The sequence below is a fragment of the Malaya genurostris genome, chromosome 1, assembly GCF_030247185.1.
Source record: "Malaya genurostris strain Urasoe2022 chromosome 1, Malgen_1.1, whole genome shotgun sequence".
Classification (NCBI taxonomy): Eukaryota; Metazoa; Arthropoda; class Insecta; order Diptera; family Culicidae; genus Malaya; species Malaya genurostris.
The window spans coordinates 64,181,977-64,470,334 of NC_080570.1; the positions used below are offsets into that span (position 1 = coordinate 64,181,977).

General features: G+C 37.2%; 5 protein-coding genes across 10 annotated transcripts in view; 3 read left to right on the forward strand and 2 right to left on the reverse strand.

The window, feature by feature from the left end:
- Positions 1-2,298: 2,298 nt before the first annotated feature.
- Positions 2,299-234,062, reverse strand: LOC131440292 (alpha-1,6-mannosyl-glycoprotein 2-beta-N-acetylglucosaminyltransferase). 5 transcript variants are annotated; one of them, XM_058611427.1, is made up of 13 exons: positions 218,524-218,636; positions 217,885-218,453; positions 117,359-117,930; positions 93,720-93,848; positions 93,516-93,632; positions 74,979-75,139; positions 44,202-44,354; positions 44,041-44,129; positions 17,806-17,951; positions 17,568-17,728; positions 16,091-16,279; positions 5,184-5,398; positions 2,299-5,124 (listed from the first exon to the last, which is right to left on the reverse strand). In XM_058611427.1, exons 3-13 carry the CDS (start codon positions 117,363-117,365, stop codon positions 4,902-4,904), a joined length of 1,590 nt encoding a protein of 529 aa, XP_058467410.1. In that variant the 5' UTR covers positions 117,366-117,930; positions 217,885-218,453; positions 218,524-218,636; the 3' UTR covers positions 2,299-4,901. The 5 variants fall into 5 exon arrangements, with proteins under 5 accessions (XP_058467410.1, XP_058467409.1, XP_058467408.1 ...); XM_058611426.1 differs by lacking the exons at positions 217,885-218,453; positions 218,524-218,636 and adding an exon at positions 233,072-234,062; XM_058611425.1 differs by having other exon boundaries at positions 217,885-218,617.
- Positions 63,006-74,983, forward strand: LOC131440293 (uncharacterized). The gene is made up of 3 exons (XM_058611430.1): positions 63,006-63,407; positions 74,093-74,207; positions 74,345-74,983. The coding sequence occupies exons 1-3, from the start codon at positions 63,340-63,342 to the stop codon at positions 74,876-74,878; spliced, it is 717 nt and encodes a 238-aa protein (XP_058467413.1). The 5' UTR covers positions 63,006-63,339; the 3' UTR covers positions 74,879-74,983.
- Positions 234,063-243,382: 9,320 nt separating the features above from the next.
- LOC131437323 (small ribosomal subunit protein mS23) lies at positions 243,383-244,153 on the reverse strand. The gene is made up of 3 exons (XM_058606632.1): positions 243,994-244,153; positions 243,764-243,925; positions 243,383-243,701 (listed from the first exon to the last, which is right to left on the reverse strand). The coding sequence occupies exons 1-3, from the start codon at positions 244,035-244,037 to the stop codon at positions 243,419-243,421; spliced, it is 489 nt and encodes a 162-aa protein (XP_058462615.1). The 5' UTR covers positions 244,038-244,153; the 3' UTR covers positions 243,383-243,418.
- An 11,323-nt stretch (positions 244,154-255,476) lies between these two features.
- On the forward strand, positions 255,477-269,138 carry LOC131440294 (heterogeneous nuclear ribonucleoprotein H-like). Of its 2 annotated transcripts, none has more exons than XM_058611431.1 (6): positions 255,477-255,656; positions 256,038-256,430; positions 258,095-258,242; positions 260,767-260,966; positions 261,027-261,269; positions 268,087-269,138. In XM_058611431.1, exons 2-6 carry the CDS (start codon positions 256,043-256,045, stop codon positions 268,689-268,691), a joined length of 1,584 nt encoding a protein of 527 aa, XP_058467414.1. In that variant the 5' UTR covers positions 255,477-255,656; positions 256,038-256,042; the 3' UTR covers positions 268,692-269,138. The 2 variants fall into 2 exon arrangements, with proteins under 2 accessions (XP_058467414.1, XP_058467415.1); XM_058611432.1 differs by having other exon boundaries at positions 255,479-255,656; positions 261,027-261,209.
- An 11,127-nt stretch (positions 269,139-280,265) lies between these two features.
- Positions 280,266-288,358, forward strand: part of LOC131437406 (chloride channel protein 2-like) — a 13,799-nt gene continuing 5,706 nt past the window's right edge. The window contains exons 1-6 of the mRNA XM_058606757.1: positions 280,266-280,412; positions 284,324-284,511; positions 284,577-284,684; positions 284,837-285,002; positions 285,059-285,689; positions 285,754-285,852. Coding sequence (XP_058462740.1) covers positions 284,389-284,511; positions 284,577-284,684; positions 284,837-285,002; positions 285,059-285,689; positions 285,754-285,852 — 1,127 coding nt within the window. The 5' untranslated portion in view covers positions 280,266-280,412; positions 284,324-284,388. The remainder of the gene's footprint in view (positions 280,413-284,323; positions 284,512-284,576; positions 284,685-284,836; positions 285,003-285,058; positions 285,690-285,753; positions 285,853-288,358) is intronic.

Here is a 288,358-nt window from a genome sequence, read left to right on the forward strand (position 1 = left end):
GCCGAGAAGAATGCAGCTTGGGTGAGCAAGCTGCAACACCGGACGAGAGCAAACGAGGAGCGATACAGACAGGCGCGGAACAGACTAAACTCGGTATCCCGTAGAAAAAAGCGCCAACAGGAAGACCGAGATCGCGAAGCGATAGAACAGCTGTTCCGTTCTAATGACACAAGGAAGTTCTTCGAGAAGGTGAACCGTTCGCGCAGAGGCCATGTGCCACAGGCCGATATGTGTGAGGAAACCAACAGGGATCTTCTCACGAACGACTGTGAGGTGATCGATAGGTGGCGGCAGTATTTCGACGATAAGCTGGATTGCTGCAATTACCGCGCGATAACTCTGCTGAACATCGCCTACAAGGTACTCTCCCAAATCTTATGCCGTCGACTTTCACCGATTGCAAACGAATTCGTGGGACATTATCAGGCAGGGTTTAGGGGCGAACACGCTACCACGGACCAAGTGTTCGCCATCCGCCAGGTGTTGCAAAAGTGCCGCGAATACAATGTGCCCACACATCACTTATTCATCGATTTCAAATCAGCCTACGACACAATCGATCGAGAACAGTTATGGAAAATCATGCACGACTACGGATTCCCGGACAAACTGATACGATTGGTCAAGGCTACGATGGATCGAGTGATGTTCGTTGTTCGAGTATCGGGGATAAACTCGAGTCCCATCGAAACTCGCAGAGGGCTACGGCAAGGTGATGGTCTTTCGTGTCTGCTATTCAGCATTGCTTTGGAGAGTGTGATAAGAAGAGCGAGGAGAGACACGAGTGGCACAATTTTCAGAAAGTCCGTCCAGCTACTTGGTTTCGCTGATGATATTGATATTATAGCACGCAACTTTGAGAAGATGGAAGATACGAACATCGGACTAAAAGCTGAGGCCAAGCGGATCGGACTAGACATCAATGTGTCAAAGATAAAGTACATGAAAGGCACGGGCTAGAGAGAAGATAATGTCAGCCACCCATTACGAGTTCTGATTGGCGGTGATGAAATCAAAATGATCGACGAGTTTGTGTACTTGGGCTCACTGGTGACTGCCGATAATGACACCAGCAGAGAAATTCAGAGACGCATATTGTCAGGAAATCGTGCTTACTTTGGACTGCGCAGGACGCTTCGATCGAACAAAATTCGCCGTCGTACGAAGTTAACTATTTACAAAACGCTGATTGGACCGGTTATCCTCTACGGGCACGAGTTCTGGACAATGCTAGCGGATGATCAACGCGCACTAGGTGTTTTTGAACGGAAGGTGTTGCGAACCATCTTCGGCGGAGTGCGGATGGAAGACGGTACGTGGAGAAGGCGAATGAACCATGAACTGCACCAGTTGCTGGGAGGACCGACCCTCGTCCAAACGGCCAAGGTCGGACGGTTACGGGGGGCCGGGCATGTTGTTAGAATGTCGGAGAACAACCCGGTTAAAATGATTCTCGACTATGATCCGACCGGTATAAGAAGAAGAGGCGCGCAGCGGGCAAGATGGATCGATCAAATTGAGGACGACCTGCGGACCCTTCGCAGCTACCGAGGCTGGCGGCGAACAGCCATGAACCGAGTTGAATGGAGATGCTTCCTGTATACAGCAGAGACCCGCGTGGTCTACGACTGAACGTAAGTAAGTAGTATGTGTAGTATTTGTCCCCTACGACTGGTAAAAATATTCAACTCAGAATGAATTGTTGGTGAACATTTTGTCTTTTGCATTTTTTCTAGTACAATGTTTAATGTTTTGTTACTCATGAGTTACTGGTATACAATTCCGCTTTTTGTAGGTAATCATAACCATTTTAGTACATCTCAAATTAATGGAGCCATTTCGCAATAGAAGTTTTAGATTTTGGTCTGTATGTTTTTGTACGTCTATATGCTACAGTTTTCCCGGGTTTTGCGGTTCAATGTATAGGTCACGGGACTTACAAGCCAGTTGTCGATGTTCGAACCCCGACCTGGAAGGATTCTTAGCGTCAGTAGGATCGTAACACCAGCCATGCACTCGTTCTGTAGGCTAGGAATCGGTGACGAAGTTTTTTGAAACAGGTGGCCAAATTCCTTAAAAGGAATGGAATGCCAAGGCTTTGTAGTCTTAAAACGAGCCGCGTACTCAGCGCTGGTAGGATACTACCATCAATTTATATTTGCACGGTAACACGTTCTCAGTTAACTCGTCGATAAGTTTAATATGCTGACAGTACTTTCTTCCTACACATACTGAAGTATAATGGAGTTCGGATTGTGTTCACAAATGCTCAAAGGAAACGCACGTTCCTATAATACGTAGGGTTGTTTTACACATAATTTAAATTGTATTTTTCAAAATGTATTTACATTCATTTTTACCTATATACTAAAATTCCAGTTTTGTATCTGTTACGTTACCTTTTCTTACACGAATCAGATTGCAAACTTGTGATCTTTTTAGGACTGGTATCACGTCTTTATTTGTAGCTTTCGTCATGAAATGACATATCAACAGAAACAATGATAACTAATGGAAATATATAACGTAACAAGAGAAACAAATAAATGCAACAATATAAAAATTATTTTAACATATCGGCGATGACTAGAGGTGATGTTTGTATTAGGGTTGTGGTATTGCACCAAAACACTGACGGATGAACATGTGAATTCAACTTATGGTAAGTATGTCTTAATAACCTTAGCAGAAGCAGGATTTTGAGGTGTGCGTTTTTCAACCGTTGTGTTGTTTGGTTTTGGTATTGTTTCCTCGTTTGGTTTCTATCGTTTGTTACTTTTATTTAGTTTTTCTAATATATCATCTAAAATCTTCGTGCTTACTGGTACAAGTGGCATATTTCTTCCTATTTCGTACGTGTTTCGTTTTATTGTGGATTTTTATTGTTATTATTCTTTCCTGACTAACGTGGGGTTTATTGAATTTTATTTCAAATTTGATTTATGTTTCAAGACTATAAAAAGTGAATAGTTTAGTGAGGAATTTTGATTTTCTGAACAATATAAAATCGAACCGATAGAACAAAGCATGAGAATCATTAATATCTGTATAGTACTCAGATGTCCCCGGCACTAATGATAAAATTAGAATCCGCTTACATAAACAATGAAACGTGTATTACAATGAAGTAATGAACTTTAAACTCTATGGAACTAAGCCAGTGATTTATACATACAGGTTACGTACAAACAGTAATATGTTTGAGTCGTGGCGGTTTTTCTTCTGATATCGAGCACAAATTTATAACATATTTAGGAAATGCACAATAAAAATGAAGTTGAAACAAATGTGCGTCAAACCAAACCGTTTTTTTTTGTTTCCGGATAGTTTTGTTAGATTACGTATAACATATTCAAAATTCGTGTCGACACAGTTTTCAATGAAAGGAATTGGAAGCGCAATACAAATTTCCTGAAGGTTTTCCGATAAAGTTACTGCCAATTTTACAAAAAGAAAAAGTTCCTAGAACTAGAACAATGATGAAACATGGAAGAAAAACGAAGAAATAGAAGAAAAGGATCCTAGATTTATGGTAGAAAAAATAAAAAAAATAAAGAAAACTTAGCTATATTGGTCTAAGAATTTAAATAATTAGAACTACTATTGATTAGGAACGGTTGGAAACCAAACTAAACTTATTTTTTCAACTCTTGTTCCTTCAGCTTCACATGTCAAATCAAAATTTGTTTTTGAACTAAAATTCTAAGAACCGTTATAAGAAATATACTTCCTAAACAAAAATCAATATTATTATTATTATTAGATGGAAGGAATGTGAAATTCAGATAGGAATTGTTAAATTTAGAGGTATGTCATTAATTTGACAGATATACGAAATTCGATCGGTGATATAAAATTTAAGTAACCACCTATTAATTTTAGCACAAAACTTCTAAATTAGCGCCGGGGTTTATAGCCACTGATATAATACGTATCAAAGAAGAATTTAATTTAGACACGTATTTTTTTCGTTTAAGGTTCGTTGCAAAACCACTTTGCGTTAGACAAATTATATCAAGGTTTGAGATGGATTTATTTTATGTCGCCTAAGTTCATCCACATAAGTAAAATTGAGAGTGTAATTTAAACTTTGTCCTTCTTTAATTGTCCTACCCATTTCAAACCATTGGTTCGAGCGAGGTTTGCTATCCGTTCAAAGGATTGACTCAAATGGTAGAATAAGAACAAGAGCACTCGAATCGAATATTTAAATACGGTCAAATACAAACTTAACTCATATTGATATTATTTCTACTGGGGAGCGAAGGGAAGATATTGCCTTCAAATTGTTGGTCGTATAATGAATGAAATAGTGTGGTATCCCATCTAGTGGGATAAAAATAGATACATTCATTCTATTAAATATCAAATAGTTATTTTCGGCATGCCTTGACCATACCACTTTTAACCTTATCCCGCGTGACTTTCATAGATCTTTTTTCGTCTAATTGTAAGAGTCGACACGAATTCTAGAAAAGATTTGTCACGTAAATTTCTCCCGTCATCTGATTCGGCTATTCAGAATGAGGTGAGAAAATAGAGTCGAATTTCATCTCAAATGTCATGCAGGAAAAAGCTAAATGTGTCTCTACATATAAAACGGTACTTTTGAACTATCTTCCATACACACAAATCTACACGATTGCCTACGAAATCCCTTGTTTGGCATTAATGCTAGTCTAGTGTATTCCCAAAAGCGTCTTGCACGTAGTTTACTGAATGTAGTACTTTTTCTTTAGGACGTGTAGTGCTAAGAGCTTTCCCCTAAATCACGGTGGTGGCGATGGATGCATCGAGTCTCTATTAATCGTCAGTCGTATCTATACACAAAAATAAAAACACCCGTTTCCACCTTACTATTCTCCAAGATGAGGAGTAGGAATGTTGCACATTCTTACGGATTACCGCCCGATCAGGGTCATGTTGAAGCAGAGCTGATGATCCCGCTGGTCTCCCCAGCCTCCGTTGCCTTTGCGCAGTTTGGTCTTCTTGATGACACTGGCCACCATTAGGGAGATTGACTTCGGATAGAGCTGACGGGATCGACTTGCCACCCGCAGAACCTGCTGAACTTTCGAGATCACCTGGTTGGACTCACAATTGCTCTTTTTGTGGTGGACTCCACTAGAAAAATAAACAAAAGAATCATTTTCAGCTCAGAGAATCAGCATAGAAATGCTTACCATTCACCAATATGGAAAACTCGGGGGCCTTTGACGACCATCACGTGTAGCTTCTGTTTAAGACACTGCTGTGACACGTGCTGTAACGACCAGTCCCAATTGTAGTCGTCGTACTCACAGAAGTGACGCGCACATCGAGTAATCTCGTGCCACGTGGACCGATTGAATGCCATACCCATATTGTGTTTACTACTGATCCAGGGCGTCACCTCCACCTAGTTCGCCATTTATTTTTTGTAAATGATTGAAAAAGAAATAAAAGTCAGAATAAGTATTACCGTCAAAGTTCATACATACCATTCATTGACAATTCTACATTTACTCTACGAAAATAACACAATCAAATTTTATGATTAGCGATATCACTACAAAATCATAAACGCACACGTTCCAAATATGTTCTACGGATTGACAATAAAAATATATGACTAAATAAATAACTCGAATATGTAAATAGATCAATTAGATCAGTTCTAAAATGATATTAGTGTTCAGGAGTGTTCTAGTTGTACACATCAATATCGGTGAAATTTGTACTGTCTTTCAAACTGCTGAAGCTATTAAACAATCGATATCAGTATTTTCAACTGATTCAAAACAGAGAAATTTGTTGTGTAAATGCATAAATCACGGTAGTTTTGAAATTTGGATCAAGAAATTATGATAAAATAAAAAACGAACTGGCAACCCCAGCAGCAGAGAAATGGATCTTGTTTAACATAACAAAATAGTCAGTCGATTTTTAAATATGATTTCTTTTAATTTCAAGCTTCGATATTATTGATTTGAACTAATTTCTACCTTCTACATCAACAAATATATCTGTTTGATTTGTTTTGGATGATTTTATTGCTGAAATAAATCAATCATTTATTACATGTCAACAAAAGTTGTGCTGATGTTATTGGCAACGTATTTGTTGAATTAATCATCTTTTACATTTATATCAAGAAAAAAATTTGTTCATTTCATCTATGATCTTATTTGTTCAATGATACAACTAATAAATTGAATAAACCGTATCAATTTTATTTATTATAAATCAGAGAATTTTTCTCAATCAAAAAAGTTTTAGAATGAAAATTTATGTTCTTCTTTCGTTTTCTTGGGGCTTTCCAACAATTCAAGTGTATGTATGGATAGTTCAAAATATTACTATACTTGCATAACATTACATAACATAGAAAATATTTGATTAAGGATCTCTATCTTGACTGGACTGATGGATCATCGAATCAGTTGATACAATAAAAATTAATATACAAGGAGCTAGATTGTAGCATGTGAAAATTCAATCATCTCACGAAAAAAGTGGCCAACTGCTGTTGAAAGCATTTAACTATTTCAAAACGGATAATAGTCGAAACAAAATTTGTTTAAAAACGGCCTTGAAAATTAGTTTCAAAGAAATCTTTTTAAGAATAATGACAAACAAAAAAATGTCTGATTTTAACAAACAAAAGCGTATGTTGAAATACTAATCTTTTTAGGTTTACATCTTATGATTAATTTCAACTGTCAAGTTTATAAATTCAAAGCACTAATACTACTACCTTTATTTAAAGTTAGTTCATTTTAAACTGAATTTGTAAGATGAATTTAATATGAAATTGTTTGTCATGAAATTGAGAGAACCGCACAAGTAAAGTATTTGTTATTTTTATCAAAATATTTATTGAATTAAACTGAGAAAAATCAAATATCTAGTTTTGTAGTTTCAAGTAACAATATTTGCTATATTAAACTAAATGTTCTTTTGTCACAATCATAATAAAATGAACGGCAGTGTGAAACCAAAATTTAGTTACCTTTAGAGCAATTCAGCAGCTAGAAGTTCTATATGGAAGATCTATAATAGAACAGAAACTGGAACAAACGTATCCCCAGCAAGCCGTTCTAGTTTTATTTATTCGACCAGTTCTTCTGTCAAATTTAAAACTGGTCTACGATGCCATTCTATTTTTTGTATATTTGAAATACGAGTAAAACACTGCTGGGGCTGCCAGTTTTTCTTGTTATAAAATCCAGATTTAAATTTTGTAACTGACATAAATTGTGCATCTAGAACTAGAACAGTCCTGAACATGCCCTTACAATATTTTTCTCTGTATCAAAAAATAGAACGGCAGCGTATACCAGTTTTTAATTTGACATTAGAACTGTTCAAACTAATACGACTTGCTGGCGGTACGTTTGTTTCAGTTTCAGTTATATTATTGAGCTGTCGTATACAATTTCCGGTTGGTGAGAGCATATTCAGTAGTGTTCTTGTTCTAGATGCAAAATTTATGTCAGTTTTCAAATTTAAACCTGGATTTTATAACAAGAAAAACTGGCAGCCACAGCAGCGTATTACTCGTGTTTCAAATATAGAAAAAAATAGAACGGCAGCGCATGTCAGTTTTAAATTGAGGGCTTATTCAGTAGTGTTCTAGTTCTAGATGCATAATTTATGTCAGTTACAAAATTAAAATCTGAATTTTATAACAAGAAAAACTGGCAGCCCCAGCAGTGTTTTACTCATGTTTCAAATATAGAAAAAAATAGAACGGCATCGTAGCCAGTTTTAAATTTGACAGAAAAACTGGTAGAATAAATAAAGCTAGAACCGACGACACGACCAGGCACTCTGAAGAAAAATCGGAATAAATAGTGTTCATGAGCGATTCACCGTCAGTTACCACAAATACAGTGACCCCTTGATAATGATAAAAATAATTTTCTGAAGCAACACTGTTTAAGTTGCTACGAACTAGTTACTAAGGAACCATTTATAAATAAACAAACCATTCGAGAAAATTTTCAAACAGTTCTATAAAATTATTCTTAAAAAAATATTCTAAAGAAATCTAGAGATAAATGCAAAATTTGAGGGCAAATACTTTTGGTGAGCAGAGAAAAAATATTGCTACCAAAAAAAAACGAAACGAAATGAGAAGATGGATTGATAATCAAGATCGCTTGATTGTGGAAGTCGTACAATGCACCGCAAACCATCCGTCGAGGGCTGGTCCTCCTGGGGACGTTCAACGTGACAGGTGAGTTTTATTATTGCACATTTTATAAAACGGTGAAGATGTTTGGTGATATTGACCGTCTAAAGATATTGATTTAAAAAATTTTACAACCTATGAGTATAACCGCCCGGCCCTCGTTCAACGACTAGTTTTGAACCACAAATATATGCCCATGTTTGCAACGCTAGGCGGAAATGATATTATTAAATACGACGAAGTAAGATGCTTTCAAAATATGCTTGGTTCGAGGAACACAATTTGACTACTTTTGTACGAAACATTCCAATCAGTGATCGTCTCCAGAACGTGCTCCAGAAAAGTTTAGAGTTTTAGAACACTGTAAGCAGTTTGAAAGTAACCTTTTAGATTGTATTAAACAGTTTTATTTACTCCGAATTACAGAATTATCCTGCACCAGAACCAGGTTCAACAGTTGATCATGGACTGGAACATATTTTAAATTTGTAAGATACATTCATCTATCAAGTAAATGAAAATGGGACGTCATTGTTGGTTTGTATCGGACATTCTTGACATGTGACTACTTCAACAGGTTCCAGCCGATTTATGGGAGACCGTAGTTACTATCTATTTTCATGTTCATCAAATTTTACGATTTGCGAAGGCCTTCAAATCACTGAGAGTAGAAGTGAAGGAGTAACTCGAATGTCCAAAATGTGATGGCATATTGTTTCACAATATGTACGTTGATTGACAACAAAGGTTGAACGAATTGGAACAAATTTAGATGTGAATATACAAAGATTTGACAAACAATTGAAATAATTTTACTTGAGAGTCATTAAAAAAGAACAAATATGAATTCTGTATATAAGTGGATTCGTACCTGCATGTCAAGTACGACTTTGAAATGGATTGAAAATAAAGTTCAAATATTTAAATATCGTTGAACGGCTGTAAACGAATTTCTTGCTCCTTGTAGAATAGTACTGATATACCGGTTTGACTCAGCTTTACCATTTATATTACAATACAGAATTTTGATGATATAACTGATAAAATGTTTCGCACAGACGAATTTAATGACTGCAAACTTCGCTACTTTTTTAAAACTTATTTACCCAATACAAAAAATTTTGGTTACATGCGGCTGGCCTTATATGCTATTTTTCGTATGTTTGACTCCCAGCCAGCATTAACGATATCCTCTATCTGATAGAACCAATCGATCCACTACTCTGACACGTGATGATGCTGGAGAACTTACATCTTTCCGTGGAATAAGGATATTCCAATCGAGGCTGTTTGTTTTGTTTATATTCCTCAAGTCTTCTACATGCTGTAACCAAGGTTATGGTAACTATTATTCAAAATTAATAATTCATCAACTTGTGTTGCCAGTTTCAATAATTTTTCAGACGATTTCGTTTTGACATTACCAGTTACTGAGGGGTAGTTAAATTTTCGATACAGTTTCGATAAACGAGTGGCAGGTCGTGTCGTCGCTAGAACGGCTTGCTGGGGATACGTTTGTTCCAGTTTCTGCTCCATTATAGATCTTCCATATAAAACTTCTAGCTGCTGAATTTGCTCTGACAGTAGAACTGTTCGAAATAAATAAAACTAAAACGACTTGCTGGGGATACTTTTTTCCAGATTTAGTTCTTTTATAGATCTCCCATATAAAACTTCCAGCTGCTGAATTTGTTCTTTGTCAGGTCCCATTGAGGTTTCTATGCCCGGTGAAAAAAAACGGCGACCCTAGTAGAAAATTGGTGATCAGTATATTTCCTGGTGAAAACAAAACAATATGAAAAAGCAATTCACACGTGGCATCTGGCGACTATCACCGGTATGGAACGGTTACGGAACAACAATATTAATTGTAAGCAATTCTTATGGAGGCACACAACGTTAAGTTCAGGGAGCATTTTGACGTCCGGTACGTGAATAATTTCCGACTACAATAATTTTTAAATTAATCTTGACGTTGACCGAAGATGATTGATCGTTTGTATCGTGTTTAATGCTGACGTTTCCTGATGAAAACAAATCAATCTCATTTACATTTGTGGCTGTAAATGAGCTGTCAGAAAGGCTAATATAACACTTCGAGCTGCTGAGCATGCCTTCAGAAGTTATTAAAAACAAATGTAAACAAAGAGAGGCCATTATTTGCACATATAATTGACACACCTAGTTGAGTTCACGTTGAAAGCAAAAACAACCATCATTGTCATATTTTCTACTGTGGTAAATTGGTAAAACTACTTATCATGTACTCGGAGAGAGGGGAACTTACAATGCTTCTACTGTGGTTTTATCAGGGTTGAGTATTAGCGTTTTTCCATTTATTAAAGAAGTTAGCTAATGTAAAACACTTGTTGAAAACTTAAGTCCTGATTGTCAAGACAAATTTTAGAAAAGTATTAAAAATTCATTCAGTACCTATCATTGCCAATTAGCTCTGGGCACAGGTAACAGGTATGAACTGTATGTGAACCTGTTTCGACGAGCAATCTAAAGAACGTTTGCAAGTGTCGCCGCGATTGCAACTCTTTTGGAAGCTACACTTCCATTACGCCAAAATTTTGTTTTGCTTTTACATAAATTACAATCGAACAGGTGGTAGTAGTGAGTTGGTTGTATCCAACGTATATTAAATTTAATATTTGAGCCTGTATATCTGTTTTCTGTGTATTGTGACAGATGAATATAGAACTAATTGGATTGATTCTAAATGCTTTTGGAAGATGGTCTGAGTAAATGTCATTACAAATGTTATTTTAATTAGGGTAAGGGCTCCCTATTTCATCTCATTTGTAAGGACGTCGCCTTCAAACCCCGATTTAGCCACTAAAATCACTATAATTTTTTCCTATTACTACTACATTCGCATTGCTCCACGCTGAGAGTTGATTCACATTTCTTGAAAATTTAACTAATATTCATAAAACAGCTAAAACACTTATGATGTGTTCACTACTCTGCTCCTAATTTCATCTCAATGGATTTTTATCCATCCTATCGTTGGTCCTTTATTAATCCTATAAATTAGCAATGGCGACAGCAATCAAAACAAAATATTCCACTATTACACTCTCAGGTTCAAAATGTTTGAATTCTTCTCAAAAACGGCCTAATGCAAACTATGAGACAACACACGATATTTTTAGAACCAGTTTGAAATCATTGCAACGTTTAAAAATTTTTCGGTCGTTTCCGTAACCTTTCGCTTTGAATTTAAAACTCTACTGTAAAGTTAATTTGGTGAACTTTAAATAAAAACCAAAATGTAATTGTTACTACTTATTCATTAGCCCTTCTTAAAACAAAGAGTAGAGCCAGACATGCCATTTATATAGATTTATTTGTATTGTATAGATTTTTGCGTTCGCATACTGATTTAAATCAAAAATTGAATACAGATTTGTACAGGTTCATAGAAAGTGAGAAGTAAAAAATTAGACTTTTCTCTCTGAGTATCTATTAGTATTTGATTGCAGTGATTCTTTGAAAGCTTATTAATCAACGGACAAATCACATGTTACAGTGGAAATCTTTTATGTAGATAATTGATTATGAGCACTGACAAACATTTATATTAATATTTTGAATCAATTTGAAGTGATATATATATATATATATATATATATATATATATATATATATATATATATATATATATATATATATATATATATATATATATATATATATATATATATATATATATATATATATATATATATATATATATATATATATATATATATATATATATATATATATATATATATATATAGTTATTGTATATAATAACTTGTTGAATATTCTCGTGAGCGGGGCAATGACTTACGGAGATATAAAGAACTATCTGTTAACATCATTTCATTAGTGAAAACAGATAGAGCAGATATCGACTTTATATGCAACGGAATACATATTTTCTATGAAAATATCTGGCATCTCTGTGCACAGCCGATGAAACACACACACTTCACAGCGTTATGTTGACGTATAGTTGAATGAAACCAGTGCTACTAGATTTGCCACAATGGTTATTTCATTAGTATTTAACACGCTCTTTCTGGTAATATTCGAAGCAAAAACAGTTTTATTGAAGTATTAATATAAATAATATAATTGAACTAATGTAACGGATACCAAAAACATACTTTTTGATAATAATTTGAAGAAGAAAAACAATTTATTTTCTGTAACATTATGAGAAAACAAAACGCAATCAAGTGAACTAAGTGAAAATTTTTTTCTCATATTTTTAAAGACTTTTATTATTTGTCGGGTAGTTTTTGAAGTTTTAAATCGTTAATTAAACAAGTGGCAAGTGAACATTACTAATTATAAAGTCATCCAGCATTCAATGGTAGTGTAATTGTGCGAAAAAGTGATCATGTTTTGAGACGAATGGATTAGTAGATAATCAGAAACATGACGAACTGTAAATCTTGAGACGAAAATGTGTCCTAAATTGAAAAGTGAGTTTATTTCAAATGAAAAAAAAAAGATAAACGAAGAACTTAAAACCATTTCTTTCAATAGGAAAGTTTGACAATAGCTTTTATAATCATTTTGAAAACATTTCAAAGTTTGGTTCAGGTAGGTTGTAAAATATTATTTATGTTCAAAGTAATGAGGTGAAGGGATGAGATGGAAATAGGAGCTCAGATGAAAAAGGGAGCCGTTGCCCTAGTTAGGACCAGTGAAAAATTGATTATAAAATAAACGACAATTCTGGTTACTCCATGGGGTACTTAGATAAGAAAAATACAATTTTGTGAATGATGTTTGGGGAATTTGGTTTAGGTACATTTCTACCCGATGTACCTTTTTATTTTTTGTTTGTTGGCGTATTAGAAAATGACGTGACAGGTACGTCTATTGTTTCTTAACAACAGTGCCGTAGAATTATTTGGTCATTTGGTTTATCAATGTCATTTGCTTTTTTTCATAGATATTTCTTTCAAAGGAGCTAAATTAAAAGAATCCTTTAATTCATTGTTACTTTCATTAGTACTTCGACTAATTGTTAACCCTTCAGAACAATCTTTAAAGGTATGTTGGATTTTACAATTTACGAAGTTTCTCGAACAAATACTGAAGAAGGCTTTTGTGATCTTCAACTCTATCCACCAAGCTTCAACGTTCTCCTTTTCGTCCTATTCGATTCCGACCTTTATTACCGGAAGAAACGTACGAACCTCAGCTTTTGAATTGAGAATCAACACTGTTTTCTGGAGACAAAGATTGTTTTATTTTCATTAGAACGACAAACGATTATTTTAGGAGATTCAGCAGATTTTTTTATATGTCGCTACAATCCGATTCTGAAAGAATGTCGTAAATGTTGGTAGAAGGATTTGATTGAACAGGAAGGAAGTATTCTATTATTTTTGAAAAATTTATCGAGTGGTAACCTTGAAAAGACTGCAGGGGTATCCGTATGCGATTCGTTTTGGACTTTTATGTTTATGTTCGACAACGAAAAACTCATACCCATCTGGAAGTATAATATATAATACCGGCTACCCTGCATCATAAATCAAATAAACATAGATTTCCCAGTGTAATAGTAATGTAGTTGAGCAACCCGTGACACCAAAAGCACCGTCTGGTGGAGAATGGGTACGTAAATGCTTCTAAAATGCATGCAAAAAGTTGCCTGCGCATTTAACACAACCACAGTAGCATAAATCAAATAAATATAGATTTCCGACTGTACGGTGACACTAACAGCACCTCTAGTGAGAAACGGGTGTACTTTTTTCCATTAGCTACTGTCATAAATCAAATAAACATAGATTTCCCAGTGTAATAGTAATGTAGTTGAGCAACCCGTGACACCAAAAGCACCGTCTGGTGGAGAGTGGGTGCGTAAATGCTCCTAAAATGCATGCAAAAAGTTACCTGCGCATTTAACACAACCACAGTAGCTAATGGAAAAAAGTACACCCGTTTGTCACTAGAGGTGCTGTTAGTGTCACCGTACAGTGAGAAATCTATGTTTATTTGATTTATTTAGAAATCTATGTTTATATGATTTATGTCTTTAGAATATTCTCGCTTGGCAATGGTGACTGATAAACTGGAAAATTCAACGCTAATGAACAGTACTTTTGGACACATATGCGAGTAAGCAAGTTCTAAAGTCTGATGATCAAGCGACTATTTTATTTCTTCTTGAATGTTAACTACTATCATCGAACAATTTAATTATTATGATATTAAATGATTTTCACGATGAAGATGAATTGCATGAAGTTCTCAAATAGTAGATAGATGTGACAGATAAATTCTAATAGTAAGTGCCGTTAATGTCTACGTTCGATGGATGAAAAGTTTAAACACATGTACGGTTTGAAAAAGTAGCTCTCTTTTCAGGATTATGTTAACTGCGTAGAAACCTTCTCCTTTACGAATCACAAAAATCGTAATCCCTTTCCTTCAGTTTCTAGGTATCGGAGTATCAAAGCTACAGCAGTCGAGCCACAAATGTTTTTGAGTTATTCGTGCATGATGTACTCTATAATTTGGTTCATCCGATAATCGCTGGATTTAATCGTATATCAATGGCTTTGATGTACTTTGGAAAACTCGTTTAGCCAACCAAGAAATTTACGTACAGGAACGCCGTAGCAACAAAATTATTCCGTTTAGTTTTTGGTGGGTTTTGCACCTTACCGTTACAGAAACAGGTCATGGAATAATATACCGCGAAAAACGCCCCGTTGTTGTCCAAGAGCATAGACCATCGTTAAAAAGACCCGAAAGGAAGTTATCAAGATGAGATCAAGACAAACTGGGGTTTTTCGTCGAATCTAGTAGTAACCTGGATGAGGTTGTGCAAAACTTGATGGAATGAGTCAAATAAAAGGCCTGGCAATTCGTGCTAGCTAAAAAGGAAGCTTGAATGAATATTTGTTTTTTTTATTCGGTATGCATATGCATTGACTTACACACATTCTTGCCTTGCCAATTTTTTACAGTAACACCTTTCAGCAAATGAAAGATTTGAAGACTGTATTTTTCTGGCTAAAATTCTAGACATAATCGTAAAAGTGTTATAATTTTTGCATTTCCGAAGAAGGTTTCATTTTTTATAAAGAGATCAAAACTTATTCCTATCCGGGTAATTCGGAATGTGAAACACAAACTCAGAAAAGAACCCAACTGAAAAGACCCTAGCAGCGAAAAGTTGTAGGTTCGAGTCTCGTCTCTGTGGTAGGAGTTCAACCCCTTAACCCCTTAACTTAATTTTTTCTGGGTACGCGCCTGTCGATAGTTAAGTACGAAAATTGCTGTAGAAGAAGACAAACATATCAAATCTTGGCAAGGAGACAGCGTAATAAAGATCGAGACATACAGTTTTGTTGGCAATCAAGTGTCGTGTTGTTGTAAACTAGTTTGTTCAAGTAAGATATGGATTTGTCTATGGTTCATCGTTGATTATTTCGTTTCATTCGAAATAAATGCAATAGATTTTGGAGAGCGCAGTTCGAAAAAGCTAAATTAGAGCCAAACACTTCCAGTGGAACGTGCTGTTGGAATTTCTTATAAAGCTAAGGATATAATCACATTCGATATTGAAAGCATGCCAATACATCATGGGTGCTAAAACAAAAGAGCTTACTGAAAAATAGAGGTTAATCGAGCCAAAATAGTAGAACAAAAACATCCAAATTGTTAGATGTCAACAACATTCCAAATCAAAGCAAGCAAAACACAAATCAAGCGCTTGGATAATACTTTAAACGAAATGCCAACTTGCTGCAACAGATGGCAGCACCTCAAAAAATAATACAATCGGAAAACACTGACCGGAAATGGTCATGTTAGAACAAATCGAAGAGGGTGACAGTTCTACACAGAAGTAGCAAGCAGACATCCCCGTCCAGGGACGTACCGTACCTTTTGGTAAATCGAGTAGAGTGTCGGTAACACCTGGTAGCCCCACTGAGACTGCGAGGCGTATTTTTCGGTAGTAAGTTGACCACTCTGGCTACCACCGTCGCTATCGCCGTTGTTGGATTGTTGTTGTCGTTGAGATTGTTGCTTCTGAAGCAGTTGCTGTTGCTGCTGCAGTAGTTGCTTTTGCTGCTGGGAACGTGGCATGAAGGATCGGTCAGTATCCATTGCCGAATATGAATTCAAATTGTTCGTTAGCATACGGTAAGAATTATTGGGAATATTGTTATAAATTGAGGAAAAGCTTTTGCCGAAATCAGCAGCAGTAACAGCAGCACTGTCACCAGCGCCACCAACAGCGGGAAGAACTGACAGAGAGGACAGGGAAGATTGGTGCTGGAGACGTGGCGCATATCGGTTGTGGTAATAGTTGGTGAAGCTAATATCAGCCTCCCCGCCGCGGTGACTGTCCACCCCCGCCGGATCGATAGCTCCACCGAGAAGTAGTGAACTAACATCCACGAATGGATACGACTGATGTTGATGATGTGGCTGTTGTTGATGAAGATGAGGCGATGTGTACTCGACGGCTGTAAAGTCCATTAGCCGCGAGACACCAACATCATTTTTGATCTGCTTGTTCATGTTGTTGTTGTTGAATGATTTGCTTCCGTAATAGTTGTGCTAGATGATGTGTTAGGATGTAATTTTGAACGTAGCGTACAGTAGGCGGTACACCGATTGAATGAAGAAGCGATGAATGATCGATGTGTAAATGTGTTTGTGTGTGATTGACGTTTGGTAATAGTTTGATATATGGTTGTTTTTGTGCGTTTGTTTGAATGAAATGAGAAAGAACAGGTGAATAACATTTATGAGTAACGGTTGCATTCGAATTTTTCGATTTAGAATTTGGGCGTATTGTTTCAACTGTTTTCAAAGTACTATGACAATGAGGTATGGGGTAGTTAGAAAGCTATACTACAGATAACAGATGTTTATGTCAGTATCACTATAATAATTCTCGGGCTCGACGTTTGAAGTGATTGCTGTGGCCTAATTTTTAGTTATATTTTGAAAACGAATGCAAAGATTTTTAGAGGGACTTAAACCTTTGTTATCTGTGACTTTTCCGAAAGTGAACCGTCCTGCAATGTGTTTCTTCTAATGAATAAATAAAGCAAATATGCGAAAAAGGAATACTCAAATATTCTGTCCACTGCAATGTCTATCTAATGCAACCCCTGTTTTGGTGACACACTTTCGACTAGTAAATAAAAAGCCCTATGTAACCACACGTTCTGTCCTAAACGCGCATGTTTTCAGGCGCAACCTAAATGCGCTAATTGCTGGTTGGGCAAGGTATTAAAATGGTCTGTCTAAAAACGAGTGGTAAATCAAAAGAGTGCAATCTCATCTTCTGCCCTTTAAGATTTCTGGCAGTTGGGAATACATTTCTTCTAACTCGGGTCAAACTTACCTTCTTGTTGTATGTATAGTAGTTGAAAGTCTTAAGATATGTTCCTAACGATAGAATATTACACTTGGGGCACAGTTCGTGCGACTTTTGCTGCATCAGCTCTAGGATATAGAGGAAATCTTCCGCGACGTAATGATCCTCCTCCAGAAAGACCACAAGACCTGGAAAAAAGTCAAACAGTTTCAGTTACGGCTTTAAACTGCTGAAATTGGTTTGATTAAATGTTCCGTTTTTTTACCTGTGTGGTATTTGGTAACTTCTAGCTGGTCAAACACTCGGTTTGATTTCCACCACCAGTGGTGTTTAGTTTGAGTGAATTTAGCCTCTCGGTAGTGGCCATACAGATCCGGGTGCAGCGCGTTGTTACATTTACGTAACAGTGCCCTGAAAGTAAATAAAGTTATCAGCTTAAATTTAGTTTTGTTAAGTTGGACGATGAAAAAAAACCGATATCAAATATTCTAAAGAAAAAAATGTGGAATGATCGACAGGAGAAAGCAGTACTTCAACATTTTAATGGTGAAAATTTAGTTCAATAGAATGGCACAGGAAACAATTACTTTTAGCCGACGATAAAATTCTATTGCATTATCCATGGGGGAACGGGAAGAAGATCGGTAAACTGAATAATAACTAAAAACAAAAAAATCCGTTTGAAATATTCCTATTTTAGGTGAGCTGCTCAATTATGGAGTAGTAGTCATTTCTTAAATTTGTGAGATGTTACTGCAGAAGTTACGTCCTTTGTACACGTACTTCTTGTCCCCATTGAAACAGTGATTCTACAAGCACTGTTGAACCGACGACACGACATGGCACTTCGAAGAAAAATCGCAATAAAAAGTGTTCATGCGCGATCACTATCAGTTACCGAAGTATTGAAAGACCCCTAGGTAATAATAAAAATATATTTTACAAGCATCACTGCTGTGGTTGCTACGAAATAGTCACCATGCACAGCATAATAAACAAACAGATAATACTTTAAAAGATGTATTATAAGTAAAACAGTTTAGTTAGGCTAATTATATTGATTGCAGGAATAAGCCAGTTTTCATGGCGCTAACAATAATGCGATGTAATGATGATCGAGCAAAATGGAACATATCCGTATATATTTGCCACTGAATTTTTCGTTTGCAATCTATGTATCTATCAAAAATATTTGAATGACAACAGGAATGATAATGTCGTTTCGGGATATTGATTTTTTTGCTTAATGTTCAGAATCGCGATTTTGCATTTCATTCTAATAATCAAAATACCCTGTCAAGTCGTTTCCACGGATTGTCTTGTCTTCTACTGGCGTTTAAAAAGAATTTCAGGTCTTAATAACCGTTCTCACTGCCACTTTCACTTTCACTTCACACTTATATCACTTCACTTGATTTTCCCTGTTACCAGTATCACGCACACTGAAGTAGTCACGTAGTGAAAAAAATCATCTTTCCAAAAAAAAAAAATGATGTGATGTTCGTAAAACCACAAGCTCATAAAAGTAATTACTTTTTCCTCTGAAGCGACTTTCGTGATAAATACCTACATTCACTTCACTTGATTTTCACCGTGAAGTGATACCGGTAATAAGGGCCTCATTATATAATTCTATATTCGATATAAGGAAAGAATTAAAAAGGGACACTCCGTTTCCGCATTTTAGCGTAGGCCACTCGACCTACGGTTTCGTACACTTCTTTTGGTTCTTTCACACAACGGCATGTAGCTACGTGCATATATCATTAAATGCAATCCATGTCAGCGAAGCGCAGATCACAGTTGATTGAAATTGTTATCGCAGCATATTTCACCGGTATTTTTATATAATTGAAATATTGGTGAAAAAGTCATATAAAAATTGTAAATGCTGATTAGTACATTTGAAAGTATATAAATAATTGCAATCACGATCGAAATGATCTAACAAGTAGCAACATCATCAAAATTGCAGCATAACACTAACATTCACTGTCATACTGTTCACCTGAGTACTACAATGCAATGGGTTGAAGATCATTCTGGTCTCACGGTGAGATTTTCTTCACCCTCTAAGCATCACGCCGTAGATAAAAGCGGTTAGTTTCCGGTCTTTACGCACTTTGAAGAGAGGCTACAAGAATACATATTATTAGTTAACAGAATATATAATTAAATACAAAATTAGCAAGCCATAAAAACTCTCAATTCCGATTTAGATCTGCAGTCGACGATGAGAACTTTTGAGATGCTCTAGATTGGGCATGTGCAATAATGAAACCGAGAACGATTACCTTGAAAAGATAAACAATGGTAACCCTTGTAACTGTTATTTCGAAAACAACAATTTCTCTGATCGCGTTCCCAATTTTAAACTTTTTTCATAAGATATCATTTTGACATTACCAGTTACTGAGGGGTAGCTCGATTTGCGATACAGTTTTAAAAGCGAGTGGCAGGTCGTGTCGTCGGTTGAACCAAATACAAATTATAATACGGAATACTTCGACAAATTTTCAAGGACACATTTTGCATCGTGCGGTACACTTTCAGAGTGACAATGTACTTTAACGAGTTTTCTATAAAACTAGCAACACTGAATGGTAAGAACAAGTTCACCATAGTTACTGTTTATTATAGTGAAAAATAAATAAACAAACAGTTTTTATCTGATAATCAAGATCACAAGCGAAATGTAAGTTAAACAATAATCTAGAATGGTTTAGCCACCATGAATATACTACTAGCTGTATTGATATTTGTAGATTCGTGGGTGTTTGTGTTCATTTTTCATCTTTTGTGCTAGTGCCGGTGATATTTAGACTGATTGTTGCAGTTTAATACAGCAACGATAAACATAAACAAACAAGTTTGTTTTGCACCGTAGCAACTAGCATAAAGCGTTGCCAGAAACGATCTCCTTCCACATTTTCTAACTATCGCAATGAAAGGGAGTAATTTGCTAGGCTTACTTGTTCAGGCTGTGAACCAAACATTGACGGTTTGTTTGTATGGGACTTAGGGGTATTATTATTTGTATTTGGTTGAACTGTCAAAAGCGATTCCAAATGCCTTGTTTACAATTGCCTTTTTGCTCGTTGTTCATTCAGTGGGAAGTATTGATACAAAATAGTGAGTTACAAATGCTTCATGCTGTTTTCTCGTGGATATGCTCATTTTTCCATTTTTTTTGCTACAAGTGTGATGCAAACAAACTCGAAAATTAAAAAAGTCACTCGAACACAAAGGCAAACGGAGCCACAATTTTCGTTATGTTTATCTTGTTGTCAGATTTACGACTTTTTTCTCCGCTGATCTCTGTAGGATCACTACATCGAAATGTTGAAACGTATGTAATGAAACAAATAGGAAAAAGAAATGAAATTATCAGAAAGGTAGAAAAAGTGTGGTCTTTAAACGTTTTTGACCTCTTTTCAACGTGACTTTTAACGGTATCGTATTTGACCCACGTTGCCAGGAATGAATCCTCAGCTCCAAAAAAAGAAATTTCTGAGATACAACTAACTAAAATTTATAGTTCAATATACTTCCAGTTCGTCTCTGAGAGCAAAGCAATTGAATTCGCCCTCATGTACAACATACTAGTGCAAAGTGAAGTACACGTGAATGATTTCTCGCCAAAGGTGGGCAGAAAATTATGTTGAAAGGTTTATTCATTGAACAAAATTCTCCCAGTGTTCTGAATGGTATGCGTGTCGTACACGAACCAATCCCTCTTATTTGATCATCGATCTCGGAGGAAAGTGGTTATGTAGCTCGCAGATCACCTTCGAAAACCAGCATACCACGCGTCAATAGTATCAATAAACCGTTGACTATGGTAAACCTTGCAAAAATCTGGACAACAAGATACTTCTACACCGGATGAAAGAAACTTCAAAGACAAAATTTAAAAACAATACAGCATTCTCATAAACGAAATCATCATCATCATCTACACACAAACACACACACACACACACACACACACACACACACACACACACACACACACACACACACACACACACACACACACATTTTGCGTACTCGACGAACTGAGTCGAATGGTATATGACACTCGGCCCTCCGGGCCTCGGTTCAAAAATCGGTTTTCACAGTGATTGCATTATATGAGAAAGGCAAAAAAGACATATTCTTAATTCATTTAGTGATGTGATAATTCCTTCAAAACTGTCAAATAAATTCTTCTACTTTATATATCTAGTTGATTAATGACCGAATGAATTTATTTCGCCTATAACGGTTCCCGGTTCCGGGTTGCAGAAGTAGCGGTATAGTATACAAATATAGAACGTAAACTTATAAAGTTAGATTTAACTGAATGGTTGTATAGTACCATAGGTTTATCTAAGAGATAGGTCATAAATTACTGTTAAATTTTATTCGAATTTGATTTCAGGTTGCGGTATTATAATTAATGATGAAGATCAAATTTCAATACGATTCGGCTTAGCTAATGGTCAAAAAATATATTTTGCGTGACTATAGAAGGTTTTACTCTGTAAGAGTTTGCCTTTCAGTTATGAAAAATGGACACGCGGGATTGATAAAAAATTAGAGGGTTGTATTCAAGACACGACCGAGCACAATAACATTAAAAATGGAACGTTTCTAGGGTCTTCGTAATAAATACAAAAATAAAGATGATAATGATGATAGTTACCAGAGAACCAAAATAAAATACTCATTTCAAATAAATTTTTCAAAGGAATGCAATTGAATTATTCAAATGACGTTATCTCATAAGTTTAAGTTAAATGTTTTCGAATCGATTGGTTGTTGAATTATATGAATCCATCAACAAATGACTGAGGTATGAGCGTTCAAAATTATGGCAGAAAAATGTTACGCGATTAGTTTTGCATGTTTTAATTTGACACCCAGCCTCGGGAAGTGAAATATAAGGCATTTTTAATGGCAAAATCGACCAACAATTTGCTAAATACATGGGATATTTCAAAAGAACCGATAACCACGCTGATTCGGTTCTTCAATAGCTAGATGATATATAAGATATTCAAGCGAACACGAAGCGGTGTTGTGCAGACAGCAGGAAATTTCACCAACACATAATGCAAAAGCGACAATCCAGCAAGTGAACGCATATACAATCCAGTCATCAGCTCACTGGACGAGCTACTTGTTTCATTCACAGTCAAACATCAACTAGGCAAAAAAATATTGTGCAGCCTATATTTATAGATTTCTCTTCATACTACGCATAACGATACGGTGTTTTTTATGCATGACGCAAAGCCTCCTATGCCGAACAAGAAGTTGACGTCATTTTGTATAACGGGGATTGGTGGATGAAAACATAGGTCGATTCCAACCATTTTTTCAATAGTATGCTACTGAAACGACGTCGTTATACATGTTTAAGTTAAAAGTTTCCGAATCGATTGGTTGTTAAATTATAACAATCCATCAACAAATGACCGAGTTATTAACGTTCAAAATTATGACACAAAAAGGTTACGCGGCTATTTTTGAAACTTTTAATTGACACCCGGCCCCGTATAGTGAAGAGTAAGGCATTTTTAATGCCAAAAATGTTCAGTCAGTTATATCTGCTCTTATTTTGTTCATTTTCCACATTGAAGTTCTGCAAAACAAGTAAATATAATATTTTCTTTTGAAACAACGAACTAATCCTTTATATCCGGATATACGAATCACAAACGGTACGAAGGGAACATAATCTGGAGAACATTAGCTATTACGGTCGCTTTGTAAACTAGTTAGCCCCGGCGAGACCGTAACGTGGTGCACAATCTCTCCCTTAGTATATAGAAGGAAGTGAAAAACAAAGAAAATCGTTTTGGAACAGAAAATCGTTTTGAATTGGTTTGATGGTTGCTTGGATGGTCAAGTGGGGATGACGGTCATAAAAAGGTTCCACACGAGTTAAGCTGAATCACGCTTTTGCTCGAAATTGTTGTTTCGTATGACGTTATTCTGTGCTTGTATCTGTTTAGAAGGACGACGATGCAGAACAAGTTAAACGGAACCAAATCCTCCATACCTTGCTTGGCATTCATTTGAGTAAGGGGCAGTCATCTGCATTACTGTTGTTGAAATTGATTTCTAATGCTCCTTCGTATATTTCTCCAAAAACTTTAATGCACTTGCGTTTAGTCAGAACTGTCACTCAAATTTCTTTAACGTTACCAATTTACAGCCCACTAAAATCGGCTGTTGAATTATTTTTTTCACATACACAAACGAACGTTACGTTTGATACTGATGGAGTTTTCGAATTCGACTGAACTGTGAAATTTACTAAAACAGGTTGAAGAAGGAAGAACTGAGCTAACTGAAAATGTGTCATAGTGTAACCAAATACAAATTATAATACATTTTGCATCGTGCGGTACACTGTCATGATACACTGTCAGAGTGACAATGTACTTTAACGAGTTTTCTATAAAACTAGCAACACTGAAGGGTAAGAACAAGTTCACCATAGTTACTGTTTATTATAGTGAAAAATAAATAATCAAACCGTTTTTATCTGATAATCAAGATCACAAGCGAAATGTAAGTTGAACAATAATCTAGAATGGTTAAGCCACCATGAATATACTACTAGCTGTATTGATATTTGTAGATTCGTGGGTGTTTGTGTTCATTTTTCATCTTTTGTGCTAGTGCCGGTGATATTTAGACTGATTGTTGCAGTTTAATACAGAAACGACAAACATAAACAAACAAGTTTGTTTTGCACCGTAGTAACTAGCATAAACCGTTGCCAGAAACGATCTCCTTCCACATTTTCAAACTATCGCAATGAAAGGGAGTAATTTGCTAGGCTTACTTGTTTAGGCTGTGAACCAAACATTGGTGGTTCGTTTGTATGGGACTTAGGGGTATTATTATTTGTATTTGGTGTAACCAAAGATAAATAAAAAAGACATGTATGTGCTTACAAATATTTAAAAAAAATCTGGTTCGTTCCCGGTACTTTCTAAAACGACCGCACTCACCGCTTGGTGGAGCGCGAGATTATTTGCATTGTTATCATCTCGACCAAAGTGTGCCTTAAAATCTCAATATATACAAATGAGCTAACGAAACGAAAGGGTTCTCACGGTTTGACATTTACATTATGAATGTGATAATGGGAACTCAACAGTGCAACCAATTTATCATCATTGGTGCCAGTTTCACGGAGGACCGTAGATGTGCGCCAAAAAAAGATCGTGACTGTCATGTCTGGAAATTCGTTTGTGGTGTAACTTCAATTAAGTTTTTCCAGAATTTCGAGCAAGTTTCATGTATGCTATAATATTTAATTTGTACTCGATTGAGTAAATGTTTAACAAGTTCATTTTGCTAATGCTAAAATTTCATTTGCGCTTACTTGTTTTATTGACACTTAGTATTTTGATTTACAAAATACCGGGTGTCTCCACCATTTCTATTGCAAAAGGGTGACGCATGCTTAGAACAATTTTGCATAACGATTACCATAGTACGAAATGATTCTTTATAGTTTAAAACAGTCGAGTCATGTAACTATGGAAACAATTGAATTATTCGAAATATTTTTTATTGTTTTCCACACATTTTTTACCACCTTTCTGGTAATTGTTGAAACCTTTAGTTTGGCAATGACTGAGAGGGAAAAATATATTGAAGAAGCCAAATGAATGAGAAAACTCACAGGAAAGATGATTTTTTGGAAAAAAGATACGCCCATAGGCAGGACTCGAACCTGCGTTCCTAAGCAATCCGTGCATACGCGCTTACCATTTCCCCTGACAACCTGAGCTGTGGTAGACACAGTTCTACAACAGCACCGAGTTTGTAAGCATACATCGAACAATGATCTAAATTCTAGCCGCCTCACGACCGGTACCTTATATCCAAACATCTTCTCTGTTTGTCAGACAACAAACACTAGTCTTCTAGCTCAACAACTAGTGTTCTCATTCAGTAAAAACCATTCAAGCGAAGAGGTTGTGTTTCGATTGTACTGGCTCGTGAGTTAACGGCTGCTACCGAGACAATTCTAAGCTTCAGGTAGTTAAACTGCCCATAGCAAACGCAATATTCGGGGCGTTTCCCGACTGGAAAGCTAGCAACGAAGGCCATCCCGTTCATACGCACAGAGGTGTAGAGACACAGAGGTGCGAGAGCATAGAAGTGACGAGTCACAGAGGTGCCATCGCATAAAGGTGCGAAGACGAAGGGGTGCAAAGGCACAGAGGTGCTAAAGCAACCCAGTGCTGATCTACCAGGTACCAGAATTTGTACGCTGCGTAGGATCAAAAGAGACGGCATATATCGCGAGGTGCTACACTGCAAGCATCGCATTTGATCGCCACCAAGAGCAAAAGCACTGTACCTGGGGTCAGGTACAGCAAGTGCAGTGGTGTTCACAACGACGGCAGAGCAACTGAGATAGCAGTAAACGACAGAAGACTGCCAATTGGAAACAGCAAAAGACTGCCAATTGGAAATCGTTGGAAGAGCTTCACGTCGTTCTTCACGATAAAGGAACAGAGACATCAGCTACAAGGTAGATTTAATTTAATTTATTTTTTATTTCTTATATCTGAAATTTTACTAAACATAAGTTTTTATTTTGGTATTATTAATTTACAAAAAAAATTTAATGTAATGGATGATCTCATGGAAGATCATCCGAATCCGATTCCGGATACTAGTAAAAGTTTAAATACTCCGAGGGCTAAACATTATCCACAGGGTACCACTGGGCCATGGATAGTCTATCTTCGAAAAAAAGAAAAGATTTTAAACTTGATGCAAATTACAAAGGATTTGACATCACATTTCTCTGAAGTTAAAGAAATCTGTAAGGTTAATAGAGATAAAATTCGAGTTGTAGTTAACGACTTGAAACAGGCAAACGATATTGTAACCTGTAAATTATTTGCTATTGAATATCGAGTTTACATTCCATCGAAGGAGGTAGAAATTGACGGTGTTGTGACTGAAGCAAGTCTGACAGCAGATGATTTACTTAAAAATGGAGTTGGCCGTTTTAAAAACTCCATGCTTGAGGGAGTTAAGATACTCGAGTGCAAACAATTGTACTCAGCATCTATTGTCGATGGAAAAAAGTCTTATCGTCCCTCAGATTCGTTTCGCGTAACATTTGCCGGATCTGCATTGCCTAGCCATGTCTATATCGATAAAATTCGTCTTCCTGTTCGGCTTTTCGTACCGCATGTTATGAATTGCACGAACTGTAAAAAATTCGGACATACAGCTACTTACTGTAGTAATAAGTCCAAATGTATCAAATGTCAAGGGCCTCATAAGGATAATCTTTGCGATAAAGATGTTGAAAAATGTGTTTATTGTGGGGAAAGCCCTCATGATGATCTTTCAGTGTGCGCTGCATTTAAGCTGCGTAAAGACAAAATGAAGCTTTCTTTAAAAGCACGGTCTAAGCGCACATATGCAGAAATGCTCAAAACGGTCATACATGTCTCCCCTTTGGAAACCGAAAACGGTTTTTCAAATCTTGCGGAGCCAGAGGAATCTGACTCTGACGGAAATAGTGAAGATACCTCGTTTGTCACTCCTCAAGGGTCTGTTAAGAGGAGATTAACAAACCACAAAATACCAAAAAAGACACCTAAAATTATACCTTCAAAAAAAGATCCCCGTGTTAAAGCTAAAAAGCCAAATTTAAAACCAAAAACTGTGCCTCCTGGTTTGTCAAATTCACAAACCAATCCAGGAACTAGCTCAAGAAAAGACAATAATCCAGTGGGCTCCATTTCACATTCACCAACAGGATTACTGAAATTTTCGGAAATTGTAGAATGGATTTTCGCTGCATTCAATATTTCTGAACCTCTAAAGACCATCATAACAGCATTCCTTCCAATAGCTAGAACTTTTTTGAAACAGTTATCAGCTCAATGGCCAGCTCTTTCAGGTTTTGTATCATTTGATGGATAATTTATCATCCGCCGCAAATGATTCAATCACTGTCCTGCAGTGGAATTGTCGAAGCATCATGCCAAAACTTGATTCATTTAAAGTATTGTTGCATAGTCAAAAATGTGATGTATTTGCTTTGTGCGAAACATGGCTTACATCAAACATAGCCTTAAATTTTAATGACTTTAACATTATACGTCTCGACAGAGACTCCCCGTATGGTGGAGTGCTTTTAGGAATTAAGAAATGTTATTCCTTTTATAGATTAAACATTCCTTCGACTTCTAGTATAGAAGTTGTTGCTTGTCAAATAAACATTAAAGGAAAGGACATTTGCATTGCTTCGGTATATATTCCTCCAAGAGCTCAAGTTGGACAACGACAGCTTAATGAAATTGTCGAAGCCCTTCCTGCTCCACGTTTGATTTTAGGAGATTTCAATTCGCACGGAATGATGTGGGGTTCCGTTTACAATGATAGCAGATCATCTCTAATATATAATATTTGCGACAATTTTAGCATGACGGTACTAAATATGGGTAGCATGACACGGATCCCAAGACCTCCTGCACGTCCAAGTGCATTAGATTTATCTCTTTGTTCGACTTCAATTCGACTAGATTGCACCTGGAAAGTATTTCCTGATTTACATGGTAGCGATCATTTACCAATCATCATCTCAATTAGCAGTAACAAAGGCTTTGCTAATTCAGTTAATATTCCATATGATTTGACAAAAAATATTGACTGGATTAAATACCAAAGTAATATTTCAAGTGTCTTAACTTCAATGGAAGAGCTTCCCCCACTTGAAGAATATGACTTCCTCGTTTGTTCGATTCTGGAGGCCGCAGAACAAGCCCAAACCAAACGATTTCTTGGTCCATCGTCTAACAGAAGACCTCCAAATCCTTGGTGGGACAAAGAGTGCTCAGATGCTAAACACGCGAAACAAAATGCTTTCAAGACGTTTTTAAAACGAGGAGGAGGAACTCCTCAGAATTTTGAAAAATTCTTGGTTTTAGAAACCAAGTACAAGAACATACTTCGGGCTAAGAAATGCAGCTATTGGAGACATTTTGTGGAAGGTTTGTCAAGAGAAACCTCAATGAGCACTCTTTGGAATACGGCCAGACGAATGAGGAATCGTAACGTAGGAAATGAGAGTGAGGAGTACTCGAATCGATGGATATTTGATTTTGCGAGGAAAGTTTGTCCAGATTCCGTTCCTACGCATAGCATTGTTAGGGAGTCTTCTTCAAATGATGATTCCATTGATAGCCCCTTTTCAATGATGGAATTTTCCATAGCACTCATGTCTTGTAACAATAACGCTCCTGGATTGGACAGAATTAAATTCAACTTGGTGAAGAATCTGCCCGACCTCGCAAAAAGACGTTTGTTGGAATTGTTCAACAAGTTTCTTGAGCAAAATATTGTTCCACCTGACTGGAGACAAGTGAAAGTTATCGCCATTCAAAAGCCGGGGAAACCAGCTTCCAATCACAACTCATATAGACCCATTGCGATGTTGTCCTGCATCAGAAAATTGTTCGAAAAAATTATTCTACGACGTCTCGACACTTGGGTCGAGACGAACGGTTTGTTGTCAGATACTCAGTTTGGCTTCCGTAGAAATAAAGGGACGAATGATTGCCTTGCATTACTTTCGTCTGACATCCAAATTGCCTTCGCTCAAAAGCAACAAATGGCATCTGTATTTTTAGACATTAAAGGAGCATTTGATTCAGTTTCCATTGATGTTCTTTCAGACAAGCTCCACCAACATGGACTCCCAGCGGTTATAAATAATTATTTGCACAACCTTTTGTCAGAGAAACGCATGCATTTTTCACATGGCGATTTGGCAACAATCAGAATTAGCTACATGGGTCTCCCGCAAGGCTCATGCCTCAGTCCGCTCCTCTATAATTTTTACGTGAATGACATTGACAGCTGTCTAGTAACCCCATGTACACTAAGACAATTGGCAGATGATGGCGTGGTTTCAGTTACTGGATCCAAAGCTATTGATCTGCAAAAACCATTGCAAGATACCTTAGATAAATTGTCCGTTTGGGCTGTTCATCTTGGTATCGAATTCTCTGCGGAGAAAACAGAGCTGGTCGTCTTTTCAAAAAAGCATGATCCCGCGCAACTTCAGCTTCATATGATGGGAAGAATAATCGAACAGGTTTTGACTTTCAAATACCTCGGGGTGTGGTTTGATTCCAAATGCACGTGGGGAGGACACATTAGGTATCTGATAACGAAATGCCAACAAAGAGTAAATTTTCTTCGAACAATAACAGGGTCTTGGTGGGGTGCTCATCCGCAAGATCTAATAAAATTGTATCAGACAACGATACTTTCAGTGATGGAATATGGATGCGTTTGTTTTCGTTCCGCTGCAAATTCTCATATTATCAAACTTGAGCGAATTCAGTACCGTTGTTTGCGAATTGCTTTAGGCTGCATGCATTCGACACATACAATGAGTCTTGAAGTTCTGGCGGGAGTTCTTCCATTAAAAGATCGATTTTGGGAGCTTTCATCACGCCTGCTAATAAGATGTGATGTGCTGAATCCCATGGTAATTAATAATTTCGAACGACTAGTCGAGCTTCGATCTCAAACAAAATTCATGACAGTATATTTTAACCATATGTCACAGGAAATCAACCCTTCAAGATATATTCCTATCCGTGTCAGCCTCCTAAATGTACCTGACTCAACGTTATTTTTCGACACATCCATGCAGCGCGAAGTACGTGGAATCCCGGACCACCTACGCTCTATGGAAATCCAAAAAATATTTTCAAGTAAGTTCAGGCATATTAACTCTGAGAAAATGTTTTACACGGACGGATCGCGAATGGAAGAAGCGACAGGGTTTGGTATGTTCAACAATAATGTTTCGGCCTCATTCAAGCTTCAAGAACCTGCATCTGTTTATATAGCAGAGTTAGCAGCAGTTCATTATAGCTTGAATGTAATCGTCACATTATCTCCAAACCATTATTTCCTCTTCACAGATAGTCTGAGTGCAATTGAAGCCATTCGCTCAAACGCTGCTGGCAAAAATGAACCGTTTTTCTTGGGTAAAATAAAACAGTGTCTGAACGACATATTGAATAATAATTATCTAATCACAATAGTTTGGGTTCCGGCTCATTGCTCCATTCCAGGCAATGAAAGAGCCGATATTTTAGCCAAACGTGGTGCTATTGAGGGTGAAATTTATGAGAGACCGATTGCTTTCAACGAATTCTATAGCGCGTCTCGCCAAAGAACACTTGCCAGCTGGCAAGCTTCTTGGGATAAAGATGATCTGGGTCGGTGGATGCACTCAATTATTCCTAAAATATCGACAAAGGCATGGTTCAGGGGACTGGATGTGAGTAGAGATTTCATTCGTGTGATGTCCAGACTCATGTCCAATCACTACACGTTAGATGCACATCTCCTTCGAATTGGACTTTCCGAGACTAATCATTGTGCTTGCGGCGAAGGTTACCGCGATATTGACCATGTTGTTTGGACATGCGTGGAGTTTCGTGATGTCAGATCTCAACTAATAAATTCCTTGCGTACCCAAGGTAGACTATCCAATGTCCCAGTTCGCGACATTCTTGCTTGTCGTGACCTTCCATACATGAAACTTCTTTATCATTTCATTAAATCCATTGGAGTTCCAATTTAAATTTTATTTTATGTTAAACTGTTTTCTCTTCCATGAGTTCAACCAATAGCCAACTATAGGATATTGAATATAAGTGGTGAACTGATACAAACAATCCTGAAATAGTTATAAGATCATGTACAAAATAAATGTATTTTATTTAATGTAATTTAAAATAGCAACTCGCTTGATAAAAACAGTGTTTAGATTAACTAATGAGTACCAACATACTAATATGATATTCGAAATGTATTAGGTTTAAACTACTATGTATTGTGGATGCCACGGCGAAGAAAAACTTATGTATATTGCCTATGAAATAAACGTATTTATGAAAAAAAAAAAAACTAGTGTTCTCGAACTTTACCTAATTTCAGCTCAAGCACTGGGTAGCAGGATAATTAGTATTTATAATCGTTTGTAGCCATGTGGTTTCAAAAGGATAGTGCTGGTCGTCAAATGGTGAGATAACTAAGAACTCACAAGTCCCTATCTCATGCCTCCCCGAGCGTCTATGATGACATTTGGTCAATAGAACGGCGTCGACTGGGTGCTATCGCCTTCTGCGTTAGTAGCAGAATGAAAGGGTGCGAAATGGCTTGTAGGTTGAAGCCCATCCTAAAGTGCAGTGTTTATCATAGTATATTACAACATATAATTCTGTTGTTTATTACATCATGTATTATTATTATTATTATTATTATTATTATTATTATTATTGTTATTATTATTATTATTATTTTTATTATTATTATTATTAGAAGAGCGTAACTTACACTGCGACATTAACTGTTATATTGTATCATAGCATATTATTTCACATATTATACTATGTTGTATGGTATTATACTGCATTGCCTTATATCATATTATATTGTATTATATTATATTATATTATATGATATTATATTATATTGTATTCTATTATATTATGTTATATTGTATTGCATTATGTTGTATTATATTATATTATATTATATTATAGGCTTTATTATGAGTAGTACTACGTACCTCTGCGCAAAATATAAATTTGTTTTCCTTATAAGTTATCATTTTTAAAGTAAATTTTAACTAAATATCAAGGTCGTCACAAGGTGAGCTTGGTCCTCACTGGTTCCTGTTTCATGCCTACACGTGTATCTGTGATGACAATTGGTCGATGGAATGCGTTGATGGCAGAATGAGAGGATGAGAATAAAATGATATGTTGCATATCGCAACATATCATTTTATTCATTCTATTATTTATTATATAATTCAATATACTATATTATGTTGTTTTTTATTATTATTTTCATTATTATATTTATTGTTACTATTATTAATTGGTCATCAATAATAATAACATATATTATTTTTATAGATGTGGATATTATTATTTTTATTAGAAGAGAAATATTCTACTTCCTGCAGTATTGCGAAGATAGAAGAGCATAACTGACACTCTACATTAACTGTTATTTTATATATTGATTTATGATATATTATATTGTATGACATTGTATTATATTATATTAAATTAAAATATATTATACTATATTATGTTATATTATATTATTTTGTAGTATTTAAGTATTATTATTATTATTAGTATTATTATTATTATTATTATTTTTATTACTATTATTATTATTAATAATATTATTATTAGTATTTCTATTGTTTCTATTAGTATTATTTTTATGATTATTATTATTATTATTACTATTGTTACCATTATTATAATCTTTATCATTATCAGCTACATTTTCGTTTCCATACTACACATTTCACTTTACACATATATTATTAAATTGTATCATATTATATTACGTCATATTTTGTGATATTAAATAATATTACATTGTACTATATTATACTATATTATGGTACAATGTTTGGTATTGTTTTATATAGTATTGTAATGCATTTTTTTAATACACAATTATAGGTGTATTATATTGCATTGTGATGTATTACATTTTTATATTTTATGCATAATAATATTTTATTATATTCAGTGTCGTATAGTGACCAAACTATATTACAATATATTATGGTATATTTTACTATATTATGTCACATAACATTATGATACTATTATATTCATCATAAAATATTATAGTAGACTATAATACACTGTACCATACGATTTTGCACCGTTTTATACTATATTGTGTTTTATTGTATTATACTGCCGGAAATTATATTAAAGTGTATTATGTTACATTATATAATACTATGCTCAAGTACATTGTAAGGGAAGAGGGATGGAAGTGCATCAGGGTATCTTACAAGTGAATGACTGGATGAAGGAGTGAAATGTCAACCCGATCCGTAGGGGAAAGCTGTGTGTTTTCCCCAGAAGGTCTGAAATGAGTAAGACGCACCCTTCTAACAAACAAACCATCAGGCAGGTTTAAGCTGGTACAGCGAATTCCTTTATTATATGGCCGGATGTTATTGCTGGAAGGCGCCGGGTCCTCAAAGCCCATTTTGGCCTTCTTAACAGCAATAATATTAAAGTTATCTGATAATCAAATTCGGATCTACTGTAAGTCTACCTGCATCCACTGGTAATGCCTTGAACTGATGGTGGCTTCACACATACATACATACATACATACATGTGGTTTCAACAGGATAGTGCTACTTGCTACAGCCGAAACAATCGACTTAGTAAAAGAACATTTTAACGACAACATTATTTCGAGAAATTATTTGTTGTGGGGATACGTGAATTCATTGGTTTATGTGGATAAATCAGCAACGATTGATACATTGAAATTCAATATTCAACGTGTCATTGCTGAAATACGCCCTCAAACACTTGAAAAAGTGGTCGAATATTGGATCTCCAGAATGACGAAAAATAGTCGTGGCGGCCATATGCCCGAAATCACATTCTAATGTTAAATGCCAAGAAATTAACTAACAAATAAAAATAAATTGGCCATTTCATAATTTGGCATGTGTTTTATTAAAATTTCAAATCAGCAAGCTCATAAAAACACCCTTTACGTTCAAAGCATAAAGCAAATTCTCTACCATACCCGTTTTCTACTAATGTATCCTTTTTTCCAAATTTACTTTGAATATTGACCTTAAAACTCTTAACCAATTGAATGTGTCTAACCAAAATGTACTCCCAACATGCAAACAACTCTAATAAACGATTGCTTATAATTAGAAAAACCATAGATAACTCTATCCAGTTTTATCCCAAATATTCTTCTCACGTATATTTTTAGAATAATAAGTTCTAATGATCGGTATTTAAGCGAAGTATAGTCCCCACGAATTAGATTATATCTTTATCCATAATCACATGACTCGTGATATTCTGTTTCGCCCCAATTTATCCTTAAACTGAGTTATAAAATGAATCCTGATCTACATTCCTGAAGTCAGTTATACACTATACGCAATTGACTCATTTTATTTACAAAACTGCATCGACCCAAGTGCTCACTAACACATTTACCCCGTTTAATGAAAAGAATTGGGGTAAAATGGTATAAAATGATTCATGCGGTCTTTAGATCTATTTGCAATCTACTTTTTAAGAATTTCTACTTTATATAAATTGAATCTGTCTCCTTTCGGAATGTGGAAGAAAATTTAACTAAGAATGCTAATAACGAAAAAGAATTGAGATAAAACAGGTTAAACGGTCTAATGGTGTAATTTCTACTATACGTACTCGGGTAACTTGAATTTTCTAAGTAATATAGATCAAATTTGATAGGTCCTATTGGACCTGCTTCAGGATTGTAGATCAAGACTCATTTCAAAACTCAGTTAAAAGAAAAAAATGGTATAAATGCAATATACTTTTTTGGGTTTTGTATGTAATAAAAATAGATTTAAGCAACCGCAATCAGCCTCCTTTCGAAATGCGGGAGAAAGATTAATTAAAAATACGAATAATGAAAAGAATTGAGGTGAAAATGGGCTAGTTCTGTCATCCTTATTGTATGTACTTGGATCGCAGTAGTTTGCTACGTAATACGGACTATCAGGAATCAGAACTAATTGGCTCAAGTGGCACGTTCCCCTAGTTATTTGAAGATTTGTGCCTGTGCCTATTATATGTCATAGACCAACTGAATAGTATAACAAGAGAAAATGGGATAAAACGGTGCATTGAGTTTTGTAGTTTTACTACAGGGTGCGCCATCTAGACAGGACCTATTTGAATGTTTCATAACTTCGCCTTAACTTATTTTTTTCTTTTTTGGTTATTTTGCATTGTATTTGATAATTGTATATGACACCAAAAATCCTTTTTTTTGACAACAAAACAAAAATCAAGCACAGTTTTCGAGTGTAAATAGATCTCTGTTATTTCGGAAGGAAACACTGACATTGCAGAGTCTGGCTGATTTGTCATAATCGGTTGGAAAAAGGCGGAGTCATTCAACAGTGCAATATGTAGCTGTCTAGATTGCGTTCCTTGTATATGCAATCAAATACAATATATGTAGTTTTAAAGACCAATCTGCTTCAATGAGTTTTTCAGTATCTCTCGTCAGAAAACTCTCGAAAGTTGGCAAACTTCATGGAGCAATGGCGAACTGGGACGATGGCTACATTCCATTATCCCTAGGGTATCGACGAAACCTTGGGTCAAGGGGATGAACGTGAGTCGCGATTTCATTTGTGTTATGTCACGGCTCATGTCAAATCACTACACTTTCAACGCACATCTCCGGCGTGTTGGGCTCGCGGAGAGCGGTCTCTGCACCTGTGGCGACGGTTATCAGGACATCGAGCATGTCGTGTGGTCGTGCGTAGAGTATCGCGACGCCAGGTCGACGCTACTAGAATCCCTTAGGGCCCGAGGTAGACCGCCTGAGGTTCCGGTTCGGGATGTGTTGGCGAGTCGGGATAGTCTATACATGCTTCTCATATACCATTTCCTCAAACACATTAATATCCAAGTGTAATGTGTTATTCCTCGCTTAGAAAGTATAATCTCCACCTATAGGTTCGATACTAACATCCGCTCGATTCTCTCGATCCCCGTCCCTGTCCTCCATCTTCATTGGAACTAACAAGATCTTTTTTTTGTCACTAACTTTTTCGTTCCCCCTTTCCTCGTCTCTTCACCATCTCGATTGCAACTAATTAGACCTCTCTAGTTTTCAGACATTTTGTTCCCATACCCCCTTTTTACCTCACTTTCCACAATATTTACTTTTTTTCATTCTCTTCCGTAACATCACCCACGGAAGACCGCTCCAGTCGATTACCAGCATGCGGGCCACCCGCCGGGGCTTCGTAGCCTGAAGGTGTTTCCCGCAGACCCACACGAACCGAAGGAAGCGGTCATAGATATCTAACAACGCCATCAGGAAGACTCATGCAAAATATAATTCACCGACCACTGCCGATCGCCAGCTGAAAGTTGGATTTTCGAAAATCCGAGACGACAAAATCTAATGATACTATTCTAGTTTAAAGTTAGTCGTTAATTGAGAATAGGAAATACCCTTGGCATCTTAGAGCTTAGGCAGTGTGCCTAAAAATATATTATATTATTGAAAAAAAAAATCTATGTAGTTTTCTGCTGGTACCTTGGTTCTATGTTAAATAAATACCCCCAGTATAAATAGGGAATTTGTGGTAAATGAACATGATAGCGTTTCTATTGTACAGTTAGTCAATAGCATCATGTCACAAAAAACTTTCCATTTTTCATCCTTAAGGAGTGTGTCGAAAAGTAGTTAGCAACATTGATTATTGAATATAAAAGCTAAAAAAAAATTTTTTTTTTCATCAGTTTTCGATATATTGTAGAAAAATTACATTTTTATGCATTTCACTGTTTATATTGAAGAAAATTCTAGTTTCTGTGAAACGCTCGCACTTTGGACTTGACATTCTTCATTAAATTCTGCACAGTTACTTTTGTGTCTTTTCTGGTGGCAGCTGTCCAGTTTTTTTTAACTCCTGCATGTTTTGAGACACTGTACCTTCCTTCCGAAAGTGCCGCTTGACAATTGTCCAATACCTTTAAATTGGCCGAAGATCCGGGCAACTCGGTGGGTTGATGTCCTTTTCCACGAATTGTACATTATTTTTTGACAACCACTGTAGAACGGAGTTGGCGTACTGGGCTGAAGCCAAATCCGGCCAGAAGAGAGGAAGAGCCTTATGCTTTCTGTACAGTGGCAGCATTCTCTTATTCAAACATTCTTTCTCGTACACCTTGGCGTTAATTGTGTCCATCGTGAAGAAAATCGACGATCGCAAACCACAGGTACAAATTGCTTGCCAGACCAACACCTTCTGCCCAAACTTTTCCATCGCCACCGTGGTGTCAGCGTCGTACAGGTTTTGGTACACCGATTTCGTATAATACTGCGGTCCGGGCAGCGCTCGAGAGTCTTCCTTGGCGTAGGTTTCGTTGTCGATCAGGATGCATCCGTCTTTATTCTGTAGAATCCGGTTATACAGTTTTCGCGCTCTTGTTTTGGCCTGAACTTGCTGTACCAAAGACTTTTTCGGCACCTTCTGTTTCTTGTACGTTTTCAGGGAGTTCCGAACTTTGATCCGTTGAATCATCCCGATGCTGGTGTTGAACTGCTTGGCCAAATCCCGCGTCGACGCCGATGGGTTTTTCCTGATGTACTCAACCACTTTTAAGTCCCGGCCGGGCTGGCTTCATGGAAAGGGTCTTACCGAACTTCTCGATAGTATTTTTGACACTGGTGTGGTGCACTTTCACCCGTTTTGCAATTTCGTTGTACGTGACACCACTTTCTGAGCACCAAGTGTGCAGAATTTTCTTTCGCCTTTCCGGATCAATTCGACTCATCATTGAAACGATAAACCGTACCGAAAACAAACGATTGCGCAGCTGTTATTGACATGTAAACAAACATGTCACCGCAAAACATGCAGCAAAAAATTAAGCCATTTCAGAGTAATAACTGTTTGAATGTTGCTAACTACTTATCGATACACTCCTTATTACTCCAATGTGCATTGGGTGAACCGATTGTCGAATTTTCATAACATGCGAAGTACTGCTCTACAAGTACGTAACCCAATGAAGTGAAGCCTAACAATGGAGATTGGTTCTTCAATTTTCTACGGGTTGGGAACACAATGTTTTATGAACACGCACACCGTTGTTTGAATTTGTAAAGTGGATGTCTGAAGAGATAATACTTCAACAACAACCGAGAGAATTCATTTTTTTGCCGTTTCAACCTTCCGAGTGAACGGACGTGCTTTGTGTTTACTGCGAAAGCGTTGAAAACCAGTGCCGTTTGTGATAAAGTGACCGGACGATCAAAACTAGATCGCTATTGTGTAATAGACAATAGTGCATTTTCCTGTGAGAGGTTTTATGCACATTATATACTGAAGCAGTGTATTGTTGTGAGCGGACGATCGAAACAGTACCGTTAGCCGGTGATTGTTCGATCGATCAAAACAGGCCCAGCGGTGTACGTGATATCACTGTGCGGATTACAAAAGAGTGTGCTTTTTCCTCTCGGAGGTTTTTTGCACACCATCGCAGCGGCGATACGCCGATCGACGAGGGCTAGGCCTTGGTGGCCCCCGTTGGATTTAAGTTAAGTAATATTATTTAGTTTTTTTCCTTCCTGCATTCGATTGTTCTATTTCTCCCCGATTCATTTATTTCTGCGCGGAAGTAGTTCCGCTATGCCTAATTTAAATCCTGACCCCCCCGTTCCCGATGATCAAATGGAGACTTCCCTTGATTGTAAAAAGTCTCGCATAAAGAGCTATCCGTCAAGATATTGGATTGCAAGCGATTGCATTCAGTATCGATCGCCGGGGATGGAACAAAGCCCTATCCCCAATCAGACTCTTATCGTGTGACCTTCGCCGGTTCTGCTTTGCCCAACTACATCCTCTTGGACCGGGTTCGTTTGCCTGTTCGCCTATTCGTACCCCGAGTAATGAACTGTACTAATTGCAAACAACTGGGGCATACAGCTACCCATTGCAGCAATAAGCCACGTTGTGCTAACTGTGGGGAGGCTCATGCGGACGGCTCTTGCGGTAAGGATGCTGAAAAGTGTCTCTACTGTAAGGAGGGTCCGCATGACCTCTCTGATTGTCCCGCTTACAAACTGCGAGGTGATCGAATGAAGCGTTCCCTAAAGGAGCACTCCAAGCGTTCTTTCGCAGAGATGCTTAAAAGTGCCACCCCTCCTAAACAGACAACGAACCCATAGTCGAGCGATTCTGACGACCCTTTGGAAGGTCCATCTTCGGCGGTCCCTCATAGCTGTAGGAAAAGAATAAATAAATCCTCTCATAAGCTACCTAGTAAAGGTTCGAAGGTGTCTTCCGAAGGGCTTCGAAAAGTTACAGCTAACGGGAATCGGGACACAACACCGAAGCAAAAAGCTCCTGGTCTCAGAAAACTCAATTCCGAGATGGAATTCCCACGACTTCCCGGGACTACAAAATCCCCAAGCGTCCCAGAAAATCTACCAGAGAACCAACTAGGTGCTGGACTTATCAAGTTCTCTGATGTTGTGGACTGGATTTTTACAACTTTCAATATTTCAGACCCTCTTAGAAGCCTTTTTAATTGCTTTCATGCCAACAGTAAAAACATATTTGAAGCAGTTGACTGCAAATTGGCCCCTTCTCTCAGCGATTGTATCCTTCGATGGCTAAATCATCCACCGAGGTCACGGATCTAATCACTGTTTTACAGTGGAATTGCAGAAGTATCATCCCAAAAATAGATTCTTTTAAATTTCAAGTAAATAATCTGAAATGTGACGCATTTGCATTGTGCAAAACTTGGCTAACTTCTGAAATATCCTTAAACTTCCACGATTTTAACATTATTCGCCTGGATCGAGATGATCCCTATGGAGGAGTACTTTTAGGGATCAAAAAGTGCTAACTTTTTATCGAATTAACCTCCCATCGATACCAGGTATTGAAGTTGTCGCATGTCATGTTACAATCAAAGGTAAGGACCTTTGACCAATATGACAATCTTGAATACGGGAGAAATGACACGGATTCCTGCATCACCAGCAAGACCAAGTGCGCTGGATTTATCCCTTTGCTCGACATCGCTACGGTTGGATTGCACGTGGGAGGTAATTCCTGATCCCCACGGTAGTGATCATCTACCGATCGTAATATCAATCACCAGCGGCTTAAAACCATCGAAGACAATCAATGTTTCGTATGACCTCACACGAAATATTGATTGGAATAGCTATGCGACCTCGATATCTGAGAAACTTGAAAGAACTCAACAACTTCCTCCGGAGGAAGAGTACACGTTTTTGGCTGGCTTGATTCTCGATACTGCGATTCAAGCTCAGACGAAACGTGTACCCGGCGCAAAAACTAACATCCGTCCTCCCAACCCGTGGTGGGACAAAGAGTGCACAAATTTAAACGCGGAGAGAGCCTCCGCGTATAAAAAATTCAGAAAAAATGGAACGCCTGATAATTACCGGAATTACGCGGCGTTAGACGTTAAAACTAAGAACTTGATTAGAGCCAAGAAACGCGGTTACTGGCGTCGGTTTATAGACGGCTTAACGAAAGAAACATCTATGAGCACTCTTTGAAACACAGCCCGACGAATGCGCAATCATAACACCACGAATGAAAGCGAGGAATACTCCAACCGCTGGATATTCGATTTCGCTAAAAAAGTATGCCCAGACTCTGTTCCGGAACAGAAGATCACCCGCGCCGCGACACCAAATACAAACGAATCACCGTTTTCGATGGTAGAGCTCTCACTTGCACTTTTGTCATGTAACAATAAAGCCCCGGGATTAGACAGAATAAAATTCAACTTGTTGAAAAATCTGCCTGACCCCGCCAAAAGGCGCTTGCTGAATTTATTCAACAAGTTCCTCACGGGTAATATTGTCCCACACGACTGGAGACAAGTCAGAGTTATCGCCATTCAAAAACCAGGGAAACCAGCCTCCGATCACAATTCGTATCGGCCGATTGCTATGCTTTCCTGTATCCGGAAATTGTTCGAAAAAATGATTCTGTTTCGTCTAGACAATTGGGTCGAAACTAATGGTTTACTTTCAGATACACAATTTGGTTTCCGCAGGGGCAAACGAACGAACGATTGTCTTGCGTTGCTCTCAACAGATCTCTTCAAATGGCATTTGCTCGTAAAGAACAAATGGCGTCAGTTTTCCTAGACATTAAGGGGGCTTTTGACTCAGTTTCTATAAATATCCTATCTGAGAAGTTGCATCAGCATGGTCTTTCGCCAGTTTTAAACTACTTTTTACATAATCTATTGTCTGAGAAACACATGTACTTTGCGCATGGTGATTTGTCGACAATACGATTCAGCTACATGGGTCTTCCTCAGGGCTCATGCTTAAGCCCCCTTTTATACAATTTTTACGTAAGTAATATCGATGAATGTATCAACACATCTTGCACGCTAAGACAACTTGCCGACGACAGCGTTGTGTCTATTATAGGACCCAAAGCTGCCGTTCTCCAAGGACCATTACAAGATACTCTCGACAACTTATCATCATGGGCTCTTCAAATGGGTATCGAGTTCTCTACGGACTGAGCTGGTTGTATTTTCGAGGAAGCGAGAACCAGCACAATTACAGCTTCAACTAGGGGGTGAAACCATAGCTCAGGCCTTCACATTTAAATATCTCGGGGTCTGGTTCGACTCCAAAGGCACCTGGGGATGTCACATTAGGTATCTGAAACAAAAATGCCAGCAGAGAATCTACTTTCTTCGTACAATAACCGGATCATGGTGGGGTGCCCACCCAGGAGACCTGATCAGGTTGTATCAAACAACGATGTTGTCCGTGATGGAATACGGATGCTTCTGCTTCCGATCAGTGGCGAACACTCATTTCATCAAGCTGGAAAGAATTCAGTATCGTTGTTTGCGTATTGCCTTGGGTTGCATGCAATCGACTCATACGATGAGCCTCGAAGTGCTGGCGGGCGTTCTTCCACTGAAAAACCGGTTCTGGGATCTCTCATATCGTTTGCTCATTCGATGCGACATTTTGAATCCTCTGGTGATTGAAAACTTCGAAAGGTTAGTTGAGCTTAACTCTCAAACCCGTTTTATGTCCTTGTATTTTGATTACATGGCTCAGAATATTAATCCTTCTTCGTTTGTTTCCAACCGTGCTCATTTCTTGGATACTTCTGATTCTACTGTGTTTTTCGACACATCCATGAGAGAAGAAATTCGTGGAATTCCGGATCACGTGCGCCCTCAAGTGGCCCCAAATATTTTTTATAAAAAATTTAGAACAGTCAACTGAGAAAAGGTGTTTTACACTGACGGATCAAACATCAACGAGTCCACAGGCTTCGGCATCTTCAATCAAAACATCACCGCTTCTTACAAACTCAGTGATCCGGCTTCAGTTTACGTCGCAGAATTAGCTGCTATTCAGTACACCCTCGAGATCATTGAAACCATGCCCAAAGACCATTACTTCATTGTCACGGACAGTCTAAGTTCAATAGAAGCTCTCCGGGCAATGAAGCCAGGAAAGTATCCCCCATATTTCCTGGGGAAATACGGGAACATTTGAGAACTTTATCTGAACGGTCTTATTTAATATCGTTAGTCTGGGTCCCTTCGCATTGTTCCATTCCGGGCAATGAAAAGGCAGACTTATTGGCTAAAGTGGGCGCATTGGAAGGTGATATTTATGAAAGACCAATCTGCTTCAATGAATTTTTCAGTATTTCTCGTCAGAAAACTCTCGAAAGTTGGCAAACTTCATGGACGAATGACGAACTGGGACGATGGCTACACTCCATTATCCCTAAGGTATCGACGAAACCTTGGTTCAAGGGGATGAACATGAGTCGTGATTTCATTCGCGTTATGTCACGGCTCATGTCAAATCACTATACATTCAACGCACATCTCCGGCGTATCGGGATCGTGGAGAACGGGCTCTGCACCTGTGGCGACGGTTATCAGGACATCGAGCATGTCGTGTGGTCATGCGTAGAGTATCGTGACGCCAGGTCGAAGCTACTGGAATCCCTCAGGGCCCGAGGTAGACCGCCTGAGGTGCCGGTTCGGGATGTGTTGGCGAGTCGGGATAGTTCATATATGCTTCTCATATACCAGTACCTTAAACACATTGATATACAAGTGTAATGTGTTATTTCTCGCTCAGAAAATATAATCTCCACCTACAGGTTCGACACTAACATCCGCCCGATTCTCTCGATCCCCGTCCCTGTCCACCATCTTCATTGGAATTAACAAGATCTTTTTTTTTGTCACTAACTTTTTCGTTCCCCTTTCCCTGTTTTTTCACCATCTCGATGGCAACTAATTAGATCTCTGTCGTTTTCAAACATTTTGTTCCCACACCCCTTTTTTACCCCGTTTCCCACAATATTTACTTCTTTTTTTCATTCTCTTCCGTAACATCACCATCATCGGAAGACCGCTCCAGTCAATGACCAGCATGCGGGCCACCCGCCGGGCCTTCGTAGCCTGGGGGTGTTTCCCGCGGACCCTCACGGACCGAAGAATGCGGCCAACATAGAAAATTACCATCGCCATCTGGAATCATCTCATCCTAAATTCAATTCACCGGCCACTACCGATCGCCAGATACTATATTACATAATGATACTACTCTAGTTTTAAGTTAGACGATAATTAAGATTAGTAAATACTCTTGGCATCTTAGAGCTTAAGCAGTGTGCCTTAATATTATATTATATTATTGAATAAAAAAAACCGAGAGAATAATCCATTTTGTGACGAGATTTAAGTAACTTCAAGATCAGTTCCTAGGTAAACTTAAACACAATACCTGACGCGATTTTATGTCATGGGGTAAAAAACAAAAAAAAATTATGTAAATTAAAACGACTTACTGTTCCTTCTTGATATCTCTGGGACAGTCTCCGGGATCTGCTCCAGGGAATTCACTCGGATGAGTTTGTATTGAGAAGGGATAAAATATCTGTAATTGATAATATCATGTCAGAGCGTGAAAATACGGATTGTTCGCTGGGTTTTTCTTTCCGCCACCTACCTGCATAACCTTGCAAAAATCTATACTTTGCACCAGATCGTTGATGTCATCGTCAAAGTGATCATGCGAGAAGACCAGCAACGTCCGGGAGATGTCCTTCGCCTGTGCCAAGCTGACGATTAGATGCCGTAAATAGGTTATCCGTTTGTGTACCTGCAGAGAGAGAGAGAGAGAGAGAGAAACAAAAAGAAAATCAACTTTGATATAATTGATGTTAAATCCTTACTGCAAATAAGTTGCAAATATCTCGTATTTAATGGTAACTTTGAAGAAGATCTTCGTCGAAAGCAGATTTGTTGTTTATTTTTTGCCTCTGGTAATTGTCCCTGGAATGGATTAAGACTGCCACATCAAAACTGCCCGGTGCTGCCGTGCTGAGGTGTAGCATGGGATAAATAAATTGTAGAGCACAAAGTTTGGTGTGCTGTGTAAAAAGGAGGCCACTTGAGAAATTAATGCGATGCTGCTCATAAAAGTTTATTCCCCCATTCCGTAAGCAACGAATTACGTGTTTAATATCACTGACGTTGCGCGAACAAATTTCATTCCTTACTGTAGCTAGGACTATTTTATATGTGAATAATGAACAATTGACGGATTTGCTGTGTGAGTAATAACCCAACTAACCAAAAGTTCGGATAAAAGGGACTGATTTGGCTTAAGCAGCTCTCAAAGTTAATCAATAGCCTTCTAAGCAGCCCATTTTTAAGTAATTATCCACACTTGAAAGTTCGCGCGACGCAGCGGAACGAACTTCTAAGCTGCTTCTAGAATACATTGTTCAGCTTCTATGCAGCGAAAAAGTTCACGCGGAACTTGTTCTGTACTTTCAATTTGCTAAAAGTACCACGTGCACTCTTAAGCAGTGAGAAAGTTCACGCGGAACTCGTTCTGTACTTCGAACTGTCAAAAATGGCCACGTGTTTTCTTAAGCAGCTAGAAAGTTCACGCGGAACTTGATCTGTACTTTCAAGTTCTCAAAAGCTCTGCGTGTACTTTTAAGCAGCAAGAAAGTGGACTTTTTTAAGTAATTGTGGAACTTCTGGTTGCTTGGGAAATATAACAATATTGGTAAACCGCACCTGAATAACTGTAACAAAGTAGCAGAGTAATTTGATGTAACAATTCTTGTGTCCATGTTATGATTATTTTGAAATCTGTAGTTCGAAAGACATTTTGTTCAATACAAATGGCCCTTCGTCTTGAACAAATCATCAGCATTCTTCATAAACATAGTTCGAATTTGGCATATTGTTCAACGGATTGTGCACTCACTCTACTACACTGAAACCTCCATTTACGAACTAATCGTATGTACACAACACCTGCGATATTCTCCCAATTGAATAATGTATGAGCAACATTGGATGGCATTGTTTTTGGGATTTTCATATTACATTAATACGCATAATTGACGTTACGGTGAAAGCTTGCCATAACATGTTGATTACATGTGCATTCAAAGTTGAAAGGTTTTTCCAACCTATAACAGATGGATGAACAGCCAGAGCGCAGTGTAGGCAAGCTCTGGAGGAACACAATCATATCTTATCGTAAATCCTAGAATAACCTTTCAATGCATCCAGTTGTTCTAGTTTATTGGCCAGGTGCTCTGTTTCTTAGGAAAATGCAATAATAAATAAATAATATCCTACTACCAGACTGGTAAAGTGAAGGTTTGCAGTGTTTTGTTGATTTAATGAAAAAATAGTACGTAATGCAAAAATAATTGACTTTTCGAGTAGCGAACATTGAGAGCGTTGGGTCAAGAATCCTATTGCTAGCCACTGACAGTTCAATTTGTGGGATTTTTTGAATGAAAATAATGTTGACAATAAACTGATCATTTTGTATTCAGTATGTATTAACAACAATGTTTTCCCACCTTGTCATGCAAGTCTTGAATCTGTAATAAATATTCATTCTTTATTAACAGAGCAAATAGGCTACACGTGTTTTTCTTTATTCGTTCTCTCAGGTTATGGACCCAGCCTGAACCCTAACCTTAAAAGTTTGGAGTGCGCGAATAAGTCCGGTTGTGATGGAAGAGGACAGAAAAATCTACCTCTTCGATGGTTCCAATTATGCGAACTGGAGCTATCGTATGGAAGTCCACCTGGAGGAGTTAAATATGCTCGAAAACATTCAGGAAGAAGCAGACGAGATGGCAAAATACCAACTGTAGATAACCGATTCTGTTGATGAGAATCGAGCCAAGGTGGTGTTGTTGGCAGATAAGAGGAAATTGGATGTGAAATGTAAATCCGTACTTATTCGGAACATCGCGGATTCTCAGCTAGAGTGCATCAAAGGGAAACGGTCGCCGATGCAAATTTGGATGACGTTGCAAAACAAGTTCGCTCGGAAAGAGATCTCTGGTCAATTTTATCTTCTAAAGAAGCTGTCATCGATGAAACTTGAGGAATCCGGATCGATGCAGACACATTAGATGAATTTAGATCGAATGGTGAGTCTCGACTCAGCAGGAATCAAGCTGCAGAATCAATTGGTGGTATTGTACTTACTTCAAACGATGCCCTTCTTATACAGTCAGCTAGTGACAGTGTTGGAAACTCTCTCCGCGGAGCAGTGCACACTAGACTTCGTTCGGGCACGGTTGCTGAATGAAAGTGTAAAACGTGAAAACACTCACGGGATTGAACATTGTGTAGAATCGACAGCTTTCGCAGGAAAGGTTGGTAAAACCAATAAAAATATGAAATGTTTTTCTTGTGGAAAGATCGGACACAAACGATTCGAATGTCCGTCGCGCAAAGATGAGGAATCGAGAAAAGATTCAATGAAAAATCTAAAGAAGAAGAAACAAAATGCTCACTGCAGTGAAACAGAATTGACATTTGTTAGTGATTATCTTTGCGAATGCGATATAGACAATGCAAAACGTAGATGGATTCTGGATTCCGGAGCATCTGACCATATGGTCTGTGCGAAAGATTGGTTACGTGATGTTCAGAAGCTTGAAGACCCAGTGACCATTAGAGTTGCATCCAGCCAGACAGTGCAGTGCCGTTTTTTCGGAAAAGTTAATATGCTTGCGAATATCGGTGAACGAAAGCTGAAATGCACAGTGGAAAAAGTGCTTTATGTTCCAGAGTTGAGTTACAACCTGTTTTCCATTCGACGTATAAGTCAGTTGAACATGCAGGTGATTTTCAACAATGATAAAGCGTTCATCAAACGCAATGGCCTTGTCGTCTGTACCGGTAGTCGACATGATCGGTTGTACGAATTTGATGTGGAGATTCAAAAAGTTTCTTATTCGGAGATGTTTGTGGTTGAAACGAACATGAGTGGTAGTTGGCACCGAAGGTTTTGTCACATGTGGCGTACCGGATTAAAGAAGATACTGAGTAAGAATATGGTAAAAGGGCTTGATCAGGATTTGAAAGCATTGCGTGGTGATCAGGTCTGTGAACCATGTATGAAAGGGAAACAGACTCGAGCACCTTTCATTGGAATGCCACTACCAAGAAGTTCACCGCCACTTGAACTCATCCATAGTGACGTCTGCGGAGCTTTGACACCAACTGCTTGGAACGGTAAGCGATATTATACACATTTTTCGGTGGTGTATTTTCTGAGTACTAAATACGAAGTACTGGATATGTTCAAAACTTACGTTGCAATGGCAGAGAATCATTTTGATAGCCATATATCGCGTTTTCGCTGTGATAATGGCGGAGAATATCAGTAAGAGTTTTAGAGATTCTTGTGAGATCACAGGAATTCAGATTGAATTCACAGTCCCATACACACCACTGCATGCAAAATAGGAAGAAGCAGACAAACAATGTTGATTTATGATGACGATAACGATAAATGTATTGTTTTGGAGAAGTTTGGAATTCGGATTGTAGTTGAACATGTCATTTATCATTAAAATTTTGAACAGTCGTGAATAGTTTAATAGTTTTAACTAATTTATATTTTTTATAACTACGTTTCATAAATACTAATTACTGTGAAGGTTATGGAAAATAAAGTGGTAAGTCACCTGTCAAATCAAAGATGTTCTAATACATAATCATGAAAGTGAAGTCGCATGTGTATATTTTCAGAAACTTATTTTTTCATAAATAAAACAAGAAGATACTTTGAAGAAAAAAATAACCATAGATTAGAACCTTCATTTGGAAAAAAAACTAACATTAGCTTTTCAATTTCTATGCAGCCAGAAGCTAAATTAAGAACAATTTTTCCGTTTTCTTGCATCGTCACTCCAAGTATCGGTTTGAATTTTCAACACATTTCATTCTCTAGTTCCGCAACCGGAAGACGGATCGGAAAAAAATTCGATAGCAACTTATTAGGCCATAAGAATTTTCATTTGTGTTTAGGTTTAGCCGTCTCTCAGAAAATTTAGTGAGTTTCGTTTTTGATTTTTTTATTACTATTTTCGGTATAAAGACAGGAAGGTTAAACAATCGTTTTCTCATGATCTACCACAAAAAGCTTTCATTCATTTGGAAAATATTTGAAAAATTTCTTGTTCGATGAATTTCGCGCCTACTCGAACAAATGTTTCCAGATTCCTCTTAGATTTTGATGACTGTCTTTTAAAAAGGGTCAAACTTTGTTTTACCATTTTTCCAAATGGTTCAAGTCGAAAAATGACATTTTCCAAAACAATGTGTTGTGCTAGTGATTTTTTCCAAAATCAGTCCGATTTGTAGTAGGTAATGTTAGAGACATAACCACGAGATTGACGTAGGACTGCTGTCGACAAGGAGAAGATCACTTTAAAAATGTACATTTATTTTGGTATATTGTTCTATTAATAAATCATCCGTTCCGAGTAAAATCTTATAAGTTGCTTGTAAAATGCTTTGGATCCTGAAAAGAACCGAAGGTTACCATTTCTCCAACTTTCAACTTAGTTGACGATTATTTCCACGGGCAATATTTCGAACAAATCGTTTGGCGAAAGGCGCACAGTTAGTTTCGTTCCAAAAGAAACACGAAACAAGTTGATGCTCGTGTTGATGGTGTTTTTAATCCAGAGCAACAGAACGCAGACTGTCGTCAATTAGTACAGGAGTCGCAGCAGTATAATCCACATACGGAATGCAAAGATGACGATGCAATGACAAGTTCACAAGTTGTTTCACGCAGTCAGCGCGTTCGAAAACCTCCTGTTAGACTTAGTGATTATTTATGCGTGGCGTATGCTCTAAACACAGAGAGCTTCGTTGAGGAAGTTCCGGATAATATTGATGAGCTGAAAAGGTTAGAAGATTGGCCAGAATGGAAGATAGCCATTGAGGAAGAACTCCGATCACTAGCAGAAAATAACACGTGGCAGTTGGTTGACCTTACTGAAGGTAAGAAGATCTTGGATAATAAGTGGGTATTTCGGCTGAAGCTTAATTCCGACGGAACTATTCAGAAGCGGAAGGCACGATTAGTTGCCAGAGGTTTCACTCAGCGATACGGTTTCGACTATTATTCTCCTGTTGTAAAGATGACGACTGTCAGGATGATGTTAGCTTTCGCCAACCAACACAATTATGCTGTTCATCAAATGGATGTTACGGCAGCTTTCATTAACGGCAATCTGTCCGAAGATATATACATGCGTCAACCTATAGGGTTTGAAGAGGGGGATAGGATATGCAAACTTAACCAATCCCTTTATGGACTAAATCAAGCGTCTAAATCATGGAACGATCGATTCAACGTCTTCACTGCAAGGATTGGTTTTCGTCGTTGTGAAAAAGACACATGTTTGTACGTAAGAAATGAAAAATGCGGGCCTGTATATTTGCTGTTATATGTTGACGACGTGCTTATTATCGCAAAAAATGTTCGTGAAATTGAAGTTGTTAAAAGAATATTGCAGCAGGAATTCAAAAGATCTTGGAGAAGCACAGATTTTCATTGGTTTGCGAATAGAACGTTATAAGGCAGCTTAGTCAGCAAGGATACGTTGAAGCTATATTAAAGCGGTTTGGTATGGTAACGTGCAAACCTGCTTCCACTCCCATGGAAATAGTTGATAAGCAGATTATGGGATTCGTCGATGCAAATTGCGCAACAGACGTCAATGATCGTCGTTCCGTATCCGGGTACCTATTTCGGATTTACAACGCTACAACCTCTTGGACTACCAGAAAGCAGGGGACGATTGCTTTGTCGTCAACTGAAGCTGAGTGCTCGGCTCTTGCGGACTGTATCTGTGAAGCTGTTTGGATATGCAAGTTATTTGATGAACTCGATATACGCGATCAATACACAGTTGAAATCTGTGAGGATAACCAATTGGTTATCGTTTTAGTTTAGCCGGATGTTCCTTCGAAGAAGATGAAACATACAGATGTGAAATTGAAATTTATTAAAGAGTGCATTGATAATAACAAAATAGTCGTGAAATACATTGCTACAACAGATCTGCTAGCCGACATGCTCACAAAGAGCCTTCCACCAATTACCTTTAAGAAGCATTGTATCAATTTAGGAATACGAGAGTGATCAGCTTAAGGAGATGTGTTGACAATAAACTGATCATTTTGTATTCAGTGTGTATTAACAACAATGTTTTTCCACCTTGTCATGAAAGTCTTGAATCTGTAATAAATATTCATTCTTCATTAACAGAGCAAATAGGCTACACGTGTTTTTCTTTATTCGTTCTCTCAAATAAATGTTCATTGTAAGTAATAGATTCAAGATACTTTATTCAAATAAAGATACTTTCTTCTAAAGCTTTCAATCTTTTCTCCAACTCAAGAATACTACGTCGAAAAAACTGTAAATCGTTTGAAGAGATACAGTGAAGTCATTCTCCCACATCTTAATAACTAGTGAAGTCCTATCTTAGCAAGTGCGTGAGACATCGATGAAAGCAAATGATAAACGGAAGGGGTCAAGCCTGGGAAGCATGACGGGAGGACCAGAAACGATGTTCTAGACTGCGTTCGCTGTGTGTGCGGGGACTTGGTCGTGTTGCAATTTGACTATCTCATATATTGGAGCAATCTGGTCATTTTCCGAGCAATGCGTGATTCATTTCATCATTTGCTATCAGTGGCGATTAATATTCACAATATTGCCTGGTTTGAGAAGCTCGATTTGGTTTTGCAGATTATGTCGATGGTTGATCAGGGTCGACTCATGATTCGCTGTGCTTGAGATTCTCAAAATAAATTCATTTCTCATCTTTTGTCGAGAAAGCAAAATGTAACTTATCGTTTTTCGCTCATTCAGCTCATGAGGGTTTCCCCCATTTACCCTATTTTTATATCATTCCCTTGAAGAGTAGACAACCAGAATTGGCTTAGCAACTAACGTTACCGGAATTATCTTCGTTCAACGATCCCTACAAATCAACATTTTCAGTTTTTTTGGGTTGATCAGTGCATTGGTTGTGTTTCACACTGAAATCCCCAACTTAAAATCGTCGCGACCGGCAGTTTCCTGTCAGTTTCAACAAGAATTCGATGGGATTCAGTAGTACTTGTTACCTTTCTCATATAGAAAGGTTATGCAATCACTGTGAAAACCGACTTTTGAACCGAGGCCCGGAGGGCCGAGTGTCATATACCATTCGACTCAGCTCGTCGAGTACGCAAAATGTCTGTGTGTGTGTATGTAACGCTTTTTTGTCCAACTTTTTTGGAGATGGCTGAACCGATTTTCACAAACTTAGATTCAAATGAAAGGTCTTGTGGTCCCATACAAAATCCCTGAATATTATTTGGATCCGACTTCCGGTTTCGGAATTATGAGGTAAAATGTGCAAAAAATTGTGAAAATAAGTATACTAACTTTCCTCAGAGATGGCTGAACCGATTTTCATAAACTTAGATTCAAATGAAAGGTTTATCAACTGGTACCAACAGCCATCTAGAAATTTTCAGTAATATGAAATGCCTACAATTGAAATTTTCTAAAATACTTAGTTCAGTTTGAAAATTCAGTTTCAAAAACCAGATATCTGATTTCTGAATCTGAAAGCTAATACTGTATTCTGAACCTGAGTTGAAGGCCGGATGTCTGAAACTAAATTTCAGATTTAGTCCAGAATCTAGATATTAAGATCAGTTCTCGAATTCATTATCAGAACCATGACCAGTGTTTAGTTCTAGGCAGTGTTGGTGATTGCCGGAAATTTGACAGATGCTGCTATATTGCTATCTATATTGTATATAACATTTTCAATTCTGTAGAAGATGCTACAAGAATTCGAGTCTCTCAATGCATGAACCTCGAGAGAATATTTCTACATTTCTTCGCTCCACTTCATACTCTGAGTATTTCATGGTCCTTAAAAAATATTTCAGTCTGATAATGATCGCCGCTGTGTGGAATTTACCAAGAGAGAATCGCAAGTTGACAATTATCGCAGAAAATCGAATCGATGATTCGACTTGATGATTCTCATACTAGGTTGCAATATTTAAAAACCCTTGTATGGAGCATTCACAGACATTTTCATAGACACAATTTATAAAGGTTATATGCAAATAGTTAGAATAAGCGGCAATAGTAAAATGATTCTATCGCAATTGTCAACTGCCTGTATAGAATCGCGATCCGAGAATAAGCGACCGTTTGTTGCTTCAGAGAGGATACCCACAGCAGCGTGCTAACCTTTGATTCTCAGAAATGTCATCGAGAGAAATTCGCTCTCGCACTGGTGTCGATTCTATGTTAGTTAAATGAGCCATGCCGGGTTTTTGTTGTTGTGATGATATCCGTCTCTCTTTGATGGCACTGATTCAATCGAAGAGTTGCCAGTGAGCGTTCCTTGATACGATAAAAGCCATCCTTGGTTCTAGGTCTAGAATTCTGTTTCAGTTCCAGAATCCAAGTTCCATCATTCAACTGCAACTGGGACTTGATGAAACTGAAACTGAATCTGGATCTGGATTCTGGATTTTAGACCAGATAACTCTGGAACTGAATTAATAAACTGATTTCTTGGACAGAATTCTGAAGCTGAATTTTGAAACTAAATTCAGGCACAGTCCAGAATGCAGTTCTAAAATTCCGGTTCAGTGTTTTATACCAGAACATTACATTTATTAAAAATATCAGACTGTCGAATAAATATTGTTTCATTCACACTGGAGTTTTTTTATGCTGATTATAATTATTTTTTATAGAAGCTTTGCCATTCAACCACCATGAAAACCGACTTTTTAACTGAGGACCGGAGGGAATTCATTCGAATTAGTTTGTCGAGATAGGAAAATGTCTATTCAGATGAGAAAATGCGTGTATTGTGTGTGTACACACCAAACAAATTTGAATTTTACAGGAGACTTAATCCCTCCATATAGACCTAATTTGTCGTATAACCGAAAATTTCATTTGTGATGACTTTAATTTGTCAAATGAAGGAAAATTTCTTTTGTGATGACTTAACGTTAGATTAGCATGAATTTTACTGGTTTCGACTGTGTACTTCTGTGGCTCAGTCGATTAACAGACGTACTTTGTGATCCAGTGATTCTCGGTTCAAGTCGAGGCGGTCGCTAACAGAACTAATTTATTTTTATTTCAGTGAATTTCATGTCATGTAATTTAAGACACAATATTGATTGCTCATCCACGTAAATTTGCGTAAACTGCGACGCTCCATTTATGTGCATCTAATAAGATGTATAATCACAGGATTTTTTCGAAGTCTTTAAGTTCCAAAGTATAGGTACACTAGATTTTCTCGGAGATGGCTGGATCGATTTTCAAATCTCAGATTTAAATGAACGCGTCTCGTCGACCCATTGCTATTAAATTTGATCCGGAACGAACTTCTGGTTCGGGAGTAACGGGATGAAATGTTCGAAAAATAATAGAAAAAAATGCACTTGATTTTCTTAACGATCGTCTAATTGATGTTTTGGTAGTTAGATTAAAACGAATGTATTGAATTTCACCCGGATCCGACTTTCGGTTCCATAGTAACGAGTGAGCAAGAAAAATGAAAACACTTGAACAATTTTCACAAACTTGGATTCAAAAGAAAGGTCACACAACCTCATGGAAACTTATCGAATTTTATCCGGAAGTGACTTCCGTTTTCGGAATTGCAGACTGATAAATAAAAAAAATCAACTTCAAGAACGTGTTTCTATACATGATACTGAAAAATTGAGTGAACATTTCAGAAGGTCACATAAACCAATTATAGTTTCTCTTTGTTTACTTTCTTTTCTGTTAATAACTCCTTAATTTTCACGTTTACTTACAAATTATTCATGTAGAATGAAAGACGATATTTCCATTTTTCGAACTGTACCAGATATGTACACATTAAACTCCTTCGGTGTTTTTTTCATCTTTTGACGAGCTTAGAACAGCCGAACTACCGAACATTCTCATTCTACAGATAGATAAACACAAATAAACATTTGTTGACAGCAGTACCTTAAGGTACCGCTGTGATAAAATGAAATTTTTACTGAAAAACTCAGCTATCGAGGTTGAAACAGCTGAGATCGGTAATCCAACTTAAGTGTGTAGCGAACCTTGTCTATAATAACTTAGATATAGTCGAAAGAGGAAGTAAACAAAGAGAATCTGTCAATTGCTTTTAGGCCCTTTTGACTTCAATTATTATTTCGATACAACGATATAACGAGATTTTTCGAGATCTGGAAATTTCATGCATTTCTGAGACGATACAATAAAACCACAAAAATTTGTATTAGAAAAAACCACATTGAAAATTCGCATAAAAAGTCATATAAAAACCCGTATAGAAACACCTAAAAAGAGACTAGGTTGTACTCTAAACCGGAATCACTCCAAATTCTCAGAAACGGTTTAACCGGACTCATATTGAAATGAAAGGTATTATGATCCTATGAGTAAAGAAAAAGTAAAGAACGGGGCTCGAACATACGACAACTGGTTTGTAAGACCAGTGCCCTATGGACTGAACCGCCAACCCGGGATCCGGGAGTACCATAATCGAAAATTGGTTCAATTATTGCTTGGGCTCAAAAGTCAAAGTTTATACGATCGGAATTCATAAAACTTTCTGAAGATAAAAAAAAGTTGTGGTGCCGTAAGAAAAATGCTTGATACAAGAAACTTTCACAATAAATTATAAATTTACTTCTACTTTACTTCCTGTAAATTGTTATAGCTAACCATCCAAAGTAAATTGATTTCAACCAGGTAACAGTTGTAAGGGTCTCGTTTGTGAAGACTTTATCAATGCAAAGTGTGTTGTAGAATTCTACCCGATAGATATCAAATAATCCTTCGGTGCGAGACTTAATTAATTTTCCGTTTTAAGAAATATATTACAATTTTCTTCTTACTATGGAGAAACCAATTCTGTCGTGTCGCAATATACAATTCGGAACGAAAGCACACCATTTTCCTATGAGATTATCAATTTCACCCATCTCAATCTCAGAGTCAACAGCTTCATCATCAACCTGTCAAATGCTGTTGACGCGATAGGCAAACTTCATAAACATAATGGAATCTGATAATAGGGGGATCTGGCTGACGAAGGACTTCTTTCCTTTGGTTCAGTAAGCCGTGAAGTTTGACTTTAGTAGCATGCGTGCAGCTAGATAGAAACTGGAGCATCATACCCCAGCCGGTGCTATGTATAGAGGGATATGGGGTAAAAGCACTTGTCACAGCAAGCAAAAAACAATTTGTTACAGATTGCAACTGTTTACTGGCTCTATTATTAACACCCCAAACACTTATATAGAAAAAAAACACTCGACTTGTCAGATCTTACCTCACTAATCTTCGAGATTGTTATCAAAAATTGATATCGGGCACTCTGTGCTTGACTGCCAGTGATATTGTCTGGCTGAACATACTTGAATCGAGAATGTTTTCATGATCTCGAGCACTACGCGCGCCATTGCCAGTAGAAACGTTCGAATTCAGTGCCTTGCTTTCGTTGGCTGTGCATTTTATGCTACGAAGGCATTATACTAAATTAACAACGCTATATGAACATTCGACCACTTGAGCAGAAAGAAACTGTAATGTTTACACGATCAGAAATGGTAGATAGCAGTTTCTGTGACAAATTATGCTTATGTGATTAGCAAACTCTATTTTATCAATCGGGTACGTATGGAATTAGATTGCTATGAAAATCTAAAATCTTGATCTGTTACAAATGTCTGTTGCATAAATTTATGTACAAAGCAGGTTGTAACATTCCGATGGTGAGAAAGATCTTCTGTTTCAAAAATCTCCGCGTTCGATTTGTACAGGACAGTAATGCTTTTTTGGAAGTTGTAGGTCTTTGTGGTGCAGTGAGTTTCCGGTGTAACGTGTAATCACATTACAAAATTAACCTACATCGATTGTTAGTTTTAAATATTGCATTGTTGAGCTCACGCACGTAATGGTTATAATGATTCCATCCGCTCTGGGACTGGGTTATCACGGGTGATAGATTCCAAAATCATACACCTAAAAAAATTGTATTTTACTAATAAGTATTAAAATCACAGTGCGTACACACTTAAAAAAACCCTGTGATTTTACATCTTATTACATGCACATAAATGGAGCGTCGCAGTTCACGCAAACTTACGTCGAAGAATATTTAATATTGTGTCTAAAACTCCATGCATGAAATTCGTTGAAAAAAAAAGAATACTGATAGCAAGCGCCGCGACTTGAACCGAGAATCATTGGATCGCAAGTACGTCTGTTAATCGACTGAGCCACAGAAGCATACATCTGCTTGGCTGGTAAAAGGTACATTTAAATTCATACAGTCGCACCTGCTAGCAGAATGCAAGTTACAGTCGAAACCAGTAAAATTCAAGCTATTCTAACATTAAGTCATTACAAATAAAATTTTCCGTCTTTCGAAAAATTAGGTCTTTATGAATTACATCGTATGAGGAATTAGGTCGCCTGTAAAGTTCAAAATTTTTTAGAGTGTAGGTACCAAAATGATAGATTCCAAATCAAGAGGTTTAACGTTTTGTGTCATAATTTTGAACATAACTTTTTTTTCGTTTAACAACCAATCGTATCATACGTATTTGGTTTGAACAGGTATAGTAACAGTATTTATACACTCTATGATTATAAACACATTATGATAATACTGTCGTAATCCACCTAGTTGTGTAATGGTGAATTTTTCATAATCGTTCATATGAACAATCGATGTAAGATACTTTTTTGAGTTTTTACAACTATTTCCGGTACTTTCGGAACCAAAAACCGAAGACTGTTAGCGCGAAAGTTTGGCCCATAACTAACAAGATCCACAATTCGAAACAGTTTTGAGCTCACTGTCGAATATTGTTGGGTATGCATGGGTCGTCACACTTCTACACAGACCAGAGTGCACTGAGGCAAGCTACAGATTTTCCACCATAAAACGGAGGTGCTGTTATTTTATTTATTTATTTGGGGAGCAGGAAAAAGCCCGATAGAGATAAAATATAGCAATCTCTCTTCAGCAGGCATAAAACCTCCTCACCTTTTATATTAACAGATTACAGTGATCCAACAGATACATTTGAGTTTAAAACTAACAATCGAAACTAACAGTTAAAGCTGACCCCACTAACCACTAACCCTATAACCCTAAAACTAGTTGATGACACCAAGCATTACAGAGCAGTTTCCTTGAAAAGCGAGATAGTAGAGAAAAATGGATAGGAAGATGGAAGAAGAAGGTTAGTTGAGGAAGTAGTGAGTAAGCGTGGGCGAACGACGGAGTTAGAACCGGCATGTAGTGATCAAAAAGATGGTGGAAGACGGAGAAAATCAGAGGATGGACGAACGGGTTAGTTTCGGCGAGCGAATCTGATTAGTTTTCGATGAAGATGGTGAACAATTATTAATTGAATAGTTAAGGAATCATTGAACAATCGATTTATCACATTTCAAGATAAAGATGAAAATCAAAGATCATCGAGCAACAGTTAAATAAACGATACATACTGAGAAACGGTTCACCATATCCATAGTTAGTTCCAGCACGAAGGATTCGTAAAAATGGATGAGAACGAAGACTGCGACGATGGATGTCGAAATTGACTAATCGCAGGAGATCAAGGCAATCAATATGTGATTGTATTAAATCAGCGATGAAATAGTCTTGTGAACGTTTCTACGAATACACAGCGGATTCAGTTCGATAAGTCGGCATCGATCTTTATCACTTGGAAGGTTTGATGGTAGATTTCGGAGAGCGAACCTGATGAATTTGCGTTGAACAGCTTCAATACGATCAATATCAGTTTGATAATTGAGTGACCAAATGACAGCTTCATATTCAAGCGACGATCGGACTAGTGCACAACAAAGAGTTTTCAAGCAGTGTATTTTAACGAAATTTTTGGAAATCCGAAATATGAAACCTATGAGTTTCGATGTCTTCGAAATCACTTAGTCAATATGATTCTTAAAATCAAGTTTATCATCAAGATTAACTCCTAAGTCCTTCACGAACGATTAACGAACATTTTGCGATAGATTGTAGTCATATCTAATTACTGAGTGCCTGCGGGAAAATGATATGACGGAACATTTAGAGGCTTTTAATACCATCTGTTGGAGTGACACCATTCCGCGAATGTATCCAATTGAACTTGCAAAAAGCATGCATCTTCTAGTTCGTTAATCAAATTGTAGAGTTTAAAGTCATCCGCAAATGGTAGTTTGAAACATTTCAGTAAGAAGTGCAGATCATTGAGATAGAGTAAAAATATATACGATCCTAAATGACTTCCTTGAGGTACTCCAGAACTAACTGCAAACGGTGTTGTCGTACAGTTTTCTTTTTTTACCGATATCTCAAAACCGGTAAGATATGAATGCATCCAATCCAGTAAATTGCCACCAAAGCCAAGTCTGTTAAGTTTAGCAATTGTTATTTGAAGGTTTGTTTTATCAAATACCGCTAGTCAACAATTGCAAGTCGATCCAACAGGTCGAGATCGATGTCGCAAGGGACATCGATGTCGCAATGCAACACAAGACGTTTGTTGGCCAATGTCTTCTTGTTGATATTGCAATATAGCACTCTGTCAGAGCTGAAAACAATCCGTTCCGGTTCATGGTCGTACGAGTTACGAACACGCATAGGAAAATATCGTCTGGGGAAGCATGCATTATCGCCGGAATGGTCGTAATTTGCATCTTCCTGGTAAAGAATATTTTGTGCTACCAACGGAGAAACAACAGAAATGTTCAAAAGATGATTCTAAACGACTAAATGGTGAAGTGGGATGGTGTAGAGAGAGGAAGATGGACCTAATGTTTTTTGGAAAAGTGATGTTACTGTGGAGAAATGACGATGAACTAATCAATGTTTGCAGAGACATCTCTTGAAAAAATCCCGAATTATTTACTGACGTCAGTAGTTATTAAGGGAAATATTTAAAAAAATGACGACGCAGCAGCATTCATGAGATCACTATTACTACTTCGGTGGATTACTCAATGACTACTCGACAGATTTTCATTAAAGTTCCACTCGATTAAAGATGCATGATTTTCGTAATAAATTGACGTCGTGAAAATCCTACATTGTTTTCTAGGTAGTTAGTAAACCAAAAAATGTGTCTAAGTGAATCTAACATGAATCGAGGAATAAACGCTGCAGTATTGCCGTTCTTGAAAAGATATCGTTTTTTATTATTAGTAGACAAACGAAGAAAACAAAATGTTTTAGAATATTTAGCATATCTAAAATAAGGCTGCTTAGCGGTTAGCATTGAATTGCTAGATGGCATAACAGTTTAACAAAAACTGTTATGCAGTGACAACCCGAAGACGAAACGTAAAGAAAAAAAAAATGAAATTCCGTTCTAATTGTTTTTATATATTTTTACTTTGTAGTATAGTTATTGTTCCAATAGTTCTCTTATTCGTAGAGTCACCTCGTTATTTTGCGGTTTACTCGACAGATCAACGAATTGTGATAAAATCGAATACAACGGGACGTATGAATAGAACGTAGCAAGCTCGGGCTTCGGTAGTACATGTTAGGGTAACGGCTCTCTATTTCATCTAATTTGCAAGGACGTTACCTCAAAAACCTGGTTTAGCCACTAAAATAACTATGATTATTTCATATTTCTGCATAATTCGCCTTTCTCCACATTGAGAATCGATTCATATTTCATGGAAAATAAACTTATATTAAAATAAACTTATCTCAATAGATTTTAATTCATCCTATCGTTGGCCCTATATTCATCCTATGAATTAGCGATTGTGACAGCAATCAAAACAAAATATTGCACTATTACACTCTCAGGATCAAAATGACAGAATTCGTCTAGAAAGGGTCTCATGCCAACTGTGAGACAACACACGATATTTTTAGAACCTAAATACTAAAAATTTAGAGCAACGGCTCCCTATTTCATCTGAGCTCCTATTTCCATCTCATCCCTTCACCTCATAACTTTGAACATGAATAATATTTTACAACCTACCGGAAGCAAACTGTGATATGTTTTAAAATGATTTGAAAAGCTATTGTCACGCTTTCCTATTGAAAGAAATGGTTTTCAATTCTTCGGTGATCATATAAAATAAACTCACTTTTCAATTTAGGACACATTTTCGTCTCAAGATTTACAGTTCGTCATGTTTCTGAATATCTACTAATCGATTCGTCTCAAAACATGGTCACTACTTCGCAAAATTACATTACCATTGAATGCTGGATGACTTCATAATTAGTTATGTTCACTTGCCACTTGTTTAGTTAACGATTAAAAACTTCAAAAATTACCCGACAAGCAATAAAAGTCTTCAAAAATATGAGATGAAAGTTTTTCACTTCGTTCACTTGATTGCGCTTTGTTTTCATCTCATTTGGTTTCGCAAAGTTGCCAAGTTATCTCATAATGTTACAAAACAAAAATTGTTTATCTTCTTCAAATTATCATCAAAAAGTTTGTTTTTGGTATCCGTGACATTAGTTTAATTATATTATTGATATTAATATTTCAATAAAACTGTTTCAGCTTCGAATATTACCAGAAAGAGCGTGTTAAATACTAATGAAATAACTATTGTGGCAAATCTAGTAGCACTGGTTTCATTCCGCTATACACCAACAAAAACGCTGTGAAGTGTGTGTATGTTTCATCGGCTGTGCACAGAGATGCCAGATATTTTCATAGACAATATGTATTACTTTGCATAGAAAGTCTATATCTGTTCTATCTGTTTTCACTCATAAAATGATGTTAAAAGATAGTTCTTTAGATATCCGTAAGTCATTGCCCCATTAATTAGATAACTCAACGAGTAAATTTTTTACCAATAATAATAATGTGGAAAAATCTTGGTGGATACGGTTGGCTAAATCGGGGTTTGAAGGCGACGTCCTTACAAATGAGATGAAATAGGGAGCCCTTACCCTACTTGTTGATTGTAATTTGAAGAATTTTTTTTTCATAGCATGATGAGCAAATTTAGCAACCTTGCGATACGAAATGAGATGGAAACAAGACGCAGTCAAGTGAATTAAGTGCAAGTTTTCATCTAATTTTTATGAAAATTTTTTTGCTTAGTGAGTGATTTTGGAAGTTTTGATTCGTTGATTTGAATTATCCAAAGGCATCCAACATTGAATAGTAATGTAATTATGTGAAATAGTGATCATGTTTTGAGACGAATCAATTATTAAATATTCACTGAAGGATTTAAAAACATTATTTAAATGCGAAAGTGTGACAAAAACGTAAATAAACATTTTAGAACATGTCTTAGTTTGGTGCAAATACGTTGAAAAATATGATTCATGTTCAAAGTTACGAGTTGAAGGAATGAGATGAAATTAGGAGCTCAGATGAAATAGGAAGCCGTTACCCCTATATGTTTTTCAAATTTTTACTGCCGATATTCTAGCTTGCTACGTTTTATTCATTTCTTCGCTTCGGTTCGAAAAAGTAATATCAAAGGAAAATAGTACGGCAACACTGTTATAGTTACGTGACAATTTGGAACGAATGGACCAATTTTCATCTTTTTTCGAGGATATTTTAAAGCACATCGACTATCAACAAACACAGATTGCGACTTAGCATTTTTTCAATTATGTGCTTTTGGCAAACTTTGATGGCACAGTTTAGTTTCTTTATGAGATCCCATCAAAGCGCGGCGAATAATGAAATAGCATTTACATTAGCACTGGAGCACGAGTATTTTCGTTTCAACCAATTTGTTAAGCAAATGTTCGTTGTACAATCCTAGAATGGCCATTAGTATGGAATTTTCACGCCAACTTCAGTTGAATCGACTCGTTTCATAAGCATTGCATAGCTGCAAAGACAAAGACATCAGGTACACAGTAAAATAGTAACTAAATTTACGTGATCCAGCTGACTGGATTTTACAACAATGACCTGAATCTGTGGTGAACATGTTGAAACACTTAAAAAGTACATTAGAATGCATGAATCTCGACTGACGCTTTAATATATCGATCTTAGACGCCATGAAAAATTTCACATGATTTTTTCTAAGTGTGTAGACAATATATAAAAGTTGTGCTTATAGGAGCTTCTGGCACCACAAAAAAAATCCGGTATCTATTCAGTCCATCAAAATAACCATCAGGTTGAGCACCTTGAACTGAATGAAATAAAAGTATTAGAATAAATGTCAATACACTAGTTCACGAAAACTATTCTAAAATGATTCCGCTATAGTCGAATCGTTCACAACTGCCATTCTCATTGGTACGCTTTGAACAATAGCTAAATTATGTGACAAACCGGCCGTCTGCTTTCATCATAGTTATAACTAATAGCACTATTTCCGGTCGCGTTCGGTTTGAGTTTTATACCTACCTCTAGAATATAGTAGCTTGGTTTCCTTCAGACGGACAAAACTTCTACTGAAAGCATAAATTGGGCATAGCCAAATTCTAAACAGAAGCCGAACCGTGCCAGAACCGTGAAAGAGCAACAGCGTCAGTAAAACGGCGGAATAATGTATTTTCGCGAAAGTAGAGCGAACAGAAAATAATATTCGTTGGAAAATTGGCGGAGGTGGAAAATAGTTCCGCCATTCGTCAATCGACTGTTAGGCCTTTCGCTACAATCGATACGAACAAGTGGTACGGAATTAGTGTGTTAAATTTTTACCCTATGTGTTACGTCCGTTGAGTTTAGATTACCGGAAAAACGACAAAGAAATGAAAGTGACACAGTTCAGTTTGCCAAAAAATTTCGAACCCAAACCGAAGATTTGCCACCGTAAAAAGTGAGTTGTGATTGATTGATGTTACGTAGTCACTAAAATATTAAGAAAGGTCACGTTACGTTTGGATGTAAGTGGTTATGAAGCGTTAGTGTTAAGACGATCTCTACGGTCAAATTGTCCGATTTTGACACCGCTTGGTTTCAAACTGACTCTTACTGATTAATACTGACAGATTAGGGATCGGATCACGTTTGTTGGATTGGACGCGATTGGAAATTAGTACAAAGTCGCAGACTGATTATCACACATAATTCAACATTAATCATCGAATTTAAGTATTTAAAGCTAGAGGTGGGAATATAACAAAAATGCGTTCACGGGGAAAAATACTACACAAGTACAGCTGAATTGGCAGGCGATCACATCAGCTTTAACAGTTCGAACTGAGTTTCTCATTATAGCAAAAAAGTTACAGCTTTCAAGCGTTATATTAAATCAATCTGGCTTGTTCCCATTATGTACATTAAATTAATTATATTTTCATGCATCGTTTGTTGTGTTATTTACAATCTTTTACCAAGTATTCGAATATGAATGAGTGCAATAGTTAGTGCGATAAAAATTCGAGTCCTTCACGAGAAAGAAAGATTTTTTATCCGTACTTTGAGTTTGCAATACAGCAGGTTTTCGCTGGTAGTCCAGTAAAAAGAAAAAGTCTATTTTACTATACACGTTCCAGTTCCGGATATATAATGATATAAGTGACGTAACCGACAGAACGATTTTTTTTCGTTTGAATTGTTTTAAGTTCGTTTGAAAGCTTAGGCTGTGAATCTAGTTCAACAATCAATTAGCTGTCGTTTCCGGTTCCGGAGATATAATGGTATAAGTGACTTAAGGCTCGTTTGAAAGCTACTCTTGAATTGGGAGTCAACTTCGGAGATCAATCAATCGGAATTATAATAGTATAAATGATGTAACCGACAAAACGCATATTTCCCTCCGCTTCATTTTGTCGAAGATAGCTGAATCGACTTCAACAATCCTAGATCCGTTCGTAAGCCACTTTAGGATAATTGATCAAGTTCGAAGATCAAATTGCCATAAGTATAATAAATAGTATATAAACTGTATAAGTGACGTAAGTCAGTCACGTACCTAGAGGGGGGCCCGAGGGGCCCTGGCCCCTCTCGAAATCAAAAACAAATATATTATTATTTAGAAGGTCTCAGACATGTGTTACAGAAATAACAAGATAGTAAACGCAAAGAAATGGAAAACAATAATAGTTCCGGCGGAAAAGTTTAAAGTGTCTATTAAAAACACCCATAAAAGGGACACCGAGAATTAGGTACATTAGCAATCTTCAGTAACATTATTTTTGGGCCCCTCCCGAAACGAAATCCTGGGTACGGGCCTGATGTAAGTGACAAATTGTATTCCTATCCGCTCATTGTTCAATTTAAAATGTTATATTGCAGATACTTTTGGTTTCGAAAATATTGTCGAGTTCTTTTAGTAGATATCTCACACAATTGAAAATTTAAACGTAAATTGCTGATCATATTGCTGATGGCATGGAGAAAAAATTATGTAGTTGCGTTTAGTAGTACTCGAGGTATTTACGATAAAGTTCTTCCCAGGGCTAATTTTGAAAAGACTGGACCTGAGTTCAAGAACTAAACAGGCTCAAAATTCAGTTGCTATTTAGTTCTAGAACTGAATTCTCAATTTGAATTCCGAAACTAAATTTAGCTCGAAAACTAATTCCAGCATGCAGGCTCTGAATTCTGAAACTAAATTCTGAAACAGAATTTAGTTTCAGAATTCAGGATTGGATTAAGTACAACAAGAGATCCTCGCAATTGAGTTCTACCCATTCTTGTACAGAGTAAATTTTGAAAAGACGGTTCATAATAAAGTAAGTCGTACTCATGACAAAAAGGTATGTTATAATAAGACTGCTTGAATGATAAGAGAAAAGCATAATCACCATTATATATACCATTTGAATCAGTTCATCGAGATCAGCAAATGTCTGTGTGTAAGCATGGATGTATTGCGCTTGATTTTTAGATTCCAATGAAAGGTCTCGTAATCACAAAAACAAAAAGTGTCAAAAAATCCATGATTTAAGTCGACAAAGCGAAGACTGTACAAGCTCTACGGAACTGGGCTAAACACTTTTCGGGTATATAGATCTGGTCAGTTGATGATCAAACAAATCGGTTTTGGTTATACAGGTCTCCGGTTCAGTTCCGCAAGAATCGGAAATGAAGACCAAAAACTTAGAAAAAACCGAGCTCACTTTGATTTTTCCGGAATAGTTAAACCTATTTTCGAAAACTGAGGTTTAAAGGTCTCATGGCTTCGAAGGTTACCTTGAATTTTTACCCAGATCCGATATCCGGTTCCAGAACAATAGGGTTCAGAGTGTTACAAATTTCAATTGAAATGGCAATTCAATATACGTAAAAAATCGTTCAAACTGACACTTTTAAAATATAATCACTCAGTAATGACTTTTAAATTATGATCACTCAGTAATCTTGAAACCAGAAGCTGGTTCCAAATAAAATTCAGTAAATATCTATGGGACTTGATTACAATTTGAAGTTTTTAACCGCTATGTTTATTACGGGTTCATTAAATAACACATGGGCTGAAAAGTCCCGAGCCTAACACATAGATGGCTCTAGTTTTATTGCAGTCGCATTTTTTCAGTTGATACTAACCTTTAGAAGACAGCTTCTTGATGGGAAAAAATACCGCTCAAGCAAAGCAATGGCTTGTGGAGCTTATGGAGACTCCGCTCCATCAGAAACAACAATAAAACGTTGGTTTGCTGACTTCAAACGTGGTCGTAGAGAGTAGAGACACCGATGATGCAGAACGCAGTGGACGTCTAAATGAGGCGCAAACACCAGAAAATATAAAAAAATCCGCCAAATCGTTTTGAATGATCGGAAAGTGAAGTTGTGTGAGTTAGCTGACATCGTAAAGATATCAAAAAAACGTGTTGGCTTTATATTGCATAAGCATTTGACCAAAGCGCCCTAAAGCACAACAATCGGCTGGAAAGGTTATGGCCTCGATATTTTGAGATGTGCGTGGTGTAATATTTATCGATTATCTTGAGAAAGAAAATACCATTAACAATGAATATTATATATAGCGTTATTGGAGCGTTTAAAGGCTGAAATGACCGCATATTACAATAAAAAAATTTTGTTTCATCAAGACAACGCACCGTGTCACAAGTCTATCAAAAAATATTATAAAAATATTTGGCTCCCAGCTACTACTGGCTGTTCGCAGATCTGAAAAAAATGCTCGCCGGTAAGAAATTTCGCACGAATGAAGAGGTTATCGCTGAAACTGAGGCCTATTTTGAGGAAATAAATCGTTCTACAAAAGTGGTATTGAAATGTTAGAGCGGCGTTGGAATGATTGCGTTGCTCTAGATGGAGATCACGTTGATGAATACAGTTAATTTTGAATCCAAAAAAAACTGTGTTCTTTTTGTTAGGCCCGGGAATTTTCAGCCCATGTGTTATCATCTGAAAAAGTGAATCTCAAAGAATACGATATCAATATACGTTACCGCGGTGAGAAGTGGGTGAGTTAGAGAATCTCCACAATTTATTTGATATTTTAAAATCTTTTAAGGTGTGCTTGCTGCAACACTTTTTATTGCATGGGTAGAACTGATGGAGTTTTGGATAAAACTAGCTTAAAGTGTAATGTTTATATTTGCCAAACTTCGCCTCATTCTTTCGAGTGGTGTTTCGAAATGACTTCCTTGGACAAAAACAAAATGAGCGTGTTCGTGGCAAATCCAGATCTGTCCTACACGTGTATCACGAATCAGTTGGTTATCGACATTTCTACCGTATTCTACCGCGTTTTGAAATCGTTCAAGAAGACCCAGACGAATCGGCGACGAGCGCAATCCGATCCTTTCGATTCGGGACATTGTCAAGAAGTTCAATTCTTCTGTCTGTATCTCACTGCACATAACGAAGCGGTCTGGACTTCATATTTTCAAGGTATGGAAAATGTCTATCTGTACCGATTAACAGAATACGATAACAAAATCCCGCATCAGGAGTCTGTACAAGGAGTGGTTGGTAACTCCGAAATGCATTGCTATGGATGACGAGACGTACATTGAAGCGAACGCCAAGCAGATCATTCGCCTCAATTTTTCTGTCGGAAAGACCCCCTGGATGTTCCAAAATAAAAAGATCGATAAATTCGTACTTCGTGTGGCAGGCAATCTGAGGGTGCGGCAAACCTGGCAAGTCGTGCATAACGACCGGCACCATCAACGACCAAATATTTATAGAACAATCCAGAAACGCATGCGGTCCATCCTCCGGTTTTGGCATCGATCCGACATGCGGTATCGGCGATGGAGTCGTAGGAAACCAACGATGTTGTTTTTGTACCGACGGAGTCAAATCAACTAAACTCACCACAACTCTGCACAATAGAAAAAAAGTGGAGTGATTTGAAAGATGAGATTTTAAAACAACAGTAAGAATTCGAAGTAACGGTGGATAAAAGTATGAAATAAAGATAGCGCAAGTGTTGCACTGGATTTGATGGGTAGCGGCAAGTCCAGGATACGGAGTGTTTGTTTATTGCCTTGGTATTACATTTTGTTAGTGGAATTCGACCTTATGTTACAACAGACTTCGCAGCCGGTTCATAGCGTACGTTCCAACAAAATCCGAATTTATAATTGGTAATTTTTGTCTGTTGCATTCAGTCTTCAGTTAAAATGAGTTTTGCATTGACTCAAATGATAAGAGTTATATTGATACATTCGTATCGGATTTTGCGTCATTATAATGAAAGCTTCGCAAATTTTCCTGTGATATTGCATTATAGCACAAAATCGGGAATATCGGTTCAAATTACATTCTAAGGAGTGAATCGAAAATAAGCTATCTACATACATTTGTGTTGTACGCATGTATTTGTGAAGGTTTTTTATGCTCAGATCACAGCATGCTGTGCGTTTTGCTGTTAGCTTTCGTTTTTTTACTTGCTTATGCGGTTGAAATTCTGCTTTTTCAAAATGTCGCGTATTGAAAAGGAAGTGAAAATTAAGGTTCTGGACACATGGCCAAGTGAGAAGGGTATTACTATGCGAAAATTGGCGAAACGATTTGGAATTCGTCATGCCAGTTTTAAAACCATCATTAATAAGTTTGGGGAACACTATTCTCTGGATGAGGTACCAGGAAGAGGCAGAAAACCCAGTTCTTCCAACCCGAAACTGGACCAGAAAGTGGTATCTCTTATCATGAAGAACAAATCAATGTCAATATGTGATTTGGCTAAAAAAGCAGGAACGAGTGTCGGAATGATCCAGCGTATCAAAAGGCGAAATCACCTGAAGACCTACAAGAAGCAGAAAATCTCGAAACAAAGTGTAGTACAAAAGAAGCGAGCAGCAACAAGGGCCCGAAATTGTATTCGCGTCTTTTGCAGTGTCCGGATGCATGCGTTTTGATGGACGATGAGACTTATGTAAAGGAGGACTCAAAAACCCTTCCAGGTCCACAATACTTTACTGTCGTCGTTGGGGAGGATGTGAGCGATGCGGACAGGTCGATTCAAGTGGAGAAATTCGGTCGAAAGGTACTGGTTTGGCAAGCAATATGTTCCTGTGGTTTGAAGTCAACCATTTTTTACTCAGTTCGTGCTCACATCGCAAACGACACAGTCGAAAATTTCTTACGGTCGCGACGACAGAAACAAAGACAATACAGTGCAGTGAACAATAGAGTGTACGAAATGGGCAAATACGATTTAACAAAGCCTGAAACTTGGCCTACAAGGCCAAATTCAATTTGTATTGATTTCAAGCGCTGCAAAGTTAGACCTGCAGCAACCGAAATTGAAATCTTGCTTAAGGAACGAATGCATCTAAACGTTAATGATGTAAGTGAGATTCAATTCAACAAGGCGTCGAACTGTGTGTACATAATGTTTAAACGTGAAAAAGATGCAATTGCATTTGCTTCGGTTAATAACGGGGTGCACAGTATTGATCATGACAATGTTAAATATAAAATCCCTGTGTACATGGTGGACAATGCCATAGAAGTACGCGTGCATGACCTTCCCCCGCAGACCAGCGAGGGGTATGTTCGGGAATGTATGTCGCAGTACGGTGAAGTTCTTTCCATCGAAAAGGAAGTATGGCGGAATTTTTTCCCGGGTATCCGGAATGGCGTGCGAGTGGTACGTATGCAACTACGTAAAGAAATTCCATCTTACATCATTTGTGGTCAAGACGGGATACATCCGTGTAAAACGTTGATTACGTATGAAAATCAATTGGTTACATGTCAGTTTTGTGAACAACCTGCACACTACGGCAAACCTTGCACTGAAACTGCGAAAACAAACAAAACAAACAAAAACAAGGACAACCACCCAACAACGAAGACTAGTGAATGCAGTGCTCCTGTTTCAAAAGCACCTTCACCATCTAACCAACTATCAACTGCAATCAATGTACAAAGCGCATCTACAGCAACTGCAAATGAACCCAAGACTGCGATCAACAATGAAAACAAGGAAACGGAAACCACTCACAATTCCAACGATGTAGCAATGGATGATATGAGCAACGGACAAAATGACCTCCAATCTTCGCTAGAAGGAAATGGAAGCTCCTCTCCCCCTAGAAGAAGGGTGACAACGAGATCCAACAATAAAAAAATTATATTGTGTAACAAAAACATGGGTAAATCGGCCACGTAAAGCTATACGCAAATTGGCCTGAATAAAAATAGTTATAAATAAAAAAAAACCATTTTTTACACTACCGGAACTATAAATGCAGAAATCTATCGATCTGAGTGTCTCCAGAAGAGATTGCCGCCCTTATATAAGAAGCATAGTACACCTCCACTGTTTTGGCCGGATTTAGCGTCGGTTCACTATGCCAAAACCACTCTCAATAGGCTTGCGGAAAAGAGTATAAATTTCGTTGAAAAAAATATCAATCCACCAAATTGCCATCAGCTTCGACCCATCGAACGATACTGGGCAATCGTGAAGAGGGTCTTCAAGAAGAATGGCAAGGCAGCTGGGAACATGCAGGAGTTCAACAAAATTTGGTCTCAAGCGTCCAAAAAATGCGATGCAACACTTGTCCGGAACTTGATGAAGAGCGTTTAATCAAAAGTTCGAAAATTCGTGAAGGAATAACTTAAATTTCATCCGGTTTTTATTATGCTCAAGTTTAACCTCGTACAATAAAGGATCAATTTTTAGTTTGAATGAAATATCATAATTTGAAAGAAAAATTTGTGGATAGCTTATTTCCGATACACTCCTTATACCTTTGATTCTAGATAGAGCAACGACGCGATGACAAAATCCAGATTACGCATAAGGTCAAAGTCAGAGTTAGCAATATTGTCAATTATTTGACGAGTTTTGTATTCCACATACATGTCAACTAGAATCAAATGAACGGATTCGATTACGAGGATCCACCCGCCAAGTTGATGATGTTTGCTTCTTACCACGTTTCACCTTTAAAAATATTCCAATCATTAGATTGTAGCTAATTTTAAATTTACGGTATTCTTTGTTTTTCAAATCACCAATTTGTACAAATCAATGCTGGGCGTAAAAACACAAATGATTTGGAAGCAAACTAGCTAGCGAAAGGTCCATTTCAAGCGCCAAGGAAGTCGTGATTACCGGTACAAATGAACAGAGGTTGAACGCAACAGCAGCCAATTCAATTTCCTGTGCTCGTGCACTTCCTGTATTCTACCTCACCGTTGTAAAACAAGGCGGAAAAGTTCCATGCGGTGATGCTGTTACAGCCACGATATTAAATTTGCGTGCCACTCTCACCAACTATGAATGTCTGTATATATTTACCCAGTTGATTGTTGCTTTAGCTAGCTTCCGCTAGCTAGGAGCAGTAACTTTCTAAGGTTGCAGTTGCATATAATACTGCGAAATAAGACTGATGAAGCTTATAAACGTGTTCTTCCATACAGAAGGAGCATAGTGCATAATGAAACCAGTGAAGCGGGAAAAGTTTTCCGATTTATATTTCAGTATTATTTTTAATGAAAATTAAAGCTCTCCTCGGTACCGCGGTGGAACTGTTGCGAGAGTTTGTGGTTTTCATTACACTAGTTTCGAAGGTATCACAATTACTGAAAATGTAATTGTTGATATCTTGGTGAGTAGTATTTGGAAGTTCTTTGTTTAGTATTGCATTGAAGTTATAGCCAAATTTGGGTGCTAATTAAATATTTATTACTCCGTGAAAATGTTACCGCAGAGACGGGACTTGAACCCGTAGCTAACTACTGACCGGGGAAATTGTTATGCCAATTAAACATCCCAGCAAAACACATGAAGAGACAACCTAATTGCCTACAGGAACCAAGCATGCTTCGCTTTACTTGGCCGCTACAGCATTCAATTATAGTCCTATCTCTATGGAAACCCATCCAACCGAAATTCTATGGTTTCTTTAATTTTAAATCATTCATAATGTCACGGTGATGATTTAAAATAAAAATAACCATAGGTTATTGCGAAAGATTTTAAGTTTTTTAACAACGCAATGATTACGATAACTTTTTACAGTACTTGCTCCGACATTTTCGGTTCTACAAAATCAACCATTGCTTAAATCCAAATCAGTATTAGTGTAGATTAATCTAGACATTCCAACAAATTCACTGATAGCAAAATTAACCAAATTCGGTATCAACGAAGATATAAGTAATTTGAAAATACCGTACCGTTGCACTGACGAGTCTAAGACGAAACGTAAAGATAGTAGTATAACCTACCGAGTGAAACAGTACTCAGGTCGGTTAGTCCATCTCTGAGGAAACGAAAAGTGGTACTTCCGAAACCGGAATCTGGGAACCCGTGTAATTGAAGTTGGTTCGAGAAAAATGACTGGGATCCATTTTTGAGTCTATGGCTACAATCTTCGGTTATTCATCAGAAACCCAAGAACAAGGAAAGCCAAATTCATGTTTGGCCGTCTACTGACAATCACTACCGATTGGAATAGTTTTGAGGCAAGTTTAGAAATTATTGTACTTTTTATTTCCGGTACTTCCGAAATCAGAAACCGAGAACCAGCACAGCCGGAATCGGGTTGTTTGGTTGTCTATTGACAATGGCTACCGATTGGAATAGTTTCGAGGCAAATTGAGATATTGTTTCACGTGTTTTGTTTCGACGCTTCAAGTGATGGTATCCAATTTTAACACACTTCACCCTATAATTCCGAAACCGGAAGTCATGAAACCTTTCATTTGAATCTAAGTTTGCTGAAGTCGGTCACGTCATCAGAAAAGTGAGGAAGTAATTTAAAATAATATTTTTTTCACTAATCATACTGTAACTCCGGAACCGGAAGTCGGATCAAAATAAAACTCAGGAACTTTGTATAGGACAATTGTACCTTTCATTTGAATCTAATGGCGTTTTTCATTGAAAAACACTGGTGGCGTGGATTGCTCTGGTTTTGCACTTTCGAACAGAAATCGCAATGAAACACCGTCAGAATGTTGCATTTCTGCTCGAAAGTGCAAAACCAGAGCAATCCACGCCACCAGTGTTTTTCAATGAAAAACGGCATAAGTTTGTAAGAATCGGTTCAGCCGTCTCTGAAAAAAGTAAGTGCACTTTTTTTCATTTTTTTGCGCATATCACCCTGTAATTCCGGAACCGGAAGTCCGATTCGAATAAAATTCAGGAACTTTGTGTGGGGTTACAAGGCCTTCCATTTAAACCTAAGTTCATGAAAATCGGATCTGCCATCTCAGAGAAAAGTGAGTGCAAAAAATGTTACATACATACATACATACAGAGATGGCATTTCACCAGAGTGATACACGCTGGAGTCAGATTCTTGTCCACACCGAGGATGCAAAAAACGAAGCACCGCACAAAGAGGAAAGCGCACTTCTTCTCAGTGTCGAATAGACAGCATTTAAGTGTGTGCTTGTGGTTAAAGCAGCTGGCGCGAGTGAAACACATTCTCTTCGCATGAATCGCTCACACGCGCTCTCGTCTAAATACACCCAAGTGACCACCACAAATTTGCAAGGAAAACCGAAAATTTTACGATAAATTGTTTTATTTTGCTGATTTTGCGTGTCCACGCTTCTTCTACGCAAACCATACAGCAGAGTGCTCACCGGCGTGTACAGCGTGAAAGTATCTGCATCCACCTCAGAGAATGTATTAGCTAATGCTCTAGCACTTTGGTGCGATTCAGTGGAAGAGGTAAAAGGAAATAAACTAACGCACTCATGATGCGTGCACACTTTATGCAACAGTGGTGTATATATGTGAAAGAGAAGAGCTCTCGTTGAAGTTGTCAGTGAGAGGGGAGAAATTTTGCTTGCTCTTCGTTACACAGAGGAGATAGACATCTCTGCATACATACACACATACACACATACAGACATTTTTCGTACTCGACGAACTGAGTCGAATGGTATATGACACTCGGCCCTCCGGGCCCCGGTCCAAAAGCCGGTTTCCACAGTGATTGCATAACCTTTCTATATGAGAAAGGCCAAACAAGTTTTTCGGAGGACTGGCCTTAATATGCTTATAAAACTTTCGTTTCATTCCATAATCACCTGGCGAAACTTCCTGTCAACTGCTCAAACACCACAACGGTGGTGATGGTTTCCTTTCTCCCGGATCACCCCACGAAGAATATCCCGCTGCCTGTGGATTTCTCCGGATACGCTGTTCACTCTGTGTGAGATAATGCTGCGGAAGTTGTTGCTGTCGGTCGTGCCACGGCGGAAATTTTGGTCAACAGTTGTTGTGAGTATATGTCAGACACTTTAGTTGTTCGTGATATCTTATGCCATGAGCACTATCCTACGCCCGGTCGTAACTCATAATTCAACTCATCTGCTTTTTAGTAAAATTAAAGTCTTATTTCTTCCTTGCCCAAATAGTCTTTGCTTCCTAACGAGTCCGCCCGCCGAACCGTTCGACATCAGATCGAGCAGCCTTGGGAATTTAATAGGTTCGAGCGTACAACAGTTAACTATGCCAACCATTGGGAACTACTGACCGCCGCAATCCAGCACCGTTTGCCAATGGTGTCAAACATCCGAGTCGGTTCATTGGTTCGGAATAAAATTACTCAGCTGCTGTTGGATTTGGAGTGTTACAGTGGCTACCACCATGGAAGTGATTGCCAGCAGCTTCCATTCCAACATGAACCTATAGACGATCTGAACAACGAGTTTATGGTGCGGCCTGATATGTCCATCACCGGAACACCAGCGCTTAATCCGGAAGAAGCAACTAGCCACTGCAGCTGTGAGCAACCAAATTGCTATGCACCTTCATTCAGTAGCAAAGGGCATGCAATTCAGCAGCTGATGGTGACGGGTCAGGCAACATCTCAGCAGGTCATACGCGGTAGCTGTCGGGTACAAATGAATGACTCCATTCCATGTGATTGCTGTCAGGCAAAAATGTAATCTTTCAACACCCTCGCATAACGAACCACATTTTCTTTCTCAACCAAACCGAGCAGATTGAATTACATGCACCCGTAGTTGAATTACTATTATCACTCACCTGCACTACTATTATCACAGAATCATTTTGTAACGGACCGAAGATGTCCTCGTTCAGGATCGTCTGCAGTTCGTTGTAGCGGTGTATCATGCGGAGGATTTCGCTGATATTGGCTGACCGTTGAATGCCCTCACTAGCGCCAAGATAGCTACCATTTTGACCTGCGAACGGAGAAAAGTAGGATAGTGTGAGAACATTTATTAATTCGATTTCATAATATCGTCGGTTGTTTTTGTTTGCAAAATAAGTCCTGCATAATAAATTCGATTGGGTGTCAGGTACGCTTGAATGTTTGAGAGAAATAAGTAGATTTGAAAGAAAGTACCCAGTACCAATTTATTTACAATGATTTTCAACAGTTTCCTGAATATTGCATCCACCCATTTACCATCTACATCTACCTTCTATATTCACATGTTATTCGTTAAATGCGTTAAGATTTACATAATTTTCTCAGATTTAAAAACGATATTAATTGAAATATCAATTTTTGAAATACTGGAGCCTTTTGTTAACTAGCGTGTGTGATTTGTGTGATTAACAATGTTTTCCCGAAAAAAAAATTTTTTTTTCAGAGAAATAATCTATAGAAATTGTAAACAACAGTTTAAAAGTTAGAAATTCTTCAATGCTTGGGTTTTGAAATGTCATGGTCATCGTCTGAAAATAAACGGTTTTGGGTAGGGGATGTAGAATTCTCTACATAAGTACTAACTTTCAAAAGACTATGTGTGAAATTTCATGATATTTCGATCAGTTTGAAAAAAGTGACAGCCGGACGGATACAGTGCTCCCTCCCTCCTCCACCGACATTCAAGAAATTATTGGGGGATACCGGGGCTAGACCGGACACGGGGTCAACCGGACAGCTTAAATATCTTATCTGGCAATTATTTCGATCCATGGATTGACTTTGTGAACGCGCTTTCATGTGATAGACAGACGTCCGTTAGCTGGATGTTTAGACGTCAGTCTCACGAGAGGTTGAAATTAGGGTATATTGAGATTTGGCATCCCATTTTATTTCTTAATTTTTGTGTGAAGCTTTATAGTCAGTCTAATTTGCCCCATAAAGAGTCCAGTTTAGCTCCGTGGATCCAGAAATATTGGATTTTGGGTTGGTCACTACTGCACGACTTGGGACGAAAACTAATGCATAATTTTCCATCTACACGCTTGGTGACTCAACCTTCAGCTACATTTAATTGAAGCTACTTTTGTCATTTTCAAAACAATGAATTCAAAACAGTTTCGTGTGTTAATTTATCATTGCTTCTTGATGAAAAAATAGTGTACAAGCTCAGCAATGGCTTCAAAAGTATTATTCGTACTCTGCTCTATCGATAAGAACCATTTGTTATTCCAGAAAACATAAAAAAGTGCACAGATCGGTTATATCTAATCGTAAATAGAAATCGTGTAAGATAGCTGAGACCGTAAAGATATCAGATGGAAGTGTGTTTACAATTATGTATAAACATTTGACCACGATCGAAAACAACAAAGTTTTGATGATTCAGAGCAGTGTTTGGTCATGTTTGCAAGTAATAAATCAGATTTTTTGCGTCGATATGTGAACATGGATGAAACATGAATCCATCACTTCATTGCGGAATCAAAACTGCCACGATGATTTCCGAAGTGTTAAACGGCACAACAATCATCTGATGACTTCAGTATTTTAGGTTTCCCATAATATAATCTTCCTGGACTATTTTGAGACAGCAATAACAATCATTAACGAATACTGCATAACGTTGTTATGTAAAAATCGTTTGAATGCAAAAATCAAGGAAAAACAACCTCATATGTTGAAGTAAAAGCTATTCCACCAAAAATATTCAACGACTCACAAGTTGATGGCAACGATAATTGTTGAACGAATTACACTTCGAATTGCTTTCTCATCCACCGTATCGTCCTGAGCCGGCTCCTAGTGACTATTCGCTGATTAAAACAATAAAAATGCTGGGTGGTAATGAATTCAACTCAAATGAAGAAACAATGGCTGAATTTGAAACCTATTTTGAGGCAAAAGAGAAATCCTTCTACTAGCACGGTATCGAGAAGTTAGAGAAGCGTTGGAATGATTGTATTGCTCTTGAAGGAAGTTACATTGATGAATAAAATCGATTTTTGGACAAAAAATACAAGGATCAGGGGTTGTTCGAGCCATTGATGTGGAAGAAGGCAACCATAATTTCTAATGATTTCCATTTTCAATTTAAACAGCTTAATCAATTGTCACACTTTTGAATCCGCAATTGCACGGGAGTCTGCTTATATTGATGTTTGTTACGAATCAATATTGAACACGCGAACCCAGAATATGAACTCTGTATGTCTTGATATGTGTTTGTTTTGTAGCCGAAGAAATTACATCAATAGCCCAAATGAATGCAATTATATCCTTGTAGGGTTAGGGCTCCCTATTTCATCTCATTTGTAAGGACGTTACCTTAAAAACCTGATTCAGCCATCAAAATCACTACGATTTTTTCATATTTCTGCTTAATTCACCTTGCTCCTTATTGGGAATTGATTTACATTCCTTGGAAATTAAAATAATAATTAAAAAATCAGCTAAAAACACTTCTGATATGTTCACTACTGTGCTCTTAATTTCATCTCAAAGGTTTTATATTCATCCTATCGTTGGTCCTTTATTCATCCCATACATTAGCAATGGCGACAGCAATCAAAACCAAAATATTGCACTATTACACTCTCAGGTTCAAAATGTCAGCATTTTCGTTAAAAAGGGACTAATGACACAACACACGATATTTTAAAATACAGTTAGGAATCATTTCGACGTTTAAAATTGTTTAGATCGTTTTCATTACCTTATGTTTCAAATTTAGAATTTTACTTTGCAGTTAATTTGGAGAACTTAAAAAAAACAATAAAAAAGAATTCTTACTATTTAGGCATTAGCCCTTCTTAAAACAAAATGAAGAATCAGAGATGCCATTCATACATACATATTTATCTGTATTGCATAGATTTTTGCGTTCGCGTTCGTTAAATCAGATTACTGATTTTCTAAATTTAATACAGATTTGTAGAGGTTCATAAAAAGTGAGAAGTAAAACGTTAGACTTTTCTCTCTGAGTATCTATTAGTATTTGATTGCAGTACTTCTTTAAAAGTTTATTAATCAACGGAGAAATCACATGTTAAAATGTCAATCTTGTGTGCAAATGTTTGATGATGAACACTGATACACATTTATATTAAAATTTAAAACCAATTTGAATTTGATTTGAATTTGAATTTGAATTTGATTCATTTATTAGTGAAAACAGATAGAGCAGAGACATATTTTCTATGAAAATATCTGGCATCCCTGTGAACAGCCGATGAAACACACACATTTAACAGTGTTATGGTGACGTATAGCGGAAAGAAACCAGTGCTACTAGATTTGCCACAATGGTTATTTGATTAGTATTTAACACGCTCTATTTGGTAATATTAGAATCCGAAACAGTTTTATTTATGTATAAATATCAATTATATAAATAAACTAATGTCACGGATACCAGAAAATACTTGTTGATGATAATAATTTAAAGAAGAAATAATATTTTTTTTTATTTAACATTATGAGAAAACCTGGCAACCTTGCGATACGAAATGAGATGAAAACAAAGCGCAATCAAGTGAATTAGGTGCAAATTTTCATATCATATTTTTCATTGCTTTTATTGGTTTTCAGGTAATTCGCTCTCTGTATTAGTTAGTAAGTTAGTATATAAGTTCCTTTTCCCCATTACACAATACAAGTCGGTTTAGAATTTTCCCTACACAAAATTCTCAGAATTGCGGAAGCAAATGATGTCCTCATGGTAATAACCAAATCATGTATATAATAGGGCTGAAAATTCACCACTTGTGGCTGAACACCCAATTTAAATCTTAATAATTTAATTGCAACTCATATTCCAATAAATAGTTATTTAAAAAATAAAAATGGAAAGTGACCATTACTAACTATAAAGTCAACCAACATTGAATAGTTGTGTAATTATGTGAAATAGTGATCATGTTTTGAGACGAATCGATTAGTAAATATACAGAAACATGATGAATTGTAAGACTTCAGACGAAAGTGGTTCCTAAATCAAAAGTGAGTTTATTTTAAATGAAAAAAGCGATCGTTGAAGGTTTTTTAACTATTTTTTTCAATTGGAAAGTGTGCAAAATCTAGATTAAATGTTCTAAAATGTTCCACTGTTTTGTTCAGGTACGTCTATAGATATGATTAATGTTCAAAGTTATGAGGTGAAGGAATGAGATGGAAATTGGAGCTGAGATGAAATAGGGAGCCCTTACCCTACACACTTGGGCTACGGATTTCGATATTTAAGTTTCTCTTCGTCAAGCTTGTGTTCAAGTTGGTATGCACGCAGTTATTTTTATAGCGTAAAGTTTCTCTACCATTAGTATCATTCTGCGATTTTGATTGAAGCGATGAACTTTTCTCATTATCAATCGAATCATCTTATATAAATTAGAAATTAATCTTAAGGGCTGAGGACAGTACCGTAAAGTGGTAGGTTTTTTGCTATTTTCACGTTTCAAATTAAATTTTCTTGGAAACGGTGCAGAATATAGAAAAACCCACCTAACAATATCTTCGAAATTTAGTTGAGAATATTCTGTGAAATTTTCAAAATGATTCATTGAGTTTATCGGTCGTGTTGTACTTTTTTCTGACTGAAGAACTGCTGAAAATTGGAACGCTCGGAAATGCATACCTCTACTTGTTCATCGAATATCTCGGGTTTTGAAGGCTTGTATCATAAATCTACCGTGACAAAGTCTAGATAATTTAGTTTAGATGCGATTAGTACATAAAAACATATATGTCATCGCGATAAAAATAAAGTCCTGTATTTTTCTGTGAAACAAAGTCAGTTTCAATGCATCCGCCATTTTTTTCGTTTTGGTTTCCTGATAGCATTCTGACAAAGGAGAGAGAAATAAAATTGGCTGGACAAGGCTACCAAACACATAGACATTCAATCTTTGTGAAAGTTGAATATTTTTCATTGTTAATTGAAATCCATGTAATGTCCAACGCATACGATAGATTAATGTGATGAAACCTCTTATCAAAATAATAAAATGTATGCTGGCAACCCGGTACAGTTTGCTCATATACGAAAGAGAGTACAAGAGAAATACGATGGAATTGAGCGAGCCACGTGGTCGATTTAAAACTCAACACGCGACCCTCTGTCCTCAGACCTTAAGCACTCAAAATTTACCTGAGGTAGTTGCAAATTTCTCAGAGAAAACGACAAAACATGTAATTTCATCCAAACTCGCAAAAAAAAATTGTGAAACTATTACTGAGTTTGGTGAAAGAAATAACATTTCAAAGTTTACAGAATATGTCAAAAAATGTTCAGTAGTTTTAACATAGGATATGGCGGAATTTAGTAGTTCTTTAACAGATGAGTACATTTTACGTATTGTTCAGTAAACATAATATTTTACAGATCGTGACCGCAAAGATAATTACCGAATACCAAAAGGTGATGGGTGTTGTGTATAGGATTGATATTCAGATGAGTAGAATATCATACTTTGTACAGAACATTTGAAGGCTGATTGTGAAGACTGAAGGTTTGGTGCGATTAACATGAAATAATACATTGAATTCAAACTGGTATATTAGTAAGATACAAGAATGTAATTTGAATATAAGAAAGTGAAACACACGCACTTGGGGACACACGCACTTGGGACACACGCATTTCAGTCTCAATCAAGCTGAGACAAACTGTTTAAACATGTGTTCCCAAAGCGTAATAGTGGCCTTAACAACAAGTACTATGTTTTAATGATCACCTGGGTAAACATTTTCTTGAATGATTTGATGATTTTGCTTGTGTTAAGAAACAAGTATGGCATATGTGTAATACGTATACAAAGTTGAATTTTTGGTCTACTTATGTCGTTTTCGTTTTTAAATTGCACTACACTGGTGTAGCGAAAGCTGCACTGAAACCGTTCGTTTTTACCAATTGCACTACACCAGTGCTACACTTTTTCTGCACTGATACCACTGGTGTAGCACTCATCAAAAGTTTGGTGTAGCTCTGTGCAATGGAATCGTTTATTGTAGTCAATGGTTACTGTTTATGTTTTCGTCATTTTTGTTCGTTTATTCATACCTCAGTGTAGCACTGCACCGGTGTAGTGCAAATTAAAAACGAAAACGCCATTAGATAGGCAAACGATGGCAATACAGCAATTGTGATAGAAAAGTTCGTAGTTGACATTCACAAAAAATTCAAATGTGTGACTTTTTCGTATTTTCCCAAATTTTCATATTCTCTGTTTAAACTGTTTAAAGACAATATATGAAATAGATATGAAATTTCAGTGGTATTTAATTGCACCACCTGGAACACTGCATGTAAACACGATGCTATTCCTTGGGGAGCAAATTTTTGCGTCAAACTAACATGATAAGTGAAAGTGAAGTAAAAATGTTTCAGCGGTTTCCCATGTTTTAGGTATTTGTCTAAATTTGTGAAAATCAATCCAGCCATCTAAAAAAATCGTAAAGAATTCGTTCCTGGATCATCTGGTAACGAATATTGATATCAGATGTGTGTGTGGTTGGACATCAGAACTTCAATCAATTTGATAAGTATTGTTTTAGATTTCGTTCCTTTTTGTATCTCGACTTTTTATAACAGAAGGTATTATAGTCCTATATAAAAGTCGTTAATTTTATCCGGATCCGACCTCCGGTTCCGGCATCACAAGGTGACGAGAGTTCAAACAAAACAAATTGTTTTAAATTTGGGTTTTGCTGTTTTATGCCCTAATGAACTTTCGTTGGATATTCCTCGGATTGGTTTGTATTTTTGTTTGTACAATCGATATAGCATTCCTCTACCTTTTTCAATCTTTTTTTGTATTTGGCAATGATGACTGTTATCCACAATCTGTGAATGCTACGTTAAAGACGTAAGTTTTTTTTGCTATTTTCCCGTTTGAATTCAAATTTTCCTGGAAACGGTGATGAATATCCAAAAACCCACCTGACAATTTCTTCGAAATTTAGTTGAAAATAATCTACGAAATTTTCACAAAGATTGATTAAGGTTACCGCTCGTGTTGTATTTTTTCAGACTTTTCTGGTAGTGTTCTTGAAAAGAAGGAGGAATACATTCTTACTCAGGGATGGAGATACAAAATATATTCGCGTGCGGAAAATTTCATTTTCAATCGTATCATATCAGACGAAAATGATAATATGGCCACAGACTGTCAGCATATCGATACAAACTCATTTAACTTTTGCTGCCATTTTCAAGTGAAGCTGAAGTGAAGTTCATCGTCAGTTGAATAATCGTACCTTGCTCAGTTTCAAGTGCCAAGTAGTCTAGCTGCTTTGAATGCTGCCCGTTCGGTACGTCAGCGACCGTTGTGTGTGTCAGAGTGTGAAGTTTACTGCTGTAGAGAGATCGTCAGTGTGTTTCATATTCGGTTTCAATTGAATTGAATGAAGTTTTACTGCACTGTTCGCGACCCACTGTCCTTAGGTCTTAACGTTAATGATGTTTTACCTTTTCTATAAATATTAAAAATAGGTATAGAATTCGCTCAAACTTTAGAAAAATTTTCCGACGCCCGGAGAGCCGAGTGTCATATACCAATCGATTCAGCTCGACGAACTTAGCAAATGTCCGTGTGTGTATGTGTGTGGGTCTGTATGTGTGTTGTCAACTAAGAGGTCGAGATCTCAGAGATGGCTGGACCGAATTTGATCAAACTAGTCGCAAATGAAAGGTTTACTTTTTGAGTTATACGAAGTTTTATGTCAAAAATTTTAACATAAGTTTTTTGACAGTATCTGTCACACTTGGCCTTGGAAAGAGAATATGTTTCCAGACTTAGATTTCGCACGGTAATGCCTATCCAACAAGCCATAGATTGTTAAAATCCGTCCATTTTTAACGGAGATATCCACGTTTTTGTGTAAGCGACTTTTTCCCCTATTCCAGCAGTAGGAGTTTTGTGTTTGTGTTTTCATAATTATATTGATTTGAACTACTTACAGCAATAAATGTTGGAAGAACATAACACCCATATACCATTCGAATCAGTTCGTCGAGATCAGCAAATGCGTGTGTGGAAAAAAATCTCACTCAAATTTCTCGGAGATCACTCATCCATTTTATACAAACTCAATTTCACATGAAAAGTCGTATGCTCCCAAACAAGGTTCCTGAATTTCAATTTGATCCGACTTCTGGTTAGTGAACTACAGGATGATATGTGAAACGAAATTGTGTAAATCATTTTTCTCGTAGATGGCTGAACCGATATAAGATTCAAATGAAATCTAAGAGTCATCTAAGATTCAAATGAAAAGTTTTAAGATCCTATAAAACATCTTGCTTTTCAGTCAGATCCAACTTAAGGTTTAGGGGATACATGGTGATTTTTATAAAAATGTCCATGCCACATAAAAAATTAATCAGGTTTATCGGGTCTGCGGATTTGAATAGTCGACACCCAAATAAACTAATTTCAGTTTTAGCGGTATTGAATTTTCGATCCGGAATGCACTTAAAAATTTACAATTTCCCAAAGATGTCTACACTGATTCTCAAACATTTTGAATCGAATGTGAACTATGTAGCTCCTCAGGTGAATTTAACTGACTTCGGTTAAACCGACTTTCGAATTCCGGTTCCAGTATCGAATCGCTTCCTTAAAAGAAGGCCAAATCGAATTTAAAAAAAATCGAATTAATTTATGGTCCCATACAAAATTATTTAATTTTATCCGATTCTGACTTCCGATTCTGGAATTACAGGGTGATGAGATTTTAAAATTCAAACCGATATAGAAGATGACAATCCTGAAAAGCTTCGAAGTTGGACTCAAAACTATTGCAATTTATTCGTCATATTCACTTTTTGGCCATAAGAATTGTTTTGGGTTGTGCTGGTTCCTGAATACGGGCTTTGGAAGTACCTTAAATAACCGTAAACTCTAAAGTGTAACCTACTTCGACATATCATGGAGTGTTCAATCGATGATCAAACTTTTAGATTAAAATTCGATCCGATTTGCAGTTTCGACATTACAGAGTAATGAGTAATTAAATTCTCAAATTGCCGCTTAAAACGACGGTCATTACAATAATGTCATGAGAACCAAAAAACACCCAAGAATATTCATGCAAAAAACACATGCGGATTGATAAAAAAGGTATCATCTCACTGCTAGGTAGATTAGGCAGGTTTTTTTTATTGAAATTACAATGTTTAAATTAATTTGATTCAAGCTTTTTCTCAACTCTTGCAGGATCGCCACCTTTCCTCCATAAATGCGTAGGCGTTAGTATTTAAACCGGATAAGCGTGGCCAGCATAATTTGAATTGGAATTCCGGAAGTTATAGTACCTTATGATAAAAAAAGAACCGGAATTTTCATTTTAAAATTCCCGCGCTTGTCCAATCGGTAAACTTTTATTCTCTCAACGTTGGCAACACTTTTATACACATTCTGTCAAATTTTGACGCATATCGTACGATTAGTTTTTGTTTGGCTTCTATACAAAGAAGTTGAAAAATTTTCGTATGGCGATTTTTATAATGGATGAAAATTTAGAACAACGTGCGTGCATCAAATTTTGTGTTGCAAATGGATTTAAGTGTTCCGAAACGTTGAAAATGTTAGAAAAGGCCTTTGGTGAATCGTGTCTAGGAAAAACACAGGCATACGAGTGGTATAAACGCTTCAAAGGTGGTCGTACAAGCTTGGATCATGATGAGATCCCTGGCCGCCCAACAACATTTGTTACCGAAGAAAACATTGAATCGGCGAAGCAAATAGTTTTGCAAAATCGTTCTGTACCGACTAGAGAGATTGCTGTGTTGTTGGGCATCTCTTATGGATCAGCCGAACACATTTTAACTGATGTTTTAGGTTTGAAACGCGTCGCTTCCCGGCTGGTGCCAAAAAAAGCGTACACCACGATAATGCGCCGGCTCACACAGCGTTGGTTGTGTCGCAGTTTTTGGCCAAAAACTCAACCAATATCATCAACCAAGATTCAAATGAAATCTAAGAGTCATCTAAGATTCAAATGAAAAGTTTTAAGATCCTATAAAACATCTTGCTTTTCAGTCAGATCCAACTTAAGGTTTAGGGGATACATGGTGATTTTTATAAAAATGTCCATGCCACATAAAAAAAAAATAAAAACATAAAAGAAGGCCAAATCGAATTTAAAAAAAATCGAATTAATTTATGGTCCCATACAAAATTATTTAATTTTATCCGATTCTGACTTCCGATTCTGGAATTACAGGGTGATGAGATTTTAAAATTCAAACCGATATAGAAGATGACAATCCTGAAAAGCTTCGAAGTTGGACTCAAAACTATTGCAATTTATTCGTCATATTCACTTTTTGGCCATAAGAATTGTTTTGGGTTGTGCTGGTTCCTGAATACGGGCTTTGGAAGTACCTTAAATAACCGTAAACTCTAAAGTGTAACCTACTTCGACATATCATGGAGTGTTCAATCGATGATCAAACTTTTAGATTAAAATTCGATCCGATTTGCAGTTTCGACATTACAGAGTAATGAGTAATTAAATTCTCAAATTGCCGCTTAAAACGACGGTCATTACAATAATATCATGAGAACCAAAAAACACCCAAGAATATTCATGCAAAAAACACATGCGGATTGATAAAAAAGGTATCATCTCACTGCTAGGTAGATTAGGCAGGTTTTTTTTATTGAAATTACAATGTTTAAATTAATTTGATTCAAGCTTTTTCTCAACTCTTGCAGGATCGCCACCTTTCCTCCATAAATGCGTAGGTGTTAGTATTTAAACCGGATAAGCGTGGCCAGCATAATTTGAATTGGAATTCCGGAAGTTATAGTACCTTATGATAAAAAAAGAACCGGAATTTTCATTTTAAAATTCCCGCGCTTGTCCAATCGGTAAACTTTTATTCTCTCAACGTTGGCAACACTTTTATACACATTCTGTCAAATTTTGACGCATATCGTACGATTAGTTTTTGTTTGGCTTCTATACAAAGAAGTTGAAAAATTTTCGTATGGCGATTTTTATAATGGATGAAAATTTAGAACAACGTGCGTGCATCAAATTTTGTGTTGCAAATGGATTTAAGTGTTCCGAAACGTTGAAAATGTTAGAAAAGGCCTTTGGTGAATCGTGTCTAGGAAAAACACAGGCATACGAGTGGTATAAACGCTTCAAAGGTGGTCGTACAAGCTTGGATCATGATGAGATCCCTGGCCGCCCAACAACATTTGTTACCGAAGAAAACATTGAATCGGCGAAGCAAATAGTTTTGCAAAATCGTTCTGTACCGATTAGAGAGATTGCTGTGTTGTTGGGCATCTCTTATGGATCAGCCGAACACATTTTAACTGATGTTTTAGGTTTGAAACGCGTCGCTTCCCGGCTGGTGCCAAAAAAAGCGTACACCACGATAATGCGCCGGCTCACACAGCGTTGGTTGTGTCGCTGTTTTTGGCCAAAAACTCAACCAATATCATCAACCAAGCACCGTACTATCCAGATATGGCCCCGTGTGACTTTTTCCTCTTCCCCAGACTCAAATTGCCATTGCGGGGAACGCGTTTTGAGACCACAGAGACCATAAAAGAGAATTCGCTTCGTGAATTAAAGGCCATACCTTCGGCGGCCTATAAAACTTGTATGGAAAATTGGATCAAGCGTTGGCATGCATGTATTGTCGCAGGAGGAGAGTACTTTGTAGGCGATAATAAAGAAATTTATTAAAAATTGAAATCAATCACTGTGAAAATCGACTTTTTAACCGAGGCCCGGAGGGCCGAATATCATATACCATTCGACTCAGCTCGACGAACTGAGCAAATGTCTGTGTGTGTATGTGTCCGTGTGTGTGTGTGTGTGTGTGTGTGTGTGTGTGTGTGTGTGTGTGTGTGTGTGTGTGTGTGTGTGTGTGTGTGTGTGTGTGTGTGTGTGTGTGTGTGTGTGTGTGTGTGTGTATGTGTGTGTGTATGTAACAAAAATATGCACTCACTTTTCTCAGAGATGGCTAAACCGGTTTTCACAAACAAAGATTCAAATGAAAGGTCTCATAGTCCCATAGCCTACTGTTGAATTTCATTCCGATCCGACTTTCGGTTCCGGGGATATAGGATAATATGTACCAAAAAAATGAAAAAATATGCACTCACTTTTTTCAGAGATGGCTGAACCGATTTTCACAAACTAAGATTTAAATGAAAGGTGTTATGGTCCCATAGCATGCTATTGAATTTCATTTAAATGTGACTTCGGGTTCCGGAGTTATATGTTGATATGTGAAAATTTGAGAAAAAGTTTGCACTCAATTATCTCTGGAACAACTCAACCGATTTTTGCAAACTAAGATTCAAATGAAAGGTATTATAATATCCTAAAAAATTGTGGAACATTTTATCAAGATCCGACTTCCGGTTTTGGAACTAAAGCGTGATAAGTGAAAAATTACCAATTTTATTAGTATTTTTCCACGAACGATGGTTAAAAACAGGTACAAATCCCATAAAACTGTCCGATAAATTCTTCTAGTTTGCAGAGCTTGTTAGTTTGTGGGCATGCAAACTTAATTCGGCACTACTGGTCCCCTTTTTTCCTGTTCCGAGAGCACCGAAAGTGGAGAAGAAAAACTCCTAAAACTAAATTCACTTCGATTTCTCTGCGATGCTTGTACCGATTTTCACAAATCTTAATTTGAATTAAAGTTCATACTGTCTTTAAACCTGCTGTGAAATTTCATCTGGATCCGACTTCCGGTTCCGCAGTTGCAGGGCGATGAGTGTCAAAGTTTTCAAATCGCTATATAGAGTGACAATACAACAACAACACCGAAAGAAGAAGAAAACACAAAACGAAGAAGGTGTGCGTTGTTCTATTTCGTACACGTTATGCAGTGATGTCAATAATAATAATAATAATAATAATAATAATAATAATAATAATAATAATAATAATAATAATAATAATAATAATAATAATAATAATAATAATAATAATAGTAATAATAATAATAATAATAATAATAATAATAATAATAATAATAATACGAATAATAATAACTAAAATAAAAATTAAACTAATAATAATTAATCGAAATAGAGCATGAGATAGTAAGTATAGGTTTAACTACGTTCAAAACTGTTCCAATTTGTAGGTCATAATTGTTGGTAGTAAACGAACCAACTTCGGCTATTCCGTTTATCTGAATCCGATTTCGGAAGAATTGGAAATAGTGATCAAAAACTGCAAAAAGGATCACACTTACTTTTCTTGGAGATGGTCAAATCGATTTTCACAAACTTATAGGTTCAAAAGAAAAGTCTTACAGTTTCATACAGAATTCCTTAATTTGTTGTGGATACTACTTTCGGTTCCGGAACTACAGGGTAAACAGGTTTTATAGAGTTTGTGAGATTAGGTCCGAACAAATTTTCCTATTTCTATTCAATAAACAGTTGTTTTTGCGAATTTCACGATTATATTTATGATGTAATGAGTAATATGAGAAAGGCATCATTACACCACTAGGTGGATTAAAATAGGTTTTTTAATAAAATTCCGGTTCTTTTTCGATCATAAGGTAATTACCACTTTTTTATTTTTTTCCCATTAAATTATTTCTCAATTCAATATACATATTAGCCATGCTTTATCTATTTCATACTTAAAATCGTTTTCAAAGTTATTGTCATGTCAAGTGCCACAATGGTAGGAAATTCCACGTTGCATCAATCTAGACCAAACTGTTTGAATAAACGCTCTCTGTTTTTCTACATAGACACCTGAACAAACATCGCCTAGAACGGTTCGGTATTTTTCCTTGCTACATTAGACGAATAAGGCAGTTATGTTAACCAGTGTGGAATATTTATCTTTGGTAGATAGAATATTGCCGTCAGGTGTTTCTATGTTTTGATAGTGACATCTGTGGTTTATTGGGTTAGCAAAAACTTGCTTCCAGCTTTTTGGAGAAAAAAAATCAGATTACCACATTTTGTGATAGTAATTTTACACCAGTCGTTTTGCCGTTGTGACGAAATTGAATTTCTGTCAAATGTAACATAAAAACAACCAGTAATGCAGAGAAATAAACAGTCAGTTTCGAACCTGGTTTTTATATCACGTTTGTTCAAATTTCAGATAGTGCTAAGTGCAAACCCCGTTGCTAAGTGCCAAACCAACACAGTTTCGTGAAAAGTGTGTGTTTAATGAAACTACCCTGGGTCAGTTTCAGTTTTCTCAAGCAAAAACGACATTAGTATGAGTAATATTAGTTAGTTTTAAAAGGTATGTGTTCAAACTTAGTATATGATTTTCAATATGCTCATATAATTCAGTTAATGTATAAAATTTTTCATTATTTCAGACGGTGCAGACCGTGTTCCTTAACACGATGACATTGGGTAATGCTTTGGTAATGTGAAGAATACCTCGACACACTGCACATTCATATTTTCGGACGCTAACTGCGGGCTTCTCCTGATGACCAATGTATTGCACTATCTTCAAGTTGAACTCAGCTGTTTTTCAAAGAACGGCGAATCTGACATTGACAGCAAATGGAGAAAATCATCGATGAATGTTTCGACTTTGGTTTCAAATCGTGTTTAGAAATTATCGTATATTCTCTGATCAATTTATGATTAGTCGATGAATTGTTAGTTTATCTTCAAAAGGCACGCAAATGTTTCCACTTTTACTTCTATATCCACTGAATAAATCAACATAAAAAGAGTTTCGCCCTTTTTCGATTTGTTTACTTTTATGCTTCCTGTGTGAATTATAAAGATACGCCCTTGCGCATTTTTCATGAAATTGGTTGGTTTTCGCTACTAAGACAAATCTGTGAGTAGTTTTATTGTTTCTTTTACTATTTCCAGTAATAAAAGGTTAAGTTACCATCTAAAATAAACAAAATATATAGTTTCGCCCTTCCTTACTAGCAATTGAAGTATCGCCCTGTTTGTTGGCATGGAACACGGAGGGCGAAACTTGCGTAAACAAATGGAATGACAGTTTCGCCTTTCATAGTTCATTGTATTACTAAGATTGAGATTTTTGTAGAATACGAATTTTCAGACAAAATTGTAGGATTTTGAAGCATTTATTGGTAGGAGAGAGAACCTCGATTTGTTTACTTTTGTAAGATACGTCCTTCTTTGAAAAACAGCTGAACTGTAGTTATTCGAAATTCAAGATTCAAATACGAACGGCTAAAATGAACTTGAGTTAAGTTGGACATATTTCATAAACATTTGATTATAATTAGTCACAAACAAACAAAAAGAAGAATTGAACATTTATTGATGAAAAATAAAAATCTCCGAGGTCTTTGGAGCTGTTCGGACTAATGATGTGGAATATAAACGATAGAAAAACTATACTAAACTGTAAATATACAAAATTTCTCATTTACCTCTACTATGGATCTTCGATGCTGTTGTCATAATGTATCAGTAATTTTTATTTAATAATTACAAGAGACAGCCCTATCGGGTTGTTCGAACTGTTGACGTTGGACTAAACACTATTACCAAAATCACTTCTTCTCTCGAATACTGTCTTCCATGTGAAGCGAACGGCGCACAAAACTTATCCACAAACGGTTCAGGTGCTACCTTCTTAATGGCATTAACGAACCGGAAAGCAAAGCATTGGTATTGCATTGCATATTGTGGAATTTGACAAACTTTGCTGCCGATTCATAGCGTACAGAACTATTGCATGGCTGGTGCTACGATCCTACTGATAGTAAAAATCCTTTCAGGACTCGAACATACGACAACTGGCTTGTAAGACCAGCGTCCTATGCATTGAACCACCAACCCGGGACAAACCGCACAAATTTCAAATTGATTAGTGAAGGGGTCCTTTTTAAACGCAAAACACACTCGTTGATTAGCGGAATTCCTATGAAAACTGTTATCTCTCGAGCAAGACCATAGATGCATGAAATAACTACGCAGAAGGTCCACTTGCTGGTGTGCACAGTATCCTTTTCAACGACATTATCGAGATGAACTGAGTGCAAATCGGTTCGATACTGATTCATGCGAACACACACACACACTGAAGAGCGGAATTCGAATGAAAACGTGAACTTATGGATACGAAACAGTCGTCTCTGTTAGAGAATACCATAATAATGGCTTGAAAAATAGGGGAATTTCGACATTTCAATTCAAACCCCTAAATAGAAAACAAAGACATAGTCCTACGTCAAAGCACTGATGTGTTGAAATAAAATTTCTCACATATTAGTTTACATCAAAAGTGAAATATTAAAGCACTAAGGCGTGTATCGAAAATAAGCTATCCACAAATTTTTCTTTCAAATTATGATAAAAAACGATATTTTATTCAAACTAAAAATTGATCCTTTATTGTACGAGTTTAAACTTGAGCATAATGAAAACAAGATGAAATTTAAGTTATTCCTTCATGAATTTTGATCGAACGCTCTTCATCAAGTTCCGGACAAGTGTTGCATCGCATTTTTTGGACGCATGAGCCCAAATTTTTTTGAACTCCTGCATGTTCCCAGCTACCTTACCAGTCTTCTTGAAGACCCTCTTCACGATTGCCCAGTAACGTTCGATCGGTCGAAGCCGAGGGCAATTTGGTGGATTGATATTTTTCTCTACGAAATTCATACCCTTTTCCGCAAGCAAGGTTTTGGCATAGTGAGGCGACGCTAAATCCGACCAAAACAGTGGAGGTGTACTATGGCGGCAATCTCTTCTGGAGACACTCAGATCGAAAGATTTCTGCCTTTATAGTTCCGGTAGTGTAAAAAATGGTTAACTTCAAACCACAGAACATATTGCTTGTCATACCAGTACCTTTCGACCAAATTGCTCCACTTGAATCGACCTGCCCGCATTACATCCTCCTCAACGATGACAGTAAAGTATGGTGGACCAGGAAAGGTTTTTAAGTCCTCCTTTACATAAGTCTCATCGTCCATCAAATTGCACGCATCCGGACACTGCAAAAGATGTGATTACAATTTCGAAAGCTGACAGCCAAACGCACAGCATGCTGCGATCTGAGCATAAAAAACCATCACAAATGTATGTGGATAGCTTATTTTCGATACACTCCTTACACCATTTTTTGTAAATGAAAATCTGAAATATTGATCGTACGTTTACCACCGAGCCAATAATTTGGGCCTTTGTGTCCGTGTTATATTTGTATTACAAAATCGCAAAAAAGAAAGCAATTAGCTGTTCATAAACCACGTAGGGAAAAATGTGTCACTTTTTAGCATCCCGCAGTTCTGGTAGATTTTATCAAATATTTATTCCCCTCCTCCAAAAGTCTTTCACTTTTACAGAAAATTGAGGAAACATTTATATTAAGAAAATTGAGCGTAGAAAGATAACATACATATACACACAAACATACATACATATATACATACATACCTTATGATAAAAAAAGAACCGGAATTTTCATTTTAAAATTCCCGCGCTTGTCCAATCGGTAAACTTTTATTCTCTCAACGTTGGCAACACTTTTATACACATTCTGTCAAATTTTGACGCATATCGTACGATTAGTTTTTGTTTGGCGTCGTGATTGATCCCTAAGTCGTTATTTGCATTCCGATTTTGATTGAAACGCTCCCACGCCTCTATATTTTAAGCTAAGGAATCAGAATAAATCGGCTCAAGTGGCACGTTTCTCTAATTATCTAGAGATTTGTGCATTTTCAGAAAGAATAAATGGAACTCAAAAGTTTCGCGTGTACTTTTAAGCAGCAAGAAAGGGGATGTTTTAAGAAATTGTGAAACTTTTGGTTGCTTGGGTGAGCAGACCAAAAACAAAAAGAAACTAATTATTCAGCTTCCCTGAAAGAACACTGAACGATCTGCAGGTGCCAAAATGTACATTTAATAAAACCTCCTATCCCCGAAATGATTTAGAGATTTTATAAAATCGACATTATTTTGCGGTCCCGGAAGAATGCTAAACGATTCACAATACAACAGAACAGAACAGAAGTAAATTCGGCATCCCATAAGGGATGCCAAATAATCTGCCAAAGCCGTTTAAGATCAACACAGAAAAGATTCATTCACTGCAGGAAGTACGATGAACCCCTCTGACTATGGCTCCTTACCACATTGGGTGAGAAACGATGAAATAACCTTAAATTTTTGCTCTCCATACACTGATTCAACCATGTATGGAGGACCAAAAACCCGGTTACGCGGTTGCGTCAATGCGAAACAGTTATATATCAGATAATATGAAATATCGTAATCGCATTCACGTAAATTACATGAATAATATTCAGCACGTTGAATAGTAGCCCTGTGATAGTTGAGTTTACAATGTGCAGTCAGAGCTCTGACCGGAATAATTATAATGATGCTGGAAAAAAATTTCCAAAATTTTCCCGATTTATTCGATTATTCGAAACTTACCGTGACTCGCATTTCGGGTCTTCGATGTTAGATATTTATGGAAAACCGGTGGCACCATCTGCAGGATCGCTGCCGTCGAGTAGTTGGCACTATCCGAAGGTCCCGAATCGTTTGAGTCTGAGGGGAAAAACAAGTCGTTAAATTTCCTGACTAAAAATATCACGCTCATCGAGCAGCGTAGTTACCATCGCAATCAGTTCTTACCATAGTTTATCACGTGAAATTGCAGGAATGCAAACAGAATAAAAATAATGATGGCCGATCGGATGTAAAGCGTGTGGCGTCTACGTGACAGGGCACCTGTGTTTGGCAATGCTATCGGAATTCGTCGACCTACGGGGAGAAAGAAGAGATACGGATAAATGGTTTGGTGCTCTGTATAGCATTTATGATGAAAATAAATCATATAAAGATATTCGTTTGTCTAATGGACTTTTCAGAATGAAAAATTTTGCTCAACGAAGGAAATGATTGATAGCGGCTTTGTGTTCTATCCGAAGCTGGTGAAGGGAATCAATTTCCAACTGGGTTTGTGATTGCGGTTTCCGAGGAGATTTGTCTTACTTACAAAAAGATGACAATTCGGATTGTGCTATTGGGGAATGAAATGATTTCTGAAACGTGTCACCAGAGGCGTTTTTAATCTCGTGAAAACTGAACAGGACAAAAATTGCTTGAGAATTCGGTCTGTGTGTTTGTAAACAACATCTTATCTTGGATTTTATAATCGTCATTCGTTTTCACATAATGCTTATCGAAAAAAATGATTGTTTTTTTGATTGCATTGAATATGAAGATACAGCACTATATAAATTCGAAGTAAAAGGAACAGATGTGAACATCAACATGTAACTGGTTCTGGGAAGGAAATACAATCAACATTACTCGTATATATTATAAACGTCAAAATGACGCAAGAGTTTGTACATATTCGCTCGAAGAAGCTAAATAGGGAAACCAAGGGTAAAGTGGCCTCATTGTTAAGTACCGGCTAAACGGTTCAGATAGGATCGAGTAGATTTTTAAAGTTAAATTTCGAATAATTATGTGACTGATCGATAAGGCCACGGAAGAGCTGAATAATATACCGATATTCATCGGTCATGGTTCCACTCAACTAACACAAGGTTGCAATTTGCAGTTGTATCCTGAAAACAAAATCGTTCGTACCGTTTCCAAGAATGCCTGAAAAGCGAGTTTTATCATTCATATGCAACGTTGATTTTGTTCCCAAGCTAATAATTCCTTTGAATTGGCTGGAATTCCGACCAATCGAAAAATACTGGACAATTTCAAAGTAGCGATTTCGACGAAACTTTAACAGACTTCGCTACCGACTCTTAAGTGTACAGAACTCATTGCAAGGTCAGTGCTACGATTTTCAGGAATTAAAACATAATGGTTCAGATGGCACGTTCCCCACGTTTATCGGAGATTTGTACCTTACAAATTTTTAGTACAAATTCGGTTTATTGGAGCAGGGCTTTTTGTTCTTGGTAAATCCTAAAAGAAGCACTCTTCACCGAACTCTCTATGACACGAATAGTACCAGCCAGGAGCACATCAGTTTTTTTCACAATCTAATAATCAGTAACATTCTATTCTTTATTATACAAAACGTATGAATATGTATTTCATTTTGATTACAACCAAAAATATGAACGTCGAGCCAAATTATATAACAGAGAGGCCAAAATATCCGTTATCCTACAGAAACTAAATGGCACTTGCACGCTGAAAAAATACCCAGTAGTTTATAAGTAGCAACGCATTCAATATTTATCACAACTGCATAGTATTATGTTTTGCTGCAACGCTTTTCAGTTCAACAAATAAACGTAACACTAACGTTTCATGAAAGGCATAAAAATCCTACGTCACATAATTTGATTTTACTACACCTAATTTACAAAAAAAAAAAATGCAAATTGCCGCGAACAAGTGAAAACCACATGCAAAATTGCATAATAGAGTATAACGTGATGAAAATCGTTGTCTAAATGAAGTTTTCTTGTTCATTAATCGGGGTAAAACCGCATTCTTTTAAAATGTGAATGAATCCCAGTAAAGTATTATGAACGATTAAAAATATAGCGTCAGTGAAATCCATACCGCTTCAAACACATTATATTTATGAGTTTTAATTAGAGGAAGCTAACAGTTGCAATTTACAGCCTGGATTGCCGTTTTTTATCTTGCACAGCCACCAGATAAAATAGAGAGGCTAAATTTATGTCTGATTACTCAATAAAACGAAATGTGTCATTTATACAATTATCATTATAAATGAACGATGAAATTAAACCTCATTCGATAAGGATGTTCCTTGTTTGGAGAATTTTATTTTGTGAGTAATAACCGAAATTTGACTGATTGTTCGGTAATCGAAATACTTTAATCTGAACTTCGTAAAACATTTTCACTGATATTTCGATGAAGCGCGTGTTTTTATCGAAATAAGAAACAACAGTTTAAAACAAGTTTGCCGATATCATCCTCTGCCTTCGTTGTAATTCTGTCTGTCAGCATAAATCAAATAAACATAGATTTCCCAGTGTAATAGTAATGTAGTTGAGCAACCCGGGACACCAAAAGCACCGTCTGGTGGAGAATGGGTGCGTAAATGCTCCTAAAATGCATGCAAAAAGTTGCCTGCGCATTTAACACAACCACAGTAGCTAATGGAAAAAGTACACCCGTTTGTCACTAGAGGTGCTGTTAGTGTCACCGTACTGTGAGAAATCTATGTTTATTTGATTTATGCTGTCAGATTGCATTTCGAACAAGATTGACGTTTACACTGTCACGCTAGAGCAAAATAGTGAATAATGTACGACCGGAACGTCAGCGTCCGTCAAAATTAGTTTGATACTTTCTTTACCGGAACGTTCACACGTTCCGGCCGTCAAGACGTTCCGTGACGGTGATGTTATGTGTGAATGTCTCCATAAGAATGCATGTAATTAATGTACGATTCAAACGATCCGTCTCCTTCCGTCACAGTCAACCTCCGTCACCGTCACCGTCAACATTAATTACATGCATTATTATGGAGCCATTCACACGTAACGTCACCGTCACGGTAGGACGCAGCAAAATAAGGAGCATGCAAAATAAATAAAATGTGTGTATAAAATTGCCTGCGCATTTCACGACACCACAGCAGTTTCTCACTAGAAGCGCAGTTAGTGTCTCCTTACAGTGGGAAATCTAGATTCGACAAAATTCAATGGGTCTCTTCGTTTACTTTCTTTTAAGGAGAGATACAAGGTCTGGAGATTTGTCTGCAAATCTGCAGATTTCTTCTAAAGTGCTGAAGACTGTTTTGTTGCAGACTTCTTAAAATCAAGTTTATCGCCAACTTTGGTAATAATTTACAGACTTTTGAAATGACCAGTTTTCTGTGTCATACTTTAAAGAGAAATGAAAGCCCGCAGACATTTTTTTGGATTCAAAGCTTTTGGCAACCCTGCCTGAAGATATTAGAATTGGCATCTCTGCTTCTAAGAATGTATTCTTTATCTGTCTATTTACGGACGGCTAAGAACATTCACCTCGTCTTCAATTTTTCCAATAGCTTGGGGTTTTGTTTGAAAGTTATGTTAGTTAGAGATATGCGTCAAATAAAAATTCAATCTAGTAACTCGCGAAAGAAAAAGTAAACAACGAGAAACTGTCATTACTGTATAAAATCTGTATAAAATGTTCAAAACGACGTATGTAACAATGAGAGAGGTATTTTACTCGGATTGCGGCACTCTTAGCAATCCTTCTCTCCAATTATTTACCGATAAAAATAACTAAATAAGCTGATCTAAGTGTAGGGATTAGGAGAGTAAAGACGGTGTTTTGATAGGAAGAAACAGTTTTTGTCGGAGAACAAATGGTTTGTTAAATCCGGTGTGGAACTTAGGGAATCGCTAGCATTACTTACTTTTGTTTCTAATAACTTCTTATAACAACTCGTTAATAGAAATGTTTTCTGGGCTCTATAGCTATGTAGATTGCAAACAACACTATGAAAATCTCCTATTTGCTAAAATGAATTCTAGTTAATGGATTTCTTACGTTGACAAATGTATTTGAAGATAGTTGCAGCCCCCTTCAAGTTCATCAATGATCAGAAAGGAGTAACATATGGTTTAGAAGAATATGCACATGTACTAAAACAACACTAATAAGCTGCCGTCATAGTGATTGGTTGATGTATCATCATTCATTCTGTGACTGAATTAATAGTTAGGGTTAAGTAGTATAAAACGTCCAATACGAGTAAAATACCTTCCTATTTTAGGCATTCAGTACTTTTCTAAACATAAGTTCTATCTGTAAAACATAGTTCTTACGTAGGATATGGACAGAACATGTAAGTTTGGTAATTGATAAAAAAAAAATCGTCAAATAGTCGATTGCTATTTTGTAATATGTTTTCATCAGTTCAATCCATGCTTCAAGCAGGCGAAGAAACAACACCATGTCCCAGATATGCTATTTCTTTATTATTCCCTTGGAGTCTTCTCGAGCTTTCATATACACGCTAACGGATGTGAGCAGTGTTGGCATTCCGTCAGTTGTTGAGTCACATGAGACCGAGCGAAACTTTCTCTGCACGACTAACAGGTGACACCAGCAGACATTCCCAACCGAAGACCGCACAGATCCGGGCAGTCGCGTTCGTTATTTTTGTTTTATTCCGATTTTTTTATGGAACGTTATAATAAAAAAAAATCCGACAATAGGTAAAAGTATGTTGCTGTTGTTCCGGTACGATATGGAATATTTTTCAAAATCGCGGTCGAGTATAGTAACGTACAACGTATAGTAAATTTACAATTTATGCAGATTTTTGAAAAAAATTGTTGGAGCCTGTTATCTGTGCCTCTGTTTGGTTCTTTCGAATGCCGAGTTACTTAAGGGGTGGGTGGCATTTTCTAGCGCATTACTCTAATAAAAACGCTCTCATGTAAGCGGTTTCTCCAAGTGTGATAGATGGTTAATGCAATCTTATATAAAAAACTTTGATTGCAATAGCAAGAAAATGTATGAAATCAATTACTAACTATGACTATTGATGTCTTCGATAACATCATGCTCATCAAGCTGTAAATCAAATATGAGAATAAATTGTTTTTTATATGTACGCACACTTCGAAAAAATCTTGTGATTTTACATCTCATAAGATGCACATAAATGGAGCGCCGTATTTCACACGAATTTATATTCAAGAACATGGAAAATTGTGTGATTTAAAAATTACAGGGATTGAAATCAAATTGGGATAAAACACAAAAGATCAATAGAAACAGCGCGACTTGAACCGAGAAACATTAGATTACGAAGCATGCCATTTAATGGATTGAGCCACAGATGCTCATATCTGCTTGATAAATAATTGATACATATGCATAGTACACATTACACTCAGAGCTTATAAAATTCTGTTCGAATTTAATATTGTGTCATTGGACAAGTTGAGTAGTTATGAACTATATCGTTTGTAGAATTATGTCACCTATGAAGTTAATAGTTTCTTTCTGTGCGGTTTTCATTACCAAATAAAACTAGTTTTCCCTGTCATATTTTCAATAGTAATTTTTGAATATGAATCTGTTGAAAAATATTAAAATTGGACTGGTCAAAAATCTGGAGGTGTGGATAAAATGAAAAAGACGAACAATGTATACTAATTTGCGTATTCAAAACTGTGTTAAATATTTATCAAGGGCTGGGGTTCACTGGAAAATTGATGGTACTCATGACCCATCTCCGCAATGGACCATCCTAGCTTAGATGACGTGAGACATCTGGCGGCAAAACAACTGAATCAATAATAAATCCGCGTAAATCGTTGATGGCGGCATGGTTTTTTTTTCAACAAACAAAAAAATGAATTTACAGGTTGACTAATCCCACATACGATGAAATTCATAAAAACCAATTTTGTCAACTGACAGAAAATTCCATTTGTAATAACTTAATAACTGAGTTTTGCTGATTCCGACTGTAATTTTACCAGCCGAGCAGATGGATGCTTGTATGGCTTAGTTGGTAAACGGACGTACTTTGTGATTATCGGTTCCAGTTGCCTTTGTCGCTACTTAACGCAATATTAGATGTTCTTGAACGAAAAATTTGCGTGAACTGCGTCACTCCATTTATGTGCATCTAATGAGGTGTAAAATCACAAGGTTTTTTCGAAGTGTGTACTTTCCGTTTTGCCTGATTATTTTGCAAAAGTTATTAAGAGCAAATTCAGCAGCTGGAATTTTTATGTAAAAAATAGGTAATTGAAATGAAACTGAGACAAACGACTCCCCAGCAAGTCGTTTTAGTTTAGTTTTTTTTTAACACTTCTACCGACGACACGACCTGCCACTCGTCTATCGAAACTGTATCGCAAATTTAACTACCCCTCAGCAACTGGTAATGTCAATCGTTGGAAAAACTATTGAAACTGGCAACCCAAGATGATGATTTATTGATTTTGAAAAACCGTTACTATCACCTTGATTACTGCATATTGAAGACTTGAGAAATGTAAACAAATACTAAATGCCTCGAAGGGATTATTTGCAAGTTTCATCACCTGTTAGAGCCGTAGATCGATCAGTTTAATCAGGTAGAGGTTTTCTTGAGTGCTGGCTGGGGCTCGAACATTCGAAAAATGTCTTTTGAACCCAGCGCTATCAGGTTGCCGTATGTGCCCAACATTTATTGTATTGGATACTTTCAATGTATTGTTGGTATCAGGTTACGTTTTAACGACTTAGATTTATCCAGACTATCTGCTTAGTTAATAAATTTTTAAAAGGTGGTGAAGTTCTGTTCAATAATCAAAATTTAGTACACATAAATGATAAAGCGAAGTAAAATCGGTAGATCAATACTATTTTACGAAATGCAAAGAAAATTCGTTTACAGCGAATCAAAAGTACTTTAAGGTTTGGCCTTATTTTTTAATTCTTTATAATTTATAGAACTTCTTCAAATGGTTTGTTTATTTATTGTGGGACTCCTATATAACTAGTTCTTGGCAGCTTAAACAGTGTTGCTCAAGAACATTATTTTTATCATTATCAATGTCGCAATATTTCTGGTAACTGACGGTAAATCGCTCACGTTCACTTTTTATTCTGATTGTCCTTTGGAGTGCCTGGTCGTGTCGTCGGTTCTACTGTCAAATTTTCATTCAACTATTGATGGTAATTGACTGTATATGACTAGTAAAAAGGCGGGTGGGTAATGTCAGAGACATAACTGGATGTCGTGAATACGAATTTGACCATTGACATGTTCTTCAACACTTCCGAATATCAATTAGTTGATCAATTGTATGAATTTTGCAGGCATTCTCTTTTTTCAAATGTTTTGCATAAACAAAGAAGGCTTACTTGATTACTGTGAATTTCACACAGCGAAAAGTGCACAAATCTAATCAAACTGTTCTAGATTTGCATCAAACTGAGGATATTTACCTTCGGTTTGCGAGCAAGAAATCCTAATAGTTCTTTAGAAAACTTTTAGAGCTATTAGAACGGCTGATTTTGTGTGATGCTACCACCGTTGTCCTCTTTTCGTTTTTATTTCACCAATGCAAACGGCTAGCAGCTGTTACGTAATCGCCCTTGTCGGAAGCGAAACTAGGTTTGCAAACGACACACAATACATTTGCTCACAGTGGCGATAGAATCCAAACTGATCCAATTTTTGTTAAGAGGTTTCCTTTTACGTGATTTCGTTTGTAGCTTTTTCACTAATGGGCGGTCCTAACGGCTATAAAAATAGCACCATATAGAATTTTAATGTCGATTTTTTCATTTTGGATTTGGGTTTTGTTGAAAGAAACTACGGGATTCATTCCTGCCTTTCAGAAGGACCAAATTGTGGAACTCACTACGATATAAAGCAGTGGCAAACGCGCCTTATGAATTATCCTGTTTGATACTCGTTTATACCAAACATTTCAGAAAAGTTTAGTTTTGAATTGTTTGAGATTATGTCACACAACTGTAAATTCTATCATAAAATTGTGATCATATTTCCGATGGCATGTAGCAAAAAATATGTTGATTCGTTAGATACAACAAGAGATATTCACGATCAAAAACTTATCACTCCCTCAGAGGGTAAATTTTGAAAAGGTGCCCCATAGTAAAGTAAGTCGTATTCACGACAAAATGGAAAATATTTTCAAAGAAAATCAGTTTTACCCAAGGGGCGGGTCGCTTAGAGTAGTGTGCCAATCACACATTGACACAATGCATTGGAGCATTTCTCAATATCGGCGGTTCGATTTCATTCAGTTGCACAGGTTGCAGCATACAAAGGACTCACTTTTGACAAGTAGCTATTTCCATCGTATTTCCTGCACTGCTATCATTGTTAAGCGAACGGTAAAATAAACACAAGTGACTGAAAAATTTTATCTCTTCTTTTATGTTAAGTTTGCAATGGATAAAGTAAATTTTGCCATTTCGATATCTTGAGTCAAGATTCTTGATCTAACATTCTTGATCTAACATAGTTGTTTTTTTTGAGGCACAATATAGTTTGTGTTCAGCGACTCTCCCCTTGGTTTTACCCTGTTCCTATGAAAAATCTGTACTTGTCTGTATTCGCTAATAACTCTATGATAAGATGAGAATAGTAATGTTAGTTTATTTTGACATTAAATTTAATTTTATACACTCTCACTAGTCATGGCCAGAGATGTCTATCTCCTCTGTGTGACGAAGAGCAAGCAAAATTTCTCCCCTCGCACTGACAACTTCAACGAGAGCTCTTCTCTTTCAACTTTAAACACCACTGTTGTGTAAAGTGTGCACGCATCATGAGTGCGTTTGTTTATTTCCTTTTACCTCTTCCACTGAATCGCACCAAAGTGCTAGAGCATTAGCTAATACATTCTCTGAGGTGGATGCAGATACTTTCACAGAGGTGTACACGCCGGTGAGCACTCTGCTGTATGGTTTTCGTAGATGAAGCGTGGATACGCAAAATCAGCAAAATAAAACAATTTATCGTAAAATTTTCGGTTTTCCTTGCAAATTTTTCATAGCAAGGCCAGATCTACTCTCTATTAATTGAAGTTCACAGAAGTGTTCGCTCACCATCACGCGCCAGTGGTCACTTGGGTGTATTTAGACGAGAGCGCGTGTGAGCGATTCATGCGAAGAGAATGTGTTTCACTCGCGCCAGCTGCTTTAACCACAAGCCCACACTCAAATGCTGTCTATTCGACACTGAGAAGAAGTGCGCTTTCCTCTTTGTGCGGTGCTTCGTTTTTTGCATCCTCGGTGTGGCAAAAATCTGACTCTAGCGTGTATAACTCTGGTGAAATGCCATCTCTGGCTCATGGCAATACTTTGAAATACGATCGGAATAGCCCTGTGGTAAAAAAATAATACCACGTGGAAGTTTACAAAGTGGTTTCCTAGTAAATTCGAACATCGGACGGATCGTGCACGAAGCTTCCCAGTGAGTTTTGTCGAAGCCTATCAGTCTGATCATCTACCCGATTATCGAAACAATTGAGCACTATTTCGGTCCGTAGCGCTGCGTAGTTCGACCATTTCTGCACTCTTAGCATCAGCTGCGTCATTTCTAAAAATGCGTCGACATTATCGAGCCGACAGCGCCCCAACAGTCTGCTATGGAGTTCGGTGAAAAAAAAGACGACCTGACGACTTGTGTGGTGTTAAATGAGCTGTCAGAAAGGCTAATAAAGCATCGGGCCAACCTTGTTCGAAATGCAAACGTAAGCTTCGAGTATGATTCGTCCGATGTTCGAATTTACTGGGTTACGATTGATTTTCAAACAAGATTGGTGTTAACATTACCTATATCTCATATGATATTATGATAGAGCATAAGAGTGATAAAGATGGCATAACAAGGAGACTGGAGATTCGATTTAAAAAGCGTAAGAGTTTTTTCTCAGGAGATAGCAGTTGAGTGTTGATGTTTCTTATTTCTAGATCTTGTTGATAGATGGCGAAAGAAAAACTCTCATTGGCTATTCAAATCCTGGGATTCTGATTTCGAATTTGTTATCGACGTCATTGGAAGAGCAATTTTACAGTTTGAATATTTTCGACAATTTAGAAAGACCAGGATACTAGAGAAAATTTGCACTTTTATGGAGCAGGGCGCTTGGATTGAACATTGTTATGTTCAACACGATGCATATTGTGGTTAACCGAAGCGAATGTCACTTGACTAACTTGATGTTAACCGAAGCGAACGACACTTGATTTACATCGAAGTGAAATTGTTATTTTAGAAAGATTCTAATTTTGGTTACTGTTGATTACATTGATAATGGGCCAATCGTTGTTTTTCTAAATGTAAAAATAAAAAAAAGTCACAAAATTCGATTGATTTTTGAATTTTAATGTCCATTAAGTTGATTTTTTGATTTCGACCGTTGTGCTCAAATTGTCTGCATTTCATCTAGATTTTCGTCTTTCATAATTGCTTCTTCCTGTCTACATAAACCGTTCTAGCTAATCCTAATTTTACGATCCTGTTATAGAGCCAACATTCCGAAGCTGTCGTATGGAAGTAATTGAGCGACAATTATTTCAATAACTTACTCGCCACAATTTACATTACCATATATTTCCGGGAGTGGCGATAGCGGTAATTAGAAAATCTGTTCGCTCTGTCTCTGCGCTTATGCGGATATAATCTTCGGATATTACCAGCTAGGATAATTCTGTGCGAACCGAAGCCAAATCTGTTCCGTTGAAACATTTTCCCAGTGCGAGCGTAGGTATAACAATCTATTTGCTAAGAGACACGCTCAAGCGTCAGACGAAAAGTTAGTCAAGTAAATTGAACAAAGGAGCTCACAGGATCCAAACTGGAAGCAGAGTCTGGTGGCTTTGGTTCTTTATACTCGTACATCATTTCCATTACGAAACGGCATATCTCATTCGCCCAGACAGAGGAATGCATTCTACCATACTTCCGAGTCACATCACACACAGTGGATTGTTCTTTTAGCAATAGTTGGTGAAAATTATTTGATCCGATGAACGCAACTGATTTGCAAGGGGATTAAAGAAATACTATATGCTTTCGTGACGTGACCTAGAACCAATTTGACATATATGGAAATAAAACAAATGATGCACACACACTGCATCATTCACGATTCTGACCACATTTAACTGAAATTCTTTCCACTATGCTCTTCAGCAGTGAAAACGAAACTCAGACAGAATCGAAAACGTCTTTTGGAACGATCATTTTCTAGAAATTCTGGGAATGGAAATATGTTAAGAGAAAAGAAAAACAACGAATAATAATAATGAAAACCATGATTGAAATCATAAGAAAGCAGACATCCTTTCCTTTTCTTTCCTGTTTCAATAAAACAGTCCATCCTGTTACCGTCTTGCGTACAACTTCGAGCGTAAACGTCGACGTTTTGCTTTGAGCTTGGTACCATCCTGAGCCTGTCAAGCACGGATTTGTGATTTGATTACGAGGTGGTACATGTTGTACATAAATTTTAATTATTTACTTTTTTGTTTCTAGCTGACGAGGGCTGGCGAGGATGATGGTTATCAAGCAGAGCTATTGAATTAGTTGAATCACTGAAGTTGAATCACTGAAGTTGAAAAACTGTAAGCGAAATATTCCATCAAGGAATGATGGAAGTGAAAACTCACATCGAACGTAGCATTAAAAAGTTCATTCGAGTTCTGTCTCTGGAGATTATTTTTCACAGATTGGAATGTTTCCTATTTGGTATGTTTATCGTTGGCAGTGATGAACACGAAAACTACTCTTCAGGACACCTTCTAGTGCCTTAACACAAAATTCGCTTGATATTATTGATTTTATTAATGGTGAAAATCGAAGACTAAATTCTGAAACCACTATCTCTGTTTTCGTTACTGTGGCTGGGGCACGAAGAACAAGAAGCTCTATTGCCAACTGCCAAGTAAAATATGAACTTTTATCGATTCAAAAATACCCTTACAAACTTAAAAAGAAATTACTTTTGAAAATATCGTTATCGTTATATTTATTGAGAATTATGTACAAAATGTTTGGTATTGGTATATAATGTTTATTATATTTATGTACTAAACGTCAAACACGACATTATTGTTACGTAATTATTGTTTGTTAAGTACTATTTTAAGAGGCTGCTCGGCCACCGATGAAAATTAATCTTCAATGTCAACTTCACTTTCTCAGCAGCCTAGATAACCGTGTAGTGTCGATAGCGGTTGTCAACTGGCTAAGAATAACACTACGATCCACTTGTTTCGAGACCACCAATCAGGCGAGCCGTGTGCAATCAGGCGGTATTATTTCAACCAAAGTTTCCTGTTCCATGTCGTAAAAGGCCACTAAAACGAGTCAAGGTGTATTTCCATGCCAAAGACTGAATGACTACAGGAGCCTAAAAAAGGCAGTCGTAAACGGAACATTTGAAGGCTTTGCCTTTGCGGAGCTTCATTTCATTTATAAATTTTTATTTAGAAAATTCGGATGCTGGAAATTGTCAGTCATTAACTGTCTCGGACGATTTGGGTAGAGTTGGTACCACGAATAAAAGATCGAGCTTTATCTCTGTTAACTAGTTGGATAAAACACAGGATTAGTTCTAGGGCCGTCCAGTCAACAACTTCTTGTCCAGATTTGAATCTGAAAATGTTAAAATGTATATTGCATTTTTCCAAGCGTCATTGCAGGATTCTGATCAGAGATCTGACTGGACATTGCAAACTCAACCATTACATAGCTACTAGTTAGCGTGCTGAGTATTATTTTTGTGATTTGTGTAAGTACGATTGCGTACTTCATAGCATCTGATATATAACTGTCCCGCATTGACGCAACTACATATCCGGGTTTTTGGTTCTCTATACTTGGTTGAATATGTGTATGGTGAGCTAAAATTAGAGGATATTCTATCGTTTCTCACCCAATATGGTAAGGAGCAATAGTCAGAGGAGTTCATCGTTCTTCCTGGAGTGACTGAATCCTTTCTGTGTGTACCCTAAAAAGTTTTAGCAGATTGTTTGGCATTCCTTATGGGGAGGCCATTTTACTTCTGTTCATACAGATTGCGAATCGTTTCTTTTTGTTTTGTGCTGTTTCCCTACCTAACCCACTTCACATTTCCCTTCCATGTTCCTTTTATCCATCCCTTTCCATCAGGAAAATGATAGGCCACGACAAAGCATAAATCACCAAATAACTAGGGAAACGTGCCGCTTGAGTCAATCAGTTCTGATTCCTGATGTACAAAACGTTTAGTATTGCTATATAAAGTAGATAATGTTTATGTACTAAACGGAAAAAACGACATTATTTTCTATATAGGGGTGCAAATCAGAAATTCAAGGAAAAACACACGTAGAAATGTGGTCAGGTATCAAACACTTACAGCTCAGTCTATTTTGTATCAATTATTAATATTATTTCTTCATTTTATTGAAAATATTTCTAAGTTTCGATTTGAATGTATCAAGCCACGTATTTTCAATTATTAATGATTGTAATTTGGATTAGTAGCGAGCAGTGTCCTATTTGTCTGCTAAAAATCTTCGGCATGCTGGATTTCCCTGCCATAGACGACGGTTTTGAAGGAGTAAGTGATATATCAAAGGGAAAACATCGCTCTGATTGGTCGATCGATGCAAAAGCGAAACTGTTGGAAGCACGTGAATATATAAATGTAGGCAAAATTATAGCTAACGTTTCAGTCCTACGCGTAGCATGCTAGAGTTAGGTTGTTGCTAGACAGCAAGACAAAAAGTGCCATAAAACGATTGAAAGCTTTAATTGGTAGGCTCTGATCTTGTGTCATGCAAGTTCGGATGAAATTCCATGTTATGTCTTAATGCTTAAAATTAATTTCTAATTAATATCAGATGAACTCGATTGATAATGAGAAAAAGTTAATCGCTTCAACCGAAATCGCGGAATGGTAGAGAAACTTGACACTATAAAAATAATTGCTTAAATATCGAAATCCGTATCGCATGTATATACAAAGATATAATTACATACATTTGAGATATTGATTTAATTTAGTCGGCTACCAAACAAATACAAATCTAAACAAGTCTGGTGTTGGTTTCTAATAAAGATCAATCTAAGCAGACTCTTGTGCAATTGCGGATTCAAAAGTGTGACGATTGAAAGTCGATCATTAGAATTTTGGTTGCCTTGTTCCACATCAATGACTCGAACAACCCTATGGGGCTGATCCTTGTAGTTTTTTAATTGATTTGGAACACCCCGGTGGCACGATTGTCATCTGCAATTGGCTTGATGCCGAAAATTTTGGTTCTTTGGTTCTAGTTTGCTGTCAAATGCTGTGTTTAAGCAGTGTTCACACGTTCACATTTTTCTTCATGCGGTTGCACCAACATAAGGATACGATTTCGGTGGAATATAATCAAACTATAATAAACCATAACTTCTTTTACTTATTCAAAACGAGGTCAATTACTTTCTTTTATAGAGAATACTAGACTAGAGTTATATTTATATTGGGTTTGAAGAAATTAACTTTTGAATTAACTTTTGAAACCAGTTTGGTTTGATTGTACGGTATGAACGCAGCTTAACATATTGTTGACAACAACGCCACGCGATGATTTGGAAGCGTCCTTCCTAGTTTAGTGCAAATGAGTTGCATGAATATAGTATCCTCAGATGTTATAAAATTTGTAACCCATGCAAATTCTGACAAAAATCGATGTAATCTGCAATTGAATTAAATCGCTGTTTGTATTTGTTATTAATTTAGTTTACAGGCTCCACTTAACAAATAGATTTTCCCTGCAACAAAAATCACCGAAATGATGTCCTAATGGTAATTACAAAATCATGTAAATAATGGGGCTGAAAACTCATCACTTTGAACTGAACTTAAACCAACAATGTAAACATTAATTCAAACTACAACAAATAATAAATCTATACCAAAATTCATCGTCGAATCGATGCCATTTGAAGCGCAGTGATCCGAAAGTATGTATATCACATAAATAGGGCTTGGAAAAAGATATGAACAGGAAAAATTCCCTTGTTATGGGTTACAGGAGATCAACTCCAAAATTACGTCGTAAAACGCTCCACGCTGTTTAATTACCGGAAATTTTGCTATCGGGTTATGTGTTCTTGTCTCAATAGAGTTCCTCTTAAATATGAGAGACAAGAGTTTGTTCATTAATTTCTTGGTAAAAGCCGTTTTTCGTAATGATAGCTACCGTGCAAAACGGTCGAAATATTCGTTTTTGTTAGGAAGCTATTTTCGTTAGCGGTATTTGAAATCAACTTTATCACCAACAAGGATGTTTCAATTGTACCGAGCATCCCCTGTTATTATTTCGACCTCGAACGATGGTTGTTTGCCAACATTAATGACTGTGAGTCCTTTCCTGATTCTGCGACGTTTTAATTTGCACCATGCGTTTCGGTTGTGAGTTTCATGGTAGGCGAAACTTTTAATGAGTATAAATTCTTTTGCTTCAGACTTGGCATTTACCGTTGCCCTTCGGAATTTCATTTAGCTGAAGTTCAGTTTATCAAGTTTTTGTATGAAGACAAATTTCGATGATTACGCGTGATTAACTAAACAATTATATATCACACCACACGCTCAATGTCTTGACAATAAGCATGTCTTACACATCTGTTAAAAAGTTGCGTATTTATTATGGCAATTAATTCAGTCTATGTTTTACGTTTATGCTTTCGTATTTCATAAAAGGATTTGGCATGTCTTCAGAAACGACTTATCCCAAACCTTCTACAGCACGGTTGAAGCATTTTTTACATACTATTCTGAAATCCTTTAAATTATTTCTTCCAAATAAAAACAATCAACGTCAGAATCGTGCTTCTGGAAACCATAATAAGCATGATATCTTGATCGATATGTTATCAACGATTCTAGGTAGGAAAATTTGTCAACTATTTCGAACTTATCGTAGTTGATGATTACTCTACTAACCGCTAGCGACTGAAATCCACTGCAGAAAAGTTCAGCACTGATTTTTTGACAACGCGATTCTCACTGAAACCGATTTCGCATGGTAAAAAATGAGCTGTGAACAGTTCACTAGCGAACATTCTGCTCGATGACATTCAAGAAAAAAGTTCGCACATTGAATATATCTGGCATGATTCTCCAGCAGAAGATTTTTGGGAAATTAATTTTCATAGCCGTTGTATCTATGAACCCTTTGAAGAATACATGATGAATAAATTGCAGTGTGCGAAGGGTGGTTGATTAGTGGATTAATGTTGTGATGTATTTGAAATTTATTTGGTACAACAGAATTAATAAAAGCAGCAAGAACTGTTTATAATAATAATTGTAATGATAATAAACAATCATAAATCATGTTACGCAGCTGATTGAAAAATATAGCTTGAATAACGTACGCAGAAGTAACAGGAGCGCAGACTACCGCTATGCCAATTCAAACGCGCCATTGAAACACTGCGACTACGGTGTGTTCGAGATTTGCTGACAATGCTGCGCTTCTGTTACTGCTATGAAATAGCGTTTTATTTGGGTTTAATCTAAAAAGTGCAGTGTAATCAGCCAGCAGGAATTAAAACAGCCTTTCGTCGCTATAATTACTATTTGGAATGTGGCAAAAATATGTTCATATTAACCACCCTACGTGCATCGAAAATATTGCAGTTATTATTTCTCAGCTGCGGTTTAGTTGCGAATTTATTCAGTAGAAATTTTTTTATTTTTTTTTTTCATAAATACGTTTATTTCATAGGCAATATACATAAGTTTTTCTTCGCCGTGGCATCTACAATACATAGTACTTTAAACCTAATACATTTCGAATGTCCTATTAGTATGTTGGTATTCATTAGTTAATCTAAACACTGTTTTTATCAAGCGAGTTGCTATTATAAATTACATTAAATAAAATACATTTATTTTGTACATGATCTTATAACTATTTCAGGTTTGTTTGTATCAGTTCATCACTTTTATTTAATATAAGATAGCTGGCTATTGGTTGAACTCATGGAAGAGAAAACAATCTAACATAAAATAAAATTTAAATTGGAACTCCAATGGACTTAATGAAATAATAAATAAGTTTCATGTAAGGAACGTCACGACAAGCAAGAATGTCGCGAACTGGGACATTGGATAGTCTACCTTGGGTACGCAAGGAATTTATTAGTCGAGATCTGACATCACGATACTCCACGCATGTCCAAACAACATGGTCAATATCGCGGTAACCTTCGCCACAAGCACAATGATTAGTCTCGGAAAGTCCAATTCGAAGGAGATGTGCATCTAACGTGTAGTGATTGGACATGAGTCTGGACATCACACGAATGAAATCTCTACTCACATCCAATCCCCTGAACCATGCCTTTGTCGATATTTTAGGAATAATTGAGTGCATCCACCGACCCAGATCATCTTTATCCCAAGAAGCTTGCCAGCTGGCAAGTGTTCTTTGGCGAGACGCGCTATAGAATTCATTGAAAGCAATTGGTCTCTCATAAATTTCACCCTCAATAGCACCACGTTTGGCTAAAATATCGGCTCTTTCATTGCCTGGAATGGAGCAATGAGCCGGGACCCAAACTATTGTGATTTGATAATTATTATTCAATATGACGTTCAGGCACTGTTTTATTTTGCCCAAGAAAAAAGGTTCGTTTTTGCCAGCAGCCTTTGAGCGAATGGCTTCAATTGCACTCAGACTATCTGTGAAAAGAAAATAATGGTTTGGAGATAATGTGACGATTATACTCAAACTATAATGAACTGCTGCTAACTCTGCTATATAAACAGATGCAGGTTCTTGAAGCCTAAAGGAGACCGAAACATTATTGTTGAACATACCAAACCCTGTCGCTTCTTCAATTCGCGATCCGTCCGTGTAAAACATTTTCTCAGAGTCGATATGCCTGAATTTACTTGTAAATATTTTTGGGATTTCCAACGAGCGTAGGTGTTCCGAAATTCCACGCACTTCGCGCTGCATGGATGTGTCGAAAAATAAAGTTGAGTCAGGGACATTTAGGAGGCTGACACGGATAGGAATATATCTTGAAGGGTTGATTTCCTGTGACATATGGTTAAAATATACAGTCATGAATCTTGTTTGAGATTGAAGCTCAACTAGCCTTTCGAAGTTATTAATAACTAGGGGATTCAGTACCTCGCATCTTATTAGCAGTCGCGACGAAAGCTCCCAAAAACGATCCTTCAATGGAAGAACTCCCGCCAGAACTTCAAGACTCATTGTATGTGTCGAATGCATGCAGCCTAAAGCAATTCGCAAACAACGATATTGAATTCGCTCTAATTTGATAAAATGAGAGTTTGCAGCGGAACGAAAGCAAACGCATCCATATTCCATCACTGAAAGTATCGTTGTCTGATACAATTTTATTAGATCTTCCGGATGAGCACCCCACCAAGATCCGGTTATTGTTCGAAGAAAATTTACTCTTTGTTGGCATTTTGTTATCAGAAACCTAATGTGTCCTCCCCACGTGCATTTGGAATCAAACCACACCCCGAGGTATTTGAAAGTCAAAACCTGTTGGATCATTCTTCCCATCATATGAAGCTGAAGCTGCGCGGGATCATGCTTTCTTGAAAAGACGACCAGCTCTGTTTTCTCCGCAGAGAATTCGATACCCAGATGGACAGCCCAAACGGACAAGTTATCTAAGCTATCTTGCAATGGTTTTTGCAGATCAATAGCTTTGGGTCCAGTAACTGAAACTACGCCATCATAAAATTTTTTTATTGATGAAAATATAATAAGTAAATCTTGCACGAATCTCTTCGGTGTCGAACTGAAGTGTAGTGGATGTTTAGCATCGAAGTATCATCGAAGACTCTTCTCATTTTCGATTATCGATATTTCTTTGGGTAAAATATTGACATCAAGTTTCGAAGGATGAAAATATCGGAAGTGATTTTTACAGTCACTGAGTTTTTTAGAAAATTTTTATCAAACTTGAATAAAATAAGAAATTTACTTTGTTATGAACTAACATAACCTTTTCAATTTGCAAACAGTTATGTCAAGTTAATAAGAATTTTTCTTTATTTTGCATCGTCGCCCTATAGATCTGGAACCGGAAGTTATTTTTTATTTTTATTTGAGCCTGTTTGTGGAAATCGATCAAATCATCTCTGAGAATATTGAGTGAGTCTCGTTTTAGAGTTTTTGACCTCTATTTCCGGTACTTCTGGAACCGGGAACTTGGAACCAGTATAGCCGGTTCGGTTCGTTTAGTAAGACTAATATAGCCTACAAATTGATTCGGTTTTGAGCCAAATCTAGAAGAATCGTCGCCCTGAATGACGGTGTGCAATTTTAACAAACTTTACCCTATGAAAGCATGATAAATTCAATAGCAACCTATGGGACTATGCGATTTTTTATTTTATGAGTGACATTATTTGACACATACTCACTCATATACATACACACACAAAGACATTGCTCAGCTCGATGAACTCGACTTGGTTTATCATCGCAACTCGTGTCTTGGCTGAATTCATATCTTTCCGATAGACAACTGCGTGTAAAAATCAATAACATTGCGTCATCCGAATTCTCGAATAAATCAGGTGTTCCGCAAGGTAGCAACTTGGGACCCTTGCTATTTGTAGTATTTTTCAACGATGTTGCATTACTCTTGGGATCTGGTTGTAAATTAATCTTCGCAGATGATTTGAAACTGTATCTCGTCGTTCGTAGTGTTGAGGATTGTCAACGACTGCAAGATTTGCTTACAAGGTTCGCAAATTGGTGCAGGGAAAATAAACCCATTATCAATGTAACCAAATGCCAAGTTATCACATTTCGTCGGATTCTACTTCCCATTATATTCGACTATAACATTGATGGAACAATTTTATTTAGAGTGACTCAGGTGTGTGATCTTGGTGTACAACTGGATGCCAAATTGACGTTCGATGTCCAACGGTCGCTAGTTATTTCGAAAGCTTCCCGACAGCTGGGATTCATCTCTAAAATTGCCAAAGACTTCAAAGATCCGCTTTGCTTGAAGGCTTTATATTGCTCACTCGTCCGCCCGATTCTGGAAAATGCTTCAGTAATCTGGTGTCCGTATCAAATATCGTGGAGCCTTAGACTTGAACGTGTTCAGAAACGCTTTGTTCGCATGGCATTACGACATTTGCCTTGGAGAGATCCTGTAAACTTGCCACCATACCCGGACAGATGCCAATTACTGGGAACCGATACTTTACAGCGCCGAAAAAAATTTCAACAAGCATTGACCATTGCGAAATTAATAAACGGGGAGACCGATGCTCCAGAATTGCGTAGCAAAATTCGTTTTCGAGGACCAAGCAAATCATTGCGATATACGACTCTACTTCAAAACGGATTCCACAGGACTTTATTTGGAAGTAACGAACCTATAACTGCGTGCACACGAGCTTTTACTTCTGTTGTTGAAAATTTTTGAGTTTGATGAGCCTTCCCGTCGCTTCGCAGAAAGAATGAACCGAACTATATTATATGGATTGATTTTTTCTATGTGTTAATTTATTTCACTTGACGCATTGTAATTACTTCTTGTTTTATGTTTGTTGTTTAAAAGATAGTGGTTTTTGCGCCTATCTGAGAATGGAATGAAATTTGTTCAACTCATATAGGCTTTTTCCCACTCTGTCGGTTCATTTAGACATATGTCCGATGAACCCAATAAGAAATAAATAAAAAAATATACTGCGTGGAATGATATAGAACACTTAGCCCCCTGGATCAATTTTCACTAGTAAATTTTTCAAGTGATTGCATAAACTTTCTATATAAAAAGGCAATAGGTTTCAGTTTTTTTTAATAGCAAAGCATCGTTATCATGATTTTGTAATAATACTAACAAGTAGGTACAAATTGAATAAAATATTTACAAATTTACATATTCTTCATAACAATGTGGCAACCCTGCACGGTATATGAAATTGAAGTACGCTGCGAACGGAGCAAAGCCGCACGTACCGACGCGTACCAGTTTTGCATCGTCATTTTGAATGATGATTTAAATGTTTTGTTGGATCTTAATGAAATTGCACAGTATATTTAAAGACTATGAGAGCTTTAAGTTAAATCATGATTCGTGAAAATCGGTTTAACCGTTGCTGAGAAATCGAGGTGAGTTCCGTTTTTGGAGCTTTTCTTCACTATTATCGGTGCTTTCGTAAGCGGAAACCGGTAACTAGTAGTCCCGAAGTAATTTTATATATTTACTAACTAACCTTTCATTTGAATATGAGTTTGTGAAAATCGGCTCAGTAATCTCTGAGAAAATTGAGTGACATTATTTGTCACATACATACATACATACACACACACATACATACACACAGACATTTCGTGATCTCGACGAACTGAGTCGAATGGTATATGATACTCGGCCCTCCAGGCCTCGGTTGTAAAAACAGTTTTCACAGCGATTGCATATCTTTTATTTATGAGAAAGGCAAAACAGTTAATTAAAATTGAATTTTGCTCGACAATTTAAAAATCGTTGTTTTTTTTTTATTAATGACACTTTACATCGTATTAAGTTTGTAATTTCAAATACTATGCTGTCTTTTTGTTGTTAATAGAAAAGCATTCTTGATTCATTCAATGTTGCTCAGATACATTCATATTTGTTCCTACTAAACGTGCATCTCCACTATATGGTGAAATAAAAGAGGCCGAAAGTATTTAGTAAAAAATATATATAAAAGAAGCCTAATACAAATCCTGAACGAATGTGTTTCTGAAGTTTTCTGCTTACACTAAAACCTCAATTTAGGCGAACTTAATTTACGCGACTTTTTTTACGCGTTTTATTTGAAATAATGTGATTTTCTATTTAATTCACGCGATGATCGCGTAAAAAAGTTTTTGCATGATGAAGGAAATTTTTATTTATACGTATACAGAACAATCGTACATGCTTCAGTGAACTGAAATTTATGAAATGCACATTACGGAAACGTTTGGTTTCATAGAATCTAGTTAAGATCGGGGGCATCCAAAAATTCTCTGAAAAAAAAAGAAATCAGAATATGGACTTGGTTTCATAGAATCTAGTTAAGATCGGGGGCATCCAAAAATTCTCTGAAAAAAAAGAAATCAGAATGGCGTGACTGGTGACTTTTGCATAACTTTTGAGTGTGGTATGTTCTCGTAGTACTATATTCAACAAATTGACATACTGTGGTACTGTCTGTGGAAGTTCTTGTTCATCAAAAACCTCCTTGGAATATAGGCCTTGAAGTCTACCAACGAAACCGATGACCTAAGTGAGTTTCTTTTTTGAGGTCCATACATTCAATGAATTGGATCATTGTGATGAGTAATGAGGTAGTGCTTGTTCATCTAAAATCTACTTGGAATATAGGCCTTACGATCTACCAGCGAAACCAAGTGAACTATCCAGATCTTTGTACACGGCTCATGTTCGTGATACCACATTCAAATCATTTGCTTATTGTGAATATTCTAGGTCATACAAAAACTACCTGGAGTTCAGGCCTTAAGATCTACCAGCATAACAAACTGCAATAATCATCTTATTGATCACGGTTTATACTCGTGATTCCACTTACAATTCAGAGGGTTATTGTAGGTGCTCTGGGTCACCCAAAAACTACCTGAAGCTCAGGCTTTAAGATCTACCAGCACAAAGAACTGCGGTAATGAACTTTTTGTCTTCGGCCATACTCTTGACACCACATGCAATCCACAGGCCTATTGTGAATGAACTACGCCATCCAAAAACTATTATTCCAAGTATTTCTTGGATCTTGGAATAGATGTCCTAGATGCTTTCGCGTATGGGCGTAGTTTAATTTTTTTATGTTATTTATTCTAAAATTGAATGGAAACTGAAATAATCTTCGTTACGCGAAATATTTGAAATAACACAATGTTTTATTTAATTTACGCGAAATTTAATTCACGCCCCCGACTTTGCGCGTAAATTGAGAGTCCAGTGCATAAACGACTAACAATTAGTCTATTTATTTTTCTTTGAGCTCATGCATAAAATAGGTATCAATATTCCACTCAGATTTATTTGATAATTAAATATAATAGTTACAATTTATAACACTTGCTCGATTTCGTGCATGCAATTTGGACACTAAGTTTTGGTTCAAGTGCCAGTTCGGATCCCTTTACCTTGCGACAAGTCTAGTAACGTTCACTGGTGAGTATAGAGTTTGTATCGTGCGATGGATGAAAAAAAAACAGGATAGGATGAAACGCTTCTAAATGCCTTTCTACTCTACTATCGGTATATAGTTTCCGTTTCGGCGAAAAAGAAAACCCACCTAGGATCTATTTGTAGCACTTGAGTATATTCCATTCTGTAGATATCGGTAAATTCAGCACTTAAAAATGAGCCTTAAATTCGATCTGTGTTATGCTACACTGCTTCGTGAGAATCTATCGTGATGCTAAATGAGTCATTTTTCAGGTGGAAGAAGCTTGACAAAACCGAAATATTCACGCAAAAAAATCAGATTCCTGGTTTGAAACAGATCATCAAAATTTGCGCTGTGTAATGTAAACTGATAGCATCAAAATTTATTACCGAAAATGGCCCACTGGAAATAATTCTTCACCTCCAACAGCTGAACCACCATCCATCCCACCCATTCGCACTGATATTCATGTATATCTCTCTCTCTCCTGTGAACCTATCACACCGTTATCGTGACAGAAGACGGAGGATGATGCCCCTGAGCATCCGGAAAAAAAAACTTTTCCATTCTGAAGGAAGCATGTTTAGCAATTTAGCCAGAAAAATCACTCACCTCTCATTATATAACCGCACCGGAGTTTGTGCTTTTTTTACTTTTTTCCCTGCTGGCGTTCGTTCCTCGTCGACGTTGACGACTGTTGCTGATCCCGCAGCTTAAAATTTCGAGCACACACTTTCGCAAACTTTTCACTTCAACGCAATGTTTTGCTTCCGGAAAAAAACCCGGAGACCTAAATTATACTTTCACAATATTTTGCCGAAAATCGGAGCCTCGAGTGGGCATACTTTTACGTTCAGTTTCGAAGAGTCCTAAAAATCAGGTTGTTTACTATTTCGCCCTCACTTCTGTTCACCGTGGAGGACGCTGTTGTGCCACGGAGAAGAAACATGACGCTGGTCCGGAACGTCGGAACAACGGCTGATGAATGAGGAGAAACACCGGGTGAACACCGCACACCGTGTTTGTGCAGTTTGTTGTTCCTGCTTCGGTAGACGGAAATTTCGTTGTCGTCTTCGTTGCTAGTGCTAGTGATCAGGTCTAGGATGTGTGTGCCTGTGCATGTGGCACCGAAAGTTCGCCCCGTTTGTGGCAGTTTGTAACGCTGTAGACAAGTACGGCATCATCTGCAAATGGAGAAAAATGAAACGTGGATGAGCATGGAATAATTTCGGCGATGCATGTCTAAATCAATTGTGGCGGTGTAAATTCTTGCAGAAAATTTAATATTGAAAAATTTGTGCAACATTATAAAATTCATGCTTAGACAGATTTTGTTTGAATGAGATCAAATTTAAATGTTACTAAGAGACAGGTAGAGTTGAAGTTCGTATAAAAATAATAGAGATAAACAGCAATCAGAAATAGAGTTTATTTTCAATCATCTCAACATCAATTCTTTATGTCACATTTTAAAGGGACCAACATATCCAGGTCAGGAGATCAGGTTTAGGTTTCAAAAGATGTTTATTTAGATTTTGTTTTCTTTTTCGCTGGAATAAAATATTCACTTAGAACTAATTCTTTAGATTCAACCGAAAATGGCATTCCTGAAAGTATTTCTAAAATGAACATTTTTAAAGATAAAAGAAAAGTCACCTCAAGTAACAACAGTTGTAATAAGGTTATTGTACCAAAAGTCATCTTATAGTAGAGTCACAATATTATTTTTCTGATTATTCGAATTTTAATCAACGAATTATGATAAAATCGGATATAATATTTTTGCTTTGGGTTTAAGAAGCAATACTGCATTTATAGCTTCGCGAAAACTCGAAGCGAATGCACTTATTTGTATTCATGACCTGAAGGTCAATCTATCGCACAGAGACAGCAGATCTCACTCTAACTAATGTTTTTCGTATATGAGTAGAGACTGGATCCGTTACTCACTCGAAGTTTATATAATTGAACATCATTTCATTGATAGTCATTAAAGTTGTTATTATTAAAGTGACTAGTAAACTTGCACTTTCGGCTGAGAATGAAAGGAAGAAAACAGTTCTGACAATTGTATGTGGAATCAGGCTGGCTTTGCAGCTTTGAAATAGATTCTCATTGATTGCACGCAGTGTATGGTTCGGAATTTTGTTACTTCGGGATATGGTTTTCCATGCATCTCAAGAGTGGTTCAATGTCAGAGCAGTTCAATGGATTACAGAAGGTTAGCAGGTTTCTGCCTCGCCTTTATCAGAAACTGTTTTGGAAATTATAGTAGAGGAGACCGGGGCGAATTCGAACACCAAATGTTACATCCACTAATAGTTTCCCATTTCCCGTTCCGGAAGCACCGAAGGTAATGAGGAAAAACTCCAAAAGTATAACTCACTTCGATTTCTCAGCAATGCTTGAGCCGATTTTCACAAATCTTGACTTCAATTGAAGCTCATATGGTCTCAAAAGCTACTGTGAAATTTCATCCGGATCTGACTTTCGGTTCCGGGGGAATTACATGGCGATGAGTGTCAAAGCTTTCAAACCGCCATATAAACTGACGATACAAAACCAGTACGCTCCGATACGAGCTGACACGGAAGAAGAAAACACAATTGGCTTTTACAAACAATGCACACAGCGGACTTTGTTCAATTTCGTACACGCTATAAAGAAAACGAAAACCAACACCTAAACTGAATACTTAGGCTGTGAGCCATTTCGCGGTTAATTTTAACTTTTGATTAAAATTTTACATTTGAGCGGTTATTTTGTGTCGAGTAGTTAAATTTAACTAAAATTGCGGCCCATTACAAAGTTTGACGGATGGAAAGTTATTTGGGTTTATTTTGCACTGGAAATAATTTTAACTAAAGAATTGATATTGGAATTTTCTCTGCATTTTTTTCAGTGTCGGAAAATAACCATCGATCGGTCAAAAATAATCATGCTTTCGAGCAGGGTTTATTATTGACAACATCGAAATAACCGCAAGAGTGTCAGATTTCAATAAAAAGTTTAAATTAACCGCGAAATGGTTCACAGCCTTAGTCACTTTCCTCAGATAGAGCGTGACCGATTTTCACAAACTCAGGTTCAAATTAAAGGTTTTATGTTTCCATACAAAGTTTTAGAATTACATCAGAACACAACTTTCAGTTACTCAATTACGTGGTGAAGAGAATTAAAAAATGTATAGCGTCACTTTAAGCGGCGAAGCCAAAAACGTGAAAAAGTCTAGTCTGGGCTTGGAACTATTCCAATCGTTAATCATTGCTAGTGAACAACCTATCAAACTAATTCCGGCTGTCCTGGTTCCCGTTCTCCAATTCCGGAAGCATCGAAAATAGTATAGAAATTTCAGCCGGAACTACTGAGTTAAAAATTTCATACCGCTACTTAAACTAAGCAAGAGAAGGAAAATTTCTTTTCAATTAGGTTCAAAACTGTTTCAATTTGTTGCTGGTGATACGAACCAACTTCGGCTTTCAATTTGATTACGTTTCGCCTTTGACTCATCAGTGCATAGCAGTTTAAATTGAACTGCTAAATGCAAAACTCGGCAGTGCAATTTGAACCACTAATCAGACGTAAAGTTTCTGCTATTTGCAAAATATTTTTTTGTTTTGCATCGAAGTGCAATGTCTATACTGACGTGACAAACGAAAACGTGTTTTCGACTGTTTCTGTCCGATGCAGGTTTGGTCACGTGTGCTTAGCGGTTCAAATTGAACTGCCGAGTTTTGCATTTACCAGTTCAATTTGAACTACTATGCACTGATGAGTCAAAGACGAGACGTAAAAAAAAATGGAAAACGGTTATGATCCATAGCACTAAATTTGGCTAACCCCCGACCAACATCGACTATTCCGGTCCTCGAAATTAGGTTTCGGAAATATTGTCAAAAAACTGCAAAAAAGATCTTCTTTACTTTTCTTCTAGATGACCAAATCAATTTTCACAAACTTATAGAAGGAAAAGGCTTAAGGCATCGGCAACACAAAAGATGAGCGTAGCAGTATATAACGATTCTGTACGCTAAAAATTGGCTGCGAAGTCTGTTGAAATAGGAAGGCCAAATTCCACAAAAAGAATAAGGAGTGTATCGAAAATAAGCTATCCACGTACATTTGTGTTGTACGCATGTATTTGTGATGGTTTTTTACGATCAGATCACAGCATGCTGTGCGTTTGGCTGCCAGCTTTCGTTTTTTTACTTGTTTGTGCGGTTTAAATTCTGCGTTTTCAAAATGTCGTGTATTGAAAAGGAAGTGAATATTAAGGTCCTGGACACATGGCTAAGTGAGAAGGGTATCACTATGCGAAAATTAACGAAGCGATTTGGAATTCATCATGCCAGTGTTGAAACCATCATTAATAAGTTTGGGGAACACTATTCTTTGGATGAGCTACCAGGAAGAGGCAGAAACCCCGGTTCCTCCAACCCGAAACTGGACCAGAAAGTGGTATCTCTAATCATGAAGAACAAATCAATGTCAATACGTGATTTGAAAAAAAAAATCAGCAACAAGAGTCGGCATACTCCAGCATATCAAGAGGCGAAATCACAAGAAGCAGAAAATCTCGAAACAAAGTGTAGAACAGAAGAAGCGAGCAAGCAACAAGGGCCCGGACATTGTATTCGCGTCTTTTGCAGTGTCCGGATGCGTCCGTTTTGATGGACGATGAGATTTTTTTTTGGCTCGTGAGTCCTTCCAGGTCCGCAATACTTTACTGTCGTCGTTGGGGAGGTTGTGAGCGATGCGGACAGGTCGATTCAAGTGGATGAATTCAATCGAAAGGTACTGGTATGGCAAGTAATATGTTCCTGTGGTTTGAAGTCGACCATTTTTTACACTACCGGAACTATAATGGCAGAAATCTATCGATCTGAGTGTTTCCAGAAGAAATTGCTGCCTTTATATAAGAAGCATAGTACACCTCCACTATTTTGACCGGATTTAGCGTCGGCTCACTATGCCCGACATATTGACCGATCGAACGTTACTGGGCAATCGTGAAGAGGGTCTTCAAGAAGGCTGGTAAGGCTAGTAAGGGTAAAAATTTGGGCTCAAGCGTCCAAAAAATGCGATGCAGTACTTGTCCGGAACTTGATGAAGAGCGTTCGATCAAAAGTTCGAAAATTCGTGAAGGAATAACTTAAATTTCATTCCGTTTTCATTATGCTCAAGTTTAAACTCGTACAATAAAGGATCAATTTTTAGTTTGAATAAAATATCGTTTTTTATCATATTTTGAAAGAAAAATTTGTGGATAGCTTATTTTCGCTACACTCCTTATATTGCCAAGAATTTCCATTATAGGGCTACCGAGACTGCGTTGAAACTTTATCGTGTTTTGTGTTAATAACACATGGGCTGAAAGGTCCCGGGCCTAACACATTGATGGCGCTAGTTTTATTGCAGTCACCTTTTTTTAGTTAATACTAACCTTTAAAAAACTGCTGTTGAAATTCATTATATTCTATTCATTAGTTTGTGAGATATAGTGCTAAGAGTGACCCTACTTTTGTTATTTTCAGAACAATGGATCAGAATCAATTCCGTGTTTTAATTTTACACTGCTTCTTGATGGGCAAAAATACCGTTCAAGCGAAGCAATGGCTTGAAAAGTGTTAAAGAGACTCCGCTCGATCAGAAACAGCAATAAAACGTTGGTTTGCTGACTTCAAGCGTGGTCGTAGAGACACCGATGATGCAGAACGCAGTGGACGTTCAAATGAGGCGGTAACTATAAGAAATCTCTGTTCAAAGTGGGTGTCGCGTTTGCTAACTGTTGACCAAAAACGAGAACGTGTTGGTAATTCTGGGCAGTGGTTGGCCTTGTTTGAACTTAATAAACCTAAATTTTTGCGTCGATATGTGACAATGGATGAAATATGGATTCATCATTTCACTCCGGAATCAAAACGATCGTCATTTGAGTGGACAGAAACTGGTGAACTTCGTCCAAAGCGTCCGAAAGCACAACAATCGGCTGGAAAGGTTATGGCCTCGGTATTTTGGGATGTGCGTGGTGTAATATTTATCGACTATCTTGAGAAAGGGAATACCATCAACAGTGAATATTATATAGCGTTATTGGAACGTTTGAAGGCTGAAATTGCAAAGAAACGACCGCATATGGCAAAGAAAAAAAAATTGGTTCATCAAGACAACGCACCGTGTCACAAGTCAATCAAAACAATGGCAAAACTACATGAATTGAACTTCGAATTGCTTCCACATCCACCGTATTCAAGAGGATTTGGCTCCCAGCAACTACTGACTATTCGCAGACCTGAAAAAATGCTCGCCGGTCAGAAATTTGAAGAGGATATCGCTGAAACTGCGGCCTATTTTGAGGCAAAAGATAAATCGTTCGACAAATGTGGTATTGAATGATTGCGATGCTCCTGATGGGGATAACGTTGATGAATTAAGTTAATTCTGAAACAAAAAATCGTGTTCTCTTTATTAGGCCTGGTACTTTTCAGCCCATGCGTTATGTGCTTCCTACGAACACGCGATATATAGAAAAAATTTAGAGAAAAACTAAGTTACATCCAACTATCCTCACTGTCATCGGTATAGGAGACCATCAGTAGAGTTAAGACATAGTCTGCAAGATAGCAGACAATCACTCATTGTTCTTCACTGTTTGTCGTCCCTACCCGGCGATTCAATTATTCATGCACCATTAACACTATCGCTCTAGTCGACACCCATTCATATCCTCGTTTTACGAGCTGCTAGAAACAACCGCAAGAATTAGGAAAGGACCAACAGCTAAGATTATATGCTCCGTAATTCTGAGCCTCGGGCTATTAATTAAATTGACACTTGAATTCATGTCGAAACGGGAGTCGGAATGCGTTTAATTTCATTTACATCAGCGCACATGAAGTAGTCTTGTCAATATTCAGGCTGCTTGGCAGCTTGGGTGTGTGCACCATAAATACGTATTCGTTGAAGTACGCTGGTGCCGTAATTTGCTTTGCAATTCCTAAATCTATATATTGAACTTTACAGGTCGTCTATTTGTTTAGAATAATACTACCTTCCTAATGATCCACTGTCGTCACTCTCCTTATAGTCAGTTTTGAGGTTTCGAACAGATGCGACTTTGACATACAACTTGTAAATTGAAATTATTTCAGGATGTTCAAAACCCATTTTGCCGCATTTTGCAACTAGAATCGAAAATTTAGTTTTGCACAAGTACACGAGTTCGACTTGGATTTCTAGTGTCACCCAAGACCATTCCGGCTTTATAAGCTGCCGGAAAGTTCCTATTCTTATCCGAAAGCGCCTCCAAGACCAATTAAAATTTGCGAAGGATTATTTGATCTGGATTGGTCCCAAAAATTAGCAAAAATGGCACAACATTATGGCGATTAAGCAAAACAAAAGTCAAGTTGATCGAATCTGGTGGAAAACGCTGGCTTTGGTGACTTTTAAGTGGAGAAAGTCGGTCTAATCTTTTAGATCCAGAATGTATTGGAACAATTATCGAAAATTAGGTAGTCTGTTGTACTGTCATATACGTATTGGGAAATGGCCAAATCGTCCAGAAATTCATCAAATCCGAGAAATGAAATAACAAAGAGCAAGTTTAAGGCTTTACACATGTCCCTTGGTATAAGATTACAGTTTGCCCATGTCGAGTCCAGGTAAAGTCTATGTCACTGTGGGTTAGGTAATCCGAAATAATAGATACACTTCCAAATGACGATGGACGCTGAGGGAATCGGTTTTCTGACAGAACTTGGAACTAGTATTACTTTTGACTTCCTTCATAAAAGAGATACAGAATTACGGGATAAACCGACTTTTGATCGGAGACCCATAGCGTTTACCATTATACCACTCAACTCAACTCGATGAGATGGATCCATGTTTCATCCACTGTCACATATCGACGCCAAAATCTGATTTATTACTTGTGAACATGATCAAGTACTCCTCTGTATCATTAACACGTTGTTTTTTACCGACTGTGAGTAAACGCGGCACCCAATTAGAAAAGTGCTTTCTCATGATCGAATGTTCACGCATAGTTGTAAACATACCGCCTTCAGATATCTTTACGGTCTCATCTATCTTACGCTATCTCAATTCACGATTAGATATAACCAATAACCAATAACGTTCACCATCGTCGGTGTCTGTACGACCACGTTTAAATTCTGCAGAGCAGAGTCCGGATAGCACTTTTGAAGCCATTGCAGAGCTTGTACAGTATTTTTTCATCCATAAGCAATGATAAATAAACACACGGAATTGTTTTGCTTTGAAAATGACAAAAGTAGCATCACTTTTTTCTGACTAATCGAATTGTCATGAAGTTTCACACATAGTCTTTTGAATGTTGGTACTTCATAAACGTCATATGGATTTAGCAATAACAGCGCCATCTGTGTCTCAGTCATATGGCTTAATGAGTGATGTGTTATTCATTATTGTGGTAGTTTCATGCTCGCTTTATTTCCATAAAAAAAATTTAAAATTGTATGATAATTGGGAAAGGCTGTAAAAACGTGATCCTACAAATCAATCGTTTCAATAATTATTGCCCACAGTGAGAGCAAGTGTAACACTTTTTTTTCTGAAAACAACTATGGTATCACAGTGGATGTTCGAGAGAAGAAAAAAACAACAATAGACAATTTCATTGCTCTCAAATAATCCACCATCTCGGATGCTTTCCATCTAATTGCAACTGGCTGGTCTCGACCGAAGGAAACAAAGAATTCGCATTAACCGGCAGCAACCTGACCAGTAGTATGAGGTCAAACCTTGCCATTCTGGAATTGAATGGAATGGGAATGGAATGTTTAAAGTCATGTCTTCTCTGTACGCCAAATTGTAAGGCATACAGGGGCACTGAATGTTCTGACCAATGGTGTCGAATTCCTGATGAGCAACAGAGTTCAAACTAACAATATTTAAAAGCGTATCTTTCTTTTTACTCCTCATTAATTTTTCATGCCTCTTTTAACTTTATTTCAAAGCTGCTTGAAACTAAAAATCATCTCACATAGCTCTAAGGGCTCATAATGAGAATAAGATTGAGTATGCCCGCTCTCCCCTATTAATCTAACATCAGAGATTTCTATTCTTGCGGGACCAGGGATGCATGCTCATACGAATGAGTGTTTCCTGTTGTTTGACCGACACAACAGTTGAATACCGTGGTGTTATCCTTTGCAGCTGTGCTATGCTCGTTGGTTACTCCAGGTTATGTGAAACAGTATCCACTGTTTCACATAACCTGGAGCTGCTGCTTCTGTTATACTAAAAATATAGTAGAGCTATACTAACCGAGACAATATTAGTTGATTTCCAGTTTTATCACATTTACCTAAATATTAAGCTTGAGAAATTTAATTTGAATTTCAAATAGCAAAGTTATTTTATGAACAAGTTTCCTTTCAACCTGCCAGATCGTGAAATAACGTGCGAAATAAAAATAGCACCACTCTCCACAAATGTCGGTCCAGACTAGAGATGGTCGGGTAAGCAATTTCTTAGACCCGTACCCGACCCTAACTCGAGGATAACATTCCGTCCAAACCAAAACCCGATAGAAAATAAAAATCTTTACCCGTACATTAATCAAAACCGAAAAACAATGTTTCTGTACCCGAACCTTACCCGAGCCTGTCAGGTTAATTTTTGGGGTCGAGTATAGGGTTCAACTATCCCAACACTGACCAAATTTCTTCACCCGAGCCCAACCCGTACCCGATAAAAATGAAAAAAAAAATCATTATCAGTACTCGACAAGCATTTATTTCTGAACCCGAATCCGAACCGGACCTGTTGGGTTTGATTACGGGATTTCGGATACAAATACCCGGAACCCGACAATCTCTAGTTCACATAGAAAAATGTTGCCGTTGTAGTTATTTCAATCGAAATATGTTCCATCGCTTTCTACATATTTTTGCCATCTTTTAGGAAATTTGTAAATACCTTGCCAGTAGAGCCTTTAGTATTGAACCACTGGGTTAACCATGTTTAAAAATTTCTGATAGAATCGAAGCGTAGCTCGGAAAGGCAAAGAAGTGACCTTGGGTCTTCTTTGTTTTCTCTTGTGTCTTCTCTTTTCTATCTTGTATCTTCTGTCTTTTGTTTTCAGTATTTTGTATGTTTTGGGTCTTCTTCCTTACACATTGTGACTTGGGTTTTCGGTCTTCTATTTTCGGTATACAGTGTCTTCTGTCAGGACAGGATACAGTGTCTTCTGTCTAGTCTCTTGTGTTTTAGATCTTCTGTCTTGTATTTTTAGTATTCAGTGCTTTGTCTCCTGTTCTTTGTTTTCTGTCCTTTGACTTCTGTTTTATCCTGTATTTTGTCCTCTGTCTTCTGTTTTTTTCACTTCTGCCTTGTATATTGTTTTTAGGGTCTTCGGCCTTGTATATTGTGTCTTGGGTGTTCGCTCTTCTATTTTCGGTATTGTATCTTGTGCTCTCGGTCTTTTCTCTTGTGTCTTAGGTCTTGTGTTGTCTGTCTTGTCTGTTGAGCCTTGGGTCTTTTGTTTTCTATCTTCTGCCTTCTGTCTTTTATTATCCATATTCTGCTTTCAATCTTCTGTTCCCCGTATTTCGTACTTGTCCTCTGTCTATTCTGTTTTGTCTTCTTTGTCTTCTAATCATGTATTCTGCTTTTTAAGTATCTGATCGGTGATCGGATTTAACTCAACTTTTCTAGTTCGCAGGTAGAGAATTCGAATGATTATTACATACATTTTATACATACTGGTTGTAGAGCATTCTCCAAGTCTACAAATATTATTATGGCTCTTGAAAAACATTGTATAACATTAGCCGGTACCAAAGATAAGAGGTTATAGCTTTGCTTGTGGACCCATTTACTGCAAATTTGCTACAAATGTACATTTTCGGATTGAATAAGATTTTTCAAATGTAATTTGTAATCCATCTTTGATCTATCCCCTTTATTTCACCCCTCAACCGTTTGAGGAAACATAATAAAAAATGAATTCATCACAAAATAAATCAAATTACTCTTTTCTTTTTCGGGTTTGTCTACGTGAAGATTACTTTGACCCAGATCCGCGACCGAAATCAGCATTAGTGGTGATTGTTGAAGTCCGATTTCTACGTGCCCGCCAAGTTTCGTCACGGTGATACTGCAAGCAGCTCTCCGTACGATGAGCGACAAAGCTTGGTTTTGCCTTCCTAAAAAGGCTAAAACAGTGCGAAAGGAAATAGCATGAAGCATGAAGCTTACATGTTTCTCCCATTTATTCAGCAGAAGTGTCCTGGCAACACGTGTGAAATATACCCGCCGTACACTCGACCCCAGTGTCACTGTTTCTACATATAAATGTCGAAAATGCACTTAGTGGAAGTTAGTTTTGCTTCGCAGACTACGCTTCCGGCTCCATTTCCCCGAAATCTTCCGCTATCGCTTCCCTAAGCCCCATCATCTTCACACTCCACAGATTTAATCGCATGTCAACAGCCGGAAAAGGGAGGAGAACGAGAAGTGAGAGATAGAAGGATTTTCATGAATATGTAATAAAAAGCGACTATAAAATGATGTAATAAAAACGAATACAACCTTGGGGCTGTGACACTCGGTCGGATAGAGGAAAAATCTAGGGGAAATTGAAAATGATCAAGTAGCGGGAATACTATTAAAGAAGAAGCTTACCTACGCTGAAAACCGGGGTAACCAAGATCCGACGAAGAATGCATTTCATGTTTTTTTCCCGTCTCACTGTCGTGTGCGAAACAGTTATAAAAAAAAACTACTGTGAAGTAATTCACTTAATGTGCGAGATAGTATTTTCTTTATGTCGGTTGGTCGAATAATGAACTTTTTCGCAACGTAGTTCCTTGAGGGTGGCTGCGTCAGCGATAGTAGCTTTTCCGGAAATTATGATAATGCTAAAGAAGGTAATAGCCTTAAATCAGGATGTTACTGAAATGCACGAATGCAATCTAATTCCTGCCAATGCTATGAGGTGTGAATTCGGATCAGAAGAAGATATATGATGCTATCAATTTTATGATCATGCTTTGAATGCTTAGATGTTTAAATCATAATGAATGTTTGTGTTCCCATTCATATTTACCAAACATTTCAAGAGTGAAAAGTTTTTCAATGTGATACTTCTCTGTTTTGCCATTTTACTATTTTCCATTTTACAAATAAAAGCCAGTTTCAATCCACCTTTCTCAAAACTTGGACAAACCTTTGAAACTATTTATATCGACTTTTTACGTATTTCGCACCGTTATTTTCAATCAGGACTCAAAATTTTTAACACTCTTCACTCACACAGCGGACCTGCGTAAAATTTCAGTTTAACTGGAAGTCGATGTAACTGAAATTCGGTTTAATTGTCCTAGAGAAATCGAAGTGAGTTCCTTTTTTTTTCAAAGTTTTTAGCCATCCTTTCCGGTATTTACGAAACTATAAACTGTGGACCGGAATTACCTAAGCCGATTTGGTTATTCAACTGACAAGAAGTATATCTTGATACACTTTTGTCACATTTTCGTAGACTTTATACCTTTAATAAATCCTATTATTCTATTTGCTTTACTGATCATGCTATTGTTTGTGTTCGATGAATGTAAGTTTAGAGTCTAAAGTTATACCTAAATCACGTACAGTTTAACATTTTTATATTTTTAACATTTTCTGACTTCTTGAACATATGTTCAATGATTACAAAAAATTTATACTGGGCTATATTGAGTAACACATTTTTACATTGAGTTCAAGTAATTTTTTGCTGCACAATATGTAAAATAAAAAGTATAAGTAAATAAGTATTTTTTTCATGTTAAGTAACAAGGAAATGTCATTAAAATACACAATACAAAAGAGAGGACCTAAGTGGGAACCTTGAGGAACAACAGAAGTGACATGAATTGGTTCAGAATATTTATTTTGTAAGCAAACAGCTTGTTTGCGATTCGAGAACTATTTGCAATTTAGTAATTTCAGGAGGTTCGGATCTACACACGATTGCCATCATCCATTGTATTGAGAGTGAACGTCGCGAATTCTAGTAAATTAGATGCAGTCGAGCGGCCTTTGAAAAAGCTTTATTGATTATTTGTTAAAAGACGTTTTACGTGCTAATTTAGGAATACACGAGATGATAACAATTCCACGAAAATTCCGAATGAGTGATTTAGCACCAGATTTAAAAAATGACACCAAATACGATAATTTCTTGAAATGATGCATATTTTATCGATAGGTTGAAAAGATGTAGTAATGAAAGACAGTTCTACAGTTTTTTACAAAAGTACCGGAACAACACCGTCAACTGGTCCTTTTGATGGATCCCGGTTCTGGTACCGAAATTACGATCGGAGATTCCGGTATAAATGAGAAGTAATCTGATTATCATAATGCATTTGTGACGGAAAGTAGTTACTTTTTAATTTTGGTTCAACGTAATTGAAAAAAATGAACTGCTCTTGACCTCCTGTTTTTGTTTCAAAAATGACTTTATTCATGAACGTAATCTCCATCAAGAGCAACGCAATCATTCCAGCGTTTCAATACGAATTTTGTAGAACGATTTATCTTTCGCCTCAAAATAGGCCCCAGTTTCAGTGATAACCCCTTAATTCGTGCGAAATTTCTTCTTTTTTTCAGCTCTGCGAACAGCCAGTAGTCGCTGGGAGCTAAAGTCGCTGGCGAATACTGTGGATGTTCGAAGTTCAATTCATGTAGTCTTGCCATTGTTTTGATTGACTTGTGACACGGTGCGTTGTCTTGATGAACCAAATTTTTTTCTTTTCCATATGCGGTCGTTTCTTTGCAATTTCAGCCTTCAAACGTTTCAATAACGCTATATAATATTCACTGGTAATGATGTTTCCTTTCTCAAGATAGTCGATAAATATTGCATCACGCACATCCCAAAATACCAAGGCCATAATCTTCCAGCCGATAGTTGTGCTTTCGGGTACTTCGGACGAGTTTCACCAGTTGCTGTCCACTCAGATGACGATCGTTTTGATTCCGGAGTGAAGTGATGAATCCATGTTTCATCCATTGTCTCATATCAACGCCAAAAATTCGGTTTGTTACGTTTAAACATGGCCAAACACTGCTCAGAATCATCAACACGTTCTCGTTTTTGGTCAATAGTGGACTCACTTTGAACAGAGCTTTCTCATAGTCAAAAGCCCATGCAATATAAAGCCAACACATTTTTTTGATATCTTCACGATGTCAGCTAACTTACGCAACTTCAGTTTTCGATCATTCGATATGATTTTATGGATTTTTAAAATATTTTCTGGTGTTACCGCCTCTTTTTGACGTCCACAGCGTTTTGCATCATCGGTGTCCTTACGTCTAAGTTTGAAGTCACCAAACCAACGTTTTATTGTTGTTATTTTTTTCCCATCAAGAAGCAGTGTAAAATTAAAACACAAAATAGTTTTTGATCCATTGTTCTGAAAATAACAAAAGTAGCGCCACACTTAGCACATTAACTCAGAAACTAATGAATAGAATATCATGAAATTTTAACAGTTGTTTTTTGAAAGTTAGTATTAACTGAAAAAAGGTGACTGCAACAAATCTAACGCCATCTATGTGTTGGGCCCGGAACTTTTCATTCCATTTGTTGCTGCTAATTGCTTCGCTAAGTTCTTTACAAATATTCAGATATTTTTGTAGACTATTATTACTTTGTGCTCTTTTGTGTATTTTGTGTGTTTTTTGTTTCCTGTTTTTTAACTTTTCAATTACGTTTTTAACAATGGCAGTTTAATATCAAAACGTTTTCTCCTTCTTTTCATAGGAATAGTTCCGGAGCCTTTTGTGCGACATTTCCTTCGATATGCGCTTGTTTTCTTCAAAATCTGTTTTATTGTATTCCGGCACTTCCTTGTACTCCAACTCGATGAATGAAAATCGAATATTCAATTTCTGTATGAAATGCTTCATTTCTAAATAGTGTCGAAAAGTCTTCAGTGCAGTTTGTGAATAGAAGAACTAAGTATTATCATCTTGTTTATTTTCTACAGAATATACTTGATGCAAACCAAAAAGTGAACTTTTGTCAAATAAGTATTGCAGAATTTCATTTACTCTCACGAATAGAAGTAAGATAGATATGTTTTCGATGTCTATTCTAAAATATACATCTTTGTCATGCCGTATAAAAGGCCGTTTCTTAAACTATAGTATCATCAACGTGCACTATACACAGGACGACGACGAGAAGGAAGCGTTCTACGCAAAGCTGGAGGAGGTGTATGACGGCTGTTCGCGACGGGACGTGAACATTGTCAACGGCATAAGACATCAGGAAATGTTTAGACCAAATAGCCTGCATGCCGTATCAAATGACAACGGCCTTGCATAAACTTTGCTGCCTCCCGTTTCATGGTAGTCCGGAGTACCTTTTTCCCACGCAAAAATATCCACAAAACCAGCAGTACTATAATCGATGGGCGATTCTTCTCTGATATCACGTGGGATAGTGAACAAAGAGAGACACTCATTTGCAGATAGGCCCATTGGTCGTTGGACGATAGAATTGTTACGCGAAAGTATAATTTTGTACAATATTATAACAGTTTATAATTATGAAGATGGTAACCATTTTCGTTTCGTTTCGTAAAATTTTATCAGCTAATATTAAATAGCATCTTGAAGTTTCCATAGTAAGTAAGGAAATAAAACTCCACTCATTCATAATTAAGACCTACACCGAACGACGGCGTCGATTGTTCTTACAAACTCGGCCAAGAGTGCTCAAGCACCACCAATTTTCATAATTTAGATCGGCACACTGGTCTAACTGAAAACATCAAGTTTACTTTTACTGTGCTATAAATTATTGACGGTGTTTGAATGGTTGAAAAGTTTTTCCACCGCTAGCAGCATTTTATCATTTCGAATGGTTTGAATAGGATTTCACGCAAACAGTTGGTAAAATATCACAATAACTGATGATACTGATTCCGACTGTTTGCGAACGAAGAGAAGAAAACTTTTCGTATTGTAACTGAACTTTTAAATTGGGATTGAACTGTTCGGTAGTTGTGAATGTTTTCTATCGACCGACCTGATACTACGGTAGGAAACTTTATTGCATTGTGAAAACTAGTCTGTTTAAGTGCGTAGCAATGATTGTATCATTTTCTATCTAGAAAACAACGTAAACTTCTGCATACACATACTACACGGAAAAACTTTTTTCTATAAGAGATACGCGTCAGACAGAAGTTGTTCCACCATAATTTATTAAGAGCTACGTCATTGAAAATCGATTCGATTATGTGTGCCAAAGAAAGTTTCGTGCACGACTAGATGCAGGTTAATTTTCTTTTCGGGGTGCAGCGTAATGGATAAGAAGGTCGTCTTTCTCATAATCTTACCTAGGTTTGCATTTCACAGATGAAAGAGATATGATTCATTTCCTGAGAGACCAACAACAAAAAGTAAAGTACAAGCAAGAGCTAAATGGTGTATGAAATGAAAAAGATGCTCAACCGTGATGACAAGCAAAATTTCAAAAGTTGCTTGTATCATAAACCATGAACGACGCAACATACGTGCTGAAATATTTTAAACAAACTGGTTTTCATACCGCATTACGACGTCGTGGCCGAGCATTTCCGGACAAAGAATGTGTCCACATTCCCGAAGAAATCATATGATTTAGAAGGGCATATGTTGTTGTGTTCGGAAATCGAAAATTTGCTTTTCTACCTGCACTATAAATAAGGACACCTTATTATTACACCTGCTGTTTAGAAATATTACTACACATCGATTTGAGTGAGAATCTAGTTTTGATAATTGGTTGACGAAATTTCCGTTAATAACGAGCATTGTTTAATTTTCCGTTTTTCAAGTCATTACCATGGTTTCTCCTAATCCGAGATGACAGTTTTGTATACATGATGCTTGTTTGGGACGAAATCTGAACAGATTAAATTTGGAATGAAACAAACTTGCTGTTAGTTCAATTCAAGATGCATTTTTAACCATTTAATTGTGCCTTATTAGTTAGCATCTTATAACTAATTATAGTTACTTAATTAGGCTGCAAGAAGAAACAACGAACTTTTGAGAATATTCCAACCATTGGGGTCTGTGAAGACTTCTCTGCAACCGTTTTAGTTGCTTTCGTTCAGGATTTTGTCTATAATTGTAGCTTGTTGTTTATATTGAGAGAGTTCTCTCTTTACGAGTTACCGCTCGCTAGGTTGCAACCCCGGGCAGTTAAGTCGGTTGAACATGGACTTTATTCGCTTTGCAATAATCCAAAACGTGTTTGGCATAGTGACAAGATGCCAAATCACCCCAGAATAGCGAGAGAGCGTCATGGCTGCGTATGAATGGTAATGATCGCTTTTTAAGGTATTCTTCACGGTAGTGGTCCGCGCCACTACGGATCACATATTCGCGATAAGACAAGTACTCCAGAAGTGTCGTGAATACAACGTACCCACGCATCACCTATTCATTGACTTCAAAGCGGCATACGACACAATCGATCGAGAACAGCTATGGCAGATAATGCACGAATACGGTTTCCCGGATAAACTGATGGGATTGGTCAAAGCAACGATGGATAGAGTGATGTGCTACGTCCGAGTATCTGGGACGCTCTCGAGTCCCTTCGAATCTCGGAGAGGGCTACGTCAAGGTGATGGACTTTCTTGTATCTTGTTCAATATTGCCCTGGAAGGTGTGATTCGAAGAGCGAGGATCGACACGAGTGGGACGATCTTCCGAAAGTCCGTACAACTTTTTGGCTTCGCTGACGATATTGATATTGCGACACGTAACCTTGAGAAGATGATGGAAACCTACATCGGACTGAAAGCTGAGGCTAGGCGTATCGGACTGGCCATAAATGCGTCGAAAACAAAATGAGAGTAAGAGGCTCTAGAGAAGAAACACTACGCCTCCCACCACGAATATTGATAGACGGTGATGATATCGAGGTGGTTGACGAGTTCGTGTATTTGGGCTCACTGGTGACCGCCGATAATGACACCAGCAGAGAAATACAGAGACGTATTTTGGCAGGGAATCGTGCGTACTTTGGACTCAGAAAACCCTCCGATCGAGAAAAGTACGCAACCGCACGAAATTGACCATCTACAAAACGCTCATTAGACCGGTTGTTCTCTATGGCCACGAGACCTGGACTATGCTGACAGAGGACCAACGCGCCCTCAGTGTTTTCGAAAGAAAGATACGGAACGTGGAGTCGGCATATGAATCACGAATTGCAACAGCTGCTAGGAGAACCACTTATCATACGGACAGCTAAAATCGGACGTCTACGATGGGCTGGGCATGTCATAAGGATGTCGGACTACAGCCCATTGAAAATGGTTCTTGAATCTAATCCGACTGGTACAAGAAGAAGAGGAGCGCAGCGAGCAAGATGGATCGATCAAGTGGAAGGTGATCTCAGAAGCATCCGTGCCTTGAGTGGCTGGCGACGAACAGCCATGGACCGAGTTTTGTGGAGACGTATGCTTGATACAGCAAAGGACACCGCAGGCCTATAGCTGTTAGCTACGCTACTACGGTATGTTTCCTTGTTAACCGATCCGGTAGAAATGAAGCTTCGGCTTGCTCGACCATAGCTCGATAATGCCGTAGAGAAGATTGCTTGTGCACATTAGCAAGTGAACCCTACACGGGTTCATTTTATGAGCCGTTCGCCTCGCACTATAACTAGGCAACGATTTTCGTAATAATATCGCTATTCCATGTGTTTATCCAATTTGTACAGAACCGTAGACAAAATCTACGGATATTAAAGCTTTTATACGGAAAACTACATAAACTATTTTTTCTTGCTAGAGTTTTCGGGGAAACGAAAATGACACTACAACTATCTGGCATCGTTGCCTTCACAAAATAAGAATATGTACCGAACAGATTTGCAAACTGTGCGGTTCGTTAATGTTCTAGAGAAGGTTGCTATGTATATCGTTTGTTTATTTGTTTTGTGCGCCGTTCGTTTCGCACGAGACCTTTCCACAGCTGAATGAGCATCTTTCATCAACACCCCCAAACTAAACGGTTCTTTTCAGGGCATCCGAAATTCTTAAAGAATTAATTTAGAAAAAACATACTTCATAATAACAACAAAATTGATGCCTAAATAGGATCAATCCGAGTGAGATCCTGTCCATCAAGTCCTATCAAGTTTATAACAAAAACCTGTTTTCGTAGCAAGTGCTGATGAGTATTATTAACTATTTGCTGTCGATCACTTTTCAGAGTCCGTTAAATTTTTTGCGCAGTTTTTGATAATAGTTACTTCTCCCGTAGTTGCGATAATTCTACGAATCCACTCGATTATTGCATTGTGTGAAACTTCTAGAAAGTTTCTTGGTTATGTTCGTGTGAATTGACGTCTCGGCTAAAAAAATTAAGGTGGAGCGGCGTCTAACCCCTACATTAATATAGACACCACAAAAAACCAGGGTAAAATTCCTAATCTAAGCACTTCAAAGAAATATTGTTACTAAAAAGAAAAAATAATGTAACATACAAAAAAGGGCTACGTCTTTCTTTACTATTCTCACCTGGGTGCACTTTTAAAATTTCACACACGAAAGTGTAACGAAATTACTCCAGATTTGATTTCTTAAAAACCTTTTTCCCTGTTCAAGTATTTTCTCTAATTCTTTCACGAAACAAATGGAAGAAGGTGTAAGATTGTGTAAATACCACGTTTATTAAGTAAGCATAGTTTAAAAAAGTGAAAAATGGTCCAAACACGAAACATCACAACAACCGAATCTATAAATAAACCCTGTTGCACGTTTGCTAGCTTCAGTCTGTGATAATCCATAAACGGGTGCGCAGGCCTCCAAAAGCGATTTCGTCATCCAGCTGCTAGTCGTTTGCTTTGGAGAAAAAAAGGAAAAGTGGAAAACGATACGGAACATTATACATAATCAGTTCTAATGGCTTTGAATGTTATCTAAAGAACTATTAAGATCACTTGAAAATCGAATGTAAAAATCATTATTCTAGTGCAAATCTAGAATAATTAGCTTTGTGCACTTTTTACTGTACGAAATTTGCACCAAACGAGTGCAAATAAAACTAACATTTGGCTGCATCGCGTTCGAGAAAAATGCTCCGAACAGAGCTTAATAATAAATGAAATAATCGATATTAAATGTATGTATGTTGCTATTTTTGTAGCCGTTAGGACAGCCCATTTGAGAAAAAGCTACAAAGGAAATCAAAAAGGAAGAAAGTTCTTAACTAAAACTGACTTAGTATTAAATCAATCGGCATTGTGACAAGTTCGAGCGATTGCGTTATCCTGCTGCTGGTCGTTTTTAGTGGAGAAACATGAAACGAAAAGTGGACAATGATGAGGAACATTATATAAAATCAGCTGTTCTAATGACTCTAAATGTTATCTAAACAACTATCAGGATTACTTCTTTGCAAATCAGAGATAAATTAGTCTAGTGCAAATATAGAATAATCAGTCTAGTGCAAATATAGAATAATCAGTCTAGTGCAAATCTAGAATAATTTGATTAGTTTTGTGCTATTTTCGTAGTGCGAAATTCGCACCAAACGAGCGCAAATAAAGCTAGCATTTGGCTGCATCACGTTCGAGTAAAATGTTCCGAACAGTGTTTAATGCCAGAAATGAACCCCGTACAGCATTTTGATAGTTTCTTTCACTCAAATATTGAGATGTATGAAATATTGAAATATACGAGCGATTGTATGACTTATGTTACGATTATATTTATGTAATGATCTGTTCTAGGTCAAGACTCAAACTTACAAATTACTTTGACTGACGCCCTTCTTCCTGAAATTCAAACGTAATCATCCTTTTCAGAACTCCAAAAGTAACGTAAAGAAATTATTTTGACAACTGTCTTAAACGAAGAACAAATTGACACTTGTCTTAAACGAAGACAAACGCAATCTTTCGAAACCGAATGGTCCTTTTCGGAACTTTAAAGTCTTAAACGGTCAAACGGTATCAAATCATTTATTATCTATACACATCTCGAATGCAGTCCTACGTCAATCTTGCGGCTATGTCTCTGACATTACCTACTCTAAGTTTTTCCTTATTTTGCTTTAGTCTATGATTCATTTGGGAGAAAACAAATTAATTCATGATCAATCTCTTTGACCATTTACATGGAAATTTGTCTTTTGTTTGTTTGTTTGATGATCATGTTTGCTTTTAAGTTGAAAAACTACAATATATGATAGTTTTCGTAGAAAAAATATCGAATAATCATTACATAACATAAAAAGTATAAAAAGCTTATTTTATCCAACGTTTCTTATACGTGCGGTGTCTCATCCTGAGGTGTGGCATCTCACCTGGATTTGCATTTTCTATTCAATTATAAATATCAAGATCGAGCATTTTTCAATATGCTGTAGGATCCTTGAGCTAATAATAACAATAAGTCAGGTTCTGATTCAGTGAATAGTTTAAAAGTAACATCGAATTTAATAAGGTGTGACATCTCACCAGCACTTAACAAAAATGTTGTAATTCTGACGGTAATTGTGTCAACGTCAACAGTTCCAGTAATCTTATAGAACTATCTCTTGTAGTTTTTTACTCGTATCTGACGGTTATCTATAAACCAGAGGTGGAAGTAAGCCCATTTTGCGCGTGAAAATTTGAAAATGTGAATCAAGATTTCCGTTTGTGAATCAAAAAACCGAACACCGTGAAATAAAAAATTTGGTAACAAAGGTAAAATTGCGATTATGTTTTAAATTGTGGGAAATGAAATTGAAGACCTTTTTAAGTTGTAAATAAAACTAAAATTCATCTTATCAAACATAATTCATTTCAAAATTCATTAAAATATCTACAATAAATATGTGATATGAAAAGATAACACTGACTATTTTTATTTACTGTGAATCAAAAAAATTGGTTATTTCCACCCCTGTTATAAACAGTCAATTACTTGGCGATTTGTCGTATGAGACTATGGCATAAGTGAGAACATTTAGAACGATTCAAGTCGAAAAATTAAGTTAGAAAGACACGGTCTGGCAAGCTATTTGTGGCTGCGGTTATACGACTTTTAACCATGATTCGAAACCACAAGGATCGTACTATTTTCTGGACTAATACTGCGTTTTGGGAATATACCAAATCAACGGTAGAATATTAAACCACCAAAACTGTTACTTTTGTTCCAAAAGACATCAACCCAATAAATTGCACGGAAATTTGACCAATTGAAGAGTTTTGGGTAATAATGAATTCATATTTTAAGAAACATGTAACAGCTGCCGAAACCATTCAACCTAAACCACTTGAAAAATATTTGGAAAAAAATTTGAAAACTTTTCATCAGGAAAACTGTGCTGAATCTAACGAGAAACGTTCGCAAAATAATCGTTGTATTAATCTAATATTAACAGTGTATCCAATAGAAATGAAATTTTCCAACTTATTTCCACAGAAAACTAGACTGTCTTTATATTAAATTGTGACTAAAATCTATGTAATGAACACTTTTCCGAGTAAAAAGGCGCAGTAATGAATTCTGCTGAGTGACAAGTTTTTTACCATTCCTTTCGTGACCGTCGTATCGATCGGATGGTAGTTTGCATTAGAGCAGCTGTGCGTTAATCCATTCTAATCCGTTTCAAGGTCATTTAATATCAAATCTTTTGTATTCGCGAGCTTGTGCAGTAGATCAATACAGTATAAACAATAAATACAGTTAGACAGTGCCGGGTGCTATTGTGTTAAAACAATACGAACAGTAAACGGACGTTTAGTGTGGTGCCGTGAACCGGTGCTGTGTGCATATTAATTCTCTGAGGCCGTTGTAACTAACGCTTGGCCTCAGCGGCCAAGTTGCTACGGATCATTAGCTAAGTATTATTTTTTTTTCCTTCGTGTCCCTTTATCGTCTTATATTTTGACTCCCCCTATAATTTGCGCGGAACCTCAACCGCGCTATGGCAAGTCCATTAAATTCTACCCTGCCCCCCGAAGATAAAATGGAAACAGATTCTAAATCTGCTCCAAATAGTAAGACTCACCGGGTTAAACAGTATCCCGAAGAGCCTTCACCCTCGGCCGGCCTTTATGTGGTTTATTTTCGGACCAAAGAGAAGAATAAACCGCTTAATATTTTGAAAATATCTAATGACTTGACGTCGAAATATCCAACATTGAAATTTATCTCAAAAATTCGTCCCGATAAGCTCAGGGTCTCGTTGACCAGTCTGAAACATGCTAATGAGGTCGCTCGAAACGATCACTTTACGCGGGACTACCGCGTTTATATACCAGCTCGCGAAGTCGAGATAGACGGAGTGATCACGGATCCCAGTCTGACATGCGAGGACATTCTCAAACATGGGGTCGGATGTTTTAAAGATCCCTTGCTTAAGAATGTCAAGATACTGGACTGCAAACGTTTGCATTCAGTATCGATCGCCGCGGATGGGACAAAGTCTTATCCCCACTCGGACTCGTATCGGGTGACCTTCTCCGGCTCGGCTTTGCCGAAATTCGTTCTCCTGGACAGGGTTCGTCTACCTGTACGACTTTTCGTACCACGGGTAATGAATTGCACTAGTTGTCAACAACTAGGACACACAGCTTCCCATTGTGGAAATCGGCCCCGCTGCTCGAAGTGTGGAGAGAGTCATGCGGATGGCGTTTGCGACAGAGATATTGAAAAGTGTCTTTACTGTGGGGCGGCCCCGCATGACCTCACAGCATGTTCTGCGTATAAATTGCGTGGAGATAATTTGAAACGATCTCTCAAGCAACGATCAAACCGCTCGTTCGCAGAAATGCTGAAAATCGCCACACCACCTGAACAGAACCCCTACACCTGTTTGTCTGCGGACGATTGCGACTCTGACGATCCTCAAGAAGGTACATCTTCAACTGTCCCTCGTAGTTTTAGGAAGAGGAAAAATATATCATCTCCTAAACTCCCTAGAAAGGGTTCGAAGATATCTCTTGAAGGCCCTCCAAAAGTAACAGCAGAAGGAAGTGTTGGTAAAAAAAACGAAAAGAAGAAGCCAAAAGCTCCTAGTTCCGGAGACTTGAAATCGGAGAAAGAATATCCAACACTTCCGGGGACACCCAAAACCCCGAAAGTCCCCAAGGAACCAGAAAACACATCAAGTGCTGGACTTGTAAAATTCAGTGACATTGTGGACTTTATATTTTCCGTCTTCAACATTTCTGACCCCCTAAAAGGTATTTTGATGACTTTCCTGCCAAAAGTTAAAATGTTTTTGATGCAGCTGACTGCAAAATGGCCCCTCCTCTCAGCAATCGTTTCCTTCGATGGCTAATTTTTCGAACGAGGTCAAGGATTCGATCACTGTTTTACAGTGGAACTGTAGAAGTATCATCCCGAAAATAGATCCTTTTAAATACTTAGTAAAAAATCTGAAATGTGACGCATTTGCATTGTGCGAAACTTGGTTAACTTCTGATGTATCACTAAACTTCCACGATTTTAACATTATTCGCCTGGATCGAGATAATCCCTACGGAGGAGTACTTTTGGGGATAAAAAAGTGCTATTCCTTCTTTCGAATTAACCTCCCCTCGATATCAGGTATTGAAGTTGTCGCATGTCATGTCACAATTAAAGGCAAGGACCTTTGTATTGCTTCCATCTATATTCCCCCTAGAGCCTCAGTTGGGTACCACTTGCTCAGCAGTATCATGCAACTTCTTCCCGCACCCGACTAGAAACAACACAAGAACTTCCTCCGGAGGAAGAGTATACGTTTATGGCTGGCTTGATTCTCGACACTGCGATTCAAGCTCAGACGAAACGTGTACCCGGCGCGAATACCAACATTCGACCTCCCAACCCGTGGTGGGACAAAGAGTGCTCATCACTGAACGCGGAAAATCTTTAGCATTCAAAAAGTTCAGAAAATATGGAACACCTGATATTTATAGAAATTACGCAGCACTAGATAAGCAAATGAAGAACTTAGTTAAAACAAAGAAACTAGGTTACTGGCGACGGTTTGTTGACGGATTAACAAAAGAAACATCGATGAGCACTCTTTGGAACACAGCCCGACGAATGCGCAACCAAAACACAACGAACGAAAGCGAGGAATATTCTAACCGCTGGATATTCGATTTCGCTAAAAAAGTATGTCCTGATTCTGTTCCGGAACAGAAGATATCCCGCGCCGCGACTTCGAATACAAACGAAACACCGTTTTCGATGGTAGAGTTCTCACTTGCGCTCTTGTCGTGTAACAAAAAAGCCCCGGGGTTAGACAGAATTAAATTCAACTTGTTGAAAAATCTTCCTGACTCTGCCAAAAGGCGCTTGCTGAATTTATTTAACAAGTTCCTCGAGGGTAATATTGTTCCACACGACTGGAGACAAGTGAGAGTTATCGCCATTCAAAAACCTGGGAAACCAGCTTCCGATCACAATTCGTATCGGCCGATTGCTATGCTTTCCTGTATCCGGAAGTTGTTCGAAAAAATGATTCCCTTCCGTCTAGACAATTGGGTCGAGACTAATGGTTTACTTTCAGATACACAATTCGGCTTCCGCAGGGGTAAAGGAACGAACGATTGTCTTGCGTTGCTCTCAACCGAAATTCAAATGGCATTTGCTCGTAAAGAACAAATGGCATCAGTATTTCTAGATATCAAGGGGGCTTTTGATTCAGTTTCTATAAATATCCTATCTAAGAAGCTGCACCAGCATGGTCTTTCGCCGGTTTTGAACACCTTTTTATATAATCTATTGTCCGAGAAACACATGTATTTTGCACATGGTGATTTGTCGACAATACGATTCAGTTACATGGGTCTTCCTCAGGGCTCATGCTTAAGCCCCCTTTTATACAATTTTTACGTGAACAACATTGATGAATGTATCAACACATCTTGCACGCTAAGACAACTTGCCGACGACAGCGTTGTGTCCATTATAGGACCCAAAGCTGCCGATCTCCAAGGACCATTACAAGATACCCTCGACAACTTGTCGACGTGGGCTCTTCAAATGGGTATCGAGTTCTCTACGGAGAAAACTGAGCTGGTCGTATTTTCAAGAAAAAGCGAGAACCAGCACAATTACAGCTTCAACTAGGGGGTGAAACCATAGCTCAGGTCTTCACATTTAAATATCTCGGGGTCTGGTTCGACTCCAAAGGCACCTGGGGATGTCACATTAGGTATCTGAAACAAAAATGCCAGCAGAGAATCAATTTTCTTCGCACAATAACCGGAACTTGGTGGGGTGCCCACCCAGGAGATCTGATCAGGCTGTACCAAACAACGATATTGTCCGTAATGGAATATGGATGCTTCTGCTTCCGATCCGCCGCGAACACCCATTTCATTAAACTGGAAAGAATTCAGTATCGTTGTTTGCGTATTGCCTTAGGTTGCATGCAGTCGACTCATACGATGAGTCTCGAAGTGCTCGCGGGCGTCCTACCGTTGAAAAATCGATTCTGGGATCTCTCATATCGATTGTAATCCGATGCGATATCTTGAATCCAATGGTGATTGAAAACTTCGAAAGGCTTATCGAGCTTAATTCTCAGACCCGTTTTATGTCCTTGTATTTTGATTACATGGCTCAGAATATTAATCCTTCTTCGTTTGTTTTCAACCGTGCTCATTTCTTGGATACTTCTGATTCCACTGTGTTTTTCGACACATCCATGAGAGAAGAAATTCGTGGAATCCCGGATCACGTACGCCCTCAAGTGGCCCCAAATATTTTTTATAATAAATTCAGAACAATCAACTGTGAAAAGATGTTTTACACTGACGGATCAAACATCAACAGGTCCACAGGCTTCGGAATTTTCAATCAGAACATCACCGCTTCGTACAAACTCAGTGATCCGGCTTCAGTCTACGTCGCAGAATTAGCTGCTATTCAGTACACCCTTGAGATCATTGAAACCTTGCCCAAAGACCATTACTTCATTGTCACGGACAGTCTAAGTTCAATAGAAGCTCTCCGCGCAGTGAAGCCAGGAAAGTATCCCCCAAACTTCCTGGGGAAAATACGGGAACACTTGCGAACTTTATCTGAACGGTCTTATTTAATATCGTTAGTCTGGGTCCCTTCGCATTGTTCCATTCCGGGCAATGAAAAGGCAGACTCATTGGCTAAGGTGGGCGCATTAGAAGGTGATATTTACGAAAGACCAATCTGCTTCAATGAATTTTTCAGTATCTCTCGTCAGAAAACTCTCGAAAGTTGGCAAACTTCATGGAGCAATGGCGAACTGGGACGATGGCTGCATTCCATTATCCCTAGGGTATCGACGAAACCTTGGTTCAGGGGGATGAACGTGAGTCGTGACTTCATTCGTGTGATGTCTCGGCTCATGTCAAACCATTACACATTCAACGCGCATCTCCGGCGTATTGGAATCGTGGAGAGCGGTCTCTGCGCTTGTGGTGACGGTTATCAGGACATCGAGCATGTCGTATGGACGTGTACGGAGTATCGTGACGCCAGGTCTTTATTAAAGGACTCCCTAAGGGCCCGAGGTAGACCACCTGAAGTTCCGGTCCGAGATGTGTTGGCTAGTCGGGATATCTCTTATATGCTTCTTATATACCAGTACCTCAAACACATTAATATCCAAGTGTAATCTGTTATACCTCGCTCAGAAAGTATAATCTCCACCTACAGGTTCGACACTAACATCCGCCCGATTCTCTCGATCACCGTCCCTGTCCACCATCTTCATTGGAACTAACAAGATCTTTTTTGTCACTAACTTTTCGTTTCCCCTTCCCCTGTCTCTTCACCATCTCGATGGCAACTAATTAGATCTCTGTAGTTTTCAGACATTTTGTTTCCATACCCCCTATTTACCTCGGTTTCCACAATATTTACTTTTTTTATTTTTTCATCTCTTCGTAACATCACCATCACCGCCTACGGTCCTACGCTCCAGTCGATGACCAGCATGCGGGCCACCCGCCGGGCCTTCGTAGCCTGGGGGTGTTTCCCGCGGACCCACACGAACTGAAAGGAAGCGGCCATAGATAGCACCAACTGGAAGTCATGCAATATTCAATTCACCGACCACTGCCGAACGCCAGCTAAAAGCTTTTTCCAAAAATTCTAGACGACATAATCTAATGATACTATTCTAGTTTTAAGTTAGTCGTTAATTAAGATTAGGAAATACCCTTGGCATCTTAGAGCTTAAGCAGTGTGCCTAAAAATATATATTATACTATTGAATAAAAAAAAAAAGTTTTTTACCATCCTTAACTGTCAACGATCAACATGTTCTCGCTTACACATTTCCAAAATAAAGTATTAATTCTCTATGTCCTTTTTCGAGATGGTTCCTGTACATTTCATCTGCAACCGGTCACCGGTCGTTTGCTGCAGTTCTCAACTGTGTGCCATTCAAATAAGTTGCTAAGCTGAAAAAAAAGTAACAGAATAAAACACCGGTACCGGTACAAGTAGTCGTGCCATCTGTCGTTTCCGTGCCGGAAGTACGGCTAAAGATGACAATATCAGGATGCATCTATTTATACCGTTAGGAGAAACTTTCCTCCACTCACACTAGCTATTCAACCGAGCTGCAAAAGTTAATTTTGTTTAAATTGTTTCACAGTAACTAGCCTTTCGGTGTTCTGTCTAGCTATGCTTCTCGGTGCTGCTGATGCCAAGTGAGCAGTCCAGCAGGAAGACTGGGTTGTCGGAACGGTCGGTATATGCTGTACCTTTAAGACACGAACCGACGGCAGTGAGCTTTGAACTTTTCAATTTGCTCTGATTCTGGGAAATATCTTTTCAAGTATTAAAACATTGCTAATTCGAAAGCTGAAATTCTGCTGACTGAATTTAGTTCAATTAGCAACCATGCGTCTCCTTGGAAGCTGCTAAATTTAGTGGAATCGGATGGTAGCGAACTTATCTGAAAATCATCTGTTCGTTATATTTATTTCGATTGAGTGGGGAAAACAATTTACCGGAGTCACAATCCTTGCTCAAATTGAAACGGATAGCGCACAAGTGCTGAGAATGCTAAGCTGTTTCGTGAATTCAGTTTGAATTAAACTGGCACACACAAATATTTGGATTTAGTTTCATCTGTGTGCTCTTGCTCTATTCCTGTGAACCAAAAGCAAAATTGCTCTGTGGGATAAAGTTGGGGATTATCCCAACTGTTAGACTCTCGTTTGCCCTGAAACTTTCAACAAATATTTGAAACATACGGGAAAGGGTAATTACAAGCAGCGTAGCTTGTTTTATATACGTTCTGCTGTGATAGGTGCCCGATTACAACTTTAAACACGTTAAATGTTTTCATTTTACACAGTTCAATCCGGTAGGTGGTTGTGTGCAAAATTACGGTACATTCGGTAAATAAGATTAAACGTGAGCTGAAGTTAGTTTAAGGAGTGTTCAAACATATAGTTGTTGAATAATTTGAATGTGCTTGAAATATACCGTAAGAAATTGAGAGAGCTCACTCAGATTGATTTCTTTCTTAATTTCTTAATTTCGATTAGTTAGAAAAAAGTGACTGCCATCCAAGTGAAGCTACTTTTATCATTTTCGAAAGAATGAGTTTGAAACAATTTCGTGTGTTAATTTATCATTGCTTGTTGGTGACAAAAATACTGTACAAGCACCGATGGCTTCAAAAGTGTTATCCGGACACTGTTCCATCGAAAAACACCATTTGTTATTGGTTTGATGAGTTTAAACGTGGTCGTAAAGACATTGATGATGGTGAACATTTAGGTCGTCCAATTGAGATGGTCACTCCGGAAAACAAAAAAAATCACAAATTGGTTATATCTAAAGACTGTCCCAGAAAGTATGAACGCACTTTGATTTCGCTGTAAATAATTCACAAGTGTTAGATATTCAAATTTTATTCGATATACTGATAATATTAGACTACAACAACAGAATATTATTCTCAACATTTGCTACCTAGCGATTGTAGACTAGCTGGCGCACCGTCTTGCGAACGTTCCTCATTAAATTCCGTACAGACTTCTTGGCGACAAGTTTTGACTCTTTTGATGTGGAACACATCTTTATTAGGGATGCAAATCACAAACTACACGTAGAAATGTGGTCAGGTTTTAAACACTTACAGCTCAGTCTGTTTTGTATCAATTATTAATATTAATTCATCATATGATGGGAAATATTTCTACGTATTGATTTGAATGTTCATAGCCAAGTATTTTGAATTGTATATCATTGAAATGTTGATTAATAGCTAGCAGTGTCCTATTTTGTCTGCTAAAAATCTCCAGCATACCGGATTTCCCTGCCATAGTCGACGGTTTTGAAGGAGTAAGCGATGTATCAAAGAGAGAGCATCGCTTTGATTGGTCAATCGATGCAAAAGCGAAGCTGTTGGAAGCACGCGAATCTATAAATAGAAGCGAAATTAAAGCTAACGTTTCAGTCCTATTCCTAGCATGCTAGAGGTAGGTTGTTGCTAGACAGCAAGACAAAAACGTGCCATAAAACGATTTGAAGCTTTAAGGGCTGATGCCAGTTGTTAGCGTAAAACAGTGTCGCTCGCTGTGCGTATTACATTTCTCTTCATGCTCTCTCGTAAATGTGTAAAATCTCGGTTAATTTTTCAAAAGGGCGTATAAGCAAGTGACAGTTTCTCTTTGTTTACTTTCTCTTCTATTAATTACCAAGCGGTTTCCACGTTTATCACTCAACTCTTTGCATGAAATGATACCCGAAACTTTCGACTTTCAACCAGAATAGTGATATCAAAGAAAATCTTTTTAATCACATCACAATAATCGTCACTTGCTTATACGCCCTAATGGCCAAGTGGCCAAGAAAGTTTTGATATTTTCGGTTACAAGTTTGACTACATCACATAAAATCCAATAGAGCTACCGCTTGTTTGGCAGCCTTGATGAGCCTTGATGAGCCGATTTTATTTCTCTCTCATGTTTCGTCACGTTACCAGAGAACTAAAATGGCGCCGACATAGAAATCGACTTACCTCCACAAAAATAACTTTCACTTAATTTTCATCGCGACAACATATATGTTTTTATGCACTAATCGCATCTAAACTAAATTATCTAGACATTGTCAGGATAGATTTTTAATCCATGCTTTTTAAGGCGAGATTTTCAATGAACAAGTTGAAAGTTGCCGTTTCCAGCTATGCAACTCTTCCTTCAGAAAAAAGACTTTCCCGACCGCTAAAGTCAAACAATCATTCTGAAATTTTCACAGAATAATCTAAACTAAATTTCTTAGAGGTTGTCTGTTGGGTTTTTTGATATTCGTCACCGTTTCTGAGAAAATCAGATTTGAAGCGTGAAAATAGCCCTTTAATACGCCCTAAAATACACTTGCGTCAGCCCTTAATTGGTATACTCTGACCTTATGTCATGCAAGCTCGGAATTCCATGTTATGTCGTTTCCCCATGAGAAATTGACAACTACCCCTGGATAAATTTTGAGTGTTTAAGATTAATTTCTGATTTATATTAGATGAACTCGATTGATAATGAGAAATAGTACATCGCTTCAACCGAAATCGCAGAATGGTAGAGAAACTTAACGCTAAAAAACTGCTTGCATAAAAAACTTGAACACAAGCTTGACGAAGAGAAGCTTAATTATCGAAATCGCAAGTATGTACAAAGATATAATTGCATGCATTTGGGATAATGGTGTAATTTCGTCGGTCATAAAATAAATGCAAATCAAGACAAATGATGTTCGGTGTTGGTTCGGATTGATTGAACTTTTTGATTGTAGATCATTAGAAATTTTGGTTGCCTTGTTCCACATCAACGGCTCGAACAACCCCATGGGACTGATCCTTGTAGTTTTTTCCAATCTTTTTCGAACTGTTTAATGGTTTCGGCTGCTGAGAAATGTTTCCTAAGATGTGCCTTCTCAATTGGTCGAAGTTGTGGGTAATTTGATGGATTCATGTCTTTTGGGACGAAAGTGACATTTTTGGTAGTATACCATTCTGCCGTTGATTTCGAGTAGTGGCAAGAAGCAAGATCTGGCCAGAGGACAACAGGATCCTTGTGGCTTCGAATCATGGGTAGAAGTCGTTTTTTGTAAACATTCCTTGATGTATATTTCGCTGTTCATTGAAACAGTGGTGATGAAGGGTTTCGAAATCTTACCGCAGCTACAAATTGCTTGCCAGACCATAGCTTTCTTACCAAATTTTTCGACTTCAATCGATGTCTCGGACCGGTTTAACACTTGCCCTTCTCGCGCCGTATAATATTATGGCCCCGGCAGGGATTTGTAATCGAGTTTCACGTAAGTTTAGTCGTCCATGATTATACAGTTCAAATTTCCAGCAAGAATCGTATTGTACAGCTTTCGAACCCTCGGCCTTATCGATGCTTCTTGTTTCGGACTACGTTTTGGTTGTTTCTGCTTCTTATAGGTTCGAAGATTCAAACGTTCTTTAGCACGAAGAACATTTGACTTCGAAGTGCCCACTTTTTTGGCCACATCCCGAACCTTCTTCTTTTGCTCGAACGCTTTCAGTATACGTTTATCCAACTGAGGGTTAGTAGGACCTTTTTTCGACCCGTATTCGGTTTATCCTCAAAGGTGTTATTCTCACCGAACTTCCTGATTGCATTTCGCACGTCTTTTTCACTTACTCCTTCTATTTTTGCTATCTTTCTCAGTGACAGTCCGCGTTCTGTGCACCATTTGTACACAATTTTTCGACGTTGTTCTGCTGAAAGTCCACGCATTTCGACACAACCTAATGAAAACGAATAAACAACTGCACAAGTGGTTAGAGAAGACAGTGACAGTTGTTCTTGTTTTCGTATTATTTACGCTCGAAAATGTCTGTTTATGTGCCCAATTCTCGTCATTTGCGGGAAGTTTTACTTTTCTGTTACAATTCGAAAAAAAAATGCAACTGAAGCGCATCGAATGCTCCCAGAAACTTACGGTGATGCTGCTCTGAGTGAAAGAACGTGTCGGGAGTAGTTTCAACGTTTTAAAAATGGTGATTTCGATGTCGAAGACAAACATGGTGGTGGTAGAGAAAAAACCTTCAAAGATGAATAACTAGAAGCATTGCTTGATGAAGATTCATGCCAAACCCAAGAAGAGCTTGCCGAATCGTTGGGAGTGAGTCAGCAAGCCTTTTCAAAACGTCTCAAGGCCCTGGGTATGATTCAGAAAGAAGGAAACTGGGTGCCGTACGAGTTGAAACCGAGGGACATCGAGCGCCGTCTATTTGTATGTGAGCAACTGCTTTAAAGACAAAATCGTTAGGGGTTTTTACATCGAATCGTAACCGGTGATAAAAAGTGGGTTTGATAAAATAATCCTAAACGCAGAAAATCATGAGGAAAGCCCGGGCATGCTAGTTCATCGAAGGCAAAACCGAATATTCACGGCGCCAAGGTTATGATTTGTATTTGGTGGGATCAGCTCGGTGTGATTTACTACGAGCTCTTAAAACCGGGTGAAACCATCACAGGAGATCGCTACCGAACGCAACTGGTGCGCCTTAGTCGCGCGCTAAAAGAAATGCGGCCACAATATCAAGAGCGACATGACAAGTACCTGGAAACGCTGAAATGGGAAGTCTTGCCCCACCTGCCGTGTTCCCTAGATGTCGCTCCTTCTACCTTCCACCTATTCCGTTCGATGGCACACGGCCTGGAAGATCCACTTTTTGAATCTTTCGAAGAGTCCGGCGAGGAATCCGAAAATTGGCGGAAAGATGGAAGAAAGTTGTCGCTAGCGACGGACAATACTTTGGATAATACATCTGTAAGCACTTTTTCGCAATAAAGCTTTTAATTTTTTAAGTTGTACACCTGATACATAAAAAAATTTGTTTGCATTTATCGACCACATCCATAATTTTCACTATGTATTGAATTGTTATTAATATTTTTACATCCAGATCATAGTGTTAATCTCTTTATTCAGGCTTCTCAGAATGAAAAAGACTAGCTTTCGTAGATGTCCAAGAAGCCGGACATGCATGCTTTATTAAAATTATAACTTCCTTTCTAAAATCCTTGTTTTTGCTGCAAATACGTCTTACTTCAGTGAGGATGTTTCAAATTATGTCCTGTGACAGATTGGGTAGATCTTCATCGTGAATATCTTATGCCGAAGTGAATCAACATAGTTATTGATTCACGGATTCAATGAGTAAAACTTGCAAAGCATGTTCTCGACCTCGAATGACGATTGAGCGACCAGCGGAACCGAATACACAATTAATATGATAAGCATTATTGTTATTCGCCAAGAATAGATACATTGAAGGTAAAATTTTCAAAGTGATGCTATCGAGTGAAATTATTAATTATCTATGATAATTGCACAATAAAAAAAACTGAGTTGAAATGTTATACAGCCCTTAACTTAATTGAACATGGACTGTGGCTGATTAACCGAACTGCTTCGTGCGCCGTTCGCATCGCACGAGTGGCAATTATTTTCATTTATGTACAGCAGCTGCATTCGAGAAAATTTCACTCATCATCGCTTAACATAGAAGAGAACGCCAGTGGACCATTCTAGAATAGAGGCATCATAAACGATTAGATTTTGAAAATTGCGATCTAAACTTTATTGCCTCCACTCTAAAATCGTACAGCAGTGGTAAGTGGTTAATTATGTTAATTATGTCGCAAGACTTGAATTACATCTAACTCTCCTGAATTGCATTGATCGAATCTTATCAGGCCATGATGAAGCGTGTGCTTCGAAAAACCAGAAGAGAGGTTCAAAATGAAAAATGGAAATGATGAGTAAGTGAATGCAAACTTAAGGAAAATATACCCGTAAAGAATGACGGGTGTTGATTGGAAAATAATAACGCCCCCACCATACTCTCCTGGTCTCTCGATTCGTCCGTCCATAACAATACGGTTCTTTGTAGAATCTACAAAATTTATACCAAAGAACTATTCATGATAAGCAAATCTTCCCTAGCACAATCAATCGAGCAATGGGTATTGATTGTGTGTTGCTAACCTATGCCTTTTTGTGTGTCAATGTGTAATATATACATTTGAAAAGAACTGTTCGGTAACAGGTGGCAATTATTTTCTCCGATATTCAGCAGCTGACTCTTTCCATCCGAGGAAAATCTATATATTCGAACTAATTTATCAAATCGAGTCACAAAATGTATCTCTTATTTACGATATTTTCTTTCATTAAAACAAACAAACCAACATCTTTAAAACTGCTTTATTTAAACCGTGACTTGAATTCACGATACGATGAATGCTAAGGATACACTTTTCATTCATCCTTCGCATTGAATTACTTACAGAATATAATTTTGATCCTCAACCAAACTCTACCGAAACCGAGTAAACGCTTTCATTTTGACTTAGTAGATGCACCTACGGGATGCAAAACGGTATTACTTGCACTGGCTCATATTCGATGGCAACAGCAACACACCCATCGACACTTTAATGGCTGTGGTTTCAGTTCGGGTCATAGCATCCGACATGTAGAAGAAGGTATAAAGCTACCGTTTGCCCATACTATAAGCCAACCGTATGAACTGAAGCCTACTATTTTCCTCATCATAGCAACCTACGCTACGTGTATGAAGTAGCACTCCAGTAAAATAGTAATATAATGACTAATGGTGGCCTATAACAAACACTTGGTGTCAATTTCTCTCTTTTGTGAACCTCTTTCTGTTGAGGTTGTGTTGAGAGCGGTGTTAGGAAAACGGTGGCACTGTATCGAGATTAAATGATAATCTTTTATGTTTTGTGCTTGTTGAACATGTTTTGATGCGATTACTAAAAATAGATGAATAGGCTTCGTGCAATGTATTATATTCGTTACAGAAACAATTACTCCTTTTTAATAGGCCTACTTCAATCACAGACCTTCCGCCGTAACACATCCCCACAATCAGAAAGGGTTCACAAATTCAAATTCATAGCAAAATTTGTCACCCGGAACAGTGGGTTGGTAGAAGAAAGACAATTTATCTTCTATTTTAATATTCAAAGTGCATGCGACATACATGGAGCCAAGTTACTCCATTCCACTTGGAAAAAGTGCCTGATCAGATGTCACATTGTCACATGCATTCGTGCTGATTGCAAATTTCCTTATCAGGATAAGGATAAGAAGGCATTTATTTCTTTCTATAAAACTGCTTCTGGTTTTCGTACAAATTCGTGCAAATTCCAAATATTGGAACAATTTTTCAAATATGCTAAAAACTATGTCTTAGTAAATTTGCATACCTTCACAAAACAAAACAAAAAGTGACTTGTATAACAAAAATATTTCCGGATCAAATGATGAATTCTGTTCAGAATTGTTTAATCAGTATAAAAAGGATAACCGGAAATCCATGCGATTTTAATTCGGTATTAAAGCTGCTAGGTTACACATCGGGATTAACGCTTTGCAATTCAGGTTGTGATGCTTGAAATTTAAATGGACATTTCCTGCAATCCTATCATGACCCGTTTCGCATGAATTGTAGGGCAGTTGGAATAATTACGCGGAATTGTTGCCTTTCTCGCACAGAGATTTGCACAGCCGGGTGCTCGGTAATCGTCCCGGAAAAATGTACACGGTAAACTGGATGCGCCTAGAAATAAATACTAATGTGGTACTGCGAAAGTGAGTACAAAACTAATATAGAATTCGATTAAATATACTGGAGGATATGAGCAAATCACCAGTTTTTTAATCTTATTTACCCATAACCCATGGTTAAAAAGTATCTCAATAATTCACCTAGATTCTGAGTTTGTGCACTTTTATTTGATCCTGGGTGCATTCTACTTAAAATCCAACAAACTCAGAGTCTAGATAAATTATTGAGATATTTTTTAACCAGATGTGGGTAGAAGAGATTAATAAAAAAAGTTATTTGCCCTTATTTTCCTGTACACTTCACCAAATTCTAGATAATTTATTTACTAACTACCCGGGCCCTGTGGTGGAGGAGGAGCACTATGAGGGAAGCTGAGCTGCAAGCAACCGGGCGGGTCATAGGTGGTGGATAATGCTTAGTCGCGATAGCAACTCGTTGTGACTCGCGACCATGTAGCGGGGGCTGACTGCAGGTGTGGGTAGGACGAGGTAGTGGGCCCTACACGTTCTAGGCCTAAAAACCACAAGACCTAAAGCAGTTGGCCCTGACAAGGCGAGTTGGAGCCGCCTTTCAATATGCGCCTGGCCCAAATCTCTCTCTTCTCGCGGTCCTTCAGCGTTACTGCAAGGTTGGCGCAGGCCTAGCTAGCCGCCCATAAAAAGAGCTTGCTCAGGAAGTTCAACAAGAAAATTCGGATGGATCTAATCGGCTCAGACCTTTGCGACGAAAACGGACAAGAGATTGGAAACTCGGTACGTGGAACTGTAAGTCTCTCAACTTCATCGGAAGCACGCGTATACTATCCGATATAGTGAAAGACCGCAAGTTCGACATCGTAGCGCTGCAGGAGGTGTGTTGGAAGGGGTCTACGGTGCGGGTCTTTCGCGGGAACCACACCATATACCAGAGCTGCGGCAACACACACGAGCTGGGAACAGCTTTTATGGTGGTGGGGGAGATGCAAAAGCGTGTGATCGGATGGTGGCCGGTCAGCGACAGAATGTGCAGGTTGAGGATCAAGGGCCGGTTCTTCAATATCAGCATAATTAACGTGCATAGTCCCCACCTCGGAAGTAGCGATGACGACAAAGACGAATTCTACGCGCAGCTGGAACGTGAATACGATCGCTGCCCAAGACATGACATCAAGATCGTCATCGGCGATTGCAATGCTCAGGTTGGCCAGGAGGTGGAGTTCAGACCGGTGGTTGGAAGGTTCAGCGCCCACCAGCAAACGAACGAGAACGGCCTAAGACTCATCGACTTTGCCACCTCCAAGAACATGGCCATAAAAAGCACGTTTTTTCCAGCATCGCCTCCTGCACCGATACACCTGGAGATCACCCATGCAAACGGAGACACAAATCGATCACGTCCTGATTGATGGACGGCATTTCTCGGACATTATCGACGTACGAACCTATCGGGGCGCTAACATCGACTCGGACCACTACCTTGTGATGGTTAAGCTGCGTCCAAAACTGTCCGTTGTGAATAACGTACGGTACCGGCGCCCGCCGCGGTATAATCTGGACCGACTGAGGGACACCGAGGTCGCGACTGCCTACGCGCGGCATCTCGAAGCAGCGTTACTAGCGGAGGAGATGCTCAATGATGCTCCCCTGGAGGACTGCTGGACCAGAACTAAAGCAGCCATCAGCAATGCTGCGGAGAGCGTCCTGGGATACGTGCCAAGGAGTCGACGGAACGAATGGTTCGACGGCGAATGCCAGGAGATATTGGACGAGAAGAATGCAGCACGCGCAGCGATGTTGCGTCAAGCCACCCGTCAGAACGTGGAATCGTATCGACAGAGACGAAAGCAGCAAACTCGCCTTTTCCGGGACAAAAAGCGCCACCTGGAAGAGTCGGAGAGAGAGGAGATGGAGATGCTGTATCGTTCTCAGGATACACGGGCGTTCTACAGGAAGCTGAATGACTCTCGCAACGGCTTCATGCCGCGAGCCGAAATGTGTAGAGACAAGGAAGGTGGCATCCTGACGGACGAACGTGAGGTGATCGAAAGGTGGAGGCAGCACTACGATGAACATCTGAATAGTGCACAGGCGGACAATCAGGCGTTGGAGGAGGAAGATTATGTCAGTGTTACAGCCGACGGAGATGTACCAGTGCCCACTATGAACGAGGTCAAGGAGGCTATCCAACAGCTCAAGAACAACAAAGCAACTGGTAGTGATGGTCTAGGAGCAGAACTCTTCAAAAGGGGACCGGAGAAACTGACGGAATGCATGCACCGAATAATCGAAGAGATCTGGGACAGAGAACAGCTACCGGAGGAGTGGAAGGAAGGGGTCATCACCCCGATATACAAGAAAGGTGACAAATTGGACTGTGCAAACTACAGGGCAATCACAGTGTCAAATGCCGCCTACAAAGTGTTATCCCAGATCCTGTTCCGGCGCCTATCACCACTGGTAAATGGATTTGTCGGGAGTTATCAGGCCGGGTTCATCAACGGCAGATCAACAAACGACCAAATCTTCACTATACGGCAAATCCTCCAAAAATGCCGTGAGTACCGGGTCCCGACGCATCATCTGTTCATCGACTTCAAAGCCGCATACGACACGGTAGACCGAGTAGAGCTATGGAAAATTATGGACGAGAACGGCTTCCCTGGGAAGCTGACAAGACTGATTAAGGCTACGATGGATGGTGTACAGTGTTGTGTCAAGATTGCGGGCGGTTTCTCGGAACCGTTCGAATCACGTAGGGGATTAAGACAAGGTGATGGGTTGTCCTGCCTGCTGTTCAACATCGCACTTGAAGGAGTTATGCGAATAGCGCGGTTCAACATGCGGGGCACGATTTTCACGAAGTCCGGACAATTCGTGTGCTTCGCTGATGACGTGGATATAATCGGTAGAAACAAGGAGACGGTAGCAGATCTGTATACCCGACTAAAGCGCGAAGCGGCACGAGTAGGACTGAGGATAAATGTGTCTAAGACAAAGTACATGCTGGCTGGCGGAACTGAACGCGATAGGCAACGTCTGGGCAGCAGTATTACGATCGACGGCGACGAGTTCGAGGTGGTTGACGAGTTCATCTATCTTGGCTCACTGGTGACTGCGGACAACGACACCAGCCGGGAGATCAGGAGGCGCATTATATCCGGAAGTCGTGCCTACTATGGACTCCACAAAACATTGAGATCCAGGAAACTTCACCCCCGCACGAAGTGCACCATGTACAAATCACTGATACGACCGGTGGTTCTCTACGGGCACGAAACGTGGACAATGCTCGAGGGGGACCTGCAAGCACTCGAAGTCTTCGAAAGGAGGGTACTGAGAACGATCTTCGGTGGTGTGCAGGAGAATGGAGTGTGAAGGAGAAGAATGAATCACGAACTAGCGCAACTCTACGGTGAGCCAAGTATCCGGAAAGTAGCCCAGGCTGGAAGGGTACGGTGGGCGGGGCATGTCGTGAGAATGCCGGACAACAGCCCCACCAAGTTGGTGTTCACCTCTAATCCGGCAGGTACGAGACAAAGAGGAGCGCAGCGTTCACGGTGGCTGGACCAAGTGGAGCGAAACCTGGATAGTATCGGGCGCCGACGTGGTTGGAGGCAAGCAGCCATGGATCGAGTTACATGGAGAAGAATTGTTGATCAGATAAAATCTTGAAGGATGTAATATCAGAAATATATATATTATTTACTAACTTTCTGAGTACTACAGAAGTATTTATTTTTAGGTGCATCTATTTCACCGTGTATGATTACTGAGAATCTTGGCAATCCTAAATAAGTTAATTATAAATTTTGTCGAATTTTTCAGTAGAAATTTTGCTGTTAGCTCGGCAAAAACGATCCATATTGAATCATAAATTGCCCAGTCATCAGTAATCGGACGTACATAGGATTTTTCTTTAATATTGTATAAAATTAATGACACAAAAGCTAAGGTTGGAGAAAGAGGGTGTTTTATTAATTCAGCATACAAAAAAGAAAAGCAAGCCCCAAATGAAGGGAACGCAAAACATATTGGAATTGATCACAATTTTTGGCACGATTAAAAAAATAATTTCTTACGAATTTTTCTGGAGAATTACTTAAATTAGTTTAAGTTTCAGATTCTTCTTCTTCTTCACTTCTGGTGGCGTCATCTCACTTGAGATGACGCCAATTGATGGCACAGCGATTTAGCTATATTGCCAGTTAGTTTTCGTTTATAGTCCAATGGACTTTCTTTTCGCTGGACTACAAGTGAAACCCTCGCTATGTGACAACGTGGAGTCACCGAAGTACGGATGAAAATCCTTTCTTTCTCGCGAAATACTCGAATTTTCACCGCACTAACACGATACGACGTGTTCACTCGTTGAGGGTTTCACCGGAAGTGAAGTTCAAAATTAGTATTGCTCTGTTACGTACAAGGCTTGCAATCGTAATTTTTGTAGTTCATCATCACTGAGTTCAGTTCACCTGTTAATTGGATAAAAATACATCGCCTCAACATTGTAGTGTAAAGCAAACAACAGATGAGCGCTGAAAGCACGTCAAATATTAGAGCACACTGAGAGACGATTTGTGATTTGATGTGTTTGTACCAGAGATGCCAGATAGTTTCATAGAAAATCTGTATTACCCTGTATATATCTGTATTCACTAATAAAATGAATTTTCTGCTATGACATAATGTTAAAAGATATCCCAACAGATTGTGGTTATAAAATGAGAGACTCAATGAGAACGACGAGATTTTATATAATTTTTTTTTCAACAACAATAGAATTTCAATTTCATATACTATATCTTATCTAGTTTGAAAATGTTGACTTCATAAATTTACATGGAATGTCAACTATGCAACCTCAGTCAAGTCATGATGCTTTCAATCTGACAAAGTTTAGTGATGCTATGATCAAATACAAACATTGTATTCGTTATGATTTCCTTGAATATCAATTCCAATTAGTGTTGACAATCAATTAAAAAAAAAAACTTCAAGTATAATTTTCCATTTGTGTAAAACTTTCAAGTGTTAGATATAATTATGTGTGTTATATTATGTCAACTCTTGATGCAATGGAATTGTATGGTTGAGACTTTTCCACGGAAGATAGTTCAAACAGTGACTTTGTAGGTTCCAATGCCACCACCACCCGAGAGTACGTTCAAGATAATCCCAATTTGATATATTCGCATATGCCTACATCTGAGTTTTTTTCAAAGTTATTTTTGTCAAAGTTGTAGGTTCGGCGGATGAAATTGTGAGTATATTTGAGAACAACAAGTTTGATTCTCAAGGAAGCAGTTTTGGCGAGGATCTGAGATCGAAACGCGAAATATTCAAGAAGAAATATTATACCAACTAAGGAGTGTATCGAAAATAAGCTATCCACAAATTTTTTTTTCAAATTATAATAAAAAAACGATATTTTATTCAAACTAAAAATTAATCCTTCATTATACGAGGTTCAACTTGAGCATAATGAAAACCGGATGGAATTTAAGCCATACCTTCACGAATTCTCGAACTTTAGATCGAACGCTCTTCATCAAATTCCGGACAAGTGTTGCATCGCATTTTTTGGACGCATGAGCCCAAATTTTTTTGAACTCCTGCATGTTCCCAGCTACCTTACCAGTCTTCTTGAAGACCCTCTTCACGATTACCCAGTAACGTTCGATGGGTCGAAGCTGAGGACGATTTGGTGGATTGATATTTTTCTCAACGAAATTTATACCCTTTTCCGAAAGCCAATTGAGAGTGGTTTTGGCATAGTGAGCCGACGCTAAATCCGGCCAAAACGGTTGAGGTGTACTATGCTTCTTATATAAAGGCAGCACTCTCTTCTGAAGACACTCAGATCGATAGATTTCTGCATTTATAGTTCCGATAGTGTAAAAAATGGTTGACTTCAAACCACAGGAACATATTGCTGCTCGCTTCTTCTGTTGTACTCTTTGTTTCGAGATGTTCTGCATCTTGTTGGTCTTCAGGTGATTTCGTCTCTTGATACGCTGGATCATTCCGATATTAGTTCCTACGTTTTTGGCCAAATCACGAATTGACAATGATTTGTTCTTCATGATTAAAGATACCACTTTCTGGTCCAGTTTCGGGTTGGAAGAACCGGATTTTCTGCTTCTTCCTGGTAGCTCATCCAAAGAATAGTGTTCCCCAAACTTATTAATGATGGTTTTAACACTGGCATGATGAATTCCAAACCGCTTCGTCAAGTTTCGCATAGTAATACCCTTCTCACTTAGCCATGTGTCCAGAACCCTTATTTTCACTTCCTTTTCAATACGCGACATTTTGAAAACGAAGAATTTGAAACGCACAAACTAGTAAACAAACGAAAGCTGACCGCCAAACGCACAGCATGCTGTGATCTGAGCATAAAAAAACATCACAAATACATGCGTACAACACAAATGTATGTGGATAGCTTATTTTCGATACACTCCTTATATCCAAAGATGGATTCAAAGACAGTTTATCTTACATTATTTAAATTTTTGTGTGCACTGCCAATGCTAAATACTGGTAAATTATGCAACCTGTACATTTTTTTGTTACTAAAACGTGCTTTTTGTTGCGTGGGACAGCTATGCGAGTACTTTCCACATGGGACAGACCCGGCTTCATATTTTTTTCAAATTTTACTGAACTAACCCCAAATTAATTTTGCGATTTCTTAAAGTAGGGTAAAAAAAGACGTTATCCGTCGGAATAACTTGAAAATGGCCAGAATCCATATAGGACTGATATGCAACTATGAGCAGTACTTTATTGTCTGAAAGTTGTTTTGACATTGTAAAGTAACGTCTCTACTCAGTATTGTTTGGCAAAAAATCATGGAAAGGTTAACTTCAGGCAGACCCTGTCAGCTTGGAGCGAAAGCAATCTTCAGTTCAACAACGCCATCGCACGGCATCACATTCAACATATCATGTCAGTTGTATGGGTGTGCAGTCCTGCTATTTTGGCACGCACGAATTTGACATTTCTCTCCCATACTTCTATGTATGAGATTCGATGCGGACTCACCTGAGGGCGACATGCTCGCAGAAAAGGATGTTGCCAATGATTTGTTCGGGAAATGTGAGAGCTGGATATCTTGTTAATATGATGTCTTTGCTTCAGGGCAACGTACCCAAATCTTGAAAACTTATTTTTAAAATCTATGTTCAATTATCATTGATTTGTTATTTTTGCCAAATCTTCAAGATATGGATGTGGACGAAATATGGTTTCGACAGGATGGTGCCACTTGGCATACTGCGGCCGTAACAATCGAATTATTGGAAGAACATTTCATTTTTCCGAGAAATGGACCTGTGAATTGGCCTCCGCGTTCGTGTGATATGACGCCACTCGATTATTTTTTGTGGGGATAAGTGTTGTCATTAGATTATGTGGATAAACCAGTAACGATTGATGCTTTGGAAACCAATATTCTACATGCCGTTGTTGAAATACGCTTGATTAAATACTTGAAAAAGTGATCGAAAATTGGACCTACCGAATGAACTTTGTTAAAAGGCATCCTTAAGCTGCTGTCAAAGTGAACGGGTTAGCTCATCGCATTCACTTTGCTTTGACCAAATTTCACTAGCTCACACGCGCGTCTTGACACTTCGAGTGACTCTACACTCTGCAGTTCTTGGCAGTGAATTGCTCACTCTGGCAGAACAATGCAGAGTTTATTGTCGACTTTCTTTGGTAAACATCCGTTGTTGATGATTGCTTTGATGTTGGTTGCATTTATGATCAAAAATGCAATATTTTGATTTGAAATATCAGAGCAATGCACGATTCCAATGTTTGTCAATGAAAGTCGAAATAAGAGACATGCAATCTCGCGAACCGTAACTAAGGTTGTGATGGAATCAATTGGTTGTTTTCAACTATTTGAAACTTTTATTCTTTATGTAACGAAATATAACAAAAAAATCAAATCAAGGCAATGTATGCACAAACATTGCCAAAAAATTTATCTTAACAGTCAGGCAGTTAGTGAATTAGTCATTTCTCACTAAGAGGCAACTTGATCTTTTTACAAATGATTTGAATGTCCCAGTAATAATTACGCCATAAAAGTCGTGCTAGAAACCCGTAAGTTTTTGTGAAATTTGGTGCTACGCTCCAACTGACAACAAGAATCCTTCCAGGTCGGGACTCGAACATACGACAACTAGTTTGTGAGCGTGATTGACTTATAGCAGGTGAAATAAGACACCGATCGATTTGAAATTAATTTTCTGTCACTATCTTTTGAAAAGCAAACGTGTGATCCATACCAAAAGAAACAATCAAATATTAGACAATTATTCTTAGTATTATCAAACTTCCAGTGCGAAAAAAATAGCACAAATTAAAGTGTTTGTGGAACAAGTTTCATAAATATGCCATAAAATGTGACACAGAGCACGCCCAGAAAGGATAACTCAATCATTGAGAACACTTGAAACGTTGAATTTTTCAAATCAACCATTCCGGCACGTTCCTCTACGTTGCAATTTTTCTGCGCTTGACCTGACCTCTTTCGTATTTCGTTTGTTCATTATGGCCAGCGCTGCCGGTTCCGCAATCTACCTCAACCATAACTAATAGAGTGCATAGTTCTTACGTTATTATTCCTTTGTGCGATGTCCTTTTGCATGTTCCGGCAGCGAGCATTTGCCGATGGAGTGAATTATCAAGAGTGATTTTCTTCCGAGCTGTTTCCGCTTGTCTTTTCGCCATTGGTTGAATCGTCTTTGGATGCACTTTGAAGATTAATTTTTTTGAACGATAAATCACAAGGAAAATGAATCCTTTATTTAGCTAAGAGATTCTACTGTCGAGTAAGTATTTATTGATGAAAATGCTTAGATCTTGAATTTATTTGTATTTGGAACAATATGAAATTGATTAGGCAAAATTATAAATAAGGTATGTTAATTGAAAATGAAATTCAATTGATTAAGAAAATTTTGGCCAGATTCCAATGAAAGCTGAACATGACAATCCGGAAAGTCGTCTCAAGAGGTTAGACCACCAACTCTACACCAACTACATCTTCTCAATAAGCCGTACCGAGATTGTTCTCAAAACCGCCGTAAATTGCAAAACATGTTTCAAATTACCGGGTGAATAACGAAAAAAAAAAGATATCCCCAATGGGAAAATTGTACAATTGGATGTTTTAAAATCTCCAACAGAAGCACCGATTCAGAAGCGACTAATTAGTAATTCTTCTTACGTTTTTGGGTAGTCATTTGCCTCATGAAATCGTGTGATTTGACCACAGACTAACAGACAGGACACTCAAATTAGATTCTTCAATCATTTTAACGGTCATTTCGAATATTCCTTTATTTGGGATAGTACTCACATGTGTCATGATGGCGCCACGTTACCCTATCAAAAACATCCTGTCTGTCATCTAGACTGTGTTTATTTTTTCATTTACCAACCGAGTTGCCATTCATACAGAATTACCTGTAATGTATTGATTTGTATACGTCCATGCGAATTTCATGCAGGTTACAGATTTAATACATATTGCCAAAACTATATACAGAATTGTGCCTATTTCTCATCCTCCAACTCAATACAAAATTGAACCCGTTTTGTTACAATATTTATTTGCTTCTGGACTGCCGCCACTTAATTTCGGGTGAAAATTACCAACACAATAAAAAATAGTCTAGATGAACAACGTTGAGAAAAATTTATGTTTACCTTCCAATATCGCTAAAAAAGTTAAATATATTATAAACGTAATCCAATAATTTTGCTGTGACGAATATTTTGATGAAATCAGGCATCCCTGCAAGCAGCTGATCGGTGTTGACAAACGAGGGGAAACAAATTAGTAAAAAAACTTTTACATAACACAAGGGGTGTACAGATAGTAAATAGTTCGCGCAGTACAATATAGGTGGAACTAGTGCATCACGAAAAATTATTTTTATAAGAATTTACTCATACTGTCATGTCTGTTAGTCTGTGATTTGACCTCGTTATAGTATTTAGAGCTATGTTAAGATTATAATAATCCAAATACTACTGAAGCTTCAGAAGCCTGTACAGATCGTAAGGACGGACGCAGGAAAGGAGACTGAAAACAACGAATGAATGTAATCTCACAGAAAAGATGTTCTTAGAAAAAAAATTTCCCCAAAGCGGGACTCGAACAAGCATACTTATGCATTCCGTGCATACGCGTTTTCAAGTGAAAACAGCATAACAGAATGGAAGCTGCGTACATTGAAATTCTCACATTGGAAGGTAATAGATGATTTTTTTTTCTTTCTAACCAACGCTTCAGTGGAACGTAGGAATAAAGTAAGAATAGTTGTGCCTGCACACTTAGAAAAATTTACATCTCTATAGATGCACATAAAAGGAGCGCCACGATTCACTAAAATTCACAATTCAAAGCATGTAAAGATAGGTCATATCTTTAACTACACAGTTAATTTAGCTTACATCTTACATCGAAACATACGCTAAATTAATTTTTACATGTAAGTAGATGTAATATTATGGCATCACCAAAGAAATTACGGCATATTTGGATTCACGTCAAGCGTAAAATTCATTTTTTTCTAAGAGTATGTGTATGTGATGAACAGAGAAGGTGAACTGGATAAAAATGGTCAATCATGAGGTGGTAAGAATTTAAACGCGTTGTTCCAATCAGAGTGGCGGAAATGGAAAACGCGTATGCACGGAATGCATAATTTTAATTTTCCATCATTCAACAGGCTTATTGTAGAACGTGAACTACAAAGGCGAAACATTTGTTCAATTGTTTGTCTAATACTGGAATCATGGAGATGATAAGGTAAATGATTTTTTTTAAGAATATTCTATAACACATGTTTGAACGTATTTTACTCACCAATAACACTTCTCCAAATCAAGAACTTAACATTAGTTTGCAGCATGATTTCTTACCTGTAAAGAGATAAAATACACATTTATAAAAAATTTTACTAAAACATCGACTTGAATGATTCAAATAACTTAAAATTAGTCCAAAGCAGTTTAAATTTTTGATTTGATTTCAGTTATTGATAGGCAATAAGTTCTCTTCATCATTAAAAACACACTTTTAAATTAATAATCTTTTCATGATTTTTCATTTATTGTTTTTTTTATGGATTACAAACGACTGAATCTACTGTAATAATTTGAGTCCGTTGCCATTGAGCCGCGGTGCAGTATGCTGAAGGATTAATCTTCATGCGAGCGTGCGAAAATTTTTAATTGCCTTATACTGGTTGAATCATTAACAACGTAATTTGATCAGCATTGCGATGACTGTAGTTGATTGTAGAGATCCGTCACCGTTCTGATTTTCAACCAGTGCAAAAACGAAACTGAGACTGAATCCTGCACTGCAGTCGATGTAGGGCTCGTGCGTTGAACTACACATGCATACACGCATAATTTTTGCCACGGACAAGGCTATAAATTAAAACCCGACAAGCGACGGCCAATTATAATCATGGTGATGCAGTTTTTTTTATGTTTTGAGTTGTGAATCATGGCAGGGCAGTCCATTGCGAGATCCGTAACAGATTGATGACCTGTGTGTAGCTATAATTTTCGACGCGTGCAGTTTTCTGTAAACTTATTGGGTTGGGTCCACAGAAAAAAAGATCAGACCATGTTAACAAATTTAATGATGTCCAGATAGAAGATCTGCAAAATGTTTTCAAGATTACTTTCCTGCATTGAATTGAATTCAATTTTAATCTCTTGCTCAAATCAAACGAATATTTTGATGGCATATTGTAAGAATATTATCTATATTCGAGCAAATATGAAAATACTAAAAAGTATTATACATATTCACGATACTATATAATGTATATATGACTTCAGCATTCGTGCTCAAGCAACTTCCTATTGGTCAATAAACCTCCTGTTGGCCACATTTGACACCCTATATCCCTATATCAATTTGTACAAGATTCAAATGGAAGGTTTTCTTCAGATCAGAGTTACGGTGCCGAAGTTAGGAGTTGTTGAGTGTAAGCGACTAAAACAATGAGACAAGAAAATCGACCTGATTTCTTAGATTCTAACAAACTATTAAAATGATAGTTCATCGTATCTGATAAACTGATATTGATTTGGGATCCAAATCTGAAAGCCGGTTCTGAAGTCTTGAGTTGATGAGAGTGGCCGTAGCTTCGAAACTGGAGTGGCCGTAGTTCGTAGGAGCAGAGAGGTTAAAATCATCTTGCACACATTCTTCGCGAAACCAGTTTATTCGCCAACACGCCAACACATTGTTTACGCTATCAGGTTTTACAAGATGAATACTCGAATGAACTCGTGATGAAGCGTTTCCAGATAGTATTATTAGTTTTCAACGCGCAACATAAAACTATATTACGTAAATACATGGAATCGTTTTATTTTACTTGATAGAAGAGTGAAGTAGATAGCGAAATAAAGAGTGCGACAAATGACCGATGCCAAAGACACAATTGGTAACATCCTTTTTTGCGAGCATGGCGCCCTCAGGCGAGTCCACATCGAATCTAGTACATAGAAGTAGGGGAGAGAAATGTCAAATTCGTGCACGCCAAAATAGCAGCAATGCGTACCCATACAATTGACGTGTCCTGTTCAATGTGATGCCATGCGATGGCGTAACTGAAGCGAAGATTTATTTCGCTCCAAGCTGACAGGGTCTGTCGATGCTCTAGCTCTGTACAACACACAAAAATATACACAAAAACTTATTTGGAACACTCGCACACAGCACCGAATTGCATATTGACCAGTTGACCAGTATCGAGCGGATGATAAAGCAAATATTTCACCAACTCGCTCTGAATTAAGGCAGCCGTTGACTGAGCAGAAAAGTGTGACAGAGCATATATTTATAGATTACGTTTTGTGCGAAAGTTCGCATGACATCATTATGATATGTTGTGATTGGCTCGTGAAAACATAGGTCAAACCGATTTTTCAATGGGTTTGTATCATACTTTCGCCTTTTAAAATTGCATTCCAATACGACATTTTCATATGCAATTTGAATGAATACACTTCCAAATTATTTTCTGATTCTTAAAAAATATCTAAAAATAATTAATGTAAAATGTCTTAATATTTCCATTTGAAATTTTTATAGAAATTTTCCCACCAGAATAAAACAGTAAACTAAACGATTTTCAAATTTTTTTCGCAGAACATCAATTTTTTCATTGTCTGTGTGGCACGTAGCGCCGTCCTGTTGAAACCAAATATTTTTCATAAATAAAATTCATTAATCAATGTTTCAAATAAATCATTGAAACCTAACAAACCGTTTTTGCTTTTCTCATATAGAAAGGCTATGCAATCACTGTGAAAATCGACTTTTTAACCGAGGCCAGGAGGGCCGAATATCATATACCATTCGACTCAGTTCGACGAACTGAGCAAATGTCTGTGTGTGTATGTAACAAAAATATGCACTCACTTTACTCAGAGATGGCTAAACCGATTTTCACAAACAAAGATTCAAATGAAAGGTCTTATAGTCCCATTGCCTGCTATTGAATTTTATTCCGATCTGACTTCCGGTTCCGGAGATATAGGATGATATGTACCAAAAAAATTAAACAAATATGCACTCTTTTTTTTGCTATTGAATTTCACTTGAATGTGACTTCCGGTTCCGGAGTTATATTGTAATATGTGAAAAATTGAGAAAAAGTTTACACTCAATTATCTCTGAAACAACTCAACCGATTTTCATAAACTAAGATTCAAATAAAAGGTCTTATAATATCCTAAAAATTTGTAGAACATTTTATCTGGATCAGACTTCCGGTTCCAGAACTAAAGCGTGATAAGTGGAAAATTATCAATTTTATTAGTATTTTTTCACGAACGATGGTTAAAAACAGGTACAAATCCCATAAAACTGTCCGATAAATTCTTCTAGTTTGCAGAGCTTGTTAGTTTGTGGGCATGACAACTTAATTCGACACTACTGGTCCCCTCTTTTCCTGTTCCGAGAGCACCGAAAGTGGAGAAGAAAAACTAAAACTAAATTCACTTCGATTTCTCTGCTATGTTTGAACCGATTTTCACAAATCTTGATTTGAATTGAAGTTCATACTGTCTTTAAACCTACTGTGAAATTTCATCCGTATTCGACTTCCGGTTCCGCAGTAACAGGGCGATGAGTGTCAAAGTTTTCAAATCGACATATAGAGTGACAATATGTACAACACCGAAAGAAGAAGAAAACACAAAACGAACAAGGCGTGCTTTGTTCTATTTCGTACACGTTGCGTAGTGATGTCAATAATAATAATAATAATAATAATAATAGTAATAATAGTAATAATAATAATAACCATAGTAATAATAATAATAATAATAATAATAATAATAATAATAATAATAATAATAATAATAATAATAATAATAATAATAATAATAATAATAATAATAATAATAATAATAATAATAATAATCCTACTACATGTTTTATGCTGCTGATTCATGCTGTTTAGCTTGACTTACATATGAAGAAGTAACAGGAATGCAGGTTCGTTTCGTTTGTTAGATTACGTTAATTGATTTAATCGAAATAGAGCATGAGATAGTAAGTATAGGTTTAACTACGTTCAAAACTGTTCCAATTTGTAGGTCATATTTGTTGGTAGCAAACGAACCAACTTCGGCTATTCCGTTTATCTGAATCCGGTTTCGGAAGAATTGGAAATAGTGATTAAAAACTGCAAAAAGGATCTCACTCACTTTTCTTGGAGATGGCCAAATCGATTTTCACAAACTCTATAAGTTTGTGAAAATCGATTCAAAAGAAAAGTCTTACAGTTTCATACGGAATCCCTTAATTTGTTGAGGATACTACTTTCGGTTCCGGAACTACAGGTTAAACAGGATTTGTAGATTGTGTGAGATTAGGTCCGAACAAATTTTCCTATTTCTATTCAATAAACAGTTGTTTTTGCGAATTTCACGGTTTTATTTATGATCTAATGAGTAATATGAGAAAGGCATCATTACACCATTAGGTGGATTAAAATAGGTTTTTTTATTATTTAATTTTAAATTCGAGATTTTTCGTGGGACACCCTGTATTTACATTCGCTACGTGTTGTCACTGTTCTCTCTGACGTTTTGTATAGCGGCAAGTCGAAATTCGATGAGCTAAAACTCTATATTTTTATTTTGATGTGAAAAATACAGTACATTTCAATGGGAAAATACTGTACAAATGGAAACACAGTAAATTTTAGGGTGAAAAACAGTACGTAGTATTTGGGTCGAAATTACAGTACAATACTGTATGTACGGATACGAGCGTTTAGTATAGTACACGGAACCGCAAAACAACCTTATTTTAAGTATATTCCACCCAATTTGAGGGTTCCGAACAATAGCCTAATTTTAGGTAATGTGGCTCTAGGTAGTTTATAGGTAAATTTGAGTTATATTTACTCTACAGTTGAGTCGTATTGACTCAATTTCAGGTTGGTATGTTTTACTAAAATTAGCTTATTGAACGAAACTCTCGCTGTTGGGTGGTTTTGCTCTTTGTATTTTGACAACAATTGAAAGAGCGAATGAAAGAAAAGATTTAAAAGAACTCAAAATTAAATAAAAAAAAGTCAAATAATAGGTAGTTGCTATTTTCCTTGTAGATGTACTTTTAATTGAAGGCTGAATTTACCTCTCTTCCTCTAATGACGCAAATGAAAACAGTTCAATTCATCGACATTAACATGTCTTAACATGTCTCATCAGTAATACGCTGTCGGTGACAAAAGTTACTTAATTAACAGCACAGTGCGACAATGCGAAAATCACTATCAATTTGTGTCATTCTTAGGTCTTGCCAGAGCCAATGAACTGTTTGTGACTAATCGGCTTTCCAAACCATTCGAATTCCAGTTTTATCACATTGATATACGTATATGTATTCTGTCTGTCCTTTAAAACGCTACTCGCTTTATCGCATTTAGAGTGCTGTTTCTCGCATGATTCATCTGCAAAATTGTTGTGAGTTCATGCTTGATAATCATGAAAAAAGCGACATTCATTAGGTAATTCAAGAAACGAAATAAAATAGAATAAACACTGATAAACAGTTTTATCAAGATAAAAATACAACACTTTGTATTACCCTAGGTTATATCAGTAAATGACAGCAGAATACAACAACGGCTACAAGCCGGTCGTGATTAAACCGTTGTGCACTCGAAAAAAAAAACACCTTTAACCACCCGAATGGGTACCCGGGTACCCATTTTTTTAAATCGCTGTAAGTTGAGCATTTTTCAACCGATTGAAGTAATTTTAGCACTGTTGGATTCAGGAACTTAAGCTCTTTGGGATTGGTACCCATAAAGATGGACATGGTGCTCCTGGTTCCCAGGAACCCGGATATCCTAAATGAGTTCCGACATCGAGGCATTTATACACGGATTTCACGTATTTTTGTAATCTTATCTAAGAATTGCTATATGAAATCAAGTGCTATGCTGAGTTGTTATGTTTATATATTTCAGGGGGCATCCGTTATGTACGTAACATAAAATTTTGAATTTTTCTACCACTCCTTTCCCCCTTTGTCGAGCATTTCTCAATCTTTTCACCATGTATTGTCACGTATTTTTGAAACCTCTCCCCCCTAAACGCGTGACGTACTTTATGTATGTTCCCTTATATACTTCACTTTCTTATCTTCAGTTTGAAAATTATTATGTACTTCAGGCCTATTGCGAGGAGCACGCAATACAATTTTTAATTCTGGCAACAAACATTTCGAAACATCACGAAGTTACTTCCCAAACAGTTTCGTTCTCATTTATATTTCCTTTTTTTCGTTCTATGAGAGTAAGTCCAGAATAGGCCAACTACCCTTTAGATGACGTCATTTTTCTACAAAAGGTTCATTTTGGTACGGCCTTTCTCAAATAGCTGGTTTGGAAAAGTTTCAAATTAGTAAATGACATTTATGGTGGAAAACACAAGTGTCGGAACATTCTACGGAAATCCGGATTAACGGGAACCAGAAGAACCTACTACAGCAATATACACGGCCATCGAAAAGTGGATAAATTTCTGAATTTACCCGTACTGAAAAAATTCAAATCGGATGGAATTTGCCTTAGTTACAAGCATTTTTATTTGTATTTTTGTATTTTTTTTTTTTACCCGACACGACCGGTAGTAGGTACCTGCTGGTAAGGCTTAGTAGCGAAGACATCGGTTTGCTACGCCAGTCTGCATGAATGCATACACGGAGCCATTTCAGGTCTTGCTGCAAATTGACCTACATGTATCATATTATTATATATGGCCTATCGCCTCTACCGAGCATTCCTGCCGGAACCAACTTTCTCATGTTACGCTTCTGTTCTATTTGCTTTGTATATATGTACTGGGATTGCAATTGATTATTTCGCCGTCGGTATCATCGTTCAATTAATTGATCTGTTCCGCCGGATGCTTGTGCAAGCTTTTTCGAACTATTAAGAAATTGGATTCAACCAAAAAAGTTTATTGTGTGAAAATGAAAGAATGTATTTACGATAGATGATGCTTTTGTCTAGCTGCCAAATTATCTTTCCACTAAGTTATGGCCGACATAATTAATATATCAATTTCCGGAATTGGTTTGGGAAGAAGCAAAATGGGTTTTTATTGCACTCCATCCAATACTGAATTTATCGGATTGTGGATAAGTTTTCAGAAGATGTAGATTAGAGTTTTACTGTGGTGATAAAATCAAAACAATATTACATTCTTTTTGTGGAATTTAACCATTCTGTTTCAACTTACTTCGCAGTCAATTCTTGGTGTGCAGAACCATTGCAAACCAACCTTCCAGGTTCGGATTCGAACTTACTACAACGGGATTGTAATACCAGTGCCATCAAACCGGGCCCTTGAGTGGTTGGCTCAATTCGTTTGCATCATTTATTGTCATTTGGCTTTCTCATAGAGAAGGGCTATGCAATCACTGTGAAAACCGATTTTTTAACGGAAGCCCAGAGATCCGAGCGTAAAATACCATCTCAATTTCATGAGTATTTTTCCAAAAGTGATGACGAAACGAGGTGCAAATTTTCATAAAACTTACTGGTAAATTCATCTAGTTGGCGGACCTTGTTGGTTAGTGGATATATAAATCTACTTTTGTACTAGTAGTCCCCGGATTCCGCTTCCGAACGCACCGGTGAAAAACTAAAAAATGGAACTCACTTCAATTTATCACCAACGATTAAATTAAAAGAATCAAATTAAAGCTTTTAGTGTCTTAAAAGATACTGTGCAATTTTATCCGAAATTATAGGGCAATAAGTATCAAAGCTTTCAAACTGTCATACAAAATGATGCAAAGCCGGTATGCATCGGTACGTGCTGGTACGGAAGAAGAAAACACCATCACCTAGCACACAGCGTGCTTTGTTCAATTTTGTATAGCGTGCAGGGTTGCCACATGAGTCCCGAATATGGGACACACATTCCAAAAAAATCTACAAAGCGTTGTAATGTATATTTTTCACCGATTGCATGATGTTCAATTTTTGGGACGTATTCTCAACTAACAAAAAAATCGTAGAATTCCCTTCATATCGAGAAAAGTTAGCGGCATCTACCTAACACAAAACGAGAATTTCGTACAGAGCTGATTTCTGCTATTTTCAAAAAAATCTAGGAGTGATCTATACTAACTTGAAACAACTTGAAATTTTTGTTGTTGTATTGCGACTTACCATACTAACAATTAAAAAAAAACTTTTGATTTTCGTGATTTTCAGATAATTTAATGCACAATGTCCCATATATGGGACAGGCTGTTTTTTCACCCCTGAAGGGGTAGTTTCGTCGAGGTATATTTTTTGGTATTTTTCCGTGTTCTGGACCACTTAAACTGCCGAAAAAACTTCTGGCTGTTTTTGAAAAATCATGCATATATTGACATAACTGTTTACAAATTCAAAAGGTTATGGTAGTTTATACCCATAGAAAGTTTTAATGTGGAACACATTTTTGTTTTCTATATAGGGGTGCAAACTAGAAACTCAAGAAAAATACATGTAGAAATGTGGTCAGGTTTTGAACAATTACAGCTCAGTCAATTTTGTATCAATTATTAATATCATGTCACCATTTGATTGAAAAAAATATTTCTACGTATTGATTTGAATGTTCATAGCCATGTATTTTCAATAGTATATCATTGAAATGTTGATTAATAGCTAGCAGTGTCCTATTTTGCATGCAAAAAATTTCCGGCATACCAGATTTCCCTGCCATAGTCGACGGTTTTGAAGGAGTAAGCGATATATCAAAGGGAAAGCAGCGCTCTGATTGGTCAATCGATGCAAAAGCGAAGCTGTTGGAAGCACGCGAAGCTATAAATATAAGCAAAATTATAGCTAACGTTTAAGTCGGACTCAGAGTTGCCAGGTTATTTTTTCAAAAATCTGTCAAAACTCAAAAATTTATCTGGATTTGTCTGGGTCTTACTATATACAAGGAAATTTTTGCCGGGCTTCATTTTCAGTGAGCAAAAAAAAAGGGTCTCCCCACCTATTGTATAGAGGCCAAAACCGTAAAGATCTATAGTAAGATCTGACTAAATCTAGGAAAAAATGAAAAGTCTGGGAAAATTTGGAAAATCTGGCATTTGCCAGACAAATCTGGCAACCTGGCAACGCTGGTCGGACTGCATCAGTCCTATGCGTAGCATGCTAGAGTTGGGTTGTTGCTAGACAGCAAGAAAAAAGTACCATAAAACGATTTGAAGCTTTAATTGCTATGCCCTGATCTTGTGTCATGAAATATTGGATGAAATCCCATGTTATGTCGTTTCGCCTGAAAAATTGAAAACAACCCCAGGGTAAATTTCGAGTGCATAAGATTAATTTCTTATTTATATAAGATGAACTCTATTGATAATGAGAAAAAGTTTATCGCTTCAACCGAAATCGCAGAATGGTAGTAATGGATGGTAGAGAAACGCTATAAAAATAACTACTTGAATACAAAACTTGAACATAAGCTTGGCGAAAAGAAGCTTAAATATCGATATCTGTATCGCAAGCATGTACAAACATATAATTACATACATTGGGCTATTGATGTAATTTCGTCTAAAAAACAATTACAAATCATGACAAATATAGTCTATATTTTGGGTTCGCGTGTTCGGTGCTGGTTCATAATAAAGACTAAGCAGACTCTCGTGCATTTGCGGATTCAAAAGTGTGACGATTAATTGAAAATGTCGATCATTAGAAATTTTGGTTGCATTGTTCCACATCAATGGCTCGAACAACCCCATGGGGCTGATCCTTGAAGTTTTTGATTTTATTCAAGATTGAAAGAAAAAAACGGGTTTTGCTGCAGACTTATTTGTAAATTTTCTTGTAAATTTTCACACTTTCCATCTAAATCTGATATAATAAATCTGATAACACCGACAGTGATATGTAGATGGCGCTTCGATCGGTTGCCATCGTTCAATTTTGGGCGGTAAATTCAAATCGGTTGACGTCGTTCAATTTGGAGCGGCAAATTTACAGTTTGATTCGAATCTGCAATATTCAATAAATAATACTCTTCACTAATCAACACACACACTTGCCACAGCTGCACTATCACTCAAAATAACCGTTTCGATCAATCACTTCACTATAAGTTGTTCGATACACATTTTAATCAGACTTTTTCGAGGGTAACCGTTAGGCACCGCATCGTACTCCCAGTGATGCCAGCTCTCCCCCTATTTCAATTGTTTGTTATAAATCGTCTATAAAAAACTTGTAAGAGCGTACTTATTTAATGTTTTCATGAGAGAATTGAGGACTTATCCAGGAGTTAGTTCACTAAGTGGGTGTGTCATTTAGTCTGAATAAATCTAAACATGATACCATATTGAGTTTGATTACTTCATATGGGTAATTTTCCAAAGCGTAAACAGCACAACACGTGGGAAACTAATGCAGAAAGAATTCGTAGCTTCGATAATATATTTAAGACAGAACACAAAAACTTGTAGATTCACAGCTCTACCGCCTTTAGAAAAGCAAAGTCTTGGCATTACATTCCTTTTGTGGGATTTGGCCCTTCTGTTTCAACAGACTTCGCAGCCGATTCATAGCGTACAGAATCATTGCATGGCTACGATTCTGATGACACTAATGGCTTTTTTTATTGAGAAACACTGGTGGCGTGGATTGCTCTGATTTTGCACTTTCGAGCAGAAATGGCAATGAAACACCATCAAAATTTTGCATTTCTGATCGAAAGTGCAAAATCAGAGCAATCCACGCCACCAGTGTTTTTCAATGAAAAACGGCATAAGAAATTCTTAGTAAGAATCCTTCCAGATCGGGGCTCGAACATAAGACAACTGGCTTGTAAGACTATGCATTAAACTGCCAACCCGGGCTCTACCAACTTTACTGTTGTTAATTTCTGAAATTGCTTAACTACTGGATATACAACATTATCTAGAAAATTGTATCTTTTAGCATCAGTTTATTTGTGTAGAAAGATTTCACGACACTAGACGAGAACGGAGACAATGACTCGAAGTGTCAAAATTTACAGTGCTTAGACGGTCAAAGCAGTGGATACTGGAAACAGACAGCAAACAGCGATTTAGCGGACCACATCATGGTAGATTGCGTTGGATTGCATTGAGTCACTTCGACACGATCGATGTCGAACTGATGAGGTGCTAAACAAAATGTATATTATTTTCGCTTTCAAGCAATTTACGCTAATGAAGAAACTTGAAGGATGAAATCTTAGAGTTTACATGACTTTAAATTGACGTAATCATTGTGATTCTTGAAATCTAGATCAGCACATTAAAACAAATTTAATATTACAGGTGCCCCAATCCCTCATACGATGTAAGATCTAATTTGGCATTCTGCTAGCAGTTGTATGCTTCTGTGGCTCAGTCGACTAACAGACGTACTTTGTGATCCAATGATTCTCAGTTCAAGTCGCGACGGTCGCTATCAGTATTCCTTTTTTTTATTTCAATGCATTTCATGTCATGTAATTGAAGACACAATATTAAATGTTATTCCACGTTTTGCGTGAGCTGCGCAACTCCATTTATGTGCATCTAATTAAATGTAAAATCACAGGGTTTCTTCGAAGTGTGCACTAACTCTATCTTTTTCCTCAATTACAGTAATCCGCTAAATTATACCGATGATTATTAAAAAAGAGTGAATATAACAAATAAATTACTGAATTTTAAAATTATTACTTGAAGGTAATATTTTTTTTGAACTATTACTATTACCTTGCAACGATATGTAAGATTCAAGTAAAAAGTTGTTAGTGTGGGAGTCAGTACGGTAACATTTCATTTTCAATCGAATGATATCAGATGAAAATGAAATTTATGATCACTGACCATCAGCATGTCGATACAAATTCATATGACTATTGCTGCCATTTTCAAGTGAAGCTTCCAGAATTCATCGTCAATTGAATAACTGTACTTAGTCATTTGAAGTTTTGTTTGCTCAGTTTCAAGTGTCAAGTAGTCTAGCTGCTTCATAGTCGTCGCTGTTGGTAGTGAGAAAGTTAAAATTATTAGAATTATAAATGGAGTAAAGTATTAAAAATCAAAACTGAAGGAGGAAACTACTAATTTATGTGTATTCTGTAATTGAAATTTCAGCTACCTGATTTGTCTTGCATCTATTATCTTGAACCAATTCGAATGTTTACATGAACTTCATTTGAAGGCCGCTCTCACACTATTGAAAGAGATATTTTGTTATTTCTAGAGATCAACTGACGGTGGTTAAACTTCGGTACGGTACGTCAGCGAACGTTGTGTGTGTCAGAGTGTGAAGTTTACTGCAGCAGAGAGATCGTCAGTGTGTTTCACATTTGGTTTCAATTGAATTGAATGAAGTTTTACTGCACTGTTGGGAATATCTATATAATATATCAGGTGTTAGAATTAATTCGTAACGTTTTGAGAAACGCCGACGCACCATGCTCACCGACCATTGCTCAATCCGATTACCATTTGTTTCGATCCATGGCACATAGCTTGCCAGAGCAGCATTTTAAAAAATTGGATCACTTCATTAGTCGAATCTGAAGAAGACGATTTTTTTCAACGGGGTATTTGATCTTCATCAAAAAGATGTTGAAGAATAATGGGAAATTGACTTTGAATAACGGAATGTAACGATACTCTTGACATTAAAAAAAACCATTACGAATTAAATCCAGCTACCGGTTCAAAAATGAGCTATTGCTCGTATTTGTTGCAGTTATGTTTAAAAAAATTGTTGAAATTGTTGTTTGACTTTCTTTCGGATGAGTTCTATCATATAAACTAAAGTGAATTTTGTATTCTCATGTAACAGTTTTTTCATAATTTCAATTTCGTAGTCAGAAGACGCTATTATTATAGATAGTATGAAACTAGACTAATTTCGGCACCACTACTACTACTAAAAGTTTTAAAAACTGCATTCAATAAGCCATCACTTGATTAATAGATTGAACTTGTATCCCACATTTAGGCTGTATATTTTTCATTCGATCAAACATTCTGACGACCATTTTGTTCGTTTGTCTAACCGACAGCAAATTGGACTCACAATGAAACTCTTCCTGTACTGTGTTCTCTCCAAAAGATGCATAGTTTACCGACAACACCCAACAAGACAATTCCATCGGAACCATGGCAACATGATATCATGGATGGGATATTGTCCTACCGAAAAGGTGCACTACAGTTTGCATACGGTTGGGCGCTTACAATTTAATCAAGCATCATGAGCACATTTTTGGTCTGCATACCGCGGGTACGACTCGCCACACTGGCCGCCTAATTGAAATTTATTATTAAAGTGAACTTTTATTTAGGAAAATCTACCTGGACAAACGAAAACGAACAACCTGGTGCTGGGCTTTATGCCCAGCCAACTGTCACCGACAACGGCTAGCGCTGTTAATCTCAAAGATATATGATTGAGCGTATCAGCTGGGTGATTTAGAGAATGAAACATTGTACTACACCGTGCGGGAGTAATTTGTATAAAGCGGAAGTCCGCATAACTAGGTTCGTCCCGAGTGTTTCAAAAAGAAAGAGGGAGTCGCCTGTTCACTTTACTTGCAATCCGTTGTTCTGATTGTAGAATTAAATAACCTTGTGTGAAATAATATATAAATGTCTTAACTGATCGTGTGGTTAGGAGCTTGTGATGTGACAATTTTCAATTCATTTCACCACTAGACTGAACCAGGCAAATTGTAAGTAGCTAATTAAAAAAGCATTCCTGATATTTTGTTCTGATTGTTTCAGTTTAGTAAATATGAATACCACTATCGGTTTGGCAAAAAAATTGTTCGCTATTGCCCTGGCCCCCTCCCGAAATCAGAAACGAAAAAAAAGTACATCGTGAGATAGAGGTTTTGAGAGTTACTACCGAGAAAGTTAAAACTACATAAAATGGAGGATGAGACCGGGGTAAAATAAATGACAATAATAATAATACATCAACTTGTAGAGTGCGCGAGCACGCCTTAGTTAAGCAAGATTCTGCAGATGAGAAAGATATCTTGCCGCTGGATCCCACGCATACTTATTTAGGGATGAAAAAACGAACGCAAGCGCACTTCGAGTGCATGTTTGTCGGAATCCATTATTATACGCCAGAGAAAAGAATGAGTACCCGACAATAGATTTAAGTCAGCACAAGTGTTTCGAAGCGGCACGAGTGCCTCAAAGGGCGTCTCAATGGGATGAAAAGATCACAATTTCGGTTTTCTGGGATCGACATAGTATACTTTTGAAGGACTACCTCAAATCACAATCAGGGGACGAAGCGATTGAAAACTGAAATCGTTGTGAAATGGCCTTACATGAAGCACATCGCGACCATGATACAAATCAACGGTTTAGGGTCAAATTACTTTGGCATCTCTCTCGTTCAACTGATTTGGCTTCCTCGTACTATTATCTGTGTTCAAACGTTTAATTTATCTCAGTGAAATTCATATGAGTTTCATTTTGGAATTTCAGACCACTACTTCCAGAATCTGAATCCGAAATCAGTATAGGCAAAGTAAACTCTACTAATATGACCTATAAATTTAGAAGATGTTTTCCGTTCTCCACGAATCGGCTATGCTAATCTATGTAGTGAATTGTTGTCATATGATATCATCACATATATATATATATATATATATATATATATATATATATATATATATATATATATATATATATATATATATATATATATATATATATATATATATATATATATATATATAGATATATATATATATATATATATATATATATATATATATATATATATATATATATATATATATATATATATATATATATATATATATATATATATATATATATATATATAAAGGGTGATTTTTTAAGAGCTTGAGAACTTTTTTAAACAATAAAACGCATAAAATTTGCAAAATCTCATCGGTTCTTTATTTTAAACGTTAGATTGGTACATGACATTTACTTTTTGAAGATAATTTCATTTAAATGTTGACCGCGGCTGCGTCTTAGGTGGTCCATTCGGAAAATCCGCTTTTTTATCGACAAATTTTGTTCAGCGATGAGGCTCATTTCTGGTTGAATGGCTACGTAAATAAGCAAAATTGCCGCATTTGGAGTGAAGAGCAACCAGAAGCCGTTCAAGAACTGCCCATGCATCCCGAAAAATGCACTGTTTGGTGTGGTTTGTACGCTGGTGGAATCATTGGACCGTATTTTTTCAAAGATGCTGTTGGACGCAACGTTACAGTGAATGGCGATCGCTATCGTTCGATGCTAACAAACTTTCTGTTGCCAAAAATGGAAGAACTGAACTTGGTTGACATGTGGTTTCAACAAGATGGCGCTACATGCCACACAGCTCGCGATTCTATGGCCATTTTGAGGGAAAACTTCGGAGAACAATTCATCTCAAGAAATGGACCGGTAAGTTGGCCACCAAGATCATGCGATTTGACGCCTTTAGACTATTTTTTGTGGGGCTACGTCAAGTCTAAAGTCTACAGAAATAAGCCAGTAACTATTCCAGCTTTGGAAGACAACATTTCCGAAGAAATTCGGGCTATTCCGGCCGAAATGCTCGAAAAAGTTGCCCAAAATTGGACTTTCCGAATGGACCACCTAAGACGCAGCCGCGGTCAACATTTAAATGAAATTATCTTCAAAAAGTAAATGTCATGTACCAATCTAACGTTTAAAATAAAGAACCGATGAGATTTTGCAAATTTTATGCGTTTTATTGTTTAAAAAAGTTCTCAAGCTCTTAAAAAATCACCCTGTATTATAAGCAAATTCCGACAAAAATCGATGCAATCTTCAATTGAATCGATTCGCTCTCTGTATTAGTTAGTAAGTTAGTATATAAGTTCCTTTTCCCCATTACACAATACAAGTAGGTTTAGAATTTTCCCTACACAAAAATCTCAGAATTGCGGAAGCAAATAATGTCCTCATGGTAATAACCAAATCATATATATAATAGGGCTGAAAAGTCACCACTTGTGGCTGAACACCCAATTTGAATCTTAATAATTTAATTTTAACTCATATTCCAATAAAAAAAAAAAAAAATTAGCTAAACTAGGAGAGCATAGGATATATAAGTTAACGAACTGATAGAAATAAAGTAATCTTAATCACAACTTAAATCCGTGTACGTCAAACAGTTTAAACGTGCGTACTTTGGACTCAGAAAAACCCTTCGATCGTGAAAAGTACGCCACCGCACGAAATTGACCATCTACAAAACGCTCCGGTTGTTCTCTATGGACGACAGCCCAGTAAAAATGGTTCTTGAATCTAATCCGACTGGTACAAGAAGAAGAGGAGCGCAGCGAGCAAGGTGGATCGATCAAGTGGAAGGTGATCTTAGAAGCATCCGTGCCTTGAGTGGCTGGCGACGAGCAGCCATGGACCGAGTTATGTGGAGATGTGGAGATGTATGCTTGATACAGCAAAGGACACCCAGGCCTATAGCTGTTAGGTAAGGTAAGTTATGCATCCTAACACTTTCATTGTGGTAGTCCGAAAGTATTCTATGACAATCGCAGAAAACTGGCATCATGATCTTTCCGACCCATTGAGCCTTCCTTCCAGGCACTACCGCTTCGAAGTACGACTTCAGTCCATTGTCGGGTAATCTTTCTGTTCTCTGACATATTATAATGGATCCAGCCAAACATGTGCTCGAAGTGCGCTTGCGTTCGTTTTTCTAGTCCTGAATAAGTATGTGCGGAACCCAGCGGCAGAATATCTTTCTCATCTGTAGAATCTTTACCAACTACGGCAAGCTCGTGCAGCTCGTTTTCGTACAAAATCCAGTACACTGTTGCGTATTACTATTTTTGCTGTTTATGTTGCCCCGGTTTTAACCTACATTTTATTTAGTTTTGACAGTGTTCGCTTTGTATCAAACTTTTTTTTTGTTTCTGTTTTTGATTTCGGGAGGGGCCAGGGCCCCCTTTCTGGGTACGTACCTGCTCAAAACTAAAGAAAAAAATTTTTTTGATGCCAAATATCTTAGAAAAACATGATTTGAGACCGAGTAACTTCGGAAATCCGTGTAGAAAAAAATCGCAAAATGGAATCTTTTATGCCAAATGCCTTCGAAGTGCATGAAACGTCCAGATCTGGTGTAATCTGAACATTTTTTTGACCTCAAAAAAAATTTCCGTATACCATCAGATCTCGAAGTTTCATGCATTTCTAAGACAAAATAAGAGTACCGCGTAACTTCGGAAAAAACCGCGATGAAAAACCTCGTAGAAAAAGACCCCACACACAGACATTTGTTCAGTTTGTCGAGCTAAGTCGAATGGTATATGGCATTAGGTCCTCCGGGTCTTGATTGAAAAGTCGGTTTTCACAGTGATTGCATAGCCTTTCTCTATGAGAAAGGCAAAACTGCATAGTTTCGGAATTCCGCGAAAAGTGTATTTTTAGAAAATCCGTGTAACTTCGGAAATCCACGTAGAAAAAACGCATAATTTCGGAAAAACACGTAAAGAATGCGTAAAAAAGACCTACAATCTTGCACGAAAAGTTATTCAAAATGGTTCGTTAACTATATATTTACAATAAAGTTTACAACGATGATTGCTACACTAAAGATAAATTTTCCAAATAGTTAATCAATATTTCGAAACGATACTGGATTTGATTCAACAAATTATGTATGATAACATTTTTCCATTCCATCAAACCGTTCAATGGATCAAATAAAACAAGCTTACAATTAATTATTGAAGCAGCAGCAAATCTAAACATTGCTTGTCGACGAGCCACTTGTGTGCGACGAGGCAAACCGGTGTCCGACAGCACAAAGCTTAGTGCAGCTTCGGATGCGAACAAAATACTAACTACTGTAATACAAGTGCCTCCCTCATCAATTGCCGGAGCTAAAAACAATTCTCGTCTCAATACGCATTGCGGTGAACGTTCCAAATAACCCCGTCTATGCGTTCGTGGTCGATATCACCTGTGTGTGTGTGTGTGGGTTAACAGTTCATATATCACCGGCAATGACCGCAATGACCACCAACTAGATCGAACCAACAACAGGCGTAGGTACCTTGTGCAGCGCATTCCTAAAATCGAAAGAGTTAGTAGGTCAACCGATGCTCGGTTGGTTGAAGTCGTAGCCCGCTTAACAGGGTGGATGGAAAAGAAAAACATATCAGCGGGTGCCGGAAACTGACCTCACACACGGTCGTCACACTGAGTCACTAAGTGCTTATTACAGGCCAGGCGTATCAAACGCCATGGTGGGCAGCCGGCTCCTACAAGCAATGAGATATAATCGAAAATTAACGACAGGATGAAGACTATAAATGTTTAATGCCGGATACATCGTACAACAAATTTATAGACTAAAACAAAATCATTGAAATGGATTATGCATGAACATTTTGGAAAGATGGAAAGCGTGGCAATAATGTTCACAGTACTTAACCGAGTGCTCGCAACTGACACCTGTCTACCAGCTACGTTTTGGAAATGTATGAAATTTAACTATATGAGATTTCGTTTCTAATTGAACCGTTCCGTTGATTCATTTCTTTGCTGTAATACGACGGAATAAAAGGTTGCCCAAATTACTGCTTACCGAAAACAAAAACTTTCAACATATGTTAAACATTTTCCCCATCAAATACTGAGTATGTACTTGACTAGTGCGCGTTCTGGAATTGTTATGCTAAATAGGAGAAGCATGCTTCCACTCACGATCCATCGGATTCATCACTACTGAATCTAATCGGATAGATGATTGAGTTAACGTGTAAGTGGTTGTTATTTGTCGTTCAATGTCTGTTTTTTTTCTGTACTCCGGTGGGGGGTGAGGCTTTGTACTGATTAACGGACACGTGCCAACTAGTGTTCATAACTAACATTGCTCGTGGGTTGATTCGAGATCGTTTGATTCAGCTGTACTCGATGAGTATCTGAACAATGTTTTACCTTAAAATTGAATATTTTTATGAACTGTACGTGATGTGTACGTCGATGCATTTCACGCAAAGCAAAGTCTTGGCATTATACTCCTTTTGTGGAATTTGGCCTTTCTGTTTCAACAGACTTCGCAGCCGATTCTTACTGTACAGAATCATTGCATGGCTAGTACTATGGATCCTACTGACACTAAGAATCCTTCCAGGTCGGGGCTCGAACATACGACAACTGGCTTTCAAGCCCAGCGTCCTATGTATTGAACCGCCAACCCGGGACATATGCATTTCACGCAGACCGCCAGAATTTGATTTCCAACTCCGCACATAGGATCAGAAAACTATCCTGGCCGGAAGAGGCGAATGACCTTCAGGTTGAAAACTGTATAATTGAAACAATACGTACTGGAATTGAAATGAAACTAGCAGTTCTCTTGTATTAAATTCAGCTAAAATGAAAAGAAAAACTAACTAAATCATGATCTGTCAGAAAGAAAGCTAACTAAAGAACAAGGATTTTTCTGTCACAATTTATGATATAAAATGTTATTACTTTTCTTTTGGTAGTTCAATTCATATATTTAAAGAAAAAAATATTCGTTTCTTCATTTGGTTTGTTAAATCCGAACTGCCGTGCCTTCCGCTAAACTCCTTCCATTAAATTTTGTACAGTGGTATCTTCGACCATTATTAGTTATTAGATTTATTAGTTTTTCTGAGAATCCGTTTGACCAAGGCCCAATATCGTCCGATAAGGCGGAGTTCTGGGCTGTTGGGAGTTATGATCTTTGGGTACCACAACCACGTTGTTCGGATCGTACCACTCGATTGCCTTTTTCTCATAGTGGCAGCTCGTCAAGTCCGGCCAGAACAGCACAGGTCTATTATGTTTCTTCAGGAATGGTAGCAGCCGCTTTTTCAGGCACTTCAGGACATAGATCTCTTGGTTGATGGTTCCCGTTGTGATGGGAATGCCACTTTTTAGACCATACGTGCATATGGACCTCCAGACGAGGTATATTTTCGGGAATTTCTAAACGTTCCGCAACGTCAGTTTTCCATGGGTTGGAAATTTGTCTTAAAATTTTTGTCATTTGTAGAAATTTCATGATCATCGATGAATACATGTTCTGCTACCTTCGATTTGAAATGATATGGTAAACCCTTTTCAAATTCTCTTGAAGCTTTCTCTATTTCTGCTATGTGCTCTTTAAACCGACTGTACAAAGTCCTTTTCGTCTGTCCAATGTATTTTGGCATTAAAATGCCTAACTTTTCGCTATACGGGGCCGGGTGTCAATTAAAAGTTTCAAAAATAGCCGCGTAACCTTTTTTCGTCATAATTTTGAACGTTAATAATTCAGACATTTGTTGATGGATTTATATAATTCAACGACCAATCGATTTGGAAACATTTAATTTAAACTTATGAGATATCGTCAGTTGAATATTTCAATTGCATACCATTGAAAACTTGGTTTGAATTGAGTGTTTTATTTTGGTTCTCTAGTAACTATCAGGCCAATTTAGAATTATCGGCGATAGATTTTTCGGATCTAATTTGCAGCGCTTGTTCCTCGATGATTTGTTAATGGATTTTCCTCATTTAAATGATTCCAAAGCTTCATTATTGTAAGCTTAAAAATGTTTTAATTTGTCAACGGGGATCGGTTTGCATACTTAAATCTCCATTCCCATACGAACAAAACGTGACAATGCGACTGAACAAGTTGTTGTCCCACCAGGAATTAAACGCTTCAAAAGATTCAAAATTAAATTCTGAAACTTATCTGAAAGTGGCCTCCTCGGTTTAGTAGTATAAATAGGTTCCACAGGCTCACACATACAGTACAATTAGATACAATACCATATAGTATCAAAGATAAACTCAAGGTAAGTTTACCTGCGATTTTACATGTATCATTTGAATAGGAACCCTTGTAGAATTTTGGTAATGGCCAGCTTCAGTTCAATTATTATTTGCTTCAAAACAATAAGCTTCTGATGGCTACACGCGTTGTAATGTTAATAACATCAAGTTACGATATGAACAAAATTTCTGAATTTTGTTGCGTATCCATTCCGTATATTCCTAAAATGCCAAAGCGAAAATAAATGTAAGTAACTAAATATTTTGTGCGAACTGTTTCACATGTTTTCTTCCTCGTATTGTTGCCATATTATTTACCGACACTTTCCGAAGATTATCGTCGATTTAGAAGAAGGATTAATAAAATTACACTATTACTGAGTTTACTGGTACAACATTTTTCGTTAGAATAAATAAAATCTTTACTTGGATCGATTAACTGTTTATAAAATTAATAAGTTTGTACGTTTCTCGAAAATTATTATCGTAAAATATAATAGTTTCATTTGTTCAGGTTTAAATCTTTAGGTTGTTTGCAGGCCCGTACCCAGGATTTCATTTCGGGAGGGGCCCAAAGATAAAAAGAATAATGTTACTGAAGATTGCTGATGTAATTAATTCTCGGTGTGCCTTTTACGGGTGATTTTAACAGACACTTTAAATTTCTCCACTGGAACTGTTATTATATTAGATTCTTTACGTTTACTGTCTCGATATTTCTGTAACACATGTCTGAGACCTTCTAAATAATTATATATCTGCTTTTGATTTCGGGAGGGGCCAGGGCCCCTCGGGCCCCCCCCTCTGGGTATGTGACTGGTTGTTTGTATCTAAAATTGAGCTTTCAAGTAACTTTGAATTCATCATAATTGACTTCTAGTTAAAGGACGTTATTCAAAAACTTAACAATGTAAATTTTTGGAGAAAGGGATCAAAATTGAATAGAATCAATTATCAAGAAAGAATCTAATTGTCAATTTTATCATTTGCTAACAATCTAAGCGCTTAAACTAGAGCAAGTTTGTAATTAGTTCATTGAATAAGTTTTTAGTTTCGTGTATCATCATCATTATCATCATATTTTTATATTTATTATGGGGACCTTAGAAACGTTTCATTTTTAATGTTATTGTGCTCGGTAGTGTCTTGAATACAACCCTCTATTTTTTTTTCTCGCAATGGAAACAAGAGATTTGATATATTCCGGATTTTCTCAAATTTTCTGTATGATCTTTCGTCGACCCTAACACAGATTTCAATTGATAGTTCCTACTACAGAAAACCAAATCCAAACCAAACTTTTTCAGTTTGGATTTGAGCGGATGTGCAATATCTGGGTTGAAATCTACTGACATTCTCTTTAAATTTTCTGTTGGTTCGGTCAATGACAAAAAATTTTTAAGACAAATTTCCAACTCATGGAAATTAGACGTTGCTGAATATATAAAAATATATAAAAACAATCCTAGTTCATTATTGATCAAGGCAACAAATATTCCTGGCTCTTCAAGTTGCTACCTACACACAAAAAACAAACATAGGAAGTACATAAACAGTTACTACCTGAATTTGATCTACCTACATTACTACAGAAGACATAGCACAGCAAATTTTCTTCTACAGACTTATAAGGAGTGTATCGATAAGTAGTTAGCAACAGTCAAACAGTTATTACTCTGAAATGGCTTAATTTTTTGCAGCGTGTTTTACGGTGACATGTTTGTTTACATGTTAATAACAGCTGCGCAATCGATTGGTTTCGGTACGGTTTATCGTTTCAATTATGAGTCGAATTGATCCGAAAACGTGAAAGAAAATTCTGCACACTTGGTGCTCAGAAAGTGGTGTCACGTACAACGAAATTGCAAAACGGGTGAAAGTGCACCACACCAGTGTCAACAATATTATCGAGAATTTCGGTAAGACCCTTTCCATGAAGTATTTGTCCCGATCCGGTAGGAAAACGGGTCCTAGCCAGCCCAAAACATGCAGGAGTTAAAAAAAACTGGACAGCTGCCACCAGGAAAGTCACAAAAGTAACTGTGCAGAATTTAATGAAGAATGTCAAGTCCAAAGTGCGAGCGTTTCACAGAAACTAGGATTTTCTTCAATATAATCAGTGAAATGCATAAAAATGTAATTTTTCTACAATGTATCGAAAACTGATGTCAAAATATGTTTTTCGCTTTTTTATTCAATAATCAATGTTGCTAACTACTTTTCGATGCACTTAAAGGCACAGATGAAGAACATAAAAAGCGTTTCGAAATACCGGTATATCTGGTCGTTCACTATTACGATAGTATCATATCGAAATAGTTTTTGCCTTTCTCATATAGAAAGGCTATGCAATCACTGTGAAAACCGACTTTTTAACCGAGGCATATACCACTCACTTTTCTCGGAGACGGCTGAACCGATTTTCACAAACTAAGATTCAAATGAAAGGTCTCATGGTCCCATAGCCTGCTATTCAATTTCATAATTTCATCCCGATCCGACTTCCGGTTCCGGAGATATAGGATGATATGTACCAAAATATGGAAAAAAATATGCACTCACTTTTTTCAGAGATGGCTTAACCAATTTTCACAAACTTAGATTCGAATAAAAGGACTAACAGTCTCATAACCTGCTATTGAATTTTATTTGGATTCGACTTCCGGTTCCGGAGTTACATGGTAATATGTGAAAATTAGAGAAAAAGTGTGAACTCATTTTTCTCTGAAACGGCTCAACCGATTTTTACAAACTAAGATTCAAATGAAAGGTCTTATAGTTTTCTAAAATTTTTAGAACATTTCATCCCGATCCGACTTCCGGTTCCGGAACTAAAGCGTGATAAGTGGAAAATTACCAATTTCATTAGTAGTTTTTCGCATCCCATAAAAATGTCTGATAAATTATTCTAGTTTGCAGAGCTTGTTTGTTTGTGGGCATAAAAACTTATTTCGGTACTCCCTTTTCATGTTCCTGAAGCACCGAAAGTGGTGAAGAAAAACTTCAAAAATAAAACTCATTTCGTTTTCCCTGCGATGCTTGAACGGATTTTTACAAATCATGATTGGAACTGAAGCTCGTATTATCTTCAAAAGTACTATGAAATTTCATCCGGTTTCGCAGTTACAGGGCGATGAGCGTCATAGTTTTCAAATCGCCATATAGATTGACAATACACAAAACAAACGATGCGTGCTTTGTTCTATTTCGTACACGCTATGAAGGAATCGAAACGGTGAGGGATGCCTGCTAATGGTGTGTGATATTGATAAAAGACAGTGCTTCGGTTTATAAAAATTTTAGCTATTCTAGGTATGATAATTGCGATTGAAAGAATAAACGAATGTCATTGAGTTCAAATTTATTTGAAAAAATATGCAATTTACACAGCCAATAGTGCAGTAATACCGTGTCGGTGGTGTAATGATGTCAATAATAATAAAAGTAATAATCCTATTACATATTTTATGCTGCTGATTCATGCTGTTTATCTTGACTTACATATACAGAAGTAAAAGTAATAGAAACGCAGGTTCGCTTCGTTTGTTAGATTTTGTCTAATTGGTTCAATCGAAATAAAGCATGAGACAGTAAGACTAGGTTTAATTAGGTTCAAAACTGTTCCAATTTGTAGGTCATATTTGTTGCTGGCAAACAAACCAACTTCGGCTATTTCGGTCATCTGAATCCGGTTTTGGAAGAATTGGAAAAGGTGATAAAAAACTGCAAAAGGGTCTCACTCGCTTTCCTTCAAGATGGCCACATCGATTTTCACAAACAAACAGTTTCATACGGAATTCCTAAATTTGTTGTAGATACTACTTCCGGTTCCGGAACTACAGGATAAACAGGATTTTTAGATTGTTTGTTAGATTAGGTCCGAAAAAACTTTCCTATTTCTATTCAATGAACAGTTGTTTTAGCGAATTCCACAGTAATATTTATGATGTTTTGAATAATATGAGAAAGGCATCATTACACCACTAGGTGGATTAAAACAGGTTTTTCATAGCGGAATCCAAAGAAACCTATCATTTCTTTCTTTAAGACGGTTTAATTTTCATTCCACTAACCGCTCAAAATACAAATTTTATAGTCATTTTAAGCTTTTCTTGCTCAGTCTCAAGTGCCAAGTAGTCTAGCTGCTTCATTGTCTTCGGTCTTGGTAGTGAGCAACTTCGAATGAATAGAATTATAAATGGAGTAAAGTATTAAACATGAAAACTGAAGGAGGAAACTATGAATTCATATGTATACTCTGTAAATGATATTTCAGCTAATTTGTCTTTCATCTATTATCTTGAACCAATTCGAATGTTGACATGAATCTCATTTGAAGGTCGCTCTCACACTATTGAAAGAGATATTTTGTTACTTCACGAGATCAACTGACGGTGGTAAAACTGAGCTTCGATTGAAAGAGAAACGAGTGAAGAACTGAATGCTGCCCGTTAGGTACGTCAGCGAACGTTGTGTGTGTCAGAGTGTGAAGTTTACTGAAGTAGGGTGATCGTCAATGTGATCCACATGCAGTACCAATTGACTTGAATGAAGTTTTACTGCACTGATAGCAACCATCACATGAACATTCAACTTTCAAATGCAGCATTTTTACTTCATTTTTAATAGAACAGGCTTGCAAGTTGTATCGAAGTTTTTCTGAGTGATAATGGACGATGAAACTTATGTGCTTAAAGACTTTAACCAGCATCCCGGATTGTCTTCTTATACTACCATGCAACGGATCGGTGTAAAAGAGCATTTCAGAACGAAGGAAAAGGACCAATTTCCCAAATCATATTTGGTTTGCCAGGCAATATGCAGCTGTGGTCGAGCAAGCCAAAGTTTCATATCTTCTGGAACGGTAAACAGGGAAATATACCGTAGATAATACCTCAAGCAGCGATTGTTACCATTCCTGCGCAGCCATGACGCTCCCTCGCTATTCTGTCCTAATTTGACATCTTGTTAGTACGCCAAAGATGTTTTGGAATGGTAAGAGGCGAATGGAATCCATGTTTTACCGGAAGAGACGAAACATCTCAACTACCCAAAGTTGCGTCCTATCGAGCGGTATTGGATTCTCATGAAGAGAGAACTCTTTCAATATAAACAACAAGTAAATTGATGTATCCATTTTTTTAAATAATGAACGTTAATTGCGTGAAAAACAGGGATACCCCCTTGAGTTAATATTACGCAACGTTTTACTGAAAAGTCTTTATTTTATAGCGAAAAAAACACAAGATTTTAGGGATTGCAATCAATTTATTACAATCGACCGTACCCGTAATTGACGTTCATTTAATTATGATTAGGCTCATTTATGCTAACGCGTCGCAAAAACGATCAGTTTCGCTTGGTTTTTGCCACCATTGAATTATCATTATCATTCTTGTACTCGATTGTTAACAGTGTTTTTCTAGCACCATTTGACTTTTTTGTGTAGAACGCTAATTTGAATAAATGGTTAGCTAGATTAATGATGGTATAATAAAATCATCGGATTGATCATTCTCGTACCCTAAGCATTGCACAACTGGAAATGATTTAATTTATCCAACGATAATGTATTTAAATTTGCGACACTAGCGTGGTCCTTCCGATTGAAATTAATGTGGAAACATTCTGTGATATCAACAGACTTGGAAGCTAATTGTTTCAATTAAAAATGCTATTACTTATCAGGCGTCGTTGGAATGAATAATATAAAAAGCAAAGAGTAGAAAAAGTTTCGTTTTATCCTAACAAAGCTCCGTTGACACATTAATAAACAAAAATCTGATTGGATTTAATCACTGTGTTAAATAGTGAAGCAATCAATTATTGTAGAATAACTTTCTTTTTGAATCTCACCATCATTTTTGCCGGAGGTAGTATACTCTTATTCTCCTTGCAAAACAATCCTTGAAACATGTATAATCAGCTATTCAACACGATGGGATTGCTTACATAGTATACAATGCTCTACTGCGAAACCCATTGTTTGAGTAGTACAACCTGTTTTATATTTTTCTAGTTTTTAACTGCGGGAGGATGGTTCCAAATCGTAGGAAAATCTGTTTATGATCAAGTAGGGTTTTTGTACCCATAAGCATCTCATTAGTAAGGTCGTCCTGTTATTTGTCGGAAGCGGCGGCCTCTTGCATACAAACTTGTAACCGCCTCGTTTGCCCGGTCTACTCAAAACTAGGTTTCTTTGCTTTAGTTAGGTCCGTATGAGCGGTAGCGAGGTCGGACAGCACATGAACCAAAACGCTATGGCGTAGCCGCATTAGATATTTTTTTCATTTTTCGGCCAAATGACCCTTTCGGCGAAACGACTTTCGGCGAAATGACCTATTCAGCGAAACGACTTTCGGCGAAATGGCATCCGGCGAAACGACTTTCGGCGATATAACCCGCTCCCGTTCTGAGGATCGTGAATCAATCTTTATTCAGGAGTACAAGAATCAATTTTTATTCAAAAAGTACAATTGTAGGTCAACAAAACGGGCGTGACGCGATTATCTTTCATTTGTCTTTAATTTAAATAAATTCTAATTACGATTTCAAGACGATTTCAGGATTCGGCGAAATGTCATTCAGCGTAATAACCCTTTCAGCGAAATGGCTTTCGGCGAAACGGCTTTCGGCGAAATGGCTTTCAGCGAAATGACCCTGATCCATTTTGAGCATGTCTATCTGCATTGTTTATCTCCATAAACTAGATTTTTTGTAAGTTTTTACCTTATTTTATGAATTTAAAATATAGGTATAGAATTCGCTCTAACTTTGGAAAAAAATTTCGAGGTCCGGAAAGCCAAATAACATAGACTAATCGATTCAGCTCGACGAACTAAGCAAATTTATGTATGTATGTTGCTCTCGAATATTTCAGAGATGAGTGGATGAAGCTAGTTGCAAATGGAAGGTTTAAAGTAAAAAAGGTGTAGCCGGGTTTCCAAACCTAGCCTGCCTCCAAACAGAAATAAAATTGATATAAGATGTTTGAAAGGTTCCGCATTCACATTTATCGCCCTGTGTCAAAGTTTTCAAACCGCCACATAGAATGACAATATGTAGAACACCGGTACGTACAACGTGGAAGTAGAAAACACAAAACGAACGATGCGTGCTTTGTTCTATTTCGTACACACTATAAAGAAAACGAAACGGTTACGGATGTCTGCTATTGGTGTGTGATATTGGTAAAAGACGGTGCTGCGTTTGATTTATATTTTAGTTATTTTTATTTATAGTTATAGTTATTTATATTTTAGTTATTTTAAAATAAGTGCGACCGAAAGAGTAAAAGAATGTCAATGAATGGAGAGTTATTTGAAAAAATAAACATACATCGGAATTTCAAGCTTAGCAATGTAAATACAATTCGTACAGCCGGTAGTGCAGTAATACCGTGCCGGTGGTGTAGTGATATCAATTATAACAATAATAATTATAATACTACTACATGTTTTATGCTGCTGATTAATGCTGATTGCTTGTTTGCAAAAGTAACAGAGATGCAGGTTCGATTCGTTTGTTAGATTTCGTTTAATTGGTTTAATCGATATAGAGCATGAGATAGTAAGTCTAAGTTTAACTAGGTTCAGAACTGTTTCAATTTGTAGGTCATATTTATTGCTGACAAACGAACCAACTCCGGCTGTTCCAGTCATCAAAATCCGGTTTCGGAAGTATTGTAAATAGTCAATAGTAAAGATGATGATAGTAGAAATTTTGACTAAAAATGTTTAACGATAGAAAACTAAAGGGAAATAAACTAACGTTCATTATTCAAATAGCATTAAATTTCAGAGATCATTTTAAATAGAAGTGTGTTATTTTCATTTTTTCATTGTTCTGGAATCGCAATAGCACTATCGTGACAAACAAGTAAAGTGCAAACGACATTTTAATCTACAGCAACCAGAGATATTAATACCCTTGCTGTGACTATTGCACACGCGGCCAGTATTATCTATAGAGCCGCAATTCTACAATTTCACTACAGTGAAACTTGATACCTCACGAAAAACGCCCCCTGATCTCTGGTCATTAGTGCACTCATCAGATCCGCGCCATTAACTCTAACAAGCTGTCAGGTGGTATTCATCCGAGCATTTATTTTGACGTGCTTGTCGCCGAGGATGAATATGTGAACATGCTCCAATAACGGCCATTTGTGATACCGATTTGTAGAAAATAATTACAGAACAACTGTTGAAGGTGTTACTTACTCAATAATTCATGAGCACGGTATATGAAATGAAATACCAAACCTAATTGCTTGACAGTGTTCATGGATAACAAGTTAATGAAGTTCAATTACTAGAAACTTTTTGTTCTCAATAAAAGACTGAACATAAAACCATCAACCAGTACAAGATTTCAATAATTTAAAATTGTAATACTCTACAATTCAGTTCATTATTTTGTAGATATTTGTCATAATTATTGGTAAAGTAAAGAAACACTCATTAAAGGAAAAAATTACCTAATCAGTTACTACTAGTTCTGTTTTAATATCAAAACATGGCGCGTTCAATTTATTGGACAATAATTTTCTCAGAAACATGTTTAACATGACATATTTTTATCCAAGTGTCGTATTGCACATGACGGAAACAACACTTCATTGACGCAATATCATACGTGAAATATGAATGTTTAGGTACATCCACAGTCAATGGATTACCACCTCGAACAACAGAAGCGAGCGAACGTCGTCAGTGATATGATTAGAATTATTATATTGTGCTATTGATGATTGATTGGTTAATAGTGGAATGTGCGATTAGCAAGACAGCCGAAAGTGACGTATATTAACGTTAGGGATATTTAAGACTTGTCAGCAAATTTGATAGCCACATAAAAATTAATGAGAATCGAATTATCCCAAAAAAGACATTTTTTGCGTTTTTTTTTAAATTTGCATAACTGGTAACTCTACTCACAAATTTGAGAACGAACAGAAAAGAAGCAAAAAAAACTGAGTCATATGTTTGTTTTGTCGTTTATAGATGTCAAAGTCATGTCAGATCAGAGCAGGTGCACCTATGATCACGCTTTTGCTTCAGCACGCCTTCATACTGTGCAGTTCGAATTGGTGTGAATTGCGTAATAGCAGTGTCATGACTTAGGTCGTGTGTTCTGATCGTCGCTTTTGATTTTCCTCGTACATGACAGACATTTTTAGTCTCTTTTAACCTCTTCATCTCAACGAACCTAATTGACTTTTTAATAATTTTTGTTGTCGGAAAATCCGCCAATTTTGATTGTTTAGCACTCGTCAGCAGTAAAAACAACTTCAACGAATTTCGCATGCACGAAACTTTTCCTAAAAACGACGGAACTCTTCGAAACAACAACTGCGGTAGCTTAGCGAATACGTCATTAGGCTTCACACGAAAATAACATAAACTCATGAAATTAACTGAATGAACATCGTTTGACAGCTAACGGTGTTTAGTTTGCATGCTCATTCTCATTTGAATACTTATTATTAGAAATGTAAACAAACCATCGATATATGTCAAACATAAACATTATTCATCCCGAGTTCATCTATTATGTCATCTTGTTGGCTATTACCAACGATTCCGCAAAGAAAAACAGGTGTTTTTGATTCTAAACCTGCCTTTTTGTGGAACAGAAATGTTAATGTAAGCTATAATCTTATGTTTTCCTAAGCTTTTTGTCGCATTAAATATGCACAAAATACTACCACGACCACGTTTTAATGAACTCCACAATTCATCACGAAACCCAAATGTAAAATGCTTTGTCATTTCTGAGATGATCAAAATGTCGGAGACGTAGTTTTCAATTAGCAATCCATTAATCCATCCAGGGTATATCCATCAATAAATCTATGGAATTTTCCCAAAAAAATGACATCCCTGAGGCTAGGAAGTTTTTTAGAATAAGGGGCCCACAAAACATCTGCTCCGGGTGATTCACTGATCGCTGATGTGGTTTCTTTTGATAACGACTGATGTGCGGAAACTCGTGAGTTAATCTACTAAACTGAACCTGGAATTATGCTCAAATACCAATTGTATCGTTATCAGTATCAAATACTCAAGATAACAGATTCAAGTGTGTATAACAATATGACAATGGAGGTATTTTGAATGGAAAAAACATTTGAGATTAAAGCAACAGATATTTGGGTTGTTCCATGCTCAATTAAATAGTTTGTGTAAATAAAAAACCCGTTTTAATCCACCTAGTGGTACCTCATATCAATCGTACTATCATATATAATACTGTGGTATTCTTCAAAATAATTTTCTTCGATTCTTAAAAGAATAACCGAAATCGGTTTGTTTAACCGTCTACTGATAAAAACAATCAATTGGAAAACATTTGAGGTCGATTTAGAAAATTTTTTAAGGTTTTTCCCCATTTTCAGCTATGGTATACAATTTTTATTCCACCCTATATTTCCGGATCCCCATGAAATTCAGGAATTACGTATGGGACCACAGGACCTTTCATTTGAACCTAAGTTTGTGAAAATCGGTCGCGCCATCTATAAGAAAAGTTCGAACATATATTTTCTTTTTTTTGCACATTTTACTCCATAACTACCGAACCGGAAGTCGGATCCGAAAAATATTCAGGAATTTTTTATGGGACCTCAAAACCATTCATTTGAATCTAAGTTTGTGAAAATCGGTTCAGCCATCTCCGAGAAAAGTTAGTACAAAAAAACGTTACATACACACATACGCACATACACACACATACACACAGACATTTTGTGTACTCGAAGAACTGAGTCGAATGGTATATGACACTCGGCCCTTCGGGCCTCGGTTCAAAAGTCGGTTTTCACAGTGATTGCATAACCTTTCTATATGAGAAAGGCAAAAATATTGTCAATGCCCACAGTTACGATCAATAATCTTTAACAGCTTTAACACAATCAGAATCAGAACAAAATGACTCAAGTGGCACATTACCCTGGTTATTTGGAGGTTTGTGTTTAGTTATCAAAGTAAACCATCACTGTTACTGATTTCTAATTTTATGTTTCAAAACCGAATACTCTATATTTCAACACAACCTCAGGCAGTTTCAATTAGGTTTTGCACGAGCATGACATAACCTTACAAAAATGAACAAAATTAACTAATTTTGACAGCTTGATGCTTTGTTTATGTGTTCATTCTAATTAGGTTTTACACGAACAACAGGTTATGTCCTCACTAAATGAACAGAATGAACTTTTTTTGGCAGTTGCTGGTGGTTTGTTTACAGTTTAAAAGTTCATCAGAGGTTCATCGTTCGAATTTAAAAATTGCAAGTCGCCTCACACTAAACAGATTTATACAAATATCGCTCTTTGATGCTGGAAGCACATACAGGGCAACCTTTGTAGTTCTTTTCACTGTGGAACACGTTTGTAATAGGCACTCTTTCGTCATTTTTCAATTTTTAATTTTCAGTCGCAAAACAAAACAATCCACCACAGCTGTCAAAGATGAACTTGATTCATCGGCAGTTCATTTGTGTCGTAATCGTGTGAAACCTAATTAGGTTTTTTTTCGGTCACTGCAACCTCAATCGGATGAACGCATTTTGACAGTTCAGCGGTACTGTTTGTAAACAGAGTTTTTTTTGTTTGTCTGTTGACAAACGGATGAGACCGTTCACGGTTCAACTGTCAAGGATGAATTCTTGTTCTATTGTGACGACACAATAAAAAATCTAATTTGAATACGTGTTAATAGATATGTAAATAAATCACTGATAGCTGTCAAAAGATGAACTTGATTCATTGGCAGTTCATTCGTGTCGTTATCGTGAAAAACTTAATTGAATGAACAAGGCATACTTCCATTCAAACGACGATAACGACGTTCCACACTCTTAGAAAAAATTAAATTTACACATGATTTCCCAAGTAGCACACGTTATTACACTTCAACTTATATGACACAAATTCATGAAACAAGTAGAAGACTTTGCAACGTGCATTATAACTGCTATATAACTTGAAAAGCGTAAGAGGCGGAGCTTGTGCGGCTTACCAAGGGTTGCCAAACAACTTCTCAGGTAACGAACATTTGATTTGATTCAGCTCGCACATCAATCACAATGAAACAAAAAATATAAGCTCATGTCAAGTTACAATTTGATGATGTTTTTCCTATTCAACATGTACAACTAAAAATTGGCATGCGATAATCAGAGTTAAAATATAGAGTTCAATCCTTTTTAAACTCACTATGTCTACTCAAAATTTTAGTGCTATTCGATATTTATGGTGAAGTTGATCATTCATACTTATTGAAAACGTGCGCGCCTTCGATATTTTGGGTTTCGGAACATCGACATACAAAATATTATTCATGTTTTTATACCCGTCATATGAAATTTAGAGCTAAAATGTTGAAATGTGTTTAGATAAAACTTTTTTGTGAGTAATATTAGTTTTTCATAAACCAAAGTTAAAACAGTTGACTAATCGCAATAATTAAAAATTGCATTTTTTTAATTTTATGAATATTTCATTCCCTTGTTATTATGGTAGCCAATTCCTTAAGCTTTTCCATGCATACACTGCCGTGACAAAGTGTAGAAATATTCTCTCTGGTAGAGAGAATGTACTTCCCAAAACGAAACAAGTTTGCTTCGCACATGTACCGGTAAAAATTTTAACTATAGCCAATATTTTTAAACTGAAGGAATTTTCTACTTATTCTACTTATTGATTAATTATAATTGTTCGGGATAATGTACGGAAGCTTTCAACCGACACTGTAATTGTGTTTCTTTGTTGCATCACAACGAATACGGTAACCGACATGAAATCAATACTTAACTTTGTCTTGTAGTGTGTCATTTTTTCATTGTCGCATTTTGTTACGGTGACCAGTTGGCGACTAAAAACAGTCAATGCGAGCACGTCGTAAGAGTTAGATTTTCGAAAAGTTACGAAGTCAATTCGTAACATTATTTTGACTTCATTGTCTCCATCATAATACGTCTTGTTTCGTCGTGTTTGTCATGCGACCATTATGCAGCATATGTTTTATTTTAATTTTTTTATGAACAAGTTACAAGTGCTACTTGGGATTTCAAACCAAGCATGCATCTTTCACAGACCTCTAATGAAATTTACCGAAAAATAGTAACGCTTTGCACATTAGGAACTTTGTATATTTGAGGATTTTTTTGTGAATTTCGCCGAACGTCAGTATTGAGTGATGAACTAGTCAGTAGAATTGTGAGAGATCGAAATTCTGTGCAACTCTACCGATCTTTCAGACTTTCGCTGAATGTTCAGCTGTTTGAAAACCAGTAAAACGTTACTGACATCCGTAAAAATATTGTGGTCAATTCTTTCTAACAAAATATATCAATTCTTTCTAACAAAATATATACAATCATTCTTTCTAGCAAAATATATACACTCAAATAAGGATTGTATATTCAATCAAAATAGGATTGCAGCGACATAGAACAGAACTTTTGCGAAATTCCAATCATGGACGCTTGATGTTTTTGAATAAAAATATCTACGCCTTCAGTGACTGTGACGATCTCCGATTTCGAAGCATTCAATACGAAGTTTCCTCTGTTCTTTCCTAAATTGAAAGTATTAGGGTAAGGGGTCCCTATTTCATCTCATTTGTAAGGACGTTACCTTAAAATCCTGATTTAGCCACTGAAATCACTATTATTTTTTCATATTTCTGCTTAATTCGCCTTGCTCCACATTAGGAATTAATTCACATTCCTTGGAAATTAAAATAATATTCAAAAAATTAGCTAAAAACACTTCTAATATGTTCACTACTCTGCTCCTAATTTCATCTCAAAGATTTTATATTTTATTAAATGAAAAAAAAAAACGATCATCGAATTATTTGACACCATTTATTCCAATGGAAAAGTGTGATAATAGCTTAAATAATAATTTTAAAACATTTCACAGTTATTTCAGGTACGTTGTAAGATATTATTCAAATTCAAAGTAAAGACGTGAAGGGATGAGATGGGAAAATGGAGCTCAGATGAAATAAGGATCCGTTACCCTATATGAAATCGGACGAATATGAGAATATCGAGTTTTGGTGGATGAAGTGGAAGATACAATACAGATACGTATTCCGACTGTGATTTACCATTATCATCAATGTATCAACCCCGGCTGCTGTCAAATGTATGGATTTGAATTCAGTGCTGGAAACTGCTGACATTTTTTTTTGAATGTCGTGTGCTGGAAACTTTCATGTTGCCTACTATTCGGGCAGTCACACATGAATGTCGCGCGAACCATACAGTTGAAAGTCGCATGTGACAGTCATAAAGTACAAGAATATAATAAATTTTGTACTCTGAAGACTTACTTTTTTATTCAATTACTACTTACATTTTTTTTCAATAATTGAAAATTTGCGCTGGTTGACAACCCTATGCATCTAGTAAATGTTTAAATGTTGTGATTTTCGATTAATTTTCACTTCTTTGTCCACTTCCGGTGAAACTCTCAACGGGTGAGCACGTTGCATCGTGTTAGTCCGGGGAAAATTCGAGTATTTCGCAAGAAAGAAAGGATTTTCAGCCGTACTTTGACGATTCGACGCAGCCACACAGCGAGATTTTCGCTTGTAGTCAAGTGAAAAGAAAGTCCACTGGACTATAAACGAAAATTAACTGGCAATATAGCCTTAGTTGCTGTGCCATCAATTCGGCGTCATCTCAAGTGAGGTGACGCCAACCAGAAAGGAAGAAGAAGAAGAAGAACTTCTTTGTCCATTCAATTCATGTTTGAAATTTTTTTAAAAATTGAGAATTTTCGTTGATTGACAACCCTAACTCGCGCATTCTCATTGACATTGACGTTCTCCTTTTGCAATAATAGTATGAAATTTGACCATTTCATGGAACAGTATCGAGATGAAAACTATCACTAATGACGCCGTTTTGAATTTTTTCATGAAAGTTTATTGCCAGAAATGGAATTCGCACCGAAAACAAAGTGGAGCTGATTCTATTCAGGACTATCATTCTTTCGTTACATTCATCGTCCAACACGAGTAAGACTGTCGCCACTAGATTCATGATGCGCTCGCTCATGACTGTTACATGCGACTTTCAACTGTATTATACGCGCGACATTCACATGTGACTGCCCGAATAGTAGACAACATGAAATTTTCCAGCACACGACATTCAAAGTAAACATCTACAGTTTTAGGTACCAACATAGGAATTTCACTTAAAACTGTCACGTGAAGGGACCGTTTCCAGCACTGGATTTGACAGCAATTGGGGTTGTGATTACTATCTCACTTTCTGCAAGAAATTATTGAATGTTTAGCAGTGACATACGACAAAGTTTTTTCTAAGCTAAGAAGTTAATGGGCGATTTAACGTTGTGTTTTACAGCTATAGGCATACGTTTGCGAGGAAGATGATTGCAATTTTATCTGTCAAAATGCAAGAGAAATCAATTTACACTTGTAAAATCATTTATAATTTATTCACAACGTAATTTAATCAAGCGAAAAATTAATTTTAATTGGAGAAAAGTCATTTTCCACCTCTCCCATTTTTGCAGCACCAAAGATTCTATTTCAAACAATGAAAACTTTCAGTTCCGATTTTTAAGCAAGTATAAAATGTTATGTTGATCATTTTCAAATGATTTTATTCGTCGCGTAAATTATGGAATGTTACTTGAAGGACCGTGTAGATGCGCAAACCTAACCAAATATGCGATATTATAATGAGAAATAGTCTTCCATCGCCTTTTGATCATGTTATTAAATCAAAAAATGATAGCACGAAATATAAGAAAATCATTTTTCTTACATTTTCAAACCGTTCTTGTAAAAGATTCTTAAATTCTACAATATAATTGAAATTATATGATTTTACCAAAAAAAAACCTGTGTAAAATTCAATCATCATCCTAAGAAAGGCCTAAAGAATGAAACTTAGATGGCGCATCAGGTAAAATTAATTTTGCGTTAAATTGCCAATATTTATCTTTTATTCACTGAGCCAAATATCACGTAGAAGTTATCTGAACAAACATATAATATTTTTCCATGTAGCTTTACATATAACTTCTAAATGCGAATCACTCAGATTCATGAAAGATGAATCTGATAGCATTCATTGGAACAAACACATAAATTTCATATGAAATATTAATAAAACTTAATGTTTTTTTTCAATATTGGTTATGTAAAATTGCATTGAAAGCTATAGAGATTTGGCATAAATTTTAAGTGTAACACCAAATAGTTACTCTTGTGCGAATATTAATTGTCATGTGATATTTAAATAATTCCCAATTAAATTGTTTTAACCTTTTTTTAATGCATTCGTCTTTATTGTAGTCAAGCAAACTTATAATGTTCATACTTAGAACAATGGCATATATAACATCATCTTGTTCAAAACTAACTTCATAATTTTGAACAGGTCGATATTAGAAGTAGAAGACACTTCACATTCTAAGCCAGAAACTATAGACAGAAAAATGATTTCTTTAAAAACCAAATTGCGAAAAAATATTATTGAAACAGTATAATTAGCACAAATCGTAAATTGCGATTCCTCCAATCATTACCGTATTTGTAAATCGTCTTAAGCTCATTAATGATTCAAAATCGTTGAAATAACACAGTTATTTACTCTGAAAATACTCTGAAATTATCGAGAGATTTAGTTACATATATTTCATCTTACATTTTTATTGACTACACTTCTTACTGCTAGCAGAGATTCTTTGTACAAATCCAAATCTACAAGCAAATAATCCTTAAAACGCGCCATATTGAAAGTGCTTGACTTGAAACGCTACTGCTTTTTTCATATGTGAAAAACACATAACATTTATTAGACCGAATAGATAGATTAATTTAAATAAAATCGTATGCATATGCATTCGTTCTATCATATTGGTGATAGAATATTATCGACGTGTTACAATGAATGTTATGTGTTTCGCATATAACTTTTAATGGATACACATTCAGACAACTGAACAGTCATGAAACACAAAACGTGGCTAAAACATTTCCACTGGAACTGTAACATTATTTAAGTAGTGCCACTATCTAATTGAAAACTCAAACGTGCTTGGACTGTAATTCATTATAAAAAATGGTGTGCGATAAATTTGATAATACTAGCACTTTGCTATGATAGAAATTACATACCAGCCTCACAGAGGTTTACAGCAAGTGCGCTTAATAGGGTTCAGTGATACTATCATAAATGGACTCTATACACAATTAAGATGAGTTATCGCAGGAAACTGGCACTCTAAAACAACACTATCTTAAACAACCAGTTTCGCCCGACTCTCAGTGGTGATCTGTACTCGTAGCGAAATGTATTTTGTTCGATAAATGCGTCGATAGGTGGAAACGGTGCCATCTATCGGAACCTTTGTTCCGATCCGACCGGTCGAATCACCACTTCGTCTCAGACGCAGTGATTTCAATTGACATCCCGCAGTAATTGAATTACGACAAGGATGACAAGCTGTAGCAGTCAATGACAGGTCTCTTGTTAGTCGATTATAGCCATCCAACGGCAGTACGCATAGCAGCGCGGCTGATAATATGATTCTGGGTTAGAAAAATTTGTACATCTCAATCGAATTCAATTATTCTGTATTCTTTCAGAATGAGGATCCATTTGAAATTTCCAATCTAGTTTATTATAGTTGAGATAGAGGCAAAGATTTGCTTTATCCCCGTATTATACCGAATACACCTCTCGTGATTACTGAGTGAGATTTGTGCTTTGTTGGCGGTCTAGTCATTTGGAATCCACCCGTTTTAGGACCAATTAAGCGATCCCAAATAACTGTACGATATTTTATTCTATTGAAATGATCTTTTGTAGAATGGTTCCACTGGAAAATACAATTTATTTCGAATTAAAAATTTTGTAATTTTTTTATCTGACTGAAATTCATTCGTAAGCATTCATTATGGCCAAAAAGGACAATTTTCTTCTTCGGATTGTTATTTGACAATTTACGTCATCTGTTTGACGATTTTAAGGCGAATGAGTTATGTCAGAGACATAACCGGAATGGCTTCAATACGAATAAAACTGACACGCTGCCTTCTAACTGTTGAGTGACTTTATTTGTAAGGAGTGTATCGAAAATAAGCTATCCACAAATTTTTTTTTTCAAATTATGATAAAAACGATATTTTATTCGAACTAAAAATTGATCCTTTATTGTTCCAGGTTAAACTTGAGCATGATGAAAATCGGATGAAATTTAAGTTATTCCTTCACGAATTTTTGAACTTTTGATCGAACGCTCTTCAACAAGTTCCGGACAAGTGTTGCATCGCTTTTTTTTGGATGCTTGAGCCCAATTTTTTTTAAACTCCTCCATGTTCCCAGCTGCCTTACTAGTCTTCTTGAAGACCCTCTTCACGATTGCCCAGTAACGTTCGATGGGTCGAAGCTAAGGGCAATTTGGTGGATTGACATTTTTCTCAACGAAATTTATACCTTTTTCCGAAAGCCAATTGAGAGTGGTTTTGGCATAGTGAGCCGACGCTAAATCCGACCAAAACGGTTGAGGTGTACTATGCTTCTCATATAAAGGCGGCAATCTCTTCTGGAGACACTCAGATCGATAGATTTCTGCATTTATAGTTCCGGTAGTGTCAAAAATTGTGACTTCAAACCACAGGAACATATTGCTTGCCATACTAGCACCTTTCGGCCGAATTTCTTCACTTGAATCGACCTGTCCGCATTGCTCAAGTCTTACCCTACGACGACAGTAAAGTATTGTGGACCTGGAAGGGTTTTTGAGTCCTCCTTTACATAAGTCTCATTCATCGTCCATCAATGCGCATGCATCCGGATACTGCAAAAGACGCGAATACAATTTCCGAGCCCTTGTTGCTGCTCGCTTCTTCTGTTCTACACTTTGTTTCGAAATTTTCTGCTTCTTGTAGGTCTTCAGGTGATTTCGCCTCTTGATACGCAGGATCATTCCGACACTCGTTCCTGTTTTTTTTGGCCAGATCACGTATTGACATTGACTTGTTCTTCATGATTAGAAATACCACTTTCTGGTCCAATTTCGGGTCGGAAGAACCGGGGTTTCTGCCTCTTCCTGGTAGCTCACCCAAAGAATAGTGTTCCCCAAACTTATTAATGACGGTTTTAACACCAATTTTCACTTCCTCGCGTATTGAAAGCGACATTTTAAAAACGCAGAACTTCAACCGCACAAACAAGTAAAAAAACGAAAGCTGACAGCCAAACGTACAGCATGCTGTGATCTGAGCATAAAAACCATCACAAATACATGCGTACAACACAAATGTATGTGGATAGCTTATTTTCGATACACTCCTTAGTTTTAAATGTGATCAAATTTTGTAAGTATGCCATGACCAAAGAAGACAGTTTGCATCATCATTGAACCATTTCTACTCAAATCTTATTTTTCAAATGCGTATATATTTTTTTGTCTTTCTTATATAGAAAGGCTACACAATCACTGTGAAAAACGACTTTTGAACCGAGGCCTGGAGGGCCAAATATCATATACCTTTCGACTCAGTTCGACGAACTGAGCAAATGTCTGTGTGTATGTGACAAATAATGTCACTCGGATTTTCTCAGAGATGGCTGAACCGATTCTTACAAACTCAGATTCAAATGAAAGGTCTTACGGTCCCATAGATTGAATTTTTATTGAATTTTATGCCAATCACGTTCGGAATTACAGGGTTTTATGCACCAAAAAATGAAAAAAAATATTGTCACTCACTTCTCTCAGATATGGCGAGACCGATTTTCAAAAATTTAGATTCAAACAAAAGGTCTTATGGTCCCATAGATTGCTACTCAGTTTGATCTTTACCCGACTTCTGGTTCCGGAATTACAAGGCAATATGTGCAAATCTATGAGAAAATACACATTCATTTTTATTGAAAATTTGTTAGCCGATTTTTACAAACTAAGATGCAAATGGAAGATCTTGAAGTTCTTTTAAAAGTCCCCGAAAAGATTATCCAGATCCGACTTCCGGTTCCGGTATTGCAGTGTTCAATTCCATGAGCATTTTTTCCACAAGCGATGGCGGAACGAGGTGCACATTTTTATAAAATTTACTGGTAAATTCATCTAGTTGGCAGACCTAGTTAGTTGGTAGATATATAAATCTACTTTGGGACTACTAGTGCCCCGTTTCCGATTCCGAAGGCACCGGTAATAGTGAAGAAAAGCTCCAAAAACGGAACTCACTTCGATTTCTCAGCAACGGTTCAACCGATTTCCACAATTCATTATTCAAATTAAAGCTCTCAGTGTCTTAAAAAATATTGTGCAGTTTCATCCAGATCCGACTTGCGGTTCCGAAATTATAGGGCAATGTGTATCAAAACTTTCAAACTGTCATACAAAATAATGCAAAATCGATACACAACGGTACGTGCTGGTACGGAAGAAGAAGAAGAAGAAAACGCACCCGCCTAGCACACAGCGTGCTTTGTTCAATTTTGTATAGCGTGCAGAGTTGCCACTTTTAAATATAAATTAACTTGACATAACTGTTAACTGGAAAGGTGGCGGTAGTTTATACCAAAGAAAGTTTTTGATTTTGTTCAAGTTTTAGAGAAAAATCTTGAAATCTTCTAATGATGAGTGGATGCAGTGGGCTGGCCAAATAACGGAGTTTATCCAGCGGTTTATCGGAGCCGTTATGGATACATTAGCCATTTTAGAAGATTGCAGAAGTTTTTACGGAGGAAGTCAAAGGCCAGGGGTATCATTTGTACGAAAAACTCTTCGTTTCGAGTTGCATAATGCGACCACAGTATTCGAATATCATCGATTTTCTATAAATTCTTGAACCAATAATTTTAAAATGTTCGAACATTTACATACTCTATTTTGTTTACGCTTCGTCTTTGACTCCTCAATTTACAGAACCCTTTTTATTTTACACCGTCTTACTGATGAGTCGAAGACGAATAGTAAACAAAATTTAAAAAAAGCACAAAATTAGGCTAACCACTGAATGAACAAACATGAATCGCCCGGTATTAGTCGAAAAAATGTTTTCGTTTGGCTTTCAGTTAAGACATTGCACTTCGGTGCAAAACAAAAACTGCTCTACAAATAGCAGGAACTTGTTTATCGATTTATGTTGAACTGATAGGTAGAATAACAGTTCAACATAAACTGTTATGCACTGATGAGTCAAAGACGAAATGTAAACAAAATTTACAGACTTACTTAGAGCAGCCTACGCCAGGTAAATTTAGTAACCTTCGTTATTTTAGCAAAGATTTTCATAAATTTATAACCAAACTTTATGAATCAGTATCATATTGATAATTTTCCTCTGCTTGAACTGATTGATTATTATCTATTCGTTGAATCAGCATCCTTACAGAAAGAGATGAGAACGAATGTAACATTATCACCTGGTGGATTGCCCGAAGCCAATCAAACCGGGTGCCGCACAATATGCATCGTTTTATGATAGGCTGTCATTGAGTGCCACCAACGCACGTTAGCATTTTATCGTCATCAGCAATAGGGTAATTGTTCCGATATTAATTTTTATGTACAGTAAGTAACAACATTTCACTTATTACTAGCGTTTAATTAGCTATCTAAATCAAGTCTGAAGTCCATGAAAGCAACATTATCGCGATTACAAATGCTGCTTTAACTTGTGCATTCAAGTAAACGGAATGAAGGCCAAAGATGAATATAGAACCTATTCTCCTATATTTGCATCTATCGTATCTAGTGCGTGCGAAAATGGGCTCTCGACGATGACACTTCAATCCCATTTTCCATAGCAGGATGGCATTAAGTGCACTGCGGTATATGTGAAGATGAAATTTCTTCGGCTGAACGTTACACGTTACAATAAGCCGTTTTATGCCATCATAGACCAGGAATCTGTCAACGTAGACAACTAGAAAGAGGACCAACGTATCAACCAACGTAACACAGAATTAATTAGAAACGGGTCACTACCAATTTGTAATTCAGTTCATAAATTCTCACCAACGTCGTTCCGGTGCGCGGAAACACTCCATCTCCAGGCTCTGTAGCCGGCTTTCATGGGTCATACAGACAAGTTGTGTGGTGTTGCTAGCAAATCGTGTTTGATAGACATAACTTAGATAACTATCCACGGTCTGCGGTCAAGCAGGTTGTTTTCGTTCGTATCTGAAGCGTATGCACTCTGATGATGAGTACATACCTAAAGAGGACCGAAAGCAATGACGATAGGCGCATAAATTATACGGCGTAACTCTCTTCAGGTCAGCCGATGTGTTTCACGAATTTCCCGAAGCAATCGCTTCGGACCAGGGTCACCAGAAAAATTCTAGAGCGGGGCAATGGATGGTACAAATTGCTTCTGCATCTGGGCCGGGACGAAATATCCTGGTGTTTTCGTTGCACAGGTATAGTTTCCCGATCCATGTTAATTAACTTTGCCAGCTGTTTGTTCTCTACCGGCCAGGAAATTGCCTTCCCCGCGGACACACACTAACAAAGGTATTTCACCAAATTTTCAATCTCAGATAATAAGTTTTGAGTAAATAGGAATCAGTGACTTTTATGGTTTTGTTTTTCGTTTTTTCAAATTTCAAAAACCACTATCAGCTAGCGAAAATATCAAAACAAAAATTATCACAATGTTTCCGTTTCCGTTGTAGTTTATTAAATGACAAACAAAATAATTAAAATAAAAGAGCAGTCCTCTTTTAATCAAACTTATGCAAAAATATTTCCAAACAGCAGCTTTTCATACTACCTTAATCAAAAAGTTCCCGGAATCACCACCATGTGGCGCTCTCAGTCACCTGATTAGTTTTTTTGAGGTTGCCACATCTGTCATTGATATTCTATAAAATTTTCAGCTTGATACCTGGACATTTGTAAAAGTTACGCTTTATTGAGTACTAGCTGAATTACCCGACGTTGCTCGGAAATGTTCCGTGAAGGCAAGGCCGCAAAACGATTCTAAAAATTGTCCTGCCTATCGAAATACTCTGAATGTAGCTAAATCCCGCAACCCGATTGAACAATACTCCGTACATGTTCAGATTACGTACGGGCACTGTCCCATCTCAGATCACAGCAATTTGACAGCATTCTCGTCAAATCGGGTCAGTTTATATATTTTTGGTGAAATCCGATCAATTTTACCTTACATTTCGCATGTTTGGGCCACTTGCTACACTCCCTATCTCCTGAAATAACATAATAATCTCCTTTGATACAAAAATAGTATCTGTATTTGTCAAGAAGCATCATTTCTCGTCTAATAAATTTTATACTGATCTTCCCTTTTCAGTGAACTTAGTACAATTCTCCTCCATGAGTTTTCTTATAATCACCTCTAAGTAGTGTAGAAAGTATCTGAGCTCGTCATAAAGTATCGATTCACACCTTTCGTACATTTTGCGTTGCATTCAAATTAACAATACAAATACTTTCTAGCACGACCTTGAAATTCCCTCTCTAGTTTTACCAAAAATGGCTGATAAAAATTGGTGTTCAAAACCCCCTCCTTGCCGTCTAGATCAGCCAAGCCGTCCCCTCCCCCTCTCGCTCTTCGACAAATAAGAAAAAATAACAATAAACACCCCTTCTTAGAGGTTCTTTCTACAAATTTCCTTCTTTTGATCATCTTTGCAATGAATATCTAAACTCGTGGAGCAAAATAAAAAAAAATATCTTCACAACCTCTGAATTGCAAAAAGTACCTGTACCAAGTTTGGGAATAATTAAATGTCTATTTTTGAAAAATTCGAAACATTTTGCCTCCAATTCTCCCTGTTAGCAATCAGAGATGGCAGGTCACCAGAGTGATACACGCTAGAGTCAGATTTTTGCCACACCGAGGATGACAAAAACGAAGCACCGCACAAAGAGGAAAGCCCACTTCTTCTCAGTGTCGAATAGACAGCATTTGAGTGTGTGCTTGTGGTTAAAGCAGCTGGCGCGAGTGAAACACATTCTCTTCGCATGAATCGCTCACACGCGCTCTCGTCTAAATACACCCAAGTGACCACTGGCGCATGATGGTGAGCGAACACTTCTGTGAACTTCAATTAATAGAGAGTAGATCTGGCCTTGCTATGAAAAATTTGCAAGGAAAACCGAAAATTTTGCGATAAATTGTTTTATTTTGCTGATTTTGCGTGTCCACGCTTCATCTACGAAAACCATACAGCAGAGTGCTCACCGGCGTGTACACCTCTGTGAAAGTATCTGCATCCACCTCAGAGAATTTATTAGCTAATGCTCTAGCACTTTGGTGCGATTCAGTGGAAGAGGTAAAAGGAAATAAACAAACGCACTCATGATGCGTGCACACTTTACACAACAGTGGTGTATAAATGTGAAAGAGAAGAGCTCTCGTTGAAGTTGTCAGTGCGAGGGGAGAAATTTTGCTTGCTCTTCGTCACACAGAGGAGATAGACATCTCTGTTAGCAATCGTTCACTACACCCCCCTCCTTTAAATATCCTTATAGCAACATAGCAGCAGTAATAATAGCTTGAGCCAAGTTAGGTGTGAGGTGTGGTAATCTATTGAGTTGTTTCGGAGTTAACCACCCCCTGTCTCCCTCCTTAAAAATGCTCTTAGGATCAACTGATATCTGTTTAATATCTATACTGTATCGTTTTTTTTTTGAAAATTCAATCGACTTCACATTAAACCTTCTTTTTTAGAGACCTCATTATATCAACTCCCCTCAAATACCCTTAAGACCATATTTGAGTTTTTCGAAAAGTATGGATGGTCATCAAAAATTATCGATTCTCTTTATATTATACAAAAATGATCATTGCCCTCTTCCATGTTAAAGGCATTTGCTACACACTCTCCCCCCTGAAAATGTCCAGCAAGAAGTATCTGTGGCTAGTTTGATAGCAATCCGTTCAGTAGTTTCAGAGTTATGCCGTTACAAATATGACCCCTCCATCCTCCCTTATTAAAGGCACTGGTTACATTCACCCTCCATATAGTCATATCTAAGGTATGCAAAATGTCTCTATGGTCTTAAAAAAAGTATCAATTCTCGTCAAATTCTATGAATTTTTCATGACTCCCCAATGTTATTGACACTTGCTACGCTCCCTCCTCCCATAAAAATACGCTTATGACCATCTCTGAAAAGCAAGAAGTACATGTGCCAAGTTTGATAGCAATCCGTTCAGTGATTGCGCAGTTTTGCCATTACGAACATTACACCCCCCTTTTTAAAGGGACTTGCTACATCCATCCCCCATATAATCGTATCTAATATATGGAAAATGTTTCTATGGTCTCTAAACGTATCGATTCTTGTCAAGTTATATGAATTTTTCCATGACCCCTACTTGTTTATGACACTTGCTACGCTCCCTCCCCAATAAAAATACTCCTCAAACCCTCTCTGAAAGCAAGAAGTACCTGTGCCAAGTTTGGTGACACTCCGTTCAGTAGTTTCGGAGTTATGCCGTTTTAAACATTACACCCTCCCTTTTAAAGGCACTTGCTACATGCACCCTCCGTATAATCATATCTAAGGTATGCAAAATGTTTCTATGGTCCATAAAACGTAGCGATTTTTGTCAAGTTATATGAATTTTTCCATGAACAAAATCCCCCCCCCCCCTTTTTATGACACTTGATACGCTCCCTCCCCTATAATAATACTCCTTAAACCATCTCAGAAATTCAAGAAGTACCTGTGCCAAGTTTGGTGGCAATCCGTTTAGTAGTTCCAAAGTTATGGCGTTACAAACATACAAACTTACATCCATTTTTATAAATAGATATCTGCGATTGTGCGTGTCCTCGATTTTGTACAAATTTCAAAGTGGAATTGAATTTGCTACAACGAGCTTGCAGACATGATTTTCAAGGTCGAATCTGACCTAACATTCATCCAACGGATTATTACTGGAGGCGAGACTTGGATTTACGAGTATGACACGAAATCTAGACATCAAGCGAGTGAATGGCGTACACCGAATGAGCCGCGACCGAAAAAATCACGTCGTTTTCAGTCAAAAAAGAAGGCGATGCTTTCATTGATTACAAGGGTGTTGTGCATCATAAGTACCTTCCACAAGGCCAGACCGTCAACAAGGAGTATTATTTGGGCGTTATGAAACGTTTGCGTGAATCAATTCGCCGAAAAAAAAATCTTGCAACACGATGACGCACCATCACACAATGCCATCGTTATCTGTGACAATTTGGCTACAAACAAAACGAATATCTTTCAGGAACCACCAAATCCACCTGATTTGGCTCCCTGCGACTTTTTCCTATTCGTTCAACTCAAGACTTCTCACATTATCGGTTTTTTAGGGATCATCATTTTTGAGATCACAACAGTTTACGATCTCCTGAAATAGATAGGAATGGATGTATGAAAATCCAATTTTTCAATGGCTTTAATCGATAGATGTATTACAAATTGTTTAAAGTCGAACTTAAAGTAATTTCAAAGTCTTAAAAACGAACTTCAAAGTCTTAAAAATGAACTTCAAAACAAATTGGCTCAAATGGCACGTTCCCCTTGATATTTGACTGAAATATCAATAGGAACATGCCATTTGAGCCAATTTGTTCTGATTCCATACCACGTCGCGCCTAAATTTTGGAGCGCATTTTCACGAAACCACCCGTTCACATGATTATAACAAAACTACTGAACCAACTGACACGATTTTATTTTTAAATTTTTTCCAGATCCAATCCCTGATTCCGGAGCTACGGGGTAAAATGACCTTAAAATGAAAAAGGGCACTCGATTTTCTCATAGATCGTTGAACTCTGAAACTTAAAGTGCTTTCGGAGATTCCGGAACTCAGGTTGCTCCGACGATTCATCACATTGGCTTGCAACTTTTACGTCCTCTACTCCGGTTTGTAACCGAAGTTTGTTGTACACGTTGTACAACTTTGCTTCCGCCGTTTTCCGATAGGTGGCTGTACCGGCTGAGGCTGGTTAAAATACATAGATGATAATGCCTTTAAAGTAAGTGTGTACAGTGCCTAACGAATTGTCATCGCCGTTTCAGTGACAGTTATTCTTGTTTTCGTATTATTCTCGCTCGAAAATCTCTGTTTATGTGCCCAATTCTCGCCATTTGCGGGAAGTTTTACTGTTCTGTTACAATTCGCAAAAGAATGCAGCTGAAGCGCATCGAATTCTCTCAGAAACTTGCGGTGATGCTGCTCTGAGTAAAAGAACGTGTCGGGAGTGATTTCAACGTTTTAAAAATGGTGATTTCGATGTCGAAGACAAACATGATGGTGGAAGAGAAAAAACCTTCAAAGATGAATAACAATTTACTACGAGCTTTTAAAACCGGGTGAAACCATCACAGAAATCGCTACCGAACGCAACTGATGCGCCTTAGTCGCGCGCTAAAAGAAAAGCGGCCACAGTATCAAAAGCGACATGGAAAATTCATCCTCCAACACGACAATGCTCGTCCTCACGTCGCAAAAGTGGTCAAAAATTACCTGGAAACGCTGAAATGAGAAGTCTTGCCCCACCCGCCGTATTCCCCAGATGTCGCTCCTTCTGACTTCCACCTATTCCGTTCGATGGCACACGGCCTGGCAGATCAACATTTTCAATCCTTCGAATAGTTGAAAAAATGGATTGCTTCATGGATAGCGTCAAAAAAGGATTCCTTTTTTCGAGCCGGGATCCGAAAATACTTTGAATAATACATCTGTAAGCACTTTTTCGCAATTAAGCTTTAAATTTTGGAAAAAAACGGCGGAAGCAAAGTTGTACACCTAATAAGTTAAATTCCGACTCGTGGCTGACGTTTCGTAATTTGCACAGCCAGAGTGGTTGATTGCTGGTGACCCCAATCCAATGGTGTCTTTAATTACTTATATTACTTGAAGATAACACCTATTATGTGAAGAGTTTTTTTTTTAAATTTGTTCGCTGTGCCGTCTAGCCAGCTAATTAAATTTTAACCACAATTTCACCATTCAAGTATAATTACTTCTGATATCATATTCAATGAGGTTATCATAATATTGGTTCATCATTATTTCATAGTAACAACAATATAACAATTGTCCTATGTAGTTAAATGTATTTTCGAATGATTTTCTTCTATATTTACTTAAGGAGTAAGGTCACCATGCGCGTCAAAAAATATACAATTTCAACGTTTTCCGGCAATATAGTGAAAGCTATCGAAATTTATTTTTCAGTGTTTAATCAAGTGTACTTCAACGTACAAAAAAAATTATTGTTACATAACTCCGATAGAAAATAGCCTCTTCATGACCAAGTTGCTGCGGCTAGTTTTCCGAGGGGTCTAAAACGGGCGAACCGGCTCTATCTTCAAATTTAAATCAGGAATAAGAACCAAAGTTCTTTTTTAAAGCATATATCATAAACTAGTATACCACGTGGGGGATTTCGAAAATACTAATATTTCGAAAAATTATAAGCATGTAAGTGGAAAGCTCCATTTTTACATGAACGTTTCATATTGTATTGTATGCAAAAAACGTATAGTATAAGTATACCTTCTTTATCCATCAGCATGTGGTTTTTGTGTTAATATTCTTCGTTGTGTTTAGTTTTCATGAAATTAATTAATTGTAATTAAACTTTTTGAACTGTAAGACGAATAAAAGATAGAAATTGTATATGAAAGCTTACAACTATTCATTTCAATCTAAACGTGTGACAATCGATTAAGCATTCCATGAGATGTAGCAGTGAGTTCGTCTTTATAATTTTGGTAATTACTTATGGTACTTCCAGAAAAGGTATTCAGAGACCAGCATGAATCAAAATCGTATGTCCATGAATTAGTATGACGAATAAATTGAAAATTGAACTGCCCTGCACTGATGAGTCAAAGCCGTAACGTAAAAATAATAAAAACGGTTATGTGCCATAGCACAAAATTTGGCTAACCCCTACCTACATCCTACATCGGTCAGAAATAGTCGAAAACACGTTTTCGTTCGGCACGTCAGAAGAGACATTTCACTCCGTTTCAAAACGTTCAAAGTGTTCTGTAAGTAGCAGAAATTTTACGTCTGCTTAGCGGTTCAAATTGAACTGCTGAGTTTAGCACTAAGCAGTTCAATTTGAACTGCTCTGCACTGATGAGTCAAAGACGGAACGTAAAAATAATAAAAACGGTTATGTGCCCTAGCACAAATTTGGCTAACCCCAAAATGCAATTGAAACAGTTTTGAGTCCAACTTTGAAGAGTTTTTGGTATCGTCATTTTCTATGACGGTTTGAATTATGAAAACTCATCACCCTGTACGTTCAAAATTGGAAGTCGGAGTCGGATAAAATTCACAAATTTTGTATGGAACCATAAGTTAATATTGAATTAAATTTTTGTTTATTGAATTCGTTTTGGCCTTCTTTTAGCTTCTCTATTCTCGATACTTTCGGACACGGAATTCGGAAATCGCTGTAGTCGAAATCAGTTAAATTCGCCTAATTGATCATTAGATTCGAAACTTTTGAAAATCAGCCATTTTAGAGAAATCGTACTGCGTTCCACATAATTTTTTTTGGCACCTTCCGGGATCGAAAACCGAATACCAAATAAATTTATTTGGTCGTCGCCTATCAAAATCTGTGAACCCGATAAATTTACGTGCAATTTTTACACTAATTAACCTGTATCTCCTGAACAGGAAGTCGGATATGATTCGAAAACAAGCAGTTTTTATTTGAATGTTAGATGGACGAAATCGGTTCAGCCAGTTCGAGGTTCGAGTGCTAAAATCGGAACGACATGAAAAAGAATGCTGCGCATAGTCTTTCAGGTGCTAAGAAACAATCTCATAAAACAGTATTGAAAATCGTGTTTCACTTTGCACCGAAACATCGCTTTATCATTCATTATTTATTTATTTATTTATTTATTTATTTATTTATTTATTTATTATTTATCATTACTCCTACTACTAGAATAAGGCGAAAAGTCGCTTACACCAAAATATCGATATCTCCGTTAAAAATTGACGGATTTTAGCAATCTATGGCTTGTTGGAAAGCTATTACCAAGCGAAATCTAAGTCTAAAAACATATTCTGTTTTCAAGGTCAATTGTGACAGATATTTTGACATAAAAATTCGCATAAAGACTGTTCCAGAAAGTATGGACTCAACCAAAAACCGCTGCCATTTCGCAATGGTTCAGAATCTGTCAATTTTTATGGCTGCGTCCTGTTGTTTACACTCTTCTCTAACCACTTGTGCAGTTGTTTATTCGTTTTCAATAGTTTGTTTCAAAATGCGTGGACTTTCAGCAGAACAACGTCGAAAAATTGTGTACAAATGGTGCACAGAACGCGGACTGTCACTGAGAAAGATAGCAAAAATGGAAGGAATAAGTGAAAAAGACGTGCGAAATGCAATCAGGAAGTTCAGTGAGGATAACACCTTTGAGGATAAACCGAAAACGGGTCGAAAAAAAGGTCCTACTAACCCTCAGTTGGATAAACGTATACTGAAGGCGTTCGAACCAAAGAAGGAGGTTTTAGTTCGAGATGTGGCCAACAAAGTGGGCACTTCGAAGTCAAATGTATAAGAAGCAGAAACAACCAAAACGTAGTCCGAAACAAGAAGCATCGATCAGGCCGAGGGTTCGAAAGCTGTACAATACGATTTTTGCTGGAAATTTAAACTGCATAATCATGGACGACGAAACCTACATGAAACTCGATTACAAATTCTTGCCGGGGCCACAATATTACACGGTGCTAGAGGGGGCAAGTGTTAAACCATTATAAAGTCGAAAAATTTGGTAAGAAAGCTATGATCTGGCAAGCAATTTGTAGTTGCGGTAAGATTTTGCTTCTTGCCACTACTCGAAATCAACGGTAGAATTGTATACTACCAAAAAATGTCACTTTCGTCCCAAAAGACATGAATCCACCAAATTGCCCACAACTTCGACCAATTGAGGAATTTCGGGCATTAACGAAGGCACATCTTAGGAAACATCCGAAGCCATTCAACAGTTCGAAAAAAATTGGAAAAAAGTGTCAAAACTTGTCGCCAAGAAGTCTGTACGAAATTTAATGAGGAACGTTCGCAAGAAGGTGCGCCAGCTAGTCTACAATGGCTAAGTAGCAAATGTTGAGAATAATATTCTGTTGTTGTAGTCTAATATTATCAGAATATCGAATAAAATTTGAATATCTAACACTTGTGAATTATTTACAGCGAAATCAAAGTGCGTCCATACTTTCTGGGACAGTCTTTAACTCAAAAAGTAAACATCCGATCTCAAACCCATTCAATAACGTTCAGGGTGACGGGAAGACCTTTCATTTGCGACTAGTTTGATCAAAATCGTACTGCCATCTCTGAGATCTCGACCTCTTTGTTGACAACACACATACACACACACTCATACACACATGGGGACATTTGCTCAGTTCGTCGAAGTGAATCGATTGGTATATAACATTCGGCCCTCCGGGCCTCGGAAAATTTTACTAAAGTTTGAACGAATTATTTACCTAGTTTTTATATAAATAAAAAAAGGTAAAACGTGCTTAATCCACCTCATTAATATTCATATTCAAAGTTATTCTTCTTTCTTTTGAATGATCAAAATAGTGATTCAAAACCGTTTCTTTTTGAACGGTTTGGAGTAAAAATTGAATTATTTTGATATCCTTATGTTGCGCTTTTCACTAAGCATAATTAAAACCACAAAACATCTATGATTGGCGTTGATTCATGTTTTCAAAACCGGATCTAGAAACGGCAATAGAAAAAGACGTATTCTTGTATTCTTCATTTCGATGAGAATATTCCGAAAATGAAAACTCACTGAACTGCAAGAAGTTTTTTTTTCACTCAAATGTTTAAAAACTCAACGCTTACTCTAATGTATGAACAAATGCGAGAGAACTCATGGCAACGAGTTTATTTTACTCAAATCCATACTCAAATTTTGAAATATTGTTCCAGTTTATGAATTTGAGTAATCGCAACTCAAACCATGAGTTATGTTCAAAGAGCGTGTAGTCGCAAATACTGATGAAAGGTAAACGAAAGGTCATACTGTGTAAGAAAATTTGTGAACAGAAACGTATGGAGCTATAATTTACCTGATTTCCTATTCTATGAAGCTGACAAGATTTGACAACTTGTACTGAAAGGGTTACTTATGTACACTGCTAAGCGGTTTAAATTAAACTGCTAGGTGCCAATGGCAGTTCAATTTCAACCCATCCAAACATGGAATGTTATGGAAATGGAAAAACAACTATGAGCTTTTTTCACAAAGTGTTTACTCAGTAACAAAAAAAACCCAAATGTTCATGATAGGACAAACTTCCAGAGTTAAAGCAATTGTTTACCAACAAGATAAATTCGAGAATTCGTTGTGTGGAGCTAAATATTGGAATACGATCGATTCAAAACTAAGCATACAAAGGACTTAATCCAGACGCGTACCCAGAAAAAAATTTCGGGGGGTGTTTCAGAACATGTTGATCAATTTCCATACAAATGGAACTTTTTATATAATTATTTGAAATTTTTTTATTGTGGAGTCGTTTGTTGAAAATTATTCATTTTATTTTTTACTTATTTGAAAAAAAGAGTTTACATAATATCATACTTTTTTGAGTTTCGGAGGGGGTTTGAACCCCTAAAACACCCCCCTGTATACGCGCCTGACTCAATCCCTTTAGTCTAGAAAAATTTCAATTTCAAATCTAGAGAATTACCTTCCCCTTTTCTGTAACAATGGAAACTACAAATCAATATCGAATAGCTCTAGCAACAATGTTATGTGAATTAATCGATATGCTCAAAATAGAATGGGTAATCAGGACTAGACATACTGAAAATGAAAAGTATCCAACAAGCTTTGCAGACAGGTTAGCAAAAATTTGACAATGAAAACTGAAAATTTAACACAAATGTCAAATAGGCGTGCTTCTCTTGGTACATGATGTTGATTGTTCAAAGTATACATTATTGGTTAATTTCAATTGTCAAAAATTTAAGAATAATTAAGCATGAAGCGCATTTCGAAATATGAGGCTCATACATTCTTCACGCTAGAAAATGCAATCTGTATCAATATAGATATTTGTTTCTTAGAAGTGAACACAAAAGAAACCACTAACCTTGATTTAACCAGCCGTTTAATTGATATCGATTTGTCGGTGGCAGCAATAAAAATCGTTTCTGTTGGAGCTGGTGAGCGAAATACTTATGAACTTGAGGTTAGTCGATGTGCCGCCGGCAAAGGAGCATAACAACAAATAGAAGAAAAAACGCCGTAGTGCCGGCGATTAGTGTGCACTTCGTTATGTTATTGCTATGGTTTATGTTTGCGGCAGCTGAGCTTGGGTTGTGTCTTTACTACACAGATTTGCTAGAACAAAACCACTTCCTTTGCCACCGGGCTGCGCTTTTGCAGCTAAAATTCTTCAAATTAACCTTTTTCTTACATTGCGTTACGCGCAATACACCTGTTGAATTATTAATTTTCAATCACAACACGCAAATTGCTCTTTCAACCACACGTAAACTTATATCTTTCCATTTTGCACAAGCCGATCAATAACACATGCTCTTGATGGCGATGGGCTATAATTTCAAGCGAATCACGTCGTACAACTACTCTATCGATCTAATGTTGGACAAACTACCCGAATGCCCAAGTAGTCATGCTATTGCGTTCCGTGACTACCTGTGAATAGTGATAATCGAGATATAGAAGTTACTCCACCCAGCTGTCTGCTGTGCACTGTCCGAGGTACCTGTCGATGACTGCTGCTTGAACCTTTTTACCGAAACGTCCGAGTTAGTTCACCGCCGTACTCATACTAAATGCGTCGCACAGACCACCAACAGCATCAGCATCGTTTGTTGAGTCAAAAACAACGACTGGTGAGCAGTGCCCGAGAGCAGACAGATACCACGAAACGAACACCCCCAGAACATCTCCACGACCCGACCCCACTGGCCCCTGAGCGGGCTATGCTTCGATGCGGGTGTAAATGCGGAATGGATAACGGACTACAGTCAGCACCCGCGCTGTACAGTTTGTTGTATCGCGGTAAGATTCGGCAAGATTGGAAATAGTTTATTCCATACTAGAATATAAACAAATCAAGATATTTTTGCATTTAATTCTTTCACAGTTAAACTTCAAAGATTGATGAAATGACCAAAAATAGTTTGTGATAAATTTAGAAAAGCAAAGAAACACTGTTGCAGAGAAATATTGCTCCCTGATATGATTGTGAAAAGTTGCGATTTTTTTAGAGTTATTGTTCAAAAAAATTCAAATGTTTCGTATAATACCTTATGATAAAAAAAGAACAGGAATTTTATTCAAAAACGTGATTAATCCACCTTTTTTATTATTATTTTTTATGGTTATTCTTGGGTGTTTTAGTTTTCATTACATTACTTTAATTATCGTCGTTTTAAACGGCAAATTGAGATTTTAATCACTCATTACCCTGTTATGTGGAAACTGCAAATTGTATCGAATTTCAATCTTAACGTGTGACAATCGATTGAACATTCGAGGTCGAAGTAAGTTTCACTTTAAAGTTTTTCGTCATTATTTATTCAGGAACTAGCATAACCCAAAATGATTCGAATGGCCATAAATTATTACGCCAAACAATTTACATCTTCTATATCGGTATGAATTTTAAAAATTCATCATCTGTAATTCCAGAATCGGATAAAATTCACCAATTTTGTATGGGACCTTAAGTCCTTTAATTTGAATTTTTGTTTTTGAAGTTCGATTTGGACTTTTTTTGAGAAAATGATTGAGCTTTGAGAAACGATTCGACACTGGAACCGGAATTCTAAAATCGGTGTAGCCGAATTCAGTTAAATTCACCTGAGCAGTGTGTAGACATCTTTGAGAAATTTTAGTGCGAATTATAATTTGGGGGTAAATTCCGAATCCAAAATCGAATACCGCTTAAACTGAAATAAATTTATTTGGTAATCGACTATCCAAATCTGTTAACCCGATAAACCTGATTAATTTATTTGAAATGGACATTTTTATACTAATCACCCTGTATCTCCTAAACCAGAAGTCGGACCTGACTAAAAAGTAAGATGTTTTATAGGATTTTAAGACCTCTCATTTGAATCATAGATGATTCTTAGATTTAATTTGAAACTTAGATCAGTTCAGCCATCTACGAGAAAAATGAATTGCATTATTTTAATTTCGTTTCACATATCATCCTGTAGTTCCGCAATCGGAAGTCGGATCCAAACGTAATGCAGGAACCTCGTTTAGGAGTATATTACTTTTCATATGAATCTGAGTTTGTAGAAAACGGTTTAGCCATCTCCGAGAAAATTGAGTGAAATTATTTGTCACGCACGCATTTGCTGATCTCGACGAACTGAGTCGTATGGTATATGGAAGTTTTGTTCTTCCAGCATTAATTGCTGTAAGTAGTTTAAATCAGTATAATTATGGAATTACTTTCAACTCGAAAATGCTGATATAATCTGGTTTACGTATGTCATATTCGAAAGATTTTGTTGCCAAAAACGAACCGTGCTAAAATCGGTCCGAGGCAAATTGTCATGAAAAAGGATGCTGTACACAGTCTTTTTGGTACTTAGAAACAATTGCATGTAACAGTATAAAAAATCGTGTTTCACGTTGCTCCCAAGCATTGCTTTGTCATACAGCGCTCAAAACTTCTACTGCTGGAATAGGGGGAAAAGTCACTTATACAAAAATGTCGGTATCTCTGTTGAAAATGGACGGATTTTAACAATCTATGGCTTGTTGGACAGCTATTACCGTGTGGAATCTAAGTATAGAAACATATTCTGTTTTCAAGGTCAAGTGTGACAGATACAGTCAAAAAAATAAAAATTTTGACATAAAACTTCATATAACTCAAAAAGTAAACATCCGATCTCAAAACCATTCAATAGCGTTCTGGGTAACGGGGAGACCTTTTATTTGCGACTAGTTTGATCAAAATCGGTCCAGCCATCTCTGAGATCTCGACCTCTTAGTTGACAACAACACACACACACGGACATTTGTTCAGTTCGTCGAGCTGAATCGATTGGTATATGACATTCGGGCCTCCGGGCCTCGGAAAATTTTTCTAAAGTTTGAGCGAATTCTATACCTATTTTTTATGTTTATAAAAAAAGGTAAAACGCAACATTTCAATTTTTAATAAATTTCTTTATTATCGCCTTCAAAGTACTCTCCTCCAACGCTTGATCCAATTTTCCATACAAGTTTTATAGGCCGCCGAAGGTATGGCCTTTAGTTATCGCAGCGAATTCTCTTTTATGGTCTCTATGGTCTCAAAACGCGTTCCCCGCAAGGGCAATTTGAGTTTGGGGAAGAGGAAAAAGTCACACGGGGCCATATCTGGAGAGTACGATGCTTGGTTGATGATATTGGTTGAGTTTTTGACCAAAAACTGTGACACAACCAACGCTGTGTGAGCCGGCGCATTATCGTGGTGTAAAATCCATGAGTTTTCCTTCCATAAGTGTGGCCTTTTTTGCGAATTGCCTCGCGCAAACGACGCATAACGGCCAAATAATATTCCTTATTAACCATTTGACCGTCCGGAAGGAATTCATAGTGCACCACACCACGAATATCGAAAAAAAACAGTCAGCATAACTTGTTCTTGGGCGGCCAGGGATCTTATCATGATCCAAGCTTGTACGACCACCTTTGAAGCGTTTATACCACTCGTATGCCTGTGTTTTTCCTAGACACGATTCACCAAAAGCCCTTTTCTAACATTTTCAACGTTTCGGAACACTTAAATCCATTTGCAACACACGTACGATATGCGTCAAAATTTGACAGAATGTGTATAAAAGTGTTGCCGACATTGAGAGAATAAAAGTTTACCGATTGGACAAGCGCGGGAATTTTAAAATGAAAATTCCGGTTCTTTTTTAATCATAAGGTACATACAAACCATTATTCGAACAAAATTTCGTAACTTTTTCGTGGAAAAACATTGAGAAATAAGCCGGTGAAGAAGTATTTTTAAGCACGCTTCTCAGAAATCATGTTTTGCGATGTCCACTGTATCTCAGCACAGACTAATCAGAAGTCAATAAATCCGATTAACAAAGTTGTAGTAGCTGCTTTTCTCGCGCCCAACGTTATGTCTTGATTTTATTTAGGGTTTGAATTTTTGGTGGTTGTTTAAAGTCAAAACTACAGACATTTTGTAGCTGTAAAACCTTCCCAAAGCAACAAAAAACCAATCACCAAAAGGAAAACGTTGGGATCTAGTATTTTGCATGGAGAAAGTGTGTGCAAAATTAGAACAAAAATTTGGTGAAGTAGTTGTCGAATGACGATGGACACGGACTTTTGAAACCTGCTTTCGAGAGAAACGCGTTTAAAGTTTACAATCGAAGGAAACACTTTACTTTTCTAGGGGGGCGTCGAAAAATCATATGTTTTCTTTGTATTTCAAGAATGTTTTGTCACATTTTCAAGTTAATCGAAGCAGAACATTTAGGCCTGTGCGCCGATCTCCTGCCTTTTCGCAGTATGACATAAGCAAAGAAAAGGATTCCATAACTTCCAGAGTTTTGTTCCGATAGGCTTGAAAGTTTAACAGAATATTCTTGAAATGTTTTACTATAAGAAAATACAAAGGTTTTACTATAAGAAAATACAAAGGTTCTGTGCAGCTGATAAATTGTTCCCGTGTTGAGGCGTACGTCGACGAGCTGACGGTCTTGAATCCGTTGGCCTCAATGGAGCGATTCTTGGTTCGCAGTGATTTTACTGATGAGTCTACGATAATGAGGCTAGAAGCTTCCGAAGCGGCATTGACTACGGACCGTTTGTGCCAAGTGCCACGTCAAGATATTTATTAGTGTTTCGTAAACGTCTGTCTTTCTGAAATATTGAAAGTGCTATCGGCGATTTTTACAGTGAGTGAAATTACGAAGAAGTTCCATTAAATTTTAGGTGCAAAATCAAATTTCTGCTGCCGAAACGTACATTGGTACAAGTTGTTCAAAGTATTGTATATTGAATTCTTATTACTTACACTTTAGAGTGTATTCAACAAACAAATCAGCGCTGCGCGCAACACTGCTGTCTTTTTACGTTTTTTCAAATAAATGAGCTAATGTTCACTTTTGTAATTACACTTCGAACTGACTGGACGTATTTTAATCTCTTGTAAAGAAACCCCCTTTTCGGATAGTTTTGTTTGGCGTTGCTGGTGAAACCACATATATATTACAAAGAAGGTCGAGAACGCGTTGACAACGAACCACATCCAGGACGGCCGTCAACATCAACTGATGATGAACACGTCAATGAAATCAAGGAATTGGTGCTCGAGAATCGACGATTAGTAGTCAGAGATCTTACTGGGATTGTTGGAATATCGGAAGGATCAGTAAAAACCATGTTGAAAGATCATTTGGGCCTAAGAAAGCTGAAAGCACGATTAGTTCCAAAATCACTAAATTTACTGTATTGTTCCGCAACTACCGTATTCGCCTGATTTAGCTCTGTGTGACTTCTGGCTATTCAGCACACTCAAACGATCGCTCTGGGAAAACCGTTTTGAGTCAATTGAAGGAAACAATCGTTAATCGCTATGTTACGCGTCCAGAAAGCTATTTCAGAAACTGACTTTAACAACTGTTGCGAGGATTAGAAAAAACGTTGGCTCAAGGGTAAGGGGTCCGAGGGGGTAGGATTACTTTGAGGAGGACGAAATAGATTTGAAACAATAAATACAAAATTTTGAAATTATGAATTAAGTTTTACTATTTTTTGCCCACAGTAGTATTCGCATTCGCATTCCTACTAATACAATTCCTATCCTGTGATACTCCTGAAGTTCTTTGGCATGTTTAACTCACAAAAAAGTGCTTTGGAAATAAAATCGTCCATACGTAGGACTCGAACCAGCATTCGGATTGCATGCATATGAATGTAGTTTAATTAAAAGAATATTATTTATGTAAAAAAGATCCAAAAGGAACGCGATGATAAATTGTTTAAAGGTGAGTAGGATCTCTCTTTAGATCAGATCATCAAAAGGTGAGATAACTAAGTCCTCACAAGTTCCTTTCTCGTGTCCCCCCCTCGTAAGTCTATAATAATATTTGGTCAATAGAACGGCGTCGACTGGGTGCTATCGCCTTCTGCGTTAGTAGCAGAATGAGAGGGTGCGAATTGATTTATATGTAATCAATCATTTGAAGAGCAAGAAATATTAAAAATCATTCATATTTGCCTTGACGTCCTAATGCTGAAGTGTATTTAAGCCTCGTAATGTGGTTTAAATTGTCTTTAATTTATCCAAGCTTGTAGTCTTTGTTTTGATAAAACCTGTCTGTAACATTTCTTGCATCATTCATGGGCGATCTAACGTTGTGTTTCACAGATAATGGCGTACGTGTGCGAGGATGATGATTGCTATTTTAACTGTCAAAATACAAGGGATAACAAATTTCTACTTGTAAAATCATTTATAGCATATTTACAACGTCTTTTATTCAAGTAAAAAGAAAAATCATTGTCTACCTCTTTTTTTCGAAGTACCTCAGATTCTGTTTTAATAATAATGATAATTTTTAGTTCCGATTTTAGCTTGCGATAAAATGTTATGTCGATCATTTTGAAATACTTTTATTAGTCGCGTACATTATGGAGTATTACTTGAAAGACCGTACAGATGCGCAAACTTAACCGAATATTACGATATTATGATGAGAAATAGGTTTGTATCGCACTTTGGATTTATTCCTCTAGCGTTCAAAAAAAACTCAACCGAACCGAATTAATTCCGGATCTCGGTATTGGTAATCTTATATCATCTTATACAAGCAAAACTTATTGCACTAAACGAAAGAAAATGTTTTTACGTTTTAAAACGAACAGTTCTTTAGGCAGTTCCTAAAATTCTACAAAATAATTGGAATTATATGAATTCTCCATAGCAGCCTGTGTAAAATTCAATCGTCATCCTAAGAAAGGTTAAAATAATGAAACTTAGATGGCGCTTCAGGTAAAATTAGCTTTGCGTTAGATTGCCAATAGATTAGCATTTTTCATCTCATAAATGAGCATTTTTCATTTCATAAATAATTTGAAGTAGAAACGAAAATGCGTCTATGAGTAAGGGTAACTGACTGAGTATAAATTATTTTCTATTTTCAAAGTGTTTTATGTAGAAGCGTTTGTGGGGAAAAAATAATGTGTGCAATATCATATTATGTCCAAAGAGTATATTTGGCTGGTTACGATTGGTAATAAATAGGACATTGAATGCGAAGTAGAGTATCGGTTAGATCGAAAAATGTGAATCATATTTATGTACAAAACTGAAAAACATAAACCATATACGCGTCGATTGCTTGCCGGTTGCAAGTGCTCGAAAGTCTTTATGTAATGTTTGAATCCATTTGATGCAAACATTTCATTAAGGCGGGGCTGGTTCTGCTGCCAGTAATTCCCTATCGGAAGACAATTTTTGTTTAGTAGGTGCCGACGAATTTTCGGAATTATTGCTGTTATACTTGTTGTTCAATGGTCTATTTGACGTGCGTATTTGTTGCTGTCGTTTACGTTGTTTCCGCCTTCGAATAGCATTTTCAGCTTGTTTTTCTTGAAGACGGCGAGTTCTTTGTTTTGCGTCGTATTGTCTCCAGTCGCATTTCCATATTTTTTTTGCTGTCGATGAAGCGCCAGCCTGACGTGAGTTCCGAGTCATACTAGAAGTCAAATTTCTAAACTGATACACTGAGGATGAGTGCAAATAGCATTCGAAATACTAGTATCTGTCTGTCACTAAAACGTTAGTATTATAACGAAATAGTTAAAATTCTCCATAGTGGAATTTAGGGTAATTTTTTTTCAGAAACAATCTTTTTTCTGTAAACCGCTACCAGACAGTGTGGCTTGGGATAGGTTAATCACAAACAAACACACACGCACACACACACACAAACACAAAAACACACACACACACACACACACACACACACAAACACACACACACATACACACACACACACACACACACACACACACACACACACACACACACACACACACACACACACACACACACACACACACACACACACACACACACACACACACACACACACACACACACACACACACACACACACACACACACACACACACACACACACACACACACACACACACACACACACACACACACACACACTGTAGCATCTCTCTTCAGATCAGTTTTAATCTCTAGCTAAAGTTAACTTGCTACAGGTACGTGTTTAATTCGACAGAAATGAAATCCGTATTCAATTAGGCACCACTGTACATAACGCACTATAGTGTGAGAGCGAACCGACGCTCGCTCTGTTCGTATGTCGTTTCTATAATTTGAGCACTGAGCACGATATCATACAAGAGCAACCGATGGAGACGGGTTACATATAGTAGCATGTTTTCTCCAGAGGGTACCTCACTATGTAGTTATGTACTGGTAGCGTGTTGTAATCAAAGACAGTGGTTGACCTGTCATTATCACAGCACGGCAAGGTAGAATCGCACACACGCACAATGTGCTACTTAGTTCAGCTTGTCACACTTCTGTTTGCAGTTTTTGTATCTGGGAAGTGATGAATTGAGTAGGAGGTAAATATGTGAATGGTTCTGTAGCATAGAGTACTCATTGTTATGCGGCTAAAATATGTTTATTGTTTGGTTTAAATGTAGCGAACGTTATTTTATTCCTTTTTTTGTGATCGATGAGCAAGGTGTGAATTTGATGAGTACATAGATAAGAGCATTCATTGTTGTTTGTATATACGATCCAGTGCGTCAAGGTTGACAGAAATAACTGAGGTTTCTGTGTTATCTTTGGCGGATTTGAATGTATCATGGCAATGTAGGTTTTAATAGCTCATAATGCGATGATGTAGAAGGTTTACCAAATAAGGTCAATATAATTGAAAGCAAGTTTAATTGCTTTGTTTGAACACAATTGCTGCTGTAGGTTGGAGACTATTCCTTCTTCAACAATATGAACTAATTAAACTAATGCTAATTGCCGATTGGATTACGGATCTGCAATTTCACAATTCAGCTCTGACTATTTTAACCATCCGTCTCTATATTCCATATTCCTATTCCGTTTCTGTTGGAATCAGGAGAAGGAACAGAATTTGTGATACGAACAGATAACATGAACAGAGCAATAGGAATAAGGAGATTGAGGAAGTCGATGTTAAAATCTTTCATTTGAATCTAAATACCGAAAGCTAACATGGAGTTATCGTTTGCCAATCATTTCAAGCTGTTCAACCTCACTGACAACCGGAATGTCTCCGAGTTGTTGTAAACGCAGTTTATTTTTTTTTTTCCAAACTGATGCAATTAATAAGATTGCAGATTGTCAGTGCAGAACTTAGGAATTTGATTTTGCAATTGATCTTTAAGAAGTATACAGAATACATTAAATCTAAAGCTTATAGACTTCTTGGTTAACTTTACGTATATCTAAAGACATAGATGATATATACTGCCTTAACGCGCAATTATGTTCCCTGATTCATTCTACGTTAGAATATGTATTGGTAGTTTGATCACTTTATTACCTTCACCTTCAATACCTCGAAGCAATCCGACGCAATTTCCTCCGTTTTGCACTTCGCCGTCTCCCGTGAAGGGACCCGTTAAGCCTTTCCAGCAAAGGGGGGCTGTCAACTTCCCCGTTCAATAGCTTTGCAACAAATCCAGCCTGTTGACAAAGGCAGTCCTCAATAGATCGAACGATGAAGTAAATCTTTAAATGACCGGCATACGCCAATTTACATTGAGGCCTTAGAATTTGCAGTATGTCATTGAAATAATGAATGAACAGCAACGGACCTAGGTTGCTACCTTGGGGTACTCCGGACGAGTTAGTGAAACTGGAGGATTTAGTTGAATCAAGCTTAACACGTAGAGTTTGGCCAGTCAAGTATGATCTCAGCCAATTAGTTATACGCTCAGAAATCCCTAGCTTAGATAACTTTGCTAGTAGAATATCATGGTCAATTGTATCGAAAGTAGCTTTACGATCTGTATAAATTACATCCACTTGCGCTCCATGTTCTAAGTGTTCAAAACAAGTTGTAACGAATTGGAGAAAATTTGTGTTAACTGATTGTCCGGGCATAAATCCATGTTAATCGTTCGAAATATAGCATTGAACTTTTTCGAAGATAGCATTACTCAGTAATTTCAAAAAATTTGGATGCGGCTGAAAGACTTGTGATGCCACGATAATTTGCCACCTTCCGCTTATCTCCGGAACCATATACGATTGTTTCGAAACCGCCGGAAAACGAGATACGACAAGAGACTTTGTTATATGACATGATCGGTTGAGCTGTATATACATTTCAGGTCTTCAGAAGTTATTGCAATTTGATATTTGTTGCCGTGGTCTCCGGTTTACCCCTCTTTCAGGATATACAAAGACTGTCCCAGAATGTATGGACGCAACCAAAAACCGCTGCCATTTCGCAATGGTTCAGAATCTGTCAATTTTTATGGCTGCGTCCTGTTGTTTACATTCTTCCCTAACCACTTGTGCAGTTGTTTATTCGTTTCCATTAGTTTGTTTCGAAATGCGTGGACTTTCAGCAGAACAATGTCGAAAAATTGTGTACAAATGGTGTACAGAACGCGGACTGTCACAGAGAAAGATAGCAAAAATGGGAGGAGTATGTGAAAAAGCCTTGCGAAATGCAATCAGGAAGTTCGGTGCGGATAACACCTTTGAGGATAAACCGAAACCGGGTCAAAAAAAGGTCCTGCTAACCCTTAGTTGGATAAACGTATACTGAAGGCGTTCGGGCAAAAGAAGGAGGTTTCAGTTCGGGATGTGGCCAAAAAAGTGGGCACTTCGAAGTCGAATGTTCTTCGTGCTAAAGAACGTTTGAATCTTCGAACCTATAAGAAGCAGAAAAAACCAAAACGTAGTCCGAAACAAGAAGCATCGATCAGGCCGAGGGTTCGAAAGCTGTACAATACGATTCTTGCTGGCAATTTGAACTGCATAATCATGGACTACTAAACCTACGTGAAACTTGATTACAAATCCTTGCAAGGACCACAATATTATACGGTGCGAGAAGGGCAAGTGTTAAACCAGTCCGAGGCATCGATTGAAGTCGAAAAATTTGGTAAGAAAGCTATGGTCTGCCAAGCAATTTGTAGCTGCGGTAAGATTTCGAAACCCTTCATCACCACTGCTTCAATGAATAGCGAAATATACATCAAGGAATGTTTACAAAAACGACTTCTACCCATGATTCGAAGTCACAATTATCCTGTTGTCGTCTGGCCAGATCTTGCTTCTTGCCACTACTCGAAATCAACGGTAGAATGGTATACTACCAAAAATGTTACTTTCGTCCCAAAAGACATGAATCCACCAAATTGCCCACAACTTCGAACAGTTGAGGAAATTTTGGCACATCTAAGGAAACATGTCTCGGCAGCCGAAACTATTCAACAGTTCGAAAAAGATTGGAAAAAGTGTCAAAACTTGTCGCCAAGAAGTCTGTACGGAATTTAATTAGGAACGTTCGCAAGAAGGTGCGCCAGCTAGTCTACAATGGCTAAGTAGCAAATGTTGTTGTAGTCTAATATTATCAGTATATCGAATAAAATTTGAATAACACTTGTGAATTATTTACAGCGAAATTAAAGTGCGTCCATACTTTCTGAGACAGTCTTTATGTAGCATTTCCGAGCGATTCATCGATTGCAATGTTTTTGATTTTCATTTCTCCCGGAATGTTTAAAACCGTCGTTTCTCAGCTATTCGTCTTAACCGGTCATGTGAGTTTTTAGTGTTCCCTGCTTCCTAATTTTTAGTATTCTCTAATATTTTAGTGCCCCCTATAATTCCGGAACTGGTTCTCGGATCTAGATGGTAGTGGTAGACCATTTATTGAAATAAAATTTTGTGAAAATATCCATCTTTGAGGAAATTGAGCGCTCATTCATTCCACCTAGAGGTGTAACTATGCCTTTCTCATATTACTTTTATTTTCAAAAACATCACTAGAAGATTCTGTCAATTTTTTTTTCAAATCTGAATCAAATCAAAAACTTTCTTTGATATAAAATACCATCACCTTTTCAATTTGTAAACAGTTATGTCAAGTTAATATAGATTTAAATGTGGCCACCCTGCACGGTATACAAAATTGAACAAAGCACGCTGTGTGCTAGGCGGTGGTGTTTTCTGCTTCCGTACCAGCACGTACCGGTTTTGTATCATTTTCTATAACAGTGTGAATAATTTGATACTCATCATCCTATAATTTCGGAACCAGAAGTCGGATTGGGATAAAATGGCACAGTCTCTTTTAAGACACTGAGAGCTTCAATTTGAATCATGATTTGTGAAAATCGGTTCTACCATTGCTGAGAAATCGGAGTGAGTTCCGTTTTTGGAGATTTTCTTCACTATTACCAGTGCGTTTGGAAGCGGAAATCGGGCACTAGTAGTCCCAAAGTAGATTTATATATCCACCAACTACCAAAATCTGCCAACCAGATGAGTTTACCAGTATTTTTTTTAAAAATGTGCACCTCGTTCCGCCATCGCTTGTGATAAATACTAATGAAATTGAAAATTGTTACTAATCGCACTAAAATATCGGAACCGGAAGTCGGATCTGAATAAACTTTTCGGGGACTGTTTAAAGAATTTCAAGATTAAGACTTGCATTTTAGTTTGTGAAAATCAGTTGAGAAATTTCCGAGAAAATTGAATGCGCATTTTCTCATAGATTGCACACATCGCCTTATAATTCCGGAATCAGAAGTTGGATCGAGATAAAATTCAATAGCGATCTATGGGACCGTAAGACCTTTTATTTGAATCTGAGTTCATCTGAGTTCTTGAAAATTGGTTCAGCAGTTGAGAAAATCGAGTGACTATATTTGTCACATACACACAAACATTCATACATATACACACACAGACATTTGCTCAGTTCGTCGAGCTGAATCGAATGTTATATGACATTCGGCCCTCCGGATCTCGGTTCAAAAGTTGGTTTTTACAGTGATTGTATAGTAGGGTGGGACAAAATATTGATTTCCGCTCCACTAAACTTTTCGTGTTCCTTTTGGGTCCCATAAGCACCATGCAAGATTTTAGCTCGATCGAAGAAACTATATTTTCGCGCCAGAGGTTTAAAGTTTGTATGGGATTTAGTATAGAGAAATTCACTGTTTACAAAAAAATCGGCAAGAGATCAGCCTATGAACTTCAAAAATCAGTGAGTATGTCATTTTTGTAGGAAATTTAACGAGGAAGAGAAACTTTGAAGACTTCACAACAATCCGACATTTGTAAAACAAAGTTATTAAAGGAAAACCGACACAAGATCCGAACGATGGCTCATTCCTTAATATATCTAGCACCACTGCTGATAATGGTGGTAATATGATTTTGCTTTCTTTTATTATGCTATAACGGTTGATCTGAGTTGTTTGATGTCTTGATGATAGTTACTCAGCTTAGAATGAAGAGTCTTTTCAAATGACAAACCAAGTATCGTCTGTATCGACTAAACTATAAGAGATAGAGAGTTTGTGTATTCGGAAAAGTTATAGGATTTGAGTTTTTCTAAAATATTGTAGAAGACTCCAAAAACCTATTTCTTCAAATTATATAGTTTGACTTTTTTGTGTCTTTACAGTGAGTTTTGAAACATGGCTTGTCACTTTAAAAAAAATCTTCGTACTAAGCTGAATAACTATTATTAAGACATCAAACAACTCTGATCAACCGTTAAAGTATAATAAACGAAAGCAAAATCATATTACCATTACTAGCAGCAGTGATGCTAGATATATTAAGGAATGAGCTATTGTTCGGACATTGTGTCGGTTTTCCTTTAATAACCTTTTGTACAAATGTCGGATTGTTTTGCGGTCTTCGAAGGTTTTCCTCCTCGATAAATTTCCTACGAAAATCACACATGCACTGATTTTTAGAGTTCATTGGTTGATCTCCAGCCGATTTTTTTTTGTAAAAAGTGAATTTCTCCATACTAAATCCCATACAAACTTTAAATCTCGGGCGCGAAAATATAGTTTCTCAGATCAAGCTAAAATTTTGCATGGTGCTTATGGGACCCGAAAAGAACACGAAAAGTTAGGTGGAGCGAGAAAATAAACCTTTTCTATATGAGAAAGTCAAAACCTTTACCCGAACCGATCCCTAGAATAAACTTATTACCCGTATCCGAATAAAAATCATTACCCGTTTCAGACCTTAGTCCGACAATTTTTTTTCAGTATCCAAACCTGCCCCGAACCGGTCGAGTACGAATACCCGAAACTCGACTATGTCAAAATGCCAATTCTTAAACCCGAACCCGACTCGTGCCCGAAACGACCAGTACCAGGCGGAGTCGAGTTCCGGTCGGATTTCAGGTGCAAAAATCCGGGTCCTTCATTTGCGAAGACAATAACATCTGCAGCTCAGAAGACGCAACCTTTCTCCAATGACAACGATCTGTCTCAGGTGGATACCTGAAAGGTGCTCATATATCCAAGGCTACGAAATTCTGCGAAATAATCCTCATTAACTACCGAGTTATGAAAGTTGCGTGCTACTAATTGGTTTATACAAACTACAAGTACGAAGGGAACCAGCTCGCGCGTTAATCTTAGTAGATATATTGAACGATAGGATTGCTTTACTCAATAGATCAATGTTTGACCTAGAGTTCTCCGTAACAGCGTCTTTCTCCGATACTAGGAATTAGCTACGGAGCGAATAGGACAGATATTTAATCGTATATCATCGTATATCAGCAGAGTACAAGCTAATTTTGTGTACATAATTGATAATTAAAATTTGTACCACATTCATCCCTATTCTGAATTTCGATCAAATCGGATTATTTCGATCGAAGGTGGAAATTTTCATTTTGTAATTTGACCAAGTGATACTTTTGTATGGAAATTTCTATCGAGATGCAGAATGTAAAATTTCACATTCGATCGAAATACAGAATAAAGGTGATTGTAAATAAATAAATAAATTAATTGATAAACAAGTAGGCTTTCTCAATGAGAAAGGCAAACATATGATAAAGCCATTTCATATCGAGAAATTGTCTCAAATTTCAACATCACCGAAAGCTGTTCTATTGGATTATTATTTCTGTATTTGGAAACAGAAATGCACTGAAATATAATAAGCAAGAAGAATAACACAATCGTTGTTTTGATGCTGTACCGAAATGTTCTTTAGCCGCATGAAATGGACATACCTTCGTTTGGGTGCCAGACTCCCGTCTCCGACGAGAGATTTGCTGAGGTCGGGCATGCGTGGAAATGTCTTCATTCACGAAAAAGAAATCAACTTACACAGCCGACAGAGAGCAACCCTCTTGTGATTGAATGACAATTTCCTCGACGAAAATCGCACGCATGGAACTACCTGCCTTGCGGTACGATGTTATGGTAGATGTCTGGTAATCAAGCAAAGTTTCAGTATTTGGGAATTCCACCAGTGGCTGCTCTATTGATTACATCACATTTTCACAGGCAGTTGGCATAGCTCCGGGCCATTAATCAATTATCGACACATCCATTCGCAGTTGTTATGTTCTGCTTGCAATCATTGAATTACAGTCACTTCGATAAGATTGGCAACAAGATAATCTTGTGGCACCTTGAAATTCACTTTGTTGTTTCACTTTGTATCACACTTTTGAACAGTAACTCTAAACTCGTCCTTCAAACACAGTTGTCACTTAATTATTGTTTTGAACAAGTGTAAAAATGTTTGTCCCAAACGATTTTGACAGCTGGTGGCACAGATTCCGATTCCGAGTGATTTTACATGAACGCACTGCGAGAGAATCTTCCGACTACAAAAGGACTATTTTTGTGCCTTCCTGACGGCTGTATCATACAGTCGAGCTGAAAACCAAACCTGTCACAGGAAAAGGCGAGTGAGAATTCAACTAATTTATAACAGCATTCGCGCAGTGCGCAGTAATTCTCTTCGTTACACGTGAAACGTTGTGCCCCTACGGGAGCCGAATCGCATGTTTTAGGTTTTCACGAACACGCCACTACCAACAAACGAACATGTATGTATTTATCAAAACAAGCCGTATTCACGGCATCACTACAATAGAACCGGGAAAAATTAGCGTATGTATTTGCCGAGTTTTCCACCTATCGACTCACCGAGTGAATGGATGCGGTAACAAACCTGTAACGCCTTATTCATGAACAAGCTCGGATTGAAACGAGTGTCGCGTTTAGCAGCATACCACTACGAATCGAACGGACGGTGACCGACCGGCATCTACAAAGTCCACTACAAAACTAGCGAAACTTCCGAAATGTACGTTACTACGGACGAGTGGCGGAATTGCAACGTTCACTTTATCATCTTCATCGCGGACATCTCAACACTTGTACAAAGAGACTTGTTTCTTAAACGGGAGGGTGTGGAGGCGGCGAGGTAGATGCTCTAAATGATCAGCAAACGTCTCAGCTGCATGTGGCCGAGGCTGATGTGTAACCGCGCACTACAATGACTCGGGCTCCGACCGTGGCAATAAATATGAATTAGTTTGTTTAGCGAATCTCTGTCGTTATAGTCAAGTAGTTGCTTGACTGCGAGAAATCATAACAAGGCATTGAACCTATTTTCACTATAGACATCTTTGTAGTGGTCATTCTTATTTCACCCAAACGTCTGTTTACGAAATATTCTATTTGTGCAACTTTTTTCACGAATGAGTAATCTTCTAGCACGACTTAAATGCAAAAATATAATCTTTGAAGACCGAAACACTTTTCACCGTTCTTCCTGCAGTGAATTGATCCTTTCTGTATTTCCGACCCTAATTAGTTTTTCGGAGTGTCGGATTTACTTTTGCTCATACATATTGTGAATCGTCCTGCATTCTTCCGGAAATGCAAAATAGTGTCGCTTTTGGTAAAATCTCTTGGGAATTAGAATTAAACCATTAAATGTGCATTTTGGCACCTGTAGATTGTTTACCATCCTTTAGGGGAATCATAACGAAATGTTTCTTTTTGTTTTGTACTGCTTTTCCGCCTCACCTACTTCACAGTTCGTTTGCATGTTCCTTTTATTCTTACCGATGGAAAGATTAGTAGCCACGGCAAGTTACGAATATTCAAATAACAAGCATGAATTGCTGAAAATTTGTTATACAATTAGTTTACAGCCATTTAGAATACAGAACACCGAAGTTCTTTTGAAGAGCATTTTCCCAATAATTATGTTTTCTATATTCTATATTCAAAATACGGAACATAAAACCGTGCCAAAAGTGGTCAGGTCGTATTTGAGTATATAAAACTATATACTTGTTGGTAAGTTTAAGAGGTAAAATGTTTTTACCCCCTAATTCATGCCAGGCGCACATAACCAATTTCATTTGATTTTACGTTTCGTCTTAGACTAATCAGTGCGTAGCAGTTTATGTTGAACCGTCAGATTGGTAATGTGCACGCAGCATAAAGTCAGGTTGGTTATGTGCACCTAGCATAAATTAGGAGGTAAAAACCTTTTACCTCTTAAACTTACCACAATCTGTACGGCTATTGTACGGGTGCGCAGTGCTACTATTTTGGCGCGCACGAATTTGACATTTCTCTCCCATACTTCTATGTACTAGATTCGATGCGGACTCGCCTGAGGGCGTCATGCTCGCAAAAAAAGATGTTGCCAATGATTTGTTCGAAAAATGTGAGAGCTGGATATCTTGTTAATATGGTGTCTTTGCTTAGGTGTAATATTGATGATAACGAACAATGCACGATTTTCCCTGTTTACCAATCCGTTCTCGTAACTTCCCCTAACAGAGACGACAATTTCGTATACTTAGCATTTCGCACAGCACGGACGCGACTATTTAAACTGAGGCTCTGCACACACTAAAACATTAGTATTGAACAGACTTGCACGCCTTGAAAAAGGATTCTGTGCTCAACTGCAAATGGGCCTTCTGTGGATTTTATGCGCCGTTCGAGAGGCAATGATTTTTGTCAAAGTTCTACTGATTTTTCGCATTAGAAGTGCTGAACGACCTCGATCATCAATTGCAGGAGATTTTGATCAAGGATGACATTACTCAAGTAACAGTATGCATTATATCATTGCACATTTACAACTTTAATATAACATCGTTAATATAGAAGCACATTAATTCAACATGCTTTAAAGCAGCGTGCATTAAATTTACATTCAAAATATAATGAAGCATTATCTTACAACAGCTTTTTGTCATGCAACTAAGGTCTGTTTTTATGCGGTCTTTTTTTAAGCGGTTTTTATGCGACTTTTTTATGCGTTTTTTTATGCGAATTTTCAGAGTTATGCGGTTTCCTTTCTGCGAGTTTTTTATGCTAAGTTTCAGAGTTATGCGGTTTTTTATGCGAAGTTTCAAAGTTATGCAGTTTTTTTATGCGGTACGTAAACTCGCATAAAAAAAGACCTCAGTGTATTGTCATTTCATGGTATATTTAATTGCTCAATTCAATGCATTTTGTTGAAAAAAATTAGTTTTTTCTACCACAGTGATCATGCGTCTATGCGTGATACTGGTAATAGGTAAAATCAAGTGAAGTGACATGTAAGTGGAGTGAATGTGAAAGTGGAGTGAGAACGGTAATAAGGGCATGTATTTCAGCATTATTAATGCTATTAACATGTTGTATACATATAATCTTTTATTAGTTGTATAAGTGCCCATTTCCACTTTATATTCAAAATATAAAAGTTCTTAATGTTTAATGGCATTTATAGAGAGTCGCACTGAATTTATATAAGACGGAATTAATGTAGGTATATAATGCGTTGTGATTACTTGGGTATGCATCAAATTCGAATTAGTATTTAACATAATAGTATCCGCGAGTTCTCACTTCGTCGTGATAATCCAGCTCATACATTCTAAACACTGTCCGGGTTTAAAGTATATTGATGCCACATGTGTTGTGGGCTATAGAATTTATTATTTCTTAGGTTAAGTGTAACTTGCCACAAGGGAAATTTCATATCCGTCATTCTGATGTTCTATCGTACCATTTAATGACATGAAATATATTTTATAAATACAAAAGGGTACGATCGACTTTTATGTTTCGTTTTCAGAACGCCCGCACATGTATTTACGCAACGAAGCTGAAACGGAAATAATTGCGTAACTTGCAAGTGTGCATGATTTATTAAAACAAATTGTGATTCATCGTCATTTTATACCAAAATCACAGAAAATATTATTTTCATAAATCATGCAGATTTTTGCAAAAAGCGCCTTCAATTCAGAAAAAAATAAATAATGTCAGTTCGTCTCAGGTTGGTTAAAAATTGGTGGGTAATAGGTAAAATCAAGTTTTAAGTTCGCCTTGGGTGCCAGGAACGCTCTCTGATTTGGCCCATGTCAGCACCTGCCAATCAGAACGCGTTCTGAGGAAGAGAACAAACTATATGCTGTTGTACAACTGTACATATGGGAGAGCAACATCGAAGACCTCACGTTTTTGGAACTAATCGAGCAGCAGAATTGTACCGAAGAACTTTCGCAGCAGGACATACAGAAAAACCACACTGAAGGCCTAATACTGTTGGAAGGAAGCGAGCAACAGAATGGTGTAGAGCAGGGGTTCCCAAAGTGGTCGATATAAACCCCTTGGGGTTGATACCCTTTTTGCGGGGGTCGACGTACACAAAAACTGACTATGGGGGTCGACGAGGTCTAGAAATTTACCCCCTATTGTTTGATATTAGTTGTTATTTGAAATATTTACGCTAAAAAATTTGTGTTCATTTGACCATCTGCAGAAGTTGGTAAGTATTTTACATCAATATTATTTTGTTGATGGGGGTCTGATGCCTAAATTAATTTTAGTTAAGGGGTCCCAAAATAGTTTGGGAACCCTTGGTGTGGAACTTCATTGGGAAAATACTTTTTAACAACGATTTGCGTATGCAGCAGTGGAAGTTAAGTTTTCCGGAATTTGAGTCATGGAATTCATTGTGAGTTCCAACCGCACCTACTGATTCCGCCTGGAATTAAATGTTTCACCTTTTTCGAAATCCAATCACAATGTACTCTAAGTTAAATTTCGGACGAGTTCACCGAGTGTACACGCCAAGAGACACCTTAGTTCTGCCTAAATGCAGATCCCGTAGATAATGGAAATTCAAGGCACTTTTCAGTTCCACAGATCATCATAAATAATTATTTGAATTTTCTCCATTGGAAGTTGAAAAAAGTTTGCGCCGTTACTAACACATTCAGTTACGACGGGAGCGGGTCATATCGCCGAAAGCCATTTCGCCGAAAGTCATTTCGCCGAATAGGTCATTTCGCCGAAAGTCGTTTCGCCGAAAGGGTCATTTCGCCGAAAGGGTCATTTTGCCGAAAGGGTAATTTCGCCGTAAGGGTCATATCTCCTGCATGTTATGTCTCCTGTATAACTGATGTGGCGCAGCCACATAACCGAAGCCAGCTGAGTCGGCCGACCCGCCGTCGGAAGCGGCGGCCTCTTGCATACAAACCTGTAACCGCCTCGTTTGCCCGGTCTACTCAAAGCTAGGTTTCTTTGCTTTAGTTAGGTCCGAACGAGCGGTAGCGAGGTCGGACAGCACATGAACTAAAACGATGTGGCGTAGCCGCATTAGATATTTTTTCATTTTTATTTAATAAACGGAAAATACCACCTACATTTGCCTGGTAGATACACCTATGCAATTGCTTTGATGCTTACTAGCCAACAAGTTTTCTTGGGAACTACTTTCTGAGGTTCATAAATCAATCTTTATTCAAGAATACAACAATCAATCATTATTCAAGAAGTACAATGGTAGATCAACAAAACGGGCGTTAACGCTATCATCTTTCGTTTGTCTTTAATTTAAATTAATTCTAATTACGATTTCAAGACGATTTCAGGATGACATTCGGCGAAATAGCCCTTTCGGCGAAATGACTTTCGGCGAAACGGCTTTCGGCGAAATGACCCTGATCCAGTTACGACGGGTAACGCTCAAACGCAGTGCGATAATGAAAGTATTTATGCGAAACACTTTACTAGTATGGATGTTGTTTTGAATCAACGATAAAATCTTTGTACCTGTCTTTATATGGAGCCGAGACAGGGATGCCAAGTATTAAAAATAAAAACATGTACATTTCGAAAATTAGGACTAACGGAACCTGGTGACGCAATCACCCTCATTCTTGTTTACGGCCGTATGCGATACGTTCGAAAGTACACTCTAAAAAATTTTGAATTTTACAGGTGACTTAATTCGTCATACAATGTAACTCATAAAAACCTACACACTTAAAACCATTTCTTGAGCTCGGCATAATAAAATGCCGAAACTGATCAGCAACACGTAAATTTTCTGATTGCTCAGTAATCAATACGCATGTTTCTGAACTTCGTTAAATGCATTCACTGATATTTCGGTAAAATGCTTCACTTTGCCGAAATTTGGCATAATTGCTTGCTGAATTTATCAGTAAACCACAGATATGCCGACATCAGTAGAGACGTTTGCCGAGATTTCGGAATATGCCGAGATTCAGCACGACAGCTGTCATTTATTGCCGCGTTACATTTTCGCTTCGCATTGTGCGATTATTTTCTAATGAAATTCTCGAGTGAAAAAATGGATAATCTTCGAAGAAGCGTGGAACCACTTGCAAGTAAAAATATTGAATAAATATGGTAACATGTTTCGCTTTATAAAAAGCGACTTTATCAGAGCACTCGCGATTATAAGGGAAAAACACCCAACACGGGGCTCAAAGCGTCCTCGAGACAAAACTTTGGGGGATATGCGAAAAAATAACCCAATGCATGGAATAATTCAATAGATCAAAGTAAGTTTATTTTTTGAACAATACCGTTTATGCATAATTAAATATTGAACATTTTTGTTAGCAAAAAATCAATATATATTTTTATTTTCATATTTCCAGCTCGACTCAAGGTGGCCGCATCTGGAAACGCCGCTTTTTTTATGCTACATGTATTTAGGTAGAGGCATTAAGCACTACTGGCAACAAACTTGTAAGTCTCCTTTAAGTGCTAATAAAATGAATTTTTGATCCTGAATGGCGTGTTTATAATGTTGAGAAATTACAAACAAATTTAATTGACTAGATTTTTAATTACTGATGATTCGGTTATTTATTTTTTTTATTTTTTCGTTTTATTGGATTGCCGAATATTCAGTGAACGTTTCACTGAGCAAACAGTAAATCTTATGCTGACGATTTCGGCAATATTTGACGTTTGTCAAATTTGAGGGTGCCGAGACGCTCAGTAATTTTATTTTTGTCGAGATGATTACTGATTACTCGGCTGTGCGAATCTCGGCATTTTTTTGCCGAGACTCAGCTAAAAAATTTAAGTGTGTAATTTGTCAAATGACGGAAAATTTTATATGTAATGACTTAATGTTAGAATAGCTTGAATTTTACTGGTTTCGACTGTAACTTGCATTCTGCTAGTAGGTGCGACTGTATGAATTTAAATGTACCTTTTACCAACGAAGCAGATGTATGCTTCTGTGGCTCGGTCGATTAACAGACGTACTTGCGATCCAATGATTCTCGGTTCAAGTCGCGGCGGTGTTGCTATCAGTATACTTTTTTTATTTCAACGAAGAGTTTTAGACACAATATTAAATGTTCATCGACGTAAATTTGCGTGAACTGCGACGCTCCATTTATGTGCATCTAATAAAATGTAAAATCACAGGGTTTTTTAAGTGTGTATATCAAATTCGTATTCCCGTTTACGTTCGAATCAACCGCTATTTAAAACATCGCACATGCATAAAACAACGCCCATCCAACTTTAAACTATCAGTTCTGGTACAGATTTTAGTTGTAATTTAAAATCTTCGCTATCATTTTTTATTTGACTTGTTTTTTCGCTGACTTTGTATCAAATGCGAACAAGCCATTCTTGTTTTCACTCGAACGTGTACGTACGCGACTCCTGTGCAAAAGAAGGATCGGCAGCGCAGGTAGTTTTTTTTAGGAAGATCCCAAGCATCAAGGAAGTGACGAATGCTACATAATAAATAAATATCGTACTCAGGACCAATTTTATTCAAGTCGGTAAATGAAGTTTTTAAATTAAACTTCGTGCAAAGTAAAAAAAGCAGTCCGATCAGTATTATCTGCGAAAAATAGGTTGTATTTTTCTTGCAATTTTGTCATGTTTTCGATAGTCTTCATATTTATTACATTGGTAAAATCATGCATTTAATATAAAATGAAGCATGTTTACCCATTGCGTATTTTCCATAAAGTACCTAATAGATGTAAAATTTGATGCGTAAAAATTTGGAACCGCGCATATATTCGAAAAAAACTCGCCAGAAAAAACAGCATTTTACTATACTGCTATGCTTTCTTAATGTTTTCTGCAATACAAAAATTTATGATTTGATTGCAAATCACCTTTAGACTCAAAAATAAATTTGTTAGAAATCGGTTAAACTTTTTTCAATGTGTTCGAACGATTGATTCGCAACATAAAGCTGACGAATCGAAACCACGTCATTTCGTCTATTCGTCCGTAAACGAGAATGGGACTTTCCGTTCGTACGAATGATTTTCGAATACACGTATCGTTTGAAGTTAAACTGCCATACATTTTAGCGTTTCGCATAAGGGTAATCACAAGAATTGGACTGATTTCATCAAGGCTTAGCATTTATTTGAAGAAGTTTACTGATGTTTGAATTTTTTGTGGCAAACGAGTCGCGTTCAAATTCATTCGAGTGAAAACGAGAATGGCTTATTCGTATTCCTTCGAAAGTACCCGTTCGTCGTACTGCCGATACGGACGTAAACAAGAATGAGGGTGAATATCTTCATTAACGTATTAGACGAAAATTCAAAACTACCCTGCATTCTTCGAATTTTAATGTATGAGGTTCTGATAGATGCTAACGTCTACCAAGTGAATCTCATCATATTATAATCATATTAAAATAATTACAGTGTTGTGAACAAAAAACGACCATTTGCGATGACAATAAAAATGCAGTAATTGAAGCATTAATAAAATCACCTTAATGGTGGGGTGTATCTAGAACAAATATTTCCACTGCTTTGTAAAACAACTCTCGCTTACACGTGTAGAATATTGGATAGCGCATGCGTTATTGTAAAGAACTATTTCTAATATTTCCTATACTTTCGTTGTGTTTTTATATTTGATATTCAACTTATTATTATATATGTTTTAAATAACTCAATTTGACCTATTGATATCGTGCTTTAAAATGACACAGTTTAAGGTTCGGCGAGGCATTATTATTCGTATTCACGTCAATCTGGTTATGCCTCTGACATTATCCATCCGCTCTTTTTCCAACGAAAAGAAAGTGTGGCGAAATTTCCTTCCCGGTATCCGGAATGGCGTGCGAACTACATAAGGTAATTCCATCTTAAACCATTTGTGATCAGGGCGGGATACATCCTTGTAAAACGCTGGTTACCCATTAGAATCAGCAGATTACATGCCAGTTTTGTGAACACCCTATTCCCTACGGTCAACCCTGCACTGACACTGTGAAAAAGACATCTTCAACCAAAGACGAGGCCAAGCGATCAACAGCGGCAACTAGTGAACGTAGTATTGCTGTTTCAAAAACGCTTTCACCATCAAACCAACTAGCAACTGCTATTAATGTAGAGCAAGGCACATCTACAGTAACTATCAATGACCCCAAGACTGTGCCCCTCAATCCACGCAAGATAGAATTGGAAGCTCCTTCCCCCTCCTTTAGGTGGGGCTATTATCCCCATAGTTTTAACATAGAAAACATACCGTACAAAATTTTAGCCAACCGAAATAAATCAGAAAAATAGCTAATACTTTAGTTGTTTTGCGATTGCTGGTGTTTCCGTGTTCATAATTAGGTCAATCTTGGTATTTAAAAACTTGATTTTTATTCTATTTCACGATAGACAAATTTAAACATAGCAAGGTTGGATGTTTTTTACTAACCGAGAGGTACATTTAGCCACTCCATAGTCGGTGAGTCATATAAATAAGCGGAAAGAAATCGCTGCTACAAAAAGTTTCATTATCGGCTTATTAATGTTTATATCTTCCAGCAGCAAAAGACACTGTAATACAGCCGGAATTCGTTAGTCGGAGCCTCGTTGGTTGGAGAATGTGTTGGTTTGATATTCGCTAGTTGAAGCATAATCCTATGAAAAAGCACTGCTATATTACAATCAAATGTGAAAATAAAATTGACGCTTACAATTTATTATGAGAAGGGGGTTCACAAATCTGATGCAAAACTACTATTGAAGAAAACAGCTAAAACTATCCTGCGTCTCCCTAAAAAATATCCATCAGCTAGCTGTCAATCATTCGGATTAGCGAAGAAAATTTGCTAGAGGGAATGCAGTCATTACCATAAATAAAAACACTAAAGGGAGTTGAAATATTCAAAAAAGAGGAAACCTTAATTAAATTAAATTGTTGGCATTTTCGGATATGCTAAAGCAGTTTTAGAAATAATTTTTTTTTCTACAAGTAACTTTACTATTTCAGTTGTAAACATTACTAACAGTCTATTCTTTGAAAATGTCCTGTAACTTAACTGTTTTACCTTTGGGTACAAGTGTCGAATCTTGTACTTCATCATTAGGAACAGAAGGGGGCCCGCGATCACGTTTTACCTCTTTTAATTGTTCTTGTAACATCTCTTGAGCTGCTTCGAATACTCGTTCATCGTCCAAGGCTCCTTGTGTTTCGAGATTACAGTAGATTTCAATAAACCGCTGAGTAGGAGTTTTATTTTGCGTATCAGCTAAGTTCACTGTATAGTTGCTGTGAATCTTTTTATGAAATTTCCTACAAGTCATTTACATTTAAAAAATTTAATGTTCTTTATAAAAACGAGGCTCAACACATACGCTCTGATCTGATCCTCTGTGTAGAATATTGGGCGCAATGTAACATTCGGCGCAGGACGGTCATAGCAGGGTTCTTTTTTCGGTGGAAACGCATTCACAATATCGTACCATAAAGGTCTATCGTCCCATTTCATTGCACCGGTACGGAGCAATCCTTGCGTTCTTCAAGAAAATTTATAAGTAATACTACTCTGAATGATATATTCGTTAGAGGCTATAGATTTATCTACCTTGTGACGATTGTGCCTATTTTTTCTAAGCGACTCTTTGCCATTTTGTAGTACGATCCTTACAAAATATCCGGATTACGAAATAATGTCTATCTTGTTTTGAAAAATCTCCCTACGTTCTTTCGAAGCACGTGAAATAAACAATCCGGGAAACAGGGATGCCAAGTCATTTTTTCAAAAATCTGTGATCAAGCAAAAAACCTGTCTGTGAAAATCAGTGCCCGTTTCTCGTACCATACACTCAAGTAAATTGAGTAGTGAAAATCATAAGGCAAATCTTATGATACATCAACAATCACCAAAATCATAATTTCATAAGATAAATATAAAAAATATACCTCTGCAATATACATCTTATCCATCACTATTATAGTTTTCATACGAACAACTTATGAACATCACAATATATGAGAGAAGTTATGTTTATCATAGAAATTTCGCACAATTTTCCTAAAAATTTCGTATAAATTTCATAAGGCGTTTTATTGGAATTCTTATTTTCGAGATTTCATAAGGCGGTCTTATGATTCTCTTACGATATTCTTGTGGCTAAAAATCATACGACATTATTATGAAATTCCATATATTTTTTGCCTGAGTGTAATAGCAGATCAAAATCAATTTCGTGAGCAAAAAAAAGGTCTCACTACCAACACGCTCTGGTACAACACCTTTTCCTCAACCGCTCTGTACTCTTTGGTGCTAAACTGTGCTCGATTTAAAAAATCTGTGAAAATCTGTTGTGATTTTTTCCAGAATCTGTGATCATTTTCAGAAATTTGTGAAAATCTGTGTCAGTTTTAAAATCTGTGCGAAAAATTGAAAATCTGTAAAACACAGATTAATCGGTGAACCTGGCATCCCTGCTAGGAAAATGTCACGATCGTCCTGATGTATTAGTAAGGGTAGTCACAACTTACAAGTAACATTGATGTTAAATGTAGAGTGCCTATAATCCGAGTGACGACAGCTTTTCGTTTGGAAAGACGATATGGTGACAATAACAATTCTGGTTTTATTCAACAGATGTTTTTTGGAACAACCGACATTTTTTGGAACAACCATACCAAATACAAATTATAATACGGAGTACTCAGACAAATTTTCAAGGACACATTTTGCATCGTGCGGTACATTGTCATGATACACTGTCAGAGTGACATTGTACTTTAATGAATTTCCTATAAAACTAGCAACACTGAAGGGTAAGAACAAGTTCACTATAGTTACTGTTTATTATAGTGAAAAATATGTAAACATATTACTTACATATTTTGATCTTTAGGAAAACTATGGAGCGAAATTTCGGACGACCTTGTTCGTGTGTCACATTCCTCTACTAAGCAACTTCTCACCATTTCGAAAGCTTCTCGGTTTATTAGCCGGCGATATTTAGACTGATTGTTGCAGTTTAATACAGCAACGATAAACAAACAAGTTTGTTTTGCACCGTAGCAACTAGCATAAAGCGTTGCCAGAAACGATCTCCTTTCACATTTTCACACTATCGCAACGAAAGGGAGATATTTGCTAGGCTTACTTGTTCATGCTGTGAACCAAACATTGGCGATTCGTTTATATGGGACTTAGGGGTATTATTATTTGTATTTGACCATACTCTAGTTAAAGACAAGTATAAATATTGTTGAATCTACGATATCTTGGTTTGAAACAACTATTTTTTTATTTGGTTCGATGCACAATTCATCGTTTTGTTATTTTAAAGAACCGGGATTTTTCTGCGTATTCGCTAATCACATGTTGGTACCTAAAACAAGATATAACAATTTGTGTTACAGTTTTGGCACTACGCTACATTGATTTGTTGGGAACTCATAATATCTTCAAAATGATCGAAAGGTAAAATATACCGAATATTAATATAGTTAGTATAATTGTTAGAGAGTGGATCTCCCAGAGTTGCGGTGATCAGCATACGACAATGTGAACCAAATACAACAACGGAATAATTCAAGAAACTATCCTAATCTTAAGTACTGTTAAGAGATGTCCTCGGTATCTCAGACCTAAGGCAGTGTACATTATTAAATATATCGTAAAATCAAAAAAAAATGTTAGAATTATGCAATAATTTAGGAATAAGTAAAAGAAAATGCTGCACTACCAACGTCCTTCACCACATATCGACAATTGAAGCTTCCAATCAGCGTGGTCACCCGGTAGCGTGATTGTGATTCTTTTATTTTAATTGATACATCCAATGTATTAGAAAAAAAAATTAGATGAATTGTTTAATTTACTTGAGAATGTGCGTATGCAGATATAGCAAACCACACAAATATTGATAAAAAATATTATTCACGTGTTGTCATCAATCATTTCACATACATTACTATCATTTCACATACATATTTAAATTTGGTGATAAAAAAGTGGGTGGGTAATGTCAGAGACATAACTGGATGTCGTGAATACGAAAACAATTGGAATGTTCCTTAACACTTCAGAATATCAATTAATTGTATGAATTATGCAAGCATTCCCCTTTTTCACATTTTTCTCAAAAACAAAAAAGGCTTCACTTAATCTCGATTACTGTGAATTTCACACAGCGAAAAATGCACAACTCTAATCAAACAGTTCTAGATTTGCACTAAACTGAGAATTTTTACCTTCGATTTTCGAATAAGAAATCCTAATAGTTCTGTAGAAAACTTTTAGAGCCGTTGGAACGGCTGACTTTGTAAGATGCTCTCCACCGTTGTCCCCTTTTCGTTGCTTTTTCACCAATACAAACGACTAGCAGCTGTGACGTAATCGCTCTTGTCGGAAGCAAAACTAGCTTTGCAAACGACACACAATACATCTGCTCGCAGTGGCGATAGAATCCAAACTGATCCCATTTTTGTTAGGAGGTTTCTTTTTACGTGATTTCGTTTGTAGCTTTTTCACTAATGGGCGGTCCTAACGGCTATAAAAATAGCAGCATATAGAATTTTAAAGTCGATTATTTCATTTCGGATTTGCATTTCATTGAAAGAATCTATCAAGATGCTGTATGGGATTCATTCATGCCTTTCAGTAGGACTAAATTGTGGAACTCACTATGATATTAAGCACTGCTCGGAACATTTTTCTCGAACGATTTGATGTACAGCAGCAGATATTTTTTTCTCGTCCTCAGAAAAAGTTCTAATTGGCTGGTGTTGACAAATGAGACAGGTTTTTCAATAGTGTACTATTGAAATACTTCAATGCTTTTGTTATACACGTTTAAGTTTAAAAATTTCAATTATATTATATAAATCCTTTCACAATTCACTGAGCTATGAGCTTTGAAAATACGAGAAAGGCAAACGCACCTTATGAATTATCCTCTTTGATACTCGTTCATACCAAACATTTCAAAAAAGTTTAATTTTGAATTATTTGAAATTATGTCACACAATTGAAAATTTTATCATAATATTGTGATCATATTTCCTATGGCATGTAGCAAAAATTATGTTGATTCGTAAGATACAACAAGAGATATTCACGATCAAAAACTTATCACTCTCACAGAGGGTACATTTTGAAAAGGCGCCCCATAGTAAAGTAAGTCGTATTCACGACAAAATGGAAAATAGACGATTAAAAACTGTTGATCAAAATTTATCAAGTAATCTCTAAATCCAACGAAAAAAAAACAAGACTAAAAATATCCCAGTAATGAAAACAGCACCCAACCCCACTTCATGCGTTTGTTTTGTAATAACGGCCAATAAGCCACCTTTCAACATTTACTTTTGAATGAAATTGCAGATGAGCGATGAAAAACAATATATTTATTTTAACACCAGACGAAACAGATAACTTTTCTCTATCGTTTACTATTATGACTTACTCTCAGCGAGTACCGAGTTTTTCGAAATTCCTCCTTAAAGTGATTGTTGATAGGTGGCTTATTAGCCTTCACTGTGGCTTGCTTATCACACATACGCGAGACTTCTTCGAATTTGAAATTTCATCTTACGATTTCTTTATAAATATCAATCAAACCGCAGAAAACAGATATACTGACTCGCATATGAACCAAATACAAATAATAATACCCCTAAGTTCCATACAAACGAACCACCTATGTTTGGCTCACAGCCTGAACAAGTAATAGTATGTTCACATTAGCGCTGATATCAAGTCATATACGGATATACTTAATATTCGATGATATCATGTGCGATATCACTTGATATCCCATACAATTTGATGTCTACGCGTATTGTCATTTTGTCATGATATCCGGGATATCATGTACGATATCATGTCGAGTTGTCAAAAATCGCAACTAGCAACACGGATAATGGCATTGAACGCACTCATTTATGAACTCACTTCGAGAGTGACAATAAACAATCATTATAATTTCGGATTTTTCAACGAATACTGGCGTTCGGAGACAATAAAATGCAAGACTTCAATTATTGATTTAATTTTAATAGAAAAAGGTAATATTATTGATCTTATTTCTAATGAGTCAATTCAATATGACAACTTGATTGTCAAACGATATCATTTCGATCATATGTGAACACTTCCACATGATATGCATATCATCTCGGTATATCAAGTGATATCAGCGCTAATGTGAACATAGTATAAGCCTAGCAAATTACTCCCTTTCATTGCGATAGTTTGAAAATGTGAAAGGAGATCGTTTCTGGCAACGCTTTATGCTAGTTGCTACGGTGCAAAACAAACTTGTTTGTTTATGTTTATCTTTGCTGTATTAAACTGCAACAATCAGTCTAAATATCACCGGCACTAGCACAAAAGATGAAAAATGAACACAAACACCCACTCTACAAATATCAATGCAGCTAGTAGTATATTCATGGTGGCTAAACCATTCTAGATTATAAATTATATTATTAAAGATAATGAACTGTTTGTTTATTTATTTTTCACTATAATAAACAGTAACTATGGTGAACTTTTTCTTACCCTTCAGTGTTGCTAGTTTTATAGAAAACTCGTTAAAGTACATTGTCACTCTGACAGTGTATCATGACAGTGTACCGCACGATGCAAAATGTGTCCTTGAAAATTTGTCGAAGTATTCCGTATTATAATTTGTATTTGTATGAACTGTGTGTAAAATTTGCTCAAGCAGCTCGGCGAATACTTGAAGATGTCATCTTGATCAACACTATTTTGGCATTGTGTGAAAATAGGTGTTATGGATTATATTGTACCTAAATGCATAACAAATATTAACATTGTAACAATTGAAAGGTATTTCTCAGTAGATGCAGATAAACAGCAGATAAAAATAGGCGATCCCACTTATAAAAAATGGCGCCTGTTGCTACAAATGGTTATATCGATTTTAAAACTGATCACTCGCACAGTAACCTCAAAATGAATTCTTTTTTTAAACTCATATATAGAGTAAGACTTACTCATTATGAATGATGGTAACGGTTCAACTTTTTACATTTTTATGAATGATTGGAGATTGAGTAACTAGTACTTAAACTCTGAGCAACATTTTATTAGCGTGTAGGCACTCTACACACGCCAAATGCCAAATCAACTGTGCACGCTTAGAAAAAGTTACTCAGAGTTTGAGTACTAGTTACTCATTTTCAAATGATACATGGAAACGTCAAAAATTGAGTAGTTATCATCAATGATATTGAGTAACTCCTACTCCAAATTTGAGTTTAACGCAAGAACTCGTTTTTTTGTTACTATTCGCAAGATCAGTCTAAAAGTTGTAATAACCATTTGTAGCAACAGGTTGTATTTTTTGTTAGTGAGATGGTATTTCGAGGGTGAGTCGCTCAACACAAACGGTGTTGTGTCTGCAAAAACCGGAATGATAAACTCCGTGTTGTTCTTTAGAATGGAAACGAATATGCTCAAATGTCATTTATGAGGAATAAGTGTATGATTGGTGCCTGATCATAACTGACATGTATGTTAATTTGCGATTGACACACTACTCCAAGCGACCACCACTTGATATAGTATTGAGTTCAATTACTTAATATTTTAATACAATACACTCAGAAAAGGAGCAATTTTTCTGCAAATTTTGTATATGTGAAATAAAATTTCACTCAAAATTTGAGTGATAGTTACTCTATTTTTGGTACATGTACAAATTAAGTAGTACTCAGTAAATGAGTAGATTTTACCCAAGTATCGTTTCCAGTGGAAGAACTCAAATTTAAGTAACTTCGGAGTTACTCTAAATTAGAGTTGTTCCACTTTTTCTGTAGATGAATCAGATCTTACTCATTTTTGAGTTACTATTTTTAAACGTGTGGAAGTGTTAGTACACGCAGAGAAATTTAGCATGTTTAAAGTAACAAAACAGTTCGTAGTTTATTTAATTTGATTTATACTCTTTTCAAGCTAGAATATGATTGTTACAAACCAATTTCTCCCTTCAACAAAAACAATGATCTCTGTTTGATTTGAATCAACATTTTTGTTCAACCAAACGAAAAATTTATTTGTTCAGGCTAAGTTCATTGTTGAAATAAACTAACTATTTATTGCATGTCAACCATAGTTGAGTTAATGTTATCGGCAATATTCTTGTTGACTCAATCCTGCTGTACCTTTATATGAAGAAAAAACTTGGTTCAATTGATCTATGATCTTATTTGTGTAATGATACAATTAAGTTTACTATTTAAATGGACCATATTAGTTTTTTTTTCATATAAACCAGAGCAAGTTTTTTCTCGCGCGCACAAACCAGAGAATTCTTTCATTTGCTAGGGGGTTTTCAACAATTCAAGTGTACGTATTGATAATTAAGAATATTTTAGAAAAGACAAACCAGAGAATTCTTTCATTTGCTAGAGGGTTTTCAACAATTCAAGTGTACGTATTGATAATCAAGAATATTTTAGAAATTTGTATATCATTACATAACACATTTTCTTTACATAAATTATTTGATTGGCCGGACTGATGGAGCATCGAACCGAATTGTGGTATGTGAATCGACCATCTAGCAACAGCAATGACGAAACGTCTTAAAAAATTTCAAAATCGAAAATAATTGTTTTTTCAGGAATTTTAAAACGAATACAAATATAAATGAAAGTAGTATCAAAATTATCTTGTAATTATTAGTTTGAAAGAAATCATTTTATTCTCAAAAACAAACAAAAATGTATGATTTCAACAAACAAAAGCGTTAGTAGAAATAGCTAAATTTAAGGTAATTTATTTCAACTAAAATGTTTGTGAATTTAAAACGCAACAATTCTTAATTTTATCTAAAGTTCGTTTATTTATAACAAATTTTTCAAATTGAATTCACTGTGAAATTGTTTGTCAAGAAATTGACAGGAACGCACAAGTAAAATATTTGTTGTTTTTATCAAAATGTCGTTCGAAACAAACCAACCCACTGAGTAAAATTGATTATCATGTTTAATAGTTTCAAGCAGCAATATTTTCTAAATCAAACCAGATTTTCTTTTGTCGCTATTTTAACAAAAAAAAAATAGTTGCGTTAAACCCAAATTCGGTTATATTTACAATTTTTTTCTCTGCGCGTACTTTACTACAGAAAATTTGGACATAATATTTTGATCTACTGTATTAAGGCATGTTCAGGAGTGTTCTAGTTCTAGATGCATAATTTATGTCAGTTACAAAATTTAAATCTGGATTTTATAACAAGAAAAACTGGCATCCCCCGCAGTGTTTTATACCACTCACAGACATGTGATTTCCGTACAATGATTTCTATACAACGCTGTACGCGTACAACGATGAGGTGACAGACATGTTTTGCGCACAGAAAGAATATACAGTGAAACGAAACAACTCAAAACTTTGCTTAATTTTCCAGCTCCGATGATCGATAATATAGAAACCAAAAATTTTTGCGGTTTGAAGTGTATTCCTAGTAACTGATTTATGACAGATATAATCAATGCCTCTCTGAGTTAAAACTAATTTTGCGTGTGAGTGTTCTTCGGATGACAATTTCACTCATATCAAATTTTAAGGTTTTAAGGTACATTTATGACAAAGATAAACTCAAGATTACAATGTCCCATACGATTCAATGAAAAATGTTGGGTCAGTAATCGTGAACCAGTTGGTTCAGTAATAATGTAATTTTATTGACCCTCCGTTAATAAGCGTCGACTAGTTCCGACAAAATGCCATGGAAACGATTCAAGTTAGGAAGGAATCAAACATATGTTTACATTCAGCACATAATGATTTCTTGCCACCACTGACTTTAATGCTTCATGGTATGGGGCAATAACAAACTAAATAAATTATAGGCAATGGTTCTAAGTAGTTTTTACTTTCTTATTGCAAGAATCACTGGATATAAGGCAAAATTGTTCAATATCGTTCATACTGTACTTTGATATTTTTCCAAACATAAACAATCATTGTCATAGCTACGACGCATCTAGCGATCAGACGCTTGTTGTTTTGCTTCAAAATACTGAAACTGACAGTGAACCGAGCTCATCGAGGGGTCCTGTTCAAACGATACATAAGAAATCGCAGACTGCTCCATCTTGAGTTTATCTTTGTTTATGACACGTTTGTTCTGGGATACATGATTTTTACCTTCATTATTTAAATGTAATTATCATTAGGGAAAATTTGATGTCCACAATTTTGATGTTATACCGTAAAATCAAATAAAAATAGAAAATGGAGAAAGTATGAAAGGCTTTTAGAACTAATTTTCGGAACACTAGCACTATTCTTTATGCAACAAAGCTGATTTGTATCCAAGAGGTGATTAATCACCAAATTTTGTTTGTAAATCATGCCGACTTTTGCAAAATCCGAAAAAATATCAAGTTGTTCAGTAATAATTCCTTTTTTACCAGCATATTCACAATAAAAATAAGAGCGCATTAACTTTTAACATTGAGCCTCAAAATAGTAAATAAATCTAAGATATTCTTATTATGTAACCAATAAAAACGGCATGGCACATATTTCAAAAAATGCAGTTTATTCATTACGAAATTTTTATAAAAAGGGTTATGTTTATCATAAAGCTGATTTTAAAACTTTCTTGAATTTGAAATCATTCCGAAATAGATTTGACATAGGTTTGATGCTTCGTTTTACTTCATAACGCTTATGAAAAATGGTCTACTAGGCTAGAATATATCTCATTATGATTTTATTAGGATTTTGAGGAATTTAAAGTTGTGACTACACAATTGGTTTATTGATATATTGGATATTTATCGTTAATTATTACCACATGTGCATTCAAAATGTGAATCATTATGTGTTCTAAATTCATTTCAACAATAAATTTACATTTAATTGAATAGAAAACAATAACTGAATAGTGCTGATTTTATGTACAAATATGAATATATTGTTTTCCTTATTTGTATTTAAAAACTTCACCAAATTTATGAACATTTCTTGGTTTGACTGCTTTTTGAAAATAAGCTAAAACGTTGATAAAGTGTATAAGTTTTATGCTACTGGTTAGCATTTTACAGAGATTTTTTTTTTCAAAATAAAACAGAGGTTGTTTATTAATTGATACTCTGAAAAAGGAAATATTGTTTCGTGAGTTCACCATCGCTCGTCAATGGCGCTGGTAGCAGTAAACAGTGATGTGATTTTGCACAGTACAACGACAAATGACCGTAGTACGGAAATCACCGTTGTATCATGATGCTCGCGTGATACCACCGTGATTTAGGGTGACAGACATGTGATTTCACGGTGTACAGTGATACCGATATCACATGTCTGTCATAAGCATTACTTGTGTTTCAAATATACAAAAAATAGAACGGCTTCGTGGACCAGTATTAAATTTGACAGAAGAACTGGTCGAATAAATAAAACTAGAACGGCTTGCTGGGGACACGTTTGTTCCAGTTTCTGTTCTATTTTAGATCTTCCATACAGAACTTTTAAGTACTGAATTTGCTCTAAGGGCATATTCAGGAGTGTTCTAGTTCTAGACACAGACTAACAGACATGACAGTATGCGTAAATTCTTATAAAAATAATTTTTCGTGATGCACTAGTTCCACCTATATTGTACTGCGCGAACTATTTACTATCGGTACACCCCTTGTGTTACGTAAAAGTTTTTTTACTAGTTGGTTTCCCCTCGTTTGTCAACACCGATCAGCTGCTTACAGGGATGCCTGATTTCATCAAAATTTTTGAAAATGAATCGTCACAATAAATTATTGGATTAGGTTGATAATATATTTAACTTTTTCGCGATGTTGGAAGGTAACCATTTATTTGACTCAACGTTGTTCATCTAGACTATTTTTTATTGTGTTGGTAGTTTTCACCCGAAATTAAGTGGCGGCAGACCAGAAGCAAGTAAATATTGTAACAAAACGGGTTCGATTTTGTATTGGGTTGGAGGATGAGAAGTAGGCATAATTCTGTATATAGTTTTGGCAATATGTATTAAATCTGTATCCTGCATGAAATTCGCATGGACGTATACAAATCAATACATTACAGGTAATTCTGCATGAATGGCAACTCTGTTGGTAAATGAAAAAAATAAACACAGTATAGATGACAGACAGGCTGTTTTTGATAGGGTAACGTGGCGCCATCATGACACATGTGAGTACTGTCCCAAATAAAGGAATATTCGAAATGACCGTTAAAATGATTGAAGAATCTAATTTGAGTGTCCTGTCTGTTAGTCTGTGTTCTAGATGCATAATTTATGTCAGTTTTAAAATTTAAATCTAGAAATTATAACAAAATAAACTGGCAGCCCCAGCAGCGTTTTATCTGTGTTTCTAAGAGCAAATTCAGCAGCTGCAAGATTCATATGGGTGGTCTATAATGTAAATGAAACTGAAACAAACGTATCCCCAGCAATCCGTTTTAGTTTTATTTATTCGACCAGTTCTACTGTCAATTTTAAAACTGGTATACACTGCCGTTCTATTTTTTCTATATTTGAAACACAGATAAAACGCTGCTGCCATTTTATTTTGTTATAATTTGTAGATTTAAATTTTAAAACTGACATAAATTATGCATCTAGAACTAGAACACTCCTGAATATGCCCTAATGTTTTGCCTTTCTTAACAGTGTTGCCAAGTTACTAAATTGTTACAGGGATAAGCTTGAAAATTGAGTGATTTTAAAATTTCATGGCTAATAAGCCATCTATCCACATTCACTTTGAAAAGAAATTCCCAAAAGTTCAGTGCTCACTTTAAGTTATACCAAATACAAATAATTTGTATTTGATTATACTTCATCTACAATTACAACCTAAGGTAAACGTTGATATGTGGCTTAGTCACTCAAGCAAAAAAATTATTGAATTTCATTATGATATCGTATTGTTTTTAGCCACTGCTCTTCGTGTTGCAAGTGCCCCTTAATAAGTGCCAACGAAATCAATTTTGTTTATATAATTATTTATCTTACAAACATGTTACATATAATTTATTTAAACTCGTTGCTTCTGGCAACTCTGGTTCTAAGACTTCACTGTGAACTGTCTCGTATAGCCGCCATCATAAAATTCACCAAGAGCATTTTCGTCTCGTTCGTTGCCGGCGTTACTGACTGTACCGGTGCTGTGCTATCAGTGTGCTTTTTTGCAATTAATAGTGCAAAAGTTATCAAAAATCAGTCTGAATTGTACTCGTTAGTGATTTTCTAACCAGAAAAGTGAATTTTCAATCTGGTAAATAAAACAATTACCTAGTATAAGGACAAATAAAGTTAGTATAAGGTTCGAAACATTGCGAGACTAGAGTTCAGTTGAAAATTCTTTGTGGGTGGTCGGGATGCTACCTGAATATTTAGAAAGAATGTCGAAATTAACGTTAAATTTGATCAAGTTTTCAGAAAACGGTTCAGTGTTAGTTTGAAAGACATTGAAATATTTTGGATTTGCTTACGCACAATATTTGCCAAGATGGCGTCTTTTTTCGCTTGTAACTTTTTTCTTCGTCAGCATCATAACTTCTAGTGAATAAGTTCAAGATGCCTCTTGTAGGCGGCGCTGCCTTGTTTTGTTTGATACGGTGATTTATGTTTACTAAACAACTGATATCCTTTGCAGACACCATGCCGTACGATAACGATAATGGAAACGATGGTGGTGCATTCCACATTCGCTTGCGTGGTCTTCCGTGGAATATCACGGAAAGTGAGATCCGGGACTTTTTAACAGGAGTTGATGTTGAGCACATTCACATAGGGATAAATTCGATGACAAAACGTCAAACTGGCGAGGCTTTTTTGCGGCTTCCCTCCCTAGACGATCAAATCAAAGCGTTGGATTTGAACAAGGCAACTATCGGTCATCGGTACATCGAGGTCTTCACCATCACAGAGGACCAGTTTGAGAACGCTATCAACGACGAAAATGATGGCGGTGACGGTGGACCAGTGCTCAAACTGCGTGGTTTGCCCTGGTCATGCACTAAGGACGACGTGAAGCGATTCTTCACCGGTAAGTGCTGGAAACCGGCGGCGGGTGCGAATGTGGCCGATTTCCTGGGAAACGCAGAACGTGCTTGCTCGTCCTAGCAGCACGGAACCGGTGGTGGGTGGCGCTGTTTTCTCCTTTCTTCGAGTACATGTACACTAATCCGTTCTGATTCTTTTCCCTTACGAACTTTAACTTTTCTTTCTGAGGCTATTTTTTTAAATGCTAGCCTCGGGGGATATATTATTCCTAGGAAATCATCATTTCGGTACCATTACGCGCACGGAAGATTAGAAGAAAGAAAGAAAAAAGTTTCGTTCTTGGCTCGGGGTGGTAATTTAGTGGTAATATTGTTTCCCTTGGATTATTTTTTTTCTCAGGGTGGCCATTCAACTGTGTGTTAGATTCAAAAGGTATCTGGATTGACATTAAAGAGTTCTTTTCATGTGTCTTGGGTAGTTTTATCTGGCTTGGAATAACCAAAAAATTTTTCACATTGCAGACTATTGGTGAAATACATAAACCGAATAATTCTTTCATAGATAAAAATTTAAAAAAATCAAGACTGTTTATGAATATTTCTACCTCCCAATGAACGTTGGTTATGAAACTCTTAATTGCGGTTTCTACTGTGTAGTGAAGTACATGCCATTTTATTTAATATTATTTATTGTTAGCATTAGCAATTGAAGGAAGAGTTAAATTAGTAAAACAGTGATAATCCATATTTAAGGACGTGTTTGTAATATGAAACCTTTCCCAATCCGGGGAAATGTTCTGCCCTTGAGCTACTCTAGATTGTAGGTGAACTATGACGAACGAAAAGATAAGTTGTTATATCCTTTTTTGAATCCACTGCTGTCTTAAGAATGAAGATATTCATGGAGGGAGTGATATAATCTGGTGTAATTCGATATTGATCAATCGAACTTTCTATAAAAAGTAATTTCAAGATGGTTTTGCGTCTAATCGAAAAAAGTAATCAACTCAGACTAGAAATCGGATTAAATACTTCAAAAAATTACATTCGAGATTATATAAACTATACAAAGATCTCCGATCTCTTCAGAGATAAACGTAGACTTCAAAAAACCTTCTTTCTCCATCCAGTCAGTTTACGTGGTATCTGAACGGCATCCATACCAGAGTAGCACAATGACAGAGCACTTCTGTGTTGATCGATCCTTTATCCTGGGATTCTCGTTGGGTTTTAATATGACTTTTAATCATGATTTAACTTCCTAACGAAAGATGAAATAATTCGATATATTAATAGTATTTAATAAGGTCAATTTTACATAGACTACAGCACAGAAATATACGTAAACTTTATTTAGTTAAACGCCTGTCGAACATTCAAATTTGATTAGAATTATAAAAAGCGATGTAAATACGAAATGACCAGAACAGAAAGATTTTGTGTACAACACCAGATTATTTTTGGACTGTTTTTCCCCCTGGGAACTGATATTTCACATCTGGATTACCACGTACATTCATAGTAGCATTAGCAGAGTTGGGTGGCCACCCTGTATCTTGGGAACAAGCAACTACAAGAACCTAGACAGTCAACCGGGTGGAGGAGGAGCACATTGCGGGATTGAGAACGAAACTTGTCTAACCCTAGTGTTTGAAAATACATAACCACGTTTCACCAATTTCATTACGCCTACGTTACGTTACAACAGGGTTCACGATAAAGAATGGCTATAATGGGATTCTTTTGCTACTGGATCAGCTGGGACGGGCATCTGGGGAGGCGATTGTTGAATTTGCAACTGACGATGATGCCGAAAAGGCGATGATGAATAAACAGAAAGAGAAGATTGGGAACAGGTGGGTGGTTTGAAAGCTATAACTTTTTTTTATTGACAACTGATTAAGATTCTAAGCAAAGTAAAGTAAATAGAGAATAACGGAAATACCGCACCAACGCGAAACAAACGGAACGGATAGTCTGTGCTAAGTGGAATAATTAGTGTTTGAAAACTCTTGTTTTTTTTTGGACTTTAGTTATTTTGTCGTCTTACAGCAAACATGAAATACTATGTTTACGAGTTTGGGGTTCTATTGACTGTAGTTTGCGTTTGTTTTGATTGTTAGTTTTTTTTTTAAATTTCAGTTTGAAGAGTCAATTCATGTTACTTGTAGCCCCGGCATAACTCGAGGCAGAAGAAGCTGCTAACAAAAATGCTTACCACTGTAAAATGGTTGATTGGGTTGTTGCAAAAGGGGATTGAATAAAATTTATCTTGCTTTAAGTTCTTACAACTTCTACAGTTTGTTTTCGTGATAGTTGTTCCGGGCTTTCTGTGTCGGTTAACGGAGCAAACCGACCAAACTTCAGCAGAGTGAGGTTTTGGAATTCTTCTGTTCACAACTGTTTTGATTGTTAAATTCAATGCTGCTATACTTGTGTCAGGTGCTTCAATTTCCAAATGATGGATTCAATTAACTGCGATCGCAAAGAGGTACATGTTTTCGGCTATTATATTGCTACTTAAATTTCGTATACAGTACAATAGACGTTACTTTCAACGACAATCGATGCAAGCTTTACTGTGTCGCAAAAGTAATTGACATTTTTTATTGTTAATAAATTCGTTTATTAAGGCAGTGTACATATGTTTTTCTTCGCCGTAGTATCATTTTTGCATAGAGCTCTTAACCTAATATAAATCAATACAGGCACAAAGATTTGTGTTTAATACAATATATTCCCACTATTTTTCAAATGTATTAGGTATTTTTCTTTACTAAATCTCCTCAAGTATACTATTTTATCCGATGATTAAATAAAAAAAAATCTTTTAATTTCAATCAATTGAAATCGACTTTACACAGCCGATCAGTTGACTGTACTATACTTCATACTCAATACATACACCGCTCACTGACATACTGAATGGACAACGTTCAGTTCTTCATCCGTTGCTCCGGCAATTGAAACTCAGTAAATCAGAAGTCAGTTTCTCCCTTGAACTAACAAACATCTTTTTCAATTGACTGAGAGAGCGCCTATCAAATGAGCTCCTGGTGAATATTTAGTTGGTTCAAGATAATAAATGAACGCTCAATTACAGAAAGTACTTAAATTTAATGCTTTCTCTTCCAATCTTTATTTCTAATACTTTGGAATATGTCTTACTGCATACCAAAAATTCGAAAATTATTGTTCCACACGATCACTCAAATGGAAACCGTCACCTTTTGTTTATTGTACCGGTCGGAATGATTTTCTGTCATCGAGCTGATGTTCATGCTTATTCATTCGAACTTGCTCACAGTCGGCGGCTGAGACTGAAAAACAGGTGGGTTCACAGGTTCTTGAAACGAAGCAAGCGAAACTTCAAATGACTAGGTATGATTATTCAAATGACAATGAATCCAGTGGATCTCATTTGATTATGATTACAAAAGCCAATTGAATGATTTAGAATACATTGACAGCCGAAATATTATCATTGAACATACCAGTCCCAGTAGCATCTTCAATTCGTGACCAGTCCGCGAAAAACGTTTTTTCGGAGTGAATATGTCTGAACTTGAAATATTTTTGGGATTTTCTATCGATCGTAGATTATCCGGGATTCCACGTACTTCGAACTGCATGGAAAGTTAAAGTTGAATCAGGGATGTTTAGGATGCTGTCATGGAAAGGAATATATCTTTAACGATTGATTACCTGGAATATACAGTTAAGATATACTGTCATGAATCTTGTTTGAGATTGAAGCTCGACTAGCCTTTCCAAGTTATAAATAATTAGAGGATTCAGTACCTCACACCTTTTTAGCAGGCGTGATAAAAGCTCCCAAAAGTGATCTTTCAATGGAAGAACTCGTGCTAGAACTGGGTCGAATGCATACAGAATAAGGCAATTCGCAAACAACGATATTGAATTAGCTCTCATTTAATAATACCTTATGATCAAAAAAGAACCGGAACTTTCATTTTAAAATTTCCGCGCTTGTCCAATCTAAACTTTTATTCTCTCAACGTTGGCAACACTTTTATACACATTATCCATTGAAAATTGGGGACATTGTTCAACGCTAGAGTAAAAAAACTGTTTTAAAACCGTAAAAATTTGAACCCAAATCACGCAACAACCCGTTGGAATCATTGGAGCACCTGACAACTGTGTAGCAACACAACATTAAAAACATCAGATAGAATTGTTTCATGAAGCTGTGAATATTTGCAACTGTTATTTCCGGTACATATTGTTGTACACTGTTCCATGACACAGTTCAGTCCTTGTAATTCTACTCTTCGGTCGAACCTTCTCTTCAACTGTACTAATGATTGTTTTGTGTGTTATTTTCTCTCATGCTCACTTCCAACAACATTCGCGCAGATATATCGAACTGTTCAAGAGCAGCGTACGTGAGATGAAGTGGGCCGAAAAGCGAATGCGTCGCTTGAATTCTTTCGGTCGTGGAAACGATAACGACAACAGTAACGGCGGCGGTGGTGGTGGCGGCGGTGGAATGGGCAACAACAACCGCCAACGGTTCCCACCTGGCCAGGGTTATGGACGAGGATCCAGCGGAGGAGGTAAGACCCAGTAGCGTTCTGGTTGTTCCGTAAATATTACATTGTCTTTTGTTCTCCTAGTTTTCTCGTCGGACGACTTCTCCAGTGGTCCTTCCGGGGGCGGAAATAGCTGGAGCAGCGGAAACGGTTTCGGTAGCGGCGGCGGAGGTGGTGGTGGTGGTGGTAACAACTTTGGATCGAACAACGGCAAGATGGGCGGCGGTCTCGGCGGTAGTGGAGGAGGCAGCGGAAACATGTACTCCGGTGGGTTGGCCAACAATACGGGCAACATTGACATCTTGAGATTGTTGCAGGATCAGTTGAGTAAGTGGCTGAGTGTTCTAAGTAACTCGCGGGAGTCGCGGTTGAGGGACGGAAACTTTCACGCGAAAGTTTTTGATGGGTTTGAAAGTCTATGGCAAGAATGTCACTTTCTATATTGAACTGTTGTTAGCAATTCTTGCTCTTTGTATATGGATGTGGACCCTTGTGAATGTTTGAAACCCCAATCCGAATGATCCGATTTTACTTGTGATCTGTGTGGTTGTTATAAGCGTGTAAGAATCTATCTTTTCGGAAGCAGAATTTTTTACAGATGCTCAAATACGTCTTAAAAATTGAGTTACGCTCACAACTTTCGTGAGATTTTCAAAATAATCTTTAATTTGAAACATGTTTTTTGTGCTAATGAAATAATGAATGTGATGATTAGTTGTGCTTATTGTGATTAACGTTAGTTTGGGATGCGTTTTAAATTTATCCGTAGTAAAAAGCTAATGTATTTTCACCGAATTAGTGTTTTTGTGGCTATACTACATAAAAACTAGAAATTCAAATTTCTAAAATTTAAATCGGTGTTGAAGTCAAACCAAAGCGTGGTTATTAGGTTGTTTGGGGTGATTACATTTGGGTAATTTTTGGCTAAAAACAAGCTTTTAGGACATCGATTTTATTTATCAATGTACTTGAAGAACAATACAATTGTTCCAACGTTTTCACGCAACTCCTATAGCCAGATTTCTCCTTAGTCTAAAACAAACGTTTCAGTCTCAGCTATGACCTCATTATTTAATGCAAATCTCTTTCCTGAACAGAAAAGAGTCGGAGGGGGGGCAAAATCTAGCGAATATGATGGATGCGGTAGCAAACCTAATTCCAATCCATGGGATTTTGTCATCGTGCAGATAACACGGATAGGAAAGTCCCTTTTTCTTACTCATTCTGGGTCGTTTTATCTCAATTTCGACTTTCAGACGATGTAATAATACTGTGTAGTATTTACTATTGATACCTTTTTCAAGGTAATTCAAGGCATTCAAAAATACAGAGGCCATAAACTTGCCTGTCGATGTGTTTGGACGCTTAGGTCGGCTTTTAATTAACTGATGTCCCTTCGGCTGACTGTCGATTTGACTCAGGCGTGTAGTGATGAGTCCATGTTTCATCCATTGTAAAGTATCGAGGCAAAATGAAATAAACATGCCGTCGAAGTTGCTTTGCCCATGTGGAACTCTACAACGGAAGAGTTTTGTTAACTTGAAATAATCTTGAAAATAACCGATGCCTGCTCTTAACAATAATTTACTGTGAATAAATTATGGAGGAATTTGTATTTAGTTTTGTGTAAAGTACAAATTGTTGACCAGCGAAGCTATTTTGGACCAAAGCAACATTTATCGGAGGCTCAAAATATTGTCAGAGGACCGAGAGCACGTCAACATATGAAAACATAACCAGAGAACTTACTGAGAACCTAAATGTATCGGTTGACTCGAAAGGTCGAATCACAAAGGGCGGAAATCGTTCAGACTTACGCAAAAGATCGAAATCTCATAAGGCCGAATACTAAAGAAAGGTCGAGAACACGTGGATAAGCTTAGCCAAGCCGCTAAGGTAACGCAGTTCGAGTCGCCCAATCACTAATCGGAAACGATGGCCTTTTGAGGTACTCCCGTTTGGGCACGAGACGGGTTGCCGCGACATTCGTAACGAAATTGCTCAATTTCGACAGCATCGCATTAACATTGCTCAACAGCTGTTGGATTCTGTTCGTGACGACCCAAAATTTTAGATTTGGACAAAATTTAATAATATAACTAGAAGGGACAGTCTTAGGGGCTTGTTTGAACTGTTGACGTATGTAAATGTTAATAGTAGTGATCGATGAAAGCCGTATTTTTACTCAAAGACGAATTTCACGCCAACTCCAACAAATGTTGGCAGCACCCCCAGAGATTTGATTTTTTTTCCTAGAAATGTAGACTTTGTCTCGAAAAACCACTTTGTTTTTCCAAAATTGATCTAAGGGTGTCTTTTGAAAACATTCTTCACCAATTTTTTTTAGAGTTAATGTCGAAAAATGATATCCTACAAAGAAGTGTTGTTCTAGTATTTTTTGCAAAATCAGCTAATCGAGTCCTACACTGAAAAGAATTGATTTGAAAAATTTAAAATTTATTTGCTCTTCCAAAAAAGATGGTTATGTGCCTTACCAAGATGGGCACTTTACAGAAAAAATGTTTACAGGGTTGTGTACGAGACACGTTCGAACACGATTACATTAGAAATGCAAAGGCTCTCTACGACATTATCGAACCACACAAAGTGCAAGTCGGTTCTATACTGATACTTATTCTGTGGGAGCGATTTTCCTCTACGCGAACACATAAAATCGTTGCCGCTCGTGCGAGGCGAAAGGTACATAAAATAAACCCGTAGAAGTTCTACTTGCTGATGCGTACATGAAACCTTCTCTACGGCATTATCGAATCGCATCGAGTGCAAGTCAGTTCAATACTGATGATGACAGCCAATATTTCACCCATGCACTCTGTATGAAGGCAGGCGTAGACTGAGCAAAACAACGCAAAGTATATATTCATAGATTCTCTTTTATGCGAAAGTTTATACTGTGCAGAACTACTGAATGAAATGCGTGGTGAGAAGCAACGATCAAAACTGTTGGCCATGTTAGAGGAATCAATAGGATGGTATCATTATGACAAGCTGTGGTTGGCTCGTGAAAACGTAGGTCAATTCAAACCGATTTTTCAATAGTATATTATTGAAATACCAAAACGACGTGGCAAAACATGTTTAAGTTAAATGTTCCCGATACAACTCAAAGTTAAATTATTTAAATGTATCTAAAAATGTCAGATTTATAAGCGTACAAAATTATGACAAAGAAGGTTACGCGGCAATTTTTGTATTTTTTTAATTGACGCATGATCCCGTGTAGTGAAGATTAAGGTATGAAATTTCCGAAATCGAGATCGATCGATCAGTAATGTCAGAAACTTAACTGGATTACGTGAATACGAATAAACATGTTTTGTCACACTTTTGAATATCTAAAATCGTTCTCATAAGTTGATATATTGTGTGAATTGTGCATGGTTTCTTTTCTTCCAGAATTGTAACTGTGTACTAAAGCACGACGAATTCACGACACCTATTTTAACACACAAATTAATGAGACGAGACCAAAGAGAGTAACAAGTTGTTCTTTTGGAGAAGTACACTCGGTACGAATTACAATAATTTCAATGGAATTGATATTTTCAAAAAATTCTGAAACAATTTATTTACCGATATTCAAAAGTCAACTGCGCAGGCTAGAAGGAATAAAACGTGTTTTATACCTACTCAGTTGGTAACGCGAGAATGCAATGCCGCTCTCTATATCAAAACCGTCGTCCGAGAAAGACAAACAAGCGTCATGAGTTTTTATATTTTAATAAAATGTATGTTGTTGGGTTAAGGATCAAGAGTAAACAAAGTTAACTTGAGTTGGTAATTTGTGTATTACGTACATTTTATTTGGTACGTATGCCATAGATCTATGTGTTCATATATGCAGTGCACCGAGTTTATCAAAGTGGATTTCACGATTGAGTTTCAAACAATCTTTTTTCATAATAATTTATTCTCAAATGAATGTTAGGCCTGACATCTTGGATGAAATATCAGTTTTGATCAATTTTACACCAACGTTTGATGGAAAATTGCTAACATTTTATGAATGTGGATTTTAATTCCCTAATAAAAAAGTTAGCAACACTGCTTCAATGCATTGGTATTAGATTGCGCTACACAAAATAAACAAAACTAAATATTTTCTGTTACGAATGCAGTTTTCCGGAAAAATAAATAGTTTTTCGACCACATTCCATATCCATTGCCTTTCGCGTGTTAAATTAATGGTTTCTTTTTTGCGGGTTCACTTATAGACGGTACGTAAATCTTTATATTGCAATTATTTCTGCAAGCGGAAATCCATATAGGAATGTGTTTGTTGCTAATCAAATGTGTCAGTGGAAGTAAGATGAAACTGGAATAATTTTTCTCGAGCAGTTTTAAGGAAAACGGAAGAGTTTTAGACTTTTCGCTTTTCCTGAATTGCAATTTTATGTAGTATGAACCGATTGGTTTATTTTTCAACCATATGGAAGATTTATTGAGTAATATCAGAAGAAGAAGCGCCGGAATTTGTTTTTAAGCACACATTGTTGGCATTACTCATACGCTGGCAAAGAGTCTTGTTCCTTAAGTACAATTAGAGGTGTTCACGCTGATTGATAGCTAGCAGTGTCCTACTTCGTCTGCTAAAAATCTCCGGCACACCGGATTTCCCTGCCATAGACGACGCTTTTGAAGGAGTAAGCGATATATCAATGGGAAAGCATCGCTCTGATTGGTCAATCAATGCAAAAGCGAAGCTGTTGGAAGCACGCGAATCTATAAATAGAGGTAAAATTATAGCTGTTTCAGTTCTACGTGTAGCATGCCAGACGTAGGTTGTTGCTAGACAGAAAGACAAAAAGTGCCATAACACGATTTGAAGCTTTAATTGGTATGCTCTGATCTTGTGTCATGCGAGTTCGGATGAAATTCCATGTTATGTCGTTTTGCAACAACTGAGAAATTTGCAACTACCCCAGGGTAAGGTTTGATTGCTTAAGATTAATTCCTAATTTATATAAGATGATCTCGATTAATAATGAGAAAAAGTTTATCGCTTCAACCGAAATGGCAGAATGGTAGTAATGGTAGAGAAACTTTAACGCTATGAAAATAATTGCTTGCATACAAAACTTGAATGTAATCTCGTCGGCTACAAACCAAATCCAAATCAAGACAAATAGAGTCTATATTTTGGGTTCGCGTGTTTGGTGTTGGTTCCTAATAAAGATCAATCTAAGCCGACTCTCGTGCAGTTGCGGATTCAAAAGTCTGACGGTGGATTGAACTGTTTGATTGAAAACGTCGATCATTAGAAATTTTGATTGCCTTTGTTCCACATCAATGGCTCGAACAACCCCATTGGGCTGATCCTTATAGTTTTTTTCAAAAGTCGTCTCTAGGACTAGAAAAATTTTTAAAATTGCGACAGACAATTTTTTTTTATGTAAAATGTTCAAATGTCTTATAATTCCATGAAACGTCGAGATCAAGTGTTATCTCGAAAAAAAATCGTTTTTTTATTGACATTAGATCTCAACGTATCATGCAATTCTAAGATTTTCGATTTCGGAAATTTTATGGCTTCTGTATTGGATTCTTTCATTAAAAATATATTACAATTCTCGGGTCTGATCTAAAGCATTCCTGCTTTCTATCATCTAATAACTACCAATTTTTGTTACTAATTTTTTAGTAGTCAAATTTTATCTATTCATTGAATCAATTGCACGCAATAAAACTAATTTCCTTGGCTAATTAAACGGCTTTATTAAAACGAACGAATGTAGTCATTTTAAAAACCTACAAAGTATGTTGATTGATGATGGTCCCACCTCATACCCCTACAAAGGTGTGAGCAGAACGAGTTATCTAAATGATAATTAATATTTTGCACATATCTTAACCAGTAAACAAAAGAAAACGATCTGATTAATCTAGCAGGTATAGATTCTTCTTCAAAAGAACGACTGACCACAAAATAACATTCCAATATTTCGGATTTACTATCCAATGTTAATCAAAAAAATTTCCAACCCGGGAAGATCCTTGATCAAATCAGGAATCGAACCCGATATTTTTACCAGTATCAGACAGTAATTCACCTGGCCTTTCCCGCCGGACCAGTTCATCGCTACACACATCAGCTACGATGGAGTGACGAGACTGCGCATGAGCAGAGCCAAGCCCATTTCCATCAACAGCTGTCGATCCCAATTAGTTTATCAATTCCTTAAATTATTAATCAAACCTTGCGATCAAGGTCAAGAGCACACTTAACACACTGAATGCTAAGGCTCTTCGGCCAGTCCTGTTCGCTTTCCAAATAGTCACTACCTGCTTCGCGCACGAGGCTCAAACGTTCTGCTCTACTAATGTTCAAATTAACATTCTGGAACTGCTCTACTAATGCTCAAATTAACTGTTAACGATTTGTTCTAGTTTTGTAAGTTTTGTAGACGTAGACCCCCTTGGAGCTAGTTTTAAATTTAATCAATATCTGTTGCCTCGTATGATTGAATGTTTGTTTTCCCACGAAATTAACAAGTAGAAAAATAATAAATATCATTTCGAGACAGAACTCCAACCTTCTCTGTTATGTGGAACTGCTGTACTAATGAGTTGTCCTAGAGATGCGACAAATCATATCAATGAAGCACCGTTCATGTTCACTGTGTATTCTGTTGAGCTTCAGCTTTAATTCTATCTTTTGCTTTGCCTGATTGCTAGATGTGGTGGCTATGAATAACTTGTAAATGTTCTATTCCTTTGGAACTTAATTATTGGTCTCTCAATTATGTTTTAAGGAAAGTGGATTGAAATTTCAACTTGTGAATCACATTGGAAGCTTTCAATTCCATGGCTGGGAATATATTTCAATTTCTTCGTGTCGCATTTTTTAAACTATAGGGGATGATCTGATGTTGGTAAAATGGATCATTCAATTTGGGATGGTGATAGACACTCAAGAAGGCGGGTGTGTAGCGGGGAAAAAATCATCGGAACAAATAATACCTGTCTCCCGGGGCGAACTTTGGTTCGAACGCAATGCATACTCATTGCCAATCAAAACAATAACGAAATAGCCAGCATTACAACTCAGATGGTCCTCACAGCCCTCAACACAATGAATGATTCGCGAAACCCGACAAACCATCCTCATTTTTTCTACTTTCAGAGCGCGGAGGTGGCACCAACTACGGTTCAGGGCGTAACAATAACTCCGGCGGTAATTACAGCAGCGGAGGTTTTGGCGGCGGCAACAGCGGCGGTGGTTTCGGAGGTGGTAACAGCGGCGGTGGCAGTGGCGGCGGTAGTGGATTCGGAAATAGTTTTGGCGGAAACAGCGGTGGAGGCGGCGGCGGCGGCGGCGGTAACAGTTTCGGTGGCGGATTCGATTCAGACCGTGGCTTCCGCTCTGGCGGCGGAAATAACTTCAACAGCTTTGGAGGTGGAAACAATTTCGGCAACGGCGGCGGAAGTGGAAACTTCAATAGTAATGACTTCATTAAAGGTAGCGATAATCAGTTCTGTGTGCACCTGCGTGGGATGCCGTTTAGCTGTGACGAGCAGGACATTCACGACTTCTTCATGCCGCTGAGACCGACTAAGTGCGAAGTGCAATTCGATTCTAGAGGTCGCCCATCTGGCGAAGGTGATGCTTACTTCGAAACAATGGAGGAAGCAATGAAGGCGATGAAAAAGCACAAGGAAAAAATGGGCACCCGTTACATTGAGTTGTTTGCCGGAGCACGAAAAAATCAGAACAAATTCATGGATTGAATAACTCAGTAACTCAACTTATAACCGTAATGACAAGTAGTAAGTTACAGGAAATTCATTGCTTAGTGTAAATGAAAAAAACTCAACTTCCAGTTGTAATGTGGAACTACACACTGTATTTGTTTGGTCAAGTTCAATATTTACTACTGACAGATATATTCTAGTTGGTAAGCATTGCAGAAGATTCACTCTATCATTAACTACAAACACCTTCCCGTAGTTCATATGTCTATACAACATGCACTTAATTACCCAGAAGGAAAATAACTCTCCTTTGATTTTAGCTCATAAGTTATGTAATACGTTTTATTTGCTGCAAGACGTAAGTGGCACGATTTCTAGAAAAAAAGGAATACTAAAACAACTAAATAATCCGCAAAACTCATTTTACTCCAAACAATTGTAAATGAAAGACAAAATTGATAAATCAGTCTACTTTTGAATCTATTTGTCTGTCTTTACTAAATGTTAGATCATAGGTTAGATAGATTAGCTACAAGCAAAGATGACATCCCTTTAGAGTCATAAAAAGTTATCGTTTGAAAGGCTTCTTCGGGGGTTCGTCTTGAATCATCTTTTGCAAACCCGTGGTTCATGTAGATGAAAAAACCTGTTTTAATCCACCTAGTGGAGTAAGGATGCCTTTCTCATATCAATCATACTATCATATATAATACTGTGGCATTCTTCCAAATAGTTTTCTTCTTTCCTAAAAAAATAACATAAATCGATTTGTTTGACCGTCTACTGATAAAAACTATCAATTGGAGAAGATTTGAGATCGACTTTTTTCAGTGATGGTATAAAATTTTTAACACTCTACCCTATATTTCCGGATCCGGATGAAATTCAGGAATTACGTATGGCACCACAGGATTGTGAAAATCGGTCACACCATCTATGAGAAAAGTTAGAACACATATTTACTCTTACTCTTTCAGTCGTAGACCACATGGATCTCTGCTGTATACAGGAGGCGTCTTTATTCAACTCGAATCATGGCTGTTCGCCGCCAGCCTCGTAGCTGCGAAGGGTCCGCAGGTCGTCCTCAATTTGATCGAATCATTATTGAGGATCATTTTAACCGGGTTGTTCTCCGACATTCTAACATGCCCGTCCCACCGTAACCACCCGACCTTGGCCGTTTGGACAGGGTTGGTCCACCCAGCAACTGGTGCAGTTCATGGTTCATTCGCCCTGTCCACGTGCCGTCTTCTATCCGCACTCCGCCAAAGATGGTTCGCAACACCTTCCGTTCAAAAACACCCAGTGCACGTTGATCCTCCACGAGAATTGTCCAGTATTCGTGCCCGTAGAGGATAACCGGTCTAATCAGCGTTTTGTAGATAGTTAACTTCGTACGACGGCGAATTTTGCTCGACCGAAGCGTCTTGCGCAGTTCAAAGTAAGCACAATTTCCTGACAATATGTGTCTCTGAATTTCTCTGCTGGTGTCATTATCATCAGTCACCAGTGAGCCCAAGTACACGAACTCGTCGACCATTTCGATTTCATCACCGCCAAATAGAACTCGTAATGGGTGGCTGACATTAACTTCTCTCGAGCCCCACCGTCGAAAGTTTTGAGCGCATGCATTCAGCAACCAGCAACCGAATCTATATTCGCACTGCGGTATGTGAGAACATTGTTGATATCCGAGAAAAAATTTCCGTCGATCAAAACGTGGATTTGGTTTTCGGTCTGTTGGTCAGGTGACTTCCAGGTAGCTTTGTGGATATCCTTGCGGGAAAATGAGGTGCTTCTGTCTACCATTCCTCGGGAGGCCGCAAAGTTGACACATCGTTGGCCGTTATTATTCGATGCGGCATTTTTTTGCACATTTTACTCCATAATTCCGGAACCGGAAGTCGGATCCAAATAATGTTCAGGAATTGTGTTTGAGACCACAAGACCTTTCATTTGAATCTAAGTTTGTGAAAATCGGTTCAGCCCTCTCCGAGAACAGTTACTGCAAAAAAACGATACATAGACACATACGCACACAGGATTTCTTATGCATGGGACAATTATGCTTGGAATGGCAGTATAGAAAGGGTGTAGAATTGCCGTTATCGTTTTATCGGAATCTCGGAGATGGCTAACTCGATTTCAACAAGCTTAGCCTCGTATGGAAGCTACTATAATGGTAGACATTCGTTTACCCGACTTCACATTTTTCACTCTATTTTCCAAATAAAACAGAACCTAGTTATTTCTTCCGGTTTCGTGGAAAAGATGATTTTTATTTTCCAAAAGTAATCATAGATTTCACATTAGTTCACATTCGGAGATAAAATTTGAAAAAAAAAATGGCAAGACATTCGTTTAACCGAACAATCAATTTGTGATCTATTTTAAAACCGAGTTTGAAAAAAAAGGATGACCATCGTCGTTTTGGATTACTTCAAAAATTCGATTTGTCATCGAATCGGACAATTTTTGCAGAGTTGACATATCAATTTTTGACCAAGACTCAAATTGCTGTTTTGAGATTGAATTTGGAATGAAACAAATTTTCTGTTAGTTCAATCCAAGATGCATTTTCTATTCTACGCCAATTTATCGATACATGGACACAAATTGTGCTAAAACATTGAAAAAGCTTGGGTAAGACAGCACTGGACATGAATATAATTAAAACATATTTCCAACCAAAGATTAGTTGATTGATTGGGCAAGATTATGGTTCTTGGGAACTACTTATTAATTTTAAACATACAAATTTTCAATTCAATAATAGGAAATATTAGTAATATTTGAGGTTACCATCTCTCTGGGTTTCGCACAGAGTCGCAGGCATTTTGGTTACATTCCAATCGAAAACCTTTATTGAAAAGAGCCAAATAGCATGAAAAATACACATGGAAAAAAGTATAATTTCAAATATAAAAAATAATTATCCTTTGATTGTTTTGTTGAAAATGGTGAAGTGTTTTATATTCATTTCTTAATTGTTTTAAAGTAGTTACTCAATTTGACTATTTCAGATTTAGAAATAGAATGGCAAACTATTATTATTCGCATTATTAATTCATAGGAAGGGAAAAAAGATCAAAAAAATTAAATAGAGAAATCTACGTGATATTTGAAGAGGTCATTCAAATTTTATAAAAATAAACCGTTTAAATCTTTTCAAAAAATTTGTGTTTCCGGAAAAGATTATAAGTTTATAATTACAGCTTTATTTTTATGATTTCATGAGCACAAAAGATAATCAAAGGGAGTAAAATAAAATTTTCAGTTTCAAAGTTATGAATATTTCGCTTCGCACCATAATTCAGCCCCCTCTACACGGGAAAAAATCTCCTTGCGAGGACTGAGGATGATGTGGCAATAATAGTAATAATTCTTTACGATATTAATGGTAGCTATAGAAAAAACTTATGTTGAAGGATGAAAAGAATTCGATTTTCGATTAATACCTCTTGCTTTTGACGTGTATGTCCAAACTTGTTTCTGACGAACGCATGACGAGCAAAACTGAACACAGAAATAATTATTCTTCTTCTTCACTTCTGGGTGGTGTCACCTCGCTTGAGATGACACCGATTGCTGACACAGTAATTTAGGCTATATTGCAGTTTATTTTTGTTTATACTTCGTTTATTAAAAACTTTGCTACGTGCCAACGTGGAGTCGCCAAAAAACGGTTAAAATTCCTTTCTTTCTCGCGAAACACTCAAATTTTCACCGCACCAACACGATAGAACGGGGTTTCACCGGAAGTGCACAGTACGAATTAGATGGACACTGATGCTAGCTGTTTGAAATGGTTCTGCATACATATTTGTGTCATTACCCGATTGCAGTCAATAAGGCAGAACTAACGAGATCACACACTTAGAAAATTTCGCAGTATTCGGTAATATTTTACCGAATTTTCAACAGCTGAACGTTCGGTAATTGAATTGATTACCGATCTTTCAGTAATTGCTGAACTGTCAAGCAACTACCGTAAACTGTAAACCAAATGGATCTAACAGATTGTTCGGTAATTTTTGTTTGTTTGTTTTCCTTTGGTTAAAATTGTGGATTTTCGGATTTAAAATAACAACACATATTCACAAAAACGAATGAAGAAAATGGTTTTATTCCACGAGAAATTTAAAAAGTTTCAGATGTTCCGACTGACCGGAGTTATGAGCGCCTTCCAAAACACTGCACAATCCGTCGAGTCCAACAAAAATTACCCTTGAACGATTTGAGTTGGCAGCGAGTGGACAAGTGATACAAAATTATTTTCTGCCTATAAGTAAACAAAAAGCTGTTAGTGGCTCTAATGTCTTAAAAACTTTTATCACCTGTACCTCAATCCATTCGATGAACCCTTCAACATTTTTTTCGTTTGGTTGATAAAAATACACTCACTGAATATTTTAATAACTGTTTGACAGTTAGTTTCATGACAATCAGTTTTCACAGAAGTTCGGTTATTGGAAGATAACTTTACCAAACAGACAGTATGGTTTTACCGTACTCGGCGACTATTCAGGTTTACCGTATCAATTGTATATCTAATACAGAATTCTGTAATGAAAATTTACATTAAACTGATCGTTCGGTGAAAATTTGCATAATTGTTGTAAAATAAAACCCATGTACCGAAATATTGGTTATTTCTATATATTACCGAAAGTTCTCGTCAAAAATATTACCGAACAAAGGAATTAAATCTTAGTGTGCAAGAATACAAAAAACAGAATGAACATTCAATACTTTACACTTTTTAAATTGAAGAAATTATCAAAAAGTTTTCGGAGATCGATTGCTGGTTCATAAAACGGAATTATTGTTTTTTTACCTATGAAACAATGTCGAACATATTCTTTAAATGCGATGTTTCTTCTACGGGATATTGTTGAAAATAAATTTGGAATGATCAGTGCTCTTAGGAGAACGATCAATAAACTACAATCGCTACAAACCTTTCCTTATATGCTTTTGGAGTGGTGAAAAAACGATGCTCGACATCCCTTTCCTTCAATTCATATGGTACCCAGTTGCATACCTTTCGGATCATTTTCATTGTTTCTAATCATTTTCTGATGGGAAGAGAAGGATAAAGGGAACATGGAAGGGAATTGTGAGTGCACACTTAAATTTTTTAGCTGAGTCTCGGCAAAAAAATGCCGAGATTCGCACAGCCGAGTAATCAGCAATCATCTCGGCAAAAATAAAATAACTGAGCGTCTCGGCACCCTCAAATTTGACAAACGTCAAATATTGCCGAAATCGCCAGCATAAGATTTACTGTTTGCTCAGTGAAACGTTCGCTGAATATTCGGCAATCCAATAAAACGAAAAAATGAAAAAAAAAAAACAAATTACCGAATCATCAGTAATTAAAAATCTAGTCAATTAATTTTGTTTGTAATTTCTAAACATTATAAACACACCATTCAGGATCAAAAATTCATTTTATTAACACTTAAAGGAGGCTTACAAATTTGTTGCCAGTAGTGCTTAAAGCCTCTACCTTAAAACATGTAGCATAATAAAAAGCAGCGTTTCCGGATGCGGCCACCTTGAGTCGAGCTGGAAATATGAAAATAAAAATAAATATACAACAATTTTCAATATTTAATGATGCATATACGGTATTGTTCAAAAAATAAACTTACTTTGATCTATTGAATTTGTCCATGCATTGGGTTAGTTTTTCGCATATCCCCCAAAGTTTTGTCTCGAGGACTCTTTGAGCCCCGTGTTGGGTGTTTTTCCCTTATAATGTGATCTGATAAAGTCGCTGTTAACTTCCCTCTCTGAGCAGCCTAGATAGCCGTGTAGTGTCGGTAGCGGTTTCCCAGCTGCTAAGAATAACGCTACGGTCCACCTGTACCGGTGGTATAAGTCCACCAAACAGGTAAGCCGTGTGGCATCCGGCGGAATTATTTTTTACCAAGAATTGATCCACTGGTTTCCTATTCCATGTCGTAAAAGGCCACAAAAATAGGAACTCCTAAGTCAAGGTGTATTTCCGTGCCGATGGCTGAATGGCTGCAGGAGGTTAAACATTGCAGTCGTGAACGGAATATCTTGGGTTTTTCCCTTACTGGATACACGCAATGCTTAGCAATCAACTTCTTTGATCATCGCTTCGGTAGGCCAGAGATTAGAAAGCTGAGTGTCTGTGGGTGTCCTCAAGGTGGTGTACTATCCCCACTTTTATGGAACCTAGTCGCTGATGGTTTGTTAAGGAAACTTTATAACCTTGGATTTCCGACTTATGGTTTTGCCGACGATTATCATATATTGATGACCGGTATAAGCATTAACACTCTCTTTGATTTAATGCAGCAAGCCCTGCGATCTGTTGAACAATGGTGTTGTCAGGTTTGGATTATCTGTAAATCCGGGCAAAACATCAATGGTGCTTTTCACTCATCGTAGGATAATTACAGGAGCTCGTCCGTTGCAGTTCTTTGGTTCAGGGGTCACTGTGGTCGATCAAGTTAAATACGTCGGGGTTATTCTTGACTCAAAACTGAATTGGTCTGCTCACATTGATTTCAGGATTAAAAGAGCTTGCATGGCTTTCGGCCAATGCAGACGAGCTTTTGGAAAATCATGGGGACTCAAACCCAGATATATTCATTGGATCTACACAACTATCGTTAGACCAATTTTAGCATATGGATGTCTTGTATGGTGGCAGAAAGGAGAAGTCGCGACAGTTCAGTCAAAGCTAAATCATCTCCAAAGGATGGTCCTAATGGCGATGACAGGAGTATTCACGACAACTCCTTCTGCTGCTCTAGAGGCGCTACTGTGCATTAAACCACTACATGTGTTCCTAAAACAAGAAGCATTATCTTGTGCATACCGTCTTAGGGTTACAGGGCTTTGGAACAGTAACCCATTAGAATATGCTACCAGTCACACTCGCTTGTGGTCTCAAATGGTTCCGTGGGATGAGTATTTACTCGCTCCTAGTGACCTAACTCTCACAAGCAGTTTTCCTTTTAAAACATTCAATGTGAGCTATCCTCTTCGTTAGGAATGATTGTCTGGTTGTCTGGAACGACAACTTGATGAACACATAGTTTGTTTTACGGACGGTTCTCTGTTGAATGGTCGTGCTGGTGCTGGTATCTACTGTCGTGAAATAGGCTGGAGCAGTCTCATTCACTTGGTAGATACTGTACTGTGTTCCAAGCAGAAATCTACGCAATTCTGTGTGGAGTACAATCGGCACTTCAGCAGAGGATCTGTGGTAAACGTATTTATTTTTGTTCCGACAGTCAGGCAGCCTTAAAAGCACTCAGTTCGAATGACTCACGGTCGAATCTAGTGATCGCATGTCGAACTCTAATTGAAGACCTCAGCATTTCAAATGCTGTTTACTTCATATGGGTACCCGGCCATTCTGGTATTACTGGAAATGAATGGGCTGATGAGTTGGCTAGAGCTGGTGCAACGAATGATTTCGTTGGTCCTGAACCAGCTTTACCACTTCCAACTAGTTGGATAAAGCACAAGATACGTTCTTGGGCTGCATCCAAACATGCCAGCTACTGGCGCAGCTTGCAAACTTGCGCTCAGACAAAAGCATTTCTACCAGATTTAAATCTGAAAATGTCAAAGCACAGACTAACAGACATGACAGTATGAGTAAATTCTTATAAAAATAATTTTTCGTGATGCACTAGTTCCACCTATATTGTACTGCGCGAACTATTTACTATCGGTACACCCCTTGTGTTATGTAAAAGTTAATTTACTAGTTGGTTCCCCCTCGTTTGTCAACACCGATCAGCTGCTTGCAGGGATGCCTGATTTCATCGTAATATTTGGAAATGAATCGTCACAGTAAATTATTATATTACGTTAATTATATATTAAACTTTTTAGCGATGTTGGAAGGTAACCATTTATTTTTCTCAACATTGTTCATCTAGACTATTTTTTATTGTGTTGGTAATTTTCACCCGAAATTAAGTGGCGGCAGATCAGAAGCAAGTAAATATTGCCACTAAACGGGTTCGATTTTGTATTGCGTTGAAGGATGAGAGGTAGGCACAATTTTGTATATAGTTTTGGCAATATGTATTAAATCTGTATCCTGCATGAAATTCGCATACAAATGCAAATACATATCAATACATTACAGGTAATTCTGTATAAATGGCAACTCTGTTGGTAAATGAAAAAAATAAACACAGTCTAGATGACAGACAGGATGTTTTTGATAGGGTAACGTGGCGCCATCATGACACATGTGAGTACTGTCCCAAATAAAGGAATATTCGAAATGACAGTTAAAATGATTGAAGAATCTAATTTGAGTGTCCTGTCTGTTAGTCTGTGGTCAAAGTGTCTACTGCATTTCTCCAAGTATCATTGAAGTATTCTGGTCAGAGCTCTGACTGGACATTGCAAACTCAATTATCACATGGCTACTATTCAACGTGCTGAGTATTATTCGTGTGATTTGTGTGAATGCGATTATGGTACTTCATATTATCTGATATGTAACTGTCCCGCATTGACGCAGCTACGTATCCGGGTTTTTGGTTCTCCATACATGGCTGAGTCTGTGTATGCGGAGCTAAAATTGAAGGATATTCTCTCGTTTCTCACCCAATGTGGTAAGGAGCTATAGTCAGAAGGGTTCATCGTTCTTCCTGGAGTGAATGAATCCCTTCTGTATTCACCTTAAATAGGGTTTGGCAGATTGTTTGGCATCCTCTGAGGGGTACCGAATTTACTTCTTCTCGTACATACTGCGAGTCGTTCTGCATTCTTCCGGGAGTGCAGAATGGTGTCGCTTTTGTAAGATCTCTAAATCCTCTCGGGGGTTGGAGGTTTTATAAACAGCAGACTGTTCGGGACCTCGTAGAGGTTCAGAATTTCCTTCTGCTTCCACTAAATGTGATCCTCAGCAGATTGTTCAGCATCCCTTAGGGGTGCAGAATTTACTTCTGCTTTTATGTGTTTTTGTGTCGTCAATTTTTCCCATCCTCCTAGTCCAACCCTTACCATTTCCTTTCAATCCTTCCCTCTTATATATCGGGAAAATGATGCTAAAAACAAATTGATGGCAAGGCACAAATCTCCAAATATCAAGGGGAACGTGCCATTTGAGCCAATTTGTTCTGATTCCTGATTCCTGATTTGTCTCGAGGACTCTTTGAGCCCCGTGTTGGGTGTTTTTCCCTTATAATGTGATCTGATAAAGTCGCTTTTTATAAAGCGAAACATGTCACTATATTTATTTAATATTTTTACTTGCAAGTGGTTCCACGTTTCTTCGATGATTATCCATTTTTTCACTCGAGAATTTCATCAGAAAATAATCGCACAATGCGAAGCGAAAATGTAACGCGGCAATAAATGACAGCTGTCGTGCTGAATATCGGCAACAGCTAGCGCATTTTCCGAAATCTCGGCAAACGTCTCTGCTGATGTCGGCATATCTGTTGTTTACTGATAAAGTCAGCAAGCAATTATGCCAAATTTCGGCAAAGTAAAGCATTTTACCGAAATATCAGTGAATGCATTTAACGAAGTTCAGAAACATGCGTATTGATTACTGAGCAATCAGCAAATTTAGGTGTTGCTGATCAGTTTCGGCATTTTATTATGCCGAGCTCAAGAAATGGTTTTAAGTGTGTGGATGAGGTGGAAAAACAGCACAAAACATAAAAAAACAAATCGTTCTGTATCCCCGAAAAAAAGCTGAACGATCTGCAGGTGCCAAAATGCTCAAGTAATAAATTCTCCACCCCTCGCGAGGATTTAGAGATTTTAAAAAATCAGCACCATTCTACATTCCCGAAGGAATTCAGAATGAATCGCATGTTTGGTGTTCTATAACTTGTTTGTAAAAAAATGACTATTCATGGTTTAAAGTTAAACTACAAAATAGCTAATTCGGACAAATTTCGTTAAATTTTTGGTAAGGGGGCATCAGTACATGACAGTTTCTCTTCGGTTGCTTGCCCTTTTGTTAAATACTAAGTCGATATCACGTTTATCTTTCAACCTTCAGTGCGGAATGTGTCCCCCAAGGAAGCCACCTTCTTCCATTACTATTTGTTTTATTTACCAACGACCACTACGACGTTATCAAATCTCCTAAATTGCTGTATGTGAATGATTTGATTGCTGTAAGTGAATCTATTCTGAACTGTTATCAATTTCAATCTTGACATTGATACACTTAATTATACTATACTAACGATATTCGCTCGTTTGCGTTGTTCAACTGCTTTCGACTATATAATCTCATCACTATGCATTGAGCATGTCACTGGAAGAAAGGATCTCGATGTCTATTTGGATAACAAACTAATATTATTGAATCACATTCCATTGACTGTCGGAAAGACCTTTTCGATGTTTGGATTCATTCGTCGGAACACATGATTTTTCAATGTTTGTTTGAATGTATGAACTCTTGGTGTGAAATTTGCTAAATTGCACCTAGGTGAATGAAGTAAGATGTACACCCCTATTCTGTACGTCGATCGATTCGAAATGTTCCGAAAAATAATGTGTAAGTAATGTTGACAGATTTGATGGTCAGTGTTCGAAATTTTAAATATTCCCGAACGAGAGTCGAATGCAAAATTCGAACTCGAACGAAAGTGTAGAATCGTTCGTATCACAAATCCGTTGGATTACAGAATCGGGGTGGTAGTCCTGCGTAAAAAATATAAATTGAGTCTGACATACATAAATTGTCAACTGGTTTCGACCCTCACACAAAGCAGTGTTAAGCAGCTACAGCTAGTAAAATTAGCATGAAGCGAACCAAGAGTTGTGAATTGTTTACAACTGTGAAGATCATTACTGCACAAACAAGCCAAAAACGCGTCACATAAAATCATCTGCGAAAAATTAAGCGATTCGAATTAGCAAGTCAAAAATTTTTAGCACCTTTAGATAGATGTACTTTATTGATTATAATTATTATATATAATTTCAACGAATGGTTTGTTGAAGACGTTAAAAAACACCGATAATAATAATGCTACCCTGAAAACTGTTTTAACACATTCAGTTAATATTCAACTCATCGATGCAAATGGAAGATTCATTCTCCAGCGGATGCCGAAATATCATCGTTGGCCACTAGCTAACAATATCTTCTTTTCAATCACTTTCGCTAGAGGTACCTAGAGACCTATTCGATTTAACGGTAATCGTACCCATGCTCATCTCAGATGTTTTATTGATCTTATTCAACTTAAAACATCATACTGAAACTTTCTATCTCTTTCCGATGCATTGGTTCAAAAGTTAAAAAATTATTCCTTGCGTTTGAGTTGACTTTATGTGTTATTTTACTGGGAGCATTTTTTTCGGGAACGAAACAAAGATATTGTCTAATTCTATGACCCAGTCCGTCGACCAATAAATGGTGACTATAAGATGACTACGTCTTCAAACGACCTGCTCGTTCAATAGAACTGCCAGTTACGGATGAAGAGCTTTTGTTTTTCACGCAAATCTGAAAGTCGTGATATGCTAAATGATGAAACAGGTTTGGAACATATCACGTGCCCTAAAGAACTTTAGCACGTTTACGTTGATACATTTAAAGATGTCAAATAACGATAATTGCCTTAGTTTGTCTCTGAAAGTAATCGCAGTAAACTCCGCTGATTATCCTTTTTTAGTAGCCCATCATCATCAGTGCTGGGGATAGATGCTGTAGTGCAACTGTGGAAACTCGGAGCAGTTTTCGAGATTCGGTTCGAAAAAAACAAAATTGCAGTGAGTGTCCATATTACTAGGTTTTCAAATAAGACAAAATATTATCTTTTGAGCCAGAAATATGAAAGAAACATCTCTGTGTCGTGTATAGATTTGCGGTTCAAATTTTGCAAAAGCATGTCGAGTGATAAAAACACAACAGAAGAACAACTATTTCGAAGATGTGAGAAGACTCTCAGGTCTTTTGAATCCTATTTATGTTATAATCTTCGGCCGCGCAACATTCATGCAATTCTGAACGTTGTTATATCTATGGTTATAAAATTTTGTATTGCTCTCTATAAATATGTTATTTATTGGAATTAATTTCACGTTGTTAAGGTTCAAGGGTGTTCAATCAAAAGTGGTGCTTTGACAGCCCAATTATTTACATAATTTGGTTATTACAAGACATCACTTCGGAACTTTCGGAGAAGCTCTCAACGAGTGAATACGTCGTCTCGTGTAAGTGCGGTGGAAATTCGAGTAATCTGTACTTTGGTGAATCGAGGTTATCGTTGGTAGTCCAGTTAAAAGTGGCTATAAGCAAAAATTAGCTGCCAATACATATAGCCTAAGCTGTTGTAAAGCTGGTATTCACAGATTAATCTGTTTTTCACAGATTTCCGAAAGCGATCACAGACTGGCAATGAGTTCAATATGGAAAACACACTGAAAATGTATTTCCGACAGTGCGCTTGAATGTTCCGAGTAAAGACTGTCCCAGAAAGAATGGACGCATTTTGATTTCGCTGTAAATAATTCACAAGTGTTAGATATTCAAATTTTATTCAATATACTGATAATATTAGACCACAACAACAGAATATTATTATAAACATTTGCTACTTGACCATTGTAGACTAGCTGGCGCACCTTCTTGCGAACGATCCTCATTAAATTCAGTGCAGACTTCTTGGCGACAAATTTTGACACTTTTTTCCAATCTTTTTCGAACTGTTGAATGGTTTCGGCTGCCGAGACATGTTTCCTAAGATGTGCCTTCGTTAATGCCCAAAATTCCTCAATTGGTCGAAATTGTGGGCAATTTGGTGGATTCATGTCTTTTGGGACGAAAGTGACATTTATGGTAGTATACCATTCTACCGTTGATTTCGAGTAGTGACAAGAATTAAGATCAATGTTACCGCCCGTTGTTAAGCACACTCAATCTATCTCTTGTCTATATTTTTTATGGCCATCACTGATTTGGTAATAATGTACTGTGACCTATTATTTACTATAATTTTTTTCAAATCCGATTAATTTGACCTTACTTAGTGAAACTTAATACAGCTCAGGGACGGTGGAACAGATTTCATCCAGATGTGTTGGTGATGGTGTGGGGCGAGTGGTTTGGTTGTTAAAGGTATGTGATAGACAACCGCATTTCCAGGTGTGGTATTCCACACCCAGACCCTTTCCAGGTGCGGAGTTCAGTATACTCCCAATAAGCCAAGAAGGCTGGGGGCGGAACAAAAACGGATTGCAGGAACCACCAGAAGGACGCGAAGGTAAAGCAAATATTGCAGAAGAGACCAGATCTTTCAGCAAGAACCATGGCTAGAAAAATAAAAATGTATCAAACTTTCGTAAAAACACCGACAAGGCACGAAGTCGGGCTCGCAAGTGCTCGAATATTTGAAAAAGTTTTCTCTCGAACGATGAAACATATGTGCTGTAAGACTTTAACCCGGAATGTCTTTTTATACTGTCATGCGACGGAACGGCGTAGAGGAGTATTTAAGGATGAAGAAAAAGGCCAAGTAAAAAAATAGTAGGTTTGGCATGAAATATGTAGCAATATGGTCTAGCAAGCCAAAGCTTCATCACTACCGGAACGATAAACATGGAATTATACAGTGAAGAATGCTTTAAAAAGCAGTTGTTACCATCCCTACGTAGTCGTGATGCTTCATCGCAAACTTTTTAAAACAAACCGAATCGTCAACATATGTTATCAAATTCTATTTAGGCGAGATCGACCGTTAACCGTCTCATCATCAGACAAACAAAAAAAACTTTATTTATAGGCAGTGTTGCTGAACTGTCAAAATGTGTTTATCCGATTGATGTTACCAGTGATGCTAAAAAACCTAATAGAAAAACTTCAGGAATCTTGGACAAAAGTAGCTAAATCGATTGCAGAGAAGTTTAATTTAAACCCCTCACCCATATCCAACTTAGCCCAAATTTTGCACAGGAACTTAAAAGATGACCCCAAAATATTGGTTCCATAATAAATATACAAAATAATGTTGGAAAATATGTATGTTGTATGTGCTCTCTGACATCCGTGAACCAATCAATTTTTCGTTTGATCATTCTGCTTTTGTAAATGCTCGAAAAAAAATTCTGTCCAAAGATAATTTGTGAGCGGTACGAAGTTCGCCGGGACAGCTACATGTACAGAAATGAGAGAAACAAGTGCAGAATGCCCAGGAACAAGTGTAGAAGGTACATGGACAGGTAAAGAAAGCGCAAAAATATACAGAAAGTTCAGAAATAAGTCCAGAAAGTACAAGAACGAGAACAGAAATGAGAGATGCAAGTACAGGAAGTACTGACACAAATGCAGGATTGCTCTGATTTTGCACATTCGAGCAGAAATTCAACATTCTGACGGTGTTTCATTACGATTTCTGCTCGAAAGTGCAAAACCAGAGCAATCCACGCCACCAGTGTTTTTCAATGAAAAAAGCCATTAGTCAGAATTGCCCATTCCTCTAGCTGGAAGCATAAATTAAGTAAACATAGATTTCTCACTGTACGGTGACACTAACAGCACCTCTAGTGAGAAACGGGAGCACTTTTTTCCATTAGCTACTGTGGTTGTGTTAAATGCGCAGGCAACTTTATGCATACATTTTAGGAGCATTTACGCACCCATTCTACACCAGACGGCGCTTTTGGTGTCACGGGTTTCTCAACTACAGTACTATTACACTGGGAAATCTAGGTTTATTTTATTTAAGCTGGAAGGTAATAAAATGGCGTAAGTCTAACTTTTACACTAATACATCTATAAACTGAGCGAAAATTCAATGACATTTAAAATGTCACTGTCAATTGGGGTGATCGAGCACTCAGAAACGAGCCGTCGAGTAAGAATTCATTACTAATGGCGTTTTTCATTGAATTGGCAATAAAACACCGTCAGAATACTGCATTTCTTCTCGAAGCATTCCACGCCACCAGTGTTTTTCAATGAAAAACGGCATAAGTTCCACATTTTCCGATCCGAATGAATTCCAAATCAATTACGAAACGGCAAGAATTTTTTGTCCGGATTTCCAAGTGGAAATCATAATGATTTCCGAATAAATTCCAACTTAAGTGAAAAGATGCGGACTGAATTGTCAATTTGTTTTCTTCTTATTCTTTCCCGATTTTACACGATTTCGTGCTGATTTTCAATTTATTAAAAAAAAAAATATTATATAACTGTATATGTAAATTTAAACGTTCAAGTTTTTCGGATTCACAGAACTAGTTTTTCGGATTCACTTCTTTCTAGAATTCCAGCATAAGCTATTGAAATTCGTTGCACATTAACAAACCCACCCCCCCCCCCCTCCGGGTCCAAATTTTCTCTCGACGATCCTGAGGATAATTATACGGAAAAATTGTAATTTCACAATCCTGATGTCTCTAATTGAAAATTCTATATTCATCACTATTAACGACGAACAACAGACGGAGAGAAAATATGAAAATGAATGAGAAATTTTGCGACACGGTACCGCCCAGTGAAAAGACAGTTCCGGGCGATACTTTTTTACGAAAAATTTCATTTTTCGCTATTTCGTTCATTTTCATCTTTTCTCTTCGTTTGTTGCCCGTTTGTAGTGATGAGCATAAAATTGAGTTCAAGTCTGCTTTATGTCTTAACACTAACCACAATAAATAGTGATAAATTTTTGTTTTGATAGGTACTGTTCTATATGAGTAATGAGTGTTTACTTCAAGGAGTGAACCGAACTAGCACTATTCCACGATGAATCACGATAGCACCGAACCACTTATCGTGCCAACAAATAAAAACATCTCCGTAAAAACGATTGCGTTAGAACCGACTTCGAGGAAGAAAAGCAATGTGATGGAATACACCCCAACCATGGTAATTCCGGGCGTGTTAAATGCATACATGTTTATAGGTTATTTCGTAACTGATTTCTCTTCTAGATGTGCGGAAGGTATACCCGTGATCTTGGAAACTATGCCAAAGAGGAAGCCCGGAAGTTGAAAGGTTTAGAATGGCAGAGGAAAAGCATGGATCAACCATGGAACAAAGTAAGTCCGGTTTTGTTTTAGCAGTGAAATTTGAATGTAAAAGAGGAATTAAAAAGAGGCTTTGATGTGCAATTTCACTATTTTAACAAAATTTACTTCACATTTGAGTATAATCATATTAACATTATAATTGTTCATAATCAATGTGATAGGAATTGAATGATATTCACTCAAATGGATGTTATCATGTGCTCGGTAATCTATGGCGAAATACATTCGGCCGAATTGGAGACGAATGGATGTTGATGGTGATGCTAGGTCTGTCAACGGCTGTTATATCATTCGGAATGGATAAAGGCATCGGATTTATACACTCTAGTATGGTTCATGAACTAGGACCGAGAAACGGTAGTTAACTGTAATTTTAATTGCAGGTCGAGTGAAAGTTTTCAGAATGGTTCCGGATCACGGGTTTCTTCAGTATGCCACCTGGGTGTCGATGCCAGTCTTACTGATAATGTTTGGTTCTGCCTTTGTCCAAGCAGTATCCCCGCAAGCCATTGGTTCTGGTTTCACCGAAATACGGGCAATTCTGCGAGGAGTCACTATCAAAGGCTACTTGTGCTTCAGCACCTTGGTAGCTAAAGTAGTGGGATTAATGGTAACCCTTGGAGCCGGAATGCCACTGGGAAAAGAAGGTCCATTCGTACACATTTCCAGTATTCTTTCGGAACTATACAGCAAAATGGTATCCTCCATTGGTTCCGGGCCGGACAGTGAGAGCCATAATATAGATTTGCTGGCAGCGGCCGCAGCCGTCGGAATAGGCGCTTGCTTTGCGTCCCCCGTTGGCGGAGTTCTTTTCAGTATCGAAGCGACCGCGTCGTATTTCGCAGTGCGAAATTACTGGCGTGGGTTTTTGGGGGCAGTGTTTGGGACGTTGTTATATCGCCTCTTATTCGTTTGGTATCACTCCGAGAGTACTATCACCGCTCTCTACGAAACCAGCTTCTTGCAAGATATTCCGTTCTGTCCGCAGGAATTGTTCGTATTTGGATTGTTTGGGTGAGTACGATTTTTTCTGCAGCTGGTATAGTGAAATTCTCAAGCCGATTTTGTATTATTTCAGTGTGCTATGTGGTATTGCAGGTGCTCTTTTTGTGTGGATTCTTAAAGTGTACATCTTGTGGATGAAATCCACCCGGATTCACAAATATTTAAAGAAAACGTGAGTTGAAGATATCTTAAAACATATTTTTACAGTAGACTGGACGTCGATTCACCCGGCTAATAATGGACTGGTGCTCAACGACAATTTGACAATGAGCAGTGTTTTATATGAAATGAATTTTCCAGGAAAAAAACTGTTTCCTACTCTTGTTTGCAGTTTGGTCACCATAAATAGTTTTAAAACTTGGTGTTTGCTGAACGTAAAACAAACTGTAAACATAGCTGGTGCATGATCCAGCTAATCACAGAAATTTCGATAGCTTTCAGAGAATTAGAAAAGCGATTAGTATACCATTTCAAGATCATGAACTTAAGACGAGTGACATAAAAATTTTAAGATAAATTTTCTTGGATTTTCAAGTTATTACCTAAATATGAAGAACGAATAAACATAGGAAACACGTAAACTAGAGTGCCTATAATCAGAGTAACGACTTCTCATCCGTAATGTTGGCAACAATTCAAAACATTTAATCCGAAATTTTGGCAGTGTCGTTAGCTTTACATTGTAACTGACAGGTCGTTTGGAAGCTGGAAGCTGTCATTCCAAACGAACATCTGTCGTCACTCTGGTTATAGGTACTTTAACACGCATAATACCAAGCCTAAAAAGATACGCGAAGCACCAAGCCTAAAAAAAAGTTGAAACGGTAACTTTGAGTTGTCATAGCTGTCACTTGACTGATTTCGATAAATTGTGAACCCTCAAGTTTTGTAAAGTTCGTAGATTATTTTAAGTATATTATTATTGGCAATCGGTTAGGAAAAACCTATGATAATGTGATTTTTTCGTTTCAAGTTTTTTACACGCACAAAATATGCCCTATCGGCATTTATGCGGCACCAGCATTGTAAATAGAATTTTAAGAACTTCAACTTGATCGAGTCATAACTTTGTTGATAGCCAACCGATTTTCGAAAATTGAAAAGATACTACCCTCTTAGAAAAAAAGTACGGGTGTGTAATGTCAGAGACATAATACGTCATGAATACGAATAAAACTGACACGATTTTTGCACAGCGAAAAGTGCACGAAGCAAATCAAATTATTTTGGATTTTCACTAAACTGACTACCTCAAAATTGTCGTCCTTGCGCGAAAAAGCCAAGCGAAAGTAAAGAGTTTTCTACATTATTTTCAAATTAAAAAAAACCTAATTTTCGAGTTGTTTGTGTTTACCTCACACTGTTCTAAATATTATCCTAAATTTCTGATCATATTTTTGATGAAATAGTGAAACAATTATGTTGCTGCCGTTAATACAAGTCGAGATATTCACGATTAAGTTCTGCCCATTCTTCCGTATGGCAAATTTTGAAAAGGCGCCCCATAGTAAAGTAAGTCGTATTCACGAGAAAAACGTTCAACGGTGGTCCTTCGTTGGTCTAATACGTTGGATCATTGATCCAATGAACGTCCAGGTGAACATGGGTCCTTCGTTTGCCGATTTTGAGACAGACCGTTGAACATGTTTTTCGTTCAACAAAATTTCTTTCTAAATGAAGGTAACATCTAATTTTGACAATATTTTTACAAGAGAAAAAACAACAAACTGAGTCAGCAAACTGAACAAATATTTCGTGCAGTATGTCGTTCAACAAGCCCTCAACGACCAACAAAATATAACCGCTTTCTGAGAGGGTACTTCCAGAATTAAAATGCACGGAAACAAACGAAAAAAAAGTTGTGAACAGAGTTCGGACTGTCACGGAAAAAAAATTGCAAAATGGAAGAAGTAAGTGAGAAAAGCCGTGTGCATGTACTGTAGAAACTCCTGTTCATACTCACTTGGATAACCCCGTTCACGGAAACTATTACAGAACGAGATGTGGGTAAAAAAGTTGGCACTTCGAAGGCAGATGTACTATATTCTTTGAATCTTCGAACCTATAAAAAGCAAAAGCAGTCCGAAACTAGAAGAATCGAAGACCCAAAGTTCGAAAGTTGTACGATGCGTTGCTTGCTGGTAAATCGCTCTGTGTGATCAAGGACGCCGAAATCTACGTGAAACGACGCAAGCATAGTCAGAGACATCGATTCAAGTCGGTATTCCGAACGTGGCTCTAAAGGTGGCTATAATGACAAAACCGGACATGTTCAGGGAAGTCATACAGAGATATCTGGATGAGCTTATGTTCCCAGACATTTGAAAAAGGCAGAGGTTGGTACTATTACCAAAACCTGGGAAACCCCCAGGGGATGGAGTATAGACCAATCTGTCTGATCGACACTGTGGGAAATCTCCTTGAAAAAATCATCCTCAACAGGCTATCCCCCTTCATAGAGGAGGCAGGAGGACTGTCCAGCCAACAGTACGGGTTTCGCAGAAGCAGGTCGACGGCGGACGCCATAACATCGGTGGTAACCACGGCGGAGGTATCCATTCAGCGCAAACGACGAGGAATCCGCTACTGTGCGGTAGTAACGCTAGACGTTAAGAACGCGTTCAATAGTGCTTGTTGGGCAGACATTGCTGATTCCCTACCTCAACTGGGAGTACCGG

What these genes read in the sequence shown, in the direction of transcription:
- LOC131437323 (XM_058606632.1), bottom strand. Translation starts at nt 244,037, where the DNA reads ATGGCAAAGAGTCGCTTAGAAAAAATAGGCACAATCGTCACAAG. An exon ending in ATAGGCACAATCGTCACAAG is followed by an intron (nt 243,926 to 243,993) that starts GTAGATAAATCT and finishes ATTTTCTTGAAG; the next exon opens with AACGCAAGGATTGCTCCGTA. An exon ending in ACAGAGGATCAGATCAGAGC is followed by an intron (nt 243,702 to 243,763) that starts GTATGTGTTGAG and finishes AATGACTTGTAG; the next exon opens with GAAATTTCATAAAAAGATTC.
- LOC131440294 (XM_058611431.1), top strand. Translation starts at nt 256,043, where the DNA reads ATGCCGTACGATAACGATAATGGAAACGATGGTGGTGCATTCCACATT. An exon ending in CGTGAAGCGATTCTTCACCG is followed by an intron (nt 256,431 to 258,094) that starts GTAAGTGCTGGA and finishes ACGTTACAACAG; the next exon opens with GGTTCACGATAAAGAATGGC. An exon ending in ATTGTTGCAGGATCAGTTGA is followed by an intron (nt 261,270 to 268,086) that starts GTAAGTGGCTGA and finishes TTCTACTTTCAG; the next exon opens with AGCGCGGAGGTGGCACCAAC.
- LOC131440292 (XM_058611426.1), bottom strand. An exon ending in ATTTCACGTGATAAACTATG is followed by an intron (nt 93,633 to 93,719) that starts GTAAGAACTGAT and finishes TTTTCCCCTCAG; the next exon opens with ACTCAAACGATTCGGGACCT. An exon ending in GACCCGAAATGCGAGTCACG is followed by an intron (nt 75,140 to 93,515) that starts GTAAGTTTCGAA and finishes CTCCGTTCGCAG; the next exon opens with GTCAAAATGGTAGCTATCTT.
- LOC131440293 (XM_058611430.1), top strand. Translation starts at nt 63,340, where the DNA reads ATGAAAGTGACACAGTTCAGTTTGCCAAAAAATTTCGAACCCAAACCG. An exon ending in AAGATTTGCCACCGTAAAAA is followed by an intron (nt 63,408 to 74,092) that starts GTGAGTTGTGAT and finishes CACCCCACGAAG; the next exon opens with AATATCCCGCTGCCTGTGGA. An exon ending in AATTTTGGTCAACAGTTGTT is followed by an intron (nt 74,208 to 74,344) that starts GTGAGTATATGT and finishes TTGCCCAAATAG; the next exon opens with TCTTTGCTTCCTAACGAGTC.